Source organism: Harpia harpyja, chromosome 1 (assembly GCF_026419915.1).
Source record: "Harpia harpyja isolate bHarHar1 chromosome 1, bHarHar1 primary haplotype, whole genome shotgun sequence".
NCBI classification, from domain to species: domain Eukaryota; kingdom Metazoa; phylum Chordata; class Aves; order Accipitriformes; family Accipitridae; genus Harpia; species Harpia harpyja.
Window position 1 is genome coordinate 15546608 of NC_068940.1, and position 288358 is coordinate 15834965.

General features: G+C 42.3%; 3 protein-coding genes and 1 long non-coding RNA gene across 9 annotated transcripts; 2 read left to right on the plus strand and 2 right to left on the minus strand.

Annotated features, from left to right (window-relative positions):
- The first annotated feature begins 18026 nt into the window (after positions 1-18026).
- Positions 18027-37814, plus strand: LOC128138914 (MARVEL domain-containing protein 3-like). Of its 3 annotated transcripts, XM_052780644.1 has the most exons (5): positions 18073-18115; positions 19370-19525; positions 21589-21739; positions 22970-23139; positions 36928-37814. In XM_052780644.1, the coding sequence occupies exons 2-5, from the start codon at positions 19417-19419 to the stop codon at positions 37632-37634; spliced, it is 1137 nt and encodes a 378-aa protein (XP_052636604.1). In that variant the 5' UTR covers positions 18073-18115; positions 19370-19416; the 3' UTR covers positions 37635-37814. The 3 variants fall into 3 exon arrangements, 2 of the variants coding, with proteins under 2 accessions (XP_052636611.1, XP_052636604.1); XM_052780651.1 differs by lacking the exon at positions 21589-21739 and having other exon boundaries at positions 18027-18115; XR_008234189.1 differs by lacking the exons at positions 18073-18115; positions 19370-19525; positions 21589-21739; positions 22970-23139 and adding an exon at positions 27820-31681 and having other exon boundaries at positions 36928-37059.
- Positions 37815-50054: 12240 nt separating this feature from the next.
- PHLPP1 (PH domain and leucine rich repeat protein phosphatase 1) lies at positions 50055-190295 on the minus strand. The gene is made up of 17 exons (XM_052780670.1): positions 188589-190295; positions 114999-115195; positions 112875-113000; positions 98276-98442; positions 87212-87358; positions 86427-86657; positions 84202-84404; positions 82498-82558; positions 80495-80590; positions 76466-76621; positions 67388-67588; positions 66211-66373; positions 61335-61465; positions 57650-57754; positions 56518-56712; positions 54084-54312; positions 50055-52129 (listed from the first exon to the last, which is right to left on the minus strand). The coding sequence occupies exons 1-17, from the start codon at positions 190234-190236 to the stop codon at positions 51002-51004; spliced, it is 5184 nt and encodes a 1727-aa protein (XP_052636630.1). The 5' UTR covers positions 190237-190295; the 3' UTR covers positions 50055-51001.
- A 13413-nt stretch (positions 190296-203708) lies between these two features.
- On the plus strand, positions 203709-205667 carry LOC128138933 (uncharacterized). Its single transcript, XR_008234191.1, has 2 exons — positions 203709-204166; positions 204949-205667. It is a non-coding gene; the product is annotated as an uncharacterized LOC128138933 (long non-coding RNA).
- Positions 205668-230230: 24563 nt separating this feature from the next.
- On the minus strand, positions 230231-274500 carry ZCCHC2 (zinc finger CCHC-type containing 2). 4 transcript variants are annotated; one of them, XM_052780699.1, is made up of 14 exons: positions 273269-274442; positions 259588-259699; positions 256159-256235; positions 253574-253645; positions 250117-250229; positions 248087-248181; positions 244580-244663; positions 242784-242841; positions 239124-239259; positions 237549-237613; positions 236567-236661; positions 233828-233956; positions 231613-233121; positions 230231-230602 (listed from the first exon to the last, which is right to left on the minus strand). In XM_052780699.1, the coding sequence occupies exons 1-14, from the start codon at positions 274214-274216 to the stop codon at positions 230535-230537; spliced, it is 3561 nt and encodes a 1186-aa protein (XP_052636659.1). In that variant the 5' UTR covers positions 274217-274442; the 3' UTR covers positions 230231-230534. The 4 variants fall into 4 exon arrangements, with proteins under 4 accessions (XP_052636659.1, XP_052636650.1, XP_052636679.1 ...); XM_052780690.1 differs by having other exon boundaries at positions 239124-239262; XM_052780719.1 differs by lacking the exon at positions 244580-244663 and having other exon boundaries at positions 273269-274500.
- Between the last annotated feature and the right edge of the window lie 13858 nt (positions 274501-288358).

Genomic DNA, 288358 nt, shown 5'->3' on the forward strand with positions numbered 1-288358 from the left:
ATGGCAGACTGCAAATGATACAAAGTGAAATTTATTACAGTATGAATGGCCAGATAACAACTGCATGCCATTGAAGTTTCGCAGAATACCCGATCCTGAGAGGATTGTAAGTAACTTTTTGGTACCAAGAACTGCCTCTGAGGACATTTTACTTGGGGCAAAAGACCAAGTAGTCAAGATTTGTGCACTGCAGGAAACTGACTTGCACCGATGGACAAACAACAAAGCAGCTCTTGAAGCATCCCATCATAGTCTGTAGTTTACTGCACCCACTACAGTTGAGTGCGAGTACTGAAAATGTTCAGAATGGCGCTCTCAAACCTCAAAGGGATAAATAAGCAAGTCAGTGAAAACCATCAGTATGTAATTTTTCCAGGACTTCTCAAGATGCAGGCATGCTCCCTGCTATCCTGCCGTACACTGAAAAGTGTTTCCCGATTAGTTCAGCCAGAAGATGCCTCTTCCTCTCTGATGGGGATACCTATTCTGATAGTGACTTGTGCAACTCATTTCAAATGTACTGAGTTGCCTCTTGGATATCCTGGAGAAATGTATTAGTGTGCCCTCTTCTGCATGTGTCCTCCAGAACTCCCATTACAAGCATGACCACAACAGTGGGAATGCAATGCCTTGATTATAGTGAGAAGCTCTGAAATCTGCACTCAAACTCAAACAAGGTCCTGGTCATGCAGATAAAAGTGTGCATCTGGAGCAGACAGTACTTGTGCAAAGCTTTATAAAGCCACAGGTGACAGAAATAAAAGCCAGCCAATCTGTTTATTTGGAGGTGAAACAGAAAAGGAACCTCATTCCCTTTCTTTGTCCATCTGATAAGCTACAGACACTTACCTGCCTACGTGGTCAGAAATGCTGTTTAGTGCCATAGATAGTAATTTTCCTGAGGTCACCTGCAGTTTCATGCAGGTTTAAATCTCTCCCCACCTGTACATTCCCACTCTAAAAAGATTACTGATCCTCAATACATCCAGTAAGTAAACTTCTCCCTTTCCCACCTGTGCCTTCCAGAATATTACTGTTCTCATCTCTCTGGGAACACTAAAGACCCTTTGGCAGATAAGGTGTAATATATCTGGATTATACTATTAGTGGATTATTAACAATAATGTCCAATGTGCATATCTCAGGCTATGCTACTGTGATTGTAAGCACTGTGGTGGTCTCTGTATTGCTAGACCACCGAGCTGAGATAGTTTCATCCAGATTATGAATGCCATTTCTGTCAAAGCAGCCACAGCCCATGCTAAGGTGTTTACTCAGGCTGTAGGGGGATGAATGACATCTAACCCAGCATCATCTAGTTAGAAAGGTGCAAACGGACTTTATCCCATTCACCATAAAACCCTGCGGCAGAAAGTTAAATTACAGGAGGGGAAAAAAAATTTGGTCAACTTGAGCTGGCAGGGGTTACACTGAAGCAGCACTGTGTGTAATGCATTTATGTAAATGCATGCCACGCAACTACTTCATATTCTTTCAAAAACTGCTCTTTCAGTCGAGTATCATGAATCCAAAAATTGGATTTATTGTACCACTGAAACACAATAAGCTGCATGTCTTATACACATGAACTGACAAGTATGTCTGATCCAAACACATAAAAGGGCAATGCATGCAGTCTGTTACTGACCACTGACTGAGGCCACAAAGTTACTCATTCACGCTAGGGTGACAACAGCTTTGATAGACCCTTAATCTTTGGCTTTGTTGGGACAACTACATCAGAAATTGTGAAGGGAGAAAATGCTGTGTTCAGCACTAAAACAGACAAAAAACTAGATTGTACATTATTGCTGCAGTGGAAATAATAATCTCTTATTCACAAAAAGCTTATTCAAAAAAACTGAAAACAACTCACTTGTCAAAAAGCCTCTTGCTCTCTTCTAGGGTTCAACCCTCCAAGACACTTGTGTGACAGCACATACCTCTAGTTGTCTGAGCGTGCTTAGCAACATTCAAACTACGCAGCATTTCATAGAATCAGAGAATGGGTTGGGTTGGGAGGGAGCTTCAAAGACCATCTAGTCCAACCCCCTGCCATAAGCAGGGACATCTTCCACTACATCAGGTTGCTCAAAGCCCCATCCAATCTGACCTTGAACACTTCCAGTGATGGTAAATCCACAGCTTCTCTGGGCAGCCTGTTCTAGTGTCTCACCACTCTCATCATAAAAAATTTCTTTCTTATGATGTCCAATCTAAACCTACCGTCTTTCAGTTTGAACCATTGCCCCTTGTCTTGTCACAATCTTATATATCTCAAATCTTAACAGCACCTCAAAACTATAAAAAGAATAAAGTAAGTTGACACTGTGCCTCCTGGATAGTTTGGAAAGAAAACAGCTAGAGATTGGAAAGTGAACCCATGGGCCACATGAGAAACCCTAACAGGCGACGAGGCAGTTTGGAAATGCGCTTCCTTCAAGATAATACCACTGGAAAATGCCAAGAGGCATCATGCCTCCATACATGTTACTATGTGATCCCACAGCACTGCAAACGGCAAATCAAAGTGATTTTGGCTAAACAGCCCCTTTTCCTGACCTGCGCCACATCCACCGCCCCCCTCCCACCAAACCACCGAGGAACCCACCGGCAGGACCCAGCAATGCAAAACACGTCAACCGACCTCAAACGCAAGTTTCGGCAAGCCCACTTTCATAGCATAAAGATGCCAGCACCCTGCAATAAACCCGGCCGGTGGCAGCGAAGCTGCAGTATAATTAATGCTGCAGTATAATATATGCTGCAGTATAATTAATGCTGCTTTTCAGCGGCGCGTCCCGGCACAGCCGTACCCTGCAATGCTCGCAGCAGAGCCCAGCCGGCTGCCTGTGCCGTCTGCTCCTCTGCCCAGACGGCATGGCCTGAAAGGGACCGCTGCCTGCACTGCTCTGTCCTCCGATAATTTCACTTGAAGCCAAAACTGGCAGCAAACCAAGGTGTTCTCTCATGAGACCGTAAATTAATGTTGCTGAAGGAAACTGGCTAGTAGTTCATGTGGCTCTGGGTTTGCTTTCCATCTGGTGTCGAACTTCAAATTCCCTCTACAGCTAGGAATAAAACAGGTGAGGTGCCAGGGCCACTCAGCACCCCCTACACATTACTAATTTCCTTTCATCCAGGCCTTTAAAAAAAAAAAAATCCCTGATCTTGCTACAGTTTTGAAATGTTGGGGGGGGGGGGGGGGGGTTGCACTTAAAAAAGCAGCTGTTATTTCTCTCCAGGCTTTGCAAACATTCTTCCCATTAAGTAACTCATTTACTGCTAGCAGCAGGCACAGCTTCCTCCAACACACAGCTCTAAAAGAAGCTGATATATTTTACACTTAAAAAACATGGCCGTAGAAAAGAAACAGATGTATTTTAAACAAAAGTGCTCATTTTCAGCTCCTCCTCACTCCTCTGCCTCACAAAGTATCTAATAAGCCCTTCAGTCTGGCCACTGACCACCTAAATCAGCACGATGAATTGTCCCAGTGTTTTCATTAGCGACATAAAATCAATTTTTAATCAAGGACAAATAGCACTGCTTCCAGTTACCTCCAAGTCACAGCTTCCAGTTCTGGAATTAGCCGTCAATCCTGTTACTTTGCGGCTGCTTCCTTGTTTTTTGCCAAGATGGAGGGGGAAAGGAAGGCCAGTCCAGAGGTCATGAAATATATTCAAGAAGTATAAAAGGAAAAAAACTATACAGCTACCTCCAACAAGAGATGAGACAGCATCCAAGGTTCAGATAGGTCTAGGCTCCTCTTCACATCACACACTTTTCAAAGCATGCTACCAACTCGAGAATTACTCCCATCACCATATACTGGGAAACTCCCATTAATATCAGCTAGAGCTAGGAAGAGATATTTTAGTACTTGCACTGGAAGTGGAGCCATTGATAGCTGCAAAACAGCTTTAACTGCTACACAGTGTTATTCAACTACCTGAGAAAAGCATGGCTCTTTCTTCAAATATCTTTACTTTTCTTAAGTTCAAGTTGATTGTGGTGGGAAGCTCTGTGGCTGGAAAAAAATTAGAGAGCCATCCCAAGTACAGTACTGCTCATCCCTTATGAGGACAAAACCCCAGCTGTCCCTTTACAATACTTGCAAGCCCCTTTGAAAGAAACACCAAAACCCATGATACAGTCAGAAAGGTATTAAGAAAATGGAACATGACACACAGCTGCCACATGTAGCACAAGTGAGCACAACAAGTGCAAACGCAGATGTACCCGGGTCTACGTGGTATCGGTTTCTTTGCTTATTTTGTATGCTTGACAAATGACATTTTACCTCATGCTTTCCCAAGTCTTTCTGGAAGTAATTTCTCGCATCTCCAGAATGCCACCAACAAGGACATGATCAAAAAGTCTCCATTTGCTTGCCTTAGTATGTTCAAATTCTCTCCTGCAGGAGAAAATTTATTAAAAAAAAAAGTCCCTGGTTCAATTAATTTTTTTGATTTAGTAGTTACTTGGAAAGAATTAGCGAGTCAAAAAATATGTCACTTTTGGCAAACAGAAGTATACGCACCCACTTTAAAAAAAAACAAACCTGCCCTACATTTTCAACTGTATGTCCACTGCCGAATCATCCTTTTCTTTAATTACAGCTGACAATTGCACAGATGTCTCCAACGCAGTTTGCTCATAAAGACACATTCATTGCAATGAGATACATGACAGACTTCACACTTAACAGTTGTCAACATAACTTCATTAATGTCCTGAATATCCATTTGCCCACCCCCCACCCACTTAAAAACCAAAATTAAAACCCGCTTTTCTTCTGTCATCACATCCTCCAACAACTATCACCACTCACTCAAGTGTTAGGAAAATAAGTCACTGCTTTTTCCATAATCTCCATCAACTAATGCTACTTCCAACAAAAGCAGCGTACAAACAATCTCAAAGTCACAAATGAAAGAAGCCATTTTCATTTCCCAAAGACCACATCTATTTATCTTGTTGACCCATCCAATTAAGTGGTATGATTCACCAATGACTAGTAGCACAAACATACATTCACGTCTTTAATTCTGTCAAAACATTACAAAATTAGACAGCACAGAGCAGCTACCATTGTCCTTTTAATGATGTTCCTATGATGACTGTAGCTGGCAAAACAAATGCTCAAGCGTTATATGAGCCCTTTTAATATGTAAAGTGTTTCCTATAAAAATAAGCTTGCATACTTAGAAGACAACAGGGTGGTCGAGGTCAGTTATAAAAATTACCTTTACTGGGTAGAGGAGACCTAAATGTTCTCGCTTATGAACGTCGGGCAAGCTTATCTTATGCACACGTGGGGCAGCAGCCCCAAACGGAAACAACAAAAGCTACGGGACTCTAAACAAGAAGAATGCCTGTATTTCATATTTGTCTAAACAGGAGCTGAGCACATGATGGAACATGTCTACAGATGGATCCAACTATCTGAAAACAAGAGATGTTAGCAGATGTTTACTTTTTGAGTAAAGACATTTATCTTTACTTGTGACTCATGCTAAGATTAAGTTTTATGTTAGAACAATCAATTAATCCACCTGATTGTGCCATCATTGAGAAGACTGATAACCTGCACACATGAACTTTGCCATAAAGGTCTTGTGACAGCAATAACCAGGGCCTTGGTTACAATACTGCCCATTTTTCATACTCTCACAGGAACAGAAACAAAATGTTCAAATCCAGTACCTCTTTACGATTACTTGAACTGAGGAAGGACTATAAGGTAGAGCAAGTTCAAGTAGGGTTCAGTAGGTCCTCCCTACTCATGAGTCCTTCTTACTCATATCAGGCTTTGGATTTTACAAGATGTTTGCATCTTTAAATCCTAGACGGAGCTAAGGGTGTTGTGAACCTTGTAAGGGTCAAGCCTTTGGCGACCTTCAGAGCCAGGAGAGCACGACCACCTGAAGGGATTATCGATGCTAGGAGGTGGGGCACCAGCAGAAGGAAATTTCCCTCCTTATTGCACTTTGTCTTAGGAGGGAGTCCCTTTGAATCCCTCCACTGGTGTTTCACTCTGCTCCTTTGCTGTCTCCCCTCTTTTGCACTGCAGACGTGTGCACATACATAGCTGTAACTTAAGACCCCAGCACTGATGAATGTCCTCCTTATTGTCAGACAGGTCTCCCCGCCACTGGGCTATACAGAGAGCATTTACTGTCACAGGTAAGTAAGTGCTCTCATGAAACAATCAGTGTTGTGAGACAACTTTCTCCTTGAGTTTCCCTCTCTCCTCCAGCCTCCCTGACCTTGTTTGATAGCAAGATGGAACACGGTAAGGGAAGGAAATGGTACAGCTGCAAGTTCCCCAGAAAACCTTGGAATAGTTCTCCGGTGGAAGAAAAACATCCATGGAAGTTATAAAATCACTTCTAAAACTGATATATCTGTATTGCAGGAAGCATGTGGTGAATCTTTCTTCGTAAATGTGATTTGAATATATGCAGGCAATTCAGTAAGACAAATTCAGGTTCTGGTGAATGAAGACTTGCTATTACTATATATAGTCTATTAAGTAGAATTTCAAAATTACACACAAGAACATGAGAAAAAAGCAGTCATACTGACAAAAGTTGGGTTTTTTTTAAATTGTTTGTTTTGCCAAAAATTCCATCTAAACACAAAAGCTTAATATAATGTTAACTACGGTGCCGCTATTCTACCTGTATAATCAACTTACTGTCTCCGAAGATTTAAAGAATAGTGTAGCAATTATGTGATTGCACCTTAATGCCAGCTTTAAAATGAAGGGAAAAAAATCACTTCTGTATGCCTCATAGAAACAAGTAATTGCTTTAAATCCATCTTCCTTGAAAGCAAGCTGTAAACTCTCCAGTTTCAAAATAGGCAGATGAATCTCATGCAATTTGTCTGGTTTCTAATTATTAAGATAATTCATAATAAAAAGCTGGAGGGGGGAGAATTAGGTGCTAGAGAAAGATGTTTGGGCACACATCAACCACCAAAACGGATTAAGATCAGATGAAAAAGAGAGAACAGAACGGCTATTAAACTTCTGCCTAGTCTTCACTGGGGCTGTTGTTATAAACTTTGAGTACAGCTGCACTTAATGAGTTTGTGTAAAAGCAGACATCATACAAATGGGAGAAAGTACGAACTTCATCCAATTAGATAAGGGAATTGGCCAGCAGCCTCCAACGAACTGAAAAGCTCTTCCAACTTTAGGGATGAGAGCTAATTGTAACTCTATTTTTGTGTGTGTGCGATGCTACTAAATTATAAAGAAATATTGTCCTGTCAAAAAACTATGTCATATGCACTGACTTGATTATTACAGATAGAGTATTTGCCAGAGACAGGGCTGGAAAGTGATTAGCCTTGATAACAAGAGAAGTCATTCTGCCATCAAACTTCAGGGTGCAAATGGCTTCCCTTCTTGAGTTTCTCCCCAAACTTGGGCAACAGGGTGGAATGGCAAGAATTTCTATTTCTTCTTCTTGGTAGTGAGGATGCAAGGAAGACATTTGACATAGATAGCTGTGTGCCTGTTCAGGAAAGGTAGCTCAAGAGATGTTCCCTGTTAAAACTAAAACTAACACACAAACTGGGATTTTTTTTTTTTCTTTTTTTTTTTTTTAACACACAATAAGATGAAGAATCAGAACTCAGCTAGAGATGAACAGGCAGAAAGGTTCTCCCTGTTGCTTGATAACAATAAGTACCTTGTCCAGGGAGTGGACGAAGCTACGGAGGAAGCAAGGAAACGATGTTCCTTCTCCTCCTCCTTCATTACCCCCAAGCATGCCTCCTTAACACACTACTCTACAACTACTTAGGATGTGCAACCCCAGCAGCCATGGCCCAAACAGCCGCCTTGGCTCTGTGGCCAAGCAGGTCCCCCATACACCTCCAGGAAACACTGTCCATCAAATCAGGCAATTTTCAAGAAACAAATGACATTTTATGTAAGGAGAAAAAAGTGTGAAAGGGCATGTGCTCACTCTGTGAAAGTACATGCTGAGGGCAGCAGGGAAAGGAAGTGAAATTAGAGAATGTATTAATTGAATACTAGAAAACACATTCAAACTCTGGACCCTGCAATTCCACTTCACTCGTATCTCCTCTGGAATAAGTGCTTACAACCACTGCCAAACAATGTCACTCCTGATAGCCTAATTCCCAGGCTCTGTGCTCGCTGACAACCTGTGCAGACCATCATTATGATTATGAAGCGTAGCTTGGTTTTCTGTTCAGAACAAAGTAGAGCCACTGGGACTCCCTGAAAGAAGCCAGAAAAACAAGACAAAAAAAAAGCCCAGAGCAGACAGAGCACACCGGGAGACTGAGACTGCTAATGGAACAGCTGTAATCAAGGATGAAAGACTCAAACACGGGATTAAAAAGGGCAGTGGGAAGAGTCCAGATGAGCGCTGTGATTGAATCTATCCAAGCCATACTTCTAAACTAATATGTTTTAATTCAATTATCCTAGAAGCAAATAAACAAACTTAGATTTATATCATCAGTAAGACAACAGAGCCAGCGACATCTCAAGAGACTTACAGCAATCCTTTGAACTTTGAATGAAGGCTACCAGTACAGCTCCTAAAACTAACACAGGCAAGAGAGAGGTTTAAGGCTCCTAAACACAGATTCAGTGTGTAAATTTAGAAATACTAAATAAAAGCAGTGGTGCCTTATTAAACAAAAAGCAAATCACCAAGAAATCAGCTTTCAGGGATCAGCTGAACTGCCGCATTGTACTCTCACGGAAAATTACCCAGCAGTTTTTTCTGAACCAAGAAACACAAATCAGTTTTGGTTAGTGAATGCGGGAGCCAAACTCTTCTATTGTGAGGGTTTCAATAGACGCTCAAATAACTTTGACAGCGTGGAGGGGGAAGGGTGTCTCTGACCCAGTTTCTATATTACAGCGTCGCTTGGGTGATGGTGGTACGAGTGTTCACAGCAGAACCTCTTTTTCTTTAATTTTCCTCTCCTGCTTGCCCACCATTGCTTTGTTTAAATCATCCACAGATGTTATCACGGGCTCAAGAATAAGATTAATTGAGCTTAATGATTGCTGGTGACTTCTTATATGCATTCAGCTGATGATGTCTTCAGCAGAGAGGCCCTTTATGGAGTGCGAGAGGAAAATTTGCTTTTTTTCTTTGGCTTTCTCATTTCACAGCCATTTTGAAAGAGGAGCTCTCATTTCCTCATGGTATCTTTGCCCAAAACCTCTTAACATGCTGTGAGAAATTTTGAAGGTCAGACCTTCTTCACCTGGTGGAACCTGAATTATTTTTTTCTAGACTCTCTGCCAAGAAGTTTCTTGCTATTTCTCATGCCACTGATCTGGGAGAAGATGCAACTGCTCCTTTTTGTAGAACAACAAAAGCCTGCAGAGGCAGGGAACTGGACTACCGAGCAAGGGGATAAATGCCTGAAAGAAAGGCTCCACCTGCACAGGTGTCAGGGAAACTGGGAGTCCACGTGTGCAGGCACATAAGGGCAGTATCCCCGCCAGGCACCTGGGCAAGAGATGTGACAGATGAACTGGGATGAAGACACTGAAAATTGAGTAAGAAAGACAGGCAAAATCCAAAGGATGCACGTGAAGCTAAAATGACAGGTTCTTCCCACAGCAAGGGCTGAAATAGACTTACGAGTCTGAACATCCACAATAATAATTTTCTCTTTAAAAAGCCCTCACTGCTAGCCATGTTTCAATCTGGTTTTCAACAGATCTTGAATTATTACGAACCCTCGCTTGTCTGCTTTGATATGTCACAAGCCATCACTAACCTGACAGCTCTCTGGCAGACTTCCAAGCATCTTCAAAAATACAAAACCAACCTTGCTTCTAATGCTTCCCCCACTTCCAGCTCCTAAAACAAAATCTAATTCAGGGGCTTGAAAAGAGCAGAATCAGAGCTCACTAATGGCCTGAGAAAGCAAGCTGAAACTAAAAAGTTACACTGTCAAAAGCAATAGAATAAAGGGGAAAAGCAAAGCAGGAACGTTTTTATGTCAGCCCATAGGCTGCACAGCAGTGTATGCCACAGCAGGGGTAACCAACCCTTGAGAAGCACACAGATAATTCTGCTATGCATAGACGGGGATTACAGCAGGTGACTGTCAGCACAGGTGCACGAATTTGGGGGCTACCGTGCAATCCAAACACAAGCAGTGGAAGGAGGTGAGCCAGCAAAAACTCCTAAGGAGATCCCTGTTCGATCCTATTGGACAGGAAAGCAGCCAAAGACCTAAGGAGCTGCTGTCATCAGCCACAAGACCTCTTCCCAACTCTCCCTCTCGTAACTTTCCTTGACTAAGGAGTGTTGTTCAAAGTGTTGGTGCATGTGGTGCATGTTTTTTAGGGTTAAGGAGACTGGTCACTCTTGCACTAGTCAGTTATAGTCAGAAGGCAAAAAGAAAAGACTAAGACTGGAGACGGGAAAGCCTGAAGAAAAGATGTAATGTAGTTTTTATTTTCCATCAACAATACATTTGTATTCTCATTCCATTTGAGAAACCAGGTCCCTTTTTTGCTTTCCTTCCCAGAAGGTTCTCTTCCCTTTTTTACCACTGGGGAAAAAGAGATCTATTGGAACATGTCCATTATAAACCTAACTCATTTTGGTTTGAACCCAACAAATTTTACTTCACTTTCTCCAAATACACACATTTTCTGCAAACATTTTGTATAATTTGAAAACTCGTGTTTGTTAAGAAAATAGTGACAGTTAAAACTTTTGCCCATTTCTAGTGATTCCTTCTTCATGAGAATTGTGGCACTTCCCTGGAAAACATTAGCTAGTACGCTAACTGCAGGACTGTTACGTTCACTCAGGGTGACAGAGGCATAATCCCCTCTGCTGCCAGAGACCTCCCCCTTGACTTTGGGCTATTCATTTTGCCTCTGTGCTCATCAAATCCAGCTATAAAACAGGTATTAAACAGGTATTATAGCAACTTGCACCTTACAGAAGCAGCATTATTGTGAAGCTCTTGCATACTGTGGAGGAAGAAGGTATAGAATATATAATAACCCACATGAATTAGGCTTTTGAAAGATGCTGCAGAGGATGATGGACTTGACTGAACTATGATGTGCAACTGAGCAAAGCAGTGCTATTTCCTGAATGACCAAAGCCTTAAGAAACCCTTACCCTTGCAAATAGCACCACAAAATCTCTCACGGATTACAGATAGGCAGGACTTCTGTTTTATATCTCAGCCAGAAGACAAGAATCATTCTGCTTCTCAATGGGCTAAAAACATGCAGTGGTTCAAACAGACCAAAAGGGAAGGCAGCCAGTACCATAGAGTCAAGACCTATGGAATAAACACCATCATTCCTAAAGCACTTTAATTTTGTCTCCAGTGGAAAAGCCAGGCTCAGCCTTTGCTAAGAGCATATGAAGAGTTCACTGCCTGATGCAGTATGCCTGTGACGTTGCTTCAACACTGGACATTTGTAGCTCCCCTCCTGCAACTTAAAGCATGCTTTCTGAACGCAGCCTTAGCTAAAACCCTTTACTGACAAGAATTGATCTCATTTACTTGTTGGTCTTTGACATCCCTCGTCTAGATTCAGGGCGGTCTATTTGCAGTTCTCTGCAGGCTCCCTCCCTTCACACTCCGGAGCTGAGCTGGACGTGGTGAGGCCGGTGGCATCCCGGTACAGACACATGCTAACAGAGAACGGCCGAGAGCCCAGTGCCCTCCTCCTACTCCTCCGCAGATTATCAGTAGTAACTGGTGATGGAGCTGGTGGGGAAGAGGAAAAAGAGAGAAAAAGTGAGAAAAGTGAACCAGATGATTAAGGAGTAAAGAATCGCAGATGAAACTAAAAATAGTCCCCTCGGCAGTTGTAAAGGAAATTCGTTTGACAGGAGGCTGCTTCTTTTGTCGAGAGTGGTTTGTTATGCAAGAGACGATACCAACACCGGCTCTTCTTATCTTGGTTGTCAGTTTAACTGACAAAAAGGAGCAGGGGTTAACATCACTGGAGCCACAGCCAGTCTTAACATTTGTTTGTTTTCATTCATGTGTGTGTTTTAAGAGGCAGCCCAGGGATTAATACTGGCAAGAAACTGTGGTGCAAGCTCAGTTAAGCAATTTCAGAAAAATCTTAAGAGTACTCACTTGTTATTAAAGGCAACAGTTAAGCCCCTGCCTCCTGCTTCAGCCATCCCAAGAAGGGGATCATGGTGACTTTCCCGCACAACAGAAAACTTAATGCTCACAAGTTCTTCCACTCGCAGGCAGCAGGGGACAACCTTGCCCCTAATCTGCTTTTCCAGTTCGTAAGGTAGCTCACCCAAAACAGGCAGAGCCTTCTGGATACAAGAAAATGCTAAATTAAAATGAACAAAGTTGTTTCATTTTCCCCCCACTCCTTCCTGATGCTGAGCCTTCAATAGCATTTACACCTCTACGTATGAAGGTAAGAAGTAGGAAGGAACAGGCTTTAAAAGACACCACCTTAACATCTCCTCTTACAGAAAAGAAGTCACTGTAAAACCAGGAGGAGAAGAGGGAAAAATGAGGACATCAGCAGCTTCCCTGACAACTGTCCACAGGAGTGCAGGTGAGCCTGTATGTTCCTCATTAATGTACCTTCTGGCATGCCTGCAAGCTTTTAGAGAGCCTGGTGGTCACTGCTGCCAATATCTGCTGGTGAGGAGGTATGCAAATCACAGTCTGTCCAAGTTAAACAAGTAAAGGCCAGGGCTTTGAAAAACTCGAGACACGCACACATGCACACACACGGTGTGTGGGAGTAGGCACTCGGGTATGATGTAGGTGCAAGGGAAAACAACTCTTATGAGTCTTCTCTTCACTGGACTTGCCTGAAACATTCATTTTTAGACCAAGTATGCCACGCTAAACCGTGGGTTAGTTGAAAACAGGACACTCGCAGTCTCTCCTCTGTTTCTCTTTTCTAAGGAAATGTGCAGCAGCACAAAGACGGCAACACAGAAGTCCTGTCTCCTTGGTGGTAATTGAAGTCATCCTCTCTGTCCCAAACACCAAAGTGTTTGGTAGAAAAATAAGCAGCAGAATGTAAGATAAGTTGGTGGAAAGCCCCTGTTGAAAAGTAGATAGCAGCTTTGTACTTCAGGTTGAAAATGTGCACCGGGTTGAAATACTGTGGACTTCTTTTGTAAACTAACTTAGAAATAACTCGATCCATTTCCCGCTCGGTGCGGGAAGACCTCGGTGGTAGATTCTGCCCTTCACCAGACCCACCTGCCATGAACTTCTCGGGCCACAGGATGCCACTGTTGCATTTCTTTTTCAGGAGGTCAAAAGAAACTGCGACAAATTGTTTGTGTGAACTGGACACCTAAATTTAATGCCTCTTTTCCCTTCTTAATGCATACAGTTGCCAACGTTACAGCCCCAGACAGACCAACCAGATGTAAATAGCTCAGAGCTATGTTTTGATCAGGAACAAAATGTTTGGATACCTTTTAAGGCTAGATTACTGAACCCAGCATCTCTGTGCATTCATAAATTTTATACGCACAAGAAATCTTTCCAATGACTGCCAGGAGTGTTGACTCCAACCCTGATAGTTTTGACCGCAAAACAAGTATCCCCTGTTATTGGATTTTATCTATGTCCAGATGTGAAAAGAAAAACATTAGATGGGAGAGTAGATTAAATGAGATGATAGAAGGCAGACTGCTCGTAATTCCTACCTCTTGAAAAAGAGACAAGAGCTCCTACCATGTTAATAAAACTTCATAAATATTTTACTAATATAAAATGGAATGTAATGTATTCATGCCAGGAGACAGGGAAGTGGTGTGAGCTCCCAGATAGCTCCTCTTGCTGCAATTTTGTGCAATTTGCAAGCTGGCACCCAGAATCATAAGCCCGGGACTACTAAGACCTCCGGGTTAGTCAAGACAAAGGCACCTCACAAAGGTCCACCAGTGTGAATTTTAGAGCAGTCAAGACCGCAAAGATCTGCACAGGGTCTAAATGTCCTCTGAAAGCAAATTTCAGTCCTGAAATACTTTTACATTTAATGGTAAACTATTACAGAAAACTACGTATGGGATTGCAGATAGTCTCCAAGATCTACTCAGACAGGGGTTCCCCCAAGTTCAGCACAACACAGATGGAATTTGTGAGAAAGGACTGTTAAGAAATGAGGGAGAAGTTTTAATGCTAACAGTTTCTCAGATTTCAAAAGCCATTTTGGTTTTGCTCATCATTTTAGAAGTGGAAAAATGGCTTCAGCCTACCTCAACTCCACTTAAGAAGAGGGAAAAAGAAAATGAATGATAAGGTTTCAGATACAGCTTGGGTGGCCAGCAACAGCAGAACTTGAGGAAAGTCAGCATGAAAGTGACAGCTGTGGTGATGCAGAGCATTACCGAGGCTGGTGTTACAGCTCCATACTTCAAGCTGATAGAAATACAAAAAGGGGCTCACAGATAAGTCTTTTGGGATTCAAGGCTTCAGTAGAAACATCCTCACTGCCTTCAGTCTGTTTTGGATGTGTCCCAGAAGCCGGCTATTCCCCAGCCAGAGTCTAGGTTCAGTGTGACAAAATCCCACTTTTCAGAAAACCGTGTTGTAAGACCTTTAAATCAGAACTAGGCAATTGCTCAGAAGATGCTGGGAAGGACTCAGCCTTGGAAAAGAAACGGCTACCAACTAAATAATTCACACATTACCAAAGACAACAATAAAAGAAGCCTAAGGACAGTTTCCATTGTTTTTAAAAATAAGTATTTGTAATAGCACACACCAAGGATATGATATTAATATTAAATCACTCATGATTTTTTTACATGTCTTTTGCTGAAGCAGTATTTGGTGTTGCGATGGTTTTTTTTCCACTAGGACAGAAAAAATTGACCAACACATAACCAATCACTTAGTTCCCAAACTCAGTTTACCTCCCATTCCAAAGTCCATGGATTTCAAAGTCTCTTTAAGAAAAGAAAAAAAAAAAAAAAAGGAAGCCTTCAACCCAAATTCTTTTCTTGCTGTTTATTACAATAAACAACAGATTTCATGTAAAAGCAGCACCAAGAGGGTAGAAAAAAAATGTTCCAAAGCTAATTTTAGTCCTGCTGATCTCAGGAGCTTAGTGTTCCCGTCAGACTGAACAGGCTCCAGTGGTGCCCTGCCTGCCTGCCTGGCTGGAGAAATCTGTCCCTGGAGGTCTATTTATGGCACCTTGTACCCTATACCTAGATTGGTTTTTAGGGTTTTTTTGTTTTGTTTTGTTGCACTGGAGCAAGTATCCAGGACTGCATTGATCCAAGACACAGATGTGACCTACTCAAGTAAATTACCAGAAAAAAAAAAAAAATCAAAATGGTTCACACTTCATTTTCTGCAAATCAGTCCCTCTGGACTTCAGCAGCTAGCCAAAACTCAGTCCCAAAAGTTATTTCTATTAAAAGGAGATACTGATGACAGAATCAGGTGTATTTTTGATACAAACCCATCTGCTTACATACAACACAGCATCCTTTTACCTGCAACAAGGTAAGAACAAATGATGAGATCTTTTTCCTTGATGATTCTCATCCAAATTGAGCCAGTACCATATCCAATCCCTTCATGAGTTCCTTCTACTTTTTTCTCCTTAGACACACATTTCTACTGCTACCTCTAGCTGTTTCTCCCTAATCAGCACCATTTTCTGTGGCTTGTTTCACTGGTTGTTATGTCATATAAAGGCAACTCCAGCAATCACTACCTCAATGCCTTGTGTTTGCTTTATGAGTTCCCAGGGAAAATCTCTTTGGTCACATAGTTAAGTTTTTAATGTAGATCTCACCATGTAATTCTGGGTCAGTTGTGACCCTATTGTTTCTACTGCCTGGTTCCATAATGACTTTACCCACTTTTTAAACACTTAGCTTGCCCATCAGCTTCGCTGAATTTTACCCAGTCCATAGTCGTATCCCTTCAGTTCCACCCAGTCTTCCATCAAACCAAAATGGCCACACTCTAACCCTTCAGCCCAGAAAGAGAAATGCTTTAACAAAACTACTAGTTATACTGTAGACAGTGGCTGTCAAGGTACCTTCATATTTCAGCACCCCCTCAAAAAGTCTGTTTCCAGCCATGTCTCCTTGTGATTTTTCTACCATTTGTATGAAACCTGCCTACCTGAAGGGAGCTGTTATTCCTCATGCCCCCCATCAAGAGCAGACATCTTCTGCTGGATGCAAGCGCAGAATGTATTTCCCAAATGTTTATCAGCTAGACAGGAGAACAGAATTCATGCAGGCACCCTCATCTTCTTCAGGGTAAAATCTGCCAAACTAGCCTAAACTACCTTTAAATAGAAACAGTAGGAATTAGAACCAAACAGAACTACGAAGCAGTAAAACACCCGGGCTGTTAGACTGCCTTTGCTAGCTGGATGACAGCCCCAAACTGAGAAGGCGTAGTGACTAACTGATGGGTAGTAGTGTCTCAAACTGCAACTTCACATTAGGGCTTCAGTTACATTCACCACTCGCTGCTGCCAAGAGAGGTAGCCCTCTCCCCCCATCCCTCCTCCAGTTTCTTCCCTGTGGGACACGTGCTTCTGCCAAATCCTTGCTCCAGCGCGCGCACATTTGATTGCAGCACAAAGCCAATTCAACTCACTAAAACAGCGGAAGGTAAATTGGTTTTGGCTGGAAAGCAAGCTGAATTGGCTTAATATGTGATCAAGCAAGCACTAGGCTTGGTGCAAGACAGAGCAAAGATGAACTGTACAGCCGAAGGCAGGAACAGCAGAAGAGGTCTAGGCGAGGTGAGAATGGTAAACAGCAAAAGAAGCTGTTAACGCAGCTCAGCCGGAGCAGGGAATCACAGTCTTACCATGGTCCAGCAATATACAAAGCACATCTTGAGTATTCAGTTCCTGTAGATAATCTCCTCCTTTCAGGGACAGCAGTTCCTCTGATACCTGCATGTTACTCAGAGGGGATTTTGGATTTAGCCCTAGCATGGGACTGCACTAACAGTTACGTATCTTAAGCCCAAATTCAAGAGGCACTGGTACCCCAAGCGTGCTGCTCTATAAGCCCTGGGAAGGAAAGGGATTTTCCGGTCCCAGCTCTTGTGGAGGGTAGCACCACAGCCTAGGGAAGCTTTCCAAGGCTCAAGATTAGCTGGGCACGGTGCCACATTAACACCACCATCCTGCTTCTGAGGCACTGATTGTTTTTGTGTACAGGACTGCAGAGCAACAAACAACTTGTTCATTGCAATGCCGGTTCATGGGCCTGCCCCAGGCTCTCTACAAAAATAGATATATCCCTAAAAGAAAGCATCCTGAGGGCACCAGCGCATCGTTCCTCTGCAAGAGAAACCTCACAGGCTGGCAGCACGGAGACAAAGCCCCCGGAGATCCACCGCAGGGAGAGGCTTTCAGCAGAGCACTAAGAAATGAGACTGCATGCATTCAAATGGTCAATTACCTAAAACGTGGCTTTGCACCAGGAAAAGTTTAGCTGCTTACCTCCCTTTCCGACCCATTTAGCCTAACACGGCCTGTTTCCACCCACTTGCTCCTGCGGACAAGCTTCCCCCATTTTCTTTCACCTTCTATCCTCCGTACACCTGGTACTGCAGGGCTTCCCGCCCTGAGCGCTGCCGGTCAATGAAGGCGGCTTTTAAGAAACAAAAAGGCAACCGGTGGGACCCTTGAATTTTAACTTTATTAACCTTCAGGTTTTATATCCTCTCAGGGTCCTGCTCACCAGACTCTCCCTCAGCACCACGGTGCACGGGGACCTCACTTTACCAAATTAAACAAAAGCCCGGGTCGTCCCACGCCCCGAGACACCGGCCGGGCAGGGCGGGCGGGAGGGAGGCAGGCAGCACCCCTCCTTCGCCCCCGCCGCGGCCATCGTCCCCAGGGAAGGAGAGCAGGCCCCGCCGGCGAGCCGAGCCAATCCGAGCCGAGCCGAGCCGAGCCGAGCCGAGCCGGCGGGCAGGCCAGCACCTGCGCCGAGGGCCGGCCCGCCGCAGGAGGGAGGCGCGGCTGAGGTGGATGGGTGGGTGGGCGGCCGGGCCGGCGACGGGAGGGCGGGCCCGGCTGCTCCCAGGCGCTGCAGCTGGGCGGGCCGGAGCTCGGCGCTCCCCTCAGGTGAGGGGCAGCGGGAGACGGGGGGGGGGGGGGCGCCGCTGGCTTTCGCCGCCGGGGTGCCGAGGGACGGGGCGGCCTCAGAGGTAGCGGGCGGAGGGGAGGCGCGGGGCCGGCGGGTGGATGGCGAAGGGCGCGACTCGTTCCCCGGCGGGACGTGGGGAGGTGCCCACGGCCCCGGCTCCGAGGCCTCAGGCCGGGGCCCCGCCGGCAGGGCCGCTCCCGGGGGGCGAAGGGGGTTTCGGCTTGCTGTCGTGGCCCTGAGGCGACGGGACCGACGCCAGGAAGCGCCCGCGGGGAGAGGAGCTTCTGGCTTCTGCCCGCAGCAGGGGAGCTGAGCTCCCCCGGAGGAAGGCACCGTCTCTCTCTTTGTTTGCCGTAAACAAGTAAAAAATAATTTATTTCTTTAGTGACACCCTAAGGAGACGGAAGGGAAGTCGTTAGGCAAGTCCTCAGCTTGATCAGTCAAAATTAAATCGACTGCAGGCACTTGTGCAGTAGTGCTGAAGGGCTGTGACGAAGGCAAATGAGAATAAAGATTCCTTAGATGCTTAAACTCTGCGTTTCCCTGTTTTACAGGTTTGGGCTTAAGCGTACTGCACTTGAAAGGGTAAAGTCGCTTTCAGGAAATAACATCCCTGTAATATTTCATACCAGGTTATCAAGGGCGTATCTTCTCACCAACTTATTTTTGGCCCAGCGCAGCTTTGCCCGTACCTAGCGTTTATCCAAATCACAGGTGACATTTGGTGCTGCATCTGTTTGCACCAACGAACGGTGCAAAACTGTCCAGGACAAAGAAACTTCCAGGACAAAGGTCACAGCTTGCGCTTCCAGGTTTGCCCTGCCGTCAGCGGCAGTTGTGTGCATGCTCTTGCAATGCGCTGGTGTTTGCTGGGTTTAATACTTCATGTAAGGGACAACGTTAGAGAAGCCACGATTCACGTGCTTAGTGGACACCATGCCTTGTCCTTGCAGCAAAGGTAGGAGAGTCAGAGCGGACCTAAGTAAATAAGCTAAGCGCAATAAATGTTGAATATAGAAACATTACAATTACTCGATGAATAGGAAAATGTAAAGAAAAACTTTCTTCTTTAATGAAGTTACTTTACTTGTAGTTTAAAGGGTTTTACTTCCTTCGCTTCTTAAGGAAGTCTGTACCAAGTCTTGAATCAGCATGAAATGGATGGGAGTGCTGGTAAATGAATAACTTTAAGTAGAGCTATAAAATGAATGAGTTTTATTTCTCTGGCTCAGGAAGTTATTTTAGAAAGAAACAATACATGTAAGAAACAAGATGTCTCATGCCGGGAGACGATACCAAGATAAGCAATACAGCCACCATGAGAACCATGGATCTGATAGATACGAGGAAGACAGAAGAGCGAGAAAACCATACCCGTACAATGCAAGGTATGTCTTTATCACCTTAAAGAAACATATCACAGCAGGTCTATAATGTCTGTCATCTTTGTTTGCTGTTAAATACCTCCATATTACAATAGTAAAGAAAGCATTTACTCAGCCTTGAAATTGTGAAGCATGAGCATGCCACATTTGGAATCAGGGAGCTATTTTACACTTAGAAATTTAACGTTTTTCTTTGTATTGAGCTTGAGAGGGGGCAGAAACATAGGCTGCGTGACACTGGCAGAGGTGTGAATTTCCTGGGGTTATCTGGATCAAGTTGGGTCACAAGTAGGTGAAGTGTGGCTATGTGTCTTAGTACAGTCCCTGAAGAGGCTGGTCAGCAGGTGACAGCAAGCCATGGCTTGCCAAATATGCATTGCTTAAATGAGAATGTTATGTGACTGAGACCAGCATAGGGACTTACTGAACTCTCAGGTTGCTCTAGTTCAGCTGCGAACGAGTTCATATTAATCTAAACCAAAATTAATTTCAGTAGTCGCAGTCAATAAATGAGTACTTGTTTATGTGTCTAAGGCTGTTTGCGGCTCTTGATAGTGGGTCAGCCCCCATCAGCACAATAAGCAGATCAACTAATAGGTTTGGAGTGACAAATTAACTCCTAGGGTATTACAAGTCTCCTTCCGGCCTGGCCAGCCTACAGCATATTAAATGCAAGCTTAGGCTGTTTTCCTTTAAGGACATGCCAGTGACTGCATTGTAGGAGAGAGGTCTGTAGTTCTAAACACCACTGGCAAATTGGCCATGGCAGTGAAGTGTTTGTCACTCCCATTTTGTCTCTGAGGGCATGATTGTAGGGCAATTTAAGAATAGAGGCAAAGAGGGAGAAGAGATAAATAGAACTAAGATTGTTGAAAAGCTGAAATACTGAAGTACTCCCTGATAATATGCATTTTAGCAAGAAAAACATGATGAGAATAAAAGCAGCAGTGAAGAGCACTGTGTGGACCAGAAGGAATACTTATGGCTAAGTGTAAAAATTTGGATGGTGGTAATCCTATTGCATTATGAAAATAGCTAATGAATTTTTCTTCTGTCTCTCTTAAATCATGAAAAATTGGAGAGAAATGGGAACAAAGGTCAGCCTAATAATCAGAAGCTGAATGACTGTCCTTAGCAAAAGTAGAGATCAGGAATGGATATAGTTAAATTATCTTGAACATATTAGAAGTGAGAGCAGCAAATGCCAGGAATGTATTAATTGCACTGTGGAGAGGAAAAAAAAAAAAAGGGTTGGGATTTTGTTTTTTTTTGTGTGTTTGTTTTTTTTTTATATATAGCATAATATAAGCAATGTGTGAACAGATAGCTATAAATTAAACCACCACTTCTTAATAAAGCACTTCACTGGACATCTTGTTTTTGCTATTAGTTTTAAATGACTGGACATAGAGACTGAAAATTGGTGGACGGACTGTGAGGGCCAACAGACTGTCCCTGTATCCACCGGGGGTTAGAGGAAGGGAAGCTGCAGCTACAGATCTGTAATAGCTATGGAGGTAATTCTTAGAGTCAAGCTGAGAATCTGGGGGGCACCAGACCTCACTACAACTAATCAAAAAACTTTTCCATCAGTTGTTTTGATGGAGTTTGGCTTAACCTAACAGCATTTCCCCTGCTTAGCTCTCACAACAAAACCAGCTGCTTTTGTAAGGAGATTTCAGTATTTTGGTGAAGTCTTATGCTGATTGAACAACAGACCTCCAGATACTATAATGAAATAGATAGGAAGAGTTTTGTGGAAGCCATAATTGGGGTGCCTAATGCTTTCATCCCTTACGAGCAAGACTTTCTAGCCAGAGTATTTCTCTTTCCAAATGCATTTCTGTCTGAAACTCCTATAGCAAGGTTCCTCTCATTGCTGAGGAGAAAGAGTTGCATTACCCAGAACTGGAAAGTCCTGAAGAAAAACAGGAGCAAAGGTGGCCAGAATAGGCCATTGTGAGAAAAAAAGAATCTAAAAGAAATAATTTTTTTTTTCCTAATTGTACTCTGTTGCTAAACATTAGGGGGTTTTTATTTGTTTTGTTTTGTATTCTGGCAAGTAGCAGGATACAATAGAGAGAAGCAGCTGCATCAGAAGTACCAAAGGGATTGCTTTCAAGTTAACTGGAAGTCTTATAAATCACAGAGCTTATTTAATTTATGTGACACAGCTGCGCAGGATGCTTTGGTGGTTGCACAAGACGCGGGACAAAGGTCAGAAAAATCAGAAATCTTTCGGCCAAATAGAGCTGTTGGCAACAGCACACGGAGATGTTAGCATTGGTCTTGTTATTGAATGTCTTAATTAAAATGTAAAAACTACAAAGAACATGATTTAATGTGGATGAATGAGATAATACTTGTAAGTTGAATCTGGAATTGGATGAAGATAAACCTTAGTGAAGTACAGTGATACTAGGAAACAAAACTACAGTTGAAAATGCTGATCAGTGGATAAGAAATTCAAGATAAAAACTGAACAGGAAGATGACTTTTAAAAATAATAATGCTGAATGAGACTTAAAATACCCTCTAATAACAAAATCATCCAGCTGTACCTTGAAAAAGACAAGCTCCAATTCTCCTTCAAATGAGGGAGAACATTTAGATCAGACCAGACGCTTACAAAACAATGTTTCTTTTAACCTGAGTGTTAACTCAGTTTAAAAAGGGCAAACTGCACTTTTCCCATAGAATAATCTAAATCTCACCAACCTTAAAAATCATCAGGCTTCAGATGTGGAGCTGTATGTCATTGCAGCAAAGTGGACAATTCCATTTTGAAGTATACAAATGAAGAGTCTGATTGGAGACACAAGAAACTGGTTTTTTGGGGGTCGATTTTAGATTCCTCTTCAAATATCATCAAAGACCTCAAAAAAAAAAAAAAAAAGAGAAATATTTATGTAGGAAATTTTTTTCCCCACTTTAAAGTCTTTATCTGTTTCTTGTAACAGCTTTCGTTCTTTTAAAAGGCATCTTTGTGAGACACGGTAATTAGAAGCATAAACTTGACAAAACGCTTACCCGTGAAATAGTTGTGCTACTTTACACATTTATTATGTGAAAATAATTATCATTTTTATTCTCTGGGCTGCTGTGGCCTAGCTAAAATGTTTGGTTTTCATGAAAAAGCTGTTACTTGTTTTTATGGGAACAGGAACTCTCCTCACACCCTCCTCCTTGCTACCTTTTGCAAGTACCGTGAACAATTCAGCCAGCCTACTCAGTGAGTGCACAGTTTTCCAAAATAAGAACGATCAAGTGCAAATATCCTTGTGAATACAGATTTATGCAAGTATTTGGGATATTTGCTTTCAAAACACGCAAGCAAAAAAGATGAGATACCTGTGAGTAAACTAGCGTCTGCCAGTTTCTCATGTCCTAATGTTCAGGAGAGAGCAGGATTGAATTAATATACATTAGTCGTTTACTCCATTGTAGATCAACAGAAGACATCCGAGGTGGCCAGCACTCAAGGACTTCTACTGATTGCTTAGACCCTTACTCTAAAACCTCAGGAGCAGCATGGGAATATTTTGGCCCACCACCAGAGTGTTATCCTCCCAAGGAAACCTTCTCGATGAAGTGTTCAAAGGTATGCACAACAAGAGGTATGTGAGATTCTTATTGCCTGCCATCCACCCCTCTCCTTCCAAGGACTTGTCTTGGTTTTGGTTTCTGTGTTTAGAAGCACAACAAAGTGAAGCTAGAGAAATATTAAAAAAAAGAAAACAAAAACAAACTGGGAGAGTTAAAGTTAATGAATGGCTTAACTGTGGGTAACTAGCACGTTTTAGGCATCTAAAAGCAAGATTTACAGAGATATTGAGATACTTGAAAATGCATCTCCAGAGTATGCATCCATAGCATCAGAGTGGGTCATGTGTATAATCGCTCACGTTGTGCAGCAGGAGTTAACCTTTGGGATTTAGGAGTAAAATAGATATTTGCATCTGTAGGCAATTTAAAGATGGCTGTTGAAGATTTGATGCTTGTTTACTTCTGACACATTCTTCTCAGACTTCTTATCAACTCTGAATTTAATCCAGTCATCACTGATACATCTTTATAAAGCAACATTGCAGGAGAGAAAAGTTATTTTATGGACATGAATCCAATAAAACAGCTCTTGAGAAATAACTTGGTTTTTTCATAGCTAGAAAGTGACTACAAGAAGCAGAGAAATGCGCACTAATGTGGGAGGAAATCAGCCTTAATACTTAGTAAACTTGTTCCCATAAACTGAAAAAAAAAGTCGCTGAAATACCCATTACTCCTTTAAAGTTTTCCCTCTTCCAGGACAATGAGCATTCTCACCTTGTTTGTAGGAAAGGTCAACTGCAGTCTGAGTTGAAATTTGCAGTTAGGTGCAAAGTCTTTGACCGAAGTCTATAAACAGCCTTTCAGTGTCCTCCAGCAGCCAGACAAATGAAGAGTTTAGTTGTTGGAAGTAAATTAAAATACATAATGTTAGATTATTTCTTCAATCCGTGAAGGAAAGTTAAATAACACACTCAGTTTGCTCTTAGTATTTCTCTGTATGTGAATATGTGAACAATTTTAAGAGTGAGCTGAACTATCTTCTCTTATAAATATGTTCTGTGTCTTTGTATGCAGTTTGTTTTTCATCTCGAGATTTAACTCTTAACAGTTAGCAGAGCATATTTAATGATACAGAGCCATGCTGATATTTTATCCATGATAAAATTGTATCAGCAATTTCTTCTTCAACAATACTAAATTATTTTAATTTGTCTGAGAAGCTCTAGAAAACTCCATGCCTTATTTTATCACAGCTTTAGAAAAATGAAGTGGCAGGTTATTTTTAGTTTTCAGTTTCACTGGTTGTTTAGACTTATGGATAGCTTACTGTGACTTGCTGGTGTTTTTTTTCCCTGCGTTTGCTTCTCATTATTTCAGTGCATTAAACATCATTAGCATTTTCAAAATGTCCTAGTTTTGGATGCATCAGTTGACAATGATGATTTCAATCCCACCCCTCCCCCATGTATTGCTCAGTGTTTTCCAAAAATTTCATGTCTGAGCTTGCAGTGGAGGAGGGAAAAGAGATTACGTAGAAAATAAACCCTTTTATTAGCAGTTTTATTTAAAAAAATGAAAAGATATTGGAAGTTGATAAGATTAGGACAATGTTACTCCCGTTTAATTTTTGAAATTACCAAGATTTAGCAAGATTTCCTACAATTGTTTTGCAGAATTCTGTATTCCCTGCAGTCATAGTAAATGTTATAAATGAAAAGCAACATGGATTGTTTTCTAAGAAGGTAGTACATGTGAGCTACAACTTCTTACAGCATGAAAAGTTCCTGTAAATACTTCTTAACCATCTCTTTCTTTTGCCAATGATTTATCAGCACTCTGGTGAAATTCCCCCTTCCCAATAACCATAATTCTAAAATAGGCTAGTATCAAACAAGGCCGGGAAATCAAGTGATGTACCACCGTCTTTTGCAAAGCAACAACCGAAATGTGAACCTTAGTTTCTGACTGTGCATCACTCTACTTTCACTATGGTTTTTGTTTTTTTTTTTTTTTCTTTTTTCTTTTGCCGAGCAAATATACTTACGATCTTTGTGCATATTGACCAGTTTGGCAAACTAGAGAGGAATTCTAAACAACCAGAGCTCTGAAAAGTACTTGCTTCACCCAGATACTGCCCTCTTCATCCATGCTTTTCACGAGCAATATCCCAAAAAGCTAAAGCTGAGTTTCAGAAACAGGCAGTTATTTTTTCAGGGATCCTTCGAACACATTAGCTGCAAGCAGCAGCAGAAAAAAGGACATCGTTCTCCTATCTTTGTTATTTCCACCTTCCTTCTCTAATCCACACCCCCTTGTTTTTTTCCTACAACCACCTTAAGAAAATAAACCCAACCCAAATATAATGGAAGAAACAACTGATACTGACCCCTTTTGCTGGTAGGAGCATTTGATGATACCATCTAAGAAACTTCAAAACATTCTGCTCCTTTTTTATCCTTTCATCTTGAAAACAGGAGGAAAAAAGTCTGTTAAAACGTTATATGAGCAATACCTATTCAAAGCCATTCAGGTAGGATCATGTGGCTAGCCGTACTGGATCATACAAGGCACCTAATTACGCATCCTCTCAAACAATGTACTAGAGTGCAAATTTAGGAAGACCATCAGAGTTTGGACCAGTAGAGAGTGAGCGGTCCTCTGGAATACTCTCCAAACTTCTGATTGGTAGAATTTTCTGAATTGGAAAGCTGCATTCACATCTGTTATGTTTGATACCTTTTAACAGACCTATCAAATTTGTTTAATCCTTTTCTGAATCCCCTTTTGAATGTTTGGCCTCCATATTACCTTATGACAAGGAGTTCCACAGTTTCTTTGTGCCACTTGAAGAGGTACTGTTTTGTTCCTTAAAACATTTTAAAGAAGTTGTCTCTGATTCTGGTGGTATTCAAAATACCTAATGATAATCTCATATATGTACCTTCTTCATGAGATTTATGATTTTGGAGTGAAGTCTTCCCTTCCTCCCTGTCACTGTGCTCCTATTGCTTCTTCATAGATTGAAGAATAATCAGTTCTATCCCTATCAAGAGCGAAGTCTTTCCAGTTCTGATTAGCTTGCCAGCCTTATACCTTTTCCAGATCCTTTGTACCCTTTTGAGATGGGCTGACCAGAGCTGCACTCACAATTCAAGATAAATTCCCCAAAGAATCAGACATCTGCATAAAGGTTCTGGTTCTGTAGTTGTATCCTAATGCTTCCTCGCTTTTCGTGTGGTGTTTGACTATCAGTGAACCGATAAAAAAACTGATGTCTTTCCTGAGTGGAAGTGATTTGTTCAGAGCCCATCTGTGTGCTCTGTAGATGGGGTGGGGGTGGTGTGTTTGTGTATGTACATGAAGTGTGAGGTTGATTATTAAACACTGATTTCATTAATTTCTCATTCAAAAGCTTGAGCTCTCAGCAGCCTACCAATTTTACAGTTGGCAATCATGAAGAATTTTTTTGTGATTATTATTAAAACAGACTTCACCATCTCACTTTTCAGTCTTTTCAATTCCTTAGTCTGTGCATCTACCATAGTTTTTTGGTGTGTACTTTTGAGCTGAAGTTCTTTGGAGTCCGCACTTACAGCTCTTTGGGCCATGTTGCAGAGCAGTCTCAGGATGCACAAACTATATTTCCTTTGGATAAAACTAAATGAGAGGGTGAGCTCTAACTACTAGCCGGCACTCTGTCCTTTGGACCAAACTAGAGCTAAAATGAAGTACTTATCTCTCCCCAGAAAATGCATATCATGTAGCCCCTAGGTCTTCAGCTCCAACTGTTTGATTTTACAGATCCACTCCCATTGCACTGCTAACACAGGCATAACTAGTGACAGGCAGCACAAAACAGAGGTTTCTCTCTTAAATTTATTTCTTTGAAAAACTAGTTGTTTCCTCTTACTCTTCATTTTCTTTTAACCACTACTAACCTGTGAGAGGATCTTTTATCCCACAGGAGCTTGTGTCATTTAAGAGCACTACCACTTGGATTGCCTTTCTTCATATATCTGCTGATTCTTTCAAATGACTTTCCTCTAACAAACTATTGACTCTTCCCTGCTATGCGATCTTTATGTCTAGTTTTTCTATGTTTTTTTTCATAGGGATGTCACACTTGTGGATCTGCAGATTACAGATTCAAAAGGCAACAGAAACACAGAAGTCTGCTGCCTTCTGTTTCTGTAGTAGTGAAAGAGACTTGAGGAACAGCTTATAGACTAGTGTAAAGCTGTCTAGATGCTCTATATAATTATATGGGAATTGGACATAAACCATTTGTGATAAAGACAAACCTTTCATCAGCCTTGGAACTACTGCTTGCAATAGCCATTTCTTACAACTTATGCACAATAGTGCGTGCCGTTTAAAGCAGTGCACATTGAAAACAAGAGTTTTTGGCCTGGGGATACTTACAGATTAAATTCTTTCAGAAGAAAACATATCAACTTGCTTTTCACAGCAAAGGTAAAATTTCTGTAGTTCTCTCTTTTGTGTGGAAAAACGAAATCAGTAATCACACTTGCCTTTTAAAGGACCCCCCTTGGGTCCTTTGAAATTATAACCAGATTCCGTGCTTTTTGTTACCAGAGGGAATGAGAGACGTGTTCAAGGCTGGCTGCCATGGCGCTTCCTTTACCTTAGAGAGAGCAAAATCTTGAACCCAAGAGTGAATTGTTGATCTTAAATTGGTCATAGATATTTGGTCACTTGACCTTGAAAACTTTTCATTTTCTTTTTATTATGTATATTGGTGTGAAAGAGGTAGAACAATGCAATTCCAGGATAATGCTTCCTTTAGTTTTGCTTAAACAGTGAAGGCAAACTAAGTTTCTCCCATCTTCAGTCAGTATGTGATTCAGGAAATGCCTGCATTTTGCCTTGTATAGAATTGTACCGTGCTGGTCATAATTTCTGAGCTAGTAATTTTTTTTTTTTTAATTCTTCAACCCACTTGGCATTTAAGGGAGACAGCACTAAAAAGGTTAGAAAACAGTTTGTGGGGGAGCAAGAATAATTGAATCCCTGTTCTTTGCTGCCATGAATACAGCTTTGCACCATGAATAGTGTCAGATTTCTTAAGCATATTGTAGGCACTTCCAAACAATCATGCCTTTAGCCTACATTCTAACATCCACAATTGTTAAAACCTTCAGACCAGTTTCCTCTCAGAAAAAGACAGCATTATGGTTTGTAACAACAAGAAAAGTCTCCAATTTCAAGCATAGCCAGGAGGAAATATCAAACTGAATTTATTTGGAGGAGGAAATAGAGTTAGGGAGTAACAATGACTTTCTCCAGGATATATTCATGCACTAACAAGCCAGCTTTAATTCAAATGTAAACATCTATAAGCTTTTGTTTTACAAACCCAGTATAATTTTTTTTTTCCTGCAGCTATGCCTGCTGGCAAATACTGATAGACTGGAAAAAATACTGAGATGAAAAGTCACCCTAAACACAGGGTTCACACTAGTAGACACTTGGTTTGAGTTATGCCGCTGTTCATAACTATTATACTGCTGCTATTATGTTGCTCTGTTACATCCTGATACTATTCTTCTTGGAGTCAGATATGGGAGCAGGAGGGGAGAATTATTTTCAGAGTGCTTGTATCCCTTGTGGTGATGTTGGGGGAGAATAGTGGTCTGCAAGAGGCATTGGACTGAAGTAAAAGAACTTCTGTAGCTTCAGTTATGTATGTTCAAAAACACTGAAGGGTAATTAAATGTGCATAATACAGGTAACTTTGTGGATGAAAACAAGCATTTGACAAGTATGTTCAGTAGCACATGTTAGATCTTTTCCGTAGTGGTCAGCAAGATACTTACATTTCTGTGGAGGCACCCAACAAGATTAGAAACTGCTGTATTCTGTAGTTACCATCTTCACATTTTGCCCCTACAGTCTGCCATGTTTAGCTCCTTTAAATTATGCTCAAAGCTGTCATACACTGTTCCTGTGGCAGTTAATTTCAACATATTTCTGCTGTAAGAATGGAGCACTAAGGTCCCCTATAGTCTCACTGTAATTAGATGGCTTACCCCTCCTATCTGTTACAAAGTATATTTTAAATACAGTGTGACTAACAGACTGAATTTGCCATCGAGTTTTTTAATCTTGTAATTGTGAAGACAGAGGCTATTAGTAGCGAGAATTGGATGGCGCTGTACAGATTAAAATAATCCCAGTTATTCAAAATGCTTTATTAAAATTGCACAGTAACAAGATACAGTCACAGACCTGCAGATAACCTTTCTGTTCTGAAGTATTTCACTTGGAGGTAAGTCCTGTTTGCTGTGAAACGCAAATGGCCATGAGCAGTTAGCTCTATAAAAACATGCAGGGGAGCTACACTAGTTGCAGATGCCAAATGTTGTCTTTAGCAACTGTTGCCCTGTCAACATATGCAACTTCACTCTGCCCACATCTTTATATCAAATTTTTTTCATCCACCTTTTGGCATTGTGCTAACATGTACTCTATTGTTTTTAGAGAGGGGAGAAATACAACTGAGAAGACTCACTTAAGTGTGCAGGGGAAGATACTGGCAAATTTGATGTTAGCTGTTAGGTATGTGTTAGACTCTAGTCTGTGCTTCTTAACTAAGATTTCCCAGTGAAGTCTGCTCTTTACCAGTATAGAACAGGAGTTGCACCATCTAAGACCACTGGGTTTGCCTTCCCCACATCTGACACAAATTCTGGGGACCAAGAAAAGTTTTTCTCATTAAGAAGTGGCTCTCAAAGCTAATTAATACAGCAGACTGACTATCTATTGAATGTAGCTGTATTTCTTGAGCAGGCAATCTTAGCTCACTTAAAGGAGAAAATCCACCCAGTCAGGAATGTTGCTCACCAAGTGTGACAACTGACAATTGGTAAAGTGAATGAGAGGCTTAGGTTCACAGGTGCCTCCGACCTGACCTACCTTCAGCCAGACTATGATTACTTAAAGAGAAATAACACCCCAATCTTTGTACTTTCTAAAGGCAGCTCAGTTTTGGTTCAAACAGAGGGAGTGGCTATGGAAAGTTGGCCTAAGGAACAGAAGCGTTTGTTTTCCAAACTTTTTAAAAAAAAAAAAACTCCTGCAAGTTTGTTTCGATACCAAGATAATTGTTCACTACTTGAAAGAACTATGGGTACATTAGGAAGAAAAAAGGCTGTTTCCTGAAACGCAGAACGTGAGGTAACCATGCAGAGACCTACCAGTGCTACAATTATATGTACAGTCTTTTACAGCCATTGTGTTTAAATCACTATTGCCAAGTGCTATAGCTTAATGCAAGACCTTTTGCTTCCCACCCTCTCCAAAATTGTGGAAGATGACTCATGCTTGGTTAACAGGAGAGAAATCAAGAACATGCTAGAAGTGATGCTTTAAGGAACTACTGGGAACAAGTAAATGCAGGCAGGGGCTGGGTTGTACTGAAACCGTGTCTTGGTGGCAAGTAAATCTTCGTGTCATACAGTGGTGGGAAACTATGGGGGTAGAGGCTGATGCAGTAGTTCTACAAATTAAGTCCACCCTTTCCTGTGAAAAATGGGATAGCACTGTTTAGAGGATGGGAGGGTATTAAGCAGAAGGAATAGAGCAGGTGGGACAGTAGTTCTTTAAGGGAAGATGATACACAGGAAAAACAGGACAATACATTTGGATCTGAGCACTCTGATTGTGAATGTAAGGCTTCTCTGAATCGTTAAAAACAAGGCTGGTCATCCTTTGAGATTTCCTAATGGAGTGATTATCTTAACTAAAGAGGGTCAACTTATTAAAAGACAATAATAATGTGTCTTTCTAGAGCACATGAATCATTTAATTTTTCCAGTTTTTAACTAGTTTTCCATTGATTTCCAGTAAGACGGATATCTCAAATGAGCATAAATGTGTTGGGCACTTACTTACGTGCCATTTAAATTCAGTTGGCTCTGAGTATGTAGTTCCCTTGGGTCCTTTGAAAAGCCAAGATTCTGTTGGTGTTACATTGCCTAACTCCTGGGTTTTAGGGTTGGGTTGTGTTTTTTTCCGCCTTTGAACATGCTAAAATCTCCCTAATGGAGTAATAACTCAGTGAAAGCTAAATCCCACCACTGGCTGAGGAACACAGAGACCTACAAAAACAATGGTGAGGTGGGGGCTTGGGGTGGAATTGTTTGTTTACGACAAAGCTGTGTATTGCCCTGATCCTGTATCAGTGAAGTTGGTTGAATTCTCATTACTGGTTTTGTACTGGTATACGTAAGGGAAATAATACCATTAGCAAGATGTTTTAATACTTTGCATCCAAATTTAATATTTTTAATCTGTTGCAACTGTTGTCTCCATTTCATTTCCCTTGTTCAGTTCTCCTCCACTGTTTTGGTTCCTCCCCACTTCTGTTACATTTTTGTCCTCTTCCAAAAGCAGAACAAAACCCCTCTTTCCTTTGACGTTTTCTCCCCCTTCCCCCTTATCTATTCCTCCCGCAACTGACTCAGTTTAGCAGAGAGGTGACCAAAGCTGCGCATTGAGCTGTGCCTTTACTCGCTGGGGAATGCCAAACCTGCACTGGCAAGAGAAGTTCAGCTTTTGAGATCCTTTTCAGGACTGACTGCTGCTTTTGTAAGTCACTATATATGGTCAAAATACTTGTCTGCTTCTTTGAAAAAAAAAAAAAAATTACCTCTGACAAGTGGAAAGCTACCCAAACTGGGAAAAAAACCAAAAGACAACTGTCAGTGAGAAAGGCTGGGAGAATGCTTTTTAATGTGTGTGTTGTAGCCTCGAACTCCTCTCTTCCCTTCTCCTGGAGTGACCTTGAACGGGATGTGACACAGGCACCACTGACCTGTGGGGCTCCTACCACTGCTGCCCTGCCGCTGGGGTCAAGGTGTCCCAGAGGGGCAAGCTGGGCACCCCAGAGTGCCAGCTGGGTACTGCTGGTCCCAGTGGTACGTGGCCTGCAAAGGAAGCAGAGGGAGAAAGCAAGCCATAATGGAGAATGACAAACATAAAATATCTTAGAAGTACACAGGGATGTTACGAGGAAAGAATGATACCAAAAGAATCCATGTGCAGTCAACAGAGGAAAAAAGTGACTCCTGTGCCAAGACGCAGTGGAGGGAGACACTTTGAAGGCCTCCTCTATTAGTCAGGCCCTCGTGGGGTCAGGGGAGTTCAGCAGAAACAGCCAAAACCGATTGTTCTACAGTTTGATTCTTGTCAGCTGCAGAAACATAGGAACAAATGTGAATTGACCATTTTACTTTATGTACGCACACTGTGATCCTGACACCTGAACATTGGGGCCATCCTGCCACAGTGCCTGGATGAAAAAGCCTCTTCACAGCTTCCAACACACATGAGACTTGAGCACACAGTTGAGTTACTGGGTACGACACAGTCAGCCGCAGTGTAGTTCTGTGAAGCAGAGCATGCAGATTTAACATCTCATCTCACCTGAAAAGGAGAGTTTCTGGTCTTTCTCTGGTCCTGGCCATGTTATTTCCCCTGCTAAACTCATGCCAGCATGATTGCTCATCAGATACGCTCTGAGTCACTTCAAGTTGCTAAAGTTGCAGGAAAAAACAGCAGCACACAAGAAAAGGGTTGAATCGTTTCCTGCTATTTTAATCTATTAAAACAGCTCTTGGAAGGGCCTAATGCTAGGCCGGAGTTATTACTGGGTAGGGGAAAAAAGTGGTGACTGCCCAGCCAAGGGTAGGAGCCATTAGAATAAGGTCAGCTGCCTGTGGATCTGTACCCTTAACATCCTGCCTGGCTGCTTTGCTGGATGTTTGAGCCCACCATATGACAGACGACAAAACCACTGATCAGTGGGTTAATACCATGGTAATAGCCCAGCATGCACCTGGAACGGAAGGGAAAGAAAAAGTGAATAGTAGATTAATAGTATAAATTGGAAGGCTGCTGTTTGTTCTAGCAGGAAGCCTACCCGCAGCAAAAAAAGACTGGCTTCAAAGTTAACAAGTATGATACATTGAAGTTAGTATCCATTGCAGATTTAGATTTTATGGAATGTATGACACAATTCTCTGGAAAGCTCTGGCAACACCTACTGTCTTCTAGATTGCAGCCGTTCTCACCTTCAGTGCTGAAAAGCAGTTGGAAAGGAAATGGAAATCCAGGCGCCCAGACTTGAGTCTCGTTACTTGCTCAGTACAGAGAGGGTTAGTTCCCAAAGCCAGCTGTTCACTGTGCTAATTTTGATACAAATCAGTAACATTTTAGATAGATCCCAAGATTTTGAACTTGAGAAAGGAGAAAATAACCAAACCAGTGGAGAGCTGAGATTTTTAGACCTTCTGTCATTTTACACTCAAGTCTTGTAATGTGTTCATTGTTGCATGAGATTAGGGAATAGTTGTAGAGGTAAGTAACTTCCCTGTAGGAAGACCTTTGGCAGTCTAGTTTCTGCAGCTGTAACTCAGCTATAATGTACCTAACCGGCCTGTGAAAGCAGGAGTGGCAGCACAGACTCAGAAGCATGGCTTTTAAATCAGCCCTTTCTGCCAGCAGCACACTGCTTGACATAGGTCACTGCTGGTATGTGTGTGTTGGCATACCTTGACAGAGCTAAGTTTCAAAACTTAACTGTCCTTTTATTCCTTATTTCTCAAGTCTGTCTATCCTGTTCATACTACTCTAGTAGGATTGGGTATCAGCTTGTAACTGTCACAGATCAAAGTTGCATGAGGCTTTTGGGGTGTCCGGGTCAAGATCTGAACATGCTGTAGGGCTTAATATTTCCATCAAAGCCCTGATGATTGTACAAGGCCTTAGGGTCTTCTACTAATTGTCTGCTGCTTTCACAAACTCTGCTGGCTCTCATTGTAGACCTGTAATTCACACCTTCGTTCTACATACTGCTTATCATTTTAGGATTTTCTTTAATACAGGAGGCTTTGTTATTGCATTATTTTTTTTTTTAAAGTTAATCCATGTGATGCAAATGACTGATGGAGTAACTGCTAATGAGCCTCTCTCCATTGTTTAATTACTCTAATCATTTCTGCAGCGGGCATATGTGAAAACTGTACAGGTACATACAAAACCTGTCCAACCTGAATGCCCTGTCTAAGGAAATTTTTCAAGCATGCCATTAAAGCATCTACTGCTGCCATTAAAAATACAGTAGACCTACACTGATCATATTTGTCATCCCATGAGCAAAGAGACACGTTCTGCCAGCTCTACTGTGGTACCAGCAATCAGCTCAGTGATGTTAAGGGGTTGCATACAGAATTTGTGTGAATACATAGGAAGCTTTGGAGCAGGGTCATTGAGGATTGGGGTTAGTTATAAATGCGGGGAGGTTAGCAGCAGGTGCTGACTACTTTGACAACAGAAAATTGCCTTTTCTAAAGCTCAGCAAGATGATGTACAGGAAAAGTTGATGCTCAGTGGGTCAGAGTGCCTCACCAGTGATAGACGAAAAGGAAATTCTGAAGACAGCAGTAGAAGAAAGCTGACTGGTCATGAATTTCCAACTTCCAAGTTCCCAAACATATTTAAAATTTATGTTTCCCTTAATCAAATGGTCTTTCCTCCCTGTAGACTTTTAAGAACTGCTTCCTGATGGAGCATCTAGGAAATCAGTAGTCGGCCCTTAAAAAGGGAAATGGCCTTCTGCGTCCAACGCCGTCCAGGGGCCTGAGGACCTAAATTGATTCCCTGTATTTGGAAGGCATATTATACAGCTCAACTGAGCAGACAAAAAATATCTGATCCAGTTCCAATGAATGTCCTGTACAGCTATTACTCTTTCAAAATATTTTGAACAGTCCTGGTAAAGTGATGACTCTGTACCCATTAAAAACATTGAGTCTTTTGGCTGCATTCTTTGAATTTGGTACAAGGAGTTCCAAATCCTGTCTCATGGACCAAGATGTAAATTTCTCTTTGCGTTTAGCTTCACAAGTATTTCCTTTGAAATATTTGAAGCCTCCTGAACAGATTTGGTAACCAGCATGGTTATTGCCCTGCCTTACAGAAATGGTTGTGCGGAAGGGTCAAGGAAAAGGCATGTTGTCATGCAGAAATCAGCATCACCTCTAAAGAACACATAGACAGAACTGCACGCTTAGTTCCTCCTCAACAAGAGCACTTTGTCTCCTCTGCCTGCTTTACCTAATTCCTTTTAGGATATGGAATCTATGTACGCACCTGCGTATGTATATATGTACACACACACACGTGCACGCAAACTGAAACATGCCGAGCCTCAGATATTCTATTCCCAGGTATTACCACCATTATCACTGCTCTCCTTTGTGCTTCTGGGATGGTTTGCAAGGCCATGACGTGAATGGGCTCAGTACCTACTTACAGCTCATTAGCAGAAGTGAGGGGACCAGTCTGGGTATGGGGGAAGCAGGAACTCCTGAAGTGGCCAAAGGCCCTTGTCAAACCATTGCAAGCAACTTCCGGTGACGAGGAAGTGGCAGCAGGAAGGTGCTTGTTACCTCAGCCCTCTGTGGAGGGAATAAGAATGGGCAGAATGAGAATATCCGATAATCCTTCATGGTGGCTGTCACTGGCTTTCTTCAGTTAGAAGCATCTGGCAACACGAGAGGAATTTGTCTAATTCACTTGCATGCTGCTTCAGCCCTTTCTTTTCAAGCCCATACAGCCTTGACAGCAACCAAGCCATTGCTAAAGAGGAAAATGCCATGCTGATCAACGTTAGCAGCATAAAATAAAAGTCTGTATGCAAATTGCAGATCCTGCCCCACTTTAAAGACAAATATAGGACCACTGTGTCGAGCATCTTACGTTCTTGGCTGTCAGACTGCAATGAAATAATAAGATTCACAATTCTGTAATTAACTTCAGAACTTGAGGAGCAACACGCCTGTTGCACTAGGGGTTTTCATTTCCCGAATAGGCAAGTCTAGCTGTGCTACACTTCAACATCCGTCATGTTTACTGATCTTAGTCTGACCCCTAGTGAGCAGTCACAGAATAATCAAATTTATCTAACAGATGCTGCACCTTCCTGACAGGCAACTACCACAAAAAGTCGTCATTTATCCAGGGGTTTGTTTTTTTTTTTTTTCTTAAAAAAAACCTTGGTTACTTTTATCAGTAGCATAACATAAGAAAAAAGAAGAGAAGAGTCAGTTCAGAAGTCATAAGGCTTTCTTCTGAAGCTGGGGGTGTGGAAGAGAACACATGACCTGGTATCAAATTCACTTAACTTACCTCTGCATATAAGGTGGTTTTTGCCTCCTTCCCCTCCTCCTTTTTTTGTGCAATCAGGAACTGCTTCTTCAGATTTATGAAGAGATTTTTATCTCTGAAAGAGATGAAGTGGAAGTTGCATCTGGTTAGATAAGAAGTTTAAATTAACAAACACTTAGAAAGACAAAAAAAGGGTGTAAGTTAAAGCAGTAAACACGTTTTAAAGGACCTAAATAACTGAACAATATTTTTAAGCCATTAGAATCTTCTAGGTTTTTGTCAGCTTTAAGCTCAGCATTTTGTTCATACTGGATATTTCTTGCTCAGTGTGCTTATGCCAAGTAGTTAAGGCCAAAATACAATCACTGTGCGCTTGCCTTGGCACTAACACAAGCACAGTAAAATTTTTTATGGATTTCTTTCCCTGTGTGAAGATCCATTTATCAAGCACACTGACAAATTAAAAAAAGTAATTTGCCAAACCTCTGAAATGTACCCACAAGAGCTTGCGCTTTTTTTTTTTTTAAGTGTTCTTCTGTAGCTGTAGCCAAGAGGACTCTCTCAGTAATAGTGGTCTCTGTCTATGGTTTTAGTGTACTTCTGTCACCCCCAGTTTGCACAAGACATGATTTTGATATCTATTCCCATCTTTCTGCTCCTTACAGGCATTTTGAAGTTTGTGGAAATCACGGTTAACCTTCTGGTGCTGATTTGTGTGGGCGCTGCCCAAGCCTCTGTTGCAGGCTTCACGTCCCTTGGTGGCTTCGGCACTGGATCCTTTAGCCTGAATTCGGCCTATAGCCCCTTTGAGGGCACAGAGCTCCAGGAGGTGAGGGAGCTAGACATGCAGTTCACCCAGATGAGAGCCCCTTGCGTGTACGGCGGAGTAGCCTTCAGCTTAACAGCAGCAGTACTTACCCTCGTCTTCCTTGTCGTGGGGGCAAAACCCATCCAGCAGCTCAGGATGGGGCTGCTGGTAGGCGAATGTGCCTTCAACCTGCTGGCTGGCGTGGCGTACGTCGCGGCGGTCGGCCTCTACCTGCATTTTGTCAGCCAGGTGAACTCCACAGAAGTTTGCAAGAGGCGCGAGAGGCTGTATGCGCGCCGTGGTTATACCTCCATGAACTGTGTGGTCCAGGGCGGCGACGCGGCCGTCGGCCTTTTTGGTGTCGCTGCCGCCTGTTTGTACTTTGCCAGCTTTGTGGTCTGCATCCTTGCTATCCGAACTGTCCGCGCCTTCCAGAGCCATGCAGCCAAGGCTCAGCACAGCCCCAAAAGCGGCAATAGAGACAGAGGCGTCAGAAACCACCATGCTGTCCACAGGACCTCTGAAAGCTCCCACAACATCCAGGCTCTTGCCACATTAGTGTGAAGTCAGCTCTGGGACTGTGCCAGTGAGCTGGGCCTTCAGCAAGGGACAGACACTGGGTGTCGCATGCTAAACAGGCGTCCAGTCCACAATATATTGTCCTACAAGGTGCTGAAGTGTATTGAATCACCAAATGTAGCAATACTGCTATAACATGATGTAATAAAATTGACATTGAGCAGATGTTTTAACAAGGTTTTTTGCATCAGTCTCTCAAGCTGGACTCCGGTGTTTAAAATGTGTGTGATTGTAATTTTTTCATCCTGCACAGAGCAAATCCAAACAGCAATTTTGGATAATTGCTGTTAACAGGTTGCAACCACAGTGCTGCCAAACATGTGCTAATAACCACTTCCTTTCCTCTCCCATGACGTGAGGAATTGACTACACAGCTAGGATGGGCAGCCTTCAACAGATCCTGTGCCTGTCAATGCATCCTATTGCCTTATGCCACACCGCTCACAAAGCAAAGGACACTCGAGTGCTTTTCTGAATCAGAGCTGAAGCTACACTTGTGACCTGTTTCACTTGGGCTACTGAAGTATTTTATCTTTTGAGTCACGGGGGGGTTGACACACACCGATCACGTGCTGCCTGGGGAATGCTGCTGGGAGGAACTGGCTGCAAGCTCAAAGGCAGCGTTTGGGTCCTCCAGTTCCCTACTACATTTTCCCCATTTCACTGAGCACAGATCAGAACCTGAGAGGCAGCACATTGGTCAACTATCAGCTTAGTAAAGATACTGCTTGCTTCTGGAACCACCTAAACAAGGTTTGGCTTGCTGACTCCACAGCCAGTGGTGGGCAGAGTCTGAGTCAGGAACATGCTGGCTGCCCTGGAGTTTTCCATGGGAATGCTGTAACAATGAGAAAGTACATGCATCCTTCCAATATCTAAACATAGAAAGCATGAGTGAACAGCAGTAATTGTATGCCCCCAGGGTTGAGAAAATAAGTTTCAGAGAACATCTTTCAAGAGTCCTTTGTTTGAGGCAGGTGAAATAGATCACCGGTCTTCATAGATGAGGGAGCAAGAAAAAAAGGCTGCTCTTGAAGTATGTAAGATTTGTCAGCTTGAGAGGAGGGAAGACAATTTTGATTCTGGCTGTGCTCTTGTCTGGCTCAGAGTCATTGCCCACATGAGGCTCTTTTGAACCATAGTAGAGCTTATTTATTGTATGCTTCATATATAAATATTTATACACACACACACACACATAGATCTCAAAGGATTATGTCTGAGGTGATAAAAGCCAAACAAGAAAAGGTTGTGGTTCTGATTAGAGGTGATTACATGAGCCTTTACAGTAAGTATTTATCATTTATATAATACCTTAAACATCTCTAACACTTTGAACATCAACAAGCTTCATAGCATTATTATGCTTATGAATAGACAGGAGTGAAGAGTTTTTCCAAACTTGTCATGACTCACAGTAGTGATAGTCATGAAATTAAGACTTTGATTTCTAGCTCTTTGCCCAAACCCAGACCTTCACTGGTATGCTGTAATCAGCTGGAAGGTCTGTTACAGGGATGTCTGGCATGCAGCTAAAGCCGCAGCTAACCACTTGTTAGCCGTTTCTGCCTGCACACTTGTTCCTGCGCTACCTCTACATCTTGCACATTTTGAACGCAGGCTTAGTTACATGATGACACACTGTTATTAACTTACACAAAACCCAAAAAGCAGCACCTTGAAGTGACGCATGCGAAAGATTAGAGAAGGCTGCAGAAAAGAATGTATAAATCTTAACTCACATGTGTGCAATATGAATTTTAATCTCAGGGCTTCTTACTGTGCCCCATTCATTTTTGAATGCTTGCCTGCCATCACTGTGCAATAGCAACAGTTCTCTGTGAGCACCGATTCTGTCTCTTTTTTCCTTGTGTGTGTGGTAAAGCCCTCATTTGTTGCAAGGTAATTCAGTCTTTAGAAAAAAGGTGTGCAGAGTTTCCCTGTGGACTATTGCTGTAGTGTTCCTCCCTCGGACACTCACAGTCTAACCATTTTGGGTCCCTTTCCTGTTAACAGGAGCAATTTTACGCATTTTACAAAGAGAGTCAATGCTAGTTATAGGTGCCTGGTTGGAGACTCCTGGCACCCGCTCGCTGCCCCGAGCATCCAGTCGATCCCAGTCACGTTCTCGCAGCTCCTCACCCAGCTGCCTCCCTGCACTCACCATCCCCTTGTGTTTCTAACCTCTGCAGCCTCAAGTTTATTCCTTATATCTAATCTAAATCTACCCTCTTTTAGTTTAAAACCCTTACCCCTTGTCCTGTCACTACAGGCTCTGGTAGAGTCTCTCTCCATATTTCTTATCAGCCCTCTTTGAAAGGCTGCAATGAGGTCTCCCTGGAGCCTTCTCTTCTTCAGGCTGAACAACCCCAACTCTCTCAGCCTGTCTTCATAGGAGAGGTGTTCAGCCCTCTGATCATTTTTGTGGCTCCCACAGGTCCATGTCTTTCCTGTGCTGAGGACTCCAGAGTGGAGTAGAGGGGCAGAATCACCTCCCTCGACCTGCTCCCCACGCTTCTTTTGACGCAGCCCAGGATACGGTTGGTTTTCTGGGCTGCGAGCTCACATTGCCAGCTCACATCCAGTTTTTCATCCACCAGTATCCCCAAGTTCTTCTCCACAGGGCTGCTCTCAATCCCTTCATCACCTAGTCTGGGCTGATATTGGTGATTGCCCCAACCCAGGTGCAGGACCTAGTGCTGGGCCTTGTTGGAACTTTGGGAGGTTCACATTGGCCCACTCCTGAAGCCTTGAGACCCTGACAGGTCCCTCTGGCTGGCATCCCTTCCCTTAAGCATACCAGCTGCACCACTCAGCTCAGTGTCATCCACAAACTTGCTGAGGTCCTGAAGCACTGCAAGCAGAACGACCACAAAGAAAGCCAAAGCCTGGTGATTTCCCAGCTTCTTGAAAGCTTTGTGCCTCAAATTTGTTTCCTTCCCTGCCACCATGAAGAAAGATCACTAGGAAATAATCACCGAGAGGAAATAAACATCAGTGCCGTTTCCTCCACTCACCTTCATGGAGGGAAGCGTAGGAGAGGAGAGGGGAAAATCCCAGAAATACTCCTCAGAGGACTAGAGCAGGGAAGAAGGAGCTTTCCTTCCCCTCGGGGTGAAGGGCAAGCCCTATACCATCAGAGCAATCCGAACAACCCTGCTTCCCGACTGTAACAAGACCATGCTTGGTATCCTGTAGCCAACTTGAAAATCTTTACCGTGCAAGCTGGGAAGGTGTAATACAAGCACAGAGATTTCCTGGCACAGACATATGACTAAGGCTGCAACAGGCTGTCGTCCCCAGCTGCCGCTGCAGGTGGTCCTACCCTCCAGGGCAGATTAGCCTTCCCACCTTCTGCTGCAGATGGCTGTACCCCACTGTTACCTCCACGCAGGGACTGCCAGTTAGTAGGGGACGATAATCTGCATTTGGACCAGTAAACAAAGGCATGGCAAATGGCTCCTATCAGCCCTACCATTTCTTTTAGCCTTTCCCTGCTGCCCCGCCCCATGCGTGCATGCGTGCAACCTTCAGGGTCAGCACTGAAAATAAACTCGCCTGTTTCTTTGAAGCAGCCCCTCACAACCCACTTTCACCTGCAGCCAAAGGACTGCACGCAGTCATCACCCTCAGTCCCTCTTTGGTGAGAGGGATCCTCAGGGTGTATCCAGTTTGCCTGCTGTGACCACCATCAGCTTGTCACCTGCTGCGAGGGAGACAGTGACAGCAAGGGTCAAATCTGTGCTTCCCTGAGAGGTTGTCTCATGGGTGGACGGTATGGCCTCTCTCAACCTAAAAGCCTTGGGGGCCCCACCACTGGTGCACTAAGAAGCCTCCTGGCACGCCAAGCCGCTTCTGAACCTTCAACAAGAGGAATAAAACGGCCACCATCGCTGGAGATGCTAGGAAATGGAGGCAGGTTGCAGGGTGAACTGGAGCTGCCTGACCGGAGAAAAGCCCTGCTGCAGATGATGGGTCACAGGTGCAAGGTACTGGGGTGAGCCGAGTAGCTCATTTATCTCAGAGTTACCTGCCAGACTCCCAGCCAGCCCCTTTGGATTTAAACCATCAATTTGCACCTATCTCCTTCAACGTGGGAGCAAACAGCTTTAGTCAGTCTGAAAGCAAAACCTCCAGCTAAGCTCCCCAGCCATTAACTATCCACAAAGGGACCCCCTCCCCACGGAAGAGCCTTGGAGAAAAACAATCTCTCTTTGAAAAAAACCCCCAAAATGTGTCTCCATGCCCTAATCTGGAAGGGGAAACAAAGAGCATAAGATATTTAGGATAACTATATTAAAAAAAAATACAACAAACAAAAAAAAAAGAAAAGAAAAAATCCACCCCTCTGATTCTGCATCCCACCACTGAGTAAACTGCCATTAAAATTTCATCATGCTGGATTGTGTACCTTTGAGCACCGATTTTCCTGAACATCTCCTTTGTTCAAATAATAGTTCATAAAAGTAGTTCAGTCTGGGGGAAATCTTGTCCAGAACAGAGCAAATCAGCATCCAAAGACACAGGCACCTTGTTTCAATGTAAAAGTCAAAGCTGTGGGAGGTGAGACTGAAGATGAGAGAGGACATTTGCTCTTCCAAATAGGCTTACCATAACCTTTACATTTACTAAATAATACAGTTATCTGGAACTGTAAATCAGGCACTGCTGGAAGATCTGCATGTGTTAGGGCATTGCCTTCCTGCTGCTGACCAGCTGTAAGGAGGAGAGACCTTGAAAGGAAATTTTCAGGTAAGTACAAACAACAAGTTTTCCTATGTTCTTAACAAGTTTAAGAAAACATTCCTAGAATATATTAAATTTTATCACAATTAAAGCTTTTTCCACTAGTTCTTTAGAAGAGTTTGAGTGTATCCGATGCAGAGAAACAACTAGGGACACAAATTGGTTGTGCAGCAGCAGAAACTGAATTCAAGGCTTAGTGTTAAGAAAAGCTGGGATCTCAGTTTACGTGAGAAACTGCTCTAAAGTGACGGGAATACATACAAGGATTAGAGTACCAAAGAACAGTCTGAATGGAAATTGTTTCTTCATAATCCATGTGTTTTACTCCCAGTGCAGATTTATCTTCAGTAAAGTTACTCTTCTGGTAGTTTTCCACCGCAACTTACATTGACCGTAAGTTAAGTAAAGCTATAGACACACACCAGACCTTCGGTAACTCCGATCTCGGAGTTTGCAAAACTCGGGTGTCTCCTTTCCTTTTTCAAGACTCAGGTAAGTTATTGAAGGGGACTATGACCGCATTGTTGACTGCGTTGTTTATGACAACTGTGACATTTGTCGTTACTCATCTCTCTCACACCATCCATCTCCAAGAAAAGGTGGCACTCGGTGTACTGCAGGAGCTTAATGCCAGCACAGCGTAAGAAGTGTCACAGATGCTCACCATCACCTGTCATAAATAAAACATGAGACTCCTTGCAAGCTCCACTGGTTGACAGGGCATTTGATGTAGTTGGTTTTGGTGTGTGACAGTGCAAAACAGGCAAGACACAGGATGCCCTTCATTACTACAAATGGACTATTGATTTCCACCGATGCCGGTCGCACACAGACCTGCACCTGCTACTGGACTTCCCCAAACTCTCAGGCTATGTTGAAGAGCTCCAGTGAGGGAAACGCATGCATGCGTTTTACAGGCAATTAGTTTTTCAGAAGGATGTAGCAAGGCTCATGAGACAGATGCACACAGGTAAGGACCGTATGTTTTAAACAGGCTTTAGAAAAGGCAGTTATGGTTTGGATATATTGCTTTCAATACTACGAAAGAAACTGTAAAACAGAGGTGTTTAGGCATTTATAGGTGTATGAAAACCTTCAATTTTTGTTATCCTGTACTGACTTCTAAGATAAATATGGATAATGGAAGTGCAGGAAGAAAAAAGGAGGCTTGAATTTGCCCAGCTGCTTAGTGAAAATTGGAATTTCATCAGCTGTGAAGACACTATGTGCATTGCACATACATTACTCATAGGCTTCCCACCATACCCAGATTTATAGATTTAAGCATAGCTTTGTACTATCATCTGCACACCCACACCACTTCTCGCCCACACCACAGCAGCCCATATCTGCAAGCGTGAAGGACCCACCACAGTGACTTCCAAACCCTCAGTATTTTAGGGCAGGATTCTCAGCACAGGACGATGGAAGCCATGGGACGCTGAAAGAGCTGGTGACAGAAAATGAGTTTAAGACTTTCTAAGCAGAGGTTAGCTAGCATTCCTAGTCACCATAGGGGGTCACAAACAGTAAAAAGAGTGTTTTCCTTCCTTCAGATTGCAGAAACAACTCCCCAGCAAGATGTCCTATGTCCCTGAGCAACTTGAAGGAGATCCAGATTTTTACACCGCTGTGGACCAGCTCTGACGGTGAAGATTAGGCAATTTATTGGTCCAAATAAATAAGGCACGCTCTGACCAAGACCTCATTGTCCGTTCACTAAGACTACTTGAGAGCTCGCTAAGACCATCTTCTCACCTGGCAGCATTGCAGATGCTCTGCTGAGCAGTAGCAGATCTCGCTTCCCTGGCTCCCTCAGCCCTCGCATCCTTGTTTAGACTTGCAGCAATTGCTTCCAAGACTCAGGAGGCTTCAGCGTGGGCGAGAGCCCTTGCCCTGTACGAAGCAGCTACCTGCTATGTCTGTGTTGCTGCGTGGCTGCTGTTTTTTCGGCCGAAGGAAGGCTTCTCCGGACCACTGGTGTTCCTGCAGGGTTTCACGCGATGGCGTGCACAAGTGTGCAAGATGCCCTCCTTCCACTGGCACCCTCTCCAAGGATGAAGGTGCAGCAATTCTGGTCCTGTCCCGCCGTAACACGAGGGGGAGCCCTCGCCGTTCTCGATTAACAGGGAACAGCAGCAATACGCCCTTTTTCTACCCCAAATACAAAGGCGCAGTTCCTAATCAGACAAAACCAGGAGGCCTGAAAGCCATTTCTTACCTTCTTCACAAGGAGATTGCTTCTGGTTCAAACAAGTGCGAGCCACAGATCACTAGGAGAGGGGAAGGTCACTTGCTACGGATCCCCTCCCCACATGTCCCCATTTCTGAAGAGGGGCTGGGGGCAGGATGGACTGTGGACACGTTTTCCCATGTTCTCATCTAATTTGACATTTCAAGGCACTCCAGGAATGCCAGGGAAAGACTTTGCTGGTACCCGAGCTGACTCCGAATAGCCCTGTGGTCAAATTTGCCCAACAGAAATGAGAGAATGGAATAATCTCTTTACCCCTCATTAAATGACCCTACCACAATAGGTGGTAGGACTCCCAAAGCTTGCTTTTGGGGAGCTTTGCTCCTTTCAGGGGGACAGCTTTGGCCACTCTGAAAAGACACAGCTGTTTCTGCTCTCCCTTGCCACCCCATTTTAAAAACATTTGGGCAGAGTACTTCGCTATATATTCTACGTGCTATTCTGTGCACAATATGTCACTATATCTTCTGTTTTTCAGGGCCAAGATAAGTACTAACTGCAAGTGCACCTGCTGCAATTTTTTTTTTTTTTTTTACAAAATGCTGGCGTCTCTCTCCTTAGGAGGTATTACAACAAAAAAGCATCTTATTCACAAGTCACTGAGTCGCGTACTTCTGCTACACCAGCCTTCCTTCACAGTTCTGCATCCCAATTTTCTTTAAAGCATTCAACAGCATACATTTAATTAGCTAAACAATTCCATCTGTTCTGTGAGTCAATACTGACAACTTTACTGTTAAAATATACGTATTTCTCTTGGTGCAGCTGTGCTTAATCTGACAGGGGGGAGAAGAGCCTGCTGTGCTCAGAGCATCATGTCTAGTGCCCAGGCTCCCATTGCAGGGCTGCAGCCCAGCTGGCACCAGCGGCTCCCAAAGGCCTCCGCAGCCCCATCCCCAGCCACTGCTGGCCCCTGGGATCCGTAAGTCACCTAAACCTAAGTCACCTAGTCACACACCCTAAACACAGGCCTCCAAAGGCAATTCCACAGAACGACTGGTAAAAGATCCCTTTTTTGGCCGTTTGCTGAAGTTTTGACAAGCGACACAGAAGAACAAACTCGGACGAAAACATGAAACAGGCGCCAGGGGCTGTGACAAGCAACAGGGCACTGGAATTGAGACCCTAACGGGGGACGGGGCAGAAAGAGCCAGCTAAACCTCACCCACCAGCAGGCAATACCTCCCGGCCTTGGTACTGCCGGCTTCATCCTCTCCTCCCAGCCTGAGGTGCAGGAAACCATGTTCTGGTTGGAAACCAGGCTCTCTGGTTCTCCTAGAGCAGAAAGCCGCAGGGGCTCATCGACTCATGGCTCTCCCTGCCAGGGAGCAGACCAGCCCTGCCTGTCCCAGATCTCTGTCACGTTGCAGTTACTACACGACAGCTTCCTCACTGCCGCAGTGCCGTCATGCTTCTGACGAGCTCTTGCAGATTAAGCGTCTCCCTTCAGTTTACAATATTAAGAAAATATGGAAAACGATGAGAGAGCGTCTGCCCCGCTCAGATCCTGCCTCTGTCATAACCCAGAGGGCAAGCTGAGCTCACTGCGGGAGGTAAAAAGTAGGACGAGGTATCCAAGTCAACCACGGGTGAATCCCAACTTGTCAGCCTGAGAAAGGATGATCTAAAGGATGAACTGGTGAACTCAACAGGAATGGAAATACAAATAAAAAGGTCTGGGGAAAAGTAAGGACCAATCATTTAAACCTGGGACTTGGAGCAAACAAGGAACTTTTCCCCCCACTGATGTCCTAGATAAACAGTATACTGATTCTGCCCTGGGGCTGCTGTTAATCTATAAAATATTTAGGGTTCTTCCACCCCCACCTTTCGATCAAAACGGCTGCAAAGGGTTTTACTTGTTCTCAGGCAGCAGATGAATTCTAACTTTCATCTTTCCATAGAAGCAGCTGTCTCGTTACATAGGGCATTTGAACACTTAACACCATCAGTGCAAGACGCAGCGTACCCCTCACCAAAATGCAAGCAATCAAGAGGAACCAATTGGTTCACGCAGCACTCCATGAAATCCTCACTGCAAGCACGCAGGTAACAATCAAATCAGCAAGAAACAAATCAATCCAACAATAATGCAATAAGTTGGTCCTGGAACAAGTCAGTTGAATTAACAAAGCAGGAAAGTAAAGCAGGTTAATGGAAAAAAGTAAACGTAGAGTCATTTAACAGACACCAAGATGTCCTGGTTCCAGCTAAGCGCAAAAGCTATTTTCACCAGCTTCTGGCCATGCAGCTCCCCCCGCAGCCAAAGCTCTGAGGGACCTGACCATAAAGCACTGCTGAGAACTGCTCAGCTTAAGACCCGAGTGCCACCTTCTCTTAAAAAACCTTGTCTCTTCACCCGTGGCAGGCAGTGTCCAGGGAAATCAGGCTGACCAGGCTAAAGTTACTGTTCTGCTTACTCCTTTGAATCCTACTGCTCTACTTGAATCAATTCAAGCCCTTCTGCACCTCAGGTCGGTAAACTGTTCACTAGGTTATCAGATGCAGAAATTACCTCCAAAGGTGTGTGTGACACTTCATTAACACCCACCCCCACGTGGATGTGCTTCCAAAGTAGCAAAATTATACCTAAAAAAATAAATACATACAATTTGCTAGAAAATTAGGCATATGAGTTGTAGGCAAGATGGCTAGCGATCAAGCCGATATCACTACAAAGAGACTATTTAAAGGGTAACATACAGGGCACATTCTCTAGCAGTGAGGGAGACAACCTACATGGACATAGCTGGCACACTCCCAGGAGCAGTAAGCCAGAGGAAGGCAATGTCACCATGGCACTGGTTACCAGCAAGAAGATGGTGGTGCCAAGTGCTGAATGCACAAGCAGAACACCAACAGGTTATTCATGCACAACAAAATGCATGATGTTAGAGCACTGTGGCAGAAAGCAAGAAAAAAGCTTTTATGCCACAAAAAAGGCTTGCATATACAAGCACATAAGCAACTCAAGTTACTTCTCAATACCATCATAGCTTCCTATTTAAAGTTACCTTCTAGGAAATAATGCAAATATGTTCATTTTCCTGCCACCAGCCATCTACCTCCTCCTGTTTATTCATTTCTGCTTGTCTCAGATATGGCTATCAGCAAGTTTCAAAGGACACAAAAGGTTTGATTATAAAGGTAATACGGCTCTACATTTTCCCCAGTTGGAAGCCTTCCTTTCTTTTTGGCCCCCAACCTTTGCCCCTGCTGCAGCTGTCAAGTTCTGCAAACAAATCCACTTCTCTGTTTGAGTCAAGATAGTTCCCAGTAGGTCAAAATTGTGTAAAACATACTGTGCACATAATCATAAAATCACACACAATAGTAATGCACCTAGATGAAATCAACTACTTCAGCTTCAGTCCTCACGAGATAAGAGCATACCAAGCCCTTTTTGTGAAGGACAGAGATGTCCAGGAAAGTCACGAGTCGCAAAAACTGTACCTTGTTTTCCAAGTCCTAGTTTAAAGCCAGAACAAAATACCCTTTTCCCTTTTTTAAAAATAAATGCTAAACTTTCCAAAGATGCTCCCAGCCATCCGACCTACTGATCTAGTTCAGCACATTACAGAAAGCCCAGTAGAGGGATGAAGTCTCCCCTATGAATGCATCAATCCTTCATGTTATGACTTGTTAAGACAGGCTACTGCCATGAATGTCTTCTTCGGGCAGACCAGAAATCCAAAGGTACAGCTCCTCAGCCAAAATCCTGTCACTTTGATGCTACGGAAGCCATGACTCCAGAATGCCGTCGTTACCTTTACAGAAGGTACCATGCAGAAAGTGGCAGGCTTTGGTGGGCTCTTGCTTTTGACCATCTATGCTTCAAGGTAAGGGCATGAGGAGAGAAACCGCATTGCTGCCTGTAAGCTGCTAATGCCACAGGGGCTGGAAAGTTCTTGGGAGTTCATCCTTCAAATGAAGGGAAGGGAAAGTCTTTATGAAGCCTGCGTGCATGTACTCCTATTCACGTGAGAAAAGGGCACAGCAGGGATTGTCAATTCTCAGTGCTGGGCCAAAGTTTAGCTCACATGAAATGGTTCCCCTTCCACCTCTACTCTGACCTCTGCTCCTCTCTCCGGAGTACCACACGTACAGCATACCAGAGACACCTTGTCGTGAATAGAGACCACAGATGGCGGCAGCAAGATTACTCCTCCACTAGCAGCGGGTGCTACGCAGAAGAGAATTGCCATTTTTTTTTTAGGGTACAGAGAATTTTCCAGCTTGCTCAGGAAACCATAAACTTATAATCACTTGCCTAGGCCGTGGTAGTGTCCTTGCCTGTTACTGCCTTCAGCCTCAAGCAACATCTGAACAGAGGAAAAAAAAGGTAATGCTTTCCAAGGACACCAAGGAAAATGAATCACTCAACAAAATTTGAAATATACAAACTGTTTACCAAAGAACACCTAAGAGTTACTAGCCAATAAACAATAAACTTTTTTTTGTTTAAATACATTATTTAATGAGTTTTCTTTAAGAAAGAGATATTTTGAAGCTCAAATTACAATAAAGTACAATCTTCTAGATCTACAGTAGACAGTGCTATAAACATTTACCAAACCAGGTATTTTCATATTTGCTCCTCTGCTGTTATTGTTATTAAGGAAAAGAAACTCAACATATCTTGTTAACAGCAATCCTGTCCTAACTTGGCTATTTCACCCTAGAACAGAATAAGGACAACAGTCTATTACCACAGTCCTCTCCCAAAATACAGACCAAATGTCAAGCAGGAGCAAGACACTGTCATGATCACACACTAATTCAGCTTTTCAAAGAGTGACAAGTAAAATGGAGCAGTTGGTTGCAGGCAATATTGAAAAATAGCGTTGCTCCTTTCCCACAGGAATCACAAAAAAATGCCTTTTTGCTACCAAAGTCAAACCGCCATTGAACTCATGTTCATTCAACACATTGGAGCAAATCTGAATTTACGTAGGTAGCTTTGAGTTCACTTTTCCACCTTCTCCTTATATTTTCCCTCTCCTCTCCATATCCAATGTTTTCCTTCTCCCTTTTCTAAGCCCACATTATACCTTCATCATTTCTATCTTCAGTTACTCAGTGCCAGTGGGATAGAGCCAGAGCACCACTCCTCTTCAGTCTTCTGGCATTGTCAATACTGTGGCAAAGGGCAAATCAATAGTGCTGAATTAGTACTGAGAAAGAAAAAAAGAAACAGGTCAGTTCCTCAGAGAGTTGTTTCGTATCTTTTAAAGGCCATTTTGCATGGTCTTTAAATTCTAAAAGTACATGTGAGCTTCTGCAGTTAGTGTAAAAATGTGATCGAGCTGAAAAAGCTTCAACGCTTCTTGGTTTAAACTGAGCTGAACTACAGCAAGCTACTGTTTGAAAGCTGCTGCTCATCTATTCAGACATAAAAGCAGACATCAGGTGTAAATTTCTTATTTATTATAACAAAAATTATGACATGTTCATTTATGCATTCGGCTTTAATATAGCTCTTGGTATGTAAATGTTCTACAGCAAATGAGCTCTATACAATCATGCTGGTTGTGGCAGCAGTAAGGAACACAAACAAAACGTATCTGTAAAAGTAAGGAAAGAAAGAGACCAGAGAAAAAAGTGGGTTTCTTTAAATGGTCTACACCACCTCGGATCTAGCTAACTTGTACACAGCCACTCAGTCCGTTACACTCAGCGACCATGGCCCAAAGAGTCACTTAAGAAAAAAGGTCAATTTTTCAGGTTGTGTCCTTAATGCCAAGGCTACAAAACATGTAAGCATCACTATACAACACTGAGCTATTTACAGGAATTTCCCAATCAACTGTTCTCTCAGAGAAAATTAGTGAATCTCAGTGACTTAAGTCACCTGAAAGAGTAAAGCAACTCCTAGGAGTTAGTCTCCATATTCTACAAATGTCTATCATTTTCAAGACCAAAAAAAGCCTTTCTCTCAAAGAAATACAGTATTACAATATTACTTAAATCATTTAGCACTGGCTACTGCCCTGCTTTTCAAACAAAACAAACAAGCCATTTTAAAAAATATTACATCGTCATCTGTTTCTCAGCAATATATTAAACCTTTTTATTATTTTTTTACTTTTTTTGTTTGTTTTTTGTTTTTACACTTGATATGTTAAGGGAAGGTTAACTATTTTAAACTTTACCAGTCAAGCGTCTCTAGAAGAAAGTCAATGAATATTAAACCTAACAAACTGAAAAGCTGCAGTTATCTGTAGTGGCAGGATAAGGAAAAGGAAGAATATAAAGGAAAAGGATAAGGAAAACCCCTGCTGTAATGCGAGCCCACTGGGTCCCGCACTCAAGTCTCCTTGTTAGTTTGTTTCTGAGCAGTAAATAGAGTGGGTCATAGTGGTGTATCGTAATAGTCTGCCAGGTGGTCCATCGGATACTGCCGCTGCTGCTGCTGCTGCTGCTGCTGCTGCTGTTGTTCCTGGTGCTGCTTCATGATCTCCTTGACTTCTTCTTCAAGCTCTGGTGGGATGATGAACTGGTCGTCGGGATCGGGCTGTGCTGGAGCAGCGAAGTACCCCCCTGTTTTTCTGAGCGGCGCGTCCGTTGCAACTTCAATTAAGTTATGGCTCCTCTCTTGTGGTGCCACAGAACCGTTGCCCCGCCGGCGCCCTATAGTGCCCGTAGCAGAACATTCAGCTTTCCTGGGAAGGCCGGACTCGTCTTCATTGGCACTGATGACGATACCTTCGTCGCTGGCTTCCACCGGCACTTGGAGAAGCTGCTTCTCCTTCGCTCGGCTGCAGTGGATGTCCACCTCTACTTCCACGCGGCTGCCATTGGTGAACACCCCCTCAATCGGCTCCTCATCGTCGCTGTCAAGGCCATTGTCAGAGAAGGCGCTGGAGAAGGTGGCACTGGAGAGCTGCCGCTGGAAGGAGTTGGACAGGCAGACGGGGTGCAGCATGCAGCGCTGCTCCCCCGGGTAGGCCGGGCTGTTCTCATTCATGGCTACCTGGGGAGGCTCGTCGGAGGCCGTGGACCCCACCTCGCTGCTCATTTCGGAGGTGGAGATCTCGCTGCTGATCTCCGAAGCCATGCCGCTGCTGGAAGACGGCATCCCAAGCGCATCTGTTGGCCTGTCCTTGATGACTACGTTGACAGACTGGGGGAAGATGCCTGGGCTGGGGGGTGGGACCCCATTAAGTTCACAGCAGCAGAAGCTGTCCTCTGTCACGTTGAGCTGAACCACGACAGCGCTGATACTGTCATTGCAGCCGTAACTCTGGGCCAAAGTGCAAAGCTTCTTCGCTGCCGCCAGCGCGTCAGGCACGTTTCTGACTGCCTCCACTGCTTCATCCATCGAGAGGCTGTCCCACAGCCCCTTGCTCCCCAGAATGAAGAACTCATCTTGCGGAGTTAAGGTGATGGACTGGACGTGAGGACGCGGCACAACACTTGGATGAAGGAAGGTGTACCCCAAGATTCTTGTTGAATCCGTCACACCATTCACTTTGCCATCCTGAAATTAGAAAGGACAGGAAATTGGAAACCAAGTAGACAAGGATACACAGCACTTCTATCTCCTTGCGTTTTACCGATGGCTCTTTTTGCAGTACCCCCAACACTGCTATTTACAGACAAAGACGACGGAAAAGCAAAGTGACTTGCAAGGAGGTGACAGAGCTGGGATTAGAGCACAGCAATGGCTGGTTTGCAATCCTGCACTATGCCTCCTACACCCTACTGATTTGTCATCAGCATCACCTATGCACAGGCCAACAAAGCAGAAGTCTGCAACAAAGAGCCATCTATTCTGCTCCTGCAGCTGCGAGAGCCAACTGGACTAATGTTTTACCAGTGAGTCAGACTTATCCCTCCTCCACCCACGATATCTGGCTTTATACAGGGCAAAGCCACACACAGCTCCATTTGATATAGGGGCAGGTCATTCAGTTATGACTCTTCTCTTGCAGCTGTAACAATCATAGGTTTCATCTTGGCTCATCACTTTGAAAACAAAAGTTAATTTAAAAACAAAAAAGACTTTAAATGAAGCACGCCAGTCAAATGCAGCAGAGAGTAAGTCTGCATTTCTCAGTCAGCTGAGTTCTTGTGAAATGTTTTACCAGCCCCGATTACTTACTACATTTCCACTTAGACAGGACATTTCCAAGGGGAGGAGGAGTAATATCCGAAGGGAAAACATCAGTAAAAATGGACGTATTTGAGAAGTAAAAATCATGCACGTCCAATTCCCAGGATCCTGTCCTGGTTAGAATCCAAGCTGCCAGAATAAGCAGAGCAAGTGTCTGAAACAGCAAGCCTGGCTATCTGTCAGCCTGCTGGGGATAGCTGCACCCTGCTAACTGCCTACTCAAGAAGAACAACAGAGGTGAGGATTTACACTCATTTGGTCCAGCTGATGACTGCAGTGGTTATTATAAAGCAGATAAGCACAGAAAAGTGAACCAAGACTAAAAAAGCTTCCCCTAAAAAACCACTCAGAAGAAAAAAAACCTTGTCGGCTTGTTAACTTCCCCATTAGAAGGCTGACAGCAGTGATAAGCCATCAACGTGCATGAAATCAGTGAGTCATCTTAAGATTCAGCACAGAAATTTCCCTTTTCCTCTACAGAACAACACAATGAGCATGCCTCGGTGATGCATACGATGTTGGAGTAACTCCCTTCCAACCTGTCACGTTTGAGATCCCAGTCGTCACCTTCCCATGGCAAGATCAACAGGCACATGACTTATTCCACACACACACGTCCCTACACACACACGCACACCCTGCTCATGGGCATACAACAGTGTGTTTTCTGCCCTTTCCTCCACCATTAGGAGGATTCAATATTTATGTATTCCTATGCATGCGTCACACAAGGCAAAGCAAAACTGACAGCAGTGGCTTCAAGCTTGTGAGAAAGGAACAAATAGTTTTCTCCTCTCTCATGGTTCAGCTGAGCACAGGATGGGTTTTCCTTTTGGGCAAGTGCTCTCTTCAAGAGCTGCCTGTCAAAGGGCAGCTCTGGGAACATAGGAGCTCAGACAGCAAAGTCAGCCTGCCAGGAGCAAGGAGTGTCCTGAGGGAAGGAGAGCATTGCTCCAAGTGCTCTGCCCTCTCATCCTTTTCAGTTGGAGAGGCTCTTCATGACAGCTCCAACACAGCAATTCTTCTCCCCATTAGGAGGGTGTCTGCTTTCCTGTTTCAACGCAACATGCTCACAGTTGCTCATTCTCTGAAGCTAACCAAAATCCAGCATGGCAATGGGATGGAAAAGCAACTTGATTGCATGATAACTTGATTGCATGATATGAATCACCTTGAAAGGAAAAGTGCAACTCTGGAACCCACACCATTAACACTACCTCTTAGAGGTTACTAGTATAAACATGTAATTTCATGCATTGCTGTGCAAATACTCTCCAAGGAGGCTGCAAGCTGCAACTGTCCCTAATTGTTCTCTAACCTCTGTGATAATGGCCTTATGCTGCTTAATCCTCTTCAGCTCTTCTTCACAACTCATCACGTAACACCTGGACAAAGGCAGAGGTTTCCCATTCCGGCAGAGAACGGTTTGGCACTTCCCCACGTTTGCTGAGGTTAGCGTGAAGCATCCACCAGGGTCCATGGGATCATGTTTTATATGGCAAAGGACAGCAGAACCTCCAAGTTTTTGTCCAGCTGTTCCAAGTTTCCTGGAATTTAAACAAAACAATGATTGTTCTTTAATTGGAAAACAACTGTTTCGGGTACTATGGAGAAACAGCCGCTGTTCTGCAACCACGTGCACTCAGGGCATTGACTCTATTGGATCACTGGGACAGAAACAAAAGTCTCCACTGAAGACTGTGACACTACAGCAGCGCTTCAGAGAAATCACGTGCAACTCTCAGCCAGTGTGTTATTTACACATATGCAGATACTCAAATCTGTTCAATTTTAGAACAACAACAAAAAATCTTTGCACTTTTAAGAGCTGCACAGTTGTCTCTCTTCCTCTACATCTTAAAGGTGTTTGTTTTAAAGGTCAGATCAAGGGAAACAGAGAGGGTCAGAAAAGTACTGAGGACTATTAAATGAGTACACATAGAGCTTAAAAAAAGGGGTTCATATTATCTAGCTGGTTCTTTGGTTTCTGAACCTACAGATTTTATTATAAAACTAATAATTTTAACTGTAAAAATTATTTTTGAGCAAAAACAGAAGGCAGAGGTTCACTGTTTTGTGCTGTCTTCAGAATAATGATCTTAAACTATCAAATGATGGCCAAAAAAGCACAGTGGCTGTTAACTCCACTGTAAGAAGGCACACTTTTCATTTATCCTGTCAGTTACTAACCTGTTAAATAGGTTCTTAGAAATATTTAAGCCTGTTGTTTTAGCAGGAGTCATAGTGAAAAAAAAAAAATGGATAAAACTGAAGTTTTCAGAATCCTGTCATTAGAATATAAAGTCATTTCAATACTAGACTGTGAAAAACCATCCATCCTTCCCCAGTATCTTGTTTATCAGGGCCTCCTCCCATAGTAATTAGGAGTTAAAGTAATTAGAAAGCTAATTATAGAGGTTACTAAAATTTATATTAAGGCTAGGTATAGCTGGCAAGAACTTTTGATTCAAAATCCTGGGGAGAGAACGCATGACTAAATTTGTAACCAAGCTTCAATGTGCTTTTTTATTTTATTTTTTAGAAATACACTTCAGGAGTGTTGCATATCATCTGTAATAATCCTCAATGAATGGTTAAATGCAACTGGAATGAATACTATTTCTGGTTCTCCAAAGAAGCGGTTGGCTTATTTTGACTTGAGACACACACACACAAAAAAAGCAGCTTTTTGTAGGAATGCCACATTCCTGTGAAATTGCATTAGTAGCAAACAAAACCACTTAATAAGTACTTTCGATACTCAAATTTGTTATTATTTTTGAATATTTTAAGTATATGGCAACCACCTTCTCTTTGTCTACTGGTCTGAGGCACTGTTAAAAGCAATTACGGGAAGGAAGCATTTTCCCTCTTGTGTTCGTAAGGTTCAATACCACCCTGCTGCTTCTGTATCTTTCCCAATACCAGAACTTCAGTATTTTTCCTTTCCAAAGGTGCAGCAATTGAACGATAAACAATGCTACTTCTAACTTGATCCACTTCCTCAGTCTCTAAGCTGCTTATTTGCTTTCTCCTTTGTTTCCCTGACCTCTATTCTCCTTTGTTCAATTCCCTTCATACTCCTTCACTCCATGTCTCCCCAGGCACAATTTCTTCTTCTGTCAAGAACAGCATGCACGCAGGTTTCCAAACCACTACACTGAGCTACTATTACACTCACAGCTATCATACCACAATCTCTTTGGATGGGTCCTGCTTGAATAATATTCTAAGGCCAAAGGGATGACAGGAGATAGACGTTTCTAAGGAGTCAGACTACATCTTTTAAATATTTGTGTAGCCTTAAATATCCTGTATTGGTACAGAGAAACAGAAAGGATCAGCACAGGCTTTGCAGCCACTAGTACTAAGGAAGTTTAAAAGATGATCAAGAGATTCATACCACTGACTTGGTTACAGCCAATTGTGAATTGTTACGACTTAAAGAATATACCAGAAAAGAGTAAGCCTCCACTCACAACCCATGAGCATTTAGTAACTTTGCAGGTGGGGTTTGGTTTTTTTTTGTTTGGGTAGGGAGGCGTTGGGTTTTCTCTCCCCACACCTGAAAGGAACAGAGGGCAATATTCACAAAACAAGCAATAAAAGAAAACACCGTAGCCAGATACCAAGGCTTTTTTCCCCTCTTGCATTTTTTTGAAGCAAGGAAAGAGCAGGGGTCTGACCTCAAAGCCAACAAACTGCCCAGTGAGCATACACAAGGTAAAAAAGGCTTCAGATCCAAGACTCACCTCTGCATAATGATGAAAGTGTTGATCATGTATTCCTCCTCATTTTTTGTTTTCTGCAGCTCTTCTGCTAAGATGTCGCTCATTGTGCACTGCAGCAGATACGGCACTTCCACATTGCGGTCACCATCAAAAACACCATAAAGGGCCTCCCGGTTGTCACAGAAGTTATTGGCTGAAAGTGCTGCCACACACAGCCTAGTGAAAAAACAAAGCAGGAGAATATCAAGGCTGTTACCCGCTACTAGTTTCTTACCTTGTCATTCTGACCAGAGAGATGCAGCCTGGTCTGAGAGCTAGTTTTAACCACCTCTGTTCACAAGCATTTCAGGACTGCTTTCTGAGCTGTGCAGAAGAGTCAGGCCCATCAACAGTGCTAAGATGTGGAAAGAACTATACTGGAAGTTCAAGCCAAGCCCTAAGGATTCTTCCTCCTTTTCAGCATGTGAATAAGTCCCTTATTTGCAGAAATAGGGGGGGAAGGATCTCTGAAACAACATCAGTTTAAACTGCACTTGCTCCTGCAAAAGCCCTCCTTGTGATTTAACATGCTGAGGACCAAGTTGTGCGTTAAATCAGTTAACAGTAAGTAAAGGCTTGCTGGCACTTGCTACAGAAACCTAGGTAGCAGAAGATTTCTAAAAAGGTATTGAAGGAACAAAGAAAGATTCATCACATTGCCAGCAACAGAGACTAGCAGACTCTTGGTACATTATTTGTCAAGTGCTGCCTTAGTCACAGGAGCTCCGCACACTATGAATATTCAGAGTTTTGGCCATTCTGCCTCTTCCTTTAGTATCTCCGATTTGCTTCGTAAACATCCTTTGGTTGAAGATAAAGCAGCTTTGCAAAGAGGAAAATGCTTTTAAACACTCAGATCTTTTGCAAGTACTGGAGTCTCGCACAGACAAAATGTGTTGGTTATACTTGTATCTTAGCAACTTCCCTAACAAAGACCAAAGCGGAGAGCCAGGCAGGGGCCCGGTATACAAATATAGAGTCATGGCACGGCCTCTGCCTTTGTGAGGCCCAAAATGTCCCCAAAACTTTCACTGAAAAAAGGTTTTCTTTGTATCAGCATAGAGGCGCTCTGCTGCTAGGATGCTCGTATAATAAAAACCACGCCAGGTCATACTTGTTCTTAACGCCCGACGCTTCTGTGTAACCATGACTCCACACCGCTGGTGCTCCTGAAGCATCACCCGCCGAGGGCTGGTCGATCTTGAAGCAACGGATATTGCTGCAAGGAGAAGGGAAAGGGGAAAGATGCAATGGATTGAAGTGCTGACATGATCCAGCTTAAAATATGAAGATAACACTTCTTTCCCCCTCCCAGTTCTGAGTAATACATTTAATAGAAGAAAATGAAGCAGGACATCCGAAGGGGTTACTTTCATGTGTCTGTATACAAAGAACAAAAAAGCAGTAAATAACTGAGCCTCTATGAGGGTGTCAGCTGCACTGTTTTGCTTAGCTGGCTTTTTTTCCCCTGCCCTCACCCCTGAGCTATTTGTTTCAAACCTGGCCCAGTAAGAATACAAGGCAAATTTGTCACTAGCTTGATGAAATCCAGTACAGGGGAGTAATTTTTTAACTTACACATCTCTCCCATCCATTTTAACAACAAGTCTCTGGGCTCTTTTCATTGTACCCAAATGAAACCTCCTGTATGACCCACACCATCCCCCTAAATGAAAAAAAAAAAAAAGAAAAAAAAAAGGAGAAGAAATTCTTTAGGAACAGCAACATGTAGTAACAGCCTTCTATGAAAATGCCCACAAAACAGAAATTCACTCCATCCTGGTCCTGCACCAACCTGCAAGAGCCAGCCTGCGGTCCCGACAGCAGGCACAGCCCTACTGCCTTCCCCAGTTGTGCAGTCCAATTTTTACTTAGGCCCTTGATCCTCTACCCTCCAATTTACTACCAACATAGCCTTTAGCCTGAATTTCAAATCTCTCATGTGGCGTAGTAAAGACTTAAAAAGGGCCCAGCCCTCTCTGTTTATACCCTTCTCTTCACAGCCCTGCTTTGCTGGGGAGAGATGACCTCCCCCGTGCTCCCTACTGCTCTCTTCCAAAGGCAGGGAAAGCGAGCTCCCCCTACGCTGCAGACACTTCAAAGGCACCCGAACCTTTCATGAACCAAATGAATCATAAAAGGACACAAGCAGAAAGGTCTAACTGTTCACTCTCAGCATTCATTTTTCTCTGTCCAAACCCCCACCTGACCTGAACACACAGAAAAGTCTTTTCAGCATTGCACAGCCTTCCTCAAATAACCTGAAGTACTGTCACATCCAGTTTGATTTCTTTTTATGCCAATAGTCAGGATGTGCATCAGAGAGGGCAGATTAAAAGCAAACAAATTACATAAATAACATTAGAACCACTGGTGTTTTAAGCCCTTGGTTTTGCAGCCCTCTGTGTGACAAACAGGAGGCAAACATCTCGCCATGAGCATTGGAAAAGATTATCTGACCCCAAATCAAACTGGAAACCTGGATCTCTTCTAAAGTAGCAGAGATTTTAATTCTGTCTGCACCTGCAAAACACTACACACACGAGCAAACACACTTTCTTTGCAGACTTCTCATACAAGGTACTTATCCTCCAGGGCAGAGGAACTTGGATCAAAAAGGTTTTTCTGTTTGTTTCTTTTTTAACTGGGTTGACCAACGCCTGGTTCCTGGGCAGGTCAAGGACCCAGAGTTGTCTCAAGGCTTCCCAGCAGTGATGAAAAAAGCTACCTCAATGTATTGCTTTCAGCTTCCTCAGTGGCACCCCTACAAATAGACCATGTGCCCAGAAAGGAGTGATACCCAGCAGCACATCCTATGCAGGGAATATGGGCTAAGGCTTTCAGACAGCATGGTTTATTTTCCCCCTAATTTAAAATGACTGTTACAATTGAACTAGATGCTCCTTCCTAAAATTCAGAGTAGCAGCATCTTTTTTTTTTCTTTTTCATTTTAATTACTACTGAAAATTCTCACATCCAATAAATCACTTGGCAACATCCTCCTAAGCACGGAAGCCTCTTTTAAGATCTCCATACATATTAAAAAAGCAAGCATGCATGACAGGACTCTTCTCCTCAGCACCACTGAGAATACATATTAACCTACTGCCTGTTTGAATCCTGCCAGGGCACAGATGGAGAGCTGCCTTTCACATGCAGAAGGAAGATATAAAAAGTACCAAGTGCACAAGTATTTTTGTGCCTGCCACAACAAAACATGTAAAAGGAGCACCTCCTTCCTCACAGACAATTATAGCAGTCAGGGTAGTGTATCAGTACAGACACTAAGAAGCCCCTCAAGGGGCCTGAAACACCTCACTGCGGCTAATGAGTATTAGGACAGAGAACAGACCTGAGGTCTTAAGAATAATTTCATAAAAAACCCAACCAACCAAAACACATGCAAAAGAGGAAAAAAGTTTTCTGTGAATTAAGGACAATGCATATGCCAGTGAAAATACGGCATGTAACTGGGCCACACTACTCTTCTACCACTTCGAACTTAAATTTGTAGAATACTGCTATAGGGCATGATGCCTGAATACTACAGTGGCAAGAGTTTGGCTTGCCCATCTTGTCTGCTGGGTTATACACAAGAAAAGCTGATCTTTCACTTTAAGTTTCGACACAATTCAATTAGCTTTGTAATATACATATTTTTTTTTTTTTATCCCTATGAACCAGAGCAACGTTACACACTACTTCTTCAGGAAGGTTTCCTATATACAATAAAGCAGCTCTTAAAATAGAGGAATGGCCCTTTTTTTTTTTGCTGTCTGCTGCAGAACATGGACTCTTGTCTTTATCTGTGAAAACTCATCATTATTCAAATTTCTATTTAAATTTGATAAAATCCGCTGATTCAAGCTAAAAGCAAACTCACACTGTAAGTTTCCCTTGCTTGCACAACAGATGAGGTTTACTACTCCAGTGTCTGATCTTAACCATTTAAAAGCAAACAACACAAAGAAACTGCTCAATCCTTAAAAAGCTAATCAACCCTTCTTGGAATCATTCAATATTCAAGGATCAAAGAAACTTATAAGGAAACTCGGAGCTGGTGCAGTTCCCTTCAGGACATAAAAAAAGCTCAAGGCAGCACCACTGTCCACAGATTATCTGGTTTAGTGCAACAGTTTCCCAATACACTGCAGAAGGAGGCACAAGGCACTTGGCAAATTTCAGTTACAGATGACACTTAAGTCCCAGGGTAGGAAACAAACAGGTAGACAGGAAGGAAACAGAGGGACCCAAAGCAAGGGAATTAGCTTTGCTGCAAGCAGAGTGGGAGATGTGAGTCTTCAGGAGAGGTTTAAATATGAAAAAAAAAAAAAAAAATATATATTTCTAGGACAAAAGCAGAGAGGTATGAAGGGTAACAAGAAATAGTATGTGAAGAGGTAAAAAGCAGCACAATAGCAAACACAAACCCAAGCACATGAATGCAAAAAAATATAGTAAGCAGCTACTGGCATCTCAACGGGGGAATGAACTAAGTATTTTGGTTGAATCTAATGTCAGAAGTAAAATGAAGATCAAACTGGCCCAACAGTGGTTATCAGACTAGCAGACCCCTTCAGGAGTTACAGCTGAAAGCAGCTGCACTGAAGTGGGTAAAGTCATCCTCTTTAACGAAGCACCAATTTCTGACCTATCCACGTAACCCGTTACTTTCCGACCCACTGACAACAGGGAGCCCTACTCCTTTAAAGAGGTTTACGCTTCTGTGTATTGTGGTTTTGTCACATCCTAGTCACAGGAGTCGTTCTGCCCCCTCCCCACTCTGTAAGGTAACTTACTTCAGCAGCTCTAGGGTTTTGTGATCCAAGGCTAATCTGGGATTTCCAGTCAGGTCCAGCTCTTGTAGTTTTGGAGGCAGGTTTTCAGGCAATGTGACTTCACTCAGTTCATTGCAGCTTAGGTCCACGCACTGCAAAAGGAAGGCAGCCAAATAAGCAAGAAAATTCAGCTGTCATCAAGATCATACAAATTTTGATTAAATGTAGTAATGCATGTTTCATGAACAAAAAAGGCTGCAACCGAGACCTAAGACCATTCATTTAAGTAAGTGGTTCTTACAAAGGAAATGCATATGGCATTTAGCCATCTTACCAGATGTCTGGGACACCTAGAAATATGTTCCCTCCATTTCCATCTCTGGCCAGGTGTCATCTTGTTATAAAACTAGTAAGTTTTGCCTGCTCTTCACAGAGACAAAGATGGTCAGTGTATTTTCAAATATTTAAGAAAAAATGTTACTGATGAAACCAGTCTTTTAATAGATAAAGGAAATGGATATTAATACATTTGGGGCTTCTAAGCCACTGGCATAGCAGTCCCTCCTCCAAAGTCAGTTTAAACCAGCACGAGCATGAGCAGGCTCTCAGGAATTCAGTATTTACTGAGGGATATTAAAATAAGCAGGGTTATGAATGCATGTAGAGGAGTAATAGAGACGGAAAGGAAAAAAATATTGGAGCAGTTTTAAACATGGTTTTAATTCGTGTCATCCTAGATGGATTAATATTTAAATATGAAGTCAATAAAATGAGTGAAAAAAATTAAAGCTTAAATATTTCAGAAAAAATATGACAGAAAACAGCAGAGAAACTTGCTGGCTATCCACCAGCTTAGCACAAATTAGCTAGAACAAGTGCACTAGAAAGACAAAAATCCCCAAACATCGTTTAAAGCCGCATATCCAGATAAAAGTCAATACACAACGAAAAATATGGCATTTTAGAACAAAACCGACTCTCCAAACCCTATTACAGGGCCATCAGTGTAGCATGCACCAAAAACTGCACACAAAAAATCTGGAGAGGACAAACCAGGGTGGTATTTAAAAGGATAGAAGAACTACGAACATCTTGGAGAAAGATCATTTTCTACTTTCAATGTGCAAAAAGAGAAAGACTTCAAAAACTTTAATAAAACAGAAAGCTGAAAGGGGTCGGGGGAGGTTTTTCCTAGCTGCACATTTTGACCATTACATAATTTCCATGGATACAAGAGAGACACTTTCATTTCTGTAGGTATATTCAAAGAAATTGGGTCCTGAGCTGGAAGAGGCATAAGATAACCTAGTCAAATCTGGAAAAGAAAAATCTCCTGAAACTTTATTAAATACACGCAATGGAAATAATGAATTTCCAACTCAAATCTTGACTCCTGAGGTTGTCTAATATGGAGGCCTTATTATCTATGAAGAACAAACTGCTGACGTTATCTAAGCCTGATAAGGAAATCAGAGTTTAAATCTGTCATGCAAACAAAGTAGTAGACAGCTTAACAGAACAGTTATTCCAGCCAGCTATTTTCCTCTGCGCAACTCCTTGCTGCTTCCAAGGAGCCAGTAATTACTTTGCAGATTAAAGAAGCTGCCAGCAGGCCTTGCTGTGTTCAACACCCCAATGCCATTCCAAATTTGATGGAAGAGCATGCTGGAATAACAAGTACAAAAATCAGTAAAGTAATTTCACTGTTCTCATTAAATGCCCAATACGCCAAAGGTAGCAACACTCTACAGCAGATCCCTTCGTCCCTAGGCACTAGTGAAGATAGCTTATTTATCAGGTTAGGATTTCCTAGATTTTATTTGTACTGTTTGAAGAATAGGCTAAGAGGGACTTCCTGCATATCTATGTTAAATTAGTCCTTATTCTACTCCACAGGCAAGCAGGCAAGCATATTTCCTAACTGATCCCAATTTCCTCATGCATTATTTAAATACAAGCTGGTTTAGCCTCACCCATGCAGCACCAGAAGAACAACTCCTGCAATTGCACACAGGATTTTGCACTGGACGGGCCAGCTGAAAGACAGGGTTTGATATTCAGCATTTGCTTACACTGCATTTACAGCTTTGTAACTGTTTCGTTCAAGGCTGGAAGGGACTTGAGTTCTCTCCAGTTGCAACAGAAGGTGGCCATACCAAAACTAACCTATTTAACTAGGAGAAAAACTACCAAAGATTGAGAGTTTCGTCTCTAAGATGCTACTGCTACTAGATCTTCACTTACTTCGGATCTCAAGGTAATGCTCCTGTGAAAGACAAGCTTGACAAAAAACCGCGACAAGAAACCTCCATATCACCCTCATCACAGCAGCCCAGCAAGACAACCACAAAAGAGAAGCAATTCATCAGTCATCAAAAACTTTATGATAAAGTAAAGCCAGATCCCAGGTGGGAAAAGCAAGCCTGGGTCGCTGAACTCTGTTCAAGCAGTAAGGACTACTCAACTGTTTGACTGCGAAAGAACACCAGGACGCTGGATAACAATTTAACAAGTGCCCTTTTTTATTTTGTAAGGCAAGGAAATTGAAGTCAAACAATGGCTGTAAGGAAGACTCTGCTGGGGCATTGACTCAGGTGTGTGTGCTTCCAGCTGTTTGACCACTCGCAGAAGACATTTCAGTGTGCACAGATAAACCTAACTCTGACAGTATAAGTAGCTGTCATAAAATACAGTAATAACCCTAAAAAACGTACAGGATATCTCAGAGACATCCACCAGGCTCTTTAATGCAGGGGACAACACATAACTTCTGTAGCCTTGACAGTAGTGTGTAAAAAAGGCTTAGAGACAATTGTACCACTAAAGTGACCTTGTGTTTAAAAATCCTGGAGTTACTGCAAGTGTAGAACCATCATCATTTATAACAGCTTTCCTTCTGAAATTATTTCAGACAGCATAGTAACTGCTGCTACTAACTGATCCAGTATCACTGACTCCAAAAACACGTCAGCCTCTCAGGCTAATTTAATACAAAACAGCCATCACCTCAGGTAACAGAGTTTCCCAAGAAGTTTAGAGTGCTTGAATGCCTCTTCACTTAAAATTAACCATCAAGTATGATATAATCACAGAGGTGACATGAGACTATACAACTTTGTGCTTTGCTACAAGCAAGCTTATTTCACCAAAGGATCAAATCCACACTTAAGCAATAGATTCTGAACTTAGTTTGGCATATTTTGAATGCTCTCATGTACCTAAGAAGGAGCTCTGGTTAAGCTAAGTAACAGCTACAGGCAGGCACCACAAGCTTGGCCTCCAAACTGACAAACACCAATCCTGACCTAGAGAAATCACCAAGAGGCCAGAAGAACCCCTACGCCCAACAAGGCACCTTCCCATCTGGCAACTACATGAACTCATCTCACGTAAGTCAAGACCAGGCCTGAGTACTGACTAGGCATTTTCTTTCCACAAAGGTGGAGTCCCAGAGCACTGGGCCCTCTTAGATGAAGTCACGCACTGCTATCCCTGCAGTCCCAAAACAGTTAGTGACGTCTGTGACTCTTTCTTCTGCTAAAGAGAACTAAGTAACTGTAGGGAACCAGCAAGAAGAAACTGCCAGGTCTTCCAAGAGCGTTTTTCTGCTAAGCGTTGTGGCAGAGTAGCACTTTAAATACTGACGCTTTTATAAAACATTCTGCTTTCCCCAAAATGCACGAACAGAAGGAAAAAGCTGATTGTTCCCTATCAGCCTGTTTACATTATCCTCAATTTTTTTTTGGGTTAACACCACCCTCATATTTTTAAAGAAATGTTTACTGCACAGAGCCTCGCTCCCCCACCCCAATTCTTCCTCTCAGAAAAAAGTTTTTGCTTCTGATTGATTCTAAATGGCCCTCCGCTTCCTCTGGCTATTGTTCCAAAGAGGGAGGAGTAATCAAAAACCCACAAGTTTGTTTGAGATTTCCTGGCTAAAACCACAAAGCTCATCTTTACATGTACTCACTGTCCAACAGAATTATTGCTCCTGCTGCTTTGCCTGACCCCAGACACTGAGGCACACATGGCAGTCTGGGAACTTAGCCTTTTGACTTTACAGAGCACCCGAAGGACACTTAAGTTGTTTTGAGTCCATGAATAGGTAATCAGTTCTCAGCCTCGGAGAACGACAGATTTTTCTGCTGTATCACAAGATTTGTATGCTGCACGTTAACTGTCTCCCAACTCTGGCCAGCGGAAACAGCACGCAGTGTGAAATATTCTGCACTATAGCCAGGCGAGAAGCAGGAACTCGATTCACAAAAGGTAAGCAGTAGTGCTCTTCAGCGTGGTCAAGCAAAGAATGTGTCCCACAAAAAAAAGTGTCAGGAAAAGTACAGAATTACTTCTCAAAACACATACAAGAGACGGATTAAGCATTCCTCCGGTTGTGCAAAATATGACTGCAATTAGGAAAATTAAAGTAGCTTGCCTAAATACTCAAATCCTGTGCTCCTGGAATTTATCTCTGTCCCCAAGGCCTATCCTATTTTGCAGCTTCAGCGGTTTTTAACACGTGCTCTAAACAAAGTCCATTCCTACACAATCAACCAATTGCCAAGGCAGCAAAAGTTAATTACACATAGCTCTTGCCAAATATTTAAGTCCTATCATAACAGACTGTCACAGGAAGACAATTAACACTTATTTGGCAGAGAAGATAGGATCTAGTGAAGGTGAGTGTAAAAATCAGATTTTGAGGCTCTTCTTCCATTCCACTCTGAGGGAGCACAGGGGCGAATATTTTGCATATGACCTCAGAGGAGAAAGCAGCTGTCAGATCTCCGCAATTTCTGAGAATATAAAATCCTGTAGCAATGAGAGACCTGAGGGGAGAATAGAATTGGTAAAGTTGCATTATACTTGCTTCTTCCAAAGCACATTCATTCCTTACCTTTATTTCAGAAAGCTGCATGACTTCTGGAAAGACTTCGATGCAGTTGGAATGAGCAATTACAGTATGCATACGTCTGCAGTTCATGATGGTTGTTGGAATGGCTTTCAGTTTGTTCCCACTAATATCAATTTCCTCCAACTCTTCCAGCTTGGCCATTTTGCTACGAAAACAAGAGTTTGAGAATTCTTCTTTTAAAAGACATGCATATTTTATTTTGCAGTGGTGATAAGAGCAGTGGTTTTCATTATTTTAAGAAAATAAAGTTGTGGACTTTGATCCTTGTTCACAGCAGTGCCTGTCACCTCTCCTCACATCAGATGGTAACACAGTGGTGGAACAAAATGTGTGCTGCTTCTGTCAATGTTTTGTTAATGCTACCTTTTAAATGACTTATTTTGCTTACATTGCCCCTGCTCACCAGCTCACTTTCACTCCTTTTCCTCCTTTCTTCCACCTTCTTTCAATCCTAGCTTCTCACTTCATCCCAAATTTTCCCCTCCACCTTCTAGAATCCCACTCAGCCCTTCCCCCTAATTCATCTCCCTCCCTCCCCCTTGCCGCTGAAGCGCAGCTGCTCAGAACATCACACAAGGACAGAGATGTCTCTTCCTTTATTTATTGGCATCTCTTTTCCAAGGTTGTACCCCATCAGCTTTACAGCACATCTTACACTTGAAAGATTTCTGATTAAAACAGAGTGAACTGAAAGTACAGAAATTGCTGCCAAGGCAGAATCTCCTTCCGGAGTGAGAGGATTTTTCCCTAGTGGAGTTCAGTCCACTTCCAGAAGACATTTCCAGACTGCTATGCTCACAAATCTCTTGTAAGGAGAAGCACACCAGGTGTAAGCGAAGTGACTAAGCCAGGGAAAACAGAAGACCTCCTTGCTTGACTTCAAAAGCATACTGCGGTCATGCTGAATTAGTCCATTTGAAAAGAGTTTCAAGTGCAATCAAAACACACCAACTAACATGTAGCACTCACTTGTCTGTGTAACCCAAGAGAGGGTAGCAAGGTGCAAAGGGCATAGCAGGTGAATCCACCCACTGCAGTATCACTACATTCAAAATATAGCCTGTGCCACCACATTTCTGTGCAATTTAGTTCTCGCTGTGAGAATGTTTCATGATGCCCACCCACCGGTGGGCCAGAGGTAGTGAAACCAGTTACTTACCTCGCAGGGAAGCTCTGTAGACGATTGTAAGCCATGTGCAAGATTTTCAGGTGAGGATGGCCTGTTAACAAGGGTACGCATTTATCTGTGAGGTTGTTATTGGTCAAATACAACTCCTGCAAGATACTATGGGTTTCTTCAGAAAGGGTGGCTGGAGGAAGCATTTCCAGTTTGTTGGCAGAGGCATTAAGAAATCTCAGGCTGCAAAGAGAAGTTGCAAAAGAGAGTTCAGTGAAACATCCTGCAGGTTTTGTCCAAAAGCACGAATAAAATCTCTCTTTTTAAGAGTTAAGATAGTTATAAAGCAAAGATCAAAAGCAACAAGTTCACAACAATGGACAGAAAGATAGAAAGTCTAACATTATATGAACAAAAATTCTGATTATGTTTTTAAATGAACACATTTGTACAAACGAAGTATCAGCAAAATGAGTACGTCAAAATGCCTCTATCCCCTTATCAATACCTCAGCACTTCCATCATTACTACAGATGTACCTACAGGTAAGAGCAATAACAAACCACATCATTTCCATATTCGTTCCACATAAAAATGAGTTCTGAATTCATCATCAATGAACCACAAGAGTATAGCTGCCCTTCAAGTGACTAAAAAGTCACTGGTAAAAAAGCCAGCCAATTTTTCAGTATTTTAAATACTGGCTAGGGTGCAGACAGTATTTTGTTTAAACCTGCAGGCCTGAAAGCAACTACAAAACATGAAAAAGTACTCTGAATATTTGGGTAACTAAAGATGCACCAATCACAGAAAAAAACCCTGAGACCAAGCAGTAATTTGCCTTTTAGATTTTAAAGACAGACAGTGCTAACAGTAAATTAAATTTTAAAAGTTATACACTTGCTTGCTGATGTATGCAGCAAGACAGCCAGATCTCTATGTAGTTCCTGAATGCCCTTCCCTTACTTGCCAAGTAGCAGAAGCCCTTGTCAGTATTTTCTGCAGTCCCACCGCAAGCAGCAAGGACTGAAGAAGCACAGAAATGAAGTTATTCTTTCTCCCTCAAAGGAGTTTTTTCAGGATGGAAACAAGACCTGTTGAGGTATAGGCACTGCCCACTCCTGCCAGTCAAGTTCTGCGGGCAGAGGATCCATGTTTCTTTAGGGGAGTTTAGTGATCACAGCAGCACTGGAGGAATATACACTGAAGGGATCTTGAGGGCTAGAATTCACACAAGCAATTCCAAAGAAATGGAAAAATAAGGCTATTTACCCTTTAGTAACCAACTCTGGCATGACCATGCCTTTTCAACAGAAATAAGACCTCTCTCTTCCTTCCTCCCCTTTTCAGAAAAGGCTGCCTCGGAGAACTTGCGATACAGAAGTAAGCGTGTGCCTGCTAGTCTGCAGTGACCACGTTCAAACCAGGCTGTACTGCTCCTACCAACTAACAGGAACGGGCAGCTGCAAAGCTGCGTTCAAGAAACAAGACTCAGAAATGAGCTGGCTGAAGCCTATAAAGCCACTGATCAGGACACAAAAGGTAGATGCGCTCCTGTCATCGATCATAAGAGAAAGTAGTAAAATATTGATAGCTTCTCCCATGCATGCAGGAATCCACACTGACCTTTAAGATCTATTAATGAATGAAATGGATTTGCAAGAGTTGCAGCTGGTTGAAACTTGCTTAGCAGCAAATAAGGGTCAGACATGCTACAGAGGAGTCACGTGGAATGCCAAAGGATTACAAAAGCCACTATTTCCATTAGAAGCAAAAATCTCTTAGCACTGCACAGAACTGAAACTAGGTTAGCTGTTTTACACAGACAGAGGAGTCCACTTCGGAGAAACACAGTTTAATCCTCAGGCTCATTCATTATTCACAAGGGTGGTAAAACTCCAGAACAGGGAGGGAGGAGAGGGAGGATTAATACAGAGAAGGGAATAAGCAGCTGAAAGGGCTTTTAAAATTATTTATTTATTCTAAAAAGATGCTGCTCAATTTCACCCCTTAGCTATAAACTAAAAATATATTAAGCTTATTCAAAGTTGGATTATTAAACTGAAGCATACCACATCAACGGTTCCTGTACTTAATTAAACACCAGCAAACACACCTATTGCTGAAGTACAGACAACTATTACTTTGGCAACTTGAATCTAATATGCATGATAGTCTTCTCTCTCCACAAAAAAGGCACTTTGATTAACATTAAAGCCACAATATCCTTTGTACCACTCATAGTACAAAATAGTTGTCTCAGCTCAGCCTGGAAAGGTTTAAGTAACAAAAAGGTTTAAGGCTGCTGGGAAAAGTGAACTTTCACAGGAATACGATGGGGATGAGGAAGTGGCGGCAAAAACAACCCCAAGAAAGGGCATGTTCTGCCACCCTGAAGAGGAATCTGTATTTTACTTATGTTCTTGCAAGCTGCAGCAGAATAACCTGGAGTGTTTCACAGGTACCTTCTTTTAATAACCAAACGGAGCCAAATAGATAACCTAGAGAGCATCCTATGGCTATGAAGTTCAGAAGAACGTAAGTTCACAGAAGTACAGCTAGCCAAATGCTTTAGGTAAGAAAAGGTACATTGCTATGATAAAGCTGAAATTAATACACACTACTACACTGAAGCCATTTTAAATTCAAAAGAAAAATGAATCAAACAAAAGCTCTTTGTTTTTAATAAACTTTCAACTTTGGTGGACTACAACAAGAAATTTCAAGCTGTTCCCTCCCTGGTATTAAAAGTGAACGGAATCTGTGTATTCCTGCCAAAAATAAGTTTTGATGCATCTATTTTCCAATGGGGAAAGGAGAAAGGAGAGCTGTTGCTCTGTACCCTCCCACCCTTTTGCCTAATCTTCCAGAGAGTGATATGACAATGTTGGAAATAAATCCCCACCATTCTGACCTACAGCTTAGTGCCTTGACATGAACAAGGTTTAGGTGGCTAGCAAAATCTTGCCAAGGTCTAGAATGTGAACCCTGTGGTAGTAGGGTATCTCATTTACCCCATACGTAACAACACGTGGCTGGGTAACATTCAACAGTGAGGTTCAGGATAGTCACATACTAATCTCTGTCTGTTGCTGACATCATTAAAATTAAATTAACTTTTTAGAAAAGAGTATGCTGCTTATTTACATGTTCCTTTTGACCACCTGTTACATTATAATGGTAAAAACATTCTCAAACGTTAAGATATTATCTGATTTTAAATAAAAAAAAGGGGGGACACACGCCATTCTTTGGGCAGAAAACAGAACAAACCAGCACATTGCTACTGCCAAAGCTTTGTCAATTCTGTGCTATAATCTTATGTCCAAAAAAGAAAAAAAAAAAAAAAAATCTATACTTGCCTATCAGGTTTCCCCTCACACTGATTTAAGACAGAAGTCCTCCTCCAGGTTATTTCCACTCCCCTATTTCTTCATTCTCGTGCAATGTGCCAGCTGCCTCCTTAGAAGGCACATCTTACAAATGCCCTCCAGAGGAGTGGAAATTTACTTGGGCACAACTGTTCCCATCTCTCTTGTGCATGGACTTAAATTGATTCATGTTCCTTGAAGATATCCCACTCATATTGCTTATCGGATGGAAGCAGAATGTCAAGTATTAAAGCTCAGTCCAAAATTAATTGTTTCCCTTTCCAATTCCACCCACACACTATACCACAAGCTCATGAAAAAAGTACAGCTTCACTACAAAAACCTGAATTCAGCAGCCTGCACACATACCAGAGTATAATATAGCGAGGAGAGCATGAATTAACAAGTACTAAAAGAGTGTCGGAGATTAAGAAAGAAACGAAGGCGCTGGCAGGGAGATGCCAGAATTCTTCAGCTTTGACAAGGTGCAAATTCTCCTCTGGGGTAATAATATAAATATTGATCTCCGGCTGGAATAAGTCACCTTTGGTTTTATAGGGTATTAAAGTACAGTCCTTCGCTGGATTTAATTCTCCAAGAGACAACATAGACAAAAAAAAAAAAAAAAAAAAAAAAAGACTGTCCCAAAGAAAGGCTAGAATCAAGGACATGTATCTAATTCAACAAAACAGACCTAATATGCAGTCACATGCATTCCCTATTTGAACCCAGAGGACTCTGATCTCAATCTGAACTTCCAAAAGCAGAGGAAGAAAATCTACTGAAAACTGCAAAAGGTTTGAAATCTTAAAATCAGTGCCTACCTCTAGCACACACAAAAGCTGGATATAGACAACTGTGAGAATACAGCATCTCCCAATTCCTCACTGTTTTCTGAGGTAGCCTGGCAAACTTGGCTTGCTGGTAAGACAAAACCACCACTGAAAAATCTAAGTCCTCCAAAAAGCTTTGGAATGTTCAACATTAAAAGCAGCAACACAGGCAACTGCATCCAATGGTGAAGCAGCAGCAAATCAAAACCCCTGTGCTTAGCTTGAAAGTACTGATAAGAGTTGGAAAGAATACTGCAGCTGCAAAAAAGAATATGCAGAGAAATCAAGATCTCCAGTTTGGCCTGTGCCCCAGGATCTCCATCAGCACAGAGCAATCAAAATACAAAATTTCTTCTTCACTCCCTTCTGCAGAGACATGCCCTCAATTTCTGATCGTCTAATCCTAAAATAATTTATGATTGTGGTAGCAGGTGTGTGAGGAAGAATCCTGTAAGCTAAGTGTGTCTGGGAGGAAAAAGAAAGAGGAAAGAAAAAAAAAAAATCAAGGCAGTTTTGCCAGCCTGTGCAAAAGAGGGTATTTCCTCTCCTTTTAAAAAAAATAAAATAAATGAAAGGACGGAAACATTCAAGTGAATCTCCTTCCTGTTGAGGGACTGCCAAAAAAACCACTTAACTGCTGCTGTCTCCTCACAGCTCTTACTTTCTAACCTATCTTTAGCCATTTCATTAACTGGGATTTCCCCAGTTTCTAATATATCTGCTTGCAAACCCTAACCTACCAAAGAAACAAACGCAGCTAAGCATTTCTGCAACAAAAGTGTGTGCATCAAACACTCAGATAGCTCTTTGCATTCATCTGACTTTGTTTCCTCCCTCACTTCTGCATCCACGATTGGACTGAATACTTGCATCAAAAAGAAGCAGCCACAGTGGGTAGAAATGGCAAATTATCAAACAAGAGCAAGTTTAACTGGGTCACCTTCCAGAACTCCAGCAAAAAAACCAACGCCAAACCAAATTAAATTAAATCAAATCAAAACAAACAAACAAACAGAAAAAACAAACCAGATAAGAACAGCTGAACAAAGCTGAAAACAAGAATCATGCAGACGAGAGCCTAAACAGGCTCCAAATAGCTGACACTGTCTTAGCCCCCGCAGCTGGCCACTACCAGACACTACAAAACAAAGCCCAAGGTTTAAGTTGTGCACATCACAGCTACACATCTTCACCACACAACTGCTTTAAATATTCTGATGGCTGTTTTAAGGTTTATACTGAAAACATTCCTACTAACTGGAAAGGAAGCTTAGGCAAGAGGGAAACCCTCACCCTTCACCACCACATCTCCATTTTTAAACCCCCCTGACCACTGCCACTGCTCTTCTACCATACCCAGGTAAAGCTCTTGCATGCTTGCTCGTCTTATCCGAAGAGCATTTTATACAACAGTTTTCATGCCATTAAACGGTAGTTTGCTGCAAGCTGGTCAAGCAAGGCAGTAAAAAGTCTGTATGAGAATCGGACAGAGCAGGAAAAGCATCACAACAGACGAAGCAGTGGATAGAAATGAAAGGCTGCAGGAATGCAGGTGCACGGAAAAAGGTTCAGGACTCAGCTTGGGAGATTTCCCCATCAGCCGTAGCACTTGCACAAATTCTCTGTTTTTGCAGCATCTGGTAATGAGAAATGAAGAGATTATCTGGCTGCCTCTGTGGCGCTCATCTTGCCAAGAAAATCCCCACCCTACAAGAGAAATCCTTGCTAACATGATCAAGATGTGCATACTTTCAGTGCAGTAAACAGAACCAAGTTCTGTCTTGGTTAGAGAAATGTTTCATAGGCTAGTTCTCAATTTCTCCTCGAGTAACAGTTTAAAATAGAGAATTAATTAAAAAACAGACCAACAAAATATCCCTAAATTATACTCTTCAGCAGAGGAGGATACCTTTTCATTGGTTTTTGAAGGAATAAGGCAGAAAAGCAATGTTTGTTGATTCTTCTATGAAGAGAACAGAGGTTTTGAAGTGTTTTTTTCTTTTTTTTGGTGAAAGTGATATTCTCTCTTCGTGCACCAATGCACCGATTTCCCTCCCTTCCTCAGATGTTCTAGATGTCAAAGCCCACCAGTGCTTGTGCTGAAGTTCGCCCAAGGCACTTCACACCCACTTCGTCAAATATTCAGGATTGAGAAGGAGAAAGCGTTTATAATTCACAGCATGAGACTTCATATCCAGACAAGATATCATCTGTCAGTTGCACAGAGCCGAGTACCTTTCCAAAAAAATAAACTAATCTTTTCAAGGCTGAAAAAGGTAAGTCATTTTATGGAGAGACAAAGGTTCTGTAAAGTAAAGTGATTTGTCCAACATTGCACGCTGGGTAGAGACCACGGCAGACCGCCCAGGAAACCCAGTTCTCTTGGCACGTCTGGCAGTACAGATTGTGCTTCCCAGGGAATGCTTGGAGGAGAGAAGCATTTTACCTTTTTAAAACAAAACAAAACCCCTGAACACCTTTCCCTGGCCCAGACCCAGATCTGTTGACACTTAGCTGCTGACAGATGTAAACATTTGAAAACAAAATAAAAAGAAAGATATTTCCTGTAGGAAATTCCAAACTTAAAACTCCGTGCACTGAATCTGCACTGCTGTTTTCCTTCAGTTATCACTTTTGCAGCAGTCATTGGAGCACCAGCATGGACAAGCCTTTTGTAAGCCAAGTCATCTAAACCAGTAAAGGGGTAGGGAAAAAGGGGGAAAACCCCACCCAAGCCAACGGCTTGTATTATCATCACAAGCCAGGGAGGCTGCAGCGGTGGTGAGATGCCAGATGGGTAAGCTCTGTTCAGCTCCTGCAACAGTACATGACTTTGTTAATACCCACAGAAGACTTGGAAAACACAGGCCCTGTACTGCTCGAAAGCTGCAGACCATCAAAGCTGCAGAGGGGAAAAAATCCCCAAGTCTGAATCAGCCATTTAATACTGTTATTCAATATATTTTTTAATTCTACCTCTTCTCAGCACACTTTCAACAAACTTCTGGAAATCTACCCCCAATCGTGATTTTAGCCTGTACTGGTTCATTTTGGCATCACACACACACACACAAAAAAGCTGTCTACAGTTTTGTAGCTCAGTTTAAAGAGATGAGTGGCAGTACAGAAAATTCAGGTTCTCTCTCACTGCCAAAATTGCGCTAATCTACATCCTAGACCTACAACCTGTTTTTTATAGAAATTTTACAAAATTATTTCTCTCTTTGCTTTCAAAGATGCCAGTAGCTTTCTGAAACTTACTTAAAGGTTTCTTTCCCTTCCAAGTTAACAGATAGGAATTTCAGCCTGGGACTTGTAAATAGCTTTTTTTTTTTTTTGACCTAATTTTGCGACTTCCTGTACAAAAAACTTTTTACAAGGTTTCATTTCTGAAGTTCATACAATCTCTAATGTACAATAGTTTGAAAAATCATCCACAAGACAATTACAACTGCTGATGTGAAACATCCTTGCCACATGAACAGGCTATGAATTTCATCACTTTTAAACAGAAATGTGCCAGATAATCGCAATTATTACAGTAGTAACATTACTAAATTTCAAAGCTTTGACTGCACTTTTATGTAAAGTCTCAACTGAAACAGTAAATTAACATCAGAATAACTTTGCTGATAATCAATTTATTCCAAAGGTGGTACCCTACTCAGGCTTGAATGTGGACAGTATGCAATAGTGTTGTTCAAAAAAAAAAAAAAAAAAAATCAAAGTACAAAAATTATTTTAAAGGTTCTTTAAAGCAAATCAAGACCAAAATGTCATACTGGTTTCCAGAACCAAAGCCCTGCCCTAGTGAAGTTCACCTTTTGAAAGATAATTTTTAACCTAAATGATAAATCCCTCAGAACATTACTGTTCAGGAGTAAGTCAACTGTTTATTTAGAAATCATCTCAACAACCAACCTAATTCTCCAATTCCCAACACTGTGAATCCCAGGAAATTTAACCAAAGATTCATGACAGAATGAACAACAGTATAAAAGTAGGGGGTTTGCAATACTCTTAATCGGGTGAGGAGCTGTGACAGTGAGATCACCACTAATTTTGCTTCTCCACCTCTCAAGAAACCCAGGAGCTATGCATTCCTTTTCTCACAGCTAGGATCAGAAATAAAACCCCACAGCACACAATCTCACTCTCTGTTAAATTATGCATGGGTTGAGCACTCAGAAATCCCATGACTGTATGTGGAAGCACAGAGGTGCAAGGAACACTGACACCAAGCGGGGCAAGCCCATCCACCATCCTCAGACTATGCTACCAACCTCCCATATTTCAGCCACAGCCACTTTACAGTGAATGTTCATATCCAGGAAGAAAGATTATGAAGACTCTGAGACTAAAGAAACAGCAGCCTAAAAATAAGAATCCAGAAAGCAGATCAAGTGGTGACACCAGCTAAATTAGTGACAAACATTTGAAAAGCATAAAAAAATTCACAAGGCAAGGACAGGGGAACAACTGAGTTATTCTGACAGCCTTATGCACAGATTTTGTTTTGTTTGACAGGTATAAATAAGTTCTAGCCTCTGACCAAAGGGGAAAAAAAAGCTTTCACACTCCATCAAACAAGCCGAAGAAATATGTATTTAAAGAAACTGCCACTAACCCATCTCAGTGTATGTAGTAGAAAATAGCATGTGCTTCACTTTACAGCTAGATTTCAAGAAGTAGGTGTTCAGCAGGAGCTTGGTGGGGAAAAAGAAGCAACCATATAAGGCAACAAAACCAGAATAAAAAGAATGTGTTTTGGTGAGTTGGGCAGACATCTGTTCTTACCACACAAGGCTTGGCAACTTTCAAATTAGGGGAACCTCAGATTACCCTTTCAGCTAGGAAGTAACACACAAAGCAAGGTTCCTCACGTGCAAGTCGAGATCAAATTTCTTTATATTTACCTGTCTGCTTTCAAAAGCAGGTTAGATGGCAGTTCAAGGAGCTGGTTGTGTTGCACGTCCAGGACCTCCACTTGCGTTCGCTCGAGCCGATCCGGTAGCCTTCCTAACATGTTATGTCCTGCCAGCAGCTTACGCAAGCTACTATTGTAAAACAACCTTAGAGAAATAAACAACACCAAAAATGAGAAAAACCTAAACCAAAGAGTTGCTTTGAGAATTTAGGAGTGATACCACAGTTCATTACAAGAAAGTGATTCAGCCAACCGATTAGCAGACATGGTATTAATTACACACAGATCCAAGAACGTCTTCCCACTCTCCACCAACTTCTTGAAAAGGTTGTTCAGAGACAGGGAAGAAGGTTTAAGGATGATTCAGGAGTTAAAGTAGTGAGAAAGGGTTCTCTCACTGCACTGTATAAAACATGAATATAGAAGCATGACAGTGAAGGAGGTAATTGCTAACAATGGCTGCAGAAAACTGCACATGTGGGATCCCCCTAGCTAATGGAAGAACTTCAGAAGTGTGGGTGAAATCACCAGTCACCCCACAAGCTTCATAGTGCTCTATTCATCATGTGCTGACTCATAATCCAATGCAATTCCACCCCCCCCCCCCCATTTTCCTTTTCTGTTAATACCAGACTAACATAAAGCCTCCTTTCCAGTTCTACAGCAAATGAAATTTATTTAATCGGCTTTACTTTCTTGAGCTTTTACAAGCGATAGATGACCTGGAGTCCCATCCCCCTGCTCCATTTTCTGGGGGGACTGGGTGAGAAGGGGAGAGGGAGAAGAGGGCAATGTAAAGAGACAAGAACAAACAGCTGTTTTGATCAAATAGTAAGCCAAAATTTGCAGTATAAACAACATAATAAGGAGTTTAAAATCTGCACCTAAAGACCTCAAAAATGGAGCAACTCTTGATTTTGAACAGGAACCACTTTCAGCAAATTACAAAAAAAAAGATTATTCTTCATCTGCCACCTGTCTTACATTCCCGCTACTGTACTGTTTAATCTGGCAAACCTGTGCATCATGCTGACCTGTTTCAATCAAAGACTCTCAAATTACTCAGCATTAAAGCAAAAATCTTCTTCCCTCTGTTACAATGACCCAAATACACATAAAGAGCCTCCCTGCCCCTTCCCTACAATACATCAGGTCATCGGATTATTATGCCAAAATAATCATTGAAGTATGCTGAGTATTTTCCCCTTGACAGATACAGTCATGCTCCATATCTGTGTGCCAGCATTAACAGTTATCTCAGTTGGCTGGATCATCTGTGTTATGACCACGGATGCAAGTCAACAGCCTGCGGTATCATTCCAGAAGGCTCAACGCAGGGTGAAAAGACTTACCATACAGTGATAAGCGTATCTATTATGTTTTCATCATTTAACCATTTTTGTTTCACTCCACTTTTACTTGAAAATCTCCCTCAGTTACAGATTTGCCTTTCTATTCTACTTCCTTTTCTAATCAAGACTGGCCAGCATTATCAACACCAAACATTACAGGAAAAAGCAGAATTGGTTGACAATGTCTCCAAAAGAATTTATCACTTTGGGCATTTTTTCGGATGGGTGGGGGCAGTGTCACTTTAAAATAAAAAACATTCAAATCATGGCAAAACCCTTAGCAATCAGCTTTTCCATGAAAATATATTTATAAATAATTCAGAAGAACTGAGTATGTCTTTGGGGTTTTGTTTGTTTTCTCTATTTTCCAAGTTACACAAGCACCAAAGGAACTGGGCTGCCTGAAGAGAGACTGAACCATGAGCGTTTAACTAAGCAACTCCTGATGAGCCTGGGACACCTAGTTCTCAAGCTGGGTGGGGAACCAGAATGCTGGGACTGCTCTTCCCTATGGGCAGCTTTCCCACTTCCCCAACTCCCACTGGAAGTTTTGATGGGATCAAAAAGTTCTAAGAACAAGCATGTCGCTCAGCATCAGCATCTTCTGAGAAAACATGGTTTGGTGAAAGCATGCAACCAATTCCTTTAGTAAGCAACTGTTCTAGAGAACACAATGTTGAATACAAATAGATCTTAAAAACAAAAACAAAACCAGACAAAAAGGAACAAAAATACATACAGACAACTGTTCACTGGTGGTGGCAAGGTCATTTTGGCAACTTGTAATTGAAGCATTTCCATTTTCTTTGGGGAATCTTTGGCAACGTCAGTTTATGACAATGAATTTGTCTTGCATAGCTAAGACTAAGTACCCTTTTTGTTATTTTCCAGTACTTTTAGAGCAGAAATGGCTGTATTACAGCCCAGTGTACATTGTTCCCATTTTCTTTGAGACAAACATTAGTACACAATCCTCTATCTCAACTGCTTCAACTCTTTTGTCTTCAAGGATTGTTTTTCTGTTTCAAGAGGCAAACACACACAGAATCAACTGTAGTTTGTTTAGATTAGGTACAACCTTCAGCCTTCTGGGAAACTGCTGGTCAGTCAAGGCTTGAACATTTGTGGTTAGAGTGGAGAGTATCCTCCTAGGAGAGTCCTGCCCACTCACCCCACAGGTTTTCAGAGTGCTGCTCTGTGTAGAAGGAAAAGCACACAACAGCGCGCATGAACACACTTAATGGGCACTAGAATTTACCTGACACTCAACATTAGGTCTATACGCCTGAGCTATTTGCATTTGAATCCAGACCCAAATTTTCCTGAAGTTCAACAGACGTTCAAAGCTTGTGTTTTGAACTGGGCCTTAAAACTGAGCTGACTTATTAGGAGCTACACTATCTAGACACATACTACAAAGAGAAGCTTTCCAAGATAAGCTATTTCCTGGGGTTAATGATAAGATGGCAGGAGAGACAAGTGGGATGTTGACTGTACCTAATTTCAGCTAATCATTAATCTCCCGAAGATATCCGGTATGCCTTGATAGTCCTTGCTGTTATGAAGTGCAAATGAAAGGCAAATGAACTTTTGCTCCCCCCACCTTCTGAGTAGGCACAGTTTCACTTTGTGTGAAAAAACAGAGGGATTAATAGTCTGCATGTTAGCCTGTTAGTTTCCTCAGTAAATCTCTTCACATCCTTTTCTGCTCCCATTTCTGAAATCTATTCTGTTCCCATTTCTGACACTAAAACTGCCAGTTTACACCATATGGCACACTCATCTGACCCAGACAAAACTATCCTTTTTGGTTTCTGATGCTCTTCTGTGCTGCACAGCTCCATAAGGAAAATATTTAATAGCTCATCATATACTAGTTGTCTATAATCTTCAATGGCTCTGCACATCCCCACGCAATTTCACCCTTTGTGCCTAGTATGTTCTCCCTCTTTCACAACATCTTTTCTGAAGTGTACAGAGCAGTGAAAACTAACAGTTCTCTTCCAGTGAAGTCAGGGACTTAAAAACTCTCAATACCAGCACCTGACCAGTATACTCACCTGGAACAGGTGTCTCTAGAAAAAAAACCTATAAGAGCCATTCATTATTTAAACTCAACTCCTATTTTCCTTTCCTGTTCACTTGCTTTCCTATCATTTGTATTTATCAATTTTAAGTTTAGACTCCTGTAAAAGAGATTATCTTTGTAGTGAAGGCGATTGCTCTACTTGCAGGAGTTTGCTTGCTTGATGAGGCTTTACCTTCTCCTATCAACCCTTTTTCAAACAGGTCTGTGAACTGGAGTCTCTAGGCACCACTGAAACTAAGTTACAAGCTCTGTATCTTTAAACTGTCATGCAAAGTTATGGCTGTTAATATTTAATATTCAGTATTAAAAATGAAGGGCTTTCCTGCCTGAAGAGCCACATGAACAGCTTCAAAACTTCTACCTGGAGTTCAAAGGCACTGCTTTCTCTGCATGAAAGTAAAAGAAGAAAGGCTGGGTGGAAGCTTGAGGCATGACGACACCCCACAAGGTAAAAATAAAATCAAACAAAAGATAAAACGGGCCTGACAGTCATAGGAACAAGCTAAACACTGAATCAGCAATTATTTCTGAATTGCTTATTCTGTTCCACATTGTGCAACTGGTCTGCAAGACTCACCGTGCAGGCAGCTCACGTATCTGATTGTGGCCAACATCCAACACTTCCAGTTTCCTGCTGTCACATACCCACTCAGGCAGGTTTTCCAGGTGGTTTCTATGAATAAAGAACACAAAGAGGTGTAACTAAACGATAATCGAGATGTAAAGGCTATTAGCAATACAGCCTCAAGAGAGATGCAGATACCTGCAGGAAATAAATCTGCTACATAATATGTTTCCTACGAGATTGTATCACCCCTCCTTCCCTAAGGGCACTACCAGTGCAGTAAGGTTCTGAGCGAGGGGACAAGAAAGCTAACAGCATTATTATCTCCCTAGATGTGCATCCACTAAGAAAATGGAAAAAGCTGCTTCCAAATTATTGGGGAAGAAATATTAAGAGTATCAGAGTATTGAGGATGAAGAAGTCTCTCCATGGAGAAGAAAACTTGTGAGATACTGCTCAGAAGATATTCACACCCTACACAGTTGAAACACACCTCTTCGATCCCCCATAAATTCAATCCTAAAACCCACTCTACCACTCTTCAGCTATCTCACTGAACAGAGCAAAACCTTTTTTCTTATGTATCTTTAAAGTCAAGCACTTTGCTTTTCTTGCATTTGTCTTCACAGAAACTAACCCTTCTAAACATTAAGTTCTTAGAGGTACGTTTTTCCAAATATTGCACTGAAAACATGCAGCTAGGCACAGTGGGGCAGCCATGTATCTTGCCTTAAAGAGAAAAATTAGCGGCACAAAATACATGGAGGAGATTGTGTGCATGTGCATTCGCATAATCACTACTTCAGATACACAGATGCAAAACTGGGCATCAAATAATGTTCAGGCACCCACAGACTTGAAGTTCAGGAATAAGAGCCTTACACAGCATGAACATAAATCAGTACTCATGCTTATTCATGTACCTGTATCCTATAGTTTATTCATGCAACAGCCTTTAACCAAAATATGCAATAGCAACCCATCCCCTCATCCTCACATAGCTTCCTTTTCAATATCAAACGGATTTCCCAAATTCCAAGCGAGCCAAGAAGCTAAAGACACTCTACCCATTTAGTTACAATGCCACCACTGAACTGAGGCACAAAAAGGGTTTTGTGATCAAAATCATGCATTCTGCACCAATTTCACTTACAGCTAAATGGAGAACACAGCTTTACAAAGAACGCTTTTCAATAAATCACACTTATTTAATCACACCTGTGTGTTACATTTAGGTGCACAATGCGAGTAACTCATGGTTGATGAAACTTTGAAGTTGATGGCCACTCGCCCAGGTTAACTCACTAATTGTTACGATCACCCTCAACAGCTTAAGAGTGCTTTAAGCAGGCTTTTTAATGAATGAGATTATCACTTCAACATGCAGATGAGTAATTCCTTAAATAAAACAGACATTAAGCACATGTATAAAGTGTTTTCCTGATTCAGTCCTTAAATTGTAAAACAAACTAAAACACCCCCATTTCCATTTCTTTCCTTATCCCACCTCCCTCGTTAAGGTGAGATTTAGAGATGCATACAAATGGCAACTGCAGACAGCCCTGCAGCAGCCAGGGCTGCGGAGAACAACGACGAGCTGCAGGAGCTGCTGAGTGAACTATCAAACTGTCACCTACGCTGGGCTTGTGACACAGACATCCAAAAAAGAACTTCTGTACATGTCTCTCACTGGTGTACGTTTGAATCATTGTGTTCTGTCTCTGTAAAATAGGAAATCTTTAAATCAGGGAAACCCTTTTCCTTTAACTATAAAGGTGCATTTTGCTTTTAGCACTAAAAAAAAATTTTTAAAAAAAGTAAATCTATAAAAATGAAACAGGGAACAACTGGCCAGTACAAAAAGGCCCATCCTCTACCTCTGAAAATCAATCTTCTTGTATCTCAAGGTCCAATTCCTGCCCCAACTCCCTCCTAGTAAAATACCAGTGAATGTCATTTTTCCATAAGCCTCATTGATGTATATTTTACAGGCCCAAGAGAAAACATACTCTTACCTAGAAATATCCATATAAGCCAGGCAATTAGGAACTGGATACACATCAAGGTGAACAAGTTCTAGGGGGAAAAATACATAAAACCAAAAGTGGTGACAAAGATTTGCATCTAAATGGCTGTTCCATAAGAGTTACTTTAAGCAGCTAACACCCAGAGATTTCAGAACAAGTCAGTAACTTAAGAAACTTCTGAGAATCTGGACCTTTGTGAAATGAGTTTTGTTTCTTTATTATGTGTGACTACATTTGCTATATTACGTTGTACTTGCTATGACAGACTGCATAACTGATCAGAGAGGACAAACTGGAGCATTTTAAAAGTTTCATGGCAAATTCTCATTTTTCCATTTTTGTCCCAGAGCTGTAACTTCACCTCCACCACCCTCTGCCCAGAATAGTCGGTCACAAACCTGCTCTACTTTTTGTCCACTGGTCACTAATGGTACAGGCACAGGAAGGGAGACTCCACACTCTGGAATAGCAAGCTACAGAATACCCCAGAGTCCCTCCAGGTCATGGCAAGATTCAGAGTATTTTTCAACACATTACATGAACCTTTCCATGTGCCTCTGGAGCTCCTGGTTGCAGGCAGCCTTACAGACCTTTCATAGCATCTCAGCTCCTGCTAGTAATGTTATATTTTGATTGCTTCAATAATATTTCACATCCTAAGGTTCTTAGGTAGCTAATGCTTAGCATTAAGGTTGAAACAAAACCAGCAGACGTTTACTTATGCCTACAGAAAATCCACTAAAGGGAAAGTGTAACAAGCATCACGGTTCCTTTGGAAGATGAGACTAAAACAAGGTGGCTGAGCTTGCAGAGAGACGACAGCCAGGAAGAACAGCAAGACCAAATAGGCAGTTGATTGCAAGATACGGGTTGACTTGAGTTCTCAGCTCACATTGCACAGCACATGCTCAGATTATGTTAACTTTTCTCAGCTACAAAGATCCTGGCATGAATACTTAATGAAGGCACAGGCTTGGATATCGTTAAGATGACAGCCTTTTAAAGGCAGTTCAGACTGTTCCATCAAATTCACAGTGCTCTGAGCTTGCCTTTTGTTTACTCCATACCAAACTACTCCAAACAATAAAAATGCTGGTGAAAACTGAGTATTTTAAGTAACAGCAGCTTCCAGAGACAGATCAAACAAATCCTATTCATGGAACACAGGAGTTATTCAACTGGAAAAGGCTGCATTATTTTTATTATCGAATACAAAAGAAGTTACATATTACACATTTCGTAGCTTTCTGGCCAGAGTAAGCAGCTAGAGGTAGCAGCAAAAACATACATTGTTTTAGTTTGTCTCACAAATGGCCACTTGTTCAAACTTTCTCAACTCTGTGGAGAAGCAATAAATTCCTTATTTGCCTTAGTAAAACAACACATTAATACAACCCAAAGAACTGACAACTTCAAGACCCCTCCCTGCTGACACAGAGAGGAATTTCAGCCCAAATTATAAGATTTTCACAGTTTTGAGACCTCCAAATCAGCGGCCCAGTGTTATTTGAAAGTCACTTCTGAAGCTCAGAACTGCCAGTAGCATGACACCACACATGTGAAACCCTTTTCTCCACGGGTCATGTCAAGAGCCTCCCGATTATGTGCAGTGCCCTCCACAAGCATCCCACAGACAGGTACGAAACCAGAAGTCAGATGACAACAGCACAGCTGCCCTGAAAATGCACTTACCATTCGAGGAAGCGTACAGCGCTTTGAGAAAATATCCACTGATTTTGAGGGTTACCAGTTGATTCCGTTCACAGTGTAACACTTCAACATTGTTAAAAACTGTTGCATCCAGCTCCCCAAGTTTGTTGTCTCTGAGATCCAGTTGGGTCACATGATGCAGAAAATCTATTTCATCACCCTCCAGTCTCCTAATTGAATTCAATCTTGCAGACAAAAAAGGAGATTAAGTGTAGTTACATGGCAGGCTCCTGCTGACAAACCAATGCTCACCCTACAATCAGCTGCACTGGATTAAATTAGCATGCCTCCAGGTTCTGATCAAGGTTGATTTTAAATATTTTCCCCTTTGTTATGGTATTTTAAAAGCAGGATGGAGCCGCTCTGTTGTTTTATCCATCATGACAAAGGAATGATGACACCAAGCTCCTTTCCAAACTACTTTGAAAACTACTGATAAAAAGCTCTGCAAGAAGGTTAAGTATGTGTCTATAAAGGTACGTATGTGTTATTGTGTCTATAAAAATAAAAGGTGATCTGGCTGTTATTTGTGCCCGATAGTTTGGAAAAGAACAAAACCTCTACAGTTCCTGGTGGCCTATCATGAGCATCTGCTGGAAAAGCCTGGCAGATAGGAGTAACCCGCGAGTCTCTTGCCTTACTGAAAGGCCAAATTGAGATTTATGAATTCCCATATATTTGCCTCTCGCATCACCATGTTCCACAGCAAGCAAATTCAGAGACCTGAAAATGGGTGTGGAAAGAAAACAAAGCAAAAACCCAAGACAAGTGGATCTGTCAGATAAAGAGAACAGGTTTTATCACATCTTCACTGCAGTGCATTGACACTGCCAATACTCAGCAACTTCCCCAGAAGTTACAACTGAATGAGATTATCTATAACCCAGCAATGTCTGAGACTGCAGAACACTCCAAAGAGTTCAGTTTCAAATTCCCTGCTCTGACCAGAACACTAAAATCAGTATAGTAACTTCTGCTGGCCCATTAAGCCTCCCTAGTGAGGACAAGGGCAAATACCTACAGTTCTGTTGCTGATGTTGCTTTCAAAGAGTTGACCTCTGTGTAACAGTTGTGTTTTCAGAGTAGCTACATTTTCCAGTTAAAAGAACATGGGTAATAGGTCCCCTCTAACACCACAGCCTACTTTTACTGTTTTCAATTTACAAGCAGGGCTTCCTTCTGATTTTACTTAAGCAAAGCACTTCACTGTGCAGCAAGTACAGTTTACAAACATGTTTGACATTTACAATTCCAGGTAGCGTGACAAAGAACCACTGTTCACTGCTCGGTGCAGAAAGGATGCAGCAGACAATGAGAGGGCTGGAACTGCACCACTGGAACTCATGGCCAGCTCAACCACAGCATCCCTACTCTGAGGCCAATTTATTTGCTTTTAACATACATACAAAGACACAGACATATTTTGACCCCACCATAAATGCTTCAGAACTCATCCATCTATTTTAGCTATTTTCTTAACTTATGCTGGCCCTTCCTTGATTGCAAAGTCTGACAGCTACACAGCAGTACGGTACACTAGGTTTTAGCTTGAATAGCTTAACTAAATGGTTCCAAAATTCATTGTTGTTTGGACCTCATGGTCCAGGCTCTGAAGTGAGCCTTGCCCAGCTGATTGCAGAAGATGGCTTCCCCAAAGACCATAAGAATAAAAAACCACCTCATACCAGAGCCATTTGTAATAAGGATCTGTTCGGACTCTGCTGAGGGCATCAATAAAATAATGTTACTCATGGTGGACCGGGTTTTTTAACATACCAAGAAGTATTAAAATACCTATTTTCATCCTTTCACCTTCACTGCCCTTCTCCATCTCACGCATCTGTAACATTTCAGACAGAAGCTTTTTGGGTCAGGGACTATCATTTATATTATACTAACACTGCAGCAACAAGAACTGCAGGAATCACCAGTGTCCCAGGCTGTTTTGTTTGATCTTTTGGTGTAAATATTAATTTCCCCCCAAACTCATTTTCCTATCTATTGATCCCCCTAAATGCTACCTCCTCCTCAAAGAAGAATGCTAAGTCACGGCAAGTGCTGTGAGTTACATAATACTACCAGAAACATGGTTCAATGGACTAATGCAAGAGATTCATACCCCGGGGGCTATTCTGACAGTCAAGGAGAAACCGTTTCAACACCAATAATTTAGACCCACTTGTTTTTAGCTTTTTCCAAATACCTACCTTAGATCCACATGTTTAATATGAGGCATCCTTTTTAACACCTGTAGGTTCAGGGTATCGATGCAGTTTCCTGACATACAGAGCTTATCCATGGCAGTCAGCTTCTCCAACACCCCCGGAATGTCGGTGAACTCATTGAAGGACAGACTCACATAGCTGAGCTGATGCATATGCTCCAATTCATCAGGAAGGGACTGGAGAAAGTTGCCGTCCAGCAAAAATGTCTGCAAGCTATTAAAAGCAGGGGAGGGGAAGGGAGAGTGAAGAAAGTGAGTGACTTGTTAAATCACATTTCCTCCCTATAAACACACAAATCTGCTGCAGTTACAGTGACACAAAATATACAAAAGGGCAGAAGAAAGAAAAATGTTACGGAATAACGCTTTAACATCTGCTACAGAAGGTATCGACCAAATAACTAAAAGCCTTGGCAACTATGAAATGCAGGCTGTATTAGACAGTTGTATCATATCTTCAAACATCTCCAGAACTGTGACTTGTGTGATGGTTGAAGCACATAAGCAAGGAGGTTTAAAGATTTTCTTCACCGTGAAGGTGACCCTTGTGTCAAATGCTGGGGACTGGCAGAGCTTCGAGACACAAAGTGTGCTTCCCCTCCATCCGCAGCTCACAACTGCTTCCATACAGATCTACAAGACAGTCTGCTCCGACAAAACCCTGTAAGTCTAAACTGTTTCTCATAGCAAAATTATGTACAGGGTCATCAAACTGCTTATTGCCTTTATTATCAGGCCGTGTACATTAAGTTTTAAGAAAGTACTTGCTTGTGCATCTCGCCTACAACTGCCGGAACACTTCTGAGGGCATTGCAGGACACATTGAGTTCAGTCAGGGTTGGGATACTGCAGACTGCCAGTGGGAAGTCTCCTAAATTATTATTGGAAAGATTAAGGCTCTTCAACTTGGTGAATCTACAATGAGATAAGAAAAAATAAAAATAAAAAAAATAAAGGTGACAAATAAGTGGAGCATAAACCACACCAAGTTGCCTTGCAATAATTAATACAAGGTAAGTTTGGTTATGTAAATACAAATTACATGCATTTTTAGTTTATGTACTCAGAACAACCAGGGAAGCTACTAGACACTCAAGTTCAACACCACTTGCAAGAGTTCACTCACACTAAGCTGGCATAGAGAAACAGGCCCCCCTGAACAACACGTTAATATATTTTCCTATAAGTGTAACAAAGAACAAAACCCTTGCCATTCTTACGACATCTGTTGTTTCTTCTGTGGCATCTATCCTGTAGTAAAGCATTGCTATTTTTCTGAACACATTTCTTGCTAGTAAGACCACCCTAGTGACACCAGTTACAAAGTGGAGGAAATTCTCAGCCTATTTGAACACTAAATTTTTGTGGTGCCACTCAGCTCCATCCATGTGAGCAGATACTGCCTTTCAACCAAAAATTCTCATTAGAATAGGTGGGTTTGTATACAACTAGGAAATGTACTGAATTAAAGCAGAATTTAGCAAGACTTTGTAGTGACAGAGGCAAATCCTTACACTCTCAATTAAGTACGATGTCAAAGCTCACATAGATTTAAAAATTTTGTCCTTGATGTGTCACGGAACTCTTAAGAGCCTCTTGGTTTATTACATCAGCCAATGAAGCAACTTGCATGTGCTTGCCTTATTAAAGATGACCAAGACCATTTGAACAAAAAACCCAAGAAAGGGACAATCCAATTAGCCAGCCTGAATGTTCAGCAATGTTATTATGGTTGCCTAACAACCACTGGGAGGTATGCCTAAAGGCAAGTAAAAGGATGAATGAAAAGATCTGTGTCAGATTCCGATAGATGGGAGGAAGTTTCTTTTCTGGCATGGTTTACACCAGGACATTTTATTTGGACTTCATTTTCCCTTCGTTAAGGCTCCAGTCCTTTATTTGTGCGAGCAGGCTTTTATATAACACGGCGATGGAAGCAAAACTGCACCTATGAATGCTGCTCTTCCACATGAAAGCCATCTCCAACAGCATGTGCCAGTGCATCCATAGCCTCTGCATCGGCCCAGCACATTCTTACCTCAAAGCACTTTGTCCTGCCCCGACCAGAAAATACGCACAGAAAATGCATCAAGCATTAAAACATTAAGAGTTTCAACACCAGAAGACTCTTAAAAATCCTTACCAGCTACTGCAGTCAACTGGTGCGCACCTTTACTATTGCCTAAATCAAACTCACGTCACTGACTAAAACTCAATGTGAAAATGTAAATAGCACCTTTGTATTGTATTCCAATGGGGGTCTGCCCCAAAAGACAGACCGTAAACACACTTAACGTTTACACAGGCTTGCAGCAAGCAAGGGAATGCTGTGCTCTCTATTGGTATTTTGGTGCAAAGATGACAGAAGAAAAAAAAAGGGAAAAATCATGGCCAGAGTTATCACAGATTTTGAACACCCTGTGCCATGCTGCAGGCAGAAGAAGTTTGGAACAGAGTTGGATGGAGACTAAATGAAATCTTGCAATCAAATTACTGCTGCAGGGGAAAAAATGCTACTGTGCAGAAACAATGACTAATGCATCTCTAGAGGGAGAACTGTAAAATAAAAAAGAGGCTAGGGTAAGCTAGCTGATGTTAATGAGGGCTGCTAGCCAGAAGAAAAATGCACATTTTAAACACTATACCTTCATATTCCTCTATTTTGAGAGAAAGGCCTTAAAAATCTTGAACCTAGAACTGAAATGCACAATCCTGCATTTATCTTGAAGATAACCGTAGACTTAAGGCCATGGATATACTGCCCTGAAATTTAGGGTGATTCTGTGGTGGAACAGCTGTCCCACATCTTCCTCAAAGTCAACTGCAAATACAAACAAGAATGCTCTAAGTGGTGGACTACAGGGCCTTTAGAAATTACATTTTTTTTCAGCATTTAGGTAAGTGCAAAAATAGTAGTAAGACAGGAAGATTAAACGAAATTAACTAAGCTGCTGGAGAAACATCAAAATATAACCATTCCAATTTTCAAGTCAACCATGAAAAAAGAATTAAACACATTTAATAATCAACACCAAGGCTACAGCCTTTACCTGTGCCACTCTGGAGTCTCAGAAGAGCAGTCTTGGGGCTTTTGCCCACTAATAAGTGAAAACTACAATCTACTAGAAGACCCCAAATACAATCTTGAGATAAAATTACAGAAGATCAAACTAATACACAGAGGAAAGAGGACTGGGGTGGGGGCAATGTGGGGGTATGTGGTGGTGGAAACTAAGAAATACATTAACTAACTCCAAAGCAGCATTCAGCTTCAAGGTTTCCTGCATACATTCTTGTGTATAATTGTCCTAGGTCAAAGACGAAAAGAAAAAAAATCACCACCACCCCTAAATGTATCTGGATTACATCTCTACTACCCTAATGTATGTTTTAATGTCTGTTACTAAGGACACAAACTGAACTGGTTAACAGGTCTATACAGTAAGTAAGGGAGAATGAGTAGTACATCTGGTACTGGATATACTTATACAGAAGCTGAAAATGCACATATAAGTGTATGTCAAATAATCCACAAAGTAGAGTTCATTGTTAAATCACATTTAAAGAAAAGCTGAAAGACAGACACCATAAGCTTAGTTAAAGTTAAGAGATTAATTTAAGACAACTGGCAGGAAAGATATATTTTCTTCCTCCTTTGTAAACATGTTAATTTACCAAATGCTAAAGTCGCATTTCTTCTCATGGAGCACTATCAAGTACAGAACATTACTAAGCCAAACTAGCAGGCATTTGCTCACAGTTAAGATCTAAGTCTACCTCTCGTCTTTGGCCACTCACCTCCCACGATCCACACTGCACTTCCATTGGGGAGAACTGCCATGCTGCACATTTAAAATGCTGAATTGTTTGGAGCACTTCTTCTATCTAGATAGACTTAGAGTCAGTAGCACCAGTATCATTTATAGCGTCAATATAAATAAAGTAGGAGAGAAGTATTTTACAGACTCAAGTTTTCTGTTGCTGCGGAGTTTGCACAGTGTTGGGCTTTAAATATAATTTACAGAGTAACATCTTTGCTGTTTTCTCACACCCAAATCTTTACTCCTACCAGAAGCAGGGGCACGCATCAATGCTGGCCCCATGGCATTGCTAGAAAGAAGAAAAGGCACAACATGTCTCGTCTGAGGCATGACAGTGTAACAACCTCATATCAAGTCCATACATATGCCTGCCTTCCTCCTCTCCCTCCTTCCCTGGTTCTAGACTTTGTTATCTGTTAAAAAAAAGTCAACCTGTAAAACAGCATTTCTCAACACACTTTGTTCAGTTAGCTTACCAAGCTTTCGATCGTAATGACCAATATATAAACACTCACTTCTCTGACCAAAAAGAGTCTTTAAGCTAGAGCAAAATGTTGACATGTCAACTCTTGGGTTTAAACATGCAATATGACTGAACACTAATTGCCATAATTGAGCCCAAAAATGCCCAGTTACTTAATCCTGAAGCTGCCACTTCAGGAGTGGTTTTAGCTTGACATACGGAAAATGAGGAGAGGGACTAACAAGAGAAGCTTGTATCACAGCAAAGCAATGAACTGACACACTAATTTCAAATTCAGATCTACCCAATGTGCACAGCAGAGGAATTTCCATTACACAGTACAGCATTTCGGTTCCACTATGTTTGAAGCAGGGGGAATAGTACATTTGAATTGGCCATTCACTGTCATTGAAATGCAGCCATAGCAGACGCATCTGACAAAACCAGTCTTGCCCTCCTCTTACCAAAAGCAATTAAAAAGCAGTATTTTACTGCACCCAAACCAGAAGACATGGCTTAATAAGAGACTCAGTTTAAGGAAAATAATCACTTTCCCAATACTATCTCCAGTATTTGGGCTGTCTCATGACTATGCTGTGGTTGCAGTTGAACATCGTTTCAAGCAGCAGCACAACTGTCCCTCAGCTTCAGCACCATTTCCGAGCAGATCGATGGCACTTGCCTAGCAGCACTGTGGCCCCAAGTGCTGGAACTGAACTACAACTTGCCACTTTCATGAACGCCTGCTACTTTGGCCACTAACTTAATCATTAAGAGAATTTCCATATAAACCTGACACACCAATTTCCTCCTTGGAAATAAAAGGTCCAATTTACTGCCTTTTTGCAGTTATGTCAGATTCCCCATCCATAGCCTTATTGCCTAAGGGAGCAGCTAGCCTAGTGCCAGAAATACTGTCATAGCGTTTCCCTTCCCAGAAAGGTGTCATTGTAAAAGCCTTAAATTAGACAATTAAAACAAACTATTCCAGCCCTCTTGCCCTGCTAATTTGTCGAGACAGCTGAATATAGGTTTCTGCAACAGCTAGGGAGATTCACTTGGATACTGCAAGTGAAGGTTTTGCCTAACTGAGGTCAGTATCAGCCCTCCCCAGCCTGGGCACAGTAGAGTTTTCAAGAGGTAACAGAGAGGAGAAAGGAGGAGCTCCACTGGTGTCTTCCACTCCATCTCTCTGGACAAGACTCCTGTTCATCCAGAAACCAGGTAGCTCATGTCACACCACACAAAAATAGATGGAGTAAAGTCATCTCAGGAAAGAGAAGCTCACTTAGTTTGAGGGCAAAGATTGATTCTGGTCAAGTCAGAAGAAACTTAAACAAATTCACCCATTAATTATAAATTTCTCCATTAGCTGAATGAATAAATGAAAACATAGTTTTATCTGAATTTTTATTTCCTTCCTCCTTTCTTAAACCCCGTGGGGGAAAAAGAATAAGAAAGAAAAAAAGCAGACTGATAGCTGCAATTTTGGTATCTTCACTACCCCTTATGCCAACACACCAGGAACAGTCATCCTGATATTTCTCCCCTCTACTCCCATTTAAAACAATAAAAGGCACAACAGCCCTGGCATACAGACTTGAGTCTATATGCCAAAATTAATTGGTAGATTGTATTAAAAAAAAAAAAAAAGAAAACAGACTGCACTGCACAAAAAGGATTAACCTTAAATCTAGGCAGTTATTTTTCAAAATGTACAAATAATCACAGATGTTAAGTCAAATTCAGACTACCTCCAAACTTAAGACAATAATAAAGCTTTTATTGTGTTACATAGTTGGTAAGAAGACCATAAAGACAAGAAAAACAAAAAGTATATTTTGTTAGTGGAAATAATCCGAGCCTACATTACTGTACTTGGCATACCTAGCGCACACTGCTTCATTAGGGGGGAAAGACTGTCCCCAGAGGAAGAACAAAATTCCTAGGAAAAAAGTTAAAATATATTCTCCTTCTCTATACTGGAAATATATATCTGAAATACAAAAGCATTATCTAGGGGTGGGCTTACAAACTGAAACCTATTTAAATACATGAAAAGAAAACCCTTATTTTGGAAGCCGTACCAGAAAGCAATAGACAAGTAAATTGGAGTAGGCAGATACACAACAACCAGATTCCATAAATATGTTCACTACTTTTTGAAGCATTACTTAGAAGAGATACTGCTGTACTTAGCCTAGTAGTTCCACTAAATGGAATCTTATTAATAACTGCAATTTCTACTTTTAGACTACAGTATTTTTTAAAATGCTATTTTATAGCATATTTCTTAGTGCCACCTGTTTTTCTACTGCTATTAAGGAGTTCACCATTCCTACTTAAACAATCCAAAAAATCCAATGTGTCTCAGGCATTAAACCAATTCTGCAATCCTCCCCACTTAGTCACTTGTAGTGACTTGATTTTGCAATTTATTTTTCTTTAATCAAATGTCACTGATTTTTGCGAAGTATTCACATGAGGGTACTTTCTTGAGTTCAGAAAGGTACAGGAGCTACATAGAACACAACCAGTCATGAAGATCTGGAAAGATGCACTAACAAAAGCAAACTCTTCCTTCAATGTCTTTACAAGCTGAGTAAAACAAAAGCAGTGAAGTTACATGAACATGTTCCAGGTGTTGTCTTTAGTAATATAAATAGCAAAAAATATTCCAAGGCTACAGGGCTGAGAAAACAAATGTAGCACCAGAATATAGCAAACACTGGTTGGAGTTTGTTACTTGTAGACCTCTGGTTGTCAGTATCATGCCAACTTCTTGCCCTACTGCTTAGATGGCTACGCTTCAGTCTTCAGCTTCCAGTGAAAGAGGAGAAACAAGTATAAAAGTAAGGTTCCCTGGCTCTGAGACCATCAGAGTGTGAGAGAAAGCTCCCAGCATCTTCCCACACCATGGAGCATGCAATAGCACTCCATTCCCTGCAGTAGCATACTCCCAATGTTAGCTGAATTCATTTAAATAACTTCAATAAACGTGTGCATTTAAAAGCAAATTCCTTTCCAGAAGAGCATCCTAAAAAACCCAAAACAAAACAAAACCCCCAAAACAAAACCCCGAACAAACAAAAAAAACCCCCAAACCAACACAACAAAACAAACAAACAAACAAAAACAAAAAAGGAGAAAGCTCACATCTTTTCCAGTGCATCTACTGGCAGTGCCCTGTGGGGCCTGGCAAGTGGGAAGATGTATGTTTGGCATGTCATTAATCCATCCAACTTTCTTCGCTAACCTCAGTTTCATACACTAAAAGCAATAATCATAAGGAGCACTTCAAGGCACTTTGAGACCAACCAAGTGGCAGGCTGGAGACCTTCTTCCCTGTTCCTCAATCTCTACGGACAAGCTAGGATCCAGCTACATCTCAGTCTAATTTCCAGCAAGCTTGTCTGCTGGGTTTACACCAGATAAAAACAGCTACCCTACAGTTTGAAGTAGCAAGGGATTTCAGAAACACTTGCATCAGCATCTCAGAGTCCTCTAGCCTTCTCATACCCTATAAACTCAACTTCAAGTTACTGCCACTAGCCCAGAAGAGTTTCAGCTGAGATGCCAGAGGGGACAGTTCATTTCTAGAGAGGCTCTGGGAAAGAAAAGATACCAACAGATCTTAAGATAAAAAACCATATAATCACTGTTAATAATTAACAACCACAATCAGAATAACAACTTGTTCTTCAGATAAAATTGGCAAGTATCATTTTGTTTATTGTTAAAACAAACTTTGTGGCTTATTATATCCCCTCTTTCTTTCTCCGTTTGGTTTTTTTTTTTTTAATCTGCAACAGGCTTATATTAAAAATCCACATACTGACAACTTACTTTTCAATATTAACAAGCAAACAGTATTCTTCATACCAACAGTTTTTTTCCAACAGCACTGACTGAAACAATTATGTAGAAAGTGTGCTTAGCCCAGTGAAGCAGAGCAACAGTAAATAAAGACTACCATTTGTTCATTTGCTTCAAACCTAGAGCAATAGTACTCTGCAAAACTAGTAAGCCTGAACTCTTTACATTTCAGAACAAGAGCTGTGAAGTTGCATTGTAGATAAGGGGCAAGTGAGGTTTCAGAACACAGTGTACATATAAATCTCAACTTTATGGTTAAAAAAAAAAAATAATCCACCAACCAACTTTAAAAGAGTGTAAGCAATAAAATTTGTGACAACTTAAGGCAACAGAATGTCTTCAGTCACTCCATTTGCAGTATACAGGAGCTAAAATACCAAGGGCTTTAAGGCAAATTCTGACTCAATGGGGATATTATCACAAGACATGACAGACGCTTCTAATACTGCAACAGGTGGGCAATCTTTCAACTGGGCAATCTCCTCTCTCCCCCAAAAGAAAAACACCGTTTCCTATCATTTTAAAACAGCTACTGTGATGGAGAACAAGTACCAACATTTGCTGTGTTTTTTTCAACACAGATGACTTTTCAGACTGCCTACTTTCATACGTAGTATGAAATATGTATTCCCTGGTAAGTAGGAAAAAAAATACAGGTAGCTGTACATACTTTTCAACATTCACAGTTCAGTTACAGAAGTTCACAGCTGAAGGGTATCTACAGCAACAGAACTTAAAGTTTGAGTGGACAGTAAAGCAAGTGAAAGTGTAGCTATTGGGAAAAAAAGTGCATCTACACCTCTGTAAACCTTCACGTGGTACCAGCAATTTAGGTCCCGAGATGGAGATTTTTCACTTATGCCACATAGTGAGCAGGACTAAATATTTGATTCAGAAATGCAATAAATTACCTTATTTTAACAATTGAAAGAAGTAACAGCATAAGCAAAAGTAGGAATTCTTGAGTTATTCCCAGTCCATTCCTGACTGTACCTGCCAAGTCAGTGCATATGTCAGCATCTCATTACTTTGACCCAGCTGCTTGTCAGTCTACTCAGAGGGTAGCTGAAAAGTAGGTATTTTCTTCTGTCTTTGACATACCTCTTGTTTTGAAATCCAACATTCATGAGCATTTGTTAAACTACCACCTAAAGCGATTTATTAAGAAGAACAACTAGCACTAAGAGCTGCTTACAGCAAGACAAATTTTCCTAGACTGCCTTGCTAACCAGATTTTAATCGAAAATTGTACCAGGAAGGGTAGGTATATAAATGCCAATGCATTTTGTTCACAACATCCAAGCACATAGTTATTTTGGAGCCTTAAATACTTCTGGGCTTGATTCACTGGTGCTGTTCCCTGTGTGCGGCTGCAATTTAGCAATTGAGAATTTGGTATAAAAGCCAACAGTACCAAACCAGAACAGCAGAGATTTTGTACTTGCTTTGCAGTGGTTTGAAAGAACATGGGCAAACAAAAAAAGACTTTTGGTTTATCCAGTGAAGTTTTACCTCATGTAACCCCCAAAAGATCTGAAAATGGTTTTATGAAATTGCATTAAAAAAAGAAAAAAAAAAAAAGTCAGACAAATAACAACTTGTGTTCCCAGGAATGACTGAGCTTCCCTTACTTTGCACATGCTTTCAAACTGGTATTCACTAATAATTTTGAAAAAATACAGTGTTCCCCTCTTGCTACATTTTTGTGTATTTACTCACTACAGAAGAGCAGACTTACAGTAGCAGTTGAGCTGGCTCAAAGCTTTTTGGCAGCACAAGTAAAACTCAAGTTTTCTCACCCTAAGGGGAGCAGCCAGCACTATGTTTCTTAGGGGAGGAAGGAGCATGGCTTGGGACAGCACTCCAGGGCCAGGCTCGTGCTTTTGCTGTGTTGGGAGGCACAAGATAACTGATGGAGCACTGCTCTTCCGAGCCCTCAGCGGGAACTACCACCTCACACAGCCCTTTCCACTGGCACAGCAATGGGAACAGCAGCAGGAGCTTCCAGCTACTCACTGCTTGGGCGATGCCACCTGTGCTGGGTTAACACAAGGCTGGAGGACATCAGCAGTGGCAAAGGCAAGATCAGTGCCAAGGGGCAGTTCACGAGGCACTGGCTATGATCCACTGAAATGTGTAAGCTTCCTAATCATTAATTTTTTTGCTCCAGAAGTTCACAGACCTTCCCCCAGGCCTTCCTGACAAGCTCAAAGCAATGGAAGCAGGGCAGACTATTACTCACTGACAGAATAGGACCAGCTCTCAGAAAAACAAAACAATGTTTTGCACCACCTCGGGTATATGCCACTTTTCCAGATTTTCCTAATGCAGAATCTCAGAAAACAGGAGAGTTTTCTTTGGTCACCTGAACTCTTTCACTCTTACACATTCAGGCTCACATTAGCGAGAAAAATTTTAACAGTTGATTAACTTTCAGCAAGACTCTTCAGCTGTTCCTACAATTGCAGTACCAAGAGAACATTAAACAGACACTGAATATTGCCCGTCACATTATTTATAAATGCTTTCTAATCCCAAACAGAATTAGCTGTATGTACATGGACAAAATACAATCAAGTATTTCCTGTACACTTTCTGATATTTAAAAAGGAAAAATGATAAAAAAATCATTAAAATAAAGACATTCGTTATTTGTCCACATTCATCACCTAACTTACGCTAAAATTCCACTTGCTATCTGGAGAACTATACTGACATTCACAGAACATTTAATCCAGTATTCCTCTCCAGACTGTGTTCATAAGCTCTTGGAATCACTGCCTGCTTTGTTTGTGAAGTAGACCTGCTGGGTTCATTCATCTTCCATTATGCCAAATTTTTTGTTTTTCCAGGACAAAATTGGAATTATATAAAAATACAACAGCCCGCATAATCCATTTTGTATTTTTCGATTGTTTTTCAAAGAGGAATAGATTTAGAAATGTGGTTTAAAACATTTTGTTTGAACAGGACCATCCACAAATACAATCCTGAGGTACTCTGCAATTCAGTTACCACTGAAATTAAAATCACAGTTTTATATTCAGTATGGAAGCATTCATCTTTCTGAATACAGAAAGCCCACTGATTCCACAAGACACATACATTAAATCATTCAGATCACCGATCGTGCTGCTGTCTACCCATTTGTTATATTCTTGGATGAGCTGCAGTGGAAAGAACAACTGGAAGGTCACAGTTAGTAGGAAAAAAGAACTAGGGTTGAGCAGACTAGAAAGAGGACAGGAATCAGGCTGAATTTATTAAATCAGGGCTTGCTTTGCTTGGGGGGTAACAAAAAACTTCTAAGTCAAGTCACCATAGTACTGTTCCTACCTAGAATGCATCCCTTTGATGGGCAGCTCACCAACTCATATTCACTCACGTGAATCAAAGACTGAAGAACTACAGTCTGGTCTCAGTAGGTAGATAAAAACCAACACATTCTGAAAACTGCATTTTGGATTGAAAATAGCCTTCTATTTACAAGAAAAACATTAAGTTTCTTATGAAAGCTAGTCTGTTTCTAACACAGTTAACCAGTTTCTGAAGTGTTACAGCCAGGCTAATCCTCCACAAGAGGAGGTAGTTATTTTTTAGGAAAGTTCCTGAAGACCAGTGGTCACTTGGCTCCAAGGGCAGAGGAAGACCAGTAGTACCATATCACTTTACCTTTGTAATTCACTAAGCGCTCTACTTGTGGATGGGCTAGGGTTTAGCCTCAGGAAGTTCTGCTTTAAATTGAGATGAGTGAGGTCTTGGCTATAAAACAGGTTGGCAGGCAGGTGCTCCAGGCTGCAGCATGAAAGATCCACTGAGCTTATGCGTTGTGATGCAACCTGGAAGTCAAGAGGTACACCAATACGTTAATACTGTAATAAAACAAGAACACTTCCTTCACCTCTACTAGCACAAGATAAACTGTTTTTAAGCACAGCAGAAGTCAGTGTCAGCATACATAGCCGGTCTAACACGGTTTACACCATTGCTGCAAGTTATGCCATGATCTCTTACTTTGTCTCAGTGCTAAAACCAGGTCCACAGATGGCTAGCAGGGGGAAAAGTGCAAAGGTTTGTCAAACTAAGCGAAATGGATTAATTTTCATCAATGAAGTTATGCGATACTCTACAACCAGAAACAAAAGCTAAGAGATTTTACATGAAGTTTGGTTTAGTCCTTTAGTTAGCAAGTAACAGCAGCAAAAACATAGTGCAGAAGTCTTCTATATTGCTGCATGACTGGTCAGTATATCTGAGTGAGTGGAGGCAAGGAGATAACAGTCATCACCCTGTCTCAGTTTCAAGGGTCAAAAGCAGGTATTAAATGGCAGAAGAAAGGGTTATCCCATTTATATCTTACTGGCGAAAAAAAATATCACAGCAGCAGCAAAGCACCGAGCGCTCATCTCTTCTCAATGACTTAGAAAACTGTCCAAGAGTGATAAAAATGTGACAAAACCAAAACTGAGATTTGGGGGTTTAACACTGTTTTCTAGAAAGGAGAAGGTAAACCAGTCTATACAGGCTGAAGAAATCATACCACCTAGCACTACGTATAGCTAGCATCACTCCACAGAGACCTATAGGCAACAGATTCAAGTAACAGCAACTCTGTCGCTTACCAAATCTCTAGGATACAGCTAGGTGAACTACATCCTGCTGCTTTACTTATTTATTAGCCTTTGTTTAAAAACAAACAAACAAACAAACAAAAAACCCAAAAAAACAAAACCAACACTGCAATGTAGAATTCTCATATTTTCTGTCTAATACTATTAAAAATATCCTTTCATAAAGTAGAGTCATGGAGCTAGCTACATGACAAAGCACCACCACACAGTAGTACAAGACAGTGCAGATGGTGGGCAAGGAGGAGGGGTCAAATGCTAGAAGGATGAGAGGCGTTTTTGGAGCAGGGATGGCTTCGATCAAAGGAGGAGAAGCAAACAACCTCACTATTTTAGACTTCTGGGACTACACAAACAGTGCTCAAATGGTTACATGTTCTGTCAGCTGCTCATGGCAAGCGAAGCAAACATTTCATTTTGTCATTGGCACTTTTACTGGCCTCACACGCTAGGATTCTGGAAGTACAAACACCACGTCTCAGGGACAAAAAGAGGAAAAAAAAAATGCAACAACTTATAATCAATGCCTAGTGACAGTCTATAACAGCTTCTGAACTCTGATGAAGGAGACATCACCCAACCTTCTGGGCAGAGATACAGCCCTTACCATAAAGTACCCTGAAACTAGAGACATCAGGTTTTGCTGGCACAAGTGAAGTAGCTTGCCACTGAAAGGAAGGCCAAGGAGTTTTTTCTTCCTTTTTTTCCTCTCCAATGCAAGCTACACAAGCCTCAGGATAAGTGGTCTCTATTATAAACACACAGCCGTTAGCTTCGAGAGGAACAGACGGTGCAGTGTTTTTCTCTAATGTGACCGTTAATAATCCAGTCCTCCCACATCCATTAAAACGCACAAATCTTTGTTACTCAATTAGTTCAGTCCTTTTGTTACTGTAGCTACTATTTTTCTTCCCCTTGTAGTATTAGACAAAAATTATTCATAGGCTATTCTGAGCAGTCATTTCTGAAAGCTAGGTATTCGGTCTGTTTATGGTACCAGAACCTGCCTGGTACAGTACAGTTCTCATCACGCTGAAAACACAAGAGATGAAAAAGCACTGACACCCGTTAAATTAAAAAGGAGAATGTGTAATTTCAGGTGTAATGCTTACATACACTGTGGCTCCAAGTACTTGTTTGGAATGTGATATGAACAGTAATAAGCAACCCAGCAGTGCTTAGCAAGACATGTTACTCTAAAAATATCTAAAGTACCAGAACTCATAACTCTGAGTGTGAACCATGATAAAGCAGCCAAATCCAAATTCTACTCGCGTCTCAAAAAGGATGCAAATCATCTCTTAAAATCATCAAGCCCTGTGAAAAAAACCTAATTAAAAGTAATTTTGTTTTTACAAGTTGTATGTTCTGGTTATTTTTTGTTTCCTTGTTGTTTGGTTTTTGTTTTTTTTAAAGGAATCACTTTGCCATACGAAGAATTTAATTAAGATTTTCATGCAATTGACATATACTGAACGATGCCTCTACCAGAGAGATAACTGTAAAAGTTAAAACCACATTTTAAAAGGTGTTAGTTCTGGACTCAACTGTAATTTTACTGAAGCCTTTTTTGTTAGCAAAACAGTACTCTAAGAATTAACTTCTGAATTGTTACAAGAAATACTCATATAAACAAACACAGTTATTCTCACAGGCAGGGATAAAGACTTTTCTCTTTTCATTGCTCAATACTGTTCTGTAACAAATTCCTAGAGAATAGAGGAACAAGATGAAAAACAAAGAGTGACAAAGGAGAGCAACATCTTAACAATAGTTTCTTTGGTTCACCAGAAACTTTCATCAGTTGTTTTGAAGTTGAGTATTGAGATTCTGAAATTATATTGTTCCCAAATCAAACAACAAAGGGATATTTCAATCTTGCAATCATCTTCAATTGACTTAAATGCAGTAAGACTGTGCATGTGTGTGTTTGCTGTTGTTCATCAAGAACAAAGTATTTTTCTAAAAGATGATACAGTTTTTAATAACGCACTGGGTTTCCTTGACTCACTGTGGGGAATCACTGCAGAGATAAGCTGATAAAGGGTAAGAAAATGCTGACTAGAATGTCCCTCACAGTCAAAGAATAAAAAGCATCCAGAGGAAGGGACATTATTTGCAGAAAGTAGGGTTTCCACTGGAAGAAAAAAAAACCCAAAGACATTCCGCTGTAAATAAATACCCCAACAAGTTATCTGGGCTGGGTTCAACAGATCCATGCTCCAACAAGAATAGTGAAGAGAGTCAGTGTGGTAGCAATGGTACTGGGAAAGGCTTTCTGGATACATGTGGAACCTGTATCAAGCGCTCATTATGGCTTGTTTGGTGTTTTCTTTTGGAAAACTTAAAAGTGTAACTGTTTCATATGCTTTACATACATATATAAAAATGATGCAGCACAGTTCACGACTCCCCAGACAAATGAAGCCATTGCCCAGACCAACCCCTCTGGAATGTCTTCTCATCACATCCTGAACTGCATGCATCCTTAACACTTGTTTTCACATGAAACCCCTGTCGCATTTCCAGTACTAATAACATGGGGAAAATGGCTGGGGCTATGACCTCCTTGGAAGATGGTGTATGACACCCTCTCAGGTATGGTAGCTACAGCATAAGCTGTAGAGTCAATGCCTGTCTTTGCCAGAGAAGCAAGACATGCAACAGTTTGACAGTAGGGTACCTCAAACATATAGCAAGATCTTATACTTTTTGAAGTTCACTTTTCAGTTGGGATTTTTAATCATCACAAATATAAAGAAACAAGATTAAATATGCAGCTTTCTCCATTCCCTGGATATGATTCTTAAACACTTTATGGTCCATCGTATTGCAATGTCTCCCACTGTAATACTAGAGGAGTAGTAATGGGGTAAGGCCAAATTCAACTTTGCACATCAAACCGCAAAGTCCAATAGAAGACTTTTTTTCCAGTTACTGTTGCAACCTCAGTTATGCAGCCCTGGCTTACAGTGGTTTAAGTTTTTTGGTTTTTTTTCAGTCTCCATGCAAGTATGGCATACTGAAGTGCAGTTTCGAAGAAGTGGTATACAACTATAGGCATGTACTACAAAGAGCCCTGGATCTACCCACTGCAAACACCAAAAAACTGTCATCGTGCTTTTAGTTTTCCCCCAGCAGCAATAAAATGCAGATTTATTCTGCGAATACCACCACAAATAATGCTGCTGGAGAGCTCTCTCCCTCCCTTAGGCAGTACGCCTTCTGCTACTCCCCACCTAAGAGTTGCACATGTGGCAAAGAACTAGGAGTCTCCCAAATATGAAAACTCGCTTTTAAATATGTGTTACTTGTGCCACAATAGTACTTACAAGTATAAATAACGATTCACAAAAGCCAGCAGTACCTTAAATAAAAAAGGTTTTGCCAAGGTGTTTCAATTTTAATTTTTTTTATTATTATTTTTAAACAAGGAAAAAGTATTTCAAGATTGGTGAAAGTATGGTATGGGCTCACTGTAAATCTTTAGCAGCTGGCAACAAAAATACAGAAAAATACTTGTATCAACCAATATTCTTGTCTCTTCTTGCTACACAGGGCTAAAAAACCACTTTGCTTTGTCCATCAGTATAATGCCACCTCTGTCATCAAGCTATGCAACAAGACTGATTACCGTCTTTGTTTTAAAGCCTTGGCTATACTACAAAAATGATCTGTTGCTGACAATGGATGTCAGCAATGGACACAGCTGAACCCAGCTGTATGGACAAACACAAGCCTTGTTTACACAAGGACATCTTTTGGTGTGACCTGTGGTGTGAATTTAAAGCAATGTAATTATGTCTTTTTCCTGTTTACCCTCATCCCATTCCCCATAGCTCTATTCAGATAAGAAATTACTATTTAGGACTTCAACAGAAGACAATTAAAATAACCAAACAGCCCACACTTTACAGGCAGCCAAATTCCCAGTCTGTTTGAACTGAGTTGACGATGTTAAATTACACCTGCTGTAGACATGCTAATGCAAAGGCAGTGTAATTTCTCTCCTTTCGCATTTGTTTTTAAACAGTTCGATAATCATCACATCCTACCAATGCCTGCATAAGGCTTAACTAAACAGTGATATATATGCTTGAAATATCTAAACTAACCGCTTAGAGCAAACAGGTTCTCCCCACCTCAGAACTAACCTTGCTTCAAATCCTAATCCTTCTTTCTATTCGAACATCAAAGCCCCGCTCGGCAGAGAGGCCTCCCTCCGCTGAGCTGAACTCCACAGCCAGGAAACACATCGGTGCCCTCAGCCACAGCCAAGAGCTGAGGAAACCAGCTAATGCCAAAAACCTTCATGAGAGAGGGGGAAAAAGAAATAAAAAGGTTTTCTTTTTCTTTAAAGCCATATATTCTTATTTTTAAATGACAGCTTTTAAAATGGGTGGAGTCCAAAGAGTGAAAAGGTAATGGCTTTTCTGGCCTCTCCTTTTTGTCTTCTTTCAAACGTTAAATTAGATGCATGCTAACTCAAGCTAAGGGCCTTGCAAAGAAAAGATAAAACTCAGCAGAGGCTTGAAAGCACGTCACTCAGCTTCACAAACCCAATGGGCAATGCCATAGGTAAGAACCGTAATCACCTACTAAGACGAAGGGCAGAAGCGCACGCCGGTGCGGCAGCGTTCACAGGGCTTGTGCTTCTCACCCATCTCTCCTCTGCAGGCGATGCAGCCAAAAGCCTCCGGTACAAATACCTCATGCCAGCAAGACTCGGGGGCACGAAGATTATTTAACTTGTCCCTGCTCTCCACTCCTTAACTCTGAAGAAAAATTTATATAGCATGCAGAAATAGCTCACTTCTACTTTTGGCCCTTGCACAAAGCTGTAACAACTTAACTGAAAACAGTAGTAGCAAATACGTGTGGGGAAGGCGAAATGTGGAGGCAATGAAGCAGAAGTTGCACTCCTTTACCCCTCATGTCAGAAGTCCAGAAAAAATTTCATAGATGTGAAAGTCAGTGTCCCAGGTTTAGCATCAAGATCTTGAAAGTGAGAATTTGTCAAAAAAAAAAAAAAAAGTGACATTTGTCACCTGTCATTTGGAAATGTTTGGTACTATCTGATGTCATTACCAGAATATGGGCATTTTTGTTCTTCCAGGAGGAAAAGTGTTCTTCTTTTAGAGGTCAGATACTGGTATCAATATTACACAGGGAGTGATACCAACACCGTTACCTTGGTGGTAGTCATGCTGGGATGTTCACGCTGATAAGATCCCCGCAAGGACAAGGGTTAAGATGCAACTTGGAGTTAAGGGACAGTAATTAACTGTAGCATTAAGCTACTTATAATTCAGACATGTGAATCTCCATTTGGTGGGAACAAGGAATATTAGCATCCTTAGAACAGCCTGACTGAAAACAATTAATCTGTGAATATTGCAAAACAGGTGATAGTCTCACAAAAATTGAGAAACACCCCTTTTTCTTCTTACAACTTGTTTTAGATATAATTTTTTACCAAAAGAAGCTGCTGTACTGCCAGCAAGCAGACTTCGCAATGAGCAGCCCTCCAGCAAAGACCTTTCAGCATCTACTATAGATTTCAGACACCTGGCAGCGAGACTTCCAATAGACATTCACTTGCCTGAGTCGCCCCAGTCCCACGTGGAGAGGGTTGTGGCGTTTTGTTTGTCTTAAATAAGAGGTTATGCTAGGTCCTCAGGTTCTGACCTAGGTTCTCCTGCACAACTGCATCATATGGATTAATTCTACAGTGAGATGAACTCTTTTCATGCCATTATTTCACAGTAACTCAGAAAGGCCTTCTGACCCAAGTGTTTTATAATACAATCACGAATATAACTCTGCTGGCCTGGGGCCTAAAACTGGTCTCCAGCACTCATTTCCTCTTCTCCCTAGAGACCCTCCTCCTTCTCTACTGACTGAAGAAGCCTAAGGAGACCAAACGTCCCTACAATTAGTTTTTGCTAATAATTCCTCTCCTTTTTTCCTCCCTGCTAGACTTTACTTAGAAAGGCTCTCAGTGTTACAGCCATTCAGTTTCAAGGCCAAGTCAGTTATCACCTTAGACATACTGTGCAATATGTCAGTCCCTGCAACTCCCTCCAGCCTCATGGGGTCTGCTCACCACAGACACTTAGTTCCCCTGAGCTTCATTAAGAGCAAAGTTACATTCCCCCGCTCACTCCCACCCTTCTACCCCCAGAGATTACTGAAAACACTTTGGGATCCTCCTGGATTGAACACACCTTAAAAGGTAATATCTGCAACACCTCACTGAGCTTCTAGCTGTAAGCCATGGCGATGCTTTCCTGTATTTATGCAAGAGCTGCAAAAATTCAGCTTCAATAATATCAGAACCTGATTTAGAGGCTTCAAAAGACATTACTTGAAAGCTATTCCAGATGTGTGGGCGATACCTAGTTTTCTGTTCTCACTCGGCTGCAACACTTCAATAACTACTCTATTATTAGCTGAAGGCAGCAAGTCCAAAACAAGGACTACAGACTCTCTATATTTCAGCAAGGAAAAAGAAAAATATTAAAATAGCGAAGCCATTGTTTCTCTAGAACATAAATTAAGAGAAAAGCTTGAAGTCACCAATTATACCACTTTGGAATCAGCTGAACTATTTTGACATGGAAAACTAATCAGTTGAGCCAAAACCCCAAGCTTCCCTCCTGAACCATTAAGAGAGAGACTACACTGAAACACACTTAGAAGTTCATTTCCAAAACATCAACTAACCTCTAACAACAAAAGGCACAAAAGAATAGGTTTTGTGGGGAAAGAGGAGGAGGAACACTTTCAAGTGTTACCATCAAAAGAAAAACAAAACTGGTTTTAAGTTTGCTTTGCCCAATCTTCTGCTTTCAGACTTGAGGTGACAAGAAGCCACCCACAGCAAGAACAACCAGATATGACTACAGAGCAAAGGTCCCAAATATTGAAGATTTTGTACACACACAAAAAAGGAAGTCAAGTTCCACATGGAAACCAGAGGTTTGTTTATGTTCGAGTACTTGTAATCACTGCCAAAAGGAAGCTGTGGGTTTATTTTTAGGGATCTATTTTTAGAGAAAGCATTATCTCAATATTGTCATTTTATGGTATTAGAGGAAAAAATGGTTTCCTTGTACTAAACTTAGAGTCATCATGTTTCCCGTAAGTAAGGATCAGCTCAAAAAAAGCTCCACTGAAAAAAAAGAAAATCTTTCAGCGTTCTTTTTTCTTCACTAGGTGTTGAATCAACAGTTGCAAACAGGCTAATAGTGCTGCTTAGTCTCACAAATGTGAAGAAACCTGGATAGTTGTTATCCTCAAAGAAAATTAAGCTTTTTGCAGAGCCTTGGATTTGGTTAAAGGCTATTTTCAAAAGATGCCACTGATGTTGGCATTATACTAAACTCATTTTTAGGTCATACTAGTACAGAGACTCATTTTCAAGCCTCCAAGTGCTACTGGCGTAAGAAACAAACCAACTACTGCATGGTCACCCTCGCAGCAACCAGCACGCCCCAGACCTCCAACCTGTCCCCAACAGACACATAAACACGGTAGCCCACAATCATGATGGTACATTCAAACACATGGACTAAGACTACAGAGTTATAAGAAAAGGTCAGAAACTCCTAACTGCAACACAAGTAGTAAGTTGTTGCACGCAACAATTGTCTCTAGAATTGCCAAAGGTAATAACCGATAGCCAAAGGTAAAAGCAAAACCACTCATCTAGAAATTCAGATCTCATGGAAACTAAGGTAATGTTCTCTACAATTTTCCTCCAGAAGAGGGATATCCATTGCTTAGGAGGCTAAACAGACATCTGGAAAGAAGATACTGCATCTAGTGACTCTAAAGTATAAACTGGCAGCACTGTAACAAGTAGCATCCCAAATAACTTAAAATAAACTACTTCATCCTTGCGTATGATTTTTCCCTACGCTTGCCATTGGCACCACTCTGTGGTCAAGGCTTTGGAAAAAGGTATTCTGAGCTGGTTCTGACCAGTAAACATTAGAAAAGCCTGCCCTTAACGCCTCCAGAGACAACTAAGGTTTGGTAATAAAAATCCCTGCAATGATGAACTCTATAAAGATGTTACAGATCATGATACTATCTAGAAACATATGAAACAGGTCAATCAAGGCAAATACACATACAACATAGGGCTAATTTAACCATGAGACTAGTGGCTTCAAGCCTTCTTTACAGGCTAAAGGCCGTATTTTGTATTAAAAAGCTCTGCAAAGTCTGTGTTCCACACTGAAGTTGGAATCTGCACTTAAGTCTTTCTCCTCATTGACCATGCCTGATTATGAGAAAGTCAGACGTTAGCATCTGACAGTATCTGAAACAAAGATGAAGCTATAGGCACAAGTGGATATGGCTTATTACCCATCACTTTAATTAAGGAGCAGAATCTTCTGTGCTGAAGGAAAAGGCAGTCCCACAGTTGATTATCTTTCACTAGGCTCAAAGGTGGATGAAGCACAGCTGAAAAGCGGGTACATCTCTAGCAGTAATGCTCAATTGTTGCTCACTGCCTTTCCTCAGCACCGTTCCTGTAAAACACTTGCACAAGCTGATCATCTTGGTCTCTTATTTTGGAAATATATTTGCAGAACTGCAATCAAGTTCAGAAATACATTTTTAAATTCTATAGAATTTATTTATATAAATATGGCCTGTAACACCAAGCTCATGTGCGGTCAAAACTCTGACCTTTTTTCCTCAGCAGAAATAAAAATCGTATTACTAGAGTCATAGATCGGCTTCATCATCTTCACACGGTTCAGACTCATACTTCACAACATAGTCTCTGAACACAATTGTCAAACTTGTACTGAAAAACTAGCTAGAAGACTGAGGCAGCTGGTCAGAACTAGGTAACTTGAGAGAAAAAAGCTAAAAAGTTGATTTTGCACTGCTGCTTCAGGTAGGTCTCTACACAAGTTGAGGAAATACGGAGACTACTGCTGTAGAGGCTCCCGCATTACTTACTTGTATAAACTAAATTCAAATCAGTTGTTGTTTTCTGCTAGTTTCACGGTGCTAATAAATGAAGAGAGCATTCTGCACTGACATGAAAGGAGTAAGACCAATATGGCAGCACACCCTTCTCCCTTGAATTTGCTATTCTTGCTATTTTTAGCACTTCTTAAACATAATGTACACTGACATCATAATTTAGTCTCTCCTTTTTCACAGCAGGCTAGGGTTGTCTGGAACACCACATGCATTTCCATTGCAGACCTGAAGACAAAGGTGACTGAAACAGGGAACGGAAAATACAAAGGCACGCAGCAGAAAATTCTTAAGCTTGCTAGTTTTTAAATAAAGGATCTCTTTTTGGATATTCTTCGTATTTTAAACAGGAGGGTTCTTTTGTGTATAGGTGCAAATCCACCCTGGCACCTAAGCCCCACACAATAGCTTATTTCCCACTAAACACGCTGTCACTACAGCCACAGCTGTGCAACTCAGCCTGGGAAGCAGTCGACGGTGTGCACACACATACGGCTGTGTGCCTGTACATCTCTACCTATCTACATATACAGTGCGGCCACGCACAGGCAGCTTACATGAGGCAGTCATGCATTATTTATAGACCTCGTCTCTCATCACCTCTCTTCCTCTACCTGCCCAGTTGAACTGAGCACTAAAGCAGGAAATAATTGTCGCATGAAGCTGTTGACACATCCTGCTCTTCTAAAGCCGAGAGGGGAGAAGTTCTGCGGGGTCAGATAACCCGTCTCAGCATGCCCAGTGATGCACGTTATTTCCAAGAAGATAAAATTCTGTAATACATCCCTGCTTAAGCTCTGCAATACTGAATTTCTGAGACAGACGTTGATATCGCATTTTAATTGTATGTCTTGGAACATGGAGGACTGATAACCCTTTTTACTCCAGCCAAACCATTCATGTCATGAGTTGTGTAGTAGTCAACACTTACACAGCAATTTCACATGCTGAAAAATGTTAAACTAAGTTTAGCTGTTAGAAGTGTCAAACAGCAGGAGCTCGCCACCACATCCCAAATATAAGCCTTACAACAGCAAGTTCCACCACTCAATAACACCTCATACGTAAAACCTCTCTCTCTTCTGCTACATTAAGGGTGTAGCTTTTTAGGTTTTGGAAGCGGCAAACTAGGAAAGCCCTCATCATGTCCTCTTCACTGTTAACTGCACATTCTTCACCTGTCCTCCTGCATTTGACATTCAAGTAGTAAACACTGGTAGGTCAGAATCGCTCTGCAAGTAATTGTGTGGGTTCCAGAACCATCATGCCAACTTTATGCAGACAAAATTCTTTAAAGCTATGAAAATGTCCCTTTCTTCCCCCTCCCAGTTGCATAAGCTTATTTTTCAACATTTGGCAACAGAATGAACATTAGATCACAAAGGACCAAATTTGTTGTTGTTTTCCTTTTGGGCTTCCTTAATTAGGGCTCCAGTATTTGGAAAGTAGAAGGAAAGAAATGCACTGTGGTATGGAATTATCAATATTAACGAACAAGCCACATTTCCAGCTTTTAAAAATATTCTGTTTGAGGCTAAATCAGCATATCTAAAAGTGACCTATTTGGAGTAAGTATGTCACCAAGTTTGATATTTAGGTCAGTATTTGTGCAATAATTCCAGTCTGTCCTGAAAACAGTTCTGTTCACCTCAGGACACACACATACAGGAAAACCAATCCTAACACCTATTCACGAATCCCTTCCAAAAATTTACTGGGGCAGAGCATGAGAGCTGTCTTGGCTAAGATAGATTTCAATGTTAGAATGAATCAGATTATACAGAAGCAATGCTCATTTTTAATTAAATTGAGCCCAAGTCTCTGCAAACATGAATTCAAATGTTCTCTAGCATACATATATTTATTGCAGGAGTGATGTGTTAGGATTTGTCTCATTCTGGAACACCACTAAAAAGTCAACATTGCCAATATTCTGTAGGGAGAAAGACTGCAGAGCAAGCATTCTTTGCAAGGTCTCCTTTCAAGATTAAGGTTGTTATTTAGAAGTTAAAATAACATCATCTTCTAGCTCTTTTGAAGCATGCAGAAGACAGACATGAAAATTTTTTTTCACAGTTAAAAACTGAATTGAGCAATTGTAATGAAACACTTTACCAGGGATCTCCTCCTGCATTAAAATTTATAATTAAAGCTTTCATTACACTTGTAAGTTTCAGAAGCCTCAGTTTTCAGCAGCACACATCAGGAACATGAAGGACTGCAGAAAAACTACCACTGAACATAAGTTAACACAAATGTCAGTTTCAAAACGAATGCCATTAAACAACATCTATATTTAAAACAGTCTTAAATATTATTCATAATAATTCACAAAAGTGCAAGTACTGTATACAACACCATGATTAAAAAGGAATCTGTAATTGTCATGTGACCTAGCCCATAACAAGCAACTAGGAGCTCAGAGTTAGAGCACCATAACATCTCCCTTCCTCAATTTTCTTGCCTTTAGACATACAATGCTTTACATGGTATTTTCTTGGTTAACAAGAATATTTCAACTTCTTTGAACTTGAGTAGCTTCCAAACACTTGAGGCAGAGTACCTCACATAAATGTTGGGGATTTTTTCCTATGTGAGAATGCTAGCTTGACTGAACTACAGAGCTGAAGATGAAACATTTTCTCATTTATTTCTACATGTAGATCAGGGATGATGCACCTTACAATTAGCACTTGGGACACAAACACCATCAGCTGGAGGAAATTTGAGTTACTTTTGCAGCATTACTAGTTTCTCTGTTTCTGTTCTTCAGAAACAGTGTTACTGCACAGTACCTCCCACACAACTGCCTTGCATACAATCATGCTTGTCTCTCTGTTTTTCAGTCTAAGGATAGAAAACCCAAACATTAAAAAAGCAACTTGAAGTGGCAAAGTACTGTTTCAAAATCCATGAATCCAGAACGCCAAGTCTCAGTTTTTGGGGCTGAAGGGTGGGGAGTTGGGGAAAACGAAGCATCATTTTTTCCTCAAAGTATGTTTTACCAATGAAAACCACAGCATAGCAAGTTTCTTCAGTTCTGACAGTCTAAAAAGACACTTGAGACTATGTATTTTCTTTCTACTCTTACATAAGAAAAATGGGAGGTTATCATGAGTGCATGGGGATATGTTCTCATGCTGGCTATCATCCCGATGCTGTTAGTCATTTGGGTGAACCAGAGAGAAAGAGAGAAGCACGGCATGGCACAGAACAAGCTTATGCTGCCAGTAATTCAGAGGGGCTTTCTGGCCATTTATCTCTACTTCTGAAGTTCATTGTTTTCCACTGTTTTTCTCACTCATTAGATTTGCCTTTCATTTATCTGATGTCAAAGCCTCTGGAGATGAAAGGGCACTACTCTCCCAGAGAGAGCCACAAAGCGGCAAGAACTCAAAAACCTGACAGACCGTGCCTCACCATCTCATAAAACATGCCTTGGGGATTTTTACCTTGAGCCTTAACAGACCTGAGCAGGGATGCCAGAACAGCGCCTTTAAAAAGAATTTTAAAACTTACTAGAAAAAAACTAAAGGACATCTTAAATGATGCATGTGTTGGGAGGTGCAATAGTTACTGCTCAAAGTAAATTTGACATAATAATCAAACCTCTTAAAAAAGCCCACAACCCAGGCTGTACCACAGGCAATAGGCCGAATAATACATTATCGCAATCTAAAAAGACAGAACAGATGTAGTGTGCCATAAATATCTTTAAGTAGTACCACACAAAACCAAGTTGCTTTAACATAGTAAAGAGCATGAACAGACAGCCCTATCAAGTATAAAACTAATGGACAGTTTAGGCCCAACTAGAAAACCAAAGAGAGAGGGCTGACAGCACAGCAAAATAACTTGTGTGTTAAAAATATAAAAATACAATGGTTCAAGATACATAAATTATTTTAAAGAGGATTTATCAAAAAAGTGGCAGGGATTAAGAGGTAAAACAGGTAAATGCAAACCCAACCTTTCAACAACGAAGTGGAACTGAGGAGTCAAATGAAATAATGCAGGACCTAAACTCCCATAATAAATTGTGCTCTAAGCACAGTATAAAATTTGGTTTATGAAGGCTTTAGTTAGTAATGTTTTTTTTACTGACATAAAATGATTGCTTATTAAAAAGAACAAAAATCAAGTAGTTAAAAAACTAAAGAGAGATTCAGCAACATTTCCAAGCAAGAGAATAATTCCTTAATTCTAGAAATTTCATGTTTAGGCTCTGTGCAAGGAATGAATTAAAAAAATCCAACACTATTTTATGTTTTATTAACACCGAAACAAATTTTTAAACTGAAATTTTGACAGTTATATTTGTCATCTTTTTTGTTCTAACGATCTCACTCCATCAATCCAGCTGGATCAAGATGAGAAAAGGGAGAAAGTCCAGCACAGAGCTTTGTTTACACAACCATGGTAGAAAGAAGTCTCAGTATAAATGCAGAAAAATTCACCTTCCTATTGCCTGTTACCAAGAGCTCTCAAACTGAGGTTTTTTTGTGCAACACTAACAGCAGCAGCAGCAGTTTATGACAACGAACCCAGAAGAGGCACCATATCACTGCGTGGAGAAGACGTAGCTGGGGGAAATGCTACAAACATTCCATTCAGGCAGGAATTAGCACTATTCTCACCTTTGATGCTTGTCGAAGCCATCGCAAATATTCAGTGAAGTTATCGAAACAAATGTAGTAGGTCTGGCTTTGAGGTCCAGAGGAGCTAAACGCTAAACAGTGCTGGTGCTTTTTCACTTCTTCCACCTACAGTAGAGACACAAAACCGTCAGTGAACAAGAATCAAAAGCCTCTTTCCAGAAGTCCCCAGGGCAAAGTTAAAGTGTGCCCAAGAGGAGCTCATCAAGTAGAGTTGGATTAACCCTCTCAAGCAATCAAGCTGGATCTTGGCTGTCAAATATTCATGAAATCTACACAAGCAAGGAATGAGAACAGCAGGACAAATGAACCAAAGGAGAAAACCACCAAGAACGTCAACATTTTAAGAAAGACTGAGCACCATAAAAGGTTTCCTAGTGAAACACATTTAAGGCTGTCTTTATACAACTTTTGAAAGTACAATTATACTCCTGGTTATTAAAAACAGGCTTAACAAAATGCTTCTCTTACAGCCCAATTTAATTCTTTGGCATTTTTCAACTTGCTAAAAAACACTCAGAATACATCATTCTGCTACCATACACGAGAAGTCCCACACAACTTATGGTCTCAATGTCTCAGCACTGCATTCTGGAAAGCCTTTGCAAACCAGGAAGTGCAGAGTATTTATGGGGTTGAGGAAGAATATTTTTTGAGCGATAATTTAAAAAACACTTAGTTCTGTGCCAAGCATCCTCCTCCCAAGCTTTGTCAGCAGAAGCCCTCAGTACATTTTTCTCAGCTTGGTTCTCCTTTTCTTTTAAAATTTGTTGTCAACTTTCTGCTTAACACAGCCTGCATGTTTTACCTTACACGAGGCATTTCTGTGCAAAAACAACTTAGAAATTCCATATTAAGCAATTACAAAAAAAAGTACACAATCTCTTCTCTTTTTGAATTTAAGAAAAAATAAAAAACTTTTTCATCTGAAAGAGAAGCCTGATGGGGGACCTGAATCCTGTCCTCTCTAGTGCGCTACAGCCAGGAATACAATTCACTGTCAAAGTTCACCCACTGCTGCTAAAAAGAGGACAATGTCTCTACTTCAGTACTTCCAGGGAAGAGTTGAAGAATCCTGTGAAGAATCATGATGAAAGGAGATAGGAAAAACAGCTCCCAGAAGGCGGCACTACTTTCCACATTGCTAGTATAGAATATTAATGAATCAACCCTAGTCTGCATATATAGCACTGTGAAGCTTGTTTCTCTCCCGATGACTATTAAGAATCAAGCTTATCAGTATGCAAGGTAAAGGAGCATTACTTCAGGTGTAAATTCATCCTCAAGCTAATGATTCTCTTCCCATTACCTTGGCTAATCAAGCCAATAATAGTGTTCTGAAACACTACTAGGTCTTACAGTCTTCACTAAAGTTTCACGGAGTCACAGCATGGTTGAGGTGGGAAGGGACCTCTGGAGATCACCTGGTCCAATCCTAGTGCTCAAGCAGGACAACTTAACAGCCAGCTCACTACGACCATAAGGATGGAGACTCCACAACTTCCCTGGGCAACCTGTGCCAGTGCTTGGTCACCCTCACCACAAAAAAAAATTTTCCTTGTGTTCAGACTGGATGTCCTAGGTTTCAGATGTAATCAATCAGAAAAAATTCCAATTTCAGCTTTTCGCAAGTAAAAATGTTTGTTGCTGTTAGCTTACAACAGACCAGTACTCATACAATGCTGAACACTCAAAAAAACCCCAATGTTAAAAATAAGTCCACGCCCTTATTGGTTACTTTTCAGATCTTAAGAGTAACCCAGCATGGATAAAGCCTGGATGAGGAGGTATGGTACAGATCATACACAATACAGCTCCATGTATCCTTTGGCTGTGTACTACTGCACCTATAAAACATTTAACACTGCACACAAGAAAAAGAAACTGAATGTGTTTCCCTTGCTTTTCTTTAGGATTTTAATCCAAACATTATAAACTGTTAAATATGACTCTGACCATAATCAAAAGTCATTTGTATATTTTGATAATCCCATTTACAGAAAAAAGCTTTGGGGGGGGGGTCAGAATCATCATAATTGAGTGCAATATTCTCTGCATAGAGAGAGAGGGGTTAAGCAAGCAAATACATAAAGTAAAACATCTTACTTTTCCACCAATTAAAGGGAGGACATGCATCTTTCCAGTCTGGCTTTCTTTTACTGATGAGACAATTAGGCATGTTCCACAAAGGATAGCTTGGCGTCTTGTCCATCTGTTGACTGGCAAATGTATTTTCCCTTTTCGAACATTGTACATTCCTGAGAGCTGAATCCGTTCGGAGCTGCCAATGCTGTGGGGCTTTCCTGAAATAGAAACAAAAGCATCCACTTAATCACAGAAAATCTTTGCCTTTTTCTCTCAAGTCATCCTGAGACTTCATCAGCAAGTTTTCAAGCTACAGACTGCAGCACAACAAATGAAACACAGCTTCAAAACCATGCAAGCAGGTAATTTAGTACCACGCAAGCAGGTAATTTAGTATCGGCTTCAGTACAGGCTTCTTTTGCAAATAGAAGTATATGACAGGTTGGTGTTACGGAGAGCAGACCACACTAAATAATCTGCAGTAGTCACAGAAGTACCAATTAATGGTACCGGTCTTCTCTATGGGACCCGGAAATCAAATGTTCATCCTCAACAGTAAGTAATTGGTTACTGTTGAGTTCACATTGACTGTTTGGTAACTGCAGAAGGGGGTGATGTACTGCATGCTCACCCGCACCTTTGCGCTTTCATGTCTCTTCTAGCCATCCTTAAGGTCATGGTTTGAACAGCTTCAATAGCTTCCCAAAGAATACAGTTCTTACTCTCTCCAGCCCATCCTGTTCAGTCCAAACCCCACAGCAGAGGTAGTACGCTCAGTCACAGTGTAAACAGATACAACCTAGATGAAACCCCTCAAAGACCTCGCTTCAGTCTGAGTAAAGCATTAGAAAGAGTGAAGGTCTTTTGTCTGTGTTACAATGAATCTGCTATTTATAATAATTCAGATTATTAGCAAGGCTATCAATTAGACCAAATCTGTTAAATGACTTTAAATGGCTCAGACGCTACTAATCTAATCTATTAATAAGATTCTACTCTACAGAAACCATCATTAACAATGGCAACATAAAGACAAGCATCTCATCTCTACTCTTACAGGACCACATTCTTTTAGGATAGAAATGGGAAGAAGCATGATTTACTCATTCTAATATGAAGTGTTTATCCACATCAAGTTATCCTATCAAACCCTGAACAGTCCAGTGCAGATCTGAGTTATCCAAATATACTAAGTCTTCTGCAAACAGAAACAAGAGGTGATCATGTTCAAGTTAAACCAGTTCAAATTTCTGTAAGAACACCAGTGTTGGTGAAACTTTGGAAGGGAGCTCTCCTGGATAAATAAACCAAAGGCTACATTAATTCCAAGTAGCTTCCCTATCATGATAAAAGATAAATCACTCATTTTCCTACACTAATCTTTAGCAAAATTCTTAAAAATTAAGGAATTAATAACTAGTTAGGAGTCTAGAAAAGCAAAGTTGATCCTGTCTTCTAGCCCCGATATTTCAGACCAGTGCGAATTAAACTGCAGCAGTGGCAAGTGCTGCACACTATTACTCCAACTTGCTATTACTCTTGCTTGTATGACAGCTCATTTGTCTCAATGAGTCTGCTCTTGCCTTCAAATTATCGATGGGAAGATAGAAGACACCTACCACATGGCCTACCCACTGCCATTCTCTCACCCCCGCCTACCCTGCGCCAATTCTTGCCCCTATCTTCAAAAGCAGCCTTTTTGAATCTTCCTGCTGGTTTAATGAGCCAAGACTTGGCATAGTTACCCTCAAGCCTTGCTCTGCTCTAATAAACACTAGCATTTAGGCTACCGATGTCTGCCAGTTTGGATCTGCAGGAACATCACTGTTGCTTGAAGCTAAAAGACTGAACCTTTAATGCCTACAGGGTATCAGCATCTAATACAAAAATAGGTACCCCAAGAAAGCAGTAATTTCACTGCCAAGCAAATTCAAATCCAACAACAGAAGCTGTGGATAAACACTTTGCCCAACAGAATAGAGGGAAACGGGGCATCCATTCTGCGCAAAGCTATAGAAAGCCTGATAGGGAATACAAGTGAGTTACACAGAGCAACTCAGCCTTAATTAAACACAAAAGCTGAATCAAACTTTACATTTGGAATATGAAAAATGTGGTTGGTAAAGTAACTGATAATTTACCTAGCTTGTCCAGAACAATGGACTCCATGCCGTGAAGCACTGATTAAAGAATTAACCACACACAGAAACAATGAAATCTCTGTAACGGAGTGAAAAGTGCCTGTTAAGTATTATGGTATGGTTGTGTAAGGAATAGTTGTCAGGAGTGTGGGCAGTTTCACCTCAAAAATGACATTTTACAGTCATCTTCCAGGGCCTGTTTCCGGCTGTATGCTCTCTTAACTTCACTGCAAAAGAACAACGCACTGCTGATTAAACCCCTTAGGATTGCAAAGCACAACCTCAATCCCTTGGGAAGCCAAGCTCATTTAGCATTTTAATATAGCCAAATGCAACTTTACCCATCCAGGAACAAAGGGCATAATTCACACTTAATACAGGCAGACCTGTGTCCTGGAAAACACCAAACCTCAGAAGTTCTTCGGGATTATGGTGGATAACAAAGAGGATGAGGTCCTGCTACAGTGCTGCAGAGAAGAGGCTTGGCAGAACACATGACAGCATTCAGGAGCAATACAGAAGTAACATTACCCTGCCTAATCTAGTGGTACCTAGAGTAGCGGACTACCATACTGGGTGCCCACACTCCACAAAGCGTGCTGAAAAATTAGTGTTCAGAAAAGTTACAGTGAAAAAAATAAAAAAAAATCAGAAGCCTGAGAAACCTGCTTTCTACGACCAGACCCTCTTGGACTAGCTACATGAAGTTAGGCACAGCTGGACCCATAAAACTACTCTGAAGTCTCTAAAAAGGCAGTTCTTCAAATTTCATACAAATTCACAGAGGTCGTACGTCATGAGTCACAGTAACAATTAGTATCACCAGTAAATGTTTACTAGAAAAGCTGGAACAGAGCTATCACTGGAAGTATTCATGCTAGGTATGAACTGTACTTTCTCTCAAACTTCAGATTTGATGGGAAAATTACTGGGGTAAGAATCTTCAGTTATTCCTGCAAATATAAAAAAATTAAACAACAGCCCCTTCAAACTCTAAGGATTTAAGGTGCTTTTTCCCAGCAAGTACTACCCCTTGCTACGTTAAAGCTAAAAGGTTCCTGATGAGAACATAGAGAAATGAAATACTGGGCCTATTTCATTAAAGCAAATGGTTTCTCTCTTCCTATTCTTGTCTACCTCACTACATAACCAACCATCTGTTTGGACCAGATGATCTTTCGAGGTCCCTTCCAGCCTGGGCTCTTCCACAATTCTCTGATTCTGTAACTTGAAAAAACCCATGTTTAATATTGGATCACATGTTGTTGCCTGAGATGCAATCTGCTCACATATTCACTATTCTTCCTGCTAAAGGGTTGTAATCACTGAGATTTGATAGTATCACAGTGTTCTACTATCATGCAAGCAGGGGTGGGGGGAGGGGAAGCCAAAAGCCGATGGCTTATTTTGATTTTAAGTAGAGGTTATTCAAGGACATATCAACTAGTTGCGGAACCAGATTCCTAAATCTGCAGAAGTTTTGCAGGTAACCGTGAGCAAAAGCTGTTTGACAAGCAGCAGCCTTGCCTATGGAAAGATAAGCTTGGACAGACTGCAGCTTTAAAGAGCTCAGATATTTGCTGCCAGGAGAGCATAAAAGCAGGGAAAGTTTAAATGACAGCGAGCTCTGCCACAGCAGAAGCGGGATGGGACTTGGAAACTGTGAAGCAATCCTAACACTGGCTGTTCCTCACTTCAGGGAGGTCTCGGACAGCCCCACAGCATGGCTCCGGCAAGAGGGCTCATCCCGCACAGGCTGGGGAGCGGAGAAGGGAAGGGCTCAGAAGTGTACCACCCTTTCCTACAGCCCGGATAATAATCAAATGAGAAGGCAAATGACCTTTGCCTTCCAAGTTTACAGGAGGGATGCATGGGGCAATTTGGACTTCACCAGAGTGACTTAAGGCTAAGGATCAAAGACCACAATTTATGGCACAACCATAGTGTCACCACCAAAAATCAGTTATTTTTGAGGTAACCTACCAGTGCCAGTGAAAGCACCGTTTTCAGTAAAAGCATCAGCAGTTCTGAAATTATGTTCCTCAATCTGGCTCGCAGACCTCCTGTTCAAAATTTAGAAGACTCTTGATTCTTCAGGATTCACATTCAGATTTTTCTTCAGTTTTAACTATACCCGAAGGGAGCAGTTGAGTTTTCACAGGGGCCTGTGATATTATACTGAAGCCAACACTCATGCAGATAAAATGGTAGTGATGATCCTTTGTGACTTGAACATAAATTTGAATCCTGCCAAAAACTTACAAGATAATTATTGTTGCCTCGATCAGAGTGGAGGCAAATATGCCAGAACATCTAGGAGAGTTGCATACCAGAAAATGTTTTTCAAATGCTAAGCCCAACCAGAGCAGTTTTGCGTATTTTAGCAAGAAACCATAAAAAGATTATTTTTCATTCCTGTCAGGACTCCAAGACTACAGCAACGCCTAAGCACCCCCACAACAGGACTTTTGTTCCATGCGAGGCATTAGAGGAGATGCCTCAAGGAATTAAGAGCAGACCACTCATTTGGCTATCTTGACATTCATGGTTGAATTCCTCTCAGTTTTAGCTTGTCCAAGTCCTGGAGGGAAACTAGTGGTATTTAGAACAAGGACAGAGAAAAGCGGGGAATTTGATTGAAATGGGGGGGGACTGTCATTGGAACCATGAACCCTACCCTGCTTCGCAGGAAGCACGGATGGGACACCAGCGATCTTTCCATGCTGTTAAAGAACTAAGACCTCACCACGAGCAGCCCGAGGAAGCTCCGGGTATGCAACGTACTGACAACCCGCCTAGTGCAAAGACTTCAAGCCTTATTAAATAAATACCCACAGCCACTTGCTTTGGATTCTGGAGTAAAGCTCTTTATCCCAGAGATGGAAGGCATATGGAATACATTACCATCAGAAGTTATAAAATACCAGCTCATTATGGGACATAAAAGTACTCAGGAAAAAAACTCTCTGCAGCTATACGGCTGATTAAGTTGCAAGTACTTATTATTCCCCCCTGTTTGAAAAGTACAGCCAATAAAGTCTGCCTCTAAAGAACAATTTAAGACATTACCAAAATAAGAGTGGAGAAAAGCGTTGACATAAGAAACGCATTCACTTCTGTGCAACGGGTCTTATTTTTATTACTAATATTGGTCTGATGGAATGAAAACTAAAAATTCTCTGAGACCTGCATGGCGCAGCCAGCCCAGCCAGCTGGAGAGACTGCCCGCCCTGAGCCGTCTCGGGTATTCACCAGTGGTAAGAGAGGCTTAAGTTATTCAGTAGGAATAATGTCTAAGTTTGAGGCTTTTCAGAACTGACTGAATGACTCCGAGTGCCTAATTTAGGGATGTCCTTTTCCTGCTGCAGCTGGGCCAGCTACAGAGGTCGTCATCCTCATCTGTGCGCTGCTGGGCCCTGGGCCCGAGGCCAGCATTGCCTCAACCCTCCTGCATCAGCTGCTCCTCCTAAGCTGTCCCCAAGCCCTTTCAGACAAACCAGCCCGGTTTAATTTCTTGCGTCTCTTTCTGACTGAGAGGCCTTAGGGACAGCTCACGGGGAGTAGTTCAGCGCGGAGAGCAGAGGAACGGCACGTAGGGGCCAGAGCTGTAACACGGTGGCTGCCGCTGGAGAGGATATGTAATTAAACCCACCCACGGCTTTCAGCAAGCCGTTTCAGAAATAAGCTATTTCACACGCTAACATCCTGTGAACATCAAGTCTTGCATGCACTGGAGAAAAAGAAAACCCCCAAGCCCCCAGCCACTTTTGAAGACTTCGGTCTGAACCCACCAAGGAAAGCTGGGCTCTCTCCCAGCCGACCAGGCAAAATCAGCAGGGTGGGGGGCAGCCCCAGTTCGCACCAGCAGCACCGTCCCCACCATCCCTCCGAGCTTAAGTCAGAACGCCTCGCACCCGCCTCGCCTGCAAACCTGCAAGTCAAGGCTCAGCCCGGGTCTTGCCTAAACGTAAGTGCAAAGAGGCCTCAGTCCGCTCAAAACACCGAAAGCCCTTGAGCACCTTTGCCCACCCTTCGGGAAACTGTGCCACAATAGCTGTCGCTGAACCCTTACTGCCAGATCATTCTGCAAGTTTCTACTTTTGCCCAAACCCTTTCATCAAATACAGATGAAGCTACTGCCTGCAATGTTTCTGAAGCTTCTCAGTCATTTAAGGCTGCTTCCCCTTGCATTCTTGTCAAACTAAGGACAGCGGTGATGACTTCAGGGAAGGCCTACAGCAATGAGATGTATAAAAATAAAGCAGCAAGTTGGACTTTAAAAAAAAAAAAAAAAAAAAAAAGAGGGTGGCAAAGGAAGCAGAAAAGCACAAGTAAAAACTCTTGTACTGCTCTCAGTTTTATTTTAAACTCATGAAGAAAGCCTACTTATAGTTACATGCTTATTAGAAGCATTTTTCCTTGTGAAGGTCCACACTGTCGCAATTTAAGAATAAAGGCACAGAATTAGCAGGTTTTATGTTCAACTAAGACCAAGGATTCACCTCTACCAGCAACCAACCAAGAATGCTTTTGCAAAGGTAGCAGACCAAGTATATATATAGCAAAATTTCACCTGACAAACCATTCCAAAACCAACAGTTGAATTTTTGCACTCAAATCTGCTTAGACTCTTAAAAACTCCTGTAAGATTTAACACAAGGCTGCTGATTGATTCTGTATTGCTCTGTGGAAGAGGGACTCAGTCACCATTATGCTGTTCTTATGGGCATGTAACTATTAGCATACACTTTACTTGTTATACTCCTCAATTTTGCTGCACTCTGTATTGTTATGGGGGCTGGGAGAAGCTCTGAAGTAGTTTAAGTTTCTTTTAGGAATTAGCAGTTCAAGCTCTACTACTTGAAGGCTGTTATCTTTTCACCTGAGAAACAAAAGCAGACCACAAATGTTGGATTTTACTGAACTGTGTTAAGTCATCTTTTTCTTTAAAGAAACATTCACTACGAGACAAAACTGGCACAGTAGCAGACAGACCAGCCTTTAGTCTCTGTGAAACATATTGCTACTTTACAGGAAGATCATCCTTAAAGACAAGCATTATCACTATATGATGTGACACAATAAAACATAGTTACCAGTTTTATAGCAATAATCCTGCCTTCCACTTACATTAAATCCTCACTGGAGGAAAAGTTTGTATGAATCTCATAATGCAGAAAACATCCCTCTCTTTTTCCCCCACTGAGACAGAGTTCAATGTTTGTTCACTTGATCATTTCTTGGACCTTGTTCTCACAAGACTCACCACCTCCACGGTATCAACACTTAAAAAGATACTGTAGGCAAAATGTAACAAAAATTACTTTTTTTTAAAAGCTTTTCTACCAAGTGTCACATATTTATCAGTGGAAAATAGCTGCAATAGCTTTACTGTCAAAAGCCAAATATCAACCTGCATAAGCCAAAATCTTCTGAAGAAAAACCTAACAGTGATTCAGCAGAATTCATTTAAGAGCCATTGTTAACCAGCACGACTTCTACACTAGGACAACTTAATAAAGGCGACAGACTAAAGTAGGATATGTAGTGGTGAAGAGAACACTACTTGCAATTAAAAGCAAGGAAGCACCCTGGAAGTTCATCTGGATTACTATGTAGAGGCAGCAAACCCAAACCCTTGGAATCCAGCTGTTCCGACTGTAACAAGTGAATTCCAGATCTAGCTGCTCCAATGTATTTTGACAGGTTTTATAGTTGAGTACAGCATGTATAAGCAAAACCCCAGAAACACAACCCACCCCCAACAAATTGAAAACCCACCTGTTCTTAAACTCTTCATCCCATCTATCCCTAACTCCTGATGCTGAAACACAGGTCCTTCACATTCAAACTCTCAGCCCTACGCATTCCCAACCGCCTCACTTGCCTGCAGGAAATTCAAGCAAGTTACATGCAGGCAGGCAGGTTTATTTCAGCAAAACAATGAGGCTCTCAAGGCGCCCTTGATGTCCTGACTTCTGCTTGCGTTAGAAATACAACGGGGTGCAGGCTGAATTCTGTTGTTATGCCCAAATGCTTCATTTTGGAGAAAGCTCATAAAGGGGAGAGAGTTGCCTGCTCTTCAGTAGCAAAACTGAATACCAAATCCTTTGGGAAACCACCATATGCCACCTCTGTAAGGAAAAATTACTGAAATATCCTGAGAAGGAACCATCAAGAAAAAATGTCATCTTCCTCCTGTGCTTTAACAAAGTTGTAAAAAGCTGCAATATTGGTCTAGAGGCTTCCAGGAAGTACTACCTAAACCAACTTCCTGATCTTGAACTTAGGATTCATTTAAGGAAGCTACTGAAGAAATTCTTCAGTGACAGCTTCTACCCAAGTATTTTTGCTCAAAGTAAATTTAAAACAGAATTAGTCTTATGCTGAGATCTGTGCTAGTACCTGATCACATCCCTTACATATATTTCTTAAAAACAACACTTTAGCAACATATTTCAAATTATCCCTTATTAAGATGGCCTTGGGAAACTCAACTTTCTGAACAGTTTTAGTTATATGCACTGATATTAAAGAGGTGAAAATTGAATAGATGGGGCCAAAAAGCTAAGCCTTACAAACTTGCCAGCAGTACCACAACTTGCATAAGAGCATATACACCTTCTGTAGGATGGGACTCAATGAATGCTCAGCTGATCTTTCCCCTTTCTCCCCAACTCAGCCCCCATAAGGCACAGCTGAACAGAATGCTGGAAATGCACATTTATTTTTGTGAAGTCATGCAAAATTGAATTCTACTTGTTATACTCCCAATGCACGATAAAGCCACAAGCATAGTAAAATCCCTGGCATCCCAAAGGATACTTACCCTGTCTAAAGCAACTGCTGTATTGGCAAAAGCTCTGAGCTAACCAACTGTTTTAGGCAAAGCTGGAGTCTTGATGGAATTCAAGAGCAAAACTGCACTGAAGTTAATAGCGGCTTTCAGGTTTTATCAGTGTTAGATGTTCAACATGAACCACAGCAATGTAAGCTCAAAATAACTACTTGAACGCACACTCCTCTGAGAAGGAACAATGACAGCCCCTGGCAGAAGTTCATCTATATGTTTTAGTACTACAACAGAAAGATAGAAACCTGTGCTCCTTACCAGCAAAAGTTGAGCAAACCCCTACGTGCCTTGCCCTGAGGATGGAAGATGTGGGTAGTCAAATGTTTAAAAAAAAGCTACAGAGGAACAAATATGCACACTAGGTCAAGGATTGTTTCATATGAACTTCATATATAACACAAATGCCATCTTTCAATGTATTCTAGACTAATATTCTGCCAACCGCAAGACAACTAAAGTATTTCGTGTGTTAAATGTATTCAAGTTCCAAGTACAATGATTTTCTCCTTGCTCTTTCATCAGAAGAAACAAGTCAGGTATTCTACAACATATCTGAAAGTATGTGGTAATCTAAATCCTTGTAAAGGTAAAGCATTTTAACTATGACACTTCCCACAACAGACTACTGTACCAGCATTATTGTATAGATCAAAATCTAAACTCAAGTTTTATCACAGGACCCAGCTGATAAGCAGCTTATGTCAAAACAATTCTGTACAGTATTGCAAGGCTATTACTAGCACATCTTGATTAGGTCTAGTTTAAAAAATCCCAAGTAATTGTGATACCGAACAATAAAGATGTATATGCTGTCTGGCCAAGTCCCTCCAAAGTTTAGCACTGCAAAAAGAAGGCCAGAATGCTGGATTTGGAAATGTCAACACCTACAATCAAAAGCTGCATTACCTAATAATTTAAAAAAAAAGGAACCAGTACATAGAAATTGAGTGACTGCTTTAAAGTTGCACAAAGACAGCAGAATACAAAACACAGAAGAAACAGCATGAACACATTAGTCAGAGAGAATTATCTGACAGTCTTAAACACTAAACATTTAAAATTCAGCTTCATCAACACGAGATTTCCTCATTGTGACTAGAAGGAATTCTGGCTGGGCAATGTCCCTATAAGCCAATCTTACCCCATCATATCAGCCAATCTGCTCATAACTTGCTAGGTAAGCTCAGTTCATACATTTTCTGTCTATACCTTGGCTGCTTTCCCCACATAACAGTAGCCAATATTTTTGTGTGCATGTGATTTTATGTAGTTTGTTTATACAAACCTTTTTTACAAATAGCTAGTCAAAGCAAGAGCCTTTTTGGTTTGCAGCTTTGAGTTCAGTAAGTGGCACGGAGTACATCTTCAGCTGAAAGAGAGAGCTGCAATAAGGCAGGAGGACTCTCTCTGGTTGCCTTTTCCCCCTCCCTCTCCTACAACTCCGTAGTAGCTAGAGCCTGTTCCTAACAACACCCATAACAGCCCTTCTTTTTCACTTCTCTCTTATCAGCAAGAGCAGCTTCAAAGAATCACACAGAAGCCTGGATGATGGAAAAGGAGAGGCAGGATCAGCAGCTACCCTTGGAAAGCTTCACTACCCCGATTTCTGCCTGCTTATAGCTGACAACCTTGTTTTGTTGCTGAAGAACATGCACGCTTTGATTTGCTCTAAATCAACTTCTGCCATTCAAGTGTTTGCTTTTTTTAAGTTTACATGACAAAGGTTGTATTACATCGACATACATTAAACTTGTATGTCAACACATGAAAATACACAACAGTAAAAGGCAACTTGTATCAAAACTCTGTACTTCCGACCCCATTCCTGAGAAAAAAACAAAGACAAGGGAAGGAAAGCTGATTTTATAAAGTGAGAAGAAGGAAACAGTGGGGAGTGAGAGATATGTATCATGAAGAAACATGAAACGGAACATTTTCCCGATGCCCTTCTACCCTTGGAAACAGAGGCAGAGAAGATTTCTCTCATGCCCACAGATACCGGGTTTGACACCGTTTCTTCTCTTTTCTACCGCAGAGACTAGAAGTAACTGGATAGCATATGGGAATTGTCTAGGAGTGCATGTCATACAGTTTTATTACAAAGGAGAGTAAAAAAACAGAAGAGATTGGCTTTTTCCATTCCCTTTTTAAATTAAATCAACTATCACACATCTGAGTCATCCCCAAACCCATCAGTTTTCTGTTCAAAGCATTCCAAGGGTCTGCAAAAGGACAATCGCAAGTGCTAGCTCATAAGGCTGAGTACACTCTAAGGTTTCTTGTTTCATGCTACACATCCCTATAAGAAAAATGTGGAAAATTTCCACATCCATAGCAAGAGGAAAAAAACCCTGTACAAAGGTCCAGTTCTACAAGTACACAGGCTGATTTAGAGTTCCTGAAACCTCTTTTAAGTCAGGAAGTTATCTAGGAGAAATCAAAACAAGTTCATAAATTCAGCTTTGACAGGAAAGTGAGTGTGCTAAAAACAACCCCAGGAACTTGAAAATTCATCAGAGCACCACTTTAACCCTGGTTCATGAAAATTTTAGAAAGGGATCTGTAAATACCCACCATGAGTACTTTGTACAACATTGGTAGGTTCAACTTGAAGCTGGGGCTGCTTGTCAAACCTTTCTCCTCTCAGTGAAAATACAGAGAAGAGTCTGAAGTGCCCATCTACATATCCGAGGACCCCATTCTGAAAAGTTGAGCACCTTCTTTACTGGCATTTGAATCCCAAGACCTCTCAACACCAAGAGAGAAGAGCACTCCAGCTGGACAGTGTTCAGTATAATACACAGCACAAGAAAGTCTGTTTAAGTATATTGATTGTGGTCAGACCATAATAGTATTTCATTTTTCTGCCATAGAAACGAATGCTTTCTCTACCATCAGAAAAAATATTGTGGCTACAGAGACATTGTATTTAAACTGTTTACTTTGAAAAAAGGAGAACAACTGAAACTGTTCCACCCTCCATCCATGTCCAATACTAGCATCTAAAAACAAATTAAAAAAAAAAAACAACAAGAAAAATAAAACCACTCCCCTCCAATGCACATCATTTTAAAGTCCAGCACATCTTAATCTCATTAAAACTGCATTGAACCCTCCACCCTGTAATCAGGGGAAAAACCTAAAATATGCAAGATCTTATTTAAGCAGGCTCTCCATTTTGATCCACCCTCTCTAACTGACCAATTGTCTTAAGTGCCTGGGTCCTTACAAAGGAAGGGTTGACATCACATTTGTTTTTCTGAAAGCTGCTTCACAAGTCACCTCCATGCAGAGGAATGCAAATGGCCCGGACTTTACCAACATGTACCTTAATGGCAGAAATCCTCTCCTGTGCTATCTCACCACCACTTTACTGAACTAAATAGGAAGAAAAAGACAAGGTGGATCAGAATCCCCTCCTGTGTCTCCCCTTTCCAGAGACCTACTGCATGACTGGACACAGCAACATGTCCACAACATGAAGGCATTGTTTAGAGATCACTGCTAGAGCTGATCTCTCTAAAACACATATGAAGCTTTGTTGTCAGAAAAACCACAGGAAAAGTTTGTGATGCGTTCTTATTCACAAACATTTGCAGCATTAAGCTTTAAAAGCATTTGGATAGATTTTTGAAAGAATCCTTCCCAAAATACTATCTTTTTGATTCCTCTGCCCACTCACCCTTCTTTGAGGGAGAACTGAGACTCCTGAAGACTTTTTTTCTCCCCCCGCCCCACTATGTGTTCCAAATATCTTCATCTCCACCCCAGCAAGAAAGGGAAGAAAGGGGTCAAGGATATATTATACTTGCAAGCTGTTTTTTAATCCTCTCTGAATTGTCGGCACTTTAGTTTCATTTACAGTATCGCAGAAACAAAAATTTGTTCAGTGAAATTTATTATTAGGACTAAAACAATCATTAATTTTAATTACAACAGAACTATTTACTTTGCACAAGGGAAGCGTGTTGGCTACAAAATGCCAAATGTTGCCAACCTCCAAACGGATATCATTCTATTATACTTCAGATCAGTAGTATTCATATTGATGGTGATTTTTTTTTTTAAAATGGAAGTTTCATATACAGTATTGCCAAGTTAACTGATTTAATAGATACTCTAATTAATTTCTAGGCATTTTAAGTAGTAGAAAATTCCTAGATAGCTAGACACATCACATTCAGCTGTGTAAAGGACAACGAGACTTAAGCTGAAACACCATAAAATTATTCAATGGAATGTTTTTACCAAAAATAGTAAAAGATGAAGAAAGCAATCAGCTTTATTTTCTCCTATATTTCATTCATATTCTGGATATGCAGAAACCTAAAAATGAAGGATATGTGCTCGAAAACAGCTTCCGTTAAATCTTAAGCATAACTAAGCAGGAATAGAAGGAAACACTTAAGATCATACATTGGCTAGCATACAAAGTGTGAAGGCATACACAAGGAGATGCCACTCTAAGAAAGGACACTGCAAAACCAGGAATCAGACATCGTAATTTAAATTGCTGCTGATAAAAGAAAGCCTGTTGTTTGACAGCTGATGAAACTCACAGCACTCTGCAGGACACAGGGGACTTGCATAAGTCCCCAGAGCAGGTCCATTACTCTGCCCTCACAAACCCGAACTGGTGTTGGTGAGCACACCTCAGGGCATTAGGCAGTAGGACCAGTTTGCCGAATCCCCCCCCCCCCCGCCAATGCCAGTTCACTAAAGAAAATGGGGAACAGCTGCTGAGTCAGCTATTGCTGCCCAAATAACCGAACCTGTGCTAACAGAGCTGGGAACTGCTACTGTCCTCGTCACACGGGACCGCATGCCTGCGTGCGCGCACGTGCGCTTGTGCTCGTGCGTGCGTACGGGGAGAAGGACGAGGCCCCGAAAGCAGGCTTTCTCTGGCTGGAACATTGTGCAGGGAACCCGGGCTGCTACTGCCAGCAGGAGCACCCTTCCGAGAGCTTGGGGAACCAACTGCTCGGTGACACGGGAAAGGCAACCGTGGTCATCAGCAACTGCTTTCAGCTTCGAGGGACGCTGGCATCGGTATTTCAGTTTCGCTATCAAACCTAGATGATGAGAGGAAGGCTTATGAACAGCCATACACCAGCAGAATGTCTGCAAAGGTTTAATCGGAAGTAGGGATGAGAGGGAAAATTGCCCCTCCAATGCCGGAAAGTGAAACGCTTCCCCCGACTGCCCCAGTTTGTCTTGCTCAAAGTCCTACTCATAAATCTGAGGTTTTTGTAGTGGCCTCCTGCTGGTTTTTGAAGCAAAGTAAGCCAGTGACCTGGAATGTAATTAAGGCAAAGGAACTGTGTAGTTTACCTCATCCAATTTGCATTTTGCATACTAACTCATAGTATAAAAAGCCATTTAGACATACTTTCTCTTGCTGCTCCACTGAACTATTTGTCATTAGAATTGTTAATATGTGAGAACTCAGGAGGCGAGTTTAAAAATATTTTGGTTCACATTTACTTTAAGTATTTGTCTTTTTCCTACAAAAGTGTACAGTTATCTTGACTGTTCATAAACAGAGAGGCTTTGAGCAACCATAATAGCTGTACTCAAACATTTATACAACTTAGCATTTCAGCAAAAATCACTCCCGCAAGCTTCTTGGCCTCTTTCTCAGGGAGAATTAAATCTTCTTCCTATAATCACTGTTAGTTAATACATTTTTTTCCTCCTCCTTGAAACGCTTTCACTATTCCTCTACCTCAGGTTGTGTTACTTCCAGGGCAGAACTCATCACCAGTGTCTCCACAAGCTGACTTCAGCAGTGGTTCATGTGTTCCCCAAGGAGGAAACGAACAGACCAAAAGCCTGTTAGGAAGGCTTATCGCATAAACCAAGATCACAGTTACTTAACATGGTAGAGATTGTTTTTGTTGAAGCTACCTTAAATTCATGGTAAAAATGATACAAAGCACATTATTAGACCAATGCTCATCCAGGAACCGAGTGCTACATCATCAGTCACCGAGGCTTGACAGATTTTTACATTTGAAACGACCAACTGAAAGCTTGTCCTCACAAGCTGGGGAAAAAAGGTGCTCAAATTTGTAAGACACCTCTGAAGACAGCTGGCTAGCGTATTTTAATACTTGGAAATACGCACAGCAAGGCAACCAGAACTCGCTAAGGCAACAAAACTAACCACTCTTCTCCAAAAACAAGGCTTTGTTTGAATTTGGACTTGGCGATTTTGGCTCCAAGGAGGTGATGAGTTACCAGTTGTCACTGAGGTCTTGTCTTACTGAATCATGAAGTGGAGTCTGAGGACTTCACGTAGTTTCAAAATCCTTTTACCATATTTGTAAAATAAACTCATCAGTCCACCAGAACATGATCATCAGAAGAATCACAAATAACTTTTTTTTTTTTTAATTAACTTCTTTGCTTCTTAATTGAGAAACTTTTTTCTTCAAAATCTAAGCTGAAAGAGATCTTGGTCTTACCAGCTCAATTTGAAGCAGCCAAATCTACATATCTTAGTAATTTTAAATTAAGAACACAGACCACCTCTGAAAAAATGGTACAGTTTGGGGGGGGAGGGTATGTGTGTGTTTGTTTGTTTTTTACTAGAAGCAGTTACTTCATGATGAACATGAAAGTGCTCTTTTCCAAAACTTTTTAAGCTAATGCAAAAAGACATTCTGAACCCACACATGGTATTAAGTTTTCACCACACAGGATTCAATGTGTGGAAAGAAAATTCTCATGTTCCCTCAGTAAAGTCTGCTTGTGGACAACACAGAAATGATCTGAGGACTGTGCTAGGCCTCAGGATACTGTACTGAAACACAAATTCTATCCCCAGCTTTTCTTGCCTTCTAAATTTTATGCTTTATTTACCATTTCAGGAAAAAAGAAAGAATAAAAAAGAAAAAAGCACACAGACAAAATTACTTTTAAAGATTTCTATGCAAGCTGCAAGCAGAGCAGCTGTGTTCATCCAACTCATTAGGGGAAAAATCTGTTTGGGAGCAAAGTAAATACAATTCAATACATGAGGTCAGACTTCCCTCAAAATCTATTTGCAAACTTCCTAGCCCTAACTAGGTACTGTCACCATGATAACTCGGTACAGTAGCTCAGGACTACTCTTACATTTCTTGGAAATAGTTGCAACAGATAAGTTTCCCCGTGACTAAATATAATCTTCCCAGAGATGCATCAAACAGGCTCATAACTCTTCCGTAAAGGAAGTCTGCTGAAAGGTAAAAATGTGACAGCAGCAGTTTTAGAGCGAGATCTGGCCAAAAGATTGCCATGATGAAAAAAGTGCACTCAGGAAATCTGTCCTTTCAAAGCACAGGACTCCTTATCAAGTCACCTTCAGCTTTATCCACACAACTCTTAAGCAAATAATAACATTCCTGTTGAATAAGGCCATTATTTGGTGTACTCTTCTAACTTCCTCCTTAGGCTAAAGGACACTAATGCTCCAAGGCATTACTAAATTTATTATTTAATGAAAACAAAAGAGGAACGAAACACATTTAAGACAAGTTTCTCTGAGATATGTTACTGAAAGATAAGAGACGCTATCAGGTACAAGACTTATCCAGCATGGCATATATAGCTTCTTGCTGCAGATGTACCCCTGACAAAAACAAAGGCCGTACCAGGCTGGAAAAACAGGGAATGCTGCAGGCTCCGAAGCTGCTGCACACTTCCCACCTAACCAGAATGTCTGCCTCTAGTATTCAGTCTTGTTATGAGGTTTTAAAAAACCTACCCAGCTTCAGCAGAAGCATAAAGCCACAATACCACTCTTATTGATAAAAGGCAGCTTCAATTTATTAAAATTATATAGCTATGACCAACTCCCATACTTTATATAAGTTATTTGATTTATTGTCTCCTCTCCTTGAGAGTTAGCCAGCACTGCAGGATAGCACATGAGAACAGCCCTACACCAATCTGTGGAGAAAAAAGTGCATTCAGTCTCAGTATCATTAGAGATTCAGTCTTCTATGTTTTGTGCTGTGCTAGAAGAATAGTACCAGAAATACATACTCAGAAAGGTAAAAGGAGCCTGTGAATCTACCAAATACAAAAATACTCAGCCACCAGACCCCTCAACCTCAAACTAATGCAGATTTGTCTAGTCTGTGAAAACCCAAGTACATTGAAACATAAGGCTTTTTTTGTTTAATAATTCCTTAGGTTTGGGGTAGATCATGAAATACTTAAACTTTTTTCAAGCAAAAGGTGCAAACTTTCTATAGGCAGCCATTAGCAGTTTTAACTGTCCCTCAACAGATGTCCTGCATCACTACGCATCCCCAGTCCCATTCTTGCCTCTCTTCTGTATCCACAGATGATGATCCAAATAACATTTTCCAGCCTGCAATTATAATGAAGTTCAGTTGATTTTTTTTCCTCCTTTTTTTCTTTTGTTAATGCATTGCCCCAAGACTTGTCATCCCACTACTCTGAAACAAAAATAGTACACTTCTGCAGAGAACCCAGCCACTTGTTCTTATAAAAAGATTATCATGCCAGTACAAAGGTTGTTGTTTCTAACTGGGTTACTCAAGCATCCTGCAATAAGCCATTCAGAAGTTCATCGTTACTTGTCCAAATAGATTAGTCATATTAGTGCTGAAGCAATGGCATTATGTAAAAGGCTGCTTCTCTCTGATCTGCTTCATTAGCTCCAAATCATATTTACAAAATGCAACATGCTACTTCAGCATGTCTGCAGCAATCAGCAGTTAAAACAATTTCTTTTACCATTACCCATGATATATGAACACATGGGTGGCCAAAGTATAGCCCACGGGTGCTATGCTCACACAACTGCCTGCTCACTTAGAGTACAAAGTAGAGCCCGTGGAGACCAGGAGCTGCAGTTCTCATCACTTCATCGCAGTTTTAGTGGTTTTGTGCAGAGAGGTAGCCCACAGACAGACAAAGGCAGCAACAATGTGCTGCTCCATTTCTAGAAATTGTGGGTCATTTATATCTGCTGATGAAACCGAGCCATTCTCCAGTGGACAGAATTTAGATATTTATTCAACCTGACAGAATCAAGCTATTTAACAATGGGAGGAGAGCAGGGATGAAATAATGGGACTAGGATGTTATGAAGTGGAGAAGAGGTAGAATAAATACTGACATATCCCATTGTAAGTCTCGAGCTGACATTATTCAGTCGGCCTTTGGAAACTAGGACAAGTGATCTGAATCATGACAAAAAGGCTTTCAAATATACACTGTCTGCTCTTTGTTTGGATTTGAAGCAAGCAAGCAGCTTCCCTGAGCTGGTGAGGACATTCTCAGAGCCCTTCTGTTGAGAATCGTTTTCAATTTACCTATTTAAGATGGGAAGTTTTCCACAGAAAACAAGCAACAATTTAGCCTCCAGACTTCTTTCCTGTGAGAAACCACACAGGTTATGGATGTGCAGTTAGCAAGGTGCAGTATGTAGGCCAGACAGAATTTAAAGACTGTTACTGGAAAAAAAAAATGCATTATTGTTTATAGGGTGATAGTAACGTATCTGGAATCCTAAACCTGGTTCCCATAGCTCACTACATATATATATATATATGTATATACACACACATATACATATATATGTATATGTAGTGAGATAGATAAATCTCTCTCTCTCTCTCTCACAATAAGTAAATGACAAACTGGCTTTGTGGTTGTTTCACTACCTGATACTGTAAAGAGGAAAGTATGTTCCTGCAAGCAGTTAAGAAAATGCATGGCTCTGGGCCAGACTACACTGACAAATTTAACCAAGTCATTCCCCTCCTTGCCCATTTGCAAAGCAAACAGTATTTTTAAGGTCACCGAAATTTATGATTCATAATACCGGCATGAGCCACACGACAGCAGCGGAGCCCCGATGCCTGTCCCTGCTGCTCTGCACGCCCCGCACACTGGCTCACTCACGCTCTTCCACAGTGGGACTCTCAAAGATGACTGGGGCCCCAAACCTGGCCGAAGCCTACTTACCTGCTTATAGGCCTTCTTAAACATGATTTCTTATTTTAAGAGTTTCTTGCATACATATTTGTGCATATTTAAGTTCAAAGAAGGGGTTGGCAGAACCACACAGAAGTTACCACGTCAGTTTGTATTTGAGCAGGGATATGTGCTGCTTAACAGAAAAACTCCCTCAAGTCTACTGCATTAGTCGCACAGAAATTATCCCTACCAAGTCCCTACATCAAGACCACGATGTTTTTTTGGTAGATGCAGAAACAGACAAGAGCCTGCACTGTCAGTAAAGATGTACTTTCCCCAAAGAATCCCTGCCAGCAGTGGAGGAGTTAGTTCCACTCTTGTTCCAGTACTCAGGAAAAGTAATTCCTCCCACTTCAGTTTTTACTGGAGAAAGAAAATGCTGTTCAAGAGACAAGGCTAGTGAATAGCTAATGGTAAGTCATGTTTTGGAACTAAGCAATGCTCTTCTAGGGGGTGCTCATCCCTTGAAGCACTAAGTGCTGCTCCCACCATCATCTATACACACAACAGGGTTAGAGGTGCCTAAATGTGCAAGTCACTGGCCCTCAAGAACCCCTGGAAGTAATGTTCTACCCCCAATTCTGTGTCTCCATTTAGCATCCCTGGGCTTCTTTTTTAGAAAGACCAAATCCATAAAAGGCAAGCCATGCAGTTTCAGGAATTCCCTAGCCGTGATATTAAAACCAGAAATGGGACTCCGTACTTAGTGCTTGTTCTTTTCATTTAGGATTAAGAACTTGGGGAGAGAAGAGGTAGCATCAGATTTTGCTGGACAGTGATTCAGGACTACGGGGTGAGTACCATTTTGTTTCACAACTTCCATAAATTTTCCATGCTTCCATTAAAGCGTAAGATTCCCCAGCTTAAATATCCCCATATATAGACCCTGTCAATTCAGTAACTTCAGCCAGGTTGCTGTACACAGCAAGAAGAAAACCAAAAACAAACTCAAAAAAACCCATTCCAACCCCCAAAACAAACAAAACCCCAAAACACCCCCTTTTTTTTTTTTAATTAATAAAAGGGACAGACATACACCAGACAGTCATCTTAAATACCAATTCTCTGACCAGTCTTGTCTATTTCTGGATCACTCCTTTTGATATGTTCTATTCTCGCAGCCACATGAAACTATTTTCCACATGCCACAGGACAGAGCCTAGCACCTGCAATACAAATGCTATGCCAGGTCACATGATAGCAAGAAAAAAAAAAAAGTACTATTACACCAAAACTAATCACAGTGCCATAGACACTTCCTCACCATGGTCTCTGTTTCCTTTTTTTTTCATTTTCTTAGCACTAACATGAATTTCCAAGGTCAGCCACCTCAGTGTGAAGTACCATATGGCTGTCAGGTCTTTAAGATGCTCAAGGTAAATCTATTCTAAGGATATTGCTTCAGATTTGAAAGTGTTGTGTCAAGTTTCTCTATGTATGGTTTACATGAGCTTTTTTTTTTTTTTTTTTTTTTGCTTCTTACCCCATCTCCATCTCCTGTACAGCATAAATTTTGCTGTCCCAAGATTATGCTGCCACTGTCCTGCAGAGATCATCAGGAGGTCACAAAGCTCCTTCTTAGGAGCGAAGGAGCCAACAATCCTCCACCATACACAATGGGAGATGCACGCCATGATGAGAAAAGTGGCACTCAGAAAACAGGTAATGATACCCATATGATTTCAGCTATCAGAAAAGCATAGAAATGAAGACCTATTTGCAGACTCTGCTCTATGTGGCATACTCATGTGCTACTTCATTCTTCAAGCATATGGAAGTAGATATGAAACTCTTACAAGCAGGTGAAAAAATAAGAAGTCACCTGCTTCAAGACAAAGTTCTCCTTGAGACTGACTGCCTTCATCTTTTGCAAAGCCTACACAAAAAGACAGAATTACGCAAAGCTAGAAAGCTTAAAATCAGTTTGCTCATGTTCATTTCTCAGCCAGGATACACAAGGAAACAGCTCCTACATCTTACTTGCATGCTTACTTTTCTATTTGCTCTAGAAATACCAGTGAAAGACAGAAGCATTAAACAAAACAGCTCCATGCTCAGAAGAAAGATGTCTTTACTTCAGACAACATGGATGAAATTCCAAAGCATATCCTGTAGTTTTTAGGAGCAGAAAGCAAGTCTGTCACTTGGAGACAGATAAGCTGATTTTCCAAAGGGCCTTGATGCTGACAAACTTCTGCAGCTAAAAATCCAGCTCAGATGTTTCTTTTCCTGAAGTAACCTACCTCAAAGTTTAGCATGAAGTATGCTTGCAACAGAACTTCAAAGTAGGTGTATATATATATAAAAAAAAAAAAAAAAAAAAAAAATCACATTTCCTTAGCAAAAAAGAGCCTCTGTGTAATGCTCAGAGTTTTCATGAAAAGGGGAGATGGCTCAACTCATCCCCAAGTTTAGGGATTATGTAAAAGCAGAGTCTCAAAGTTTGGAGCACAGTATTTTATTAAGGACTAGATAAATAAAGCTATTTTAGTTCCAACATTTAACTAAACTTATTCAGTAAAGCACAAGAAAAAGGAACCACCTGCACCTTTGAAGTGTTCCAAATAAAAATCTTTGTCTCCTGGAGACAACGTCCTTCTGTAACATTCATAAACCATCATTTTGTCCCCAAATCCCTGTACATTCTTGAGCCAGAAAAAGAGTAATGAGTCACAGCCGTAACTTAAAACAGGATTCCTAAAACCATGTTGGCAACTTCAAAGTGGTGGATCAACTTCACCACCTTAAAAGGGAAAAAAGCCCCAAAAGCTGAAGGCTGCTGATGTTCAGTATTTTCAGAGCCACCTTAGAAGTGGCATCAGCAAACACTGCCCACGCAGAAATAGCTGATCCACTCGGCAGCAGAGGAAGCAGAGCTCTCAGCTGAGCAGAAATGACAATATTGCTCCTCTAAAATCTCACTTGAATTAACACCTATTGCAGCCAGAGATTACACGAATTTAAATACATACAATCCTTATTTATGTCACAACTGAATGGGAAATAGGCTACTCTGAAGCAAATACAACGAAAATTTTGTTGGTTTGAGTCGCTGCTGTCCATTCATCTTTTCTTTGGAATCCTTCCTCAATAACTTAGGTATTTCACACCTTTTCACACACACACTTTAATACTGGGCTTGATGTCAAAGAGACTATAGCTTTCGTGGACTGAAAACACTTAGATGCTATTTTTAAGTGACATGGAATCCCACCCAAGTCCCATAGAACCTGTTGTTTCCTTTTTACAGCCTAAATCCAACAGTGAAACTCCATGATGAAAGGACAGCTTAAGGATGTTTAATTTCTTCAATTTCTCAGGCTTTGTTATTAAAGCAACAAAAGGACTACTGCATGCAAGTAAAACCTTTGCGTCTGATAATGAATTATCAATGTAGCAACCTAAGAAATTTTTACAGTACAGTCAACCTAATTCATCTTCCTATGTAAGGGAAGAAGTTATTTTAGAACTGACATGCTCTTAACACTTTTGAAGAAGTCAACTAATGCTTTAAGTAGTTTCACATTAACGCAATATACATGGAAGGCACTCTTAAAACTCCTATCAGGGATAAGCATTTGATATGTTCAGCATCAGCTAGAGTAGACAGAACAGAATGTATGCTAGTTACTCAGTACCACATACTTTTCATATTCTAGGAAGAAACAGTGTATGTTTATGCTATTGCACGCATTAGGCAGTCTAGGTTGCTCTATCACTGCTATGGGGCTGTTTTGTCAACAACGATGAAGCATTGCATTAGTCTTTTAATAGTATTTCAACAGTAAAGCACGTAAGCTAGGTATTGGTAGAGCAGCATCAACAATGTTAACATGAGTTTTGGAAGTTGCTGCAGCCACTTGCCTTTACGTGCAGGCAAGCAGAGTCACATGGGCTCTGCAGAGAGCTGACTTACGTCTGGCTGTTTCTCTTCCATACAAGCACTTGAAATGGTTTCACCACAGGGTTGCTATTTCCCAAACCCACCTCTGCAACACTTTCTGCCACCCTCCCATCCCAAAGGATTGCTAACTGAACGGTTGCTCCTCTTTACATGTCTGATCTCTCCACAAAAGGCCCCGCCATCAGCTGCATGTTGCTCACCAACAATCAAAAATTTGGCGGGAATGGTTAACTTTAGCAATACTGAAACGGAACAAGCACAAACACACCCCCCCCCCCCAAAAAAAAAAAATCAAAAATCTGTCAATTCACTCCCTATACAACCATCTTACACACTGCCTCTGCACTCTGAATACAAAACGGCAAGTGTTCCCTTAAGGGTTCCTCCTCAGACCATGATTTCTTGACACCATGTGGCCAGTTCAACAGCAGGATCGTCTGAAGGTATTCTCATCCCTTCTATCCCTGCTTCTGCAGTTCATTTCCAATGTTCCTTTCCCCTACCACCCACAACCATGACAGTATGCTTGTTTGTGGGAATGCACAGTTGGTCAGACCATGAAATGATCCTGCTAAGAAACAGCTTTCTCTTTTGAGTTTTTCTAAGCTACTATTGCTCACTGAATCCTTTTACAACTCAACACCTTGCCTGTCTCCTTCCCACCTTGTAATTTCCATGCCTGCTGTCTGCAGGTGACTTCCCCCACATGTAAAAATTCAGACAGATAACAATAGGTCAGGTGGCAATCTCTTGAACTGGATACTTTCAATCTAAATCCCAAAACAAACCATAATCACTACACAAATTTTCATTCCATCCTTCCCACCATACAAAATTATACTGCTGCAATCAGTCTGCAGAAGTGACGGTAATGTGTGGTTTTAAGTGGCAACACTAGGGGAAGATACAGGAGAAGCTTCCATGAACTGGGCATGTAGCAGGAAAACACTCAGGCAAGAAGTTCTGGAGCTACACGTGATTAGTCATACGTTCATTTGCATGTCAACATCCAAATCACAGTCTTCTACAGTCGAAGTAATCTTTAATATGGGAACAAACTTAAAAAAGGTAAAGAGTAACAACCAGTTGCATATAGCATACCCAAACCATGTGGGCTAAATCTGAATCTTTCCCATGCCAAAACACTGCTTAGGGCATGTACAAAGCACACATGGTCTCCAAACTACACCTAGGGAAACTCCCAAGCACTTCCACAAAAGACATTTTAGATTAAAATGACTTTCCTATAAAAGAGGATCACAAAACCTACATGAGAGAGTGTTTCAAAAAAGGAAGAAATCAACCGCAAGTCTTCATTATGTTATAGGTTGTATTTATTTGGGAAAACTTGTTCAACAAGATGTTTGCCTATTAAAGAAGGCATCACTGAATGTAGCAGCATTAAAGCTAGCACATTCCAGACCTCTGTTGCAACGCAGGTCTCTATTCCTTAGCAACAAAAGTCTCCGTATTGCTCTTTTCGAACAAACAACCCTCCCAGCTGATACACCACACCATAGCTTGCCGATTTAAATATGTGTCAGACCATTCTCTGAAGTAGAAAGGCCGCTGAGCTGAGAGGCCACTCTGATGAAGTGAGTATCAATGCAGAAAGCTTCATTACATGAATGTGCTCAAAGGAGCTCATGCCCTGCTTGTTGAATGCTCTATGGGCTCCCTGCCCATAAGTTTAGTGCCCTGACAAATGCCGTTCCAGAAAAGTGTGCTATTGTATTAATTGACTCAGAGAAAAAACAACAACAGCTAGAAAAGTCACTGGAAAGCAAGGTCGTGGAAGTTGAATATAACAGCATTTCCATCAGATAGTTCACAGCCATCTGACACCATTTGGCTCTTTCAGATAAGTATCAGATATTTAAACTTCAGTTTATATTGGATTAATAAGCACACAGACTAACAAAGTTTGTATTGTCCACATAAGAATGATATAAAGTAAGAGGAGAGAGTTGCGCAGATATTCCTGCCTAGCCAACGTGTGTCCTGGCAGGGTTATTTTTATGCTGCTGTAAACAGACACATTCCATTCCACCTGCAGGGTCAGCGGCGGCACCTCCGCAATCCTCCTCCATTTGTTTCTCTCCTAAATTCGCTCCAAGTTGGCTTTCATTTTAAATACCTTGCAAAGAGTTTAGAGATCATTGGTCTCAGCACAGAAACTGACGCGAGGAAAAAAGCAGCAGTCAGATTTCTTTGTGTAGCAGCCCCCAAAATGATAGACACCTTGCAGTGTAGGCATTGGGGTTTTTTGTTTGGTTGGTTTTGTTGTGTTGTTTGGTTTTTAGAATTTATTTATTAAAGTCATCCAGGGGCAAACTATACAGCCTGCAAATCTGTTTAGCAAACTAACATTGGTTTTAGCTCCAGGCTCAAGAGAAGGAACAGTGGCAAGTTTGCTACATGTTTTTGAGTCTGGTTTTCGCAATCTGCAGAAACATTATGCTAGCTGTGTGTGATATTATGTGATCCTCTCACAAGGGAAAAAGAAAGGCTAACAAGGAGCAGGAAAAGAATATTAAAAATATTAAATTCCTTATTTTTCCTCTAACCCCAAAAAGCTTTCCTTATTCTCATCTGAGTGGCTAGGTGGTAAGTGTTGTCATGGAAATTAAGTACAGATGAAGCCTTGATGACTTCCTCTGTTGGTATACTCACCTTAGTGTTCACTATTCTGTGTCAATCAGTTTACAGAACCTTTAAAAGATGCAAGTAGGTTTCCAAAGTTTTTCGAGTTTTGAATGTCATATACAAATAAATGAATGCAAGCATTATTCCAATTAATTGTGTTTACTGCCTCCCCTCCCCCCCCCTTTAAATTTTATAAAATCTAGAACAAGTGCTCCCTCTCTTCCATACAGGCTGCAAAACCATGATATCTGACAAAACGTCCTTGAAAATCCAAATGAATGCTTGCTCCTTCACTTAAATAACTCCTCTGTCAAATTGCTGGGATTATGGGAAAAATTCACTGAATTCTGATAAACTTTTAAAATTGTTCCCCAACCCAATGACAAGGTGTCAAAAAACTAAAAAATAAAAAAAATTAAGAAACATTAAAACAACTATTCACAGAAAGCTTTCATCCATACTACCATGCCTCAAGCATGTTACTCCCTTACCCCAATACTCACAAAATTCTTAAAATATCACTTCTCAATTTGTAATTTATTGTTTGAGCCCCCAGGCTGCTTGCTCTCAAACTACTTCTTTGACCTCTAGAATTAATTCGAAGAGTCAGATGGAACAGCCACAGCTCCCTAGTGGTACCTCCCATTCTTGGTTAAGCTCACTTTTTAATATTTAGCATAGTGCCAACAGCACAACACACCAGAGATTGCTTTACAGCTGCAGTTAGTCTTGGTCCAGTTATACTCCTGTAGCCTCTTCCAAGGGGCACAGAATTACCTACAGAAAACAGAGTGAAGCAAGGCAAAAATACTGTACTAGGCTTAGCAGCATTTTCCCTGAGAGAGACTCGGGTACCCTTCACACACGGAAGGCCTACAGCATTGACTACAACACCCTTTCTACCCTGCAGCAATCTTGCTTTAGTAGAGCCACAGCATACTTCGACGCTGCAGGATGGAGGTGAACCCAGTTTGGTAGTCTCCCCGAAGACAATATCCCTCAAAACCCCTCTGGTCACTGGTCATATCCCCCTCCCTCCCATCCTAAGGTATGAGCATGAAAAATAAGAGAAAACCACAAAACCACCAAGGCTCTGAGTTTCACAGCTTTGATAGCTAAGACCCTTGCTGCTTCTTGGCACTAAGCTGCTACCTATAGCATTTGTAGCGTATTTTGGACAACTACAAACAGAGTGTTTGAAACAGCCTTCTTTCTTCCATCACCGATCAAGAAAAGACCATGCAACTAAAACACAGAATAGAAGACACTGAAATCGTGGGACTGCAAAGTTACACATAGCAGCCTGCTCCCTCTACTACACAGTGGAACAAGAAAAGGTGTTTCTCCCAGAAGCAACAAAACATGGACCAGGTACTTCTCAGTCATTTCAGAGCTGGAAATATTTAATTACCTCACTGTATCTACACTAAAATCATTCCACCAGCTAGGAAGAAAGTGCCTCTTTAGAGACAAATTCATCACCTCTGCCCTCCAACACCAGTGAAATCTGTCCTGAAACCTCACCCATTCCTACTAGCTTTGGAATGAGAGTAAGCCTAGGACACAGGAAAACTACATGAAACCAAGAGAAGAGGCTGACAGAACTTACAAAAAGCTTCCCCGGTATACTGTTTGTCTCATTTCTCAACCATCAAATCCAAACAAGGAATGGAAGTCACATTCAAGGTAGCTTGCACAAACCAATTTCAAACGCTGCTTTAAATGTAACCAGTAGAGTAACATCCATGATCTCCCATTTTGGGGGAAAAATAAGGGTCACAAGGATACGTGGTAAGAAGACTGTCATCTTTAAGATACTGATAGATGCCATTACTGGAGGCAGACCTTGAATTCCTTAGTTTGAGACATCCTCAATTTACAATCATCTTCTTGCCCCTGAGAATTATAAAGGCTCCCACTTCACCTCCCATCAGGAGCATGTGCATGCCATAGTCACATAGAGAGAGAAACATCATGCTTGACCTACAAACCTACAGAAAAGCAAATAACGCTTTAATTATTCTGGCTACTCTGAACAGTTACCTTCTTAGTTAAAAGAAAATAGACATTGGCATTGGGCTCTAACAGCCCAATGCAGTCGGAGCAGGCAGGCTTTACTCTGAAGTTCACAGCACCTGTACCTACAGCAAGTGATTCTACAGAACTAGATATATTGTAAGTTACAGAGGACAAATATTAGCATCACTTTTAGAAAAAGTAAGTTAAATAAGAAAATTACCTTAAGACATTTCAACAGCAATTAGACAACATTTCAGTGACTCATCTTATTATAGTAAACCACAGGAGACCAGTGTTCCATCATCAGGAAAGCAATAATGATTCACAGCCACCACAAGAGGGACAAATGTGATTCAGATGTAGGCCCCTTAAAAGAAGGGAGGCTCCAGGGGAATCTCCATGTCCTACAGAGCACTGGTACTTCCAGGTTCACTGCTGGTAATGTAGGAGCTAGGTGGTGAACCAGGAGAGAGGGAAAACGCAACTTCTCATCCTTCCATACACCACATCGATCAACCTCTCTCAGTTACAGCAAGATCTTCAGAAACATCCTTGCCACTAAGCAGCCTTTTGTAAAATAGGCAGGGGAGAAGGTATTTATTTTTCAAATATCAGAGAGCAAGGGACTGGAGAAAGGGTTGAGGGAGAACCACACGAATAAACAATTGCTTTTCATCGCACCAGGAGGTGCATAAGGACAACTTGTAAGTGGTATAATCACTGCCTCTGCTTCCCATAAAGGATTAGTTTTTCTAATTACTGCAAATATTTTTATTGCCACAGCTCACACTGAAGAGTAAACAAAGCTGGAGAAACAGCTCTCCCAGTCCAAAGGACAGAAGGAGCGTATCTTGTCGTGCAGTCATTTCAGACTGCGAGGAAGTCGCTGGCCGCAGGAGTTAGCCCGACCCTCGCTGCCCTTCCTCCTCCAGACCTCCCTCCAACAGACTGAGATGTATGCCTTGGCGCGTCATGCCAGACGCGGTTTCTCCCCCTCTTTCCAAATGGAGCTCCTCCATAACTGAGTGCAACGCTACTCCCGCCCTTCCCTCCTGCTCCCCCGCAACTCGCCTTCACCTCTTTCCATTAAGTTAGTCCACACTTAATCAAGACCAGAAAGCAAAGCAGCTCCCTAACAAACACGCCTGCCCCACTACATTTACCACTCTGCTTGTTTATGCTTGCTTGAACTACCTTGGTTTTGTCTGGCCTATATGCAGGTCTCAAGGGCAGGAATTAATATTTTGTACAATGCCTAACATTGCGGGAACCCAATCCCAATTACTCACAAGCACTTCTGTAGCATATGTTATTAAATGTCAGCTTGCCTATGTACCAATTTTATTGCTATTAACAGTTCGGCAGAAGCAACATTCCCGACTCCAGTTATTGAAAAAGCCAGCTTATACTCTGAAGCTTAAAAAAACCAAAGAGAAATAAAAAGAAAAAAAACCAAAACCAAACCAAAACACCACCACCACCCCCAAAACAAAAAACCACACACCTTTTCTCCTCAAAAAAATTAATACCCTTGCTCTGAAGGTTCTTCCACCTCACTCTCATCTTACAGCTATTGCTTATTTCAATGCTATTCAATTAGAAGAAATTAAAGTAAAAAAAAAAAAAAATCAGGAAAGCTCTGTGGCACTGGAGGAAAGCCATGCTTTCACCCAAGTGACCCAGCTATTTAAGGCCTTCTAGGCTGAAACAGTCTCAAAACATACTGGTTTAGGTGATGGTAAAATAAGCCCATTCATACCAAACCAACATGTTTTTAACCAAAACAGATGTTAACTCATCCCTCTAGAAACACTGATCATTTGCAAGTATAGTTGAAAATGGTAATTCTGCTAACGTAAGACTTCCAGCAGGCTTTTGATAGATAGTTTGTTCACAGCATGCAATAAAACAGTATCCAATCAACTGGTCTGCAGGTCATAAAAGATGCAGAAAACTGAAGGTGAGCAAGTCTAGTGAGGGCCAGCAGGGATGGTTTCAGCAACTAGAATAAAATGAGAGAAGTTGGAGGGAGTAGCAAATAACTAAAAGGACTGGTCATCAGTACATAGTCAACTGGATTAGCTGCAGAGGACAAAACCGTACGGCTGTCAATGCGCACAATGTGAAGCCATAAATGATCATGCAGGTTCAGGTGACAAACCAGCTAACTCCTTTGACAGACATCAGAGCCCAGTATACGAAGGACAACCATAATCTACCTGGTTAACTTGTAGGTGATTACCTTCCCACTACCTTGGCTGGTGACTGTCAGTCTTCCAGGTGGTGTTTCTAGTGGAATAGCACTATAAATCCACAAAGAGGGGTAAGGAAAGTGATCTTGTAAAGACCTGAAGAGAGTTCAGCCAAAGAGAGAGAGATGTGGTGCCAATGGAAGATGTAATTAGGTGGAGGTTATGAGGGGGGGGGGGGGGGGGGATAATTTGTTTCTAGCAGAGTAAGTTTACAAGTAGTTAAAAAAGGTAATTCTGCGAAAGTAACAGACCCTGGCTTCCAAAAAACTATTAACAGGCCTAGATGAAATTCAGATCTTTTTGGCTAAGGAGGGATGGCCAGCCATCAGCCAGTACATGAAATATTTTGAAGCTATTTAATTCAGAAAGACCTCAATTTACTTCTAGACAGCTGGGGAAAAACAAAAACAAAAACAAAAACCAAAGGTGCAGAATGTACTTGAAGTAGCTAACCTCAGAAACACATGGTGGTCTTGACAACAGGTCAGACTTGACATCCCTGTGCAACAATTTTAGGCACGTGAGTCTGGTCTGTTTTCCCACCTGATTCAGAAAAGTTCCATGCTGCTAGGTCAAAGGGGCTGGCTTTATCCTTGAGAATATAAATAGACAATAGCAAATAGGATTAAAAGTGGTGTATTACTGGTGCAACTGCTAGTGAAATACTATGGCCAGGTCTGAAATCCACAGCTTAGACTGAAATGAGATCTGATTCAAGAAAAAATTGCAAAAATAAAAAGATTGAAGATCCACCTTTAAGTGAGATTCATGAACAGTTTGATCTATTTAGCCTATTAAAAGGCAAACAGGGCAACTCTATGCTAGATGAAAAATTCAAGAACTATCTTCCAGTCTCAGAAACATGTAACAATATACAGTGATGGAGGTTGAAATTATGCATGTTTAGACTAAAAGACAAAGCAAAATATGTGCTTTCTTAATGACGAAGTTACTTAAAATCCCCCTAAGAATCCTATGGAAGACAGAAGTACATTTTACACACACACATGCTGCAATTTTGATTGGGTACTAGGAACTTTTCTAAAAGAAAAAGTCTTTCCAGACAAAACTTCATGTAAAAGAGTAGTACGGCTTAAACAAGAAGCTGGACTAGCTCATAGGAAGTTCCTTCTACCATGCAGTTGATCATTTGTTCTTGCAGTCTCATGGCAGAGAACCTTGCTTATCAGCAAGGAGCTGAAGATACATTAAGTCTTGTTAAACCAAATGTGCTGTTCAAGTGCAAGCACTCTGCAGATCTTCAAAGACTGGGGTCTGAAAAAAAACATCTCAACCTAAAAGTCATTATCAACTAAAGCAACAGTTTAAAGTTGTTACAATGACTTCTAACACAGATGCTAAAAAGATTCACTGTATAGAGAAGTGCATTCTCCCAGGTATGTAATGCCTTAACACCAAAGCATCCAGTTGTTCTAACAACTTTAGAAGTACGAGAATCCAGATATGCTTTGCTAATAAATGTTTCCTTTCAGGAATCTACACCATTAGAAACTGTAATGACAACAGTAGCCAGGTATCACTTAAAGCAACTGAAAGGAACCAATCTAGGTAATTCTGAACTTCGGGGACAGTTTATGGTATCTGTCCTACCTGCATTGCTGATTCTGATTTCCCACTTCAAAAATTTTTTCCCCCCCTACGCTCAGATTTGACCTTAATACTCCGCCTAAATAAAAAGCTGACAGACGTTTTTAATGTTTCCCCCTTTCAGTTTTTAAAAAAAATATACAGATGAAAATCTTTATGGACAAGATAACACACACAGGTATGCTGTCAGAATTTAAAACACTTAATCTCCTTATCAACCTTCTTATCTAAGCAGCATAGAGTGCCCTTTCTGTTTCTTGCTCCAGCAGGCAAAAGATAGCAGCATCACCTCTGCTTTCATACCAGAATGGACTGCTGCAAGAACAAACCCAGTCCCTTCCAGATATCAGCAAAGCAGTGTTTTCTTTTATTTTTTCAGTGAAGGACATTGCAGGGGAGCAGGGTCCCACACAGACTTCCTTTTATTTTTTGAGAATCTGAATTAGAAAAGGAAAAACAGCATTAGCGAGCAGAGAAAAACAGAGCAGCAGAGCCAGGTAACCCAATGTACAATTAGTGCTGAAGCTGCCATCATTCCGGAACATTCGAGGTAACAATTAATTGGAAATTAGTATATTGCCTTCACTTACCATCATGGAACTTATGTTCAGTCTCCCCTCCTTACATGAAGTATGTTGTAAGTTAAGAGCATGCAAGAATGCCAAGAACCTAAAAGAAACCTAAAACAGCTCAAGGGAAGTCTCACACCTTTCCATTTGGCTTTGTGAAGCTAAGAAGCAACGCTCTTTGCCACAGGGACTAAACTCCATTGATTTTCTTTATATGGATAGGCCATTCTTGAAAACTGCTGTGATTGTGAAAAGAAGGTCAATAGGGTTTAGAAGGATGTACTTTCTACATGCAGAATCCCAGAGAATTAAGTGACTTCAAATGAGTCATTGCAGACCAACTCAGAACCCTTCTGATCTCTTTAGATAAGCAGAAAAGGAAAAAGCCGCACACTAGCAAGATATGATTAAAGATATTTCACTACTCTTATCCACCGTGCTCTCACCACATTGCTGATGCCTCCTCTCTTCTCAACAGTTCTCATCTAAGCCATCTGCTTCAACTGTTTCTATGTACTTATTTTGCTTTGTAACACCTAGGAATCCTCGTCATAGCACAGGAACCCACTATGCTGGTTGATATCTAAATACAGGCAGCAAACTTACACCCACAAAAGCAAAAAACCCAAGACACACGTGCACACACAAAACACAAGCCTGTCCCAAACAGCTTCTACTGAGGCCATGTCTTCCCTGAATGCCTCCATGTTCCTGTGAAGAACGTGACAAACTTGGATCGTCGTGTATAACACAATTAACAAATTAATTGTCAGACAAAGTGAATCCAGTTTGTACTTACTGTTTTTATACCCTCTGACCTCAGTCACACTCCAAATACACTCTGAGAAATCCAGAACAGAAGGAAAGCACGCATCCTGTTTCACACTTTCCACTACATTACATACAAGTGCCGTCCACCTTTTCACATGTTCTCAGAAAACAAGACTCTTTCCCAACAACTACAACTTTCTGAATTTGCTGAGGAAGAGATCTTAGCACACATAAATTGCCTTTTTTAGGATCTGGAAGTTGGATTCATATTAGGAATATACTCTGAAGCTGGAGTGGACTACTGTCTGTCATCAATTACTTGTTTCCCTGACAACAGTTTTGAAAACATTCATTTTAATTTCTGGTCAAAGCATTGTAATGAGAATTGCCAAAGCAGCAGCCACTCAAAAGAAGTTCTAGATCAACTCTGTCAATACTAAGAGCAACTGCAAGGAAAAAGTTTCCTACTACCCAGCGTCAGGAGGACTCAATACATGAAGAAATAGTAAGGCTCTCCTCACCATGCCTCGCATGTGGCATACAGTTCCTTCCTTTCACAACCACTACAGCCGTCATCTCCTGTTATTCAACCATCTTACTGTGCTATGTGCTCAGTGAGAGCTCACAAACTCAAGCTTGCTCACAAGGTTTGCTAAGTATCAACAGAAGTCACTGGACTTGCAAATATTACCATGAACTCTCAAATTAAAAGTCATGTGCTATATTGAGTAGCAGTTAACATGTTGAGGCTGCATCAGTTAGGCCTTCAAACTTCTTAAAATTACCAGCTAAAAATGCAAGAACACAAGGGAGAGATTAGAAAAGAAAGGCTGCACCACAAGAGTCTTCCACTCTGCAAAAGAGCATTCACACCTCTGAAAAAGGGAGTTTTACTCGTGTAGCTAACCTCAGAAAAGGAGGATCTTGCTCTGGAAATGAGGCAAAATTATTTTTTCTTCTTCTAGTTAGCAGCCTCTGCCTTATTTACTCCTCAGATGCACTGAACACTTCATTTCTCCAACACCACATTAACTGTCTCACATGCTACCAATTACCACCATGAGACAAGTATCATCTTCATCATTCTGCAGATGGTTAAGATGAGAGACAGTCTTGCCTCAGGCCACAATGAGTCAGTGGTAGAAGCAGGATCTCATCTCTCATTCCTCAGCTCCTTCCTTCAGACAGCAAAGTTTTACTACTCCCACTGTCTTAAGAATTGGTATCTTGACTTGCTAAAGTGCAGCTGATTAAAAAGAAAGATCTAGAAAGCAAGAAACAAACAACTGCAAAAAACCTGTGGTTTAAGTAACTCAGTAAGCGCCTTGACAGAAAATAAGGATATAAAAGAATTTGTTCCTATGAAGCTGACTACAAAGCCACTCTCTTGCCTGCAGTCCCAGCTTTAGCTGTCACTGCATCTCTAATTCTATCACAAATAAAGCATCAATTCAACAAACTGTCCCCTTGACATTACAAGCCTGATTTGTGCACAGAAAGTATTTTATGCTGCCTGCAAAAGGTGGACAATCATAATGCACATACCCGTCACAAAAAATTAGTATTAGCTTCCCTTTCAGTTTTCCAAGTGCAGACTGCAACAGTGTTATTTTTAGTATAACTTATGTAATAATTGGATGAAACTTGGGCATTTCAGGACTCGGTGACAGCAATGGTTTCTTTCTTGTGACAATTTACATGCAACTGTTTCTGCAGTTCTTGCACCTCTGCAATTCATTTGCAGTGGAGAAACATGAGACTAAAAACAAAGCAGCAAAGCCTAGCTCTAGACAAGATTGCACATTTAAAATGAAGTTTTCTTTTTAAAAATTCAAAATATGTTATTATCGAAAAAATACTTTCAACTCTTCGAAGACGACACTCCCAACAACACACAATTGCTTTGCATATGACTGGGCTGACAAGGCTTGCAGTATTGATGTAGCACTAGAGCTTTTACCAACTGATTTACAGCTTTGATGTGGCTCATCAGACTTTATAAGCTACCCTGACACAGCGCAACATCTCTGCTGACAGAAATAGCAAGAGTCCCTCAGCTGCAGACTTTGGCTGGTCCATTTTAAACTGCAGTCTCCATGGTAGGATTTCCTCATCAGCATCAGATTGTTAGGCTGGCAGCCATCGAAGAAGTGCTTAAAGGGGATATCATACACAATATTTAAAGCAGTGCACACCAGACTACTCCGCTCTTGAAGTAACAGAGTTGAAAATAAGTAACAATTGCTTTCATTGTCTCCACAATAAGAGGAGAAAGGCTTTATCTATTTTCCTCATCAAGCAAAATATTGCAACTTAGATGGGACAAAAGACAAGCTAAATTAAAACAGTATTAATAAATATTGCCTTGAAATAGTAACAGTTGTTTTCATAGTCTGTGTGGCCCCTGTGCTATGGGAATTGTGTACATTTAGTGCAGAGGAAAAGAAAGAAAAAAAAGAGGTGGCAACTCTCAGCAATTTGTATGCTTCGGCATATTTTCCCTTTCATCTTTCCTGTCTGTTCTCTTTCATACCCTTCATTGCAGTTTTCCTGCTTTCTAGAGTCCCAGCTGCTATGAGAGAAACACCAGAAGTTACCCTAGTCTTCCAGCTACGACTGTCAACCTTTGTTTTACCCATCTGCTATCAGTACAGCACCCTGTGCACTAAAGACCATTGATCATCTTACAGAACAGGGTTTGACTTCAGACTCCTGCTACTTCTCTAACGCAGAAGTTTTTTATTTGCAACAGATGAAGTCACACTATACGTGTTTATAAGCAAGCTACACAAAAAGTCAGCTGCATTGCTCCAATGCTGATTTGCCTTTATATACAGTCTATTAAGGTTTTCCTTCATTAAAAGCTGCCCAACAAGACACAGCAGGCATACCAGCCACAATTTCCAATGGGGCTGATGGCATTCTTAAGGAGTTTGTTTCTTCCCCTCAGCTTTGCACATGATGATACATCACTCAACTCAAGAGTGCAACCACACACACGCACACAGAAACGTATCTCCTCCTATTTGCCAAAAAGCCAACCCAGCCCTGCACAGAAAGCCAGTGGGTAATGGTAATCATCCCGCTCCTCACTAAGAGGGATTTCTGTAGAAGTAATTGAAGCTTTGCTACTCCAGGAGCCCAGATGAAAACTGCTCTAAGAGGGGTGTGGTCTGAGGAAGAGGAGACTCTCCAAATTAGTGAATATCCCTAGCAGTTACTTCATACTGTCCCCTTAAAAGGCTGGTGGCCATTCCAAGTGTGCCTGTCACATGCTAGTGGCCAGTTTTATAGTTATGAAAATCTATGTGCTATATTACTTTAAGAGCAAGTAGGTGACATTCAGACTGAAGCCTTTTACAGAAGGCTGCAGGTTTCCTACTAACTGATTTCATGACTTCAACAAAAAAAAAAAAAAAAAAAATCTGTCACCCAATCAAGCAATCCAGATGGATTACCAGAGGACAGAATCCTCTATTAAAAGTTAATATTAGAAATGTCAATGAGACCCACTATTGAATAATTCAAAGCAAGAAAAGGTCTCTCTCACCTCTTGTCACCTGCTTTGAACAATCCTTCTGCAAGATCTAACAACCGGTTCCAGCAAATGATGGCTGGACTGAGTACAGAATAAAAAGGCATATAGACAATTAAACAAACAAACAAACAAACAAAAAAACCCCAAACCAACACAACATGAAAAAAAAAGGAGAGAGAAGCTTAGCTGCACAAGGCCTATGAACTCTATGGCTTGAACAAGAAGAAGCTGTTTTTAGCAAACTTGGTGTACAACTGCAAGAGGACTAGCAAACAGCACAATCTTCCACCTTCACAGTGTTCCTCCGCCTTACTAGAGAAGTTCAGAGTTTTAGAAATGAGAATGTATTTTTTTGGACGAGAGCAGAGTTTGGTTAAAACAAGCAAGCAAGCTCTGGCATATTTTCATCATCCCTTCTGTCTATAAGGGAAACATACTTGATACTCCTATTCCACTTTACAGTTATAAGTATCTATTTAAGTCTCAACATTTTCAGGCCTGAAAAAAGTTATTCTTTCAGCTTTCCAACCCTGGTCAGCTCACTATAGTTTTTTCCTTCTCAATAGCAGCAGTCTCCCCAGTAAGTAACAGAAAACAAACCAAGAAGCAGCTTAAGAATTTGCCCAATATTGGCTTAGTTACATTGGCAAGTTGAGTAAAATCTGGTCTTCATATTGTGTCATATCGAATAGTTGCTTCAACTTTTGTTATGGAATGAAAATTGATCTTAAATCTAACAACAGGGAGCAAATTAGGAGGCGTTCTCTCAGATTTTCTCCACTCCCTGCTAAAGATTTTGCTGAGACCTATCCAAGTTTCTCTCACCCTCCTCATAAAACACAATCTTGAGGACTCTCTGCATAGCAGTCAAGACATCATTGTTGGCAAAACTTCATCTTGTATAAGAGAAAGCACTATCCCAGCAGCCTGTGGTACTAACAAGTTCTTTAAGAACATTCAGACATGGGTTTGCAATTAAACCTAAAAACCTGTCATCAGTCTTTGCAAGCCAAAATAGGAGAGGTACCAATTACCAGAACTCCCCATTATTCTGTATAATGCTAACTTAGCAAGAGCACGCACTAGTAAGAATTCCCAGGGACATCAAATACCATTCTCAGTGAAGAGCTGCAGAGAAGCTGAAAGGAGTGATTTTTCCCTGCATTCCTTCCCTTTTCCATGATTTCATGACTCAATTTCTCAAAGCAATCCTATTCCCTTTTTTTAAATTATAGCAGCTACATCTGAAGAGAAACCACGCAATTATTTAACAAAAACAGAACCACATAATCTGTTCGTTTTGTGTGTCACAGAGCGCAGTTGCATTCTGAAGTGTAATCCACTCACTCTGTGGTTAAGACACTAGTATTTTTCCCGGTTTGTGTACAAAGAAAATTACTTCTGGAAGTTCTGCTGAGTGCTGCAATATAAACAAAACAGAAAAACCACACTATATGTTCATCAGGCCCACCTGTCTTATAGAGGGCTGGAATCAACTGCTCTGTGCCTGAATTGTTAAATTTGTTTGAAAGACTTGAGACTGTAAGACGATTCCTCCTCTTCCCTCCAAATCTCCAAGACACTTTCACAGTCTAAAAATCTCTACAGGAGATTCTTTAGATATAAATGAAGGGTATCAATTTGAAACTCCAGCAGCAATAAAAACCCAAGAATAGCCTAGCTGAAACAGCCTAACTTAGGAAAAAAATCTTCTTAAAAATTCATTCATCTGAAGCCTGCAACTGACTTTCTTTTTTTGTGGTAATGAAAACTAGACTTAAATTCCAGTCTTTAATAATAAATACCAGGGGAGCCTCTCCCACAATAAACACATGTCAAGCTCACTCATTTTGTAAGACGGCATTAAGTATTTGGCCAGAAATCATGCAGCGACTCCTCCTCTTGTTTTAGGATGAAACATCCGTTACCCTTTGGAGCCCAACAGCTGTAGCATGAGAAAGAGTTTATCACTGGCACACCGTTTGAAGCCTGTGTGAAGCATAAGTCATTTCCTAAACCTAAAATATGCATGAAAGTTAATGAGATTCCAATATGGGCAAAACACAGCACTGAAGACATTTCATCCAAGGAAATTGGTTACACCTCAAAGCCTTTACTGAACACTCAAGTAAAGATGAAAATACAGGGACAGGACATAACCATTTGGGAAATTAAGATCTACAAGCTGCCAAACAGTCTGGCAATAGAACACCAGCCACAGAAATATAATGTCTGTCTAAAAAGCCTCCAATTTAGAGGCAATACCAGGATGGTTTCTCACTCCCTTTTGCAAGCAAGTCAAACTTGTAACCCTCAACATTGCCTTTGAAAAGTTTTTAAATAAAAAAAAAAAGGAAGAGGATATCCTTGTTTTCACTTGCATCCTATACAAAAGCAGCACTTTTGTATCCTATATGCAGTCAGAGAAATCCTCTTAGCATCTCAGGGGAGCCAGAAGCTCAATGCTTCACACAGCTGCTACCTTCCAAGAACTCAGTTTCCAAACTACATTTCCTCCAAGTACGTGTACAGTAAGATTTTCAGTTGCTTGAAAAGCGATACAGAAGTTTGAAGATTTTCACTGAAAGAGTAAAATACACACCGTCTGGCAAATTTTTATTTCCCCAGAATACAGAAGTGCTAAAGCTGTTAACACTCCTCCCCTCAACACACACATACAGCCCTACCTCTTCCACAGGAAGAAAATTTAATTGCCTTAATCTTTCCTGATAGTAGTTTAAATTTTTTTCTTGAGGTTTTCTAAAACTAATTCAGAATAAAGCAGACACTCTGTATGGAAAATAAGCCCAAACAGTTTGGCCGTCTTACCAGCAACTGCACGACTCTCTCCTAGCAGAAAGCTGTCTGACAAACAAATGCAGGATCACTACCAGTTTTGACTGTATTGTACAAGCCATAAAATGGAAAAGTTTTAGTCCTTTAATTGCTTCAAAGACCCCATTTTTTTTTCTTTGCTGCCTTAGCTATTTGCTGCAGAGGATGTAAATCCAGACATTGTGGTCTGTGTTTTATTAAAAAGCCTTCCCTCTCCATTTCTTTTTTTAAGTTACAGGATGAAATCAATCAAAACAGAAAAAAGTACTTATGAATCATATGCCCTAAAGAGAGGGTCAGCCTTTAACTACCTAAAATAAAAGCAGAAGCATCTTTAGAGACAGCAATTGCAGCTCATATATACCAGTACCACTATGGACATCTCAGAGGCTTCTAACACTGATCACAAAAAGCTGAGTAGCACGATATCTACAGGAGAAATCAGAACTGCCCTAATGTGACACCCTCGACTCCTCTCGGAAGGGACTTCAACCAACTCGACAGTGCCAGCCCATGGGAAGAGAACAGACCTCGTCCAGCACTGTCCCCCCCCCGCTCTCCATCACGGCTCTTTCGCAGTGCTCAGTCACAAGGAGAACACTCGACAGTGCCGGTTCCTGTCAGCACCTTCATCTGAGGGCAGCAGTGCTCCCCTGCACTTGCATGTCTGGAGAGAGTAGGGACCCATGCGTGAAAAACAAGCCACTGTCCCTGTCAATCCTTGCGCTTCCCCTGTTTCAGAAGGAAGGCAGAAGAAAATATTCTGAAGAACCAGAGGACTGGCTTGAGGGTCTATGACCACCTATAAAACCAGTCTAGTTTTGTAAGCCTTCAAATTCCCTACTAGCGGAAACCAGAAATTCTTTTAACCCTTCTTTGCTAAAACTGCATCCATTCCTCAAGGAACAGGGTTTCCAACCCTCTGGTCAATGAATTCTTCTCAGGATAACTAATCAGCACTTCAGTGCTGCTGTGATTAAACACCACAGCCAGGGAGTGCACTCTCAAGTGTTTTCACCTCGTCACAAAGTAGTCTGACATGGAAGATGTTATTTACTTCCAGGAACATTTCAGGATGAAAAAAACCAACAAACCACCAAGCCAGCTAACAAACAAAACAAAAACAAAAACAAAAGAGCCAACTCAACACTCCACCACAACAAATCTCTTTTACCTCTAATTTAGCTGCTAGGTTGCCAAAGCCTGTGAATAACTAGCATCAAAAACCTAAGCAGTAAGGTTAAGATATCCCCAGTAACTAAACATCATTTTAGAATTGGATCCACAGCTTATCTTGACCACCCCAGATTAGTGAGCAAGAACTAGATTACTGCAGGTCATCAGCTGCAGAGTCTCTGGACTTGCAGTCTGCTGTCTCTCCCTCAGAGACAAACACTCAGAAGCTGTGATATTCTCAGGAAGCAGAACTACTTGCTGTAAAAAAGCTGCTTAGTAGACTACACATTATCTTTTGGGAGGTATGATGAAATATTCATTTCTGGTCTGTGTGAGGCATCCATCGTGCCATATGGATGCCCATTAGTTCTCGCACAGAGTAACAGCTAAGGAAAAAGGCTTAGCACTGGAATGGAGACACCCAAATTGCCAGCTATAACATAGCTGTTGTGAATGCTATCAAGAACCATTCTCCCCCTCCTCCCATACCACACTCACCATCTTTCAACTCAAAGTACTACAGAAATGAATGCCCAAGTTTTAGGGTAACAAAGGAATGTATGTACTGAACACCTTGACCGCTTCTGGGATGACAGATCCATCATGCTGTTGCACAGTTACTGAGGAAATAGCAACATCCATTGAATATTAGGAGCCCAAAGTCTTGATGCTCAACTGTCCCGATGCAGAACTCTTCCAGATGAAACCATACATCAATAAGGAAGACACAGGGGCAGAATCATTCAGACAGGAATATGTACCCACTCAGTCCCAGGCCACAGGAGGAGTTAAAATATAGCTTTCTTACTGGCCTGTTACATGCCACTTTCCACCCCCCACACCTCCCCAAAACCAACAATAAAACACAAACTGGCATGAGGTCCAATTACATGAAGGTCTCTGCTAGGCAAATTGAGAAGAGTAGACTGGAATAAACCTGCATCATACTCTTCTACATGAAGTGACAACACGAGCTCTCTCAACAGCCCAGACGACTGTTATCCAGGAAAGCAGCAGAAAATGGCTTACTTCAAGAACTCAAGTGTCCTCTTTTACCCCAGAGTAATTACAGAACACAGCAGACATTCATTCTGGAGAGGAGAATACAATAGCTGTTTGTTACCATCAGTGTTACAATCTAGCATTTATCTAAGCCTATCACACACTGAACAGATAGCACAAAAATGCTCAAGACAGAACTCAAAGTACTAGCCGTAAGAAATTCTAGGCAAAACACCAAGCACCAGGACTGAAGCTCAGCCCACAGCTCACAATTTAACCACCCAGGAATCCATCTATTGAGCGTATAGTTATCCGAGCTTCATCTCAGAAGCATTAGGCATAGCTGGTCAGAGGATAAGCAGCAGAAAAATATTTAAATCATCGTAGTCTACTGCTAGTAAGGAAAGTTGCGCCTTACACAGCAAAGGCACAGGCTTGGTGAAGAGGAAGAGTGCCTATACATGTTTGTCATTAGAAACAAGTTTTTGTTATGAACTCAGAAGTCCATCATCATCAGAAACAAAGATGTAAAAGTCTGCATTTACGTCAGAATCTTTTTTTCTGCTTGGGTACCTCACAAATTCCTCCACATTGAAGCCTAATCTCAGATTTTAAAAAGCCCAAGGTGTTACCTTCCCACACGCTTCCCAGGTGAGAAGTTCAGATTCCTTTACTCCCCACGCATCCTACTACAGTGCCAATTTAGGCTTTCCTAAATCACAGATTTCACACACTCACACAAACCCTGCCCCAACGTCCACTTTATTTTAAAAAATCCACCAGATTCACCCACACTAGAGTTCAATGAGAAAACTGTTATCCAACATTGCCAGACAGGATTTTAGAAAGCATCAGACTCAATCTTCTAAAACAGCATGTAGCATTTTAAAAGCTACCTTGTTTACGTGAAGAGCAAGATTGAAAAGCACTAGTTAGACTGGTGCGAGCTGCCAGTCCCCTCATTACTTGCATGCCTCAGCTTCTGCGAAGGAGAGCAGTCCAACAACACTGAGACACGGCATGGGAAATATGAAAAAGCAGCATCTATCCCATGCTACAAAGACTCCTGTCCCATCTTCAGAGGGCAACAGAAACAACAGGATTTCAGAAATATGTACCCTATACATCCCTGGGTAACGTCCCACCCAGAGATAGTAAGAAACTCAAATAACATCAATAAATACTTCACCCTTTCCTCTATTAGAGAAACACGCATAACATTCATAAGCATTTTTTCTAAACATACTCTGTTCCAAATGAGGAGACTAATTGTTCCACTTAATTTACTGTGGTAAGTATATTTAAGTCTCTAATTTTTATTTTTAAAGATTGCACATTGGCTGAAGGAATGCAATCAGCTGAATACAAATACTTGTTTGGACTCTTGCAGAACAGCAACACATACTTTTCCAGAAGGGCACACTGGCTTGAACATGTAATTACAAGCTCAACCTTGACAGCACAAATAGACTAAACAGGCACTGTTCAAGTTACTCATGCTCAGCTTCGAAAGTTTGACCTCTGAAGCCAGAAGTACATTCACAAAGGAGAACCAATTTTTCCAACAGTCAGAAATACAAACGCAAGTTTAAGCAACCTTACAAATCCTGAATAATCAGAGTACCCTTAAGTCAAGGCTAATTTCTCCATCTCAAAAGTTTCAGCTCAGGCATGAAAAATAAAGTTGTATTTCCCTTTCCAGTGCTTATACTTCTCAATAAACTACTATAACAACTGCACCACTAAAGGTTAATTATTCCATTTTATCTGCATCACTAAAAATATATTTTATTTTTAAGTAGAAGTCAGACTTCCCAGTGAGATCCCTTCCTCCCAAAATCCCAACATCTCATAACTCTCTTCTCTCACAACTTTCTGCCAGAGAACACTCATAGCTTCAAGAGACAAATTGTCTGTATTTTGGTTCTTCCTATAAAGAAATACACTTAGAGCCAAAGCACCTCCAGCTACAGCTCTTACTAAGACCTTCTGCAAAAGAGGTACAATTTCCATACTGTACTTTTATCTAGCACAAGCTAGCATTTGCAGCAGTATGTAAACATAAGAGATCTTTAATCAAGTCCACTCTCTATACGTTTTATTGAAGGTTCAAAACAAACTACTTCTGGGGCTGAATTATTGCTAAGTACAGAAGTTTTATGAGAGAAGGATGGCTCCATACTGAATCTGTGCAAGGTTTACCTCCCCAGTGAACCAAAACGCCATTAAAACTAGACTGCTACTGTGGAGTCAGTTCTCACAGAAAAAACTAAGCCTAAAAAGTGTCTGAGTAAGGCACCATACACGTGAAATAATGCTCAGATCTGGAGGCTAGAAAGGCCAGTTTTTCAGAAGTTCTAGGTGCCAGCAGCATCAACCGCAACAGGCAATCCCAGGTTCACTGGCAATCCTGCTGGTGTAAAATCACAGACATGTTATGTGGAGCAGAGCTCTGGAGGTCATCAGCCCCACCGTCCTCTTTGGATGGCAAATATCATGCCCATCTGCAAGAAGCAGGACCGGGGGTCAGTCAGCACAACCCGAGCCACCGCAGAGCCAATCTTCCTGGAAGCCATTTCTGGGCACGTGAAGGACAAGGACAGGACTGGGAACAGCCAGCACGAGGTTAGACTGCACCCAACCAACCTGACCCTATTCTAGGACGTGAGGAGGGTCTGTGCAGGCAAAGGGAGAGCACTGGATCTTGTTTACTGCTGTTTAAGCAAAGCCTTTCGCTTGGTCTCCCGTGGCATCCTCAGTTAGTTTGTTGAGATACGGACTGAGTAAGTGGACAACACTACCAGGCTCAAGGCTTGTGATCAGTGGTACAAAGTTCAACTGCAGGCTGTCCCATTTCCATGGAAATAATTCCAAACTTCACAGGGCAAAACCTTGAACAACATGATCTAACCAGACCCGACCCGCTCTGAGCGGGAAGTGGGACCAGCTGAGAGGCCTGGAGGTCCCTTCTGACCCAAGTTATTCCATGATTCCATGATATCTTCTTTGTTTGTTTTTTTTTTAAATAAATAAAAACAAAAGGTCTGTTACAGTCTGGGTTTGCTTTAGGTCACGCTTCTGCCATCCTGCTGGTTTCAGCAGATAAAATGGACTAACAGCCACAACAGAAAAGGAAGTACTGTGGAAAAGGAGAGTAACTGCTCTGCTTAAAAGATCCACAAGTCATTCTGAAACAAGGCTCAATATTGTATTCTCAAGTTGAGAATCTCACAACTTGGTTCCTAGTAGGGATTAACAACGACAACAACAAACCCCAATGAAACCCTGAAACACCTCATCCACACACACCTGCAGCTGAAGCGCTGAGAGGAGATACAGTATTAAGTTCATTACTGGACTCATGTAACAAACCCATTTTGTTAAATATGTCAAATACATTCAGGCTGTGAAGAATAAAAAAAAAGAGTGCGCCTGGTTTGCAGTCAAGACCCAACAGTAGAAAGGTCCCAAAACAGAGTTCATGCATAAAAACAACAACAAAAACCAAACACAAAAAAACCCACCCTTGACTGTCTGCATACCCAACAGAGATAAGTAAGCATCCTGAAAGGGCACAGATAAAAACAAGTTTCCATGTTACATTTTAAACTGACAGCAATGTCTTATCAAGGCAGCTAAAACTTAACAGATACCACTCCAGTTCCCCCTCCCCTCTGTTTGCATTAATTCCCGCAGAAGGACTCTAGTATTAAGCACCAGAACTAAGAGAAGTCATGGCATCATTTGCTGGATGGAGGCCAGGATCTCATATATCCACTCAAGCTTGTATCTCTGGAGACACTCTTTGTTCCTACCATAATTGAGTTATGTTCTGCACAATGAGAAGGTGAATCAATTATGTTCACCACTGAACAGACAAGCTTAAGTATTCTCTCAAGAGCTTAAAATTTGTGCAATGACACCTTCAAAATACTGTTTATTCTTTTTTTTTAAATAAAGAACACCACTTTGATTCAATCTCTTCTCTTCCTGGAAATTCCTGAGCCCACAAACCAGTGAAGCGCATTTAAGTTTTAACCCATTAGGGCCAGGCGGCTGGGACTCCCTAGTTTACAGTAAGTTCCTGACGGAGTAATTTAGGTTAAAGGCAGCTTCAGATAAAACTGACACCTAAGCCTTTGCTAAGACATTAAGGAAATTCAAGCAACAAGCAATCATCACCTCAGACATTAGAGTCCCATTTAAAAGGAAGATTTTAATCACATGTATAAAGACAAGTATCAATAGTGTAAATTCAATGGATTTATAGTATTTTAGAGGTCAATCCTCCGTATTTGCTGTAATATTGTCTCATTAATTTGGAATATAGCTACAAATTGAACCAAACCACTGCAGCAGGACTTAAGGCGGCTTTCACTAGGTGTCACTCTTCTGTACTTCTTCAAATGGGATACACAGGTTACCTTACTCAGAAAATAAATTAAAAAGCCAAATTAAAGATCGATTTCTGATTTTAGTCATACATCACAATTAAAATCGATTTCTGTTTAGTCACAGAAGTCGGTGAGCACCAATCTTAGAGTGTTTCCTGACACAGTCCCACATATGTGAAGTCAGTCATGTGCACTGCAAGACAACAGATACAGGTAGGCATATTTTTGGGCCAACTCTTCAGATAGAGAAAGCAGGCACACAAGTCCTTCAAGCTATGTGTTTTTGAGTGTTGGGTTTTGGGGGCTTTTTGTAAATAAAGACTGAATTCACCTGCATTTAGATTAAACATCATTACTATCAAAACTATCAAAGTAAAGCCAATACTGTTTCTATTGCAGTGAATACCCAGTTTTGTAAACTGATGAAACCACGACTGGTTTATCTAAGACGTAATTACCACAGCTCACCGAGGACAGTGTGCTTACTCATGCTATCCAAGGTAAGGTAAAGCCTAGACAGGTCCTTACAAAGATTAAATAACCCCTTATTAAGAGTTGTTTTAAAGCTGTTTTAAAGAATATACAAAACATTTGTAAGTGAAAACAAAGGGTAGCTACTTGGAAGGAAATAGATACTATAATCTCAGTCCATACTGATTTAACCTCCATTTCTGACAAGGATGCTATTCACAGAATTGAAAGTCATCAAAATAAATGGCAATGCCCTACTAATCTTATGTATTAAAAAGTACCTGAACAGGGTCATCTAGAGCAGTCATGTCAGATGTAATGCTTTCTGCGAGAATGCAAAGTTACTTGTCTAGATTCTCCAGTTGAAGCTTCTGCTATTAAAACCTAATCTCCCGTGTATATTTTTAAGTAGTAAAACTGGAGAACAAGAGCTCTACAGGAGATGCTGCTATGGATAAAGCCATGGTGAACTTCATTATAGAAATGACTCACTGCATACCTCTCAACTCCCTCACTTCAACAAACCAACTGCAGAATAAGAGAGGACCTACAACAGTCATATGCTGGACAATGAGCCCTGCAGTTCAAATTATTGCTGCAAAAGCAGCAGAATGCTTTTGCAAGATTTGCCAGTGTTCCACAAAGTTCTTTCAAATCTCTTTGGGATACTTGTTCTTGAACTCTGAAATAGTTAATTTCTTTTAAAGGCAGAACACTGTATTCTAAAAATATCAAGAAATGAATCTACTATCATAGAAAGTTTTGCTTAAAACAGCTTGAAAGAAATTTTGCACAAACACGTATGTACTAACTTGGATGAGAAAATATATTTCCATGCAGAAATGCTAATGAATCTTAACTTTTAATTCACAAGAGACTTAATTCCCAATTCAGCAATACAAACATTAGCAACCTGGAAAGAGATTTTTCTCTCTAATAAGCAGCTTTCACAACCTAAGGTAAGAGTTTTCTTTTTATTATTCGATAGCACATACATGTATAAGCCAGGGTAGAAGATCTACCACTGACCAGTACTTCTTAGAACTCTAAAGACACCTTGTAGCTAGATCTGTTTAATCCAGCATCCCGTTTTCCCTCAGCTCCACACACACAAATGGTATTCCTCTTGCTTTCTATTCTTGGAAGAGCCTCAAAGAGCCTGTCCAATTCTGTCTCCAATTCCTTCTGCACTATATTCAGCCAACTTCCATATACACACACAGCTCATTTGTGAGGAGTCAGCTGAGAAGTCTATTTTCAAAAAACCCAAGTAGCATACCCGTTTGCTTTTGCTGTGCAGTATCCCTTCTCTACAACCTTTGATTAGAACAATTTACTTCCCTTCAACTCCTGAGCTTTTCATGCAGACTCTACGCAGTAAACTCATTCCTTCAGCTGGCCAAAGTCAACACTCATCCAGCAATTAGTTTCCTGCCTCTTAAAATAATTTTTTATGAAAGTAACAGAAATTTAGAATCCAGTTGGAAACATTTCTGAGTCCATGCCTGACCTGATAGCCTCAAGGATGCATCTGCCCTGTCACACTGGTAACAAAGGATAACATTTTAAGTATCAAATGAATCCAAGCAGAAACAAGACAGTAGAATGTACTTCACTTTATTCCATCTTTGAATAAAAATTCAAGAGCCTCATTAGAGAGAGGTTTAGTGCAAGATGTTTACTAGCTGCAACTATACCTGTAACTATCCAGAGATCCTTAGAAGCCTTTTCGATTATTTTATCTTTCTAGGGGAGTATCCAGGTGCCACCCCCACCTCCTCACCACAATGACTCAGGGCAGACAAGAGGATTGAAACAGCTCTAGACATCTTTCCTGCAAGCAAGTTTTTAAGGCAAGAGATGGTCCTTGCTGGAAGATCCCAAGTCTCAAAGCCTGGTCAGCTTCCCCAGCTAAGCTACAAAAAGTTTAGGCACTATGTTCATAGCACTACTGAAGCACAGACTCATACTGCATGAAGCCTTCAACATCAGAGAAAAAAAAAAAGCAGGAAGAGACCCTCCTCACTCCTAATGAAAGGAACACATAAGTTTAATGCTAATAGTGATAAAGCACCTATGTAACCTCTGTTCAAAAACAACTAGAAAGGCACAGTTAGCCCAAGAAGCAAAGCAGACCTGGCTCACCAGAACAAGGAAGATCCACTGCTATGTAAAGACTTCTTATGGCTTTCCACAGTCTTGCCTTCTTGCAGCACACCATTTCTTTCTACACTTACAAACAGCCTCTGCAACAGTATATTCCACCAATAAGTGTCTGGAACATCCAGGTTAAAAAGAAACAAGCTTCCAGAAGAAGGAAGCACTTGACTGGCTTGAAAGGAAAAAGGCAGAGAATATTCTGCGTGATGATATGTAAATCCTGATGCTGTGAAGTGCTTGACCAACCAGAAGACACAGGACAGAAAAAGGAGAGAGAAGGGAAAGTGAAATTGAGCATAGAAAGCACTTCCAGCTTTGCCAGACCAGTTTGATACCATACATTATCTGAAGACTGGCCTGGCATTGCTTCATTCCCTGGGTTAAGCCCATTCTCCTCTGCGTTGACCTGAGACAGCTGAACCTTTGTCCATAAGAGAAATAATGCTTTGTATCTGTAGACAACATATTTCTGTATGTCACCAAACCTATTACCCTCTACAGATAGCAGACACCTAGATAAAAAATGTAAAAGAAACTAGACAAACCATGGTATAAAATAAAAGCCAGAAACCACAAAGTATTATTAACACCTATAGAAGTATTTCTGGAAATGAACCTTTGCCCCCTTTCCCTAAAGAAGAGGGCTTTAGGTACCCTTACTGTAAGAAGTCTAATGTCCAAGGTATTGCAAGCTCCTCTTTATCTATATAACTTACTCCGCATAAAAGGCCATCTCTGCAGCAACAGAAGAATTATGTGTTCCTGGATACCTCAAAAGGTCAAAGACCTAAGCATCAGTAAGGCAACCAAACTCATCTGATTTTAACATCATAGTTTCATACTTGTATTTTTGCTCCTCCATAGACCTATATAAACACAATTTTTATTTATCTATTTTGTTTAAATACAGTGGCAGGGTGCTACACATTCCCCTCCTCTCTTACTAAATTTCAACAAGTCACCCAATTCTCCCTCCCAGCACAGTTCTGGTACAATTCAATGGCCTTAGGCATTGTACAAGAAACCAAAACCCTGCTACTAATACCAATGCAGTAGACAGCATTAAGCTTTTTGCCCCCACAACACTCACCTGTTAAGACATTTTGTACATTGCCCAACCATTGAAAATGAAAAGGCTGAACAAAGGCTGCAAGCTAATCAAGATGTTTAAAAACAACCAAAACCACAAAACAAACAAATATAACAAAAAAAACCCTCACCCAACCTACACACCAAAAAACCACTGTTACACAAGAGGCAAACTACACTGCGGGACAGGGGAGAGAGGAGTGAGCAAAACATGAAATTAGTCACCAATTACTTCCTGTAGATACAGCAAAAAACCAGAGCAAAAGTGAACTACTGAATGCATGTAGTAAATCTATGACAGTAGCTAGAAGTTAAAGAGAAATATTCTACAAGCAAATCTGATACTGAAATGCTTTCAGTGCTATTTCTTCAAACAGGGACACTGGGAACACCCACAAAAGAACTCAGATAGAAAATCTGACTTCCCAGGCTCAGTCACTTCAGGGAAAGTTTCAATACACACATTCCTGTCATTTACCCTCTTGATCTGCTCTTCACCAAAGAGGAGCCAACCAGGCTTGCAGCAAACAGCAATTGTGGTTGTGGTGACCACGAAACACTGGAGTTCAAGATCCTCAAGGGAGTGAGGAAGGAGAGCGAGGAAGAAGAGCAGCAGAGTACAGAGCCTACACTTCAGGAAAGCAAACTCGGGCTTATTCAAGAAGCCGGTAGGTGGAAACCCCTGGCAGGCAGCTCTGAAGGGCAGAGCAGCTCGGGAAAGGTGGCAGGGCTTTAACAGCAGCACCCGTCAAGCACAAGCACAATCCATCCCCATACTCGGGAAAACAAGTAGACATTTAAAAAAAAAAAAAAAAAAAAGGGGGGGGGGTGGAGTGGTGGTGTTTAAGCAAGGAAGTGCTGAACAAAGCTCCAAAGGAGGAATTCAGAAACGCTGCCCAGGCTTGTACAGATGGTGTTTGGAAAGCCAAAGCTCAACTGGAATTGAAGTTGCAAAGGACATCAAGGGCAACAAATACAGTTCTAGTGCTATGTAACTCACAGAAGACTGACCAAGGAAAACGTGGGACCATGGATGAACAGAGCAGGCGATTCAGTGGGAGCACAAACTTAAGGCCAAGGTAGCCTATGCCCCAGTGCCTTTGCTTCAGTCTTCAGCGTGGAGGTATTCGACTCCTGTGCTTGGCAAAGAAAGTATGTCCTCCTCTGAAGAAAGTCTTTTCTTCAAGAGTTTGCTAATCCCTACCTGATAATCAAGCTACATTTAATGGGGTAAAACTCATCCCACTGACAGCAGAGTAATGTCAGATTCATTTCTTCTCTAGTAGAAAAAACTTGAAAACCATGTTTTTAAATGGGAAAGATCTTAAATGCTAAGAAGTAGTACAGCACAGAGAGAGGATGTTAGCATCTATGAGAGAGTTACAACATGCTCAGACTAATGTCTACTTTCCTCCTGCACAGCTCATTTGTCTTCAAGGCAGGCTAATTCTGAAAATCTCATTACAAGAAGTAGCTGAGAAACTTTGAGACAGACACACTCCTAACAAATGTCCACTTACAACACAGTCAAATCACATTTATTTTGCTCATGTTTCAGTTCAGTTTGCAGTTCAGAGATGGCTGAAACAACATTGTGTCAGAGGGGATGAAAGCACTTTGAGTTTTGGATGTATTCAACCCCAAACATTTAGGTTTAGATCAAATCCTCCCCAACCTCCATTTTGCTAGCATCTAAAGTACCCCCTCCCCAACTTTGTAAATTCCTTTCTCAATTACCTGAGGCATTCCTTTTCTATGATAGTCACCTGCATTCAAGGAGGAGGACCTGGAACTGGCATTATATGGCGTACTTCTGAGGGGACGAGTACAACACACGTATCTTTTCCCCAGTTATACATGAACACCTTAACCAATACTGTCTTAGGAGAGCATTTCCTTCTAGTCTTTGCAATAGAGCTCATGGTGGGGATGAGTGAGGATAAAGGGACAATGTAACACACACATCCCTTTTTCTCTTCTCCCTCCCCCACCCAAATAAGTCTTCATGCTTAAAGTTTTTTCCTACTTAGCATTAGAATCTTAGCATAAGAACAAACAGGTAAAGCCATCAATTCATTTTGGCTACAGGCTGGAAGTGAGTTTCAGGGAGGGCAATGAAGTTCTGGAGCAAAGCTTTAAAAAAACAAACCCAGCTTCTTTGAAAACAGTGTCTGAATACATATAATTTTCCTATTAAAACAGCTGCCCAAGCTGCCCTGTTACCCAAGTAGGCTGTTCTCTATCTAACCATGCTTCTGGGAGAACACACAGCACAGAATATATCCAACAGTGCTCAAATAAGTACCCCAACATACTTCCCACTACAACGCAGACAAAGAAAGAAGAAAAACCTTCTTAAATCTCTCAGGACACATCTGTCTTAAATTTGAGCAAGCACATTTGATTAGTATAACAAAAACCCATTTTTAATTTGTGTTTTAAAATCTGCATTTGACTGCCAACACTTTCTACTCTGGAAGTCAACTCTGTGTATGCATTTCACCTGCATGTCAACAGAACTGCTGCAAAAGAGGTTACAGTTATTTTATACAGCACTACTACCTAGTAACCCCTCAACTTGCACAAGCTGATGAATTTTAGGATAAACCTCAGCAAGGTAACACTGACCAAAATACAGCTCTTTTAATCCCTCCCCCAAAAATCCCCATGCCACAAATACCACCCAGATACCCAGCTGAAATATGGAACTCCAAAAGATCTAACAGAGATTACTTCTCCCTGCAGAACAATTTTCTATCTGGTGCTTTGCTTTCTTTTTCAACAAGGCAGGCCAAAAGAATCTTTTTCTCAAAGGGTCTCCCAGGAAAAACAAACACACACCACAAAGCAAAAGGACTTCCTCCAAGCATTTTGGCCATCTCCACAGTGGAGAAACCCAGTAAAAAAAACCACAAGTACCAGTAGCAGTGCAAAATGCTTAGTTTTAATCAGCCTCATAATATCATACCAATTCCTCCTACCTTTGAGTCTTTTCTACTGACCTCTGGATCCAGAGGATGCCAGCAGATATGTCAAGATGATACTACCACTACTGTGCAAGTTACCCTAAAGCAATTCTCTAATCTGCACCAAGTGCTACTCTGGAGAAGAGCAGGATAGACTGTTTTGTTTATGCCTGGAGCTTAAGTCTTTAAAAGTTATGCAAGTTAGGGCATTCAGGCTTAACCTTCAATTTTTGTGTTTAGAAGCGCAATCATCTTTATTCCAAATTCCTCACATCACTAGTTCATTTTTAATTGTCATTTAAGAATTTTGAAAATGTTTTCTTTAGCTGTAACACATCATGCAATACTCTATAGTAAGAAAGCCTTCTGCAGAGTTAAACTTATTTCAAAACATTAATTACACAACCAGCAAACCTTCTGTGCAAGGTGACAACCCAGCACCTGGAAGGAGAAGGAAAGAGAAGATCAACTTTCTCCTTGACGAGTTCCTTAAAAATAGGAAGACAAGTTCCTTTTACCCATTATACTGATGCAGTTCCCTTTGTTTTAGAAAGGAAGTTTTGTATGTGCAGCCTGTATACACATTTAATGATTCCTATACAAAAAAGCCTAGCTGACAGAAGGGTCTCAAACTTGAAGCAGCAAAGACACTATGAATTTTGTGTTCTAGCTTTGGCCCTTTGTACCCCTACAAGAGCTACTCACTGAACTGCATGCAACTTGTCTTTTTTCAGCATCCAGACAATAGAATTAACAAAGGTGAAGGCGCCTGGAGTTTAAAGTTTTTGATTTATTAGTGCTAAAATCACATTATTATCATACTTGATACAGAATAACTGCACAGGTTCAATATATTACTAACTATAGCCTATAATATGTGGATTGGATGGTATGCAGCAGGAGACGTGGGAGGACACTCACTGAAAAAAAGGTATCATGTAAATATTTACACATTTATTTTTAAGAAGGCTTAAGTTAGAAGCCTGTGAGAATTCAACAACTGCTAGAGATAGAGGCAAACTCCTCACTTAAGATACTTCAAAAATAAGATTTTTAAGATGTTTTTAAAACAATGTCACATCAGTACCATCTGATTTTGCAGTCCCCATTATACAGAACCTTTTTAATAAGAAAATGCACATGCACGAGAGGGCACAGTTAGACACCACTACTCTGTGTTGAGCTATGCAAAAGATGTCCACAGGCACAGGTAATGGTACTGACACTCATCTACCTTATTTTAGATTTCTCTGTAGCCCCCAAGCACCAATACTAGAAAAAGGAGATGATGAGAAGCACTGTCTGCTTAACACTACGCATCTGAACCGCTAGAACATGCTTTTCAGACTCAGTGTCTTACAGACACTAGGATGGAAGTACTTGCCTATGGAAGGCAACCCTACAAGGGGCATGCCCTAGTGAGCAGCATCAGGCCCATGCAAACTTGTAAGATCAACTGCACCAAGCTCAGCAACAGGCACCACTTCTAAGCGATTCCAAAGCAAGATCTTGTTACCGCAACTGAAGATAAGGAATAAAGAAAAGAAAAACAAAAAAGATTCCTTGATACAAAATTCTGCTACCATCCATTATAAAGATTGGCCAATCTTGGAATAAAAAATACTGCACGTTAGTCCACAGCAGGGAGGAAAAAAGACTATGCTAACAGTGCACAGAACTGTTACATATACCACCACAGCAAAAAGCAAGCCAGCATCGCCACATACACCCACTCAAACAAATCAAGATCCCTCTATCAGAGGGCTTATGCCACTCCCGTGTACTTCTACAGGCTGAAAGAAATAACAACCAATAACAAGATTCTTCAAGTCACAGATCACATACATTTTGCTTAACCATGCCCAGCAGCCTAGTAAGCACAAGACAGCATGCTCTCCTTTTAATGCATATCCAGAAGAGTTCAGCAAAAAGCCCCACCTAAACCCAGGCCTTAGGAAAGCAGCTGCTTCAAGAACTTTTCTAGAAGAAATGTAACGGAGCGCTGTCTTCAGTACAGAAATCTCTTGAAAAGAAACAGATTTCATTCTTGCTCAGGCCCGGCCAGCCCTTTGGCACTCAAGGGTCAGATTTCCCCGAAGCTGTGCAAACAGCGACAGACTCTGCAGAGCCTCCAAGAGCAGTGGTTCAGGACAGCACACAAGATCTCTTCAGAAACAATTTAAAAAAACCAAAAAAACCCAAAAAACCGAAAACTAGAACCCCTCCCTTGCTGTAAACCAAGCTGCATTATTAAAAAAAAAAAAAAAAAAAAAAGGATGATCTGTTCTTCTATTTAATTAAAAATGAGTAGTTTTTAACAGGCAATAGGGCAATCGAGATAGCAGAGCAGCCTGTACCACCTCCCTGCGCAGGAAATTCTGTATTTGCTCTCTGCATCCCCCCTTGTCTGCCCCTAAAACCACTACAACAGCAATGCCCTTGCCTATGACTGCATTTTTTTTCTTCTGCAGTAGAAAGTACACACAGCCAAAAAAAGCTGCAGTAAAACTCCAACAATCACAAATACTTAATCTCAGTAATCTAGATAATTGCCTCCGAGCTTGAAAGCAACGCTCTGAAGTCTGATTAAGGTTTAAAGTGTACAAAAATTAGAATAACATACTTGATCAGTAGTGTTTACCTAGCCTGTTACGAAGCTAGGCAGAAATAAAGCTTAAAGATAAAGATGTTAAAAGAAGACTTGTTTTCTTTCCATGTTATTAGGGACCTGAAGCAATTTCTGCCTTTCAAACCCCTCCCATCTCCTCCATTTTTTCTTCTAAATTTTACATTTACAATCTTTAAGTTCCCGAATCTAATTTTTTTTTTTTTCAGAAAGAAGTAAAGGGAAAGGAAGAACTGAGTCCTTCAAGCAACAACTTGATTCCTCAGCAAATTAAGACTCTGGAAGAGTGCTCCAATGATTTCTTGCAACTAATCATACACTGGATTAGAAGCTAACAGGACGTTTTATTAAAACAAGAGATTTGCAGCCACTGGAGTTTTAGATGATTTAGCCTAGTAACTTGCTAATGCAAACTGTTATAAGTTTCAACATCAGGGCCTCATCAAACATCTGTGTTAATACTCACAGCCCGAACACAGCTCTGGACAGATGCTAGTTAAAATGGAAGAATGCTTGACTGCTTTAGACAACCATGCAGCAGCACGGCATAGTGCCCAGCCAACTTGTTGGAAGGTTTCCTTGGAAGATAGGTGAATGCTGTTGCTTGCAGCACTGCCCACCCGCACACCACTGAAATCAAAAGGCTGCTGCTCTCGTGACTTTCCGTCATGTCAGTCATACTCCAGCAAAGGGGGGAAAAGAAGACAAGAAAAATCTCCACCTCACAAGTGTTTGCTCCTCCAACTTCCAAGACAGAACTCCCAACAGAAGGACACCAGCCCAGAGGTTTCTGAACATGCTACAGAAAACCCCATCCAGGAGAAGCCTGGGGAGAGCTCAGGGGCAGCAGCAGCAGCAGCGATGCAACAGGCGGCTGCACTGAACGTGACGCAAGGATCCCCCCCTCACCATCCAAATACTGCTCACAAAGGGCAAGTCAGCTGAGGACTAACATGCTTCTACTACATGTTTTCCTCTTTTTTATGTGCAGCGAGGAAGTTAGCTTTCTGTTAGTATTCCTGTGACTTGCAGCAATCCTTGTACTAGATGCAGAAAGGCACGTGATAGATACATTGGGTGAAAAGCTTCAGTACAGAATGAACTTTGCACTCAAGCACTCTTGGGACAAAGGATTTCAGTGCTTATACTTGCACAGCAATCGGAGTTGAACAGCGTGTATAGCCCACAGAGACTATTCTCTCATTGCACTCATGCTTTACCAATGCCATCTGGAATCGACCTTGCTTGTGGCTGCCACTGCTCTGTCAAACCATCATGTTTCCTCTTTCATAGGCAGCTATCGAAAAACACTACCTTGTCACTTCGTTGTTTCTACTATTTAATTGCTCAAGATGGCATTACCTCTTTTTTTGAGGAATGCCTACTGCTAGAAATGAAGTAACAAAGTGAATGGGAAGTAAAAAAAAAAAAGGCAATTCACCATTTTCCCCCCATAGTTTTAAGATCAGAACTACAGAAGAAATGTGTGTGCTAAAACAACGTTGCCCACAATTTTCAGCAATATGGAGGGGAAAGGACCAGGCGCCACAAATTTCGACATCTAGCCCAAAGCTTTCCTAAATAATTGCTCATCTCAAAATACTTAAGCAAAAGTTAAACATACTTTAAAAAAAAAAAAAAAAAAAAAAAAAAGAAAAGCAGATGATATGGTGAGTCCAACAAGAGTTGCCTGCATGGTTTTTTTACCCACAAAAATATGCAGACCAGAAGAATAACACAGCACTGTTTTATCAGTAAGAATATATAGTTAAGTTTTATCCTGTATGGACACAAGAATCCTAGGAGAAGTTAGAGTCCCAGCTAGATCAGTCTTTTATACTTATATAAACTTATATACTTATATATACTTATACTTTTATACTTATATAAAATGCAAACACTGAAGACCAGTGAATGAATATACACCTGTAATACCGTACTTTCCAATTTTCAAGGTTTGAAGTAGAAATATTAAAACATTTTCAAGAAAGGTGCTACACGACAACAACAACAGTTTTTAAACTTACAAAGAAACTGAAGAAATGATGGAAACTTGCCAGATGACAGAACATAACATAACCTCCATCTGACTGTCCTGATTTGCACCAACTGGTGCTGGTTTGCACATTACCCTCTTGCAAAGGACAGTAAAACACTGACATTAAAAGAAAAACAATGGCAGATAACCATTATCACCATAATAAAAGCATGTCTAAGAGTTGACTAAGTTAAACAGGACCAGAGGGAAATTCCAAAGCCTAATTTTATCCTCTTAAGTATCTAGATATATAGACATGTTTGCAGAAATATTTTCCATTCACATGACGGCTACAGCATTAATTACTATCTTACAACATTCTGCTAAACACACGCACACTGACAAGTTTAATCTTACAAAGGCATACGTTTCAACAGAGCAGATCCTACACCACTGACGGTGGGGAGACATGTAAGAAGTGGCTTTCATTAAAAACCAAGACATTTTTATATGTAAAGCTCATCCACACAGTAAGTCTTTGACTGCTAGTTTACCTGTGTGATGGGTCCCTAATACCAGATTAGAAAGGCAGAGAGAACACCACAATGCTATGGAGCCTGGTACTTAACAGTAGGTAGCATCTTGCACGAAGCATCTTGTGGCAAATGCTCAACTCGCTTATATAAGCCAGAAGCTAAACAGAAAGACTTGGCATTACAGGAGAAAGGGTGACTCTTGAGCATTCATCTACTCACAACTCTTACAGCTAGGAGGAGCAGTGGTATAATTACACGTGTTCAAACACCCCATTTTATAACAGCCGTCATTAACTCACCATAACATGCTATAATAATAAAAAAGGGAAGGGAATTATACTGGCAGTGTAGCCCAGTTCTCTTCTTACTCACAATACAGTTAGACTTTCAAAGATAGTTTCCTTCTCTTTAGTATTTTGTGTTCTGGAAACATAAACAAGCTAATTTAAAAACAGTCAAGTTTCTCTCCATTTTCTCTATTTTTCCACTGTCCACTCCGCTCCAACATCAACCCATAATTTGCTCTCATTTCCGAGTGATGCCAACTCACTTCTTGGGCTGCCTGGCAACAGGAGTTTTAACTTGTTAATCTTCCCTCAACTGACATACTCCCCTCCTCCACTACTCAAGAACGTGTGGAATAGCTGATGCTATTTATCTTCATTTTGCTAAAGACTTTCACAAGCTGTTAAAAAAATACCAGAAAACCAACCCTGAAGCAAATGTGTGCTTCCATGCACTTTTTAGTCTTGTTACGAAATTGAGTTCACAGAATAAGTTTAAGTAATGACCTTCTAAACTCTGAAGAGATTAAAAACTTATATATAATACGTAATTTTATACATACGGGCAAGCAGAAGGTTTTTAATATAAATCTGTAAAAAGCAAAGCTGTCACAGTACTTTTATAGCTTAAAATGGTAAGCTGTTTTAAAAGGAAAAAGCTGCCATAGATATTCAGCACTATTACTTATAATACAAAACAGAAATCAAAACTCGTAGCTCTAAGTAAAGAAAAAAATAAGCAATATGAAGAGGGTATCCAACGGCAGTAATTTTACACTCCTTGTTTTTGCTAGAACAATCCAGACATTTGGCATTACTTTCACACAGTTGCACGTGTGGTAACACGTGCCATAACCCATACATAAATGTTCTTAACAGACCGCTATTCCAGAAACTACAGCACCTTAAGAAAACTACTTCATTCACAACACTTAATCTCATGAAAAAGAATTCAGACTGATCTTTAAAACTTGCAAGCTAGAGGATGGAAAGGGAAAAGGGCAAAAAGAACCCAAATGCTCACTGTCGGAGTATAAGAGCAATGCTTTTCCTTACAGAAATTACAAAGGAAAGGAATGCAACTCAAAAACGTTTTTCAGTTTTCAGGAGAACAGGAAGTTGTAGGACAAAATCACAGTAGCAAATCAAGTCTCATAGCAGGGGAATCATTAAGTCCTATGCACACCAGGATCCCAATAAAGGTAGAATCTTATAAAGGTGAGTACTTAGCTTTAAGGTAATCTAAGTTTAAAACATCATTTGTAAGGGTACATCGGCTTGCAAGTTTTATACCCCAGCATAAAATCAGGTACTTCAGTGCATCCTATGAGCCAGAGAGACAAATTTTGGGTTCCCCACCTCCAATTCAGTTTCCAAATGGAACATGTTAGATATAGTTCACCCTGTCTACATAAAAAGTTTTCAGCTACGGACTTTCCTGCTCATTCACAGTTACCAAATGGTGTATACCCACTGTTCTGTCAAGCACTTCTCTTTCCATTTTGCAACAGAGGATCTGGACACAGAAGTTCACAAGAGAACACCAACTCTGCAGGAGAGTCTGCACCACCCCACGTCTGATTGTTTTGGTGAAAATGCAACTTGTTGAATACCTGCTATACTCGCCCTAGATAGCTGCGCGCCTCCCACAATGCATCAGTTGTACCAGCAGAACACCCAGGCTGAGAAGGCACTTTCCTTTCTCCTATGCACTGTACACACGTCAATTACGTCTATCACTGTGGTATCTAGTTATAAAGATTAGATACCACAGATTAGAGATGTGGGACAGTTCCTGGGAAGTTAAATAAATGCTTAAGTTTGCAAAGCTTTTTGTACTTCCTGTCTACTCGCTTTGATTTAGTCACTGCTTTCTCAGTTTTGTTTCACCTTCTTGCCCTCTATCTCTACCCTTCCCTTGAACCAAAGGAAAGCCACTGTCACCAGCTTCCCCCTCACCAGGCAGCAAATACACTTCCTCATCCCCTCCTCGAGAGAGCATTAGTAACCGTCTGGAAAAGACGATGAACATACTGGCTAGAGCGTTAAAACTTGAGTAGAGAAAGAATTATTTAACTCCAGCAAGTTAAGCATAAGCGGCCAGCTACCACACGCCAGAGTAAAGTTTTCCTCATCAAACTCAGTACTTCAGAATATATAAGATTACATGTGCTAACAAAAAAGTACTGGTCTACCCCTGTTCAGGCAAATCCTAACATACCAAAGTATTCAGCTATCTTGGGGCTGTGGACTGTGAACTTCTCATGATTCTTTACTCTTTCTCAAGAGCTGCCAAGTGTATAAACTGTTCCCATTATTTACTCACTGATTAACAGTTGGTAAATTGGTCCCAGGGAATCGCTGTAGAATTTTCCTTATAACCATTTCCCTTGCTTAAAAAAAAAAAAAAGAAAAAAAAGAAAAAAAAAAGCCAACCACACAACGCCTTCCACCCCCACCCCCCCACAACCCTGAATGAATGTGAGAACTTCCTGCACTCAGAACAGCATGAATAGACCTGGCAAGTAGTCAGGGAGATAGTACAGGCCCATGAATGCTCTGAATTCAGCTTCTGTGCTGCCGCTAAATTAAAGGAATTCAGGAGCCTCACAAAGGCTTGGTTATTTAATTATATTATAAAATAAAAGGCTGAATCTATTAGACAGCATACGAAAGAAACCCCTTCCCGAGTGCCTGTGCAGAACAAGCAGCCCCAGTGACTCTGCCGGCCCTTCTCTCTCTCCGCGGGCTGACATCACCACCACGCTCCCGCCAGCCTCCGGCAGAGCTGGCGATGGTGGCAGAGCACCACTCTACCTGCAGGAGAGAGGCTGCACCAGCTAGTTTGAGACAAACCATGCTTCTTTACCGTGTCATTTTTATTCTTTTTTTTTTTTTTTTTTTACCTTTGCTCTTCATTCACCGGGCAACTCGTGACACTTGGAAGCAAGCTACAACTGTACTCACCTCCATACCTTCAACCCCTGACTAGATGCACTCACTCACGTGTCAGCATTCAAATCCTCTTTTCAACTGCCTTCGCTAAAAATTAAAGCGCACACATTAATAAGAGTAACTACAGCCAGCGAACAGTGAGGTGACAAAACCTCTATTTTTTTCCAATCATGTGCTACTTTCCCTCCCTTTACAACTAGCAAGGAACAAACACACTCAGCAATTACAGGCCTTACAGGTCATTAGGAAACAAAATCAAAGCAGCTTCCTCTTGTTGAGGACTCTGCTTGCTCACCAAACCTCTCAACAGCCTCACATACATGCAAGAAAATGGATAGGGAGAGAACAGCACATAGCGAGAAAGACTGAAGTGACCCACAGCACAGCATACTCGTTTTTACAGTTCGGCTAGCCCTGCTGACAATTTGGAAACTAAGCCTGTTACACGCAACACCTCTGCCGATAGCAGCACCTCACCCTTGTGCCTTGCCAGAACGGTGACAGCCCTCCATCAATTCAAACTGCAGCGAAACGCTCAGATTAGTGGCCATGCCCACGTGGCTTAATGAGACCTATAACTAGCTACTGCCCTGCTTTTCACTAACAAGGAGGGAGGCAAACAAATACTCACATTCAAAGCAAAGAAGCCAGGCACGCCTGTCTGCAGACAGTCCCACGGGTGTATATCCTCCTAAGCATGAGTTGCCAAAAGGACGACAGTTAACTCCAGTGCAGAGAAGCAAATGCTCAAGAGAATCCGAAAAGACAAAATGGGATGTTTACGTGTAAATGGTAAGACAAGGTTTGCCTAATCTTTCATTAGGGAAATAAGGATATTGCGCTATTTCCCTGCTACTGCAGATAAAGACACCGCCACATTCAGACATTTCTGCTATGCAAAGGTTAGTGGGTATTAACTTTATGACACAGCATTTGTTTTGGTATGGACAGCATCTGCATTAAGTATGAAGGTTAGACATTAGTCTCCAGACATCTTTGAACAACTACACATTTTGCTGCGAAGCAGTATAGCCATGTCTACAGAGAAAGGCTCAAAGGATTTTCAGCTGAGTATATGCCCTACATGTTTAGAAAAATCAGTGGATATGAGCAATAAAGAGCTGAGCAAAAGTGAAACCTGAACATAAAAAAAGCCAGTGCAACCAAAAACCCAGAGAGTGCCAAGGCACGATGGCCAAAGGACCCATTGAAGAGAGTGTCAAATCACATCTCTGATTAAGGCTTGCCAATATGCACAGCATCCGAACAAACTTGAAGTAACAATACCACGTCTGGAAAGGCAATTCACCAATTCTTTAAGTGTGATATGGTCAAGAACCTCACAGAATGAAGACAACGTACAGGCACAAGAACAGCATGCCCCTATCAAAATTACAGCTATTCTTGACCAGTTGATCATGCCTAGCTTAGCTGGTGACAGCAAGCAAGACAGCAGTGCCAAATGCTGAATCTCCTCGTTTGCTGTACACATTCCTAAAAGGCATAAGCCTTACGGATGTGCCGCGTGTAATACCACCATTTACAAGTCAGTCTAAAGTTAAAGATTCAGGACATCCAATTTTAGGTTCAAAGGCTAACAGCATGAACTCTTCTACTGGCAGCCATAATTCTTACTATGCAAGATTAGCCTTTTTTCTTTCTTTCATAACCAGTTTACAAATTCTTCTTCTAGACAAGCACTTTGAGAACTTTATGCAGGCCACAACTTTTGCCTCTTAAAATCCTACATTTGCAAGAGATGCACTGCTGGGTGAAGAACGCAAGTGTGACACAGGATTTTCTATTCAAACAAAAAACAACCCAAAAACTTTTCACATGCCTGCTTCTGTAATATAAAGGTACAATGCCTGATCCTACATTGTTAACGTATACAGACACAGCAATTTGTGTAGCTATGTGCTGTGACTTTCTAGAGAGAATTTTGCTTATTTATTTTTGCAGCCCTGTGTTAGCCATGCTAGAATGAATGCTCTCCTCCACAGGTAACTTAGTGGTACTGTTTCATACATAGTCTTATAGATACGTGGGGGGTGGGGAGGAAGGAACACACAAAGAATCATACTGATAAATGGGCATTGCAGAGAAAACCCCTAAAATCTTCAAGAGGACTGAAACTGTACAAAATGGGTGAGTTGGCAAATGCAGCCAACAATGCCCAAAAACTTCCTGCAGAAAAGGAGAGAAAAAAAAAAAGGAGAAAAGGGAAAAAAGAAAAAAGGGAAAAAAGGAAAAAAAAAAGTTTAGCTGCATATTCTAGGCTAAAAGGATCTACAGTTGATGTATGCTTTGTGATCTGCCGACAGACTCAAGACAGTGCTGTTCACAACTAAGGTGACAAATCTGCATTCCCCTGTTTCCACAGTGTAAGTAAGTAATACTAGTTATTTGCCAGGAACTCAAAATACACCTCCTATTAACACAGAGCTGAAGCAGCAAGAGGTACTGAATCTGCTCACACTCCAGTGGAGCACTATACAAAGGATCACACCCCACCCAGTGTTGCAAATTAAATATAATATATACCCCAGGTTTTAACAGACCATTTTCTCAGAGAAACACTTATTCTGACACTGACAGAAGGAATATGACTTAGTCCACTGCAGGCTACAAGCGTCTTAAATCTTTGTACTATGATATCTAGTGATACTGATCAACGTATTTTCGTTCTAGGTTTCAATTATGAAGGAAAAAGCTGGAAGCTGCAAAATAAACTTGGATCTTTTATCACATGGATTCAGAAAAGAAATATTCCGAAACATTATTCTTACAAGAGACAATTCCAAGATGGAATCTGTAAAGCAAAATAAAGTAAAATAATTTAATGTACTCTTCTTGTATTAGCAGGAATTAAAGTTGTCATTTGATTAAGATTAAAGAGACACAAACCAAGCAGTTCTCAGTGCTATAGTCTAATCTTAAGGGGAACGAATATACTTATACAGATGATACCATTGTTCTGGACATTATGAAATTGAAACACTTTCTGTATTTAATAGTCTGAAATGCATCACATTAATCTTTGGTTTATTCACGGAGAATACAGACTACAGATTCTATTTTGGTTGATACAGACATGGGACATGATTTTCATGCCACCGAAAAAGAAAAAAAAGATAAGACACATCCACAGCCACTTCACACAGCTCGGACACTTCAAAGAGTTCAGATTCCCATTTTCAGCCAGTCCTTTCTTTTATTAGCTACGACACCCAAGACAAAAAAGTTAACTGCTTGCTCTGAAAGGATATGAATTCAGGTGTACTTCTAACCATTGAAATTTTTCATCTACACAGCCACACTGAGCTCCACACTTTTACCAAGACAGTACATTAAAAATCCTCAACTGTAGGACTGAAATGGGGAAAAAAATCCCTTTTGTATAATTACATATTACACAGCTTTCAACAAGCTCCTGTCGGTATTTCTGAAATGTTAAATTGCATCTCCCACACATATGTGATAAACTTCACTTTGAGAAACATCCCGCTTGCAACCTGCAAACGATCTTGCCTTTGTGTTTGTAGCCATGTAATACCGGTACCAGAAGCAACCAGGAGGTCCTAGCCTGTTAACTTCAGTACATTATACGTGCTAGCCTTCTTCCAGGTGTTCCGCTACTTCATTCGTAACAGTTTTTGTCATTAACTTTTTTATTCCAACAGGCAAGCTTTATAGCATGAAAGCAAATATACGTAGATGCAGAAAGCTAATGGTGACGTACAATATTAGGTTGTCTCAGACATAATTAAGTTTCATAAATAAAATGACTGCTAACGGAGACTGTTGTCCCCTAGAGCTCTGTCTGTCCCACTAAGTAACACACAGTAGAAAGAAAAACACGTTCCTCCATCACTTACAATTTGAGTCAATAATCATAAAGTAACTGGTGATAAGAAGTCACTGGTAGATCTGACCAATCATCTTATGAGCAAGTCGATTGCACATATAGTTAGCTTTGCTGCTTGCAGTACTCTTATCACAAACCCAGTGCTACTACTTATTATCTGCTTTAAAAAAAACGTTAGAGAGGATCAGACAGGAAGAAAAAGCAAGTGTTTGACTGAGAACAACAAAGTGTCATTGTATGCAATTCTGATCAGAAAACTCACTGTCCACTTACAAACTTACTAGTTTCAAGGTAGCTTTGAAACTGATGAGAGCTGCTTAGATAAAGGCCATCTATAGCTTATATAAAAGCAAGAACGTTGCTAGTAAGAACTTTAAGCTTTTCTGTACCATTTATTTCAAAGCAAATAACAGGTTGAACTCCGCATAGTTATTGTTTAAAGAAGCGTGTGCTTTTTCAAAGGAAAGGAGTTGGCATTATTCTCATCAACTGAAGGTGCCTGAATCACAGGTTTTGTTCTACCCTTAACGCCGCATCTAAAATTCTCTCCTCACCAGACCACGCATTCAGAAGAGGAGTGGCCTGCTACTTATCTTAATTACAGGTCTTACTATCTCTTTCTCTTTGGACACAAAGCTTCATAAATCGAACAAACAGGAAGAGAAACTGCATTCAGGTTACATAATGAGGTTTATGTAAATCACACCTACAGCCCAGGGTCCTGAACTTCAAAGCATTCCAGCTCCTCGTTACCCCTTGGACCAAGGCCCATTGTTTTGTCTTTATTGAAATAAGTTGGCATGGCACTTGGAGCGCTCGCAGATGAGAGGAACCAGTTCAAGTGGCTATTATGGGGTTTTGAGAATTACGAATACAATTCAGAGCCCAGTCAAGTTGAAGAGTCCCGTTGCCGTTGGACAAGACCAGCAACAATTAATCCTCTGCAGAGGGCCAAATTTACTTCTGGCCCACAAAAAATGTTGAGTTAAACTTTAAAACTCCTCTCCACTTATACAATGACATTTTCCTTCTACACTGAGAACTAAGCTAGATAAAATTGGAGAGAAGAATCCCCTGAAACTCAGTATTTTACATATGTAAATAGTTATTCTTAGCTGTCAAATCGAGGAACGCACCGTTAGTTGGGCAATGAGTATTTTCAGCATCCCTCCAAATAAGTCAAAGCCAGCTGGAAGAAATTTTACTTCCCCATCGACAGAAAAAGCTTCAAAGAATAGTATGCTATGTTGTGAAATTAAATGACTCTTCACTCCAGGAGGTCTTTCTTCCTGATTTAACAGTTGTCATTTTTAAATGCAATGTTCTTCAAAGAGCAATTTTTGCCCCCTAAATAACGGGGGGGGGGGGGGGGGGGGGGGCACAAAAACTCCCAAGAGATTCTGCAACATTCCCATTCTTCCACATATTTTAACCACAACCACAGGAGCATAAAGTCTCGGCCATCAGACTCAAAGGGTCACGACTAGCTAGTTAGCTAAACCGGGAAGCAAGAGGAATCCTGACTGTGGCAACTGGCATAAAGAATTTGAACTATCAACTTACGTAACTAAATGATTTTATGTGACAGTGGCAGAGGGTACGGAGGGGGTGATCACAGCTGTGGTAACTTACAGACAGGACTCCAAATGGCAATCACTGCCAGTGCTTTTTTTTAAAAAAAAGCAAACAAAGTGGGTGTGCCAGCACAGACACCACAGAAAACTGGTTTTACTATTCATTTTGCCTACCTGAAATCCTCAATAGAATTTCAGCGGGACACAATATTGTTATTCATTTACAACCCACACACGTCCCTCTGTGCTGTTAGGACAGCTGCTGCATTCCACAGGCAAGTGATGCCTATTCTTTACATGTAACATTTTATCATATAGCACGCATATAATAAAAAGTAAATTACGAGTCAATTAAAATATATCATAAATAAAAAGACTTAAGTTTAAAATTCTCTAATACCCAAGATGGCCTCAGTATTTAACAGCAATCAGTGGGAAAACATTCAATTAGAATTTGCCACTCGTTATTTTTGGAAAAAGATATCTATGTTAAGATAGCATACTGGACAAATGCCAGCCTAATTGGAAAAAAAAATATTCTACCACAAATACAAGTTATTTTATAGTGAAAAAATGTAAAAATTATTCTCTCCAAAAAGGTAACGTTGCAGTTAACTCAACTGCCCAGAAAAGCTATTTGAAGGACAGAAGTTACACAAAGAATAAAAAGAGGCACTTTTGAGTGAAGCATGAAGCTGAAATCTAGAATTTTCACAGAAACTTCTGACATAAAATTTGGAGAGCTTAACTACCTCAAATCTATACACAACTCTCATTACCATGCAGTTGGAATTTTAACTTAGGTTTCCAATCTCACAGATTCTTATCATAAGCAAGACGTTACTGATTGTTTTAAAAATTAGGACATTATCTTCCTGTGAAGTTTCTTAAATACCTCATGAGGAGCTTAGTGTTTCAGAATCCCTGTCTTAGAGCCAAATCTAGAAAAAGTTAAGACATGTTCCTTTTTCAGCAAGTTTAAAACTTTTTGAGTTGTTTACAAAGGTTGGTTGTATTTCTCTTAAACATCTTTGAGAAGAAAAAAAATAAGCTGGAATCACATGGCCAAGATAGTGAAGCTTACAAAACAAGAGACTTTAGTACACCCCACCCTGTCCCTTTTACTTGAGTTAGTTTCCCCACACAAGCTGCAACTGACTCCAAGCATCAAAGTCTATTCCATCTGAATCCATACACACACACACACAAGATACCTTACCAAAAAAACCTCAAAGGTAAATGCAACATTCAGTTCTCTGGGTCAAAGAATAAAGTTATTACAGGGCTATTTCAGACATACAGCTTCCCAGCGTGCAAATCCTCATTTGAGCAGAAGTTCTAAAATAGAGCAATAAAACTGAGTCAAGGAAAGCTGAAAACAAGTACACGCGCAGATTTATCTTATCTAAAATGCCAGCGTGCCCCATTCCACAAGCAGTGAAATAATGAAACACTGAAGACTAAGTCAAAGTGTCTTTGCTTCTACTGCCCAAGGCAAATAGAAAGTTAGCCTTTGGTTTCTTTTTCTTCTTTTTCTTTCCTAAATCAAGATACTAATAGCTTAAACAGTTAATTCAAAATTACCACCCCTTAAACGCAAATACAGCTGTGAGCATGCGAGGTACAGGTTCCCTCCAAGTTAAAAAGCTGAGTGTAACAAGTTGCACTCTTCAAGATATGTCTAAGCTTCTATTCTATGGAATTCTGTATGCATATACTTTTCAAACTGACTTTCTCAGGCATGGTGTTTTATACTTGCTTCTTTTCCAGAGGATCACTTAGATAACGAAGAAATCTCTCTTTATATTGTTTTATAAAACTACAAAGTAGTTTTTGGTAGTTAAGAAGCACATATCAGTTGCTAACACTGTTTCGAATGAATGTTTCTTTTTTTGCACTATTAAGTAGTATCTTCCCCAGAACCCTGTAGTGCTTTAGATGCATAGGAGTCTGTCAGTGTCCTAACAGAACAGATGGATGTTTTAATTGCACGAAGATGTATCAGCAGTTCCATCAAGAGGATGTTTATGCAGTTTAAAAAAAAAAAATTTAAAAAATGAAGGAAATAGCTGGTGAGATATGGAAAGAGGGATAGTATCAAAATACATAAAGAGAATAGAAAAAAAAAAATTTTTCAAAAAAGAGAACGATGCATTCCGTGCTGCAGCAGTGAGGAAATTCAGCTCCTGGATGTACCAATTTAGGTACTACTTATTTAGTATATATAGTAACTCTTATGTACATCACACTGAAATCTCCCGGTGTTAGTACTTCACACGTACTTAAGTTATGGATGCTAGCCAGGAGTACAACAGAATTTAAAAGTTGCAAAAACCATTGTACTTAACAGCTGTCACATACCAAAGCTCAGCTGCGGTTTCCCCAGCATTCCAGCATTATCTGCAGGGCTCCTCCTGCGCAAGAGGAAAGGCCGCTGCGCCCTGAGAGCCCCCGAAATCTGCCTACCGTAGAAAGACCCCGCTCCCACTGCAAGGAGATAAGCAAAGGGCTATGCACAGGAACAGGTGGAGCAAGTCAAAGGCACTGCAGCCATTTTAAACTTTCCTGCAGAACAGGACTAGAAATTTCACTACTTTGGTCCCGCCAAGGACCAAGCTTGGATTTAAACACACCACGTAACTGAAATGAGATAGTTTCCCAAAGTGGCAAGTTTTAGGTACTACTTCTCTGTGCAGGAGACGCCAACACATAAACAATTACAAGGTAAAAGAACGTACAACCAAGTCACATTAGGAAGAAAAAAAAAATCAATATCATGGCAGCCCTAGGCAGAGGTTGTTTTTCCTTTTGATTTCAGACAAGTTCACAGAGACCTCTCCCGTGCAATCACATCTGTAAAAAAAACATCCATTCACATTGACATGAATTAATTTCTTTCATGTTAAGCAAGGTACTGGATTTCAGAACTAAGTCAGTGCTCCAAAGGCAGCTCTTCACGGCACAGATGTTCTCCTACCTTCAGTTAAGAAGCAGGTCTGTCTCTGGCACGTTTTCCCCCCTTAAATAGCACTTAGTCATCTTAAATCGAGCTTACCAATGTACTAAATAGCTGAACTGAGTTATTCACCAAGTAGCGCAACAAGCAGCTACTGATTCAATACACGTCACATTCCACAAAGCTCGGCATTGTCAGGCGTTCGGTGTTTTCATGTAAGAGTAAGCACCTAAAACCATGCTTCCACCCATATAGCTGGAAGCCTTAGTGTGACCCCAACTACCGAGTGTACTTTTTTAAAAAAAAACAACCAAACAATTGCTAGATCAGCACAAATGAGATCCTGACACTAGATCTTCCCACCCATACCTTCATACCGGACAGACAAACATTTCTCGTAACGCACTTTAAGACAAAGCCGGATTCGTTTCTCCTCACAGCTTTCTAAAAGGTCACATGAGCAAAAAGCATCTCTTCCCAAATAAAATCGGACAGCCAGTTGCAAAATTAACACCCCTAATTACATCTGGCATTTCTTAATATTCTGCCTATAGGTAATCGTCTACTGAAAAGTGATATATTTGGTGACACCAGCAGGTGCAGAAGCCCTATGTCACATCAAAGAGCACAGAATTTAATGGTGGCCAAGTGCCAGACTCACAAACAACATCACCTTTCAGTAGTAAAAAAAAAAAAAAAGCCTCAAACATCCATTGTACTGAACCAGTCTTCATGACCAAAATCATGTTACTCATGTTCCTTTCCGTGCCGATGCTCCAGAACACAGCACTGCATATGATTCCATGCTTATTTTTGATCTAAAGTCTCAAAACAAATAAGTAGTTTTGCAGTTTTTAAATTATGAGATTGGTGTATTAGTCTATTTTTCCTTCTACATGCAAATTATAGAGAAGTCAAGGCCACTGGGAGAACTTATGTTTTACAAAAATTATTTTTACAGAGCAGTAAGGAATAGTATAACTTGTTTGCAAGAACCCTCCTGGATCACAGCCACTCTTATGGTTTTAGGAATAGTTTAGTAAGTCTGACCTAATCGGTCTCCCAGCGACAATATCATGACTGTAATTGCACTATGGATTCTTATACAGTTCCATAACTCAGTAACATAATATCTCAGCGGAAAGCTATTTAACCATATCCTTTTAAACAGAGATTAAGTATTACAAACTTTGAGGACAATATCTTTTGTTGAGATAGATTTCAAGAGAGAGAAAAGTTGACATGCATGACCAGTCACTAATGCCCAATTTTGCTCAAATTGATGTTACAGGGAGTAGGATCAGACCCTTAAAGCTGCAAGGGATTTTGTTTTAGCAACGGTGTTATCTGTTTAATGTTCAGACTCAAGAGACTGAAGAAATGAACCACACTCACACTCTAAGTAAGAAAAGGAGAAGACATACCAAAATAAAGATGCACTAACCACATTCTGAAACAAACCAAGGCAACGTACAGGAAGCACTTTTACCTTCCCAGTGTCACATTTTGGTTTTGAGGGCTATTAAATTTGGAATTCTGCATTAAAAGAACAGATATTTCATTTACAGAATGTTTGCGGACTGCTACTTATTAAGAAAGCTGTTTTGCCGTAGTAAGAAATCCTGACTCCCTGCAGCTCTCCTAGCAATTTTTTTTCTTAAACCTGTATTTTCCAGATTCCACAACTAGATAAATCACCAACCTACATCAATCGCTAAAATCATTGGCTGTATCATCTTATTTGGAATTTGTAATGTTAAGTTTCAGTACAGTAATCTTCCAGTCTTAAAACCATCTCTCCCCAGAAATAAAAAAGTCTGAAAGCCACCACTGTGCTCTCTTCTTCTCTCCCCACTCCAAGGGGATTAGGTGAAAGAATTCTTTTTAGAAGCGACGCAATAAATCCAACCTAGGTTTATGCCATTTTGCATCAGTACAAGACCAGGATCGCCAAATCCTACTGAGACAGCTTGCAGGAAATTACAGGGATAGAGATGCTAGTGGTTCTCTATCCACTGGGACAAGCCAGGCCGCTTAAACCAATGAAGTCCCAGGCAAACAGGAAATCACTATTTTAAAGCTTTCCTTAGGGTATGATTCTGGAGGATCATTTACAAAAAAGGTACTTCTCCTAAGCAAAACACCCTAACTTTGGGGCCAAAACCCACTCCCCTTTCCACTTTAATTTGATGTGTATTCTTTTTAAGTGTCTCCCCTCCCTTTCATCCTCAGGGCGGGGGGTATAAAATAAGGAAGCAGAAAGAACTTGCCAAGACAGTTACATAAAATCAGTACGATTACATGTCAGTAATATTTTCTTAGCTATTTTTGGCTGGTCTGGTACATTAGATGCTGCAACCATTCTGCTACAAGCACCCAATCACAGGTGTTTTAGATGTTGATCACAGATCCCCTCAAAGAGATAAGTATTTCAAAAAACACTGCACTTTTGAAGTACAGAGGCATACTTCTTAGCATATGAACTTCCGTAAGAAATTTGCATTAATTTAATCCTATGTATGTTTATAGAAATACACTTCTATTTGGTAGCTTTGTACAAGGAAGTCCAAAACGTATGAGCTATGTTAGCAATCGGGTTGAGACACCGAAATAAAAGAGTTGGAACATCCACATTTAACGTACAGAATTAATCATTTAATGCATACAAACTACATGCTAACAGGCTTAAGACTTAGCGACATTTTCTGATTGTGTTTTCTTTAGAACACATCCTGTTAGGAAAGGAGGCACACGGTCATCCCATTTAAAACACGTCTGCGCATCCCCATTTAACAGTGGGACTGGAAATAAAGGAAGCAACATCCCTTCCAGCATCACCTGCTGGCTTCCACCCTCAACAGCGCAGCAGAGAAACAGGCAGACCTCCATCATCATCATCTGAAAAAAATATTTTAGCTCCTTTCTAACCCAAACATACCTAACCGACTTCTGTCAATCCCTTGAACAAATACTACTTCTGCACTTGTTATGCTGGGGTCATTATACAACTGACCGAGAAATCTGAAGAAAAGCTGAATTGACCACTCGCCACCACTCCCACATTCTCTTCTGAATAAAGAAGGGCACTTATCCAGAGTACTGCTCTCCTTCCCACCCCACCATTACCGCCTCTATTTGACATTCAGCGGAATTCGCTCGAGAGAAGAATCTCCGTATTTTTCAGAGTTAAAGCACTGAATCCTCACGGTTCAGTGAAGGACCACTGCTCAGCCAACCCAGCAAGGGGACAGACGGCATTTGCTACTTTGCTAGCGTGACCGTATCTTTGGATACCACATTTACCTATTTCACAGAAAAAAGGTATTTGATCGCTTACTTGGACATTAAACAGTCTTCCCTCCTAGGAGAGGTGGACGGGACAGTTAAGACCTAAGGAGTTCCAAGATTACAATCAGTATTTTATGCAAACCAATTCAACTGGCACACGAGGTATTATTTTTAAACCTCTCTAAAACTGCAGAAGGTTGCATAATTACAACGTGGGAGCCAACTTTTCCACCCAATACTCCCCAAATTCTGTAAGTCCTAACAGCAAAGCTGCATTAAAAAGCTTCTGCCTTTTCACGATAAAGGTTTTGAGTACCCTGTTTTCACAGCCTATGTCCTGTACTCGCGCACTCTCCTCGCTTACTGCCTCAGCCTCTCAGTGAAGCCCCGCTACTCTAACAAACGGGAAAATTGATCGCAAGCGCCAACAACACGGAAGGCCAAGTACAGGATTTCGTTTGCAGGAACGCACCGCTCTCCGCTGAGGAATCTGCGCGCCCTGCGCAGTTGCGACCTATTTCAGGGGCAAAACTGCGCGGAGCTTCGCCCCTTCTGAGCGAGCCCGCCTTGCCGCCGGCTCCCTTATCAGGCGGTGTGGGAGCACGCAGCTCAATTAAACCGCGGGTGAGCTGCCGGCATCCCGCAAACACTTGAAACAGCCTTCGACCTTCCGTCCCCAGCAGCGGCACCGATGCATTCCTCGTCGCCGGGGAAAGCAGCAGACGAAGGCTGATTTAACCTCGAACGCCCGGTGCCGCTGCTGGAAACGGAAAACAACAGAGGAGCGACCTCCATTACCCACGCGTTGAAGGGAGGGCGGGCTGACCCGGCACAGCCTCAGCTCCGGGGCGGCCCGGGGCTTCTGAGCGCCGCTAACACCCCGCCTTCCCCTGGCAGCCCGCTCCGGGCCGCCCGCCGGGGACCTCCCCGCACGGACCCTCCCCGGCCAGGCCCGGCCCGGCGACCCCCGCGGGGCCACCCTCCACCCTGAGAGGGGACAGCCCCGCGGGGCCGGCCCCGGCGGAGGGGCAGCGGCCGGCCGCCCGCCCGCCCTCCCCTTCACCCCGGCGCCCGCCGGACCGACGGGTGGCTGGGGGGGGGGGGGGGAGAAGGGGTCGCCCCCTCCCGAGGGCCGCCGCCCCGCCCCGCTCACCGGCGTAGAAGCGGATGAGGCAGCCGGTCTCCGAGTCCATGCCCTCCTCCTGCACCCGCCACAGGTCCCGGAAGCCCAGCTGGGAGAGGTAGTCGTTCTGGATCTGCAGCGGCTTCTCGTGGGCCTCCAGCCGCCGGCTGGTCTCCCCGTGGAGCTGCACGTACAGGGCGGGCGGCCCCGGCGCCGCGGCCCCCGCCGGCAGCTCCCGCCCGCCGGCCGCGCCCGCCGGCGCCCCCCCTGCCCGCCCCGGGGGCAGCTCCCCCGGGCGGGGGGGGGCCCGTCCCGGCCCCGCACCTGCTTCCACCCCGTCGGGGGGCGCCGGCTCCGCCTCCAGCTCCTCCGAGGAGGACGAGCCGCCGCCGCCGCTGCTGTAGGGATCCAGCCGGTCGGAGACGCTCTCGGCGCTGGGGCTGAAGCTCTCGGTGTCGGAGCCGGCCGGCCCCAGCTCCCCCAGGAGGGAGGGGCAGGAGAGCGGCGGGCCCGCCAGGTACAGCTCGGCCGGCGCCGCCCCGGGGCTGAAGTCAGAGGGCGCCGGGCTCGGCCGGCCGCCGGCCGAGTCGCTCTCCTCGGCGCTGCCGCCCAGCGGCAAGCGGCCGGGCCGCGCCGCTTCCCCGCAGCCGCCTCCGGCCAGCCCGCTCCGCGTCCCCCGCCGGCTCCTCGGCCTCTCCTCCGGCTGCGGCCGCTGCCCCTCCGCCGCGGGCTGCGGCTCGGGCTGGGGCTCGGGCGACGCCTCGGCGGGGGTCGCCGCCGGCTCGGGCGGGGGCTGCGGCGGCGCGCCCGCCTTGCCCAGCACCCGCACCACGCTGCTGCCGCCCCGGTGGCCGAGCTGCTGCAGGCGGGCGGCCACCTCGGCCGCCGTGGTCTCCAGGGTGCAGAGCACCGGGCGCAGGTAGCAGTTCATGTGGCGCTCGTAGACGTGGACGCAGCCCCGCTGCAGGTCCCGCCGCACCCAGTCCCGCTCCGGGGGCTGCAGGGGCTGCAGCTGCCGGGGCGGCTTCAGCAGCAGCGCTTTTCTGTCCAAGCTGCGGGTGCCCAGCGGGGCGGCGGGGGCAGCGGCGGGCGAGGAGGCGGCGGCGGAGAGGTTCCTCTTCAGCCTCCCCCGCCGCAGCAGCAGGGAGTTGGCGTTGCCGGCCCCGCCGGGGGCCGCCGGAGTCCCGCTGGCCGCCAGCGCCGCGGGGGGAGCGCAGCCGCCGGCTCCCCCTCGCCTCCGCCGCGGGCCGCCGGCTCCTTTGCCGTCCAGCTGCCCGCCGCCGCCCGACGGCTCCACGCCGCTCTCCGCGCCGGGCGCTGCCTGACTCCTCCTGCCCGGGGAGCTGCGCTCCGGCTCCCCCCGCCCGCCGCCCGCCGCCGCCGGGGCTTCTCTCGCTCGCTGTTGCGCGGGCTCCATCGCCCGCGGGGCCGGGGATGCCGCCGCCGCCCTGCTGGGAGCGCCGCTCGGCGGCCCGGCGCGGCGCGGGGGCGGGCGAGCGGAGCGCGGCGCCGCGTCCCGGGGGGGGTTACGTAGCAGCGGGGAGCATTCCGCCGGTGCCCTCGCGCCGCGCGCCCGGCTCAGCCCCGCTCCCCCGCTGCCGCGAGCGCCATTAGGGAGGCAGAGAGCGAGTGAGGCAGCCGCCGCTCCCCGCGCGCCCGCCCGCTCCCCGCGCCTCATGAATATTAAGCAGCCCCCGCCTCGCCGCTGACAAGGGCCGCCGAGCGAGGGAGGGAGGCTGGCTGGCTGGCGAGGGTGACGCCACCGCTGGCGCGGCGGGGCGGGGCCTCGCCGATAAACACAACGTGACCGCGCCCGGGGCGCGGACGGCGGGGCGGGGCGGCGCGGGGGCCGCTGGGAAGTGTAGTTCCCGAGGCGGCCGCCCGCCGACTACCCGTCCCGGCAGCCCCTGCTCCCCGCCGCTCGGCTTCCCGCCGCCGCGGCGGTCTGCCTTCCCTCAGGCGGGCGCCCCTGGCGCCGCCGTCCCCCGGCCCTTTCCCAGAAGGCAGGCAGGCTGGAAAGGCGTTGGGGGGTCGGGGGTCGCCGCTTGGCGCCGCCCGCCCGCCGCCGCCGGGGGGGGGGAGTTCTTCCCGCTTCCCCCACACCGCCTGCGGAGCGCAAGCCCACTGAGCAGCCAAGCGTGAGGGCGGGAGTGCGGAATGTGCTGGAAGTGCCACCGCCGGCCCCGGGCAGGCATAGCGTGCCACCACGCCTTAGGGGCCGCGTCCCTTCTAGAATTATTCCAGGACTTTGTTCCACGCTCGATGGTTATATTCCTTAAGTCTTATCAGAAGGTTTGACAGAAACAGCGGATCAAGAGAAACCATGCGGCCTGGAGTGCAGATAATGAGACCCCGTGTACGGTCACCCTTGCGCTGCGCCTCGCGGGGAAGGCCAGTGCTCGGCAGTAATTGCTGGCTAATGGCCACCTGGCAGCATGCACGAAACGACTTTATGGGTTCAGTGACCGTACCCGTTCCGCTCTTTCCAATCTGACATGTTCTCCCCGTTGGCTGTCTTGGCGCAGAACCCAAGCACTGAGCCTGGGCAATCTTCTCATCCGAGGAGGGAGATGATGTCTTCAGATCCGAGGTGGAGAGAGACATGGAAATGTGGGTGGGAAACACATTTTTTTTTATACACACTCACCACCACCACCCCCCCCAAGAAAGAGCTGCTTTGTGAGTATAGACTCAGAGAGGAAGTTTCAGTGCTATTAGTCTGTCACTGTATTTCAGGGACTGAAATTATTGAAAATAATTACTTCTTGAAAATTGCTCAGAGCAGCCATTAAATAGCAACATTCCCCCCCCAATGCAATTTTAAATGAATTACTGAAAAGAAAAATTACAATCAGATAAATTCAATTAGCAGTGTGAAAGCATGAGTTTTCATACTGTAAGGACACCATACTACGGTATTTACTCAGAGAGATCTCTTAGGCTCTTGGGGATGTTTTAGCTGAGTAATGCCGGTTGGATAGGGCTGTAACTGCCTGGGATCTTTCCTTTTTAACACATTTTGTAAAATCGCAGTGAAACATCTTGCCAGATATTCATCAAAAGTGCTATAGACTGCAAAAAAGTGGGACTTCTGGGCAATTAACCAGTTACGTCAATGTTAGGGGAGATAAATCATCACTGAGAACCCCAAGATAAACGCTTAGTGAAATATTATTTTTAGTTGGTGGGGTTTTTTAGTGCATACGTATAATATATGAACCATGAATAAACCAGAACCATAATAAAACTAAAGTTTACCTCTCCTAATAAAACATTCCTCCACACTTCCACGTTACTATCTTCATGTCCCGTACAAGCAGGTGAAACACATCACAGAAAACAGAGGTATTGCCCAAGGAACTTGCAATGGAAATATGTGACTGCCTCTTAAAAGTTTTTGTAACAACAAAGCCGACGGTTTACTTTTATATGGAAACCACCCACTTTCTGAACAGAACAGTCTGTAAATTAATTATGGTCTGACCGTGCAGTTCACTGGCCCGTATCTGGAGTTGCAATCACCAGCAAGAGCATCTTTGGAATTCCTGCTGCGCAAGGGAGCCAGGACCACATCCAGAGCACAGACTGACAGAAGATGACGGCAGCGCTTGGCCATTAAGGGCTTAAGCTGGTGCCCCAAACCTCCTTTGACAGCAGCAGCACACAGCAGAAGTGCAGCACTGAGTATACTGAGCTCTGGTTCTGGCTGCTTCGTACGTTCTGGTTTATTTCTACTGCTTTGCACCACCCTCACGCCACCTACTTCATGAAGGTTACTCCAGGTCTCCTGATGTAAATGTGTGAGAGAAATATTCTACGTGCAAACGCACACACACAGAGACACACTCAGAAGAAGGAGACAGCAAGCTCTAGGGACATAACTGTTAACAGTGATACTTGAAATAAAAGAGAGTTTCTAGAAAATAGTTTCCAGCCCTTCCCTTCTTTGGAGGGAGCGGGGAGAGAGCAGCTCTACTTTTCTCAAATTGTTCAAATACCTGAACGTTCATGCACACACAGAAAAAATCCAGAACACGGAGATTCTCCCATGTTACTTAGAACACGGAACCAAAGAGAGGTCTCCTGGGACATCCAGTTTTCTCCCTTGTGACTGGAGATACCGCATCCTATGTGGTAGTAGGTCCCCCTAACACGGTAGATAAACAAGCTGAACATCATTTTGAAATGAGCTGAGCTGATTTGTCTTCAGCTCTAACTGGAAGACTGTCCCAGGGCCACCCTGCCCTCGCTGTTGGGAACTTCCTCGCAATCTTCTGTCTGAATTTTACACATGGGTAGTCAATACCTATTTGCTCACATGCCAGCATTGCATTGCCCTTTGACTCAAATAGCTTTTTTGGTTTCTTTGAGTCCAGAGTGTTTACCCCCAAGGTACTTACAGGCAGCAGTAGTATCCCCTGGCAGACTTGGTATTCTCTCTTTGATAGACTAAACACACTCTTTTTGTCTCCTCTGGTGAGATAGTCCACATAGTATAGGAACACGCAGTTAAGGTCATTTGAATAGCCTTGGGTCATCCTCCGTGGAGGTCCAGCTCTGGATTTACGCCACAGCTTTCTGAGTCCACACAGAGCAGCCGCCATCTGCGATACAACGTGGAGAGGCAGCTGGGGACTGAGCTGACCTCGCTCTCCCTCTTGCAGGCTAACTCACCACTGTCAGCGGCCTTGCTAGTGAAAGGCTTTATATGTTTAAAAAACAAAATAGCGGTACTGAAGTCCTGAGGATGGAAAAATTGTTGCATTTATCACTGCCCTGTGAAATTTGTTCAGGAGCGGACAGCTGCAATGAGGCTCCCAGCATCCCAGGACCACACTGCTGCTCCTCATAGTATGAAGGCGGCAGTTTCTGCAGTGACCCAGCACCTCCAAATGTTCATGGTACCACGCCTGGTTATTTTTGCTTTATGCAGGGAAGTGCGCTTGAAATCTGTAAGTATATGCATATTTAAATTGAACTCTCAGGCTTATGAGAAAACTATGCTATTCTCCATTTCCCAGTAACTGATAGATACTCTCCTGCAATTGTGAATTTTGATAGGAATTAGCTGCTGTTGTGAGACATGGGAACAGAGCTTATGAAATCGATGTTTGTCAGGAGGAAGTGGAAGGGTGAAATACACATTTCGCTTTTCTCAAGTTTGATTGATGACGGCTGTTTGGAAGACAGGTAAAATGAAAAAGGATGGTTTGCAATCTGCAGTTTTCCAACCAGAACCTGGTGATCTTGAAGAAGAGTTTTCTGATTATAGGAGTTGTCAACAAAAAATAAGGGAATAAAAAGTAATTTATCGCAGATTACTATAAATGACTCCATACCAAAACTCTTTGTACCGAATGAACAAATTACACATTCCCACAGACAGTGGCAGGAACATGCCAGAAGTTCTTGATACCACAAGGTGACTTTTGTGGACAATGTTACATCCAGAGTTCTCAGAGCCAGAGGGTCCCCTGAGCAACAGAGCAGACCAAAGCTTAGCTGAAATCCTCGCAGAGGCCGGAGCTGTTGTGATTTTTACTGCCTACATCTCTGCTGGCAGCTACTACAGCTACGGCGGGAGGCATCAGGCTGCCGTACGCAACTGTGGAGCCGACTGAGTAACTGCAGTGGTGCTTGGAGTATATTAACTCCTGTGCAGCTTCTTCTGAAATCTGCCTCCCCCAATTCTATAAATTTCTGTAAAGCCCTCGGCGATACACTGTGCTGTTATTAGATGTTTCTGCAAGGGAAGGGACAGATTAAGGGCATCAGCTGATGCCTGTGGTTTTCCTTACTCTTTCATTGTGAATGTAGAAGAGAGGACCAGGTCCAGCTTCAATTTATATTACTGCCAGTTCTGTTCTGTTCTTTGTTAACATTATGCCACTTCATTTTGTGTAACCCCTTGGTTTAACTACAATTAATATTTTGCTGGGCAATTCAATGATGGCTTATCGGTATCGTCTAATTTTTCTGAAATGTCTGCTGTTATGGGATAGTAAAATCAGCACACAGCCTTTGTAGACTCAGTTTTACTGTGAACTATACTCGAAGAGAATTTTTTAAGTATATCAAATATGCAGTGATCACCCAGTTTGGTTTTTGTTTTCAAAGATACAATTTCAGAATAGTATGCCCTCATTATACAGGAATTGCTTAATCCCCAGTCCTCGACTACAGAAAACTTGACTGACAAGTCAGCTCTGGATCAAAAGCTGAGATGAGTGCTGAGAAATACTAGTGTGGGAAAGATTATATTTATACTTTCTCTGCTGTAAGTCATTGTCAATGGTGCTGTTAAATGTTCATCTGTGTTTTAAGAAGGTATAAATCACTTTAGTGATTCCAGTTAACGTGTGAAGGTGGGGAGGGAGCTTAGAGAGAAGGCATTTAATGTCCTTCAACCCTGCAAAATGTTAGGGAGCTTACTCAGCTCTCTTCTTTAGTAGCCTGTTTTTCTAGTACGGGAGAATTTCCCTGCAGACAAGGAAGCAAGAGACTTATTTCAATGTCAAAATGCTGAAGCAAAAGACAAACCATTTGCCACCGTACAAGTAATTCAAAGACCAGGAGATGGATGAGCAAAGGGACCATTTCAAATTAAACAATATAATAATATCCTTCTTTGTAGAGAGAAATTGAATGTTATCATATGGAAGCTGTTCTCAAAATAATGCTTAATTTTATCAGTAGGGATTAATTTCATTTTTTAAAATGCTGGGTATGTACCTGTATCCCTCATCCATATGTGCAATTGTCACAACTGTAGGAGCAAATAGGATATGCAGATAACAAGGAACTGAAAATTTATGTTGATTGCGGCTCCGGCTGTGAGCTTGAGCACAACAGTGTGTATATGTTCTGTGCTAGTTGTGCTCATCTTGGAGTGTAAGGCCTTCAGTGTAGTAAAGCATTTTAGATGGTGCTTATTCAAGGAAACTCTTAAGTTTAAATGTGTTCTTAGATTGAGTATACGGTTAAGAACTGTTCTCGAACTGGGAAGTTTCCATTAATTGATGCCTGAAGTAGAATTAGGCTGCAAATTATCTTACAGTTTCCCTTGTGTTTATATATTCCGGAACACTGGACTCACATTACCCAGAAGGTTATTTGTACTTACAGCCCCCTAAATAATTTTTAGCAAGGGTTGATTTGTATTTCTGATTCCAAAACCACTTCCATACAAGTAATATCGACACTACCATGTGTTCTTCAGCAGTGCACCTCAAAGCACTTTACAAATTGTGACATGCACAGGCTGAGTTGTGTTAGCTTTTCAGTTAAACAGCTGGGCAGTGCAGCTTCCTTAGCAAATTTTGGAATTTCTTCCCCAGCACAAACTTCCAGTTCCTGTCACGTATGAAGGTGGCAATTTACAGAAGTAAATACCAGCATCTCCATTGCTGTTCAAGGTAATGAGCAGCTGACACTGAGTTAACTGCATGGCTGAAAGCCACGCGCAGAATTAAACAAATTTGAGAAAAAGAAACACCAGCTTTGTTACCTGGATTGGTAACAGGTCTGTGTTATATATTCTAGTGTTATACTAAATACTGTATCAAAATTAAAGCAGTATTTTACAGATTTTGTTTTTAATTTGTGTTGATACTAATTGCAAAGCCAGACCTTGTAATTGCCAGTAGACTCAGCAACCCCTATACACTAATCCTCTTACTGTGTCTTCGGCTCTTCCATTTTAAGCTACATGTTTTGTTTGTTGTTTTTTTTAAAAGAAAAAGAGTTTCATTGCCTGTTAGATATTAATGCACTAAAAGATTTGCTTCCAGAACTTTATAAATCCTTCCTTGTAATTATTTCTTTTTATCTTTCATGCTCATATGGCGTCTTAAGCCCTTTTTGTTTTAGAGCCCTACAACTCCTCGAGGTACAGTATTCATCACTACTGATAGCGATGGATTAATGTGGATTCATTAAGCTGCAGCCAACACAGTGACTTGAATGCAAAGGTTTTACATAATATATAGCCCTAAATAGCATGACTGGCATATTTGAAGTGACCCAAGAGATTCAGACATTTTAGGTATCAGCTTTTCATGAGGTTAGTCATCTCCCATTAATTCCCTTGTAAATATCTTGGAGGGTACTGTCTGTTGTTAAAAGACTGTACATAAAGGCCTTTCATGCCAGACTGAGGATATGTTTCCGCCAAACAGCAGGTTTGGCAACAAAGTTGGCTTAGAAAGTTCATGCCCCTACTCACTTGTATTTGCCACTTCTGCATGGTGTGTTGTACGCTCCAGTGTGCCAGTATGACTGGAGCTGCACTGTCAGCTGGGTAATGGAAATGCTCTGCATTAAAATTAATTATGCCTTAAGAATCTCAGGTATTGCTTTAATACAGTAAGAATCTATCACATAAATACACATTATTTATTTGTGAAAGGCATAAGCGCTGAAGTGAGAATAGCATAGTGGAAGCTAAACTCTCAAAATACATGTTACTGATGATTTATCCTAGTACAGAGTGCTATCAACAGCTGCATCTACGGTAATTTACTGGAAGTATAAACAAAGATGTACATTATGCCCTTTGAAGGAGCCTTTTTAACTTTATTTCTTCAACACCAAAGGTGTATCTTGTTAAGAGTAAACATAGAAATCCTCCGAAGAGATTAATAAAATAAAGCCTTATACAATTAAAATATTGGCAGGATCAACCTAGAAGTTAATACTGAAATAGCTCACTGTCACATCTGCAGCTCCGCACGCAGCCCTCTCAGAAGGGCTTTCAGGAAATCAGTAGGGAACATATCTGAGCTGTCTTTGATGAAAAGGACCAGAAGGAGTTATATCTAGGAGAGCAGAGATTTTTTTCATTAGCTACTACAGTGACACAATGCCCATTGACTTCTAGGCGGGTGGCCGTGCACTTGTGTGCAGAGCCACCCACCAGTGCCACGTCAGCGGCACGTGAGCGTGCCTACCAAAGATGCCTCGGCTTAAAATCTTCACCCCTCCCTTGCTCGCTCTCTCGGCCACTTCAGCTATGACTGCGTAGTCATAGGGCCGTGCCGCGCTGTTGCATGAGATTAAGAGAGCTCTTAGTAATATTCTGGAATGATGGGAATGAGCCCAGTATTCGTGGGTGAGGCTAAAGAAAACTTCCAGGAAAATGAGTCCACCGTTTCACCGATAGATCATATGGCTCCCCACGCAGTAACCCAGGTCACTGTAAGGCCCTGCTCCGTGCTCTCTGTCAGCCTGTGCAGAAGCTGGCTTGGGACTGGGTGGAAGGGAAGCCATAGGAAAGGGGGAACAGCTAATATTTTAGCATCTGGATTTCACTGAGGTGAAAACCTGCATTGTTAGCTTTGCAGGTGTTGGCCAGGGCACAGCAGACTACAGTCACGTGTATTTATTTGGCATCCAAACTGCTTCAGAGGCGGCATCATCCTGCTTTCGGCTTTCCAAAGGTGTCCTCTGCTGTTCTGTAAGTGCCAAGAACAGAGCTGGATGCTCTGTGAGACTCCACGTACTCCGGTCAGAGCAAGGACAATCCAGGTTCTCCAAAGCGATGTGAATTCTCATTGCTAGAGCAGAATAAGGTCTTCGTTTTCCCAAGCACATAAATGCCCAGGCACTGCCACTGGTAGCATGCTCTCCAGGATATTCAGTGCCTGTGACCTACCTATTCCACAGATCAAGACATGCCTTGTGGTTAAAATATTCATCGGCCTCTTGAGAAGACAGGCGATGAACATGTGAAAACCCATCAGTGGCCCCCGCGCAGCTGGGAAATGCCATGCTTTGAGTCAGCTGGATTTTTAGGAACATTGCTTCTGCCAACACATACCGATAAGCTGTTTTCATAATAGTATCACAAACTCCAGCTTCCAGCTACCTGACACATTTCTTTGCCACACCAAACAGATCAGTCCTGGACCGGTAGTGGGTCTGGGATTCAATACTGCCGGGAACTGAAGCTTTCAAGCATGTGTTTTCTGACAAAGGTGTCACCTGAAGCACATGGTGAAGGTTTTCCTTGCAGAGTTGAAGAGGCAGAGGGAGGGAGCTAGCTTGGTACCTGTGACCGTCAGCAATCAGCGTTTTAAAATAACCCCAGCAGCGGTGATGTTTTCTCCATGCTGTTGGTCTGTAGTATAGCAAATAAGATCTAGCCGTAGAGCTCTTCTCACAGCATTTGCAGATGGACTGCTGGCAGGGCTCACATCCGTCGTGACTTAGCACAGCTGGGCTGCATGCATTTCTGTGAGATAGCCAAATATTTTGTGTCCTACCATTCTTGGCTGCCCTTTTATATTTTCTCCGTATCAGATACCACAGCGTACAAGGAACATGCAGGGATTGTTAGGTGACTGGCGGAAAACCATTTACCACTTTATTCCCCCACATGGTGGCATTGCTTGCAAAAAGTATCTGCTCATTCCCAGTGTGTGAGGCTTTGTTTTCAGGTACTTCAGCCAGAGCTCTGCTGCCTTGAGGGAACGTTTACCTTCAGGCACTTCAGCCAGAGCTCTGCTGCCTTGAGGGAACGTTTACCTTCAGGCATGCCTGCTCTTCATCGCTTACTCTGAGAATGAATGCTCTTCCAAATCAGATGGACCATGCAGCTCTCCAAAACCAGCAGCCAGACTCAGGAGCTCTCAGGGGAGGGGTGCAGGAACATGCAGAAAGCAGAGGTTAGGAAGGCTCTGCTGACTCTCCTCCTGTCGTCAGTGGTGTAGACCAGCTGTCAAAGGAAGCAGTCACACCGCTGCGGAGTCACCGTGGAGTGACAGAGGCCAGGCAGGTACAAAGGCAGGCTGCTCCATGACCAACGTGTAGCTCTGAAGGGATGCACAGACTGAAGGAAGCCAAGGAATTCGGAAAGCCTCTGTACGAGACTTAGAATGAACACATTTCATTGCAGAGGGGAAGCGTCGATAAGTAAGGTGCATTACGGTGGATGACCTCTGGACCTCCTCTGGAGGTCATCCTTCCTGGAGCATGGCGAATGTCAAAGTGAGATCACATCGCCCAGGGCCTCGTCGCGCACAAAACCTAAGTGAGGCAAGACTTGACAGGCTGAAATTAGCAGTCTGAGTCACACGGCAAGGAATTGGTTGTCAATGTGGTTGCTGTCGAACGAGTGTAATGACAGATTGTCAAATACCTAACCAGTGGGTCTTTTTTTTGCAAGAGTTGAGATATAGAAACGATTTGTAAGTCATTTGTAAGATTTGTAAGATTTCCTACCTACATCTTTTCAGGAATATAAGTGGATTAGACTACTGGTCCTGCTGCAAAGTGGTTGTTACCCACACACTTCAAGGAAAGATGCAAGGAGCGTGGTGGTAGATGGTGTGGGATAACCAGCCTCAGAAACCTTTTCCCAAAGTTGCAGTGGCTGGGTGCTGGCTTCTCCCCAGAAGCACAAGAGTGCAAATCCCTTTCAAAGATCTTGTTTGTTTATGCATGTGTTACCAGCCCTCTTTCGACTCCTGCTAAGATTTTCCTTTTGATGCTACTAGGAAGGAAGGGATTCGGCTGAGTAATTGCATGTTGTGCAAAAAATTTACTTCCTTTTTATCAGTTTTAAATGTGTCCCTTTTCAAATTAATTGAATGTTCCCTTGTGTTTATACTGTGGAAGGGAAACTAGCAGCGTGTATTTATGAGCAGATTTGCTGGACAGGGGCTAGGGTTGGCTTCCCACTGCTTCAAACCAGGGGAAATCACAACAGAGTAGAATAAGGAAATTAAGGGTTCTGGTTAATCAAACCCAATAGTAATTTGCAACAAAAGGAAAATCTTGAACAACTTCTTAGGAAACTTAGTCCTTATAACACACCAAAGATTTTTTTCTATCCGCCCCCCCCCCCCCCTTCCTTTCAGGAACAATTCAATACAATTTCTTATCATAAGGCAAAACTCAAGCAAACACCCTAACCCTAACCCTTTGTTCCAGCTGTTAAACAGACACATGAACATCCCTTATTAAAGGGGCTAATTAAGTACATGATCCCTTTTTCCTTCTTGTAAAAGTTATTGGAAAGCAACCCAAACAATGTCTTTAATAAAGTTTTGCTGGGAAGGTTCCTTCTTTGGCAGGGGAATGGTAATTGTGATAGCAAGCTGCTTCTGTTCCCGAATTCCCTGATGTGCTGGGGTCACGTCACATGTTTACACTCTGCTTTAGCAAGGAATAACACCACGGACAGAAGTGCTTATTTTTGGTGTCACTACATTTGAGCAGATGTTATAGGCTCAATTATCTCAGTAGTTCATCTGTAACATTGCATTATTCTCTAAGCTCCATTTCTTTGGCTGAAACCATTTTGTTGGAAGACACTGCTTTCTGTAAGCTGGTGCTTCTGCTCCTCCACATAGTAGAGCCTGGCAGCTACCTTCAGTAAGCAAATTTATCTTTTTGGATTGCTTCTGCACCGTAGCTACAAATCACATTGAATGTACAGCTGAACAAAACATGTTTTATAATATGGAGTATCTGCCCATTTTAAGAATATCCAGCAGTTTAACACAGGATCATTTGTCACCAAGAGTAAATTGATAAATTGTCAAGTTCTGTGTATTTCAGTCAGCATTCAAATAAACCACACTTGTGTAACACAGGTTCAGCATCCTCACAGTATAGGTGAGTATCTCCATATGTAACAACATTGTGAAACAGAAAGACACATCCCGCAGCTCCTGAATCACAGCTTTGAAATGCAGCACAACAATTATTTCATTTCGAGGCCAACAGTAATGAGCTCTGTCAGTGTGGCAAGTAATTATAAGAAATAGGGATCATTTGACTCATTTTTTCTTCCTGCTTTTGCCAAGTCTTTAAACATACCATTTTCACCGTCTAAAGCCTACTTCATTCATTTACTGCATCACCTTGCGCTGGAGTTATGTTTATGAAAAGGGACTCTGCATTTTTAATTTAGTTTTTTTCTCTTTGCAACAACAAAAACATTCTAAACGCTTTCTGAAGAGGATATGTAATTTAGGATGCGTAAATGAAGTTGAAAATAACTGAAAATAATGAGTCAAGCCAATAAATCTGACAGAGGAATTGGCCAAATTGTAGCTCAAACGAGGTAAATCAGATACTTTAAAAAGAGCTGAATAATTTTCTTTTAAAATCCAGCTGAGCATGCAAATCCTTATCTCTGTCACCTAATGTCTGCCACGTCTTCTACTTTATGAACACACATACACTTTGCTTGGCAAAAAGGCAGAATCCTTCACTACAATGCATAGCAAGATGAGGCAGCTTTGCTCTATTTTGGTAATTCGGTAGGATTATAATGAGAGGGGACTTGTTAAAATTTTATTATTTTAGTAGCAATGTTCTCCGGAGAAAATACTAATAAATTTCTTACACTGTGACTGTCTAAACAGATCATCCAACAATTACATATTAATTATTAATCACCCAGTGATTCAGAAGCCACCCGTGGCTCTCTAGTGCAGGAACTCTGCTGCTTTTGCAACCTAATGGTATGATTTTCCCAGTTGCAGTGTTGCAATGCTTGACCAGACGGAAGACTAATGGCAGGGGGAGTGATAAAGGTACAGGATGCCTAAGGTTATACCTCACCTTGCTTGGTGAAGGTTATGAAAGAGTAACCTAAAGCAGATTCAGCAGGCAAAATACAGAAAACTAGTTAGATGATAAATTATAACTAGAATTGGAGTGGGAGCGTGTTTTAAATGATCTGTATAGGGTTTAATGGAAATACCTGAAAATAAACAAATAGGTAAGAAGATCTTTTTCTCATGCCTTCCCCAAGAACCCCTTTTCTGACTCTATCTTTAAGTGGCAAGCCCGAGAGCTGTGATTTGCGTTATCTGTGCACAGTCTCGGCCGTACATGTTTACCGCGCAGGAAAACAAGATTGATTTCTCATTCTTAAGCACATTTATAACATCTGTGCAAATGAATGTAGGGCATATCCCGGCTAGACCAATATTTATGCAGCCTACTTTAGAAAGAGCAAGGGAGTTGCTTGAGAGCCGCAGGGGATCTTGTCGTTTCTTTTCCTACGGTTTCCTCTTTTCCCGGTTTTCAGTGAAATTCGCTTGCATAATACTCCGTGCTCGCTGCCAATTAAAGGGGTTTTCAACGAAGAGAGCCCCCCGCCCCTCCGAAGGGGAGAGCCGCTGCTGGGACCAGTGGCCGGCGGCAGTGCCTGCGATTCGGGAGCCGCTGGGCTGGAGGAAGGTGCGTGAGAGCTCGGGGGCTGCTTGGTTGGGCTGCGGAGCACGCGGTTACGGCGAGCGGTGCGAGGGCAGTGGAGATCGACGCCGGCCTCCGCGGCGAGGGGACATCTCCCGGCCGGCCCGCGGCGGAGCCGGTGGCTTCCTCCCCTTCCCTCTAGCCCCGGCAAAGCCGCTTGTCTTTGGCCTGGGGCTTTGCACGCTTCGTTTCGCTCGCAAAGGAGCAACAATTAATTATCCTAATTAAACTCAGCTGCAGAATATCGAATACTGTGGTTTATTTCATACTTGAAAGGTTCACCTCTTTCGTGCATGCTTTCCCCGTACTGCTTGTCACAGCTAATCCCTTTTCATTCATTTTGAAACAGAGGGGGGGGAGAGAACGGTGAGTGTAATAAATGAAAAGGCAGTAGCGAAACACTAAAAAGAGCCAACCTCCCAGCGGTATGCCAGCATCCATGTTTAAAAGGATCCTCCTAAATAGCTGTTTTCTCACAGCTCAGCTTTCATTTTCTTGATGCTTAGGAGAAGGCAACTTCACCGACCCACAGACAGAAGGCGGCCTCTCTGAATAACCTTTACTCTTTCTTCTGCCCTATTTACCAGAAATTTCTTCTTTTACCCTGACCTGAATAAACTCAGGGGCCTTTGATTGCCCCTGGTCAGGTAGGTTCCTGCACAGCAGTGCATGTCTTTAGAAATAAATTGGGAGCTGAAGATCAGTAACTTTACAGTATTGGTGTCCTCTGATTCACTACCTCAATTTAATTCTCTAGCCAATAAAAGACACTTTACATATATAAAATATTCCCTGCAAGCATTGTTTTTTTTCTAAAGGGGCTCTACCGTGATTCAGACATGACAAACTCCAGGCTATTAAGGCATCTTGATTTCCACGGCCGTACCACTGAAATGCAGCATTAGCAAATACAATATATTGAATGCCTCTGTTGTAAACAGTTCAATTTTTCTGAGTAACTAGGCAATAAGAACCCTGTCACTTCTGTGTTGACAAAGTATCTTAGTTACTGAGTAACTATAGAGATGTTTCCCTTATGCTTGACGTAATTATCAAAATGCCTTTCATTAGCTGGTGAAAATGTTAAAGCTCAAAGCGTAATTCCTAGAATGTAGTTTGCTGTTTGTTGTGGCATACAAATCAGAGCAGCACAGGCCAGCTATGCACTCACAGCTAAAAAGACTTTCAATTTATTTCTTCTTGCCAGCAGGCCCTTAGAAGCAAACTGGAGCACCTGAGGCTGTCCGCCAAATCAAATTCCAAATTTGGGCTGCCCCGGGCACGCGGGCAGGACCTGAAGAGACAGCCGCAGACGTGTCCAGCAGACACAGCTATAGCACGAGTCACAAACTACTTTGTTTCTCTTTAAGCTCCAGCTCCTGGAGTCCCGTGATTAGGTAAGGACTTAAACTCTGTGTTTGCTTGTTCGGGAAGGGGGATGCATTTAAAAGTGTATGCAAAGCTTGCCCTAAGAGCTCCAAACCCAAAACGATACTGGTTTTGCTACCTCCCTGATCTGCAGGCAAATCTCTCTGCAGGGTCCCTGGCCTGTGCTGCTTTAGTACTTAGAGGTGGTTCAGATTTTGCTCTGCTGCAGTTCACTCTACAGATCTTGGCTCGCTGGAGCCTCTGATGGACACCCCAAAGCTGGATGCGTCCCATGGCCTGGAGAGCATGGGCTGGTGCACTGCACTGGGGGATACTTCCCACTTGCCATTCACGCTGCGCTCTGCCTGTGTGATTTTTCTCCTACAGATGATTTGTAACATGTAGAATTCCAGCCTGAGCTGTGCTCGGTAAAGAATGCAGGCTGGAAGGGACCCCACTGGGATATTTACTGTCTCTTACTGACTTAGGGTGTTATATATACCGTACAAAAATATTACTTAGAGTATAATGTAAATAATAATACATAAACCGCACCCACATTGTTCCAACAGATTGTCTTTGAAGACATGCAGTGATGGAGTCTCCACCGCCTCCCTTGCTGTCATCTGTCCTCTGCCTCGCTGCCCTTACCAACTATAATTATTTCCCATTAACTAACCAGAAACTTCCTCGCTGCCCCACAGGCAGAGAGTAGAGTAATTCCCTTCCACTTTGCAGCCCCACATGTTGAAATACTCCTCTTTCCTTCTTCAGGCAGAACAACTGCAGTGCATTTGGTCTTTCCTCGTAGGTGATGTTCTCCAGGCCCCCTGTCAGCCCTGTGGCCACCCCCCACACCGTGTCCGACCGGGATGTGCTCCTTCTCAGGGTGTCATACCCCAAAACCAACTGCCTGACCTCCAGCTGCAGCTCCGCCCCTGCAGGGTAGAGGAAAAGGGCTTCTGCTCGCGCCTTGCAAGCTGTACCCTTGTTTGCACGTCCCAGCATGGTGTTTGCCTTTGTCTTAGAAACACGGTGCTCCCAGGCTTTAGCTCGCAAGCCAGGGTCCTGCCCAGCCATCTGCCAGCCAGGCTATTGCCTGGCTGGATTTGTCCATTGTTCCTGCCCGATAGCACCGTCTTGTATCAACTTGTCCCTGCTCTGAACTGCACCCTCTGTTTCTCCCCATCCCACCCCACGGGATGGGGGTGCAGACCAGCGTAGCGTCCCTGCTGCCCTTGGCTGCACCAGTGATGATGCCAAGCGGTGCCAGCCCTGGCACCAGCCTGCCCAGTTGTTCCTGGTACATCTTGCCACCACGGCTGCTGCCCCTCACCCTCTTGCGACAGTTTTCCGGCAAGCTTTGTGTCACCCTCTCATAAATCTCTCTTTTGAGTTACTTATGATGAGAAGGACATCAGAGACACTGTCAAAAGTACTCAGAAGCCAAGATACATGGCATTTACTGCCTCTCTCCTTTCTGTAAGAATGGTGACTGGCTGGAAAAGGAAATAAATTTGCTTTCGCTCATTTAGCGCTCTTTCTTTTTATCACCAAGTGTGAACTAGTCCATTTGATTATTTGCTCCAGTATTTTCCTGGGCATTGAAATGAACATGGCCAGTTTTCTCCTTTTCCCCCAGTTTTAAAGGCAGCCACCCTATTTGTCCTTCTTGACTGTCACGGTTTGACTGACTCCATCAGGTCTTACAGTCAGCTAACTACCCATGGCCCAGAGGGGTTATTAGCCAGGTCTTCAAGTATCTGAGGTCGAAGTATAGCTGCCAATTTGCAAATAATTAACTTCTGCATGAACTCTTTCCCCTGCCCCTTCCTTATTAGAGGCACCTATCTTACCCTTTGGCGCTGCTGGTATTTGCATTGTCCACCCACATGCAACTGGTGTGTTGGGGAAGAGAATTAGAAACCAAAAGGCACTGAACGCTTCTCCTACAGAAAGGAAAGTGATGAAAGCTTTCTCATTTCAGTGAGTAGAGCTCTGCACCCACAGAATGACACCTGGCCTTCCTGATGTCCCTTGCTAATCCCACCTCGGCCCTTTCTTGCCCCTGCATGCTGGGGCGATGCTTTGTGCACGCTGCCTGTCGGCTCGCCAAGTCTCCTCTTCCCGGGCATTTCCCTCTCATGCCAGGGATGGAAGATGGCAACAGTTAAAGAATAAAAGGTGGAGCTTTTAGAGAGCAAATAAGTGAGTCATGCCCTGGGACCTGTCGCTATAAATAACATAAAGCTCACGGAGCCAGCACAACAGATACACGCATCCACAAACGCAGTCATCCCAGGCGTGTGATGTCCACCCTAGCTCGCAGTACCGACAAGGCTGATTTTTCACAGTGCCATTTGCATTGAAAGCAGTCGGTTCAGAGTGAAAAATGCTCTTCTATGACAGCGTAAATTAGCCCTAAGGAAACTCGGTGCTCAGCCATACGGTGAACGCCGGAGCTGTTGTGCCGTTTCAAACCGGGGAGCAGGGACATCCCCGAGGCAGCACAGGGAGAGGCGGGGAGGGGGTAACAGGAATGCCAATGCACAGGTATTTGACATCATCTTTGGAAAAGGCTAGTGGCTGCTCTTTGCCACTTACCTACCACTTCTTTCTTCTGTTTGGCTGACAAACAAAAAACCAACCATGTTTTGTTAATAGGAAGACAAATGGCTCTTTGGTGCTGGAGCCGCAGCTACGCATCCCCAGATGTGCCGTGAGCAGCTCCGCTCAGGAGACCTACGCTTGATTAAACTGAACCCTGACTTCCGAAATACTGGAGCAAAGGCTGTTGTGGCGCTTCATCCAATACAACTGTGGGTTATTTTTTATTGTTCCTCATCTGTTTTCCCTGATTTTGACAAGGCCAGAGAACGCCTTGGCTCAGCGATCTCTGCTCTCAGCAGTACGAGGAGAACCGTGCATCGACTGACCTTACTGAGGTGCCTGTCACATAAAAACCCTCCTGCCATTTGGAGTCCTGCCTGCACCCCCTTTTCTCTCTCCTTCATGAATATTTATGGTGGCAAAACTAGATATACTCTGAATTAGTATGGAATTTTAAAATTTTGCAATGAGCAATTTCATATAAAATGAAGTTCCTCTGCAATTCTTCTGTATATTTGTATCAATAAAATCCATGCATGTGCAGCTCCCAGGGTGAAAGCCAAGTTTTTTTTAGGAGTTGATAGAAAATTAATGTGATTCCCCATACACTTTCATCCCCAGACATTGCTGGTTTCCTCTCTATTGTAAACTGGTGATAGTGTCCTGCCACTCAATTTATATTTTCCTTTGCCCACATATCACTTTCCTCTTCCTAGGGTCATCTCTGTTTTAGATTCCTTTCTCGTATCCCCTTTTTTTTCATTCTTCACATCTAAGATCGTTGTTTTGTCACAAGGCACTGTCTTCCTCAAAATGCATCAATAATAGAGAAAAACGGAGAAGCTAGGCGATGCCGTGGTAGGCAAAAGGAGTAAAGTAGGTTAGGCAGTTAGCGTTCATCAAATATTTAATAAGAGAAACAAATGGAGGCCAGCTATACGGGATCTTGATATGTTTTCACTTTGTGCAGTTGCACAAGTTAGTCCATCGCGCAAGTCCCTGCAGAGCACGCCAGGACTTACCCGTGGCCCTGACCTACATTTTGCACGGCGTGTGCACCCGCCTTTCCCCAAACGGCAAAGCCAGGTTTTGAACAGGGTTTTGCTCCCCTTTCAAGGTGCCTGCAGCCACGCGCAAGCAGAAACCCGGCCCCCGCTTGCCTTGGCTGTGCCGTGGGCTGGTGCCCACGCTGCTGCTGTAGGTAAATGCTCGTAAGCTCTTACTGTAAAATGGTCTGTGTGTTTCCTCTTTTCTTATTCCACCCTTTCCTTATTTTATTTTTTCCTCTTATAGCAGACACCGCTCTGGGAGTAGCCAGTGTTTCCCAGTGGTAAGATCAGCTGAGCCAGTGTTAATCTTCCTAAGCCGCAGTGTTGGAGAGTTGGCTTTGGTTGGGTTTGGTTTGTGTTGGGATTTTTTTTTCCCCAAAGCACCAGGAAACACACTAAGGAAATATGCTATAAAGGCCAGGGAATGGGCTATCGATTCAAAAAGGCTTTAAGATTCCCAGGGAGATGAAGCCAGCGAGCGCTGCGTCACACCGGGCTTTGTCATGCCACTCGCAGCGAGCCGCAGCGCGCTCGGGGCTCGCTGTGCCTCCGCACCGGCGTCCCCGCGGTGCCCACGACAGACGGGGCCAGGTCCCTTCTTACGCCGGCCTGCGTTATAATGCAAAGACCTGTGCCCGTCCTGAACCCAGAGATACACGGACCTGGGACAAACCCACTGCCTTGCCTCATCCCTTGAACTGCGCAGCATACCCTTTCCACTGCCAGGCTTTTTTCCCCAGTGTCCTGGGTGTAGGTGTACTGCTTTACTCGATGACCACTTGCTGGCACGGGGATTCCTCTTTCTCAACAGCGAGGCTGGGGCTCCTGACAGCTCCCACAGTTTGTCTTCGTGCCCCTCTTCCCCCCACATCGAACTGCCCGCCAGGAACCTGCACACCTTTTGGCTCCCGCAGCCTGAACTCCCGGGGTCTTGCACAGCAGGTACCCATGGAGTGCATCCCTTTGCTTTCATTTTTGTTTGTCAGGACACCTGTGTACTGCAGCTGTCTGCCAGGTGGTTCCCTACATGTAGGGGAGACTACAAAAACACGAGGCAGCGGGATAAGCAGTGAGGCACGGGCTCAGAAACATGCTCTGATTTGCTAAAATTGCCTGGTGAAGCTTAAAGCAATTACTTCAGGCATTTGTGAAGCATGTAAAAAAAAGTAGCACCTTTAGGCAAACATAACCCTAATTTCTCCACTTAATAATTAAAAGGGCAAATTTAGGGGAAAATATTAATCCCTGTCCCTGGAAGACTTGCTTTTCTCTTTTACTGCAGGCTATAAGTATCAATGGAGTTAAACATTTATCGACGCTTGCACAAGCACAGCCAAAGCAAGAGAGATGAGTAAAGGCAATCCTTTTCAAGAAAGAAGCCGGAGCACACTGACACAGGCAAGAAGATGCAGGGTTCAAAGGAAATGAAGATGAGTGAGATTGTGAAACTGGGATGCCTGCTCTTGCAAATCACTTGTAATGGGTCCAGAAATGACTTGTCTAATGATGTTGTCTTACCTTTTACCTACCACTAGGTATGCAGCTAAACTCATTAAAGGGCTGTATCGAGTCATATAATTTGTTTACAGCTAGTTATTTTCCATTATAATAACAATAGCATGATACATGCAAAAGCACGCTGGCGTTTTGGTGGTAGCATGCAGGCGTGCCTTCTGACAGCAGTTTATCGCTTGCCGAGAGCCCGGTTGCAAAACGCTGTTTAATCCTATTAGGAGTAATTTCGAGGGCAGGCTGGGGAGCACAAGTCCTCCCTTTGCCACACACAAACACACAGAGTTTAAACTTGTTTCCTTCCTAGTCACGGGTGAGCAAAGCACAGGCGCTTTTCTTTCTGCCTGGGTCATTTAGGGTTTGAAAAGAAGAAAATGAGGGAGAGAAGAAGTTATAACACAAGGGTTTTTATCTTCTTCCATACACACTATACCCATGCAAGAAGCACTGTCTGAAAGCGGTTTTCTAACCTCCCTATTCCAGTTATAACACATGCAATCGTATAACCTCTTTTGTAACAGGAGCGATGCTTCCCGCTCCCAGCAGAACAGCCTAAGCCGTTCCTCTGGGTATCAGCTCAGAGAGTTACTGCTTTCATTTGGCCACAATCCTTAAGCTGACCCGGTGTGCGGGGATGACAAAGATGGTGAATCAGCTCAAAAAAAAAGGACTAAAAGGAAACCAAGAATCGTATCGCTGGCTGAACCTCAAGTGCTAATGGGAATTTGGCCTGCCTGAGGCAGAGTGCAGATTTGGACTGGTACGTTGTAAATCTTGGTAACGTCCTCCTTTGGCATTTGGTGCTTCTTCTAAAAAAAAAAATTCAGATCTCAGGATTTGGAAAGCATTTTTGCAAAGTTTTTTAAGAAAAGTTAAAAAAAAATGCAGGGAAGTGAAAATGATTCAAAGCTTTTACAAAATATGCAGAAAACTATTTCTTTTGAGCAGCTTTAGTAACTACAGCCAGGTTCTGACTGAGGGGCATAAACACTGTTTTTTGGAATAGAAACATTTTTCCTGGTAATTTATTATTCTCTGAGCTTGTCATGAAGCACAGAGCAACTGTCAGTAATGTGCCCCATGAACACAAAAATATCTTGGATAACATCTTCTATCGCAAGATTTTGCCTTTCAAATGTTCCTCACTGCAGTGAGCACTGTGTTTACCAAGAAACAAAAGATATAAAGAGAACAGGTTCTGTTTGGTACAGTAATATATCTAGAACAATTATTTTGTGGTTATGGAAAAACCCTTGCTGTTTTCACTTGAGAAAAATTCTTTCTTGCCAAGACATTTTATGAAAAGCTCAGGCTGTCCTATAAAACCATGCTGTATGCTTATTTTAATCAGAGAGCTGATATAAAATGCATGGAACGCAAACAAGAGGTGAAATCTCACGACTTCATGTGAACCCTCTCTTGTGACGGAGGACGAGTCCTGACTTCGGTCTTTTGCTGCGGTAATGCGTAAGTGCTGATACGCATTTTCAATTAATATCTGCACGAGTTTCACGCTACAGCTCCAGGGGCAAATAGATGTCGTATCACAACAGCAGACTTCCCCATCTTCATGAACCTCACCTCCTTAGCAGGGCATTTGGTGGCTGAAGGCTTCGCTTGGGAGTGTGGCCTCTTTCTTCATCATTTTTCCCACCTGACCCCAGTGCCAAGCTCTCCCTGGCTTCCCATGTACAGCAGAAATAATTTTCCAATTTTCCTGGAGTAGTCAGTAACGTGGGTCTCTGTAGTAACCCTACCTTGTTCTTCAGGTGTGTGGGGTTTTTTTGCCATATTGCCAAATCTCTATTTGCCACCAGTGCTGCCGTGCAGGGCGAGGGGAGTTTCTGGGGCGAGGGGAGAGGCTGTCAACACTGACTGTGGCAGCTACGGTGCATTTGCTAAAAGCCTTGCAGTGTGTGTTACGTAGAGAAAAGTCTTCAGCTCTCCTAGTCCAGTCTTCTGCGGCTCCCAGCTGAATCTAGGTGTCTCTGCCTGGAGATGGTTGTCCCCTAGAAGAGAGTCTGCTAGGGACACATCAGAAGATGGCAACTTCATCTCTCTCCCAGAAATAACCAAGGTGCTGTGACTGCAAGGAATTTACAGCAGGATTTTTCCAGAAGCAACGGGAAAAGTATTCAAAGCCAGAACCCACCAGGGCGCGTCTTCTAAAATGTCCCTCTTTCTATAAGCCAGATAAATAGGAGCAGCTAACATTTTTTAGGGTTTTTTTCCTTTTTTTTTTTGCCTAGGATGTGCTCCTGTGGCAGCATGAGTGGCTCTGGATACGTCTGATATATCTTGGGGAAGCTAGGATTGACAGCGATTGCTTCCCCCAGCTGTTCCAAGTGGGAAATTTCGGCTTCACTGTGACCACATGTACAAGTGTGGTTTCTTGAGGTGTCACCACCATCTGATGCACTGAGCCGGGATTTTGCTGCTGCTTTGATTTTTTTCCCTATTGCTCACAGATGGGGCCTCCACAAAAGGCTGTTAGACACTTTGCATTTTCCACTGTAATAGGCACCAAGCATCAGTTCAGAAGCATTATCTTTGTTCCCTCAGTTATGCCAAGCACTTTAATCTTGATGCAAAACAAATTAAAATGTTGTCATCTATATCAGGACAGTTTCAGGGGGTGGAGGGGGGTGTACGTAATGTACAAAGTTTCCAGTGTCTAGGGTGTGCTTCGCTACCTGAAATCAATTAGTTGGAGTTTCTTGATCCCTAGTACAGGATCCAACTGTTGTGTAACTCTGCAAAAACCTTCTGTTGTTACACAATATTATTTGGTGTCACCTCCATCTGCGATACAACTGTGCAATCAAAGCTGTATTGCAAGCACGAGCGTATTTGTACACCATACATACCTCTCCCTGCGCGACTGTGTACAGATACACACACCAAACACCACTTGCTTGTTTGGGCAAACAGGGAACAATCCTCTTTTTCCCCGCAAAGCACGAGGAAAATGAGGTCAGAAGCTGAAGAAGGTCCATGACCACCTTGATATTGTATTTGAACTGCATGGGTGGATGCCATTTTACACACAGGAATGACAACCAGCCCTTGCCCTAAGGTACCAAAACCCCATGCATCCCATGCCCAAAACGAGCCTTGCCAAAGAAAATATGAGTTGCCTGTCAGGTCTGCGACTTCTGGGCTGGCTCTGCTTTCCACTCCCAACTTTTTCCACCTGGGATTCATAAACCCTGGGTCATTCCCATTTATGTCACATCAAAGAGGAGGAGAAAACCCACTCCTGCCGCCCACACACATGCACTGGCCAGCCTTTGTACCCGGGGTCAGTGGAGGTATAGCCACGCAAGACGTTTTTCTCTGTCCGGACAGAAAAGCACATGGGTGTCCCTGGCGCTGCCCCAGGCTGCAGGACCGAGCGAGTGGCAACTTTGCTGTGCTGGGAACATGCAGCCTGATACTATGAGTTGCTTTTTTATTCTAGTCAAGCTTAGCACAACGCTATTTCTTTTTTTCCTTGGGAAAAAAAAAAAAAAAAAAAAAAAAAGAAGGGGACACCTGATTTATGTACCTCCTCCCACGCGTGCTGTGGACGTGCGCGGGAGGATGCGGAGCCGTGCAGGGAGCGGGGCTGTGCGTGCCAGGGATGGTGCTGCTGCCGGCGGCTCCCAGCAGGCTCAGGGCTCCGGCACCGCTCATACAACACGACGAAGCGTTTCAGCCTCGCTGCAGCCCTTGGTAGCACCTCTCCATAGCCCACCCAGGGTCATTAACACCGATTTCACTCTTTACAGCCACAGAACTCAAGCTGTGGACAGTAACGCCGGACACAGCCAAAGTGGGGACACCAGCACATGGCGACTCAACTCCTTATAATGTCCCTCAGAGAAGAGCAATAAAGATCAGAGCTCATCATTTTACAAACACATAGGGACCAGTCCTCATCCCAGAGGTCTTGCAACACCTCGAGGATGAGCAGGTAGCAATGACAGAGAGAAAACCGAGCAAACAGGTCTTCTAACGGTATTTAAGTCCTCAGGTCCCACTGAAATCGGAAGGCAGAAGTTAGCCAGGGAGATCTGGCTTAAATGAAGCAGGAGATGGTCACACCACAGGTTGCACAGTGGTAGAGAAGACGGTAATCCTAAAGTCTCCTGAGTCCCAGCCTTATGCTCTTTCTTCCTAAGTTCATGCCAGAGTGCTTAATCTTCGAGAAGCTTATGCTAAGATTTCCGTGTTTGTTTAAAGTTTTAAAATGAAACCTAATCCCCTACAGGGAATCCTACACTGAAATTTTCTTTTTTTTTTTTTTTTATCCCAGATGCAAAACAACCCTAAACCTGCTCTGCAGATCTGCTGACACAGAGGAAATGAAATATGATTTTGTTGGTTTTTTTAAACCCCTTATTGATTTTTTTCCTGGGTTCATGAAGGGTTCACAAATGAGAGTGATGGTCCTTCGGGTATGACTGTCCATTTTAAGTGCCGCCTTCTGCATTAAAGCATTAGAGGACAGGCTGCAAAAAGAACAATATGGACAATTATGCCAGAGGGCCAGCTCATGCCCTGGAGCCCCACCAGCTTAATTTGAAATACGGTTTTCACCTGATGTAGTTAAAGCAGCACAGAGAGGGCTGTGCGGATGTCGTAGCCATTTTAACCAAGCATGGTGCAGTTGAGTTCAAAGAGCAGTGAATTCAGAGCAGTTGGCCTTCTGTAGGTGCCAGAGGGGAAGGACCTACCTCCTTTTGGACCTGCTGTCCCATCTTAGTTCATAATTGCCCAGGGCCAGATTTTGGAGGTGGTGGAGCAGGGCTCCCACCAGCACCAGCCGGTACCAAACACCCGCACACGGCTGTCAGTGCCACCCTCTGGAAAAGAGGACCGCTACAGAAATGAGACCCAGGAGCTGAGCTCAAGTGTGGACTTTAATCAGCTGCATAGCTGGAGCATCAGTCACCTGATAACCCTGTAAGCCACATCTGCTGGAGATGCTGCCTGGTTTCCAAGTCACCACCTAGCTCTTAGTCATGCCTTTTTCAGAAATCTTGCTCTTTGAAATGGTAAATGAACACGTAAACTGGAACAGCAAAGGGAAAGAGATGAACGTACTGAAAGAAAAGATGCTGCGCAAAGAGCTTCTCTGAAAATTTCAACCTAAACGAATGCCTCTGGTAAAATTACAAGTGAAAATGGGCTCTTATTATGGGAGGTGTTGGACAATGGTGATTACACTCGTAGTTGCCTGAACTACAGGTATACATATAAACGAAAAAATAAAATCAGGTGTACCTATAAACAAAACATAGAATCACCCAATAACTATGGTTGGAAGGGACCGTCTGGCCCATTCCCTACCCAGAGCACAGCCAGCTTCAAAGTCAGAGCAAGCTTTTGTTTGGGAGAGTTTTGCACATCTCCGCAGGAGATGGTTTGACCACCATCCCTGTGAAAGTTGTTTCCTAATGTCTAATTGGGATTTCTTTGCACGTAACTTCTGTTTGGTGCCCCTCATCCTTTCCCCATGCACCTCCAAAACAACCCTGGCTCTGTATTTCCCGTAAGGTAGTCGCAGACAGCAGTTGGGTCTCCTTTCAGCCTTCTCTTCTTTAGCCTGGACAAACCCAGCTCCCTCGGCCTCTCCTGGTACGCCACGTCCTTCCGTTGGACTTGCTCCAGTGTGTCAATGCTCCTCTTGTACCAAGGACCCTACAACTGGACACAGTACACTTAGACGTGCCCTCACAAATACTGTGTGTGTTCTTCCAGAGAGGCCGATGGTTTGTTTGGTTTGGCTGTATTCTAACTTCTCGTAATTTAAGAGATTTTGTTTTTCCTGTTGAAATACGCTACTGACTAATGCTGGACATATGAAACTCAGAAGGATCCTTCAGCTGACCCCATGTGGCTGCTCCCATCTTCTTATCTGGTTTCTAATCGTCAGAGCAAGGAGGCTCCAGAACAACATTTTACTGAGAGAAGCAGGACAAAATCCAGCCTAATTACCTCTGTAACAGAGCTAGGGCAGTCTGGAACAGAAGCCTGCAGTGAGCTGAGGGTGATGGTAGAGGTTGCAGTCTTGGACTGGAGTCTCAGGATGTCTCTTAAGCCCCTACATTCCTCTTCACCATTTTAAAACGCAAAACCCGTGCTTTCCCTTACCTCAGTGCCTGTAAAGCAAGGCTCAGCCTGCGGCAGCGATCTCGGGTCACGCTTTTGTGCCGCTCCTTTTTTCCTCCAAATATGCAGAGTCACGCAAGGCGAGTCAAGCAGCTTCTCGCAGCCCGCTTTCCTCGCCCCTCCAGCCATGGGCGCTGCTCCCGCTCGCATCCTCCCTCTTCCACACACTTCATTTTTCCCTGTGGTCAGACTTAGACCTTTTTTTGTAACAAGCTCCACCTTGGCTCTGCGAGAATGACATGGGCTTCAGCCCAGCATGGCGCATGGTCCAGTCTTGCCCACGCGTTTCCTCCAGGGTGGTCTCCGTCCATTGGGAAAACATCGCAATAAAAGCTAACCAGCATTGAAGGCTGAGCCAGCTTTTACTCTGATAAATGATCAGGTCACATAAGCGTTATTAGACACAATCAGTTGTGCGATCTCTGCGGGCAAGTACTTCAGCAAGGAGGGAGAACTCCTTGGTGCTACGCTTCGTGGTAGAGCCAGAGCTTCGCACAGTCCGCAGCCAAATCCTATCGCGTTTGAGAGGATCACATTTGCCTCTGGGCAGGCAGGCAAGAAGGAGCAGGGCAGGGGCACTGCGGCCAGCTTTGCAAAGCCTGTCTTGCTCCTCTCTACCCTTCCCCCAGGGCTGGCTGGCTCCCTCCATCCCTCCCTCCATCCCTCCCTGCCTGCCTGCAGGTTTGAGGCGAGCCGAGGCACGCGGCCGGCCTCCGGAGCGGGAGCCGGTGCGCACCGGCAGATTTCAGCCTCCGGATGTTTCCCTTTGAATAGCTCGACAGCAAAGCTTTCATCCGGGAGAAGCCTGACTCGCATCCGCGGCTTGTCCTCCCGTGTCACTGGGATTTGCACACCAGTGGCTAAAACCTGGCTTTGGCTTTAGGTCGAGTGCTTGAGCGGGGGGGAGCTGCCACGGTGGCCTTCCTCCCCGGCTTCAATCCCCCTGCCCTCAAGGTCTTCCAGGGCAGCCCCGGATATATGGGATGTCTTATAGCTGAATTGCACCTTGGCAAAGCTGCTTAGTATTCATCCTTCGGGGCCAATTGCTGGCTATCATACAGAGCAAGGGCAATTCACGAGGAAGAAAAGGCATCTTTTTTAAAAAATAAAGCGGTTGGGGTTTTTTTTTCCCTCCAAGGAAGCCTGTGAGGCAGAGTGACAAGATGCATGAAGAGAACATTTATGCAGACGAGCAGCGTGGCCTATTTAAGAGGAAAGTGAAAGAGCAATTATTCCACAGCTCCATTCTGATGTTAACCAAAAATAAAAAATGTCAGGATTCGGCAAAAGGACCACACGCAGCCAAGGAAGCGGCACTGGCAGCGGGGGGGTTATGCCGGCAAAGGGACCCTGAATGGGAAGCAAACGAAAGCCGAGGCTCCCGCTCACAAAATCACCAACCCAGGACTCGCAGGAGCAATTGCCATCAGTAAAAGCATTAAAACCCCTCTGCGAGGCAGACCGGAGGCAGTATGGGAATTAAGCCAATTACTATTGTACTCGTTTCCCCGTTCAGAAAGGCCACGCACAGCAAGGGCTAACTCTGCTCTCTATTTCTGGCCAGCCAAGCTCACGCAGCCTGCGCTGCGCCTCGGACTAAGCAGATGGCAGAGCTGCCTGTATATTCTATAGGCACAACCCATTAGCTCTTAGGAAGAGATTTTGGAAGCCTTTGCAGAAGCCACCACTAACTTACACTAAAAGAGAGCAACCAGTTTTGTCTACAAAGCACCTATTTTCTCATTTTTTATGTCGTCACTTAAAGGAGCTTTGCTTATTTCAGGTTTCAGAGCGGGGAAGAGGGGACTAGGTTTGGGGGAGAGGGTACCGGATTCGTTACCCACAGTGCAGCTGAAGTGGGTGTGCTGACCCTCTGTCAGCAGCTGTGTTGACACATACAGCAGCAAGGGAGAAAGTTAATGTGATGGGTCTATGGCAGGGAATTAACTGGTGTTTGAAGCACCAGTCTCAGATTTCTGAGTGGAAACCGCACTGAGGTGAGCAAGAGCAGCTCGCACAGTGTCAAACTACCTGCAAGCTTCAGCACAGACAGCCCTCCATCCCCGCTTACTCCCTCCACTTTCCAGCCCCTTTCTGCAACGGTGATGTACGACACAGTGGAATTGCCTGCTCCTGTGCTTCTAAAAGGTGGTTCTTAAAGACTGACCCACACTTGTATGTTCCTAAGCTCTCAAAAGCAGGGTACTCCGCTAAATAGCTCCCTGAATAGCTTAAAGTTTGCTCTCTTAAAATCCAGGGTAGCAACTCTGCTGTCCTTTACACTGAAAAACTTAAACTCAACCATTTCATGATCACTGTGGCCAAGACAGCCACCTACCATCACATCCCCTACAAGTCCTTCTCTATTCACAAGTAACAAGTCTAGGAGGACATCTTTCCTAGTTGGCTCACTGAGTACCTGTGACAAGACGTTCTCATACAAACTGCAAGAATTTCCAAGACCTGCTCGTCACAGCGGTATTATATTCCCAGGTCATGTCTGGGAAGTGGAAATCTACCATAAGGACAAGGGCTACCGATTCAGAAATTTCTCCTAATTGCCTACTGAATAACTGATCAGTGCTTTTTTTTTTTTTTTCTTCTCTGAAAGAGTGGATTCGTGCTCTTTCTTGAACTTGCATCTGGCATCTAACTTGGGTGCTCTCACCCCCCGCTTTCCTTCCCTGACTTTCCCACCCCCCTGACTACATCGATAGGGATGTTCCTACATGGTCCGGGAGGTGCACAGAGGAGCCAGGTCCACCACCGGCACACACCACGGCATTGTTCCACCAGATCCCGGCTGCACCCGCCCGGGCAGCGGTCCCGGGGACGGCGCGGGCAGATGCCCACGAGGCGGCGCGGGGAGGCCACCGCGCGCCGTGGGGCAGAGGGCTCAGCTGCGTGGGGCTGAGCGGTCCTGTGCACCCCAGCCCACGGTCAGGGAACACGCCTGGTGTAGGAGCGTGGATGTAGCCCAGGGCTCCTAACATCCGTTGCCCGCGTTTCTCCCAAAGCCAACGCCTGCTGCAGACAACGTGATTTATCCCTTCGGCTTCATACCTCTGTTTACAATCAGGGGACAAAAGCATCTCTGTGTCTCACAGAGGGATGGAATTAATTATAGAGAGAATTCCTAAGTGCTCAGATAACTTGATTTTTAGGACCCCTCTACATACTGTAGCTACATCCTCGAGGCTTAAAAAGAGAAGGAAAAAAACCCCATGCCACGAACGTCCCCACAGCTGGATACTGGCAGGTTGCAGAACAGGACACCTCTCCTTCCAAGCGGGACAGGGAGTGAGGCACATGGCTGCATGCACGCTCTCACAAAGGACACAGAGTGAAGGAAAAAGCAAGAAAAAGAGAAGGGGAGCATGCAGCACCAGAGGGAGAAAGGAGTCCCATCAGCAATACTGGTGCCAAGCTCAGCTATCAGAGTCCAGCAGGTGTGCTTCCATTCGGATGCAATTCCACTTGTAACTAGCACAACAGAGGGGAAAATTTGATAAAAATTGATAATCAATCGATAATTGTTAATTTTGCCTGTTGTTCCCACTGTAAAGAGCATGCAGCAAGGGCCTCCTTCACCTGCCTGCACCTGGGTGTCTCATGGCCGCCCAAGCCACTCACAGCTACTTGTGGCAGCAACACAGGGATAGAAAACAAGGCTCAAGACATATAGGAGACATGCACATGTCTGGAGAGGCAGCTGGAGGCCCGCTGGGGTGTGCCAAGGTTTCTCAAAAACCACTAGGCGTCTACGCATGGGCTGCCAAAATCGAGCCTCCTCGACAGTAGCAGATATGACATTAAGTAGGACAGGAGATAGCAGCTCATTAAGGAAATGTCATGATGAATCTAGAAGAGGGATGTCCCACAGATCTTGTTTTGCGTGCTCATGGAGGCACTTGGGCATATCAGCGATGGGAATAAGTGGCCACCAGCTGCAGCATAGTCCTGGGGGACATCTGAGACCCGTGGGACTCGCAGCACTGGCTGGGTTGGGGCAGGAGATGGAGACACACTCCCCCCTCGCAGGCGTTCACCCGGCGCTGCTGAGCCCGGCAGCACGAGCTGCAAGAGGTACGTGAGCAAAAGCCATTCAGCATCTTGAGGGCAGGTCAGGGAAGGAGCAAACCGCGTTTCTTAGCTTGCGATTCATCTGCGTACATTCATCTGAAAGGTTTTTACTGCTGTTCTGTTTTCAGTTGGCACTTCAGCATGAGGACACGAAATTTTAGAGGAAAAGAGAAGCACTCTCAGCCTGTCTTCAAAAAACAAGTTGTTGGTTTTGTTTTTAATAGAAGAGAGTGAGAAGACTGTCAAGGGAGGAGAGCCTCAACCCCCCTCACTGGTGGTGGCTTCAGAGCTCCTTTGCCCCAAGCAGATGCCCCAAATACCTTGGGGAGGAGAAGCATCCAGCTTCCAGGCAGAGAAAGCAGGACGAGGGCACCGCAGAGCCACCGAGATCTGCCTGCTGTGCTGGCTGAGATTCCCACCGCTGCTCGTGTCTAAGCCTCGCGTTTCCCGTGGGCTGTAACACAGCCAAGTTCAGCTCTGGTTTGGTCTCTCGGGCAGCAGAAGCACCCTGAATACAGGCATACTCCACCTTGTGCCACGCTGGTGGAGAGGTCAGCTGTCCTGCCACCCGCCTAGCTCCAGGGACCACCGAAGTGACTGCCTCGCCTGCGCCCGAGCTTCCACTTAAATCCTGCGGGGGACAGAAACCACACCTACGCTCCTGTCCAATGTCCCGTGCCCTGGACACGGGTGGGCCTTGTCTTCCCGCTGTAACTGATGCTTACCACGCGTGAGAAGACAAGGCCAATCTGCTCAATGCTCAGAAGAAAATGAATCTGGAGAGCGAGCTTGTCCCCAATTACATTTTCTGAACTTTTAGAGCTCAAGCCAAAACATCACATCATGCTAACATAACACGATGCTAAAATAAACAACATAGAATAGAAATACATAAATGAATTAAAAGATAACTCTGAGAAATCTTAGAATCATAGAATTGTTTACGTTGGAAAAGACCTTTGGATCATTGAGTCCAACCGTCTTACAGCCAGGGAAATCCAAAAAAACAGGGTAGAGCAAGGTCTTTGTGGACGCACTGAGGCAGGCAAGCAGCAGAGTACAGCATTCACAAGGGGATGAAATGGAAGGAAACCACAGGAAAACGGTGTAAGGGGAGAAGAGAAAGTACTGTCCAACACGCCCAGCGGCAGACCCAGAAGCAGGGATTTTGCGGCTGACCCCCCTGCCTCGCTGGAAGCGAGCAGGTAGAAGGAAGAACATGGGAGGTGGTAGCGCAGTAGGGTTTGAGACCAAAAATGAGCAGATAAGACCCAACAGAGGCAGCGCAATGGAAAAGGAGATGATTGTCTTTCATTTGGATAATTGTGCCCAGCTGAGCCCAAATTGCTCCTCCCAGGTGCTATCTGCACACCCCACCTGCGAGAGCCCGGCTGGAGCTGCTCTGCTCTTAACAGATAAAACAAAGGGCAGGCAAAGCCCTGGATTGTGAACAAGCAGCCTGTAGGCTTGAAACATCTCAGGCAATAAAACACCCCTCACTCAAAATGCATTTGCATTCACATTTGTAAGGCAGCACCGTGGGATTATAGCTGTTCTTTGTCTCGGGGAGAGAAAAGTGACGTTTTAGACACCGAGCGGCAAATAAAGTTTTTAGCTGAGACTATGGTGTCTGTAAATTACAGAAATATATTTTGCTTTCTTCGATAAAGCAATGGCGGTCTGGTGCAAAATCTGCCCTCTTTCACCTGTCCCTGCTGCCTCAGGCGCACTATGTAATACCTTATTTTAATAGGTCTCAAATGAGCGGTGAAATCCATAACCGCACAGCTTAATGGCTTCCGCACTGCTGCAAAAATACTTGCATAAAAGTGTAACTGCAAAGCCCTGTTTGCTTCGCTGGAGAGACACAGCCAGCTCAATCAGCACCGCGTTCCTTTGCCTTCCCATTTGTTGCATGACAGAAATTAGTTGCAGAGTACCTGGAACTGAATTTGAACCTGAACCAGCCTTAAATAAACAATATTTAGTGACTCTAACAGCTACATTTTAGTCTGATTCTTTCCATCTCTTCTTCCCTCTCCCCATCTGTCTTTTGCTCTTCAGTTTTGCTGCAATTATCGAGCACTCAAAATGGTGTTTTCTGCAAACTGGATGACCCCCATCTCTCTTTATTTGCCACCCACTGTCCTTTGGCCCATAGCTAATACAGAACCAGTAAGAGGGAAACCATTACCTACCTGGAAGGGGTTTTCAGACAATACGCTGCAGAAGGGATGTCACGCGAGATGAAGAAACGAGCTTTGCAAGACAGCGGACCACGCTCGCTGGGGACCCCCCAGCAGAGGCAGCGGCTGGGCGCGGGTCCATCAACAGCCCCACACCAGCCACGGGGCAGGTCCAGGGTCCACCCGGGGGGTCCGGGCAGGAGGGGGGGGCACCTACAACACGGGTCTGACACCCACCTGAGAACACCTGTCCGTCACAGCTGGGATGAGGCACACGGACAGCATCGCTCCAGCAGGCACCACAGCCCCCGGCTGAGCTGAACTGGGGCTGCTGGGCCCAGGGCAGGGTGGGTGGGTGGAGGCCCCCAGAGGAGGCTGGGCAGGCTCGTTAAGGCCTATTAGTGCTCCCAAGGCCCTGATAATGCCAGCTGTTCACTTTTGCCTTAGCTTTAGCTTGTTTTTCCCTCGTCCTTTATTGAAAAAACACCCCGCTGGTGCTCTGCGTGGCGGGTCGGTGAAGCACAGCTCCCCACTCGGGGATGGTGCAGACAGCTGCGGTGGCTGCCCCGCCACCGCTCCCTCTCCTGCCTTCAGACTCTCACGTTTCCCTGTATCAAAGGCGCAGCCAGCTGTAAAAATAATATCCTGGCAGGGATGAAACAATTACGGCACGATATGCAAACACCTAAGCGGAGCAAAGCGACACTGTGTACAGCTCGAGAGAAAGAGCGTTTGAAGCGTTCGAGAGCGTTGAAATTAATTTTATTTAATTTTATTAAAGGACCAAGGGCACTTCCCAGCTTTCAAGTGGTAACAGGAGGAGCCTGGCATGTCCCTCCATCAGAGACAGAGACGGGAAGAGCTCGCTGACCAGAGGGAAGCAAGCATATGGAATACGTTACCCACGTCCGTCATAGAAGTAAGGAGCTTGAAAGAGTTCAGAAGGAAACTAGATACATTTCCAAACAAAGAAAGGCTGAAAAATAGGGGGTTAGTGACAATGCACGGCAGGGAGGGAAGGGGAGAGGGCTCACATAGCCTTCCCTCTGCCTGAGTAAGCCTGAAGGCCTGAAGTCTTTTGAATATGGAAGTTGTCTAAAACTGGTTAAAGATGTGCACTGAAGAGCTGAAAGATGAAACTTTAAGGCGTTAATCGAGAAGGTTTTTTTGGGGAAAAAAAGGAAGTAAGGGCCCAAGTAAGTGATTAAACTTTCTAGGTGACCACACTCTGGCTATACACACTGTTGGTACTGTCGGGCTGTCTTGACCTACTCCATCCCAAACCCTCACTGTACTCGCTTGCGAGAGGACTCCTGGCTTGGAAGGTTTTCGCTTTTAAAATCGAACAAAAAAGCAGAAACGACTGAAGTTCGGAAATGAAGCTTCTGCAGCACAGACCACTGCCGAGCAGTCCTGGTCCTCCCGTGGCCCCTGACCCCAGCGCCCACTCCTCTGCCGTCGTGTGCAGCATGTTCCATATGCCCACCCGGGCAAAAATCAAAACCCGCTTTGAAACTACGTAGCTGCAGCATCTGTCACCTGCCACTGGCCGGGGGGGTGGCATTCCCCTGCCCCCGGGGATCTGAGGTGCTCTGGGAAGAGCAGGGAGGTCCGGGCAGATCATCAGGTAAATGCAGGGTGACATACAACCTGTAAGCCACAGGATGGTCACTGCTGAAGTGAACTAATCTTCCAACTGATAAACACCTCCTGCTTCTGTCGCCTTTGCCAGAAATGATGGGGCTGTCGGTGTAAATGAAAACAAAGGAAAAAAACTTCAGAAATTGAACATCAGCATCCTCTTTCTTTAAAATCCAGTGCCAGGTTTTGGGCAGCGGTCCCTTGTCCCTAGCAGAAGGCAGGGACAGGAGATAACCTGATCTGATCAGGAGATAACCGCCCTGCTTCTGCGGACCTGCCAGGTCTGTGCTAGGCGGTGGGGAATCACCGCACCGTCCCTCCGGTTGTCCATGTGGGCACTGGCATTAGGAACCTCCTGGCAATAGATGGCAATAAAAGCATTACGGCATTCTCGTCCACGATCGGGAACAAAATTTAGGACAGCGGTCTCAGAAGTCTTTAGCAGCTTGGCTAGACAGCTCTGGCTTGGACAAAGCGACAGCTATGTCACCTCTCAGGGCAGCTGCTCTCTCCGGTGGCCCTGGAGGCGTGACAGCCTTTGGGCATCACACTTTAGTTGTAGAGTAGCCAAGCACATTTGTTTTCCTGTCTAACTCTAAATTAATATCCCATTCTTTGCCTCCTCCACCTGAGAACATGCTAGAAATGAGAGATCCTTCCTTAGAAAGGAAGAAAAATGGGATGGTTTCAAAGTGCAATGCTACGTCTCAGCTCCCATTTAGCTGCCTTTGCAAGGGCAGGTACTGGCACGGGCTCACACTGAAATAGCTACCCCCTTGCACAGGTTATTTTATTTAAGATTAGCAACTTTCCAATATTATTGTTTGGGAGTTTGCATACCATGGATTAAAGCATTTCAAATGGCCCTCTGTCATGTGCATGGTTCTAGCATGCATGTAAAAGAGACTTTAAAAGGCTAATCAGGACAAAAGCAAGTTAAAAAAAAGAAAAGATTAACACATAAATTAAAAATGGAAAAGAAATCAAAGGGAGACAACACTCTGAAGGGCATATTAGCTAGCTGACAACTCTGTGTAGCTGTAAGAATTATGAACACTGTAAGATTTTATATGTATTATTGTAGTCTGTTCCAAGTCCACATGATTTAGCCTTATGTAGGTTGCTGGAAGTGCCCATCTCCTCCATTATGTGTCTGATATGGTCAACTGCACTGTAGTGAAACGCAGAATTCAGCTGGTTTTGTACCAAACAGACACAGTTGCTTTTTGAAGTTCTTTGCTATGAAATGGATCTGAGCTGCGGTAAGAAATTGAGTGATGTGTGAAAATTGTCTCGCCTCAAGCACACCCCAGTGCCTGTTGGTTATTTTTTTGATGTTGCTGTTGCTTTCCCTTCCCCTCCCCTCCTCACATGTTACCGATCTTTTCATTCGTGACTTTTCTTTCGTATGTTGGCAGAGGCCAGGATTTACATGCTCAGTTTGAAATACCTAGAAGTTCTAGTCAATATGCACCTCAGAGCCAACCTGCTCTTTAAGGAGCAATTAAAGTAAGTCCCATGATGTTTTCATCCAGAAGTCTTGCCACTGCTAAGCTGTCCACTCTTTTGCCGGGGCATGTACATATCCTGTAAAAAAACTTTTAAAAAAAGGGAAAGAGCATTCTGATAGCAACACAATTACTTTTATACATTATATTGACTACTGTACCTAGACATGCCATCGGTTTCAAAACTTACTTTCAGCCAAAACAAGAAAAATATCTGAAGCTGTTGAAATTGCCATGGTTTAAACCTTCAAACTACAAGTGATGTAAAATAAGACTATTTCAATGTAATATGTTATTATGTAAATGATATTTTATTACGTATAATACTATTTTTTTCTAAGAAGTCCCTAACCAGTACTTTAACACCAAACTTAAATGGCAGATAAGTTTTTTAAGCAACAATCCCCATCTTTCCTTAGTCCCACCAATGAGAATCAGTAGGAGTTAATTCTTAACTTTCTATCAGTCATCAACATCCTGTGTCCCAGGAAAAAAACATACTTTAGAAGTCAATAAAAAAATGGCCCTTTTAGATCAAAGGGGAGAGTTCTAAAATGAATGCACTAATGTTAAGATACAGCTATTCTATCCTTTTACCAAGTTCAGCACATTTTTTTCAGACGGTGCTTTTGTACGTTGTTTTATTGACCCATTCATACAGCAGTGATCCTTTACACTAACCAGGAAGCATGTGTCAATATTAAAAACAATGTGTTTATTATGGTCCGTCTCTCCGGCAACATGTTCCTGAGCACGAGATATTCCAGATAAATACCTGATCTGTGGACCCTCATACTAAGTAGAGAGAGATAAATAAGAGGCATTATCCTGAAAGATAACCAGACTCCCTCAGGAATTATTCTAGTTTGCAAAAAGTTTTACGGTCCTCAGAAAGCATTCCTCATTGTATGAATACAAGTATCTAGAACCATTTTAATGCTCCGTAGTTCTTAAGACACAGTTTTCACATTTGATTGCAACTCTCTGGGTCTTCAGTGTTCACTATGAGACCCGGGCTGTTTTAGCGCTAGGTAGTTAATACTTCAGACAGGCATTTAGCATGCTTATTTTTTTGAGACAACAATTAGTATGCTCTGCATGTGAGAGAATAAATAAACATGAGAAAACCCTACAGAAAGTAATGTTACAAAATCACAAGTCAAAGAAATCCCCCCGATAAGCTTACTTTGATGGCACAAAGATGTTAAACCCGAACTAAACCAAAGCATCTCCCATGGCACCTCCGAAGTTCCCGTACATTCCACTGGTAGAGTAATGCTGCCATCTATTGTGAAGATGAACTCAAGAGACTAATTTAATTTTGCCTGGGTGACACGTTCGCAACAATCACCACTTGTCTTTCTCTTTTTATTAACAGTACTTTCTTCCTAAATATCTGCTACTGATCATTGCTGCAGACAGGCTGCAGGCACAGCTGGACTTTTGGCCTGACCAAATCCAGCTGTTCGTACATTTTGATCTCTAAGCTACTCCAATGTACAGAACTCGACTGCCCGCCGCTGTTTGCTCAAAGGCTGGATCAAAACTAGAACCCTGTTTCTCTACCCCAATTAGCTACCGAGACGTACAACAGCGGCGGGTAGAGAGGCAGCACGCTCTCCCTGCGATAACGCTTTGAGATGTGCTTTTCCTTCCTCCCTTGTTAGAGGAGCGCAGGACTGTAGGTTAGTACCTGGAGCCTGTCCGTGAAATGGGGACAGCACTTGAACCCTAGTACAACCTCATGACTATGCCTTTAGGTCACCTCTTCTTCTTCCTCCCAAGCACAAGTGCAATCCAAATACCCTTCATCTATATATTGTGCCTGATTCTAGCAGCCATAGTTACCAGCCCTGAGCAGGAAGCACTATTACCCAAAGCCGCTTTTTTGTGCGCGCAGAATTCAGGCAACCTTATTGCAGGAGAGCAGCTGCAGGAGGCCCAGGTCAGCACACCTCTAGAGGCAGCCATGAGCAAAACTGAAACAAATTACAATGGTACTTCCATCTCTTTACAACTAAAGTAGCTTGGCACTGGTTGAGTTTCGCAGTGCTCAGTGTACCTTTCACTTTCCATCTACCTTGACATGATGCATATGCCCTCTCTTCCTTCACCTCTCTGCTAGTATCAGCTAAGTCAAGACCTAGGCATTAAGCCATCGGTGCCATCCTAAAGTTGCTTAGCTGGGAAAATGAGGCCATCTGTTCCCTCATAAGCAAGCAGTGTGCATCACCGCGCTCCCTTGTGCTCTCATTTTTCCAACCCTGCCGGTGCTCGCCTCATCGTTCATTTTTTTTTCTAGCTTTAGGAACCAAATGGTTTGTACAAACAATAGGTTTCCATCTGCAGCAGCACTGCAGCAGGCAATACAAACCAGGAGCAGTGCAGTACTCGGGAGTCACTCCTGGACAGCTTGCATAGCTGCTCAGGCCAGCCAGCTAGTAGGATTTTCTCATTTATCTTTAGGGCATTCAACTGTTTCCAAGGCATTCAGTGGGAAGGAGAATCTCTCTCTTGAACTGCAGTTGTAGTTGAACACGACCACCCACACAGAAGTGGTGCAGCCAAAGAAGACAGCTACGTACGAGTGCTGTTAGGTCTCCCGCAAAACAAGCATGAGAACAATGAGGCATTTTATACTCTTTGCTGTGCCAGAGGGTATGCATTTTTAAATTTCTGAATTGATAGATCCAACCAGGATCTATTAAAGTCAGGGTTGCTTGCAGCATGGAGGCAAATGAGAGTATCAGCAACTTGGACACCATGGTAAGTAGCAAATTGCATTTTCAGAGTAATATGGTAGTTCACAAATTCCTTGGATAGGTGTAGGCACTCCCTTGTGTCTGGGGAGGAGATGACATGTATGATGTCTTGTATGACAAAGGATGTCATCTGTATGATGATGTCTGCATGACGCCTGGCTTCAATACCCCCCCCCCCCATTATTTCGGGAGTTGCCTGAAGAAAAGAGGTTGGGTTCATTAGCAACTTGGACCCCTCTCATCACGTTAGTTGGTTTCCCAGGAAGCAGGCTGTTCTGGGGAGTAAGCTGGGATAAAGATCTAAGATAGTCTGTGGTCCTCAGCTCTGTAGATAAGCTGCTGCTAAGCAGTAGGAATTAGAAGCACTGTCTATACAGTAAAGCAAGGTGACAGAGTAGTACCCTTCTCTTTCTCAGTACAACCCGAGCACACACGGGTACTACATTCGTATCAGGCCGTTCAGCTGTAATCTGCACATTTCTAAGCTTCTTCCCTACTCCTGGCAACTCCTGTTGTCCTTCCATCTATTTTAGCAGATAGAAGAAAGGTCTCTTTCCATTTAATACATGACTAGCACACACATTATCTGCACTGCAGTCAAAAAACCCCATGTTTAAACTGGGTCTTTGCCCAAATCCAGGAGCCATCAGAATATAAGACAGGCTTAACTGTTCTAAAAGAGCTTAAGTCAAAGTCCTGGGTCTATCACACAAGGTCATCCTCTTTCTCCCAAGAGATCTATCTGTCTTAAAGAAGTTTAAATCAAGAGACAGTATCCTGACTTCAGATACAAGACTGACCTTAAGTCAAATACTCTCAGCTTTGTCTTAAAAGTGACAGATTCCAACCAAAATGGTAGCTTGCCAAAACCTTCCACGATCGCATCCCTATACCCAGAGGCAGAGCATCACACTTATTTCATTGTTCTCAGTGATAAAGGACAGTACTTGCGCACAGGTACTTTTTTTTCTTTTTTTTATTGCTGTTAATTCAAGGAAAAAGGTTGCATAAAATCCAATCTCTTCTAGAAATATAAGTGACCTTTCCAGTACATTTCAAATATCAAAGTATATGGTAAACATACAAATAAAGAGAAGGTAACATACCTCCTATTTACAGTACAGTATTTTAAATCATAAAATAAGTTCCATAAAGTACAACTGGCAGGTAATTCACAATACAAGTCCATTGGTGGTTTAACACCCTCACTTCAACTCAAACGCAGTTCATTCATTTCAAGTGGTCCAAAAATACCCAGATCAAATAAAAATTTTAATCAAAATAATTTTCATTTACTACTTAAACTTTTTTTTAAATTAAAGCTTTCATCTACCTCCCTCCCCATTCCCCCCCTCCAAGAAAAAAGTTTCAAAATGTACACTGGTGCTATAAATATAAATGCTACCTATGAAGAAATGTAGTAATCAAGCTTTTTTTCTTCAAGTTTTTTGTTTGTTTAGCAATTTATTAGATGGCTGAACCAAAGATTGATTTTATTTCATCCCTCTACCGGACACCAAGTCTGATTTTAAGAAAAAACATTTCTGCCATGAACTGTGAGGAATGCCAAACCCTATGGATATACAGTGGTAGTTGTTCATCGGTGTTGAATGCAGCAGTCAAAAAATACACTCATCTTCCAGATAACCTCAGTGCACTTTAGGAAATCAAATATTACCTGGAAGCAATTTAGTACATATATTGGCTTTTAAAAATAAAATAAAAAATACAGCAGCATTAAACTTACTTACTCATGATACTGACATGATTAATACCATCTTAACACTCATTTCAGTCTTTCACATTATACCGTAATTACGCATAGTGGTAAATTGTTATAAAATAGTGACTTTGCTATTTGGTAGACAGGTTCTAATACTAATACCTGACTATTTTGTAGAAAACCATAGCTTTTGTTCAGTTTGAAATAAAACATTTACATTCTAAGTACAATGCAACACTGTAATAGTTTAGGAAAAAATATTCAATCAAGTAATGTTCATTCTGTGTTGACACGATGTAGAATAGCTTTAAAAAAGGAAAAAATGCTGTCAACTTCCATTACAAATGCAAACACACTGAGTACAACATTCATACCATTTTTTTCACCTTTGTTGCTGAACATACAGGCTAAAAAGCTACAATGGAAGAAAAATCTGTCAATTTAAGCTTGTTCATTTTTCTGTATCTGTTCCAGTCCACACAGTTTCAGCCCCTTCCTGCTCTATGTGTTTTCATTTATTTGGGACTCTCAAGAGCGAGCTGTGTACATGTATTATTATCAGATATAGTACACATACAGTATTGTGTGCTCCTTTGGACTCTCCTAATAGGATGTTTGAACATCTCCCCTCAATTCATGAGCATTAATTTAGAGTACGGGCAGGGTCTGTATGATATGCTAAACACTCATGCAAGTCCAACGAATCCACGTGGACAAACAGGGAAAGAAAATAAAACAGCAGCATACGGAGAACAGGGAGGGAGGGAAGGAGATTGTGGTGGGGAACATGACCAAGTTTCTTCTTTCACCATATGGCTGCTCCACCAGTGATGTCAGAGGTCAGAGGACTTTTTTTTTTAAAAAAAAATGCAGTAAACATTGCACATGTCTCAAGTCTTCAGTGCAAAAGCATGGTTCGAATGCTCGTTTTGATTGTTTGGCTGTGTGTTTGAATTACATGCATTACGCAAGCCTTTTGTAGAACCAGGAGGAGATCAGGGACTCAGCTTTCTTCATTTGTATGGAACAGAGGTGCAAAAGCAATGAAAAATTCCAAAAGAATATAAAACCGGGAATGTCCCAAAACACAAGACCAACCCCCCCCTCCCACACACACCTTCCCCCAATTTCCCAAGCTTCAGTTTAAGTAGGCAATGTTTACTTGTTTCAGTCTGCAGAATCCAAGGTATCATTGGAAGGGGGAGGGGGAGGTGCGTATCTCAGTCTGTAAGTGCCTAAAACAGGAAAGAGAACTACTAAGTCACTGCTTACAATTAAAATGGATTACAAAACCACTACAAGGTATCAAAATGGACATGCTCTTCAAAAGGCACTATCATCCTTCAGTCCTTTTAAAGTAGGTCCTAAGAGTTTCTACTATTTTCTTTCATCTGCTTGCTAAAACTGTAAGTTTAAAAAAGATATAGATTGTAGATATAGGACTTTACTGGAAAAATGCAAAGAAAAGAAGACCCCCATCAAGGTTCGTCTTTCCTGTTCCAGTCCAACCAAACAAGTCAGAATGGGCACAGGCCATGAATCAAAAATAGTTTATGCTCTATGCAAACACTGCATTTTCCCCATTCTTCTAGATGGAGAGAGAGATGGCATATAAGACTGAAGCCATTCCTTTGATTTTTAGTTCCAATTGGTTTCTGCCTTTTTGATGCAACTTTTCTGAAAAGTTAAAGCATGTTTCATTTATGTATTGCATGATGGGACACAGAACGATGGCTGATTGTGCAAAGGTAAGCTTTAGAAAAGTTAAAATTATCAAATGGCCAGTCTGTTGTTTTTTTTAAATTCTCACGTTTTAAGAATCCAAGTTTGTATCATAGACAGTAATTGATATCTTTCACTTTTTGCCAACGAATTCTCTCAAAAAAACCCACTGAACAGGAACAAAAAAATTGAAGCAACATGCAAGTCTCAACATAATGCCAAAAACGAACCAGTGAAAAAAGAATGACAATTTAAGACTGATATAGTTTGACTTCCCAGGTCCGAATTACACGCATTTTCAACTTCACACTGTGAACCCCATTCCCTTGCACTGTTCTACAAAATTTTCAGGCAGAGATTAAGATGCTTTGCAGTTTTAGAGCAGGTCACTAGTGCACAACCATTTACACAAAACATACACACGCACGCACACCTTTCTGCAAGACCAGAAACAGCACATTCAGAAAGGTAAAGAGAAACTGCTAAACTCAAAAGCAAGTCCGCTGGGAGTTATCATGATTACCTTGTTGACTGGCCTCCATGGATGACTGCTTACAGTCCTGCGCATAGTGTCCACTTACACCACAATTGTAACATGAAACGTTCCCATTCTTCTTGGGTCCCGACCCATTTGTGTTGGCAACTACGTTAGGTGCTGGATATACAGGATAGAACCTCCCAAATCCTGCCATCTGCTGCATACCATAGTTGGCTTGGCTCCCCATCACTGGGTCATGCATAAGCCCATTTGCATATGGAGACTGAGGCAGGAAGAAAGGAAGTTGTGTTCCATTGCTTTGATGTGCTTGATTGAGGTAGCTGCCATTGCAAAGTGATGGCAGAGTGAAGAAAGATGGAACTCTGTAGACTTGTCCATGAAGTGGGTTATGATAAAAATAGCTATTAATCTGAAGGCTTCCATTGGTCCCACAACTACACCTACGTCCGCAAGAACCGCAAGGACCAGATCCCAACTGCTGCGGAGGTAACATTGTCCCGTTAGTGTTATTATTTCCAACAGCGTTTATGTAGGATGTGCTGTCACTCTGTGCAGTGCTGTGTGTTAAAGCAGGGCTCGGGCTAGGGGCAGGGCCTGGCGTATGTGTAGGTATTGCAGGAGGAACAGTGGACTGGACCTGACCAACACCTAAACCAGCTGACTGAGGTGGTGAGGAAGTTGCTACAGTGTTTAGCACATTTGTATTCTGGTTGGGCAACACACTGGTAGCATGAGGACTGCCTGGCAAAGCGTATGAAGCTGGTGGAGGTGGCGGTGCTGCTGTGGAGAGACCAGCTGCTGGAAGAACTACCTTTAGATTGGTAGGCTGAGGGATTGCTCCTGGGTTTCCCTCAATGTGAGGCACCATTTGATTCAGTCCTACCACCTGGGATGCAGGTTTTGTGATGGGATCTGTAGTAGGAACTGGGGATCCTGGGAAACTACCTGGATTGTGGACTGGGATAAAGGCAGTATTTGGTGATCCAATACTTAAGTTTCCTGTCGGCTGCTGTGGTCCATTAACTGTGCAACTTTCTGATGATCCCTGTGGAGAGGGCATTTTCAATCTATGTATTGCCAAATGCAAAGCAGGGCTAGCAGGCTGGACAGAATGTGGAAGGAAAGTGGATGGGACTGGCAAAGGGGAAGCCATCAGCTCAAGGCGTTTCTCGGGTTCACCAGAGGTCACTGGACCCATTCCACCAGGAGGTGAATTTGCAGACTCTCTCACTGGCGAGACAGCAACAGGCGTGGTAACAAGCATTCCCATTGTTTTACCATCTGCAGATATGGGTGGCGGGACAACTGCTTCAGGCTTTTGGGCAGCGCTGTGCATCACACAGTGTAAGGCAGGCATGAAGGAAATATGTTGAAACTTTGCATTCAAAGGATCTTCTGAAAGGCTTCCATTTTCATTATTCACTGAAGAGATCTGAGCAGATGATTTGTTCATATTTGATGAACTGACAGCACTGTAGCCTGTAAACCTGGCTGTATTCTGATTCCCAGAGTCCTCAGAATTGCTGTCTGTATCTGTGGAGACAAAAGCATGCCAGTCAGAAGAACAAATCTGAAAAAATATAGTCATGCCCTGGACTCATTTACCCATATAAGACTTTGTAAGTTTGACAAAACAAATGATAGTTATGTCTTCCTGAATTATAACAACTTTGAGATTATTTTCATTCATCCACATCAAGCTAGGTCAATCTCCATCACTTGCCTATATCAACCTGCCCAACTAGCTACTGTGTCTTTGAGTTGTGTATATCTGCAAATGTGAAGAGTAGGACACAGCCTGAATTAGGAATTTGCATCTGCTTAGAAAGACATTAATATGGCTTATTCAAATTGGAAGGAGCAACAAATTAAACCATCAATACAAAGAAGGAGGACCTCTCAGACATGCCACACATAACTCGATATAAAACCAGTCCCCTTCATGCCAGAGTTTTTCCCATTACTGTACTGCTGAAATTTCTCAAGAGAGCTATGCCACTGAGGTCAGAAAATTACTACATGTATGTAGCAATCTAAAATTCAGCAGTATTTAAACAGCCCTGCTATTTGCCAGAAGCCTTCAAACCATCAATTCAGGAAACCCATAAAGCAAAATGTGTTCTGTGGCTAGTTCAGAAATAAAAGCAGCTGATAAAACTGAGAAATGAATTAAAATTAATACAAGAAAGAGATTGGTCTAGGAATAAAGACATTCATGCACGCTCTCCATAAATACAACCTCTGTCTTTTTCTTCTTCACTATCAAAGCTTTCCCTCCCATCATGTCGTGGACTAGAAGGAGAACTGTAACTTTCAGATGATGTTTCTCCACATGTATCATGACCAGATCCAGCGTCCAAATTCAGATCTAAAAATAAAAATTGGCATTTTTATTTTTAATCTCAGTATATGGAAGTGAGGTTATTCTGGTTTGCTCACATCTCGGGCTAGTTCAGATTTTTGTTTGTTCCTACTTAATTGCATCTGTCCCCTGTATTCCTAGCATTCCCACTCCCAGCATTCACGACTGGTCTTGTCCCTAAATTTGTGATGACTGAATCCTTAAAGGAGGTGACACTGAAAATTGATATTTATGCAGAGTAGTGAAAAGAATGATCATCCTTAATAAATTCTGTGATGCTTATACCAAACTGTACTATAATAATTTCCACCAAATGCTAGTGATCAAACATTTCCATTCAAAGATATGCAATACTCCTTGGTCATACCAGCAAAGGCAGAAAGCTAGCTAACTCAGTGGGCAACATAAAAATAATACACCTTTTCACAATTAACTCTTCCAGAACAGGCTTTAAGCAAACTGTATCAACAAAACCTGTTTAAAGAAAAATAGGTGAAGTGAAAAAGTGTAAAATAGTTTTCTAAATTCTGAATGGGCTCACGGGAAACTCATTTGCTGCAAACCAGCTTTCAGGGTGGGTTTAGATCCTATTAGTGAAGTCAAGTAAGTAGCTAGTATGCTCTGGCTTTCAAGTTCAGCCTCAGAGGTGAAGGAGCAAGACAGATGCACCCTCTCTCAGAAGGTATGCCAGACACTAGCTTCAAGGAAACCTCAACCCAAAAGTCTTGGTTGGCAAAACTCCAGGACAAAAATTAGAATACTGTCGTTTATTTTATTAATTCTAACAAATTATTATTGTTTTATTTGTAAATTATTAATTCATTTATTATTGCTAGTCCAAGTTTAACAGGTTGGGATAAGTCATCAAAAAGCTGCCTTAATGCTTCAATTCTTGAAATAATTTCCTGGATTAAACCTGTAATTGGTCAAATTATTTTAACAAGTGTTTTGAATATCTAATATAACCTGGAGCAGCAGCGTCAACCTCACATCACTGAAAGCAAGAGTCTAAAATGCTAGTCACAAGGTATGAAGTCTTCAAAGTTACAAGTGTAACTAACCGATGCCTCAGAAAAGCTTAAAATAGGGAGGTAAAAATGGAAGAAAACATGATGCAGTTAAGAGTTACTAACCCACAATAGAGCATTTCAAACCAAGCCTGGATATATAAAGTTAGGCAGAGATTCTGACTGCAACATGAAATGTTTTCTTTAGACTATGTCTCCAACAAGGTAGACATTTTGGTATTTGTACACAAACGCACAGGTACAGGTCTCTGAGCAGGACTTAATTGCTTCCAGCCTCTGTGGGTTGCAGTTTCTTCTTGAAGTGGCCTTAACTAGCCAACAGTATCAGGCAGGCAGTTTAACATCTGTAGAGTAGCGGGTAGTGAGCGGACAGAACTCCTATGGCAAAGGACTCCTTATTTAACTTTGCACTACATCACAAAATTGCACCACCTCTTAAAGTTATTGTCAGTTCATAAAAGCTCGGTGCATTTTGCCTGACAAAAAGAACAGTAATCAGAAATATACGCAGCAAAGCTGTCCTGTGGTATATGTTTTCTGCTTGTGCAGCCCTTAGCTATAGCTTTCTAAAATTGTCTTGGTTTTGCTAAGTTTGTGAACTGTGAATTTACTTACAGTTTTAGTCAAATACTGTTTGTAGAAGGTAACAAAAACTGCCCATAAAACACACGACAATAATTCAGAATGGGATCCACCTGAACTCTCAGAGGTGAGAAATGGTGAGAAGAAGGAAAGCTTAATCAAGACTGTACCCCAAATGGAAGCAAGAGGAAAACCTTGTAAGTGTCCTTTCAACACTTACGCCAATTAGGTGGTGTAGAAAAAAGCAAATTTTTTGTCAACTTTCTGTCATAAGAACTAAGTATAAGACACGCAAGCCTGCAACTGATATTGGGAGCTTAGAAAACATCAAGATGGCAAAGTCAATGGGCAACATAGCCCTTCAGAAATTTGTAATAAAGCTTGGAGACTCAGTTTACTAAAGGAACACAATTATAATTTTGTCTTATAACTAACTGACATACACGAGTCTTGGCCTAGACACGAGATTATGCTGAATCACCCAAACTTGAAAACCCTGTTAGGGCAGCACACACAGTACTGTGTTGTACCTCAGTGGTCACTTGTTTACATACTACAGTTCACCAATGGTTCGCAACCAGAGGGTTTTTATACAGGTTCCTCATGTGTGATTCCACAACAGCTGAAGGAACTAGTGAGCTGCAAAGAGAACACTAACGACAAGGTTCTCGACCTCCACACGCTCAGACTGTCAAATTTCATATGGAAGTAGCCCAACATTAACTGTTTCTGTAACTACTGCTCCACATAAGGCAACCTATGGATATTTTACTAGTATTTTCCCAGTTACGCATAAAAAGAGACACACTCTAAACAACTGCATACAGAAGACTGAGTCTAGCAAGTTCTATACAGCAAGTCAAAGCACAGACTAGACAGCCAACATGCTGACTTGCACCAAAACAGATTTCAAACTTGTGATTTCCCCTTTACAGCAGAACAATGAAAAAATCAGCAAAGTTGGAAATTCTGTTTCTTACAAACAGTTTGGGAAAAAACATCTTACCTTTTGCTGTCCCTGTACGGATGTGCTGTGATGTTGCAACTCTAACTCCATTAGTCCTGTTATTCAACCGGCAGTCAGTTTTCTTTGCTTTCTCCCTGTGTAAATAATTTTCGTATTTTTTTTTCCAAATGCATGGGCACAAATAACCAACCATGAATGAACATATAAAGTCACTGTAAACAAAGGCAGTGACTCCAGGCCAGAAATGTATATTTAACAGACAGAACAACAAATGTAGATAATAAATAGGTAAAGGCTGTTAGTGCAATATACCAGGAACTAAACTGCAAGCAGTGTTACTAAACACTACGAATAAAGATCTAAAAAAGAAAACACACAAAAAAAGAAATGGTACAGCTGATACTGAAGCTGTCTTTGAAAGCTGATGTGTGTAATGCAACCATACACCAGACTAGCATAAAAGCATATGGCTACAGAGTAACAAAATGACAGAAAGTCAACTTGGAAGTAGGCAGAGTATTATATAAGGGTGGAACTGTGTTCACTTCCTCACAGTGCAGGATTGTGTAGTCCACGGGAAGTTCTGAAGCCCTCTGATGTGCAAATTATCTTCAATAAAATATCTCAGCAAGTTACCACCCACTGTGTAATGTTAAAGGTTGCTGTCAATCCTTATTTGATTTTCAGTGTTTTCTGGACAGCTTCACACCTTTTAACTTTCAAATAAATATAAAGGGGAAAAAAGGCAATTTGGTATTGGTTAAGAACCTACTGCTGCTCCGTCATCTTTTTGCTAAATGACAACTGATATTTTGAGAAATGAATGCATAGAATTACATTCTATTTTTCAAGTTACTTCTTTTCAGAAGATAAAATAAGGATTTTTATGCAGACTGGCTTCACACTATGCCAGCTCTTTTTCCACAATAGTGAAACAAAGCACCTCATTGATTGTAGACTGTTTAACAGAGTGAATGCATCACACTTTGTTTCTGGATAACTGGTTACATTGGAAACCTACTTTTCCAGCTGTGGCTTTCCTTTCTTCTTGCTTACTGTAGACAGACTTCGTTTTTCTGCTGTATGCTAGACAGAAAATACAAAGACGCCAGTCAAACAACAGCATTTGTATCATGAAAGCCAACCAAAGAACCCCTTCTAGACTGACACGTCCGTGAGTCCAACACCAGTGTGCTCACAGGTGCTATAAGCATACAAACAACTACTTGTACAGTGCATCCAGGCCTTTAAAATAATGCATCGTCTTGCGTTTATGTCATTATCAGCAAAACACTGAGCAAATTACTACTTGCAAATATTCCAAAGATATCAATCAAATTATTGTTTGCATGCTGTCTTTCCTCTTGAGGATAAAAACAACCATGTTTCATCACATACCTGCTAAAAAGGCTAATCACAAGGCTTAAGGGGCTACAGAATTTATTGATTTAAGCGGAATTATTTGATGGTTGGGGAGTGGGAAATACATGTGGCAAATTATTTTTACATAGTGACAAAGCAGGTACCCAGCCTTAAACTGGAGGTTGCTGCTAAATTAAACTCTAGAATACAACCTAGAAGCACATAAGAAAAAACGTAGCATCTGCATAATTCCTTAAGTATACTATTACGAGCTGCTAGTAAAATAACATATTTGGCAAAGGAGTAAAATTTATGAAAACTCAGAAATAATCTCTGTCCACATATACTGCATTTGGACATGCTTTAAATAGGAAGTAGCTGTTCCTCTGCTTTAGTGTATTCATTTTTTTCCTTGCCTCAAGCTTGCAATATTTCAAGCTTTGATGCAGTCTACCATTTCTCTTTAGAAGCAAATCTCAATTCATTACCCTGCTTTGCGAAATAAGGAAGCTCTTTTTGTTTGGCTTGCTATTCCCCATATAATAATCAATAGCCAAATTCTGCATGTAGAATAAGAGTAATATTAAGCAATTCTAACATTCAAAGTTTTTCAGATGTAAGCAGTGAGCAACCTTCCTTCCCCCAATTTCAGTAGATTATTTTATTTATAATTATTCTTCTCAACTATACTCACATCACAATTGACCATTGAAAAGACACAAATCTCACAAAAAGTGTATATGCATCTAGCTATTAATTTTTTTCAACAAAGATTAATACTCAAGTTACTTAGATAATGCAGGAAAGATAGAAAGAATATGCTTAACCTGTTGTCCCTACGGTAGCATTAATATGGTTCAGTTATTAATACAGCTTCTAGTTTGTTCCTTGCAACAACATAGAAATTCCCCAGGCGTTCTGAAATTCTCTGATGACAGTATGTACAGTAACAGGAAAGTGTCTAATTAGAAATGAACATTAGACTTTTCTGATTACTTATATCCTACTGGGAAATTTTATTTACAAATTCATAAACAAAATATGCAACTTTATGAGACAGTGGTAAGTAATTATGAGGGTTTTTCTAATCAAGATAAGTCAGTAGCAATTTGAACTTCAACTTGTACAATTTTAGCAGGACTCTTCATTTTTTAAAGCTAAATCTAATCACGTGTAGTGGACAGTCTTCTCAAGTGTCTCAGAATACTGCTTTAAAGAAAAAACAGCAACACACCTGGTCAAGTAGGTTTGTACAGTGCTCTGGGTGCTGCTGGACAATACAACTTTTTCTTCTCCAGTCCATTACCCCATTTTGCTCAGAGTGCTGTATGTTAAGGCTATCCAGTGAAGAACATTTTGCACTGCTAGTGCTGCTGAAAGGAAAAAACACAAGTTATGCCAATATGAACAAACTTGCAGGCTTTCTTACGAACATACACATTTTTGCATCACGTTGGGAAACTGCAGTATTCTGCTTTCAGAAAACCCTAGCAATTCTCAAGAGATTTAAAAGATGTACATTACAGTTCCTGTGCTCTAAAGTTATACTAATGGTCTGAATATAACTGGAATTCCTTTTTCATTTGTCTACTGTAGTTTGACGCAAAATTCAGAACAACAGAATTTGTAGAAAACAGTACTTGAGAAAGGAGTTTCCATGGATACTCTGCACACAAAGTCTTTTTGTTTGCTTTTTCATACCAGACTTGGGGAAATTTTCCACATAGAAATGTATTCTGAATTCATCTTCCTTCTTCCTTATCGTTAATGACAAAGCTGGAATTACTTTGTAATCGCTATTTCTTAAATGTCTCATGAATTCTGAAAAGGAGTGCACGGCTACTTACAGATCACACTGTGGCTGTGTTTGTGTGAATTTCAAAACAGTCATCTTGCTTTATATTTTTACCTTCAGGATTGCTAGTTTTGAGTCATGCTTGGAAACCAGGATTGTTAGTTTTGAGTAGTGCTGGGGAGGGGAGTTGCATTTGGCATTTGCTTTGGATCTTATAATGCCTTCTAATGAAGCTTCTCTTCACAGTAGCCGGTCAGAAGCAATATTTAACTAGCTGTGAGAGCACTGGTCAACAAAGACTGCCAGAAAAGCAGTCAGGGTTCTGACAGAATCAGTAGGGCACATGGAACTATAAATTTTTCATGTATCATACAAAACCATGCCCTACTACTGACTGGATGCCCCCCCCCCCCCCCCCCAAAAAAAAGAAAAGAGTTAAGACTTCTAAATTCTTATAAAAATATTTATGCTGATAATTGAAAGTGCCTTTTAATTCAGGGCTGTTGGCAAGTTGCTTCATGAAGGTTACTGCAACATGAAATGTTACTCAGTTCCCATTACGGCTGAAATCTAGCTCACTCCAAAGCCCAAGACGTGCTGAAGTTCCAGTAGCTACTTACCAAATACCTCTGGAAGTAAGTGCTCAAACCATTTAAAAGATGTACAATAGAATATTAAAAAAAGTTTAAGAAAATGGTGAGAACCCAAGAGGGTCCCAAAATACAGACATGAGCCCCTGACTGCAGAGATACAAGCAAGGTCACTTTAGAAACTTCTGCTGAAGGGAGTTAAGTGAATCTGCTGCCAAAATTTACAGTCATTTCATGTAAGCTGTGATACTACTGAATTTTTTATTTCATACATCCGATCTCATCCCTACCAGTAAATTTTTGGACCTTTCCAAGAGTAAGGCTGTCATACTGGATAAAAACAAAAGGTAGACGGATGTAATGTACAAATTTTCCTGAAATGTACCAATGGTATTTGAGATGAACCCCTCTTGACTCTAGACATTTTTAGAAATATTTAAAAGATAAAAGTTTCATTCACTGCCATTTCTTTAGAACCCATAAATAGCAGGCACAGTTTTTAAGAAGACAGACACATATAATGCAAACATGAGAGGACCAACAGACCTCTAGCAGTCAAGTAGTAAACACATTTTCCCCTCTCAAATAAAAAGAAAATAATAGCCAGCAAAAGGAGTTTCTACCACGGAAGTTTGTGGAAAGGCCTGTCCCTGTCTTTCCTACCTGAAAGATAGATGCTAAACTACAGTCAGCTTTAGTGTATTTTATTATACGATGAATAAGATATTTTTTTAATTAGTAACTATATGCTAGTAAGTTTGCATCCCACTCTTACTTCTTAGTCTGACTTCATATACAACTGGTATAATTAGAGATTTTGTCAAGATGACATTCTCTTCTTGAAGAAACGCAAGTTAAGAGTAAGTAGGAGAGTTAAAAAACAAAACAGAAACAAACCACCAAGTTGTCTAATTGGTAATTTCACAGGAATCTTGTCTGTTAAAGATATGTGAACCTTAACCAACATTGTTTTGTGCTATGTTTATATTCTAATTATTGTAATTCCATATAATACCCTCCCGCCCCCGAGATAAATACATTTTAGAAATAAAACAACATAGAACAAAACGGTAAACCACAATAAATTTTGTATCCATTTTTTCTCTTAATATAGTTGAAGTATTGCACAACTATGTGCAAACATACCTGAAGTTTCTGGTCAAAATACATTAATGGGTGAATCCATATTACATAGTTCATGTATCTGAAAGCGTATCATAGAAACATAGAATGGTTTGGGTTGGAAGGGACCTGAAAGATCATCTCGTTCCAACCCCCCTGCCATGGGCAGCGACACCTTCCACTAGACCAGGTTGCTCAAAGCCCCATCCAACCTGGCCTTGAACACTGCCAGGGATGGGGCATCCACAACCTCTCTGGGCAACCTGTTCCAGTGCCTCACCACCCTCACAGTGAAGAACTTCTTCCTGACATCTAATCTAAATCTACCCTCTTTCAGTTTAAAGCCCTTACCCCTTGTCCTATCACTATGTGCCCTTGTAAAAAGTCCCTCTCTGGGAATAGAGGGCTGCCATAAGGTTTCCCTGGAGCCTTCTCTTCTCCAGGCTGAACACCCCCAACTCTCTCAGCCTGTCTTCATAGGAGAGGTGCTCCAGCCCTCTGATCATCTTTGTGGCCACTCCAACAGGTCCATGCCCTTCTTATGTTGGGGGCCCCAGAGCTGAACGCAGCACTCCAGGTGGGGTCTCACCAGAGCAGAGCAGAGGGGCAGAATCACCTCCCTCGACCTGCTCCCCACGCTTCTTTTGATGCAGCCCACAATGCGATTGGCTTTCTGGGTTGTGAGCGCACATTGCTGGCTCATACTCAGTTTTTCATCCACTAATACCCCCAAATCCTCCGCAGGGCTGCTCTCAATCCACTCATCGCCCAGCCTGTATTTGTGCTTGGGATTGCCCCGACCCACGTGCAGGACCTTGCACTTGGCCTTGCTGAACTTCATAGTAGTATATAAACTACTTTAATATGGTTAAAAAGTGCTTCCACTTACAATGGACATAAAACAGCAATGCATACATGCTTTTGCTACTAAGCAAGCTAAAGAATGGACTACCTTCTCCTATAAGGTCATCTCTGAAGCTACTGAAGAAAAGCTTAAAATCAACAGCACTGGAAATTTTCAGTATACGCATGGGTGTGTGTGCACATGGGAAAAAATACATGGAATACAAATTTATGTTACTCAGCTTATAAACACAAATCAAAACATCAACTCAAGTAGTGAAGATTCACAAAATTTGGGAAAGAAGAGAGTTCCAAATGACCTAGAGCTACAGACTTAGAAATAGGATCTTTTGAAATATTCTTCTAATACAGATTAAGTTAGTAACATCCCTCCAAACAACAAGAAATAAAACAAGAACACCCCACCCCAACCAAACAAAAACCCCACAAACAAGCTTTAATCTAGAAGGAAACACATACTCTCAAAGCACTAACAAACAAAGTTCAGAAATGTAGCATGGTCACATTACATCCTAGTACCTACTTGGCAACAGGACTTTTTCCATTATGTTTCTTGTGAACTGCTGTGTGTTGCATTACATCTGGAAAAAAATAAAGCATAATTTCAATAGCAATTCCTATTTCCTCTTTTAGATCAATCCAACAAATTCGCCTTTCCATCACTACCAGACTCTTAGCAGAAGACATCTCCAATAAATAGGCTAGGCTTAATTTACAGTGCTGAAATTAACAGGTGTTGCATAGAGGACAGATCAGTTTGTACAGACAGTATAATCAAGACTCTTTACCTTCCATTTCACAGAAGAATGAAACAGAAAAATAGGAACCATAACAACCATTTATGCACGACTGAGTATCACCCAGTATGAAAGGATGGAGAGAGAAGAAAGGACTCAGTCAGAAAAGTACAGAATTTTGTAATTTTTTCTGAATTGCTAAAATTCATCTCAAAACTATGTCACACATTCTGAATAGTGAATGAAGACAAGTCTTACACAGAAGTATTGCACTCTGAACCTCAAAATTCACTATGTAAGTAAAACTTTACATTTGACATAAAAAGAAATACTGCCTCAAACAAGAAACAAGAACTGCAGAGACATAGTCTACCCTTTTCTTTAAGGCAACCATTAAATTTTAACAAAAGCAACTTTTCTTAATTCCAACTGTTGATGATCTTAGCCTTCTTGGTAGCTGTCATTTTGCCTGAATTCCTCTCAATGCTACACATAAGTCCAAATTATGATTTGGAAAAAAAAAAGTTAAAAAGAAAATAAAAAAATCACAATTTTTAAACTTCTAGTAGCACTTCACTAAGATGGCACAAAAGGTGTTCTGAAATGCATTTGTAGCTTCATTAGGTGAACAGATTTTTATTTTTTTTGAAGGACAGGATATAAAACACTATTTGAGCAATTTCCAAATATATTGTAAATTTACTTGGTGCGTTCTGAACTCTAAAGAATATGGTAATGATTTTTTTTAAATAAGAAAAAGCTGTCTGAACTGCATATGTGGATTAATGATTGCACATCAGGTCAACCGCAAGCTTCTTATACTGTTACACATTAATAACTAATAAGAGTGGTGTCATTCTGTGAAAGCTAGTGTAAGTGTTCAGTGGTCCATGTTCACCTATCAGTCCCATTTCTCATCCTTTCCACCTACCAGAAGCTTATACTTGTTTGCTACTAAAAACAACACAAAACTGGCTTGCCATTCCTTTCAGAATGAAATTACTGACTAGCCACTAGGCTGCTGCTTCCACACGTGAACTGTTTTTGAGGTATTTGGGAAACACCAGCTTTCAGACTGTAATTAATACTCCCTATAGTCCCAAACAGTCCTTATTAACAGTCCAGAATATAAAAGCAGCATAGGTTAAGAATAAGAAAACTTGAACATCCTTCCTGTGTAAAACTAAAAGCTAGACAAATTTGTCACATTTAATGCAAAACAGTCTGCAACTCTTGAAGTGCTGCACTCAACTTCAAACCCTGGTAACTAAAGAATGGGTAAAGACACGAAAAGCTACAAACGATCTTGGCTCAAGTAAATTGTAAAGTATATCTTCCTGGTTGCTCAACACAGCTGTGAACTTCTGCCTTCGAGCTGTCTATGAACACTCCCACTCCTTGAATTACATAGCAACCTCCAAAGGAAACTGCTGAAAGTATATAAAAATTCTTCATTTACATAGCAGATTTCATTCAAATCTCTCAGCTTTGTACCAATGAAGAAATCAGTCAACTGTATGATTTCCAGAACTGAGTGTGGTAAAATTTCTCAGAAAAGAACCACCTTTGAGTAAACAACTACCTTCCTCCTGACTTGAAGCTTCTGAACTGTCCTCCTTGAAGTGTTCTGGTGCCTTAACCGTCTTCAAAGAGGGTTGTAAGTTACCTGCAGAGAATAAAGTTCACGTAGTAACTTTATAGATCTTGAAACACTAGACAGTTCCTGAATGCTTGCACTAAACTGGAAGCTAGGGAAATGGAAGACTGAACTTACTCGTTTGCATGTGGCAATAATTTGAACATTGTCTCCTTCAAAGCAGGCCATCTCCAAGAGTAAAGGCTCTATGGAGATACTTTTATTTTGAAGAAAAGAGTGTGCAAAACAATTTTAAAGCTATGGTGCAATTTCAAAAGGTTGGGATTGTGATTACAGTATTAGAAACATTCCTATTATCCTGCACTTCAGATTTTTTTTATAATCCTTTTGTGTTACAGCAGGAAATGGGAGGAGACCAATGATAGTTATTAGAATTCTTCTGCAACAAGTTACACTCCTCCATTGTCAAATCATTTGCCTGTCAAAAGAGACTTAATTTGGGCTAAAGTCTTCTAGTGCCCTTAACACAGTCTTCACACACAATTTTTTCTTGTTATGCCAGATGGGATGGAAAAAGAATTGGCAATATTAACAGTTTTGTTGCAAAAATACCACTGCCATGCTCTGAAAAAGGACTTAGTAGTTCGGTAATGAATCTAACTCTAGGAGTCTACTCTTTCACTCTCAAAAAGTTCCAAGTTAGTGCAGGTAAAAGCATCTGAAAGCTGTTGCTTAGGAGCTTGAAACATTGATAAGAAGATCCTTCTGAATATTGTCTGCATTGAAGATACTAAGTCTCCAGAGATCATGCTCTAATAAAGTCTGTTGGAATCAAGAGTCTACTGCAACCTGAAAGTGTAAAATAACTGATGTTATGAACCAGGAGGGAGATAATTGATTTCATCCTTAATGGAACTATGGTGGCATAATTACGCTTACTGAATATATTATTCAGTGTGAGATCCCAACTATTATTTAGGGTATAAAGACCCTTCACTAAACATAGAATTTATTTCCACATAGGTTTTACTAAAACCATATTCTTCAGAAAGAGTGAATATTTTTGTATTTCTGTGAAGAGATATTTTTATCCCCAACTCTAAATAGCGACTGAAGAAAAATTTAAGCTACAAATCCTTTGTCTGCCAATTAATTCTGCACATCCTATTTGAGAACTGTGATGAGATTTTTCTTAAAGATATGCTTCCTCCCCCAACACTGTCACCACATTCAAAATATGCTACCACAGGCTAACTTGCAATTGCAAGTATTAGCAGTATTCCAAGAATCCCAAACAGGAAACCTAGAAAAACACAGAGGCCACCAATAAAAAAACCTTGAGCCACTTAACTGTGGTAATTTTGGCAACGAGCAGGATGAGTACTTTTGTCTTAGTGCAGCTTCTATTAGCCTGCACCATAGGAAACGTGATTGTGAGCTACCCCAGACAAGCCACCCAGTCCCCCTTCTCAAAAGAAAAACAACTATGCTTAAATTCATTGCACTATTTGTCTTCACCAACCTTTTTCTTAAGATCTAACTCAGTGTCAGAGCCCTGAACCACACCAATGGGATTTGCAACCTCTTCCCCTGCCCTCCCAAGGGCTTCACCTGCCTGTGCTCAAGATCCAATCTGATACAGCGCAGTTCTGCAATTTTGGGCGAGACTGCTGGGAAAATAACTGGAAGAGACCTCATCCAGGGCCTCCATCCTTTGGCTTGGGAGCTGCATTTGAAGCTCATTGCTCAGGCCCTTGCCTGGGGTGCACGGCAGCCATGCCTGTGCCTGGCCACATACCTCACTGATCCTGTTCTTAACCGTGACCTAGTGACTTGTTTTTCTGCCTTGACCTCAGACCTGCCTCACTGCTTTAGACTTGTCTGCTAATCACCAGGTTCTTGCCTGCCCCTGGTCCTAATCTTCCTCATAGCAAATTAAGCCCAGTGCTTTCTGTCTTACCCATCAGAGAGAGTAGATCATCCTCTTTACATTATGACTCTTTGGTATTTGAAGACTTAAAGTCATCCTCCACTGGAATTCTTCCTCCTCTCTGCTAAACAATTAAGTTCCTCATCCTATCTGTCATGCATTCTAGATCTGACAAATCCCGATAAACTTTCATGTACCCAATTATTTATTTATTTATTTATAAAAATTATCTCCCATTTACGATCACATTATAATCTGTAAGACTTCCTGCAGAATTGACATCTGTCCATTCTACCCTTCTGATTTACCTACCCTGCAGATCATTTCTGCCCTGCACTAACGCAGTCAAGTCTATCATGATGGAACCTGGCACTGGTTCTTTTTCAGACCATTTCAAACTGTAATCATGTAAAACAATGCATTTGCAAGTCTTTCCCACCTAGATGTAGCCTACAGACTATAATATGCATAGCCTGTGCAGTGTGCCTGTCATTAACATGAATCTTTCTGGACTTTGGAAACTCTTTCCTCCCCATGCAGCCTTTCAGTACAACAGAGTTGTCAGAATTTTCACAGCAGTAAATTCCAGCCAGTTTCACAACCATCCTGGACCTCATTAACTTAATATTTTCACAAAACTGCCATGCAAGAATGTCCTCAGTGTTACTAAAAAAAAAAAAAGTGTCACAAAATGACCTCCAGCTTCTACCCTGATCACAATGCCTCCATCTCATCATGGAAAGAATACATTTGTCACAGATCACATGCAGCATTTCAAATTAAAGTCAGCCGTCATTCCTCTATTTTCTTCCAAGCACATATGAGCAGTCTGTTTGAAAACTCCAACTTATTCAATTCCTTACTAAGATCTTCCGCAACTTTTGAGGCAGTGGCCTCACAGTCAGTGCCTTAACTGTCATGGTGTAAACATGCACTGAAAGAAGAAAAGATTCAACAGAAACAAAGATCACATCCTAAGGCATCCACACAGAGAAGCTAAGCTTAGGTCGCACAAACAATTTGTAATACACAAGTAGATAAGAGGTCCACCAAGGAAATCTCTGCAACGCAAATGCTCTGAACAAGATTCTGTATGTTCTGAAATTAGGGCCATCCCACCATTTATGTACTATGTACCCAAAATGAATCTTAGTTTAAGTATCAAGACAAACGCTTCATCTACAAAAGAAACCAAATAAAAAACAGATGTGATTTTTTGGGTCAGCTCAAGCTTTTTGTTCCAAAGTTTAAGATTTCTTAAAAGGAAACAGTCCCGAACTGTTGCACATACTCAATTCATTAATTACTTATTTTAATAGCATGATGGTACAGGGGAGAAGAAAGAAAGAAAGGAACACAAGCTGATGCTACATAGCACGTTCCCACTGTTAAAAGCATGAGAATCTGCTGAAGCGACTACTCATTGGCAGGGAGTTCAATTACGACCAGTGGAATACAATGTAACATGAATACATAATTGTAAAACTGTAATTAGGCACGACAGGAAGAATAGCTTTTTATAGACTTTTTGTTACATAAAACAGTATTAGGATATTTCTTACTGTGAGTGTGCAAAGATTCTGATGAAATTGATTGGAAGAAGTTGTATACTCTCTGATTCTGAAGAAAAGCTTGCGATGTATTTGAAAATAGCTGCCTGAAAATTAAGTGAGAGTTTGTTAAACTGTAAGCAATATTCCATAGGAAGAATACAAAAATTTACTACAGTACCACTTAACAGCAGATTAGGCAGTTCTTAAGAAGCCCAAACAGTTCAAATTGCATGTTCACCATAAACAATGTTAAATGCTACTTTGGAGTTTTGTTGTTCAGTGCTAGTGTAAGGTCGGAGTACAGCCAATGTAAGAAATTGGTATAATGAATTTTTTTAATTTAAAAGTATGTGCTTTTGAGCCATCTCAATTCAAACATTTTAGCCACCTGTAACATTTTATCAAAGAGGAGTTTGAACTGAGTCAAAAAGCACTGGACCTTATTTTTTAACTTTTTTTTTTTTTTTTTTAACTGAGAAGGCTTTTAATTTCCCCAGACAATGCATCTCTTCCTTAAATACACTTATTTGGTTAACTACAAAGTTGAATTCACCAATAATGTCAGTATTTGAGTTTCATAATTATCTCCAAGAGCAAAGAGTGGGATTCTCAATATTCCTCCACACTGCTCTGAGTCTGTTCCCAAGAGGTCAGTGGCAAATTCTATTAGCTTCAGATAAAAAAATAGGCCAGGAATGAATGGGTTTTACATCTCACACCAAGTTTTCTGTTACTGCTTGCCAGGAAGCACTACCCAGTTCTACTTTTTTGGAGGATGGGAGCAGGAGAGCAATTTTTGCCAATTGGCACAACTTAAGACCCCCAAATAAGTATATATATATATCTGCTAAACTTGACACTGTAAGAAAACAAAATTTGTATACAGTAATGCTATTATCACGAGATTATTCACATAGCATTCCAGTACAGTCACAACATAATTTGCAAATTGTAATTGTAGTTCCATAATACAACATGGTTATCCTCAAACTGAATCTCTTGGGTTTGTAATTACTGTGCAGTGAGGCTTCACAACCTTTCTGTATTACAATACATTCTCTTCAGTCAACCTCTATGTAACAAGTTTGCTCATTTAAAATCAGAATGTTTATTAGCCAAAATTGTTTGCACAGATTTAGATTTTGGCTTGACAATCAAGCCAATAAAGACAGACAAATAATATTACAGATCAAAATAAAAGAATATCAGGAAGGGGGAGGTTGAAACACACAGTGGCTCCCCATCTTCTTAAGCTAAGTTATTAAGACAAAACCCAAAGGTCTGATATGCTTGGACCCGCAATACATTCCGAGTAGGAGCTTGAAAAGCGGTGCCTGATTCAGCAAGTACCCTAACTCAAGAGATGCTGCCTAACCTGATGACTAATTTAAGTTGTTTTGAACAAGGTTGAACAACCTTGACAGAAAAGAACAAATGTAACAAGACATCTGTAGCAAACAAAAAGAACAGGGAAGCACACCCAAATTCATATTGCTGTTCTGAGTTACAGGATTTGACCAACATGTCCCACATCCCAGCAAGCACTCTCATCACTAAATAGTAGGTTATGAGGTATGGGCCATTTTCTTACAAATGTGTGAGCTACATTTAATTTTACATACATGCTTCACTATTACTGTTTATTCTTTCCAAATTCTATTCTGTCTCTCACTCTAACCTGTCATAAAATCAGAACATATGTTAAGAGTTACTGTTTCTAGTATTTCTAAATATACCCTTGGATAATGGAGGAAAGACCCTCACAGAAGTGCCAATCATTGCTATATACTGCTACTCAGGACAAATATTTTTGTAGTTGTATGATTACCTCTAAAGAAGTAATCTATTAAAGTTTAATAAGAGTCTCAATTTAAAGAAAAAAGAAAAAGAGTCAAGAATATCTATTTCATTACTGCCTTCCCATTTTCTTCACCAATTGTGTTTAGGCAGCAGAATTTCCATTGTCCCTAAAAGTCATCTAGTTTGACTCCAATCACTTTTCAGGTGATGCATTTCAGGTTATTCGCTAAAATATTTACCTGATTACGGGCTCAAGATCAGCATGCCTTCGCTCTTCCCTCTTCTGAAAACCCTGATTTAGTGCTCTTAAAATAGTCTTGTCAAATGCTTCAGTAGACAGTTCCTTTGGGAGCTGAGAAAAAGGTTAATGTGAAAAATGAGTAGCTGACATTTTAAAGACTATATTTGTTCACCATCAGTCTTTATACCTTTTGGTATCAACAAGAAACTCTACTGTTCCAGTCTGAGTAAGGTAATTTACAGACCAAAGGTACAACAAATCATCATAATTTAGTTTTGCTAGAGAAACACCTTGGTGTAAATCCTCACATCAAACCCAGGTGTAAGATGGTTTAAAGCTCTGTTTGAAAGAACTACATACAGAAATTTACCAATACTAAGTTCTTTTCCAGAGTAATTTACAGCCTTTTTTGATTTATTTCTTTAAATCTTTCACACACAGAAAGCAGCTCTGAAAATAACATCAAAAAATTACCAGGGAGGACAAATACACTGTACTTACTATCATCACTTAGCTACATTAAATTATTTTAAAGAAACAGGAGTAGAAAGGGGACTTTATATAATATATTATATTAATATATAATATTAATATATTATATAATACACTAGACTTCAGTGGGCAATATTGAGATTAATCAATAGCAAGTCCTTCTCCAGTTGCTATTAACACTGAAACTTATGAAAATTCATTGTAACTCTTTCCAATGCCAGTATTACAAAGTGAGGTCTTCTGATGTTCTAGTTCAGAAGGCAAAATTCCTGCTACTAAAGAGCATGTCTATTTTAAATGAAAATATTCCCTAGAACAAAGATTTTTCACATTTACCACTTCCAAAATAATGTACTTAAGTACATTAAAGCTGATCAAATTCATTAATTTACATTAAAAAAAAGTCCTTTAATTTGGGGGCAATTAAAAGTAAACTGCCATAGCAAAAATGCTTCTTCCTGAAGATAAAAGCTATTGCTAATCTGGTTAATATCTGCCATCAGTTATGATCAACAGCATTAAGTAATTTACACTAGAGCAGCATCTTCCTCTAGCATATCTGGAATACACCCAATCCAGAGTGCCAGCTGGATATTACATCCTGCTAGTGGTACAACAGCAAAGCACTAAGTAATTCTTTCACTAAGTAATTCTTTCACTGAATGAAAAGCTACTAATAGAGAGACACTATGTCTAACATAGATAATTGCTTGGTAACATACCTAAAAGCAACTTCTGGAACCCACACAGACAGGTGCTGTTAGTATTAGATTAGTACAGTGCTACAGCACCTGAAGTGTATTAGATACAAAACCAGAAAGAAGTGCTGAAAGCACCTGTTCTTAACTGACCCCTTTGGCTTTAATATGTGCTATTGAGGAACTCTGACTGAAGAATTAGTCAGTATTAACCAAAAGGTACCAAAAAGCTACTGCAGAAGCACAGAGGTGAGCAAACCTCCTGTCCCGATGTTTTGTATTTAAATTTGTCTCCAGGAACAGCCACAACTTTTTTTCTTTAGAACTTTCATTAAAAGGAATTAAATTCCTTCTGTAGTTAAAGATTCAGTTTACAAAACCAAGATTAGGTGCTTGAATTATCTTAACTTCAGGTAATGAGATATAAGCTTGTAAGTAACAAGGCTTAGTCCTTCTTCCAGATATGTGGGTAATTTCCTACATGCGAAGAACTTTTTATGCTTATCACCTAAGAGAAGGCGCTCTTTAAATATAAAGCATCCAAGTTATCCCATTTACTATCTTAGTTTTTCCCACCGATGCTTCTATTCTGAAACAATTTTTACGGTTACCTTACTCCTATCACCCACAACCTTGGAATTTCCTATCAAGTATTTTGACCATTCTTTTCTGTCCTTAGTAAACTGAGCATACTACTTAACAATGCCATGCAGACTGGAAATAAGAATAACAAAAAGCCAAAATGCAAGTGCATAGGTACTGGACAGCATTCTCTTCTACAGTGCTTTTTAAAGCAAGGTGTAAGTTTTATCATGCTTTATTTAACAATTCTGTCTTTCTTCTCTACTTATGGCTATCAAACCAACACAAACCAAATATATTTTTCAGCTATGCACATTCTCCACAGAACACCTCAGCAAGCTCGTAGCAGCCTGTGGTTTTCTTCCTCTTGTCCTGCTATCTTCTATATATCTAGAATCTGCTGGAGCAGTCAAGCCAGCACATGGAACGCTCCACATCTGAAGAGCTGCCGTCAGTCAAACTAGATGGCTCTGCAACATTTTGCATCCTGTTTTCCTGGCTCCTCCGCCTCCTCCTGGCAGCAAGTAGGTACTAGAGGGTCCACTTCAGAAACTGGTGTTCATCTTTACTTTACAGGTAGGAGAACAGGAAGCATGCAGTTGAACACTCATCTGCGTGGGATCCTGTATGACAGTCCTGCTTTTAAGGTTCTCTTCAGGAGCAGATGCATGTACCCTACGTTGTGGGACACCCCATCCGCAACCAGACATGCCATCCATAATTGAAATCCTCACAAATCAAGCTCTGGGAACTCTTGGAACTAGGTATTCCAACTAGATTAAAGCAGCAGTGAATACTCACTGCTTCGTTTCTACAATGCTGGAAAACATAATGTTGATAACTGAAACAGTGAACAAGACAATGACCTTTGTACAGTAATTGGCTTTCCACTTGCAATTAACACTGCAGTTAAGAACACCAGATGCCATCAAAACATGCCCAAAGCAGATCTTTCATTAGTGCCCTGAACAGTGAGTTTAAATACAGAATCTCCCAGAATAGGTGGAACCCCAAATATTAGACACCGGCAATGAAACACACAGTTCAAGGTCACCACACGCATATGGTCTGCATGTGGCCTATACACACAAATGCATTCCCTGCTTGGGGTGGGGGGCGGGTGGGAGAACAACTTAAGAGAACTTGTACTTTTTTTAAACACACACACACACAAATACTTGCTAGATTTTCCTCAAATGTAACTCCTTGCAACAGTGAATATGCCTGCCTTTACTCCACTGAAGAATACAACAGTAAAATTAAGAACTATTATGCTCATGGCTCTGCTTCATTAATTAAAAACAACAAATAATACTCTTTAAGGTCATTCTAACAGGGACACCAATAAGCAAACAAGCAGCACTTGTACCTGTATGTTAACTCTGTGGGGAGTATTAAAAACTCATCTGGTACCTTTATGGTAGCTCAATTAAAACTGTAAGATCAATTTCAGATGAGACAAATTATTTCCTCCTGGGAAACTCCCTAAATATTGTGTTGACCTTCTTCATTTGTCAAGCTGCTCCACCACCATATATGTGATTAAAATGGTTAATACAATTGTGAAGTACAAAAATCTGGTAGCATGCTTTTGTTTCTGTAATTACATCCCAGAAATCACAGCTCTCCTAGACTACTTCTGAAGTTATAAACCTGATTTTTTTTTTATATTTCAATACATACTTTTAGCAGGAATTCCTGAAGCTCCTGGTGTGTTTTTGTTACACATGTTACCGAAAGATCAGACCAGGTTACCTAGTAAGGAAGGAAAAAAAAAAATGAGGAAAGTTTCTTTTTCCAAATATCATACCAGCTATCTGATCTTAACATTTCCATAAATCTGACAATCTCGGTTTAAGAGTTAACACTTGCAGATAAGTAAATACCAGGCAGAACAGGGATAACTGTGTACTTTTTCAAAGACATGTACTAATTTTGAGTGTACATTTTAAGATTCACCTTCATGTTATTTGTGGCTAAAGGGAGTATGAACAAATTCAGGTGAATGCAATTAAGTCCCTCAAGATTACTGACTTACTGACTCAGAAAGAAGCCAGGCAGAAGGCTCTGTAATTACAGGACTTTGGTATCAAACAGACATCATTAACTGCAAAAACCAGGTACCAGATAAAAGGACTGTAGGTCAGACATACTGGACTGAGCTCTTGTTGCCATTATCGTGAGTCAAAAAAAAAAAAATTTCTCTTTTTGTTCATATTGCCTATAAAATAAGTTTATCTGCCTCACGCTTGAATCTTACATGGTCATATAGAAGTTGTCGTAGGGTACAATTCATAAAAAAGTTCTACTGCAAGTTACTAAAGAAGTTACTCTAGAATCAGACAGCATTTTGGTATATGCTTGCAAAAATTTCAGTAGTTTATTATTCTGACACAACATGCAAGTAGTAAAACAGCACCTTCACATGCGTATTTTGAGGAAGTAAAAAGAAGTAAGCTTGGTTAGATGAGTGCTGCCTGGCTTTAAGCCCACTTCTGAGCTTAAGATTCCCATTACATGCATGGGAAGATTCTGTGTAATGGGAGAGGACATGGCAATTATAAATATTCATTTACTCCCAAGAGTTGATATAATAATGTCAACCACCAACTGCCTTCAATGTAGTCTCCAGAAATGCCAGCTACTCTTGGTGCCCTCAGTTGGGAAGCCATGACTGTAATTGCTGTTATAACCTTAAAAAAGCAGTGTCTGGGCAAGCATAAAATGATCTGCAGTGAGGAGCACAGTATATACTTGTGCAGATGAGAAGAGGAAACTCTATCCTAAAAGAACTGAGGTGGAGGAGTTTCAAGCTTACTCAAATACTTCCCAGAAAATCTCCACATTCCCCCTTTAACAGAGAAATTCAAAACCACTGTCAAATCCATCTACGTGCTGAATTTTCAAAATAGTTTTGTGACTTTAAATGTTAATAAGCCATATGGGCATTCTGTACAAACCTCTCCTATCTACTATTGTATTTTACCTAGTACTCAGTTCACAGACTATTCGGACAAAAGATCTACGACAAGGTTGAAATACTTGGGCAAGTTAACCTTTAAGACTTTGAAGGCTACATTCCACATTACTGTCCTCAGCAAAAGAAGAGTGCAGAATTTTTTGCAAATTTCACCTTCAGACATGATCAACAACAAGGTATCTGTTGCCACTACTTTACTTCAAAAACAGAGATAGTATGCATGTCAACTTAACTCAAATTTTAAGCTTCTAGTAATACCAGGAAAGACTAAACTCTGTAATTCACATCCATTTAGAGAATACAATATCAAACTTTGGGATCAACACATCAGTTTTCATCTCAAAATGGCATTTTTTAAAGTTTGTCTCTTCAAAGAGCTCCCACGACCCATGTCTTATGGCCAGTTATAACGTTTGATCTAAACCATTCTTTTGTTTGGGGGGAAAAAAGGTAAAATTTAACTCTGTGTGCAAAACTGGCATACTACCAGACTTAATATCTATTGGCCAAATGACTCATGATGTTAGTCAGTCCTTGCTAAGAAAATTAGTACTTTGATTCAAATAGAACATCACCACCAACAGCCTTAGCAGCTATTATTGAACACCTACAGACTTTAATACCAGACCTCAAGACCAAAAGCTTCTCTTCCAAAGTAGTAAGCAGCAGTGTTTCGGTTTTGTTTAAAATTCACTCACATAATTGTTTTATGCGTTGCCTCTGGCTATTATAATACATGAAGACTATACCAGGTAGGCCTTCAAGTTTGTTGACATTTTTTAGCTCGTTTGGTTTTACCTTAACAAGCAAACAGACCCCAAAACAAACCAACCAACCAACCCTCAGTTTTGCCAAAAACCACAGGAGCCGTTCTCTTATGGTAAACATTCATGAAAGAGACCTAAGATGACCATATGACTCCAAGCAATATATAGCTGCAGACATAAGAACTGCACTCCTATGCCACTTGAGCAAACGATCAACTAGTTTTAGAATTCTTTGTAACGCTTACCCCAAATTAGGAAATGCCAAGTTTCCTGAAGTCATGTCACACACCCAGCTATGGCTGGTGTTTTACACATTCCCACCTTATGCCCACAATTACATAAAACACCTGATCTGCACACAGAATCTAAGAGAATTATAGGATAATTCCAAGAATCTCTGAAGACCCTAATGTAATTCAAAATTGCCTTCTGAGCAGGTATTTGAAGCAAGCTATATATATCTACAATACATAGATATCCTGAAGACAATTACTTTAATATTCTGGAGGTCATTTGCTTACTTTGAATGTGTACTCCAAATGTTTGTCAGCCCTTTTTCTTGGTACTCCTTTCAGGGTTATCTTCTCAATGTGTACAGCTGAAAGAAAAACACCTTATTGTACATGTCAAAATTACAGTCTGAAAATGCATCTACTTACCTAGCCACTGAGAATCACTGTATGCTATTTATTGACTCGCACAACCCCACTCTTTCTCAGATGCTATTTTACTATAACAAACTGCAGGGGGCAGGTGGAGCCTTGTTCTCTACAAAGTATTTCTCTGGCCTAACCACAACCCCTTCATTGCAGATCATGGGAATCTGTGCATTACCCAAAGAGCTTATTTAGACCGAAAGTCACATAAATACAACAATATAACCACTCTAAGTGAAAAGTCAATAAAAGGAAGTCAAATTGCATCTTTACTCCAAGAAATAACAAGTGCTGATAAAAGCCAGTGACAATGCCTTCTACATCCACGTTTCTGAAACATCAAGTAGTAATAAGAACAAACTAAGGCAGAACCACCGCATTTCTGAAAGGCACTTAGGTGGAAGGAAACACTTGGGGAAGGCCTGAAGGAGAGAGAGATGAGTGTTAGCAAACAGGAAATGAAGAGGAGAAGCAGAAGGCTACTACAATCGTACTGTAAAGAGTATCATTAAATTTAACTGAAAAGGAAGAAAGGTACTTTAAAGTACTTGCTACTTTAACATTCCTTCCCCATAGTCTACTGTATTCAGGAATAGGCAAGTTATGGCTGTGACTTGGTAAGCAGCAGGACCATATGGCTTTCACAGCCTGGAGATTTTGAGGGCACATGACATTGTTCAGCTAATACTCTATATAAAAATCCTTATGTAGCCGAGATGGGCTTTTCACTTTTCCTGCTATGCTGGCCTAAGAACTCAACAGAATTTTATTCCTTTACAAGCATGAACACATCTTTACATGTAAAAAGTTTTATTTAAAAAACAGTTTGAGGAGCCCTACACCATCAATGCTTCCTTTCAATGCTTTTGAAACTTTTTTCTTTTTGGGGGGGAAGTGGGAGGACAGTGGTGTTACCAGGTAATGTTTTCCTTTCAATTTTTAACTGCGTGGGATATATTGGGAGATACTCATAATAATAATAATTAAAAAAAAAATTAAAAATCAACCTCCTACAAGTGTATGTTACAAAGCTTATTCTTGGAGATTAGCTAATTACCATTTCATCTAACTTGAACATCTTTAATGAATTTTGTTAAATTTACAATTAAAGTATCATCCCCATCAAACATGCCATTTCTAAGAGAACTAAGTATTGGCAACTTCCTTAAAGGAATAACAAGCCAGCATATAAGCCTAGTGATAGTATTACAGCTTCCAATCCTTGCATCAGAAAGACTGACAAATACTGAGTCTGCTGGTGTACACTGACGGTAACCCTCTACCTGTGAGTTAGAGAGCTAGACAATAAGTTCATTTTTATCTGTTAATGAAGATTAATTATTACAAAGCAATCTGAGATGAGCTAAGGATGCCAGACAGTAACATACATCAAGATACCATGAAAAGCCAAATGTTTAGTGACTTTAATCTTTACCTGTCTGGTACAGATAAAAGCACTGTTAGAAAAAGGACTATGGTATAACATGAGTTTTGGTGCAGTAAAGTTTCTTAATGGCCAGTGTTAAAATTGATACCATCAGCTGAGTTGATATTCATAAGCTAATTAAAAAGTTGATTCCCGTGACTGGAACTGAGAATAGTGGTTTAAATTGCATTTCACTACATGCATATATTTAGCATACATAATTATGGAAACTAACACCATTAACATTCACAGACAGGCTTCTTTTCTAATGAGACTGTGTTTATTTTAAACTATTGAATGCTCTCAATGTTAAATACATTTGTCCTCAAGTATAACAAAATTTTATTACACAATGTAATACCTTCAGCTTCCGTAACTTCTTTTTGTTGCTGTTGCATGCTTCACCATAGTAAGTGATACAACAGGTAATTACAGTGTTGTTGCTGCACAGCTTTAGTTCCACAGTTTCAACAGACTGCTTTAAAATTCTCTTTCCACAATTACACTTTAAATATTCTAAATGGCTAGACCGAGAAGAAATGTTTGAATATACAAGCCAATGAGGCGTGTTACATCTCTACATCTATTTTGGACACAACAGGTGTTCAGGAGGATTAAGTCAAGCATGTATACATTAAACTGCTTTCATTTTAGAGCATAAGTAAAGATTTCTAAAATTCATATTCATCACAGCTGAGAATAAAAACTATGTTTTATTATCAGTGCTATTTCTAACCCAGTAAGGAGATTTCTGTAGTGGGGACTTTTTCTATCACATACCTATATAGCAAATATCACAAAATTATTCTGATCCGTCACTGTAGTTTCTAACTATGATAATACAAATGCTGAGAAATATTTAAGCTCTTTGCTAGATTCAATTATTCAACTTTTTTGTGCTTCTGTTACTTAATTCAAGAGCGTTGCTAAAGAGAGTCTCCCTTTTGTGTTTCTAATTTGTGAATATGAACACTTTGAACTCTGTAAAAGGATTTGAAACAGGTTTGTTGTCTGTAATCTGCCATAATCTTTCTCTGTGGTTTTTTTCAAGGAATTTAAACTCTCAATTTGCCTGCCTTCAAAGCGTAATTAAATCTCCACAGTAGGGACAAAAGGACATTTATGAGGACAAAAGCAATAGCAATAGTTTTCCCAGATTGCCAGCTCTTCACTACCTGCAGGATAGTGTAGGCTAATTTTGAGTAGACAAGTGATTTGCTAATCTTGTTGGAGAATAAAAGGTAAGAATAAATCTGTTTTCGGTAATGCTCATTTCTTCAAAGAGAAGAAACTGTGCTGACAATTGCACAGAAGAGTTCCGTTTACACTCTGAAACCTTGTTCTTATTCTCCCCAACAGAGCGAAGACCACTGACTTCTATGGAAAGCCTCTCACTTCTCCAAACTACCACTTCTATAAAACCTCCTAATTATGTGTTTTTTCTTTTTTTGTTTTTTTTTTTTTTTTAAGACTAATCGCATACAACTGAATCAAGCAGCAAAAGCTATCCACTGTTTCACAGTATCTTCATGTTAAGTTTTACTTTAAAAATCTGAACACCGTTAATACAATTGCATTAAATTTTCATGTTTTCTCCCAAATCCCACCTCTTTTTTTCAGGAGGAAGCCCATTTGCAAACAATTTTCATGCATGCAGTCCCTGAAGTTAGCAGCTAACAAGAATGACATCTTGTTATAATAAAGAAAAGACCAAGCAGGCAGCAGAGAAGTTATTATACTTACCAATCATTGCAGTTTCTCATTCAGATAAACAGCAAGACAGATGCAAGATTTGTACAACTCCAGGCAGAGTTTAGCGTTCAAAGAAACCTTAAAGTATTCCTCAAAAGAAACCTCAGACAACATACCTTCTCGCTGAGGTCTATGGGAAGCTATCGGTAGTCCATCATGAGGTGCTGTGGTTCGTTCTAGCAAACTGGTCTCATTACTTGACATGCAGTCACTATGGGAAAAGTCATTCTAAATTGAGAAGGAAAAAAAAGGAAGTGTCTTAACAGAATGTATATTATCAAAGCTTGCTCTAAACAGCAGAAATTAAAAAAAAAAAGTTCCTTATTTGGTATTCTGTGGGAGAAAAACATGAAGTTCTTGACAGTGGCAAAAATGTGGTCATTAGGCATTAAAATTCTTACTTTATTTTTGTATTTATTAAATGTCAGCTATAACCGCCAATGTTTCACTGACCTTATTTTAAAAACAGAACAGGGTGGGGGGCAGGTCATGTGCCTTTAGGGTATCTCAAGCTAGCCAATTCAGGATCATTAGCTCAGAGCTTCAGTGCTAATTTACTGTTAGTATGAACTCTTTCAGTTACTAACCTGTGAAGTCATCTACTCGCTACACTCTAAACAGATTCTCCTCAATTATATTCATGCCCTGTATCTTCAGCCTGCCTCCTCTTCAATATAGGAAATCATGAATAACTGTTTGGACAGCCTATGAGGACGTACAGTCCTAACAGCTAAATCCATGCACCTCTTACTAACTAAACATTCAGCACACAACCAGTTGCCACCAACACCCTCTCTTCCATAGAGAAAAGGACAGACTGAAAGCCCATCTCCCCCCACATTTGCATGCAGACTTCAAAATTATATGCCAAGAAATACTACTGTTTTAATACAGTGCATAAGGAGGGACAGAACAGGAAATCATACAAGACAGGTAACATGGACAGACAAGTAAGAGAAGAAAGAACAAACTAGGCTAATGACAAATTAGAGAAAAGTATTAAATGAGCATGGACTTCTCTAGTGGCTTCTCTAGGGTAACAAGAGCCTATGTAATTTTCCCCAAATTAAGATAAAACATTAAAGTATCAATTTACATGTTCTTCAATGACCAGGTCTTGTTAAAAACCAAACTGACCAACCAAGCTAAAATTCAGGCATGTTGTAAAATGTCCAATGATTTCAGATGCAACTGCTTTTGCCAGCTGACCAGTGTAATTCCATGTTTTAAGGAAATGACACATTGCCTTAAGTGAGGCACCTCTATCTGTAACAAGTAGTATAACATATGAGCTTAGCAAGTACTTAAATGCCATCAATATGCAAATACCATATTGATGATAGCAGCAGTGGCAGCAGCACAGAGGGGTAGAGAAGGTGGTTTTCTGTTTAGCACTACAAATCAACCAAACACTGTTTTTTACTAAGCACTGGAAGCTAAAACAGAGGGTAGGTTTCTTGGGAAAGCTTTTAAAAGCAGCAAGTTAAATAGAGAACATTCAATGCACCACAAATATTTTGCAACTGGTCTTCATGAAAACTAGAAGGTAAATAAATAGCTGTCTTACTAGTAGCTCTATAAAATAAATAAAATTCCTGGGAGAAATGGCTACTTTTTGGAGATATATATTGAAAGTTTGAAGTCTGTTCTCTCATTCAGGATGAAGAACATTGCTCCACTGAAAGACCTTCATAAAAGATGGGTAGAGGAAAAATATAAATCTTCAGACAGTACTCTTATTTTTAAATACAGGAAGCGTAAGATTCTGGAAATAAGTGCCAGAGTATATGTGATATTTTTTTCCCTGAAGGACTTGTGCAACATGATAGGACAAACCAGCAACTAAGACTAGTTACCTTGTTTGGTACAGAGGGCTCCAAAACTGTCACAACAGGCAGACTAGAATGAGGAAGCACAGAGGTGTCAAAAGACATCGGAATCCCCTTGCAGTTTGTGAATTCTTCAATGAACTTTTTCAGATTTGACAGATGTACCAACTAAAGCTGGCTTCATCTTACTAAACCAGCTTTACATCATCTACAGCGTGGGCACAAACTGCGGCAACTCCTAACAATATATTCAACTCATTTAGGACCCAGTAAGACATCAAGCCTGCCCTGGGCATAGTGTTAATCTAACTTCCATCAGTCACATCAACACAGCAGTACACAATTAGCAAGTGAATATCTATGTGCCTTTAGACTGCACTACAGATGGTCTGAGGAACTGAACCAACATTTTAGCTGTTTCATCTAAATCAGCGTACGGTTTGTGTTCTACACTGACTGTCAGTAATTTCAGGTTTCAAAGCAATCAGATTTAAAATACAGAGCATGCTTTGTTTCCTCAAGATGAAACTCACACTGGTCCCTAGTCACTCAGTAAACAATCTCAGCAAACTTAACTGTCCTGGTTTCAGCTGGGATAGAGTTAATTTTCTTTCTAGTAGCTGGTATAGTGTTAAGTTTTGGATTCAGTATGAGAAGAATGTTGATAACACACTGATGTTTTCAGTTGTTGCTAAGTAGCGTTTAGACTAAGTCAAGGATTTTTCAGCTTCTCATGCCCAGCCAGCAAGAAGGCTGGAGGGGCACAAGAAGCTGGGAGGGGACACAGCCAGGACAGCTGACCCAAACTGGCCAAAGGGGTATTCCAGATGATGTGACGTCATGTCCAGTATATAAACTGGGGGGGTTGGCCAGGAGGGGTGGATTGCTGCTTGAGAACTAACTGGGCATTGGTTGGAGAGTGGTGAGCAACTGCATTGTCCATCACTTGTCTTTCCTGGGTTGTATTTTCACTCTCTTTTTGTTATCTTCCTTTTCATCACCATTACATTATTATTACATTTTACTTTTTCTTTCAAATATTAAAGTGTTCTTATCTCAACCCACGAGTTTTACTTGGTTTCAATTCTCCTTCCCATCCCACCAGGGGCCAGGCAGGAAGAGTGAGTGAGTGGCTGTGTGGTGCTTAGCTGCTGGCTGGGCTTAAACCACGACATTAACTATCAAAAGAGTATTTCATGCTTCAAACATCTAATAAATTATGAGTGCTATGTCAGACATGCAAAAAGAAAGGAAAATAGCTGTATACTGATGAGATTGCATTTTAACAGCTTTAGCAAATTTCCAAGTTTAGTTTAAGAAAAAAAAAAAACAACCCACAAGCATGCTCTGGAGGGAGCCACTTTCAGATCTCTTCAGAACTCCCATTGATACTGTTTCATCAGACATTTCATAACAACTGTGGACATAACCAAACCCAAGTACTTCACTTTTTAAGTGTTAACTCCTGGTCATGTATTATTCACAAAACTGTTGGCATTTGAGCATTAAAGTTACCCTGTTAAAACTGTAATTTGTTTAAGACTGTCCCTAAAAAGTACTACTACTATGATTAACTGGCTGTGTCCAAACCACATAAGCTAACAAGTTTAGCACATACTTCGGTACGAGATTGAATGTCTTCCTGACGTGAAATCCAACAACTGAACCAAGATTTCTAGTGAAGATCAATGTCAATTCCCTGGCAGAAGTGAGGTCTTCCTTAAACTACAGCCACACGCTTTGCCAAAGCAGCTTTGATATCTTTCTTCCACACTGCATACAGAACATGACAGACATTTGGATTAACTCTTGAGAGAGGCTCTCAAACTATTCACTTTGTTTTACCTTTCTAAGATGTCTTCTTCCACCTCTGAAATCATCAGCATAAGAGCTGAAAGCAGTGCTTCATTCATTTTAAGGAACAAGGTGAGACTTCCACCTAATCAATTACTTTTTTTAAAAATTCACAAATGGATCTAAAAACAATCAAATTTAAAGTCAGACCTTCTTTTGCATTCAAAGTCAGGCTATTTGTTTTGATTAATGGAAAAATAAATTACAGTCTATTCTAATAAATAATTGCTAGTTAAGAAGTCAAAGAAATTGTGAGCAGTTTCTAGAAGAGAGGTGTGGAAATAAGATTTACTTCAAAGATGTATTCTGCTCAGCTTATGTCAAAGAAGCATTAACTATTGCTGCTACACTTCCTAATACTAGAAACCTGCTTCTCACCTAGCCCATACATCATCTTTGTAACAGTGTTCAAATATTTTTGCAGAGAATTACTCTAGAATGGTTACTTTTCTATCCATGGCAGCTGTACCAGGTGAACTACATCCACATTTGAAGGCTCCCTCTAAACTGCAAAATATTACGTGGTTCAAACCTGTACTTAAACAAGTCCTGATACCAATGATTTTGGAAATCATCATTAACTGTAAAACAGTTCATAATTTATTCACTTGAAAAATTCTTCAGCTAGAAAGTTAAACCAGTAATATGTACTGCGTGTATTCTGCGAATGACAGCTTTCACAACACCTAGTGGAACACAGGAGGTAGATAGTAGGGTAATCCAGGGCAGTCATAGCTTTACCTTACTGCTTACAGCCTGGAAGGGTTGTTCCTCTGCCAGCTCCAGACCCTATCTTAAGCTGCATTACAACTCTTCACATTTGGTGTTAGCTACTCTGACAGTCCTATATCAAACACTCACAAGTAACTAAAATACAAGTGGCATTGTCAGAGCGGACAACTCTAGCATGCAAGTGACTGGAAAGTCAAGGCAGCCTGGAGGGCCTCTTAGTATTAAGAGTGACATCATGGGTCGCTACCTGGTGCCAGTCACACCACAAACACAAGTCCTTTAAAACTGGGTACTGCTGCCGAGGAGTTCCTGTCGATGGTCATGCTGTATAGTGCTAATTGTGCTAGTCATTTCCTGTCAATGAATAAAATGTATGCACACAACACGTGCAAGTGTAAGGTTAATTCTTGCATAAGCCTTTGTCACTGCAAGGCTTTCACATGCAAGGATTCACTGCAGCTGGTAGTGCTGCTGCTGCTAATGATAAAATACAGTGAAGCAAGAAACGTGGGTGGCCCCAAACCAGTTGCCAGATAATTAATTTAATAATCACACAGATCTTTGTGACAGGCTAGAGGATTAACTACATTTCTCCTTGAAAGTGAAACGAGCTAAGAGAGCACTCTAAAAATTCTCTCCTCTCACAATATAGACCAGAGTCTTGTGTCCAAGACGTCTTTCCCCATATGGTTGAAAGCAAGTACCATATTAAAAAAAAAATACCTATCACTTGAGATGTTTCCCAGGACTGTAAAGACAAGCACCAAATGTCTGAAATGGAGAGCCATCCTGCTCAGAAGGATGTTGCTCTGTATAACTAACGTATGGGAGCTGAGCAAATCTCAACTACTCTACCCATGACAGATGTCCAAACTCTGCCTTCTATTAACGTAGATGCCTGATCAAAAAATGTCATACTGGTATTGGTTTGGCAATAAGTAATGAAATCTGTTATTGGATAGCCTACTAATCATCATGAGCAAGTGACTGATGCACATAAGTCTTCTGATGTTTGCATTGCACTTTCATAAAAGAACTGTTCATGCATCAGCTCTGATGAGCACTAACAAGGGAAACCTGCTTACAGCAGCTGGACAGCTTGATTAGTTCTTCATGCCCAAATATGAAAGCTTATTTTTCTGCAAGACTTCAGTAAATGTGCTGTTAGGGACAGCACTACTTAGCCTTGCAGGCTATGCAGATATAAACCAGCACAGCTCATTCCTTCATGTACAAATGGGAACTGGCAAACAAAACCAGATGAAAGAAGGCATCTTGGAAGAATCAAGGTCTAACTCATGATCATGAGTTATCAGCTACAGCACCTGTACCTTAGAGAAATTTGAGTGATGTCAGAATAATCGTTATAGATGCAGTGCCAGTTACAAGACCAAAGCCGTGATTTGCTTAAAACAACCCTTACAGGCAAGCTACCACCCTTATTGCCTCACAACTGTGATACACAGATGTTAGCACGAAGGCTAAACATCACCTCTTAAGAAGCAACAATCAGCTGAAACTGCACGTGTACTTGTGCGCTGCTGAACCCTCTCTCGATGACAACAGCAGCAAAGAGGAAGCTTTACTCAAGACTCTGTGCAACTACATCTGCACCCTATCAGCTAATTCTCGTTGTTGCTTGGATATAGGGATAGAACATTCGTGCCATCTTATACTTAAATGGAAATCCAGCACATGCATTTAATACTCACAAATGCAAACATATAGGGCAGCAATGCTTCAAAATCTGTTTAATGTTGACAACCGTTGATGCAAGAGATTGCCTCCCATGTAAAAAATCCACTACTGTGTCTTGGACAAGCTGCTAGCCAAATGCAAGATCAAGACTGAAGACAATTGCTCAACTGACATTGCTGCTAATTTACGCTTTGGTTTGCAAGCTTTGAACTACGCAATGGCACTGTCCGATCGATTTGAGATGCAGAGAGCTGTCCTACAAGACTAAGAACAGAATCAGCCTCAAGATCTAAGACCACAATGATCTACCAAACGATCTCTCTTTCAGCTACAGCCAACAAACAACTTAAGTGCTTCCCTGTTAACTCCTTTCACATGCATAATCAACCTCCAGAACAATGCTGCTTATTCCACATAGAATCACAGGCTGGAGAAATGGGCTGACAGGAACCTCATGGAGTTCAACAAGGGGAAGCACAAAGTCCTGCTGCACCTGAGGAGGAACAACTACAGGCATCACACGAGCTGGGGCCTAACCAGCTAGAAAGCAGTTTTGCTGAAAAGGACCCATACATATAAAAATGTATACATGTACACATCTGAAGGGAGGGTGCAAAGAGGACAGAGACAAGCTTTTCTCAGTGGTGCCCAGGGACTGGCCCAGAGGCAATGGGCACAAACTGAAACGCAGGAGGTTCCCTCTGAACATCAGGAAACACTTTTTTTTACTGTGAGGGTGACCGAGCACTGGCACAGGTTGCACAGAGGGGTTGTGGAGTCTCCATGCTTTGAGATACTCAAAAGCCATCTGGACATGGTCCTGGGCAACCAGCTGTAGGTGGCCCTGCTTCAGCAGGGGGAGGTGGCAGACAAGATGACCTCCAGAGGTCCCAGCCAACCTCAGTCATTTTGTGGTTGGTTCTGTGACCAGACATAAAACCCCACAATATGCAAAATAAAAGCCTGACTGGCTGAACGTATGGTTCACGTGGATAATGTGCAACTGCCCTCTTAACTTGTATCTAGTAAGCTGGACTGCATAGAGAGAACACACAGTTGCCCAAGAGTGCTTTAAGGCATTATGTGTTTAGCAAAACTATTTTAAGAGCTCACTTGTGAGAGGCAGCAACAAAACACTACAAGGGAGACAGAAACCTTTTGAAAAAACATCAGCTGATTCAGGGAGGAAAAGCACACCATATGACAGCTTCAGCAATCACATACTGACTAACTTGCAGCACCCTGAAATCATGAGAATTTTGAGACAAAGGGCATACCAACCTCTTACGCAGCATAACAACTTCAGCTACCAAGTCCTGTGGCAACTACACTTGAAGTATCAGACATGGCAGCGACAGCAATGATTTACAGTGCTGGGGGAATACCGCACCTTGTGTCTGCTAGAAACGCAGCACGTTCTTTCTCTAAGCCTCATTTGCATCTGAGCTTTTAACTGGACTTAAACCACAGTTTCAGTCTAACCTAGCTAGCCCATGACAAAGTGGAGAACTTGAAGGTAAAGCCAGCAATGCAACAGTTCAGATGTTACTGCATCACCAGTTGGTTGCTCATCCAACAACTCTGTTAACTTCAGTGACGTTACAGTTGTCTGTTGAGTGAATAAGAAGAAAATTACTTGAATGTATTAGTTCAGACTGATACCAAAAAATATTCTCACAATGGCCTAGAGTGGCAGAAAGATTTAAAAAAACATTTGCCCCCTAAGAGTGGTTCACAGAAGTACAATTAGTACTGAGAAGAGACAATGCCTTCATTACTACTTTTAACTACTGGCAGAGGGTAATAGGTCATTTTGTCTAATTCTTGAACTCAAGAGGTCTAAGCAGCATAGTTTAAAAGTATTCTTTCATGTATGGCAGTTCCGAATAACAGCAAATCTCTGTCATGTTCGTATCTCACTCTTAAGACACTTCCCAAGGCATTAAATCTCCTTTCACTATTAAAAGTATTTTTACTTTTTTCTCCCCAGAAGAACAAGATTAAGAGATTGAGGAAAGGCAAGAAGCTCACAAAGGAATGCAGTCTCCAGCCAGATCTCTGAGCTTGCCCTCTGCAAGCTTCGGTCTCTGAGACTATAAACCCTTGGACTGGGAAGATACTACAGAAATTCACCAAGTCTTGGAGGAAAAGTAGACATTTAGTATTAATTATAGTTAATGGAGAATCAACTGTAGTTTTTTCTAGGGCAGCTATGGCTAGACGCTGATATTAGCAAGTAAATGAGGTGACAGAGATTTAAGTAGACAGAATCGTATAGACTTCAGTGGTTTCACAGATACAGCCGTCTTACTGCTGCTGTCTGCATCCTTTTCTGCAGCTCTTCAGAAAGAGCTGAGAGTCCCCACTACTCCAAGCCCAGTGAGATCCTGCTATCTACAAATAAGTCAAGACTGGGCAACACTGAAAACCGGACCACAGCTTAACAACAGTAATCTCAGTGCAAGCATTAGGAAGTCGTGTATATTTTCAATGCCCTCAATGCTCTTTTCTTATGTTGGATAAGAAACTGGCATGGAAAATGAGAGGCTGATTAACCGCGGTATAAAGGGACTGGGCAAGGCTACAAACTTGTCTTGTCCTAACAGCTCATATTTAGAGCTAAACGACTGAAACAACTGAAAGCAGTGAAAGTTTTTACTCCGCAATTTCCTGGAGCATTAGCACGCACATTTAGACAGAAGCCTTTCATTTTACGCATTGTCTTTTACCTAGTTATGACTTCCTTTCCAGAAGACTTCCCGTAATGTTTCTGGAAACCCTTAACTCCTGTTTGGAGCCAGAGAAATTCCTGTTCAGAGACAAGGGTGTTAGGTTCACTAAGGGAGCTGGAATACCTTTTATCTCAGTACGCAAAACTTGTAAAACATTTCTATTTTCCTGGAGCACACCACCATTTAAAAGATCTTTGCCAAGAGTAAAATGACATTTTTCAATCTTTCTGTCTCTTATTTAAACCAGAGTCTGAAGACACACTTTTCCTTATAATCAACTCTATGACACTAAAAAGAGTACACTGCAGCTTCAAAATGGGATTGCCTGTATTTTTGTTTCCACAGACAGAGCTCTTAGATTCTAAAATTAAGTTCTACTACCTTGTTCTGCTGCAAGTCACTGAAGATCAATCATAAAAGCACTCTTCTAATTTGCAGACAAAATATCCTATAAATAGAAGCCTGCTAAGAAAAATACTCTGTAAATAGAAACCTTCCCTTTGTTTGTAAGTAGAGACTTTTTCCGTAAAGAATCCTCCAGCCAGCTAATTATAATACTATTCAGCAAACCATTATCTCCAAGAGATTGCTTATTTCAACAGAACCTTAGTTCTATTACTGTCAAGTATGCCTGATTAAATGTTCCAGTGCCTAACACAAGCCGCATTTATTATGTTAGCACATATTCAGACCTCCTTCAGTATTTCAGCATTCTGATCTCAGATCTTGCATGGGATGGAGCAAGATAAGCAGTAAAGTCAAACAGCTTTGATACTGATGCACTTATTAAACAAATACAACCAAGACAAGAATTAAGCTACGTCTTCTGTTACTTAGACCAATATATATAGTGGTATCAGCAGACTCTTTCCACATTAATGCTTGTTTTACAACTACAGATGTGAATGCTGCTGATTTATTCTTATACTTCACCTTTAGATTCGAAGTTTATATTCTGCACAGCTTAACGTACCGATGACTTTTTTCCAAAAGGCGTTATTACAAACTACACCTTCATTTAAAAACCTGCAAATAGTACCAAACGTTTCTACCTTAAGTAAAAAAAACCAAAAAAGTATTTCAGAACATCTTCTCAAAGAAACAAAGTTTATGCAATTATAAAGCAATCCTACCTCTGCCCATCCCACCCCAACAGTCCTATCTCCTACAACTTTTGAATTTATCAGCCACTTCCGGCTAAATTTGTTAAAATGTATTGCTAAGAAATGTTAAGTTCTTAAAGGATCGTTAAAACGGGAGACCAAAAAGAGCAGCAATCCTATTAATCCTTTGACAAGAAGCAACTTTAACGTGAGCTCAATCTTAACAGGCAGCACAGATCCTATCCAGAAAACGTAATCCCAATCATGGGAAAAAGCAAACTGCTTTACGTTCTAGTAAATCACCCACAAATTCTTTGTAGGTGAACCCCTCGAGTTCTGCCGCTCGTTATAGCTAAACGTTACAGCTCCCTGAAAGCTCAAACCGAGCCATTTTGTTAGATACGCCACATGCAATAGCAGAGTCCTCGCCCTAAGGAATTCAGAATGTGAACTTGACAAGTAAACTACCTGGTGCGATTCCAGGTCTGAACTCCATCGCCTCTGCAGGCTGAGTTCACATCACCGTTGCTTGCCACCGGGACATACGATTTCAGGGGACATGTGAACAACGGCTCTCCTGCCGTCTCCAGACCGGCGAGAAGACAGGAGCTGAGAAAGCCCGGGGCTGTTACGGAAGGCAAGACCAGCGCTGAGGCAGCAGCCCCTCAGCACAAGACTCCTCCCGCCGTTTACCCGCCCGGTAAGCCGCGCACACCGCAGCCCCTCTCGGGACAGCTCGCGCCTGCGGCAGGGCCGTCCCGCGGCCCGGGCCCCCCCCCGCTCCCCCCGGCAGGAGGGCCGCGGGACCCCCCCCGCGCTCCGGGCAGGGGGCGGCGGTGGCGGGGCCGGAGGGGACCGAGCGGCCGAGACCCTGCCCGTTATGCAACAGAGGGCACCGCGCGCCTCCCCTCCCCCGGCGGGACGGAGAGAAAACCGCCCTGCGGCCACGTGACCAGGCGCGCAGGCTCCGCCGCCGCCGCCGCCATCTTGCATGGGGGCGGGAAGCCGCGGTGACCATTAGCCGCCGCATCCCTGCGCGGGGAGGGGTCTGGCGGCGCGGCTGGCCGGGGACCGGCCCTTTCGCCCCCACCGGCACGGCGGGGAACAGGGGCTGCGCCCTCACGGGGCGGGGAGGCGCCATGATCCATCCGTCCTCCCCGCAAACAAAGCGAGAGGTCACCCCCTCCCGCCGGCCGTTCTCAGGCCGGCAAAGGGGCGAGACCTGCGGGCCGTTACGGCGCTCCCCCACCCCGCCCCCCAACCGGTGCTTCTGCCCTCGCAGAACCCCGCTCTCCCTCTTTTAACGGGGCAGGAGAAAGTTCAAGTCCTTCTTCCAGGTGCGGCCATTGCAAAACGTGACAGGAACCGCCTGCTGCGGGCGCTTCCCGGGCGGCCGTGAGGCGCGGCAGCAAAGGCGGCCCGCCGGCTGGCCCCGGGGGGCACGGCCCGGGCCGGGGGAGGCCGGAAGGGCGCAGGGCACCGCGGACATCCCACGGGCGGGAGGCAAAGCTGCTCGTGGTGCCGCACGGCTGCTGCCTCCGTGGCCCCAGAGCGGGTTATAAGCAAAGAGGGAGCCCAGCCCTTCTGACCCGAGGCCAGCCCAAGAAAAATGCAAAGAGGTCTTTATGAACCGTTCTAGTTCACGAACGCAGAGCCCCGAAGGCACTTAAATTTCAGAGATTAAAGGAGGATACAAAAGCCTGTGGACACCTGACAGGATTTTAAATCAAGCCCAATTTAACGGTACAGCTGCACTTTGCCAGGGAAGTCTTCGACCGTGCTACTAACTCCACTTCCCCCAGCGTCTTAGCTGCAAGGGCCCCACCGTCCCTGTGAACGTGAACTGAAAATACTCAGCAGAAAACCACCGATCCCCTCCGTTCCCTGTCAGCCATTATTTCCCAGAAGAGGCTCTGCTGTACTTACAATTTAACCATTAAAAAAGGAAAAAAAGCCTACAGAAGGGATGCCGTTTCAGTCCTTCGTGGACTAGGGAATATGTGATGTGCATGTTCAGCCAAGCTGACTTGGGTCTCTCAGTGTTCCCTGAGTAAACAAAACCTCCACAACTTGGAAGGCTGCTTTTATGCCGAAGCCAGAATGCTGCACAAAACAGACTTCAATTCCGGTAGTTCATGAGAGCCTGATCTCCTAATGCATTTGGTGGGACACACTGAGCAGCTACAACTGATGTGCCAGTTTTAGGCAGGAAGTATGTTTCCAGTTTTTCGCACTTTAAACCCAGCAAGAACAGTGTCCGGTCTTACCAATTCCTGCAACTCGAACTTCTCCCCCTAAAGATGGACTTCCAGAATTCATTTTGGGATAGAGCTAGACTTGATGCAGGTCAATGAGCCAAAATAAACACTTTTTGGACTTATGCTATGAATTCATTATGACTTCAGTACCGTAACATCTACCCACTAGTTTATGACCTGCCAAATGTTCTTTGGCCTTAAAACGATACAAGCATTTACTTCATGTGTTTGAAGGCTTAGAAATTCATCTGTCTCCTCCAACTACTCCTCAAGAGCATATCCCGTCTTTACCAAACAGAAAACGGAGCCATTCCTTTCGTATGGCAGGCAGTGTGAAACAGTTTTCTAGGAGTGGCTGAATTGGATAGCACTGCAAGCCAACTTAGAAGCAAAATCCAAAAACCCCAACCCTTACTGTTTTGTACCTTCTTCTGTTACATACCCGATGAAAACCCGATGTGTTCGGTTGAACAGCACTATAAACAGCTATCTTCCAGCCCTTTCTTCCCCTTTGCATGAGAGGCCATCTATAGACCAAAAACTGCAGAGCTCCACAACGACGGCTTGGTTGCATAAATACGGGGCAGATTTTAAAGCCAACGCTCGCCAAGAGGGCAGCACTGAATGGCACTGGGGGAAAACCTCGGTTTAAACATAGCTGCTGCACAGGAGAACGTTTCAGTGCCACTCACTGAATGTCTTCATTCTCGGTGACAGCCACCTTCTAGCAACAAGTGGCACATCTGCTTTCAAGATGTGCTTTGCTGTTTCCCGACAGCCACCAGAAAATCAGCTTTTCTCTGAACAGAAGCTCCAGTTGTGACATTTGAATTTGCTGCCTTAGTAGAGCGATTACCGCCCCTTCCCAAACCTCTTCAGCCACCTTACCGAACCTGGCTTTTCAGAGAACCAGCCTGAGAGCCGCTGACCCCTGACTGCTGCCCTGATCCTTGCCAAGTCCAAGCCTATGTCTCATTTTGGAGGGGGGGCGGGAAGCAGGTTCCACATGAAAATTATTTCAACACGTTCTATTTTTTCAAGCCCCTAGAGAACGCTCTCTTAGGCCGTACGGTTTCTATCTAGCATTATTACTGTTATTTTTTCAAGTTTAGTCAAGCTGTCGCTTGTACTTCTGCATTGTACAACTTCTCCAGTGGCCTACAGCGTACGAGGCAGCCAGTCAAGCCGGAGCAGTACTCTGCACCCCGTGCTCCCGCAAGGCAGGATTCAAAAAGCGGTGCTCCAGAAAGCCCGGCAGGCTAGAAGTCCTCCCTCCCTCCCCAGTTCTACTACGTCATGGTCAGGCACTGTTACATCACAACAATAAAAAGAAATTATTAAAATACTAGAGACTCTACAGCAGCTCGTGGGGGTGGTCAGGTCCTACACTGCCGGGGGGGGCGCGTGTGTGTGTGGGGGGGATCGGACGAGAGACGAGGCGAGACGGGAGGGGCCACATCCCCATGGGGGGCTTCGGGGAAAGAGGCAAGCGGCCGCCCCCAGCTCCTAGAAAATCGGGAGGGGGTGAAGGAAGGAGGAGGAAACCGCCTGATGAGATGGCGCAGCGGGAAGAGACCAGGCGCGGCGTTACCTGGGCTTGGTGGCGGCCGAAGCCCTCCTCCTCCTGGTCCCCGCACAAGGCCCTCCGCAGCCGCTCCAGGTGCTCCCGCAGCGTGACCCGCTGGTGGAAGGAAAAGGCCGGGTGCAGCGAGGCCATGGTGAAGAGCAGGAGCAGCTCCTCCTGCGCGCCGAAGCCCAGGCCCTGGGCGGCGGGGAGGCCGGCCTGCCCGTTTTCTCCCGCTCCGTCCATCACCACCACCACGTCCTCCTCCTCCGCTCCCTCCTCCTCGGCAGCGCCCGCCTGGGGCCGCCGCGCCGGGCAGCTCTGCAGGATGGAGTCCACCTGGGGCAGGAGGCGGTGGAGGCGGCCGGCGGCCTCGCGGTTCTCGGAGCCCAGCAGGGCCAGGTAGACGATGAGCTTGGAGCGCACGGCCGGGTCGCGGAAGTCGCCGAGCTGCCCGGGGTCGCTGAGCCCGTTGGCCTTCGCCTCCGAGTCGCGGAGGCAGTGGTAGTCCTTGCGGGCCAGGTCTTCCAGGCAGGAGCCCAGGAACCGCAGCTCCAGCGGGTTGCACAGGTCCAGCAGCCCCACCATGAACTCCAGCCGCTGCGCCGAGCCCAGCACCAGCCCAAACCACTCGTAGACCGTCTCCTTGTCGGTGCGAGCCGCCGCCGAGCCGGGCCCGCCACCGCCGCCCGGAGCGGTGAGCGCGGCGGGGGGGGGCGGCGGCGGCGGGCCGGGCCCAGGCCCCGGCCCCGGCCCCAAGCCGTGCAGCTGGCTCGGCCTCTCCAGCCCGCACCCCCTCCCCGCGGCGGCGCCCCCGCGGGCCGGCGCCCGGGGCACCTGCTGCAGCTGGAGGTGACAGTCCAGGGCACCGCCGGGCTCCTTCAGCCCCAGCCCCGCGGCGGCTGCCGCCGCCTCTTCCGCCGCCGCCGCCGCCTTGTGGCTCGTCTGCTTCAGGGGCAGCTTCATCTTCAGCATCCTCGGCGCGGGGGGGACGCCAACATCCGACGGGGCCCGGCCCGGCGGCGGGGGAAGCCACGGGACGCGACGGGACGGGACGCGACGGGACGCGGCGCGGCCGGCGGTCAGGAGGAGCCGCTCATGCTGCCGCGGCCCTGCCGGCGCGGGAGAGGCGCGCGCAGGGGCAACGGTCCCGGCGTGTGCGCGCGTGGGGAGTGGGCGGGCGGGTGGGGGATGGGCGGGCCTCGCTCGCGGCGGCGTCTGCGGCTCCCGCAGCCGTTCCCCCTCCCCCCGCCCCGTGCCGTTCCCCAGCGCCCGTGCGCGCGCCCGTGCGGCCCTCGCGCGCGCCTGCGCGCCTGCGCGCGCGCTCAGAGCCGGAGGGCGGCCGTTGGCGCTCGCGGCCCCGGCCGGCGCGGACTGAGCCCCAGCTGCCGGCGGAGGGTGGGGGGGGGGAGCGGGGCGGGGCAGGGGGACGCGGCCGAGAGGGGGCGGGCGGAGCGCGCCTCTCCGCCTATCGGCGCCGGCGACGTCAGCGCGCTCGCCAGCGTGCGCGGCGCCCGCCGCCGAGGCCGGGGCTGAGGCCGGGGCCTGGGCAGGGCGGCGCTGCGCCGCGCCGTGCAGTGCCGCGCCGCGCCGCGCCGAGCGAGGTGGGCCCGGGCCTGCGGCAGCCGCCCCGCCCCGGGTCCCCTCAGCGCCCGGCGGAGGCCGAGGCCGCCTCCTCCGCGGTGCGCCGCAGCTCGCTCCGTGCCGCCGGCCCTCGGGAGGTGCCTTGCCGCGAGCAACGGCAGCGGGCGCCTGGAGGCGAGGCGGCCCTCGCTTCCCGGGCTGGGGCTGTCGCTCGTCTCTTGGCGAGAGGGAGGCGGCGGTGCGTGAGCCCGGGCCGCGGGGGCTGAGCCGGGCGGCTGTCCCGGCCCCGGCGCTTCGAAGCGGCGGCGTGACGGCGGGGCGCGGAGTCCTGCTCCTCCCCCGCCCCCCCCGCAGGTCAGCGGCGGCCTGGCTCCCGGCTCGGCCTCGCGTTTTTTGCCTCATGGGTTGGACCGCGCACGCGAGTGGGAACAGCTCAGGAGTTCGCCCCAGAGCAGTGGGGGAGCAAACCTCCCCCCCTCCTATAGCCGGAAGATTTTCCCGAGATAAGGCCGAGTGTTGGCCGATGACTAGGCTGCGGTGTGCGGAGAGAGGCAGGTGGATTTACCCGCAGCCGGCAGGACCGGCCTCGAAGCTGAACCGCGCCGATGGAACAGTGCTAGTTGCCTACAGAAACACGGCTTTTACTTTTCTAATGCAATTGAAGCTGTTACTATCGTAAGATGTCTCATTTTTTAATTACTGTTGTTACAGTGTCACGTGGCTTTCTACCAGGCTGCTTTACAGGAGGGAAATACAGGGAATACTACAGAAAAAAAAAAGTACGGCAAAATGGCTTAGGGATAGTCTGTCGTGAAATTGCAGGCTTGCTTCATTCTCATTCCCCCTGGTCTGTTCCCAACTGTTGTGATCCACAATGACAAAGAGCCTACAATTACAAGATTAAGCAGTATCCTGAGTAATCAGAAAGTTGCAATGCTCCTTGCTTAGGTTCCCACACATTTACATAAAGACAGTACATTTGAAAACAGAATCGAGCCCATGGCTTGCAGAACAACACAGTGAAAAATAAAATGTGCTTTAATTACAATTATGCAAAGCAGCATCCCTGAACTGCTAACAGCAAGAAAGTATAAATTGCCAGTGCTAGCTCCCTCTTATCTGTCTGTCCAGAAGCCGACTGTGCAACAATGAAAGGGCCTGCTTATTAAACAACTAAGTAAATGTCATGCAGATTATTACAGTCTTGTGCGCATTGCTCGGATTTGCCACAGAGCAGTCTTGAATAGTGGTTATAGACTAAACCATAGCCTGCATTTTTATATATATGCAGCAAGTATATGTATTTCATTTAAAAAAATTAAAGGACTGACTTGTAGGTAGCATATGTTAGGTTTATACCTTCCTAATTGCTGCTCGATCCTCTTCTGGTAACACAAATGGACTTGAACCTGATTCACTGCAGCTCTCCTCGCGGCGTCACAGCAGCGCTGTCGCTGTCGTCATGGCCTTTTCCAGGAGGTGTGGCGTCAGGAGTGTAGTGGGGAGTGGGAAATGGGTCGAGTCTTACCCTTTCATCCTGGACCGCCAGCAGTTCTGCGCTGGTCCCAGGACCGGGAAGGTGAAGAATAGGCGCAAGAAGTCTCATAAACCCATTTTATCCTCTTTTATTTTATACTGTTTGCTAGTTAGGGCCTGGCTGGACCCGTGAATCGTTCCAGATCCCTACGGTTATCAATCAACGCAGCTATCATAGTACCCCAGGATAATATTTTCTTTCATTGTCATTATGAAGTAGTAGTTCTAGAATTACAGCAATTCTTGTTATATTGCCGTTATGTTTTTTTCCAAAGAAAAATTACCGTGACTATCTCAGGGGATGTGCCAAGCTGGAATCATGGAAGCACAGAAACAAGGCTTGAGGTTTCTGCTTAGTAATTTGAACAGATGCTTAGTCCAGATAGAATTTGCAGGATCAGAATTACAGTGATCTGAATGTTAGAAATAATGTTTCCTACTTTAACAACGTGTGATTCAAATAAAACGTGACATAGTTCCAAATAGGTAACACCACAGAGAGTGGAAAAGGAATTTAATTTGGGGGGAAGGGGAGGAGGGGGATGACAGAAAGAGAAGGACCGCTGATCCATTCATGAATCCACAAAGGTAAGATAAATTCCACACATGAGGGTAATGGTTGAAAGTACGCTCCTCAAGTCCAGAAAATACTTGAGCCCGTCCCTATTTGTGATAGTTCCCAAGCTGATACTTAGTTTCACAAATAAGCTTAAGAACCTGATTAAGTCAGCCCTTCTTAATTTCCCCTTTCTTAATGGCTTAAGCTATGATACTTGAGAAAAACAGATTTGAAAGATGTGAAGTCAGGAAATAAAAAAAAAAAAAAGGAAGAGGAATAGCATGAGAAAGCAAAAAGAAGACAAAGCTATTCCAAGTGGACTTACAAGTATTTCAGTAGCTGAGGGAGGTGGCAGCAAGAAAGAGGACAATGTGGAAAGGGAACTGAAACTCGAGAGTCCAAGAGAAATGAAAGTGAAACTCGGCTGTGAATGGAAGAAGGACACCGTGGGGAAATACACAATCACCGACAAGCCGGCACAACAGGAGAGGCTACTGTAAAATTTGACTTGCCCGGGGCCGCTGCCATTGAGGTTTCTTAATCTGATTTTCTTAAAAAAAAGTATAGCTTGCATAGATCTTTAATGACTGTTGGGCCCACAGTCATGCTGACTTAAGGTGAGCATGTACAGAGCCTTAGAGGGAAAAATATGTCTGTAATCTCCCTTAACGTTGAAAGCCAGATGAACTCTGATGCAACACGGAGCAGGCGGAGGAGCAGGCAGGACAGCGCTGCCGGTTTGGGAGCCCCGCAGCCCCACTCTGGGAAGTGGCCCTCGTTAGTGTGCAGCAAGGGTCCAGCCTCGCACCCCAGGTCAAGGCCCAGAAACGTGCCATGTGGAGCAAGATGCTGTGTCCAAGAAGAGAGTGGCCGTTGCCACAGCTGGATTTGGAGAAACAGGACTAGTGACTTCTCCGACTCTTCCTCCACCTGCCGTCTTTTCACCTCTACAGCATAACCCCTGCTCAAATTATCGAAGCCTCACAGCCACCTGAGTGCACAGAGGCTTCGTCGCTGATCCAGAAATGTTGTCCTTATTGATAGATCCCTCTGTGAACTTGGTTGCTGCAGGCTGCTGGCTCAGCTTCTACAGCTAGCTGTGACGGTCGCAGTTTGGATGAATGAGCTGTGGAGAACACCGAGAGACGTGCAAGCCAAGGAGCCCCCGTTTTCCTGTACTCTGTGTCACCACACCGTGTGCAGGCAGCCACAATGTGTCTCTTGAGGAGTGAAATGGCCTCCCTTGCTAAGTTCTTACAAAGGGTCATCGGCATTTGGGGGTTTTTGTTCAGCAGGTCTAAAACTTCTCCAGCAGTGCTTTTAGAAGGAAGAAAGCCATAAAGAAGAATAAAAAGCACAACACCAGGACACTGGACTAAATGCTGAAGCTAAAGGAGGAACTAACAAAGTAACCTTCAGCACTATCCACATACAATTCTTTTGTTTTTTAAATTATCCTATTTTTTTCAGTATTGACTTCTGACCAAGGCAGTCAAAGATTTTCCATTAATTTCAGCAACATATAAAACCAGTTTCATAATCTCAGTTTGTTTGATCCTTAACCACTATTAAGGATCTGCTAAAACTGGTTTGTAAGGGTGTGAATGAGGTTAATCTGTGGCCCATTTAAAAATCAGATAGGGAGGCTGTAGGACATATATATATATATATATAGTATATAGAGTAGTGTATATATATTTTTCATATATATCAGGATATATATTTTTTCATGTTGATAGTGTTCTCCAGCTACTGTCTGTGCTATTAGTGTTTTCACTTTTACAAAAAGCTGTAAGAAATGCTCAGTGAGGATCTTTGCATGGATTCTCATACTACAGGCTAGAAGATACATAAATGGGGAAACAAAATCTTCCTTTCCTCCTTTCTTCCCTTTCCTCCCCTTTCCCAGACTGTAGGAAGATCAACTGCCTCTTTATACAAAGTTTGCAAATGAGTTTAATTCACTGTCAGTAATATGGATTATTGTCAGGTCTCTCAGCCCAGCTCCCGAGGTGTAAGGGAATCGTTTCAGGCAGTGTCACCCAAATGTCACCCAAAAAACAGCCTGGAAGAAAATGTAAGTTCCCTGATAAATCTTTGGAGCAATTTCGCTGACTCATGATTTGTCATTTATCTCATGATAGTTGGCATTTTTTTGAGTATCTTACCTTTCGTGAAAGAGGAGGTGCTTACCTTTCAGCCCTGAGATCTGGAAGAAAAAGTCTTGAGAATGTGACACTTGAAATTCACTAAAAATAAAACCTGACAAATCACTAGGTTGTTATTACTTTTTTTTTTAATTTTTATTGCTTTGATGGGTTTTGAATATTTGAGCTGGTTTATTCTTTCTTTGGGCCTCTTCAGCAGGAGTTGAACAAGCTTATATTCGAAAACTAAATACAAATTTAAGAAATTACATTTTTTCATTAGGCATTTATGGAATGAAGACAGGCATTTTTAGGACTTTATATTCAATATGACTTGTACAATGCAGAAAATGACCTGTAGTCCTAATTATGTTAGCATCCTGTGGAGGAATACGCATACAATTTTAAGCACAGTTTAAATGGTTTAAACATAGGTTTGGATTTAAAGTTACTGCAAAATAAGATCAGCGTAGGCAGAGCGTGTGTTCCCAGGATCAACTTCATTATGAAAGACTATTTCTAAAGTCAAAGTTGCTGGTTATTCATTTGCAAAGGTCACCTATCCCAGGCCTCTTCGGCAAGCTTGCCAATAAAGGTACTGTTACGAAACAGGGTTGCAAATTTCAGCTCACCGTTCGAGGAAAGCTGAACTGAGGCCGCGGTCTTTCTTTTACGTTAATGTCAAAGGTGAATTATTACTATTTTCAGCTGGATGCCGCTCAGAATCATAAGAAAGATGGAAACATTACCAAGCTGCTAAGATGGGGGGAGCTTATTTCAACTTCTGTGCAAAAGGAGCGGGTTCCTTACCTGCATGGCGTTCCAGCCCGTGGTACGCATGGCAGCCTGTATCAGTTTGCTTTTCTCCATGTAAAATAACAAACAGAAGTTATCAAGAGAGTTTAAGGAGAGTTAAGAATACGGTAGCACTGGGATATTCTTATCCTTTGGATCTTCTGGCCAGCAGTTTCCCTATGCTGATGGAAATTCTCAGTGGGATTTTACCATCAGAGTACAGCCTGCACTGATTCGGATCACGCTGAGTTCAAGCCGGCATAAATTGTGCCGTGTCAGGATACATTGTACCCAGAACTGAAATTTGCACAGAAAGCTACTACCTGATCTAGATGACAATTCAGTTTTGGGGAGGAAAGCAATGGGATTTTCAACAACATTCAGCTCCGGGCTTTCTAATATTCCAGAAGGACAGTGGTGAAATGCCTGTGCCTCCAGAGTGAACCATCACTGTGTGCCTTCACAGTGAGCAGCAGATGAACTCGTGCACGTGGGCAGTCTGCATGCACAGCCTAGCTGACGCCAGGGCTTTGCTGTCATGGGAAGTCCTACTTAAATAAGACCATTAGACCATTTAAGTGTATGCCCAAATCAGTCTCTGCCCTAGTTAGCAGTGAAGTACGTCCTTAAGTGTAAGGCAGTGAAATGTAAACACCTACACAAAGAAGAAAATACTTGAGCCACCTTAAACATCTGATGAAAGTTAATTGAAATCTGTCCTGAAATGAGGGCTCGCAGGAGGAATGTGGGTGTGGCTCAGGCATGAAAGAGCCTAAGCACCAGGCCTGCCCGATGTTAGTCACGTACGTGATAATTATGTACACAATGAGCACCCGGGAATCAAACTCTCCTGGGAGGTTTATTGACTAGATTACTTCATAATCTCTACACTTGGGCCAGGAGGAGAAGAACAACCTGCCGACCAAACCGTAAGGAACCGTCGTGTGCACTGGACATTCTTCAAAGCAAAACTCTTGCCAGTGTGGACTCAAAGGTACCGGGGAAGCAGCGCTACGTCCTGACCTTTAAAATCTGCAGTCACAGTCACAAAGACCAAGGGATGCCAGCATGAGCTGCAGAAGAGTCATGAGTCACTTGTGAGATCTGTGCTGCAGAAGGAACACGTTATCCCTTCGCTCTGCTGGTAGTGCCAGTCTCTTTCTGTCTTAAATGATCCATCTGCTGCTGCCCAAATTAGACACACAGCTCTCGCCGTCACTGTGCAAAGTGGTCGCCGCCAGCGCTCAGAGCGTGGCGTTCTCCGTAGCTCAAGCCTTGCCTAGCATCTCACCTACAGCCAGGGAAACCCCCTCATGCCAAGCGTGGCTGATGTCCCACTGAAGCCCTCTAAAGAGGAACGGTTGCTGCAACTGCCAGAGCCAATTTGTCAAGGTCAGGACCCTGTGGGTCTCTGCCAGGAAGCCCAGCTGGAGGACAAAAGGAGAGATCTTCCTGTGGGATGGGAGTTGCTGTCATGAGCCTATGGACGAGATGGGGTCTGGTGGAAAAATGAACACCTCAGCTGCACAGCTCTGTGCTACTGGAGGTGTGAGGCGATCATCTGCTACTGCTCCTTTGTCTTCTGCTCCACACGACTTGTTTGGGTCAGGGCACACAACATCACTGTTCAAAACCTGCTTGAGCTTCAGCTCATCTCAGTACGCTGTTGCTGTTTGCATCTACTGCATGCATTAACCTGAAAACAATGCAGGAGTGCTTACCAGAGCAGGTGTTACACGCTGCCATTCAGTTATTTTAAGTAGGTTGTGAAAATATGTAAACCCAAAGAAGCAACCTTCACTTTCCTCACGCTCTCTCCCACAGTACATGTATTTATATTGAGGTGACTGTAGTTCAAGTTATCTGTCCTTGAAAGTTTTACTCTTTGCTCTTTGGGGATGTCCACTGTTCAGTTCAGGTGTGAATCCCTGCTGCTAAAGCAGGCATTCTCCATTTGGCAACCTCTCGGGAATAAAACAAGGAATTGGAAACCTCGTGATGGGTAGGTGTTTCATACTGGAAGTGTTTCTGGCTTTCCACTTGTGAAGAACGAGTAGGTTGCCTTGAAATAATGACATTTGTAGAAGCTCTTTAAGTCTGATGTGTATTTATTAGGACTTCATGGCATATAAGCAGGATGGCTTACAATCTGGGGTATATGAGGAAAAGCATCACAAAATCTATTCTGGAAAAAAGAAGAAATTCAATGAATCAGTCAAGTGGATACCTCCTACAGAAAAAAAAGAAACCTACATAAGCTCTTGTTCCTACTGAAATTAATAGCCCCACTTCAGTGGTTTTTAAAGGATCAAGGCATCGGATTTGGTGTTTAGTGTCAAAATCTCGAACCCTGAGCAAACCTGAAGTAGGGGACCATTGAATGGAAAATATCTAAAGCATCTCTGGGCACTGAACACCAGCATGGGTCCTTGGAGCTACTAGTGCAGCCCATGGGAGGGCAGCCCGGCCCTCAGCTCAGCCAGTCTCCAGCCTCACCCCCGGGGGCATCGCAAACTCCCACAGAAAGGCTCTCCTCTGCTTGGGTGGTTTGGTTATTTTGATGGTAGTGCCCAGTCTCAGGAGCAGCTGCGTTTCTTTTTCATAAAGAAGAAGAGTAATTTCTACGTGGAGGATACAGGGCAACCTCCTCACGTCAGCGGGCGCTCACCTCATTCCCACTCCAGTTCAGCAAGGGCACTCCAGCGTATGCTTAGCTTGAACTTGCAGGTAGAAGTGATGATGCTTGTGCTTTGTTTAGCAGAGAAAGATGTTTCATGCTGTTGAAGCCCAAAGCCTTATTCATTTTTTTTTTTTTTTGTCCTCAGTTACAGGCTGTCCTTAATAATTGAAGAGAAGTGAAGGGTCACAAATTACCCCATTTCACCCTGCCCCCATTTCATCCCTACCTCAAGGGATGTTTTCAACAGGATATAATTATCATCCACAATCGTCTACTAACTGTTGAAATAATAGTTTAGTCACGCCTAGTTTTCTCTAGCATGTATTGAAAGAGCAATCAGTATTTGAAAGAGGAATACCCTTTCTTTCCCAGAAATCTGGAAAGTATTAGAGGCTCTGAAGAACTAAAAAGCCTGGCTGAAAAATCATTGGTAAGAGGCTCATTTTTAATTAATAAATTTAAGAACTTTTCTGTCAAAAAACCTCTTAACATCATCTTCTCAATTAAGCAATTCAAGATTTACAGACTTTTTCTGCATTCATCCCATTTTTTCTCCTCTCTGTGCCATTTTATTCACAACTGCTCTTCTTCCTTAAATACTTGCCATTGGATATCAATGAGCTTCAGATGCCTTTTGATGGCCTTTGAAAGTTATTCCCTTAATAAATCTGTTCTTAGCCCAAATGATGTTTTCTTGCTGTGACCTGTGCCAAATCTCTTAGTCCCTCCAGCTCCAGCCATCCCTTCCGCTCTCGCGACGTTGGCCAAACAAGGTTGCTTGGTGTCTTTCCCACAGAGGTCCCAATATTGCCTGCTGCAAGGGAAGACATTATCTGTAGAAGTGAGGCTGCCTCAAGGACGTGGATGGGGCCTGGGGTGCTTCCAAGATGGGCGGAGGAGATGCTTCCAGAGCTGGCTGGCTCGGGGCCAGTAGGGACTCCGGTGTTTGCCTCAGGTCACCATTCAAGAAATCCCTTCTACGCTACACTTGAATCATCCATTTTGGTGATAAACTCATCTGGCCATGACAGAGCCTTCCTCTGTATTTGTGCAGTGGCCAAGGCATTGATCAAAGCCTCTAGAAAGTAATAAGATACATAATAAAAGAGTAATTAAGAAACCCTCTCTTAGTCAGGGACACGTTGCTTTCTGTATCTTTAATATGCCTGGTGTACTTTGAGACACTAAAAGAATAACAAACTGTAATACTTCGAGTTTGCCTGAAGATGATGAAAAAGCCCTGATGATAGAAGGCTTAAATTGGAAAATGTTGTGAGCACGCAGTCCACAGTGCAGCGTTCTTATCTACCTTGACAACCAGCTTTATCACCTCCCAGAGAAAAGGTGGCAAAATCAGTTAAATCAAATGAATTACTGTTGCAGCCTTTTGCGGGATCCCTAAAAAGGCACTCCAGCTCCTTGCGAAAGGATGTTCTGTACCTGCAATTTAAATCATTTCAAGAATTTAACTTTTTACTAGTTTAATTACTAATCAGTGTCAGAAGCCAGTTGCAAGATAATTTTGCCCAATTCTTTCTTTCTCTTCCTTTCCCGTTTTAAAGGTTTTCCAGGGATCACCCTTCTTCAGTCCTGAACACTATGTTTAAATACTTAAAAAAAAAAAATCTTTGAAATGCGAACATCTAGCGTGGATACGTAGCTTAAATCTGGCATCTAATGAATTCCAAGGGGTTCCCAGCTCCCTCAATTCCTCTGAGCATCACACTTTGAATAATTTAAAGATTCTATTGTCCTAGGAGCTCATGTTTTTTAAGCAGTAGTAATGAACACAAGAGAAAAGCCAAAGGAATGTGACAGAGACATGAATTTCAAACTGCAAGTGCCAAAAAAAGCGAACACTTCTTTTCCTTTTGAATAAGCTTGCAACCATAAGAGAAAAAAATGAAAATAATTGTTGAAACTGATTTGAGACATGCAGCTTAACAGAGGTTTCCTCTCGCTAGATCTCTGGAAACGCTTGGACTTTTTTTGCCATCTGCAAAGTGCTTTTCAAACATTGTTTACTTAATCTTAACCCTCTCCTGGGGGACCAGTGGGAAATTACTGCATTCTTTTTCAAGGTGTAGAAATTGAAACAAACATGGTTAAGCCTCATCATTTAGGAATTAATTCCCAGTAGATGTAATCTCTTTGGCAATTCCATCTTCAGGAGTGATGGCTGGAGGGAGCAAATGGAGAGGACAAGAGCTGGGAAATTAGAAAGTTTCCAGAGGAAGGGATCTTCAACAGTGAACAGGGATTAAGGAGGAAGAATATGTAAGCTGGAATCATGCTCAGGAGTAGGAAGAGTTATTTGGGAGCCCCGTAAAATGTCTGAGAGGTAAAGTAAGATCTATAGGCCTGGTGGGGCAGGGGGAGGTGAGGATGGTGTCTCAGAGGAGCGTGCACGCTCTGGAGGAAGCGAGGGGCGAGCGGCACAGCCTGCCTGGGTCCGCAGCACTAACCCTCTCCTGTCTCTGTCCTCCTGTCTCCCGTCTGGGAAATGGACCTAATACTTAGGCAGATTTCCTCAGGGAGGGGATGAAAGCACTGTGAAAGCGTTGAACAAAGGAGGGCATTTAATGACAGAAGTGAGAAATACAGCTGCACCACATTGCCTCTGGTTAGGCAAACACTGACCAACCACCATCTGCTGTTGCCACTGCAAAGACATATATACCCAGCACACGTTTTAGCACTGCCAGTTCTCTTGTTCTGTCTTATGCTAAAATATTTGTTTGCAGTAAAAAAAACCCCTGCAGGTCAAAAAAACCTTGACAGCATATCTGAAGAATACACACTTACCCTGCCGTGCAACGTCATCGGAATAGTAGTGGTTTACTTGTTGGCTATAAGACCCAATAGGCAAGGTCTAATAGCTTGCTTACCACTGGCTTCTCTCTCCTGTGGCCACCTCAAAGCTTTAGCCTGAGAAGCTTGGCAGAATTGGTCCGTAGTGTGCAATTAATTGCAGATTAAAAATACAACTTCAGGAACTTTGCCAATGAGATAATGTCAGACAGCGCTCTTAGGCGCTCAAGTAGACTGATTTATCCCTAAGCAGTATCTGCCCTTTTAAAGATGATTAGAGCAGTCAGAACTTTTGACTTAAAAAAAAAAAAAGAAAGAAAAAAAAAGCAAAGCTTTTGAACATTATCCTGCATTGCATTCAGTGTGAATTAGTGAATGATGTCAGACCTGGAATGTATTGCTTTTCATAAACAATATTATTTGCAATAAATCCTCTATCAAATTGTATTGTAAGGGGGGCAGGAGAAGCAGGACATTATGTTAGGAGCTCTGTATTCCTAACCTGCATTGCCTGACCCTGTCAACAGTCAACATGAAGATCCATTTTACTGCACTGTAGCCATATAAAAAGGAGCTTAAAATGGAAATAAGATGATTGGAACCAATGAGAATATCCAACAAAATGAATTTGCATTGAAAAATGTTGTTGTGTCAAAGCTGAGATGATTTGTAGGGATGCATTAGCTGTGATGAAATTCTTGATGGTCTCTGAAAACTAGTGTTACCTTCTTACTGCTGACCAGGACACAAGCAGAAATAAAACATTGGGATTTTTCAATCTCACAATAGATGCTTCAGCACAATTTTGTTCTGTTGCATAAAAATTGTTTCAAACCCTAGTGCAGCTTGATAACACATTTCCAAATGGTGGGAGGGAATTTGCATCCTGAGGCTAGCTACAAATTATACTTGTGTCTTCTTTAAAGCCCATTTACGTGACTACAAGGGTGCAAAATTGCTTTTGTATAAATGAGACTAAGTCGGAACATAGGGAGTATCATCTCAAACGAAGCTCGTGTATACACCCACAGCGCAAGTGTTGGATACTGTTTGCTTTTATAGATGTGGTTTTCTATGCCAAGAAACCTATAAAGACGACCAGCAAAGGTGTCATCAAGGAACAGCTAATAAAATAAGAACCACTGAAAGAAATAGACCCTGCCCCATCCTTTGGATCATCATTTTACATATCAGAAATCCTGTCCTTCTGGAAGGCCCATAAAAATAGCAAATTCTGGATACTGTTTATTCTATAGGTATAATGGGTGTGTATATTTTCGGTGGAAAATGCTGCCGATTAGCCTCATGCTGTCCTTAGCACAAGGGAGGGGAAAAGTCTTTCAAACTTTCAAACCTCAGACCTCACTGGAGGGAAAAGTAGCTGACAGGAAAGCAGGTTGCATCAGTTACAGGAGGCAATTATGGAGAACAGAGTTGAAAAAAGAAAAATTCAAAATGGCCAGGAGTCAGCCGCACAGAGGGAGATGAGATGGAAAGGCTGTGAGGGAGAGCAAGGTTAAGAAGAAAGCCCAGGACAAGAAAAGCTGCCAACTAATTTCTAGTGCTCAGGAGAGAGGTCTGAGCACTGCTCCCAGGTCTGACCCGTCCATGTGCCTCAGCTGTGTGAGGGGGCAGGACGACAGTGTCAGCTGCTGGTATTTTCCTGATCCCACTGCAGATTGGTTCAGGCAGATGAGTGAGCAAAAAGTTACTGGATTTTTAAAATATTTTTTTTTCCAACTTGGTAATTTCAGTTTTGTATCCATTAATTTTCTGGTTTGCTCTTTGAACTCTCTCACCATCAGACAAACTTTGTGTTGGGGCAAAGCGAGTGCCTGGCTGGAACTGTGTTTGTTCCAGCTCTGACTTAGACCAGCTTAAACTGTCACAGAAATATCTGCAAGATGTTTTCTAAACCTAGTGTGAAATCTGCAGGCTTGGGTGAGTGTTAGTTGCTTTAGAGCTATTGCTAGCTGTATACTGGGAATCTCTTCAAGTTCAAAACTTGTTTTTTTGCAGAGACCACCAAGCAGACATCACAGACATAATAGTAATTAGATATCACATTTGAGCTTACTTAAACTAGCAGTTGATTTGGCAGACGCCTCATCCCCTATTACACATACTTTGAACTATTCAATCTCTTTTTTCAATGTTCTTTGCTTAAATCCAAGCACATCCAGAGTCTTTCCTGAATCCCAGCCCACCCGTAATACTGAAAGATCAGAGAACTTTAAATATTTTCATTTGTGCTCCCTTGTCAGAGACATTAACAGAAGAGCGTGGATATATACCGCATTTGTATGTGCTAATGCACAGGTAAGGTACCCTGCTCTACTTAAAGAGCTGCAAGAGGCAGAGTCACTTGATTTGGATAAGTTATGAATGCATTGCCATTCGAAGAGGCATCCCTTCCCTTTGGACTAGCACAGTAAAACTTACTGCATCCTTGTCTGCATAACCATTTCTGTCTGCCAGCAGGCAGGGAAGAGGCTGCTCTGACACAGTAGTGCTGCAGCGGGACTCGAGAGCAATTGGCTGAAAGCAGGAACGCTCGCCGATGTGGGGAGGCTGGTCGCAGAAGTGATCAGGACAAAGTGACACGGATACGCATCAGAGAAAAACATAACGTAACTGAACAATTGGGCGGAGGTAATGGATATATCCCATGGAGATGAAGGGTGAAAATTACACAGGACAGAGGGGTGGGATATTATCACAAAGTTGCTTGGTCCCAATCACTGGTTTTCACTCACATTTTAAGCAGTGCAATGTGAGCACAAGATGGTTGCCGCCACCTTACCTTTGCTGGTTTTTACCCTGGTTATTGACTGGTGTAAACATAAGCAGTTACAAAAAATGCACTGCTAATCCATTAACAGCACTCAGAAAAAAAGCATTTTATGTCCTTACAAAAACTTCCATCGTAAGATCTTACAACAAATTGCAAAGAGCAATATGGTAAAGCTCAGAACATCTAAGCCAGGCAGGCTTTTTTTCATCTC

Excerpts from the sequence above, each read along its gene's own strand:
- LOC128138914 (XM_052780644.1), top strand. The coding sequence starts at position 19,417 with ATGCCGGGAGACGATACCAAGATAAGCAATACAGCCACCATGAGAACC. Across the intron at positions 19,526-21,588 it reads CCATACCCGTACAATGCAAG|CAGGATACAATAGAGAGAAG; the intron begins GTATGTCTTTAT and ends TCTGGCAAGTAG. Across the intron at positions 21,740-22,969 it reads GCACAAGACGCGGGACAAAG|ATCAACAGAAGACATCCGAG; the intron begins GTCAGAAAAATC and ends ACTCCATTGTAG.
- PHLPP1 (XM_052780670.1), bottom strand. The coding sequence starts at position 190,236 with ATGAGGCGCGGGGAGCGGGCGGGCGCGCGGGGAGCGGCGGCTGCCTCA. Across the intron at positions 86,658-87,211 it reads GTTGTAGGCGAGATGCACAA|CTTGCAGACATTTTTGCTGG; the intron begins GCAAGTACTTTC and ends TGCTTTTAATAG. Across the intron at positions 66,374-67,387 it reads CTACAGAGCTTCCCTGCGAG|CAAAATGGCCAAGCTGGAAG; the intron begins GTAAGTAACTGG and ends TTGTTTTCGTAG.
- ZCCHC2 (XM_052780690.1), bottom strand. The coding sequence starts at position 274,216 with ATGCTGAAGATGAAGCTGCCCCTGAAGCAGACGAGCCACAAGGCGGCG. Across the intron at positions 256,236-259,587 it reads CCATAGACCTCAGCGAGAAG|CTGTACACATTGAGAAGATA; the intron begins GTATGTTGTCTG and ends TTTTTCTTTCAG. Across the intron at positions 253,646-256,158 it reads ATTTGGAGTACACATTCAAA|GTAACCTGGTCTGATCTTTC; the intron begins GTAAGCAAATGA and ends CTTCCTTACTAG.